Source organism: Microplitis mediator, chromosome 10 (genome assembly GCF_029852145.1).
Source record: "Microplitis mediator isolate UGA2020A chromosome 10, iyMicMedi2.1, whole genome shotgun sequence".
NCBI lineage: Eukaryota > Metazoa > Arthropoda > Insecta > Hymenoptera > Braconidae > Microplitis > Microplitis mediator.
The window spans coordinates 20,538,132-20,826,489 of NC_079978.1; the positions used below are offsets into that span (position 1 = coordinate 20,538,132).

The 288,358-nt window shown below is 31.5% G+C and overlaps 6 protein-coding genes across 15 annotated transcripts; 3 read left to right on the forward strand and 3 right to left on the reverse strand.

The window, feature by feature from the left end:
- The first annotated feature begins 31,069 nt into the window (after positions 1–31,069).
- Positions 31,070–148,017, forward strand: LOC130675642 (homeobox protein prospero). Of its 3 annotated transcripts, none has more exons than XM_057481433.1 (8): positions 31,070–31,374; positions 48,693–48,751; positions 69,148–69,183; positions 121,700–125,202; positions 125,286–125,764; positions 127,750–127,905; positions 145,280–145,439; positions 147,070–148,017. In XM_057481433.1, exons 4-8 carry the CDS (start codon positions 122,689–122,691, stop codon positions 147,247–147,249), a joined length of 3,489 nt encoding a protein of 1,162 aa, XP_057337416.1. In that variant the 5' UTR covers positions 31,070–31,374; positions 48,693–48,751; positions 69,148–69,183; positions 121,700–122,688; the 3' UTR covers positions 147,250–148,017. The 3 variants fall into 3 exon arrangements, with proteins under 3 accessions (XP_057337416.1, XP_057337419.1, XP_057337418.1); XM_057481436.1 differs by having other exon boundaries at positions 145,280–145,424; XM_057481435.1 differs by lacking the exon at positions 31,070–31,374 and adding an exon at positions 36,648–37,063.
- A 43,652-nt stretch (positions 148,018–191,669) lies between these two features.
- LOC130676535 (protein doublesex) lies at positions 191,670–239,153 on the forward strand. Of its 4 annotated transcripts, none has more exons than XR_008991424.1 (6): positions 191,673–192,700; positions 207,442–207,843; positions 208,016–208,241; positions 219,889–220,032; positions 221,699–221,906; positions 226,158–226,294. XR_008991424.1 is itself a non-coding variant. In XM_057482839.1 (6 exons), the coding sequence occupies exons 2-5, from the start codon at positions 207,565–207,567 to the stop codon at positions 226,424–226,426; spliced, it is 918 nt and encodes a 305-aa protein (XP_057338822.1). In that variant the 5' UTR covers positions 191,678–192,700; positions 207,442–207,564; the 3' UTR covers positions 226,427–226,431; positions 236,907–239,153. The 4 variants fall into 4 exon arrangements, 3 of the variants coding, with proteins under 3 accessions (XP_057338824.1, XP_057338822.1, XP_057338823.1); XM_057482839.1 differs by lacking the exon at positions 221,699–221,906 and adding an exon at positions 236,907–239,153 and having other exon boundaries at positions 191,678–192,700; positions 226,158–226,431; XM_057482840.1 differs by lacking the exon at positions 221,699–221,906 and adding an exon at positions 236,907–239,153 and having other exon boundaries at positions 191,680–192,700; positions 208,019–208,241; positions 226,158–226,431.
- Positions 239,154–240,164: 1,011 nt separating this feature from the next.
- LOC130675587 (ELKS/Rab6-interacting/CAST family member 1-like) lies at positions 240,165–248,302 on the reverse strand. Its single transcript, XM_057481359.1, has 5 exons — positions 247,784–248,302; positions 243,367–246,318; positions 242,043–242,293; positions 241,896–241,961; positions 240,165–240,631 (listed from the first exon to the last, which is right to left on the reverse strand). The coding sequence occupies exons 1-5, from the start codon at positions 248,088–248,090 to the stop codon at positions 240,197–240,199; spliced, it is 4,011 nt and encodes a 1,336-aa protein (XP_057337342.1). The 5' UTR covers positions 248,091–248,302; the 3' UTR covers positions 240,165–240,196.
- Positions 248,303–249,421: 1,119 nt separating this feature from the next.
- Positions 249,422–253,651, reverse strand: LOC130676175 (elongation of very long chain fatty acids protein 7-like). Its single transcript, XM_057482209.1, has 7 exons — positions 253,550–253,651; positions 252,287–252,335; positions 251,999–252,189; positions 251,840–251,920; positions 251,586–251,748; positions 251,379–251,518; positions 249,422–249,690 (listed from the first exon to the last, which is right to left on the reverse strand). Exons 2-7 carry the CDS (start codon positions 252,330–252,332, stop codon positions 249,523–249,525), a joined length of 789 nt encoding a protein of 262 aa, XP_057338192.1. The 5' UTR covers positions 252,333–252,335; positions 253,550–253,651; the 3' UTR covers positions 249,422–249,522.
- A 4,326-nt stretch (positions 253,652–257,977) lies between these two features.
- Positions 257,978–283,954, forward strand: LOC130676430 (baculoviral IAP repeat-containing protein 6). 4 transcript variants are annotated; one of them, XM_057482615.1, is made up of 21 exons: positions 257,978–258,255; positions 258,705–259,024; positions 260,557–260,801; positions 260,904–261,264; positions 263,018–265,665; positions 265,761–265,985; positions 266,183–266,437; positions 266,957–267,230; positions 267,298–267,453; positions 268,591–268,896; positions 269,110–269,970; positions 270,043–270,257; positions 270,327–270,577; positions 271,839–276,549; positions 277,599–277,735; positions 277,814–278,053; positions 278,250–278,471; positions 278,884–280,895; positions 280,974–281,162; positions 281,220–281,354; positions 282,696–283,954. In XM_057482615.1, the coding sequence occupies exons 1-21, from the start codon at positions 258,078–258,080 to the stop codon at positions 282,948–282,950; spliced, it is 14,196 nt and encodes a 4,731-aa protein (XP_057338598.1). In that variant the 5' UTR covers positions 257,978–258,077; the 3' UTR covers positions 282,951–283,954. The 4 variants fall into 4 exon arrangements, with proteins under 4 accessions (XP_057338598.1, XP_057338599.1, XP_057338600.1 ...); XM_057482616.1 differs by having other exon boundaries at positions 260,931–261,264; XM_057482617.1 differs by lacking the exon at positions 278,250–278,471 and having other exon boundaries at positions 257,979–258,255.
- Positions 283,955–285,073: 1,119 nt separating this feature from the next.
- On the reverse strand, positions 285,074–286,666 carry LOC130676431 (trypsin-like). Of its 2 annotated transcripts, XM_057482621.1 has the most exons (3): positions 286,370–286,666; positions 285,590–286,067; positions 285,383–285,524 (listed from the first exon to the last, which is right to left on the reverse strand). In XM_057482621.1, exons 1-3 carry the CDS (start codon positions 286,416–286,418, stop codon positions 285,521–285,523), a joined length of 531 nt encoding a protein of 176 aa, XP_057338604.1. In that variant the 5' UTR covers positions 286,419–286,666; the 3' UTR covers positions 285,383–285,520. The 2 variants fall into 2 exon arrangements, with proteins under 2 accessions (XP_057338603.1, XP_057338604.1); XM_057482620.1 differs by having other exon boundaries at positions 285,074–286,067; positions 286,370–286,664.
- Between the last annotated feature and the right edge of the window lie 1,692 nt (positions 286,667–288,358).

A 288,358-nucleotide genomic window follows, 5' to 3' on the forward strand; every position in this document is an offset into this window, starting at 1 on the left:
GTTCGCGAAATTTTTTAGGTATATTTCTTTTGAAATAAAGCTATTCTAGAGGATCTTATGTAATAATTTTCCCAAAATTTTGATATAATATGTTATATTTTTTCGAGAAATGCCGAAAAGTATCTTCGGCTCAAAAGTTTATATATGTGTGACATAATAGGGTTGCATGAAATCGTAAATCAGCCGGCTGCCTTTTATATCAATTATCAAATGGTCCAGTCTCGCGTATGTCTTCGAAACATAATAATGTACCGAACTGTCTTGTCCGTAAACTAGACGAAGAGGAAAACTTTGTAAAACGGGGAATAGATTTCAGATGCAAAACCGCGTAAGACAGAAGTGCGACAACTTGAATTTACGACTTACTAGTATAAGAGAGATTCGTGGGTTCTAATCGTGTTTACTTGAGAATCGGTTGATTACTTGGGGTTGACCAAGAAGAGGGTCCAAAGTACAGATCTATAAGAAATTTATATATCCATCTATTATATATATACATAAACAATACCATTATCTAGTACTTCATTTACTCTATACATTATAGGCAGGAAATCTAACAATAAAAATGACCTACAAACTTTCAAGTAAATATCCTTTGAACGATCACTATTTTTACTATACCACCCTTACGGAAAAAAACTAATGAACACATATGAACAGTATTGAAAATTCATTAGTGCCCGAGTCGAAATTTGAAACGTATCTCAAGCGTCTCAGGCGTTAAGAGCGTGTTTGAAACTTTTTAATACTTTTTTAATTCCGATTGAAATTGAAAAGGTCATGTACTGGGTATTAGGTTAAAATTTTTGTTTTCCATTTTCCGTCAAAGTTATGACCTCTATGATGTTTTTATGATATTTTGGGCCAATATGTAATGTATGGGGCATAATGGACCACTCGGAAAAAAATTAGGAAAATGGTAGACCCTAAAGGTCATCCCTGCAACTTCCCGCTTATTCCATACTTAAGCGCTAAAAATTGCACTGATTACGTTTTTGAGTTGAAACGTTTTAATCACGCTTACAACGTCTGAGACGCTCGACATACGCTTTGAACGCCTAAGACGCTCAATATACGTTTTAAACGCCTGAGACGCTGGAGATACGTTTTAAATTTCGATTCGGGAGTTGATAAGTGTTGTATTAGAGATCATTAGTAACCATTAGTATTCTGGCTAGTGAATCTTGCAACACTATTGGAAGTGATTAGTGTTGTATTTGTGATCATTAGTACTCCAAATACTGAGCCTGGTAGCATTATTGGAAATGATTAGCGTCGAATAGCGTTTTCTTAGTGATCATTAGTGAATCATATAATATTATTGGATATGATAAGTTCTGACCAGGTCTCAATAGTGTTCACTAGTAAGTACGGTGCTGCTATTGGCACCATCCACGGAAGAAATCCGTGTCTCTAAGCGGCAATACGAAAATAGTTCGAAGTGTCTATTGGCACCATACACGGATCAGTTCCGTATACGGTATAAAATCCACGGAAATATATACAGATACAAATGTCAAATTTTTCATATCCGTAGATGAAATCAACGGAAGAAAGAAAATTTCCATCTAGTGTGAAAAATTTCCGTGTCTTTAAAACTATCCCTAGATCAATCCGTGAATAACTAAATTAACCACTGCTTGATGTTCTGAATAAAGAAATCAAAGTGCAGATATTCCTTTCAAATATTTAATGAAAAAAATCTATAAAAAACAAAATATGTTAAAATATGAAAAAAATATATTTTTCATATAAAAAATATATAAATATATATATAAAATATGTATAAAAAATATATTTCAAATAGCCAACTTTTGGCCGATTTTCGTATATATATTTTAGTTATTTTAAATGGTATTTAAATATATTAAAAATATATCTTGGAGAACAAAAAACATATAAAAAATATATTTTTTTTCTAAACTTTATATATTTTTGTCCTAAGTTATTAGTTTAAATAAAATTATTTTTTTTATATATTTGAAATATATTCTTAATATATTTTTTTTATGTTTTTATACATATATTTTTTATATGTTCTAAGATATATTTTTAATATATTTAAAATACATTTAAAGTATGGGTCATTCTATCTCAATTCAACGACATTGCGACGGTAAACCTTTTCGATTTTTTTGATTTTTTAATATGTTTTTATACATGTAGAAACAAGTCTTGAGCTAAATTTTTAGCTCTTTATCTCCACCCCTTCCGGAGTTATAATTTTTGCTTAAAAAGGATATAACTTTGACTATAGTTGTGATAATATCTCACGTCATGGGGGGTCATTTTGTTTGATTTTTAACGCTCTTTCTGAAAAATAATTCAAAATCAGAAACAAAAAATTTTGTAAGGTTTTTTTAGCCATTTTTAGTTAAAAAATTAGTTTTTCGTACAATGGGACACTTAATTTGTTTCAAAAAAATTCCTGAAATTCTATGTTGAAAAACAAAATTTTCGAGTCATAACCCAAGATAGGCATCAAATAACTTCTAGTAAAATAAATTAGAAACCAATTTTTTTTTAAGTTACTTTGATTGATTTTTCTTATCAGATCTCAGAATATTTTCAGATAGTCTCACAATACACAACAATACTTTTTTCTGAGTATTCTCAGTGGAAAATATAATATTTCACACGAAAATGTATAATTTAAGTACTTTTTTTGTAATTTATTGTATCTTTTTAAATTTAAATTTAAATATATCATCCGTACGTACGTATGATGTACATCATATTATTCACATTTATTACTCTCAAATCTACTACGATATTATTGGTAGTACTTATCTGATATTAGTTTGAGATAACATTTTGAGACTATTTCGAGAAATTATGTGATTTTAGAAAAAAAATAAATTAAAATTACAGAATAACAATTGTTTTTTAATTTTTCTTACTAGAAGTTATTTGATGCCCATCTTGGGTTATGGCTCAAAAATTTTGTTTTTCAACATAGAGTTTTGGAAATTTTTTTGAAAACAATTAAAAGTGTCCCATTGAACGAAAAACTAATTTTTTAACTAAAAATAGCTAAAAAAGCATTACAAAATTTTTTGTTTCTGATTTTGAATTTTTTTTTCAGAAAGAGCGTTAAAAATCCGACAAAATGACCCCCCATGACGTGAGATTATCATAACTATAGTCAAAGTTATATCCTTTTTAAGCAAAAATTATAACTTCTGGAGATAAAGAGCTACAAATTTAGCTCAAGACTTCTTTCTACATGTATGAAAACATATTAAAAAATCAAAAAAATCGAAAAGGTTCACCGTCGCAATGTCGTTGAATTGAGATGGAATGACCCATATTTTAAATGTATTTTAAATATATTAAAAATATATCTTAGAACATATAAAAAATATATGTATAAAAACATAAAAAAAATATATTAAGAATATATTTCAAATATATAAAAAAAATAATTTTATTTAAACTAATAACTTAGGACAAAAATATATAAAGTTTAGAAAAAAAATATATTTTTTATATGTTTTTTGTTCTCCAAGATATATTTTTAATATATTTAAATACCATTTAAAATAACTAAAATATATATACGAAAATCGGCCAAAAGTTAGCTATTTAAAATATATTTTTTATACATATTTTATATATATATTTATATATTTTTTATATGAAAAATATATTTTTTTCATATTTTAACATATTTTGTTTTTTATAGATTTTTTTCATTAAATATTTGAAAGGAATATCTGCACTTTGATTTCTTTATTCAGAACATCAAGCAGTGGTTAATTTAGTTATTCACGGATTGATCTAGGGATAGTTTTAAAGACACGAAAATTTTTCACACTAGATGGAAATTTTCTTTCTTCCGTTGATTTCATCTACGGATATGAAAAATTTGACATTTGTATCTGTATATATTTCCGTGGATTTTATACCGTATACGGAACTGATCCGTGTATGGTGCCAATAGACACTTCGTCACTAGTAATACGAACACTCGGTACTACTTTACTGTGAAATACAAATTAATGACACTAACACATACTAATTACACTAAATGCACTAATGACTAAACCATAAAAGCTAAAGCATTAGTGTTTCTCATTAGTGCTGATTAGTTTTTTTCCGTAAGGGCACTCAGAAAAATTTCTACATTATCGGTAATTTTTATCATAATTCCAAACTGTTCTCTTGCTACACAAAAAAAAAGGAATTCTTGTCTAAAAAATTTTTTTCGCCCCTAGAAATCCGTTTTATCTGTGAACTATTACTACAGTAATTTTTTTACAAATTTTCTTTCCCTAAACAAACTTGTCGATAGCTCGTAAAAAAACATCAACATTTATTTGCGAGTATAAAAATATCTCTAATAAACGTTCAATTGATTTCGGTTATTAATCTAAATCTTGTCATCAGTAAACTCGTCGAGATACGCATATCGATAAAATATAATTACGCGAGACTAGAGTCTTTCTCCCTGCCTAGTAAAGGGTGCGCTAATCTAATTTTAAAAAGTTGAACTATCAATTAGTCATTATTTTTAGCGAATATTTAAAAAAATAATAAATTGAGGATAAGAAAAACACGTGCCCGGAAAAGAGCTGTTAGCGTGATAAACTTGAAGCGGAAGTGCGTGCGGAAGTTATTGTCGGTCGTGGAATAGTCTCTTTACCCTTAACTTACACGCAACCAACACTCATTGATTAAGAAACTATTATAGGGTTCGCTCACGTTATGAGTACCCTCTTATTTTATTCAAATATTTTTTTTAATGTTTATGATTTACTGAGTATTATTTGTCAAACACGGCACTGTAAGTAAGAGGAGTGATACGCAATACTTAACAAAGTGAACAAATAATTTAAACACCATGCATCCATGGTAATTTAACTCTCATAGCTCTGACAATGCATAATTTTACAGCTGACCATGACAATAATCGTGATTATAAGATGTTGTATAAAAATATTGACATACTTTTATAAAGAACTTCGTTGATTGTAACACGAGAAAAAAAAATGATAATTGATATTTTTCAAATGGAAATTTTTATTTCGCCGAAGCGAACTTGAAACCGTCTGAAAATACAGAAATTTTCTTTCACATAAGTAAAAATTCTACAAATTGCTAAATCATAAGTAAAGTGACCGGAAGTTTTAGGGCACAAAAGAAAAAGCATTCGATAGATTTTACTATTCGGTTCACTAAAAAATCTGAAACTTTCACTGACAGTGCTATCAAATTTTTAGTAATTCGGATTGTGAAAATTGTCTCCTTGTGTGTAATAACTAATAATAAATTTTTTTTTCGATGATACATATCTATCAGGTGTCAACTTAACTACATGTTTTTTTTTCGACTACGGCAAGATTCGAACCCAGGCCCTACCAGTATTCCAGTTCGGGACCAAGCATGCCCCCATGAAAAAAATTTATAAAAAAATATATGTTAAATGGAAAAAAAATATATTTTTCATATAAAAAAAATGTATTAAAAATACATAAAAAAAATATATATACATATAATATATATAAAAAATATATTTTAAATAGCTAACTTTTGGCCGATTTTCGTATATATTTTATATATTTTAAATATATTAAAAATATATGTATAAAAATATACAAAAAAAATATTTTTTTTATATTTGAAAATATACAAAAAATATATAAAAAATATGTTTTTTATATAAACTTTATATATTTCTTTTTCTATGTTGTTAATTAACTTAATAATATATTTTTTATATAATATTTTGATATTTTTTATAGATTTAAAATATATTTTTTTTATATTTTTAAATATAAGAAAAATATATTTTTCGTATATTTTTATACACACTGATAAAAAAATTGACTTGATTCAAGATCAAAAATCTTGAACCAAGAATATCATTTTGAAGAAAATGATATTCTTGAGTCAAGATTTTCGCTCTTGAATCAAGTCAATTTTTTTATCAGTGCATGTATTTTTTATATATTTTTAATATATTTAAAATATATAATATATATACGAAAATCGGCCAAAAGTTAGCTATTTAAAATATATTTTTTATACATATTTTATATATATTTATATTTTTTTTATATGAAAAATATATTTTAACATATATTTTTTTTATAAATTTTTTTCATGGGGGTGCAAACCACTCGGCTACACAAGTTCCATTTCAATATCTTGGGGAAAATTTATCACTAATAGTAATGTTTAGTCTAGATCACAACTTTATTTTTCTGAACATATTTTTTCTGTCAAACGATTTTTAACTGCGTTTTTTCCTTATATTGTTAAAAATACTGTACGCTAAGACAATTCTTTTATGCATATTTTCTATAAAAATAATTCCATGGGTTATTTTGGACACGTGAAATTTCTAAAATTTATTTTTTTCAATCCATATTATTTGCTATTGGCTATAGTTGAAATTTACAAAAAAAAAAAAACAAACAAATTTATATATTTATATATATGATAAGAAATAACCTTGAAGATATGACTACACATTTATACTAATATATGTATACAACATACTAATGTAAATATATTCATTAAGTAAGAAATTGTATACATACATATAGAGAGTAATACTTGCGTCGATGTTTATGATTTTTTTGTAAAAATTATCAGACTTTTCAGAAGTGATATCTTTGGAAATTCCACTATTATATTAAAAACTTTCATATCAATTTGATTAAAAAATATACGATACAATTTCAATGAATTTGTATAAATTATTATTAACTAAAACTTATTTTTTTCGATTTTTAGCAAAATTTCGACTGATTCTTCCGAAATAGACGGAAAATAAACGAATTCGATGGTTAAAAGCCACAAAAAAAAACCAGCTTCAGGGGGCCGTCGTGCCCCAGACTCCCCTAAATATTAAAATTCCCCTATAAAATTTACTCAAATTTGCCTTGATGGCAATCAGCTGATTTAAAAATTTACAGTTATTTTTATTAACTTGATCGGAATTTTTCCTTCAATAAAATAATTGATTATTTATCCAAGTGGTTTTCGATATATGGAAAATATTGGTTTTGAACAAGAGACTAAACGTTTGAAAAAATATCAATCGAGCCAATCCGTCGAGCGGTTTCCGTTATTACTAAAACAATATACCTATGTTTCAAAATTGGTATTTGCGAATGAATTACATGGTAGGTGTTTCGAGTACTTTGCTTCTATCAATGTCGATTACTTTCGTGCCATGTCAATTATTGCTTTTATTTTTACATTTATCGGACTTTTTATCTGTTATATAAAATTCCCACTTGAAATTCCTGAAATATTTAATTTACTTACAACTCATTCATTAATACTACTTTTTTTCTCAAACAATGCTGTTGTTTACTTGAAGCTGTAATAATATTAGTCGTAGTTATTAATAGACAGATAATTGTGTATATGTCAATAATCTAGTCAATATTTGTTTTCATTTGGCTGCACTAATTGCACCTGACACTGGTCTAAGAGCTTGACCATAATAGACGATCAGGTTGTGTACAGTTGAAATCATTCGTAAGAGACAAGAGTATTAACTTCTGTACACGTGTATGAGCCAACACGATTTCATTGTAAACACATGAGTGTCTTCTTTATTACAATGTTTATTAAGGTATAATACGTTTTAGCTTCTGAAGAAGTATAGCTATTGTAGAAGGTTTCATGTCACGATTTTCAAAAATTTAGCTGCAATCCCTGATTCAGAAATCTAATTTGAAATAATTCAAACACGCTCCGAAACAATTCAAAGTTGACAAAATTGACTATAGGGTTGGGTGGGGCAAAGTGGGCCCCGTAAGCTAGAAATGGGATTATCTTTACTTTTTTTTACTCGTTACACTACTTTATAGGCCCTTGTTTGTTATTTAACATTGATAAGCTGTGTCCATTAAAATTGAAAAATCGAAAATTAGGGGCAAAGTGGGCCCCCATCTTAAAAAATTGTGTGAGACAAATTTATTGCTCGTTTTACTTTTTTTAAATTCTTCACTTTGAAAATGTTATGAATAAGCTGTGTTCATAATAAATTACGAATTTTAAAATATGGGGCAAAGTGGGCAAAAATGGGTAAGCCATAAATAAGCTAATAAGTAATAAATGAATAGTCGTAAAAAAGTAAAGGTGACTTATTATGAGCCTCGTTCATAAAAAATTTCAGGGTGCTCACTTTGCTCTCAAATTTTAGGGGGGCCCACTTTGTCCAAAAATTTTGGAGGCTTTCCAAATCTTAGGGGGGCCTACTTTGCCCCAAGGGGCCCACTTTGCCCCACCCTCCCCTATATAGATATACATTTTAGCATGGATTGAATTATTCCAAATTAGATTTCTGAATTATGGATACGTTTTATTTTGTCTAGAAATTCCGAAAAGTATCTTCGGTTCAAAAGTTTATATATATGTGATATAACGCGCCCTGTCTGAATGATTAAGGCTACAATTCTGATCGGATCATTATGACATTTGATAGACTTTTTCTGTGGGTCATTACCTTCATCGAGTTCAAAAATGAGCGAAATCGGTCGATTAGTTTGTAAGTTATGGTGTGTGAAATTTTTTGATTCTCAAAAAATGACGTTTTATAGCTTTATCCCTGAAAAACTTTTGAACCGGAAGCTATAACTCAATTTCGTAAAATAGATTTTCAAGTTTGTAATATTGGCAATAATTTCGGCTATATAACTTTTTATTTCAACAATTTCTTTGAACTTTTTGATAGTTTTGAAAATTTGAAAAAAATTCCAGACACCGTAACTTGCGAACTAATCGACCGATTTCGCTCATTTTTGAACTCGATCAAGTTAAAGGCTCACAGAAAAAGCCCATAAAATTTCATAATAATCCGATAAGAATTGTAGCTCCAATCACTCGGACATGGCGCGTTATATCACATACGCATAAGCTTTTGAACCGAAGGCATTTTTCTGCATTCCTCGACAAAATAAAATATAGTATAACAAAATTATGCGAAAATTGTGACAAGATTCTCTACAAAAGCTGTCGTGTTCTCACCGTTACCTAAAATTTTTGGGTAAATGCGACTACAAAATTATTTCCACGTAAGACTCGATTCAACTTCTGATTCCTATCAGTAGCGTAATTTCGGACTAGAGTAAACACCCAATGCTGAGTCACAATAGAGACTCTGTTCTTAATATCAACATTTTGATCCGGTTTATTGTTCTCTCTTGGAAATTCCGAATCATCACAGGGTTAGTTAAGTTTAAATAATTATTGGATTGAAGAGGAAAATACTAAACAAAAATAAGGAAATTTATAAACAGATGTATGTAGATGCTTACAAAATAAATTTATGTTGAAATAAAGTATTAAATAAACAAACAATAATCATTACTGCAAGATTTATTGATCATAAATCTGTGTGACATATCAGTAAGACTGCGTCTACTTACTACGAAGAAATTCAATAAGGCGAACGGAATGACTGAATCATCTGACTAGAAGGTTGGGTATTTGTTATATAAAGACATTACAGAGATCTTATGAAGTCAGTTGTTGTCGAAACCTCAAGGAACTCACTTATAAAAAAAAGTAACTCTGTTTTTGTAAGTGATCTTTGTTTTTTTTTTATTTCTCACACGTTCGTGATACATTACAACTTATTTTTAAATTAATGAACCGTAAAATATTTAATTATTGTAATTTATTTTCAAAACAATACAACAAAACAATTTTATCAAAAATAAACAATAAAAATGTGATATTTTTTTCTTCATAAAAAAATTATAAATTGAAATATTACTAAATTTTTTTTTTTGGTAGTGCGCAGTTTCTTTGAAAGTTTTTTTTAAATCCGCATGTCTGGAGTACTATAGTCTGGTCTTATTCGCTTGTAGCGATTTATTAATGAAACTGAGTGTCACCTTGAATTTTAATACGAGCCAACCTTGCGATGATTTTTTTTACTAACATATATAACATAGTATACATTACAGCAATAACAATAATATTATTATTTCAGAGTTAGTTTGTTGAAACTAAGATAGCTGCAAGATGTCAAAGGTCATAGTTTATATGTTTATCGGCTTACTAGTCGCGACTCTTATCACCGCTCGTTCGACTGATAAATTGAAAGATTCGTGCGGGCGTCATGGTGACAGTGTAAGTATCAATAGAAATAAATAATTATCAAATTATGTCAGTTAATAATACACTGTAAAATATAAGGAGTGAATACGGATTTCATTTAAGTCTGAATATGGTTATAAGTCATATGACAGTTTGTGGCTCAGCGTGAAAGGTTTCATTGTCAGCTGCTTAGAATTTTCTTAATTATTCCGCGTGAATTTATGTAGAGGGAGCTCGTAATTATTTCCGTACTCACCCATGTAAAAAAAATTCGTTCCAAAAAGATTTCAAAAAAGTTCCGCATGTGGAACTTTTAAGCATGAGACAGATTAGAACTTCGAATAGAACTTTTTTGAAACGTTAGTAATTTTGATGGTGAAAAAAAAGTTTTTATGAGTGAATTTAGAGTCAAAAAAGGACGTTCTTGGAAATTTTTTGGAATTTTATATGGACATTCCAAAAAAGTTCCAGAATCACTACTTTTGATTTTTTATGGACTAAAAAAGGTGTTCCAAAAACTTTCCGAAATCACTTCTTTTGCATCTTCTGTAGAATAAAGACGTTCCAGAAACATGCGAAAATAGTTCAAAAATCACTACTTTTGAATTTGTTACAGAACAAAAAAAAAACATCCATGAAAAATTCCCAAAAAGTTCAAGAACGTCCTTTTTAGACTCTAAATTCGCTCATAAAAACTTTTTTCTTACCATCAAAATTACTAACGTTCCAAAAAAGTTCTAATCTGTCTTATGTTTAGAAGTTCTACATGCGGAACTTTTTTGGAATCTTTTTTGAACGAATTTTTTTTACACGGGCAATACAAATATCAAAAGACAAAAGATCTAACCTCACTTTGCACTAGTATTTTGCTCCGCCGTTTTTACTACGATTTCACTCCACAGAGTTTTTTCATAATTACTATTTTCCAAAACTCCCCTTCGAAGTAAAATTCACTCCACAATTTTTTACAGTTCAATACTGTCATAAAAATGATTGAATTTTTCTGTTTGTTACTTTAGTGTGTCCCGGTGAATAATTGCTGTGAAGGTTTGGGATGTCATAGATTCGCCAACAGATGCTATGTTATTATAACTGCCGAAGAATTACAAAAAGGAAAAGCGAACTTGAGAAAAACAGACTCCAAATTCAAAGTTTGATGGAACATTATAATAATTTAAAGATAGTTTATTGTTCTTAACAAACAGAATAATTATATTATATATTCTCATTTATAATTCTAAAAGTAATAATATGTTTTTGAAATAATATGCATTCAAAATAAATTTTTTCCTAATTACTAACTCCCATTGTTGTTGTTAATTTCTTCATTTAAATTTAATACTTTAGCATTCATACCAATTTAATAAATCTTTACACTTTCACACACTGAAAAACGGGTGTGAAATGCACAAAAACATTTTTCATTTTTTCGAAAATTAATTTTCAGATTTATAGCTTAGTAATAGTAAAGTAAGGATAGTTATAGAAATGGTAAAAATATTTGTAATTTAAGTTCTATGCTGAGAAACAATGAGGATCCAATGGAAGGGTAAATAAAAAAAAAATTATTGAGATACTTAAAAGTTGAGGCCTGATTTAAGCCGATTTAAAAACGCGAAAGGCCAAACAATTCTATAACAAGCTTAAGTTGCTTGTAGTCTTAAACTTAAAGTCCTTGGTCACTACTTTAGACTCATGCGAATATTCTTCGAGTATTTAACAGAAACATTCAAATTTACAAACTTATGAATAATTTATTAAAAAAATTTATTACATTTATATTTTTCAGGGAGGGAATACTTTTATCCGCTTATCTTATTTTCTAACCATTTTATTGTTTTACCAACGTTTTTTTTTTTTTTTTTTTTTTTAAATATGTAACTTATACTGTAATCATTAACGAAAAAGGCTATTCGGCATTTATTCATTTTTAAGACTTAAGATAAAATTGAATAAAAAAATCATTTTTTATGAAATTATAAAACTGTTAAAAAAAAAGAATAATGAAATTTTGGCCACAACTCTAAAAGTTCATTATAACACCACACGGGTGTCAAAACTAGATCATTATACAACTGCACGGGTGCCAAAATTAGTTCATTATAACACCGCATGGGTGTCAAAACTAAATCAGTATAAAACTGCATGGTTGCCAAAATTAGTTCATCATAACACCGCACAGGTGTCAAAATTAGTTGATTATAACACCGCACGGGTGTCAAATCTAGATCATTATACAACTGTACGGGTGCCAAAATTAGTTCATTATAACACCGCACGGGTGTCAAAACTAAATCAGTATAAAACTGCATGGGTGCCAAAATTAGTTCATTATAACACCGCACGGGTGTCAAAACTAAATCAGTATAAAACTGCATGGGTGCCAAAATTAGTTCATTATAACACCGCACGGGTGTTAAAGTAAGTCCATTTTGACACCGCTCGTTTACATTAGTAAAAAATATATGTACTTCTGTTTTTTATCAATATTTAAAATACATGAGAACAATGCATGTAATTCTACTACATGATTTTTTAAGCGAACTGATAAGATTACTGCTACACAAAACGACTCCTTATATATATATGTGTGCATATATATTTAGATGTAAGAGGTCATTTTATCAAAAGTAATTTTTTTAGATTGTATGACTTTTATAACTACGGTTGAGTGAGTCCAAGGTGTCATATTCAACAAATATTTGCTTGGTCTTCTCTTATCATAGGAGCTTAACATCCCATATGTTCTTTTTTCATCGCTTGTCTCATGTGTATCAATAACTTTTGATTTATGAATAAGTCTACTTTTAGATTGTCATGACATGTATGCTGTCTAGTAGAAAATTTTTAAATTAAAATCAATGAATTTTCTATTGCACCTAATTTCGAGTTGATTTCAAAATTTGAACATTCAAAATTTAGCAGATATAATAAAATCTGACGAGATTTATGCGGGCATGGTCATGCCAAAATTCAATATTTGGTCAGATATGAATCGATTTGAATTTTGTTTGACCAGATCTGGCTGTTTATTGACTTCAGAAGTAATGATCTATTATACAATCAGAAAAATTTCTGATATCGATAACGACAACGATTGATATTTTGTACATTCATAGTATAGTTTTATAAAATTTTTCAAACACTAGTATTTGACTACATTGTTAGTAACAAAGTGGCGAAAGAGGTTACAATAGACATGAGAAAGACAATTTATAGAATTCACGGGGTCGACTGCGTAATAAGAGACAAGTATTTTTGGCTCCACTCGTCAGAGACTAGTGTTATCCTGCAGTTGGATCAACGACTGGAAGGTCGGTGGGTGGCTAAAAAAGGGGGTAAATGAAATGAACTCGAACGATGGCATGAGAAGAGGTACGTTGTCCAGTGACGGTGAGTTACCATGGCAACCGTCTGCAGCACCCTTTACCTTCACCCCGCAAGTGCATCCACATGATTGCAACTCAAGTCTGCGTCCAAACTTTTAGATTTTACACTAAAAACCGAATTTAATACCATCATTTTTTTCCAAATGAATATTATAAATTTACGCAAATTTTTTCAACATGAAATATTATTTTTTCAGTCGAAATATTTTTCACAATATTACGGTTGTGTTGTTGGTATATTTTTTATAATAAATGGTGGCGAGCATTAATATACTCGTAGTATTTATGTCTTGATGCGTCAGAAGATAAAGCCACATTTGACATAAACTTTGATTTTTATCACGTCAGAAGTTGCTTATAAAAAGCAGAGGAAAAGTAGCACAGCTACAATCTAGTATATGACTTATACTATATTGTCTGCCTACTAAGCAAATTATGGAATCTCATAAAACTCTACAAAGAAAAGTGCTGTGACACATGCGATCGATATATTTTCATATTTTTAATGAATTTTATATTATCATTGGTTTAAAAAAAATTTTGGTTACTATGCGTAAGAGGGGATCTACACATTTTTCAACTCCCCCCTCCCCCCCTCCCCTTATGAAAAAATACTAATGAACACTATTGGAAAACACTAATGAAAAACTAATGATCTAATATTTTCACGCACTAATGCTTCAGTGCAATTAGTGCGTTCTCAGTCAGTGTTTTCGGTATTTTTAGTGTCATAAGTATAATGCACTTATTCCTTAGTATCGACGATGTAACGCTACAAGAAAAATTTGGATCCAATCTTGAACTTAGATTAATATTTGTACTCATTAATCGACATTTACAAATTTTTTCATCGATGAAAAATTATTCGCCATTATTGGGGCTCGAACCTGGATCCTTCTGCATATCAGTTGAAGTTCGTACCACTCTGCCAACACCATGGATTCAATAATTAGGATTGTTTAGAAGATTTATTCATCATGGAAATCTCAATAATCTTCGCAATGCAAACCCTGATTAAACAACTGAATTCGATCGAATTAAACAGAATTAAATTTTTAATTCTATTTAATTCAGATAAATTCTGTTAATTCGGTACCTAACTTAAAAATGAATTCTGTCTTATTCGGCAGGAAAACCAGAATTGTCCAAATTAAAACGAATTTAAATAATTCTATTCGGTTTAATTCTGATTAATTCGAAAATAATTCTCCAATTTCTGGTTCTGAATCCGAATTAAACTGAATTTGAAATTTTTAAATCGGTTTTATTCTGTTTAATTCAAATTCAAATTTTCAATTCAGTTGAATTCTGTTTTGCAGAATTCGACAGAATATAACAGAATTAAAATTTTTAATTCGGTCGAATTCAATCGTTTAATCAGGGAATGATATTACTCATGATGATTGGACTTACAACGTACTAATGTATTTATATAGAGATTAGAGATGAAATTTTGAGGTTAGCGTCTTTTTTATTTGAAACATGATCGATGCTGATATCACTTTTAATAGTGTTGCAAGAGTCACTAGTCAGAGTACTTTTGATCACTAATAAACATTAATTACCACTAATTAATTTTCAATAGTGTCCCTTAGTTTTGTCCATAAGGATACGCAAAGTTTTATTTATTAAATGGATAAGCGACAGTTAAACAAATTTTGAAACTGTAATTGGTAGAGTATAAGAAGATACGGTAGTTCTCAAGAAAATTCGAGTGTCAAATTTAAGCTACAAACTTGTAATATATGTAAATCTTGATAAGACAATGTGGCACATTTCCAAGGGTCAGAAGGACCTTTCGAGAAACTCTCCTTATGATTGCTGGATTATTTCCAACAAGGACAAAACAATTCCATTTCTAGTACAAGTACCGGATCATACATTAAGTTTGTAAACTTTGAATAAGCTGAGCATGGAAATCAACCGACGTTATCTCTCTAGCGTGAGACCTTTCTTCATTTGGTAATAAATAGCCAGCGCAAAAATATCAAGACTTCTGTTCACTTTATTATCGTTCGAATTATCCCAGCAGATCCAATTAACGCATCAATATTTAATGGGTGAAAAAAAATTCCGTGCCGAGATACGTATAAACAGACACGCGAGGGTCGAATGTGTACAGCTAGGGTACTTAGAAGAACGATAAGATCAATCACGTGAGTGTCGTCTAAGGGTAGTTTGCCCTAAATGACTGTTTCTGTTTTCCTCATCTAATTTATATCTATATATCTATATATATGTATTCGTGATATCTACGTTCCATCGTTGTTACTATCACTACCTCTATGTGCATTTTGATCGCGATGATGCTTAGTCTAATTCCCTGATGTCCCGACATGATAAGCAGAAATCACCAGACTTCTATCGAGTACTCGGGATCGCGAATCATGAATAACTAAAAAGCATTCGATTTACAGTTTCAAAGCTCTATATTTTCAAAAGTCATGTGTTTATTAATCACATATTCTTATAAAGAAGGTATCTACTCTTGGCTGAGGATCAAAATTTGGGAAAAAAAATCACAACTGAAAGATTGACAAAATTTTCCATGACATTAATTTTGCAAAACAATAGAAGGGACAAAATGCCCCCCCCCCCCCCAAGTCTTAAGATACAATTTTGAGGTTTACGAAAGACTGATCGGGGTATTTTGGATCCATGACTATTCGGATGAACTTGAAAGAATAATAACAAAAATTTGGGTTTAGAAGCAACTATTAGTACACAGAGTATACTTTTCAATGAGGGTTAGAAAATAAAAAAACAGTATTTGGAATTGTCAACTAATAAAATCCTCAAGAGGTCTGTCTTGTTTCCCTCTCCTCTATTGTTTATCTTCCAAAGCCTAAAGGGACACGTTTTAGCAGCAATATTTTTAGCATAAAGAGCTGAAAAATTTATTTAGACAATCTTCGAGCCACACAAAAACTCATTGACAGCGGAAAGTCATGAACTGGCTCAGAGGGTGTGTCGATTATCACATTTTTCGTTTCTTTTTTAAACTTTTCCACAAACTCTTGAAAATTTTATTTTCAGATCTGCACTCGGAAATATATAGACTAGCTTTCTAACAAACGTCCTGACGTGGCAACGACGATAGAGTTATAGAAAACTTGCCGAAGCTCAGCACATTAATGTGTGCCGAGCGGCTTAGGTGATGTTACAATATTTTCATATCGTACACTACTTACTCTTGCCGACATTCGTTATTGTTCTCTGTTTAGTAGTCTAACAAAAACGATTTTTCGGCTGTAAATATGGGCGCTGCAATCCGTCCTTTACAAGTCACCCGGGTTTCAAAGCCTCAGAGGAAAATGACGCTAAGTGCAAAAAGTTCTTTTTCTAGACTTACTTTCAACTTTAATATCTCTTCACCTTTTTTGAGTACTGCAAGCAGTAATTTCCACTTTTTAAGACCTTTTGACGACTGGGAACACAAATTCAAATTTTTCAAAGAAATTTCGTTTGAAACTGATGCAGATTTTCGCAAGACTTCCTTTCGAATGCTACTAGGAAATAGTTATCCCTCATTTAACTGTTGATATTTTTTTTTATTATTATTATTATTATTATTATTATTATTATTATTATTATTATTATTATTATTATTATTATTATTTATTGTTTCAAGGCCATGGAGTCATAGCTCCTTGCGGCCCTCCAAAAGACATTACAATGAAAGTTAATCAACAAAATTAGTGTAATACAGATACTAGTAATACTTCATACATATGATACATAATACATACATCAATACATCATACATCAACATATCACTCCATCATCAAATAGATAATTTCATTAGTGATTTTGACCAAATCACGCATTTTCTTCACTCAACAAGAACTCAAAACACGCTTTGCGGAAAGTAGGAAAAGACGGTTGTGAAGTACAGTATGAAGGTAATCGATTTCATATTCTAATCACACTTACTAAAAAAGATTTGTCATATTTAGTGCTGTGGCAACCCGGTACAACAAGAAAATCATTCCGTTCATCTCCCCTGCGCGGCCTATACTCACATATTTGCAAATTATCGCTAATAAGTGGCTTTTGCTGTAAATAAAGCGCTTTATAAATTAAACACGATATGAAAAAACTCTTCCTACTTCTTAGAATTAACCAACAGAGTTCTTTGTAGTACCTTGTAACATGTTCAAATCTAGATGTTTTAAATATATACCTAACACAATGATATAAATATGAAAACCATTGAAAATATATAGATCAATGAATTTCTATTCGATAAATAATGAATGTATTAAAAAAATTGTTCTCAATATTTGCTCAGCTATTGCAATACTCGTAAATACGCAGGAAAGCAAAATCGATATTCTATCGATTGAACGGTAATTACCCAACTAGTGTAATTGTGGAAGGCGAGAACGACATAAACAGTATCCCTGTGGTGGCTTATTGACTATTGGCACACTGACCTTGTTATAGTAACCCACGGCAATGCCATTCTTGTGTGATCACGCAGTTATACGCACTCACGACCCCTCTCACTCTCCACAATGTCATGTACGGGTGATCAGGGGGATACGTTTGTGCCCATTAACATCGAGAGCCGTATCATCGATACATCGGGGGAATGAGCTGAGAGGGGAATGAAAGGGTGCATAGGATGTGTGTATCAGTTCCCATCAATGCCGATCGAATACCGAAGATTCTGAGGCGTCCCGACACGCCTAGGCTTCGAGGTGCGAATCAAGCCTGTTGCTCGCAAATATTGTCGCTTTCTATTGAGGTTTAGATTATTTCAGGAATGTCTGTGAAATGCTGTGTTAAATGCATTGTGGAATATTTTATAATATAATACAGTTAATTTAGTTTTAATAAGTATCGATTGTTGATTAATTTGAATGTTTTAATATTTATTGGTCATGAGTATCAGATTGCTAATTTCGATACTAATAAAACTAGGTCAATTCAATAGCGAAATAATTATTACAAGTAAAAAAAATTCTGTATCTGTGTAAAAATGGTCCGTGCTGTGTTTTTTTTTTAATCTTGACTCTAATTGTCATCATTTTTGATATCCTCAAAATAGTATATAAATTATATGTAATAAATTTTTATGGCACAAAAACGAAATGTAAAAATTAACATTTTTTGTGAAGACAAAGACATTTTACTTCGTATAATACCTAAATTTTGTGTCGAAATTTGAATACAAAGCTTGTATCGAAATTTGAGCACAAATTTTGTATGGAAATTCGAATAAAAATTTCGTATCGATATTTGAGCACAAATTTTGTATCGAAATTCGAATAAAAATTTCGTATCGATATTTGAACACAAATTTTGTATCGAAATTCGAATAAAAACTTCGTATCAAAATTTGAACACAACTTTTGTATCGAAATTCGAATAAAAACTTCGTATCGATATTTGAACACAAATTTCTTGTTGAAATTTGAACACAAATTTTGTATCGAAATTCGAATAAAAACTTCGTATCAAAATTTGAACACAAATTTCTTGTCGAAATTTGAACACAAATTTTTTATCGAAATTCGAATAAAAACTTCGTATCGAAATTTGAACACAAATTTCTTGTCGAAATTTGAACCCGAATTTCGTATCTAAATTCGAACACAAATTTTGTGTTAAAATTGAACACATATATTATGTGGACCGTTTCTAACACACAGATGATGTTGATTTAACGACAAAATTTAGTGCTAAGTAAATTATGATATAAAAATAGTATAAGCATTCCCATCTTACGAATATTGAAATTAATATGTCAAAGAGCCCATAATTCAGATTGAGAGGACAATGAACGTATCGATCAACCAATTGGTAAGTAATTACCTCGTCGATGCGTTTAACCAGTTTAATGAACCGACTGCCTCATTCGCACCCGTACAAACGCGTCGCACGCTAGTGCGTTATTCCCTCTCTCTCCCTCTCTCACACACATACTCTCTCTCTTTTCGATTACCTTGCTGACTCTATCACTCTCTTTATCAGTAGCTCCCCGAACCCACTGTTCACATGTTTATTTCCACAATCAGGCGAGTCATAATACTATTATCAGAGGGTGAACTGGGGGAAGCGTGTCATCAATCCCCTTTCCCCCGACGACCCTGACACAGTGTAACCGTGACCCTGTTGAATGCGTTCAGAGTGCGTATATATTCTGTCGAAATCATACAATATGTAGTGAGAATGTGACCTGTCGGACTATACTAAAGATATAGGAATGATCTTAACAGACGAAGAATAGTATAATTATGTCTAAATCACTGAACCAGAATTCAAACTGGCGCCAAAAATTTGATTACATTTTCATGTACTTAAGCTTTACTTATTGATTTTGATAGAAGTATTTATGTAATTTAATTAATGTCACGGGATCGAAGTCCACTTCCGTTTTACAGGAGGCCATTTCCGCGCCCTTTTGGGCATACTCTTGTGGGGCATTCCTACCCCCGTCCCAGAAGACACTTTAGACGTTAACCGGAGGTATAATCAAAAATCCTCATTGCGCGTAGTATCTAACCACAGCCACCACGAGTCTGTACCTCTTTTAGGCCAAACACTGCTACCATCTCAAGAAATAAAGAGACTCTGTTCGAATTGAGCTTGGAAAAGTCTCCCGTGGTACCAGTTCCCTGGACTGGTGATCAGGTTGCTTCGTGATAAGTGGTGAGACTTCTCCTCAATACCCTAAAAGGGTTTTCTCCATTTGTAATCATCCAAGTTGCAAACAAGCTATCATCCACTTGTTCAGTCCCTGATGAATTTTCTACTTTTCGAGCCTTAGGCGCTCTGATTATTCAAGCCAAATCAAAGTTTAGAGCAGTATGTATGTAATAAGTATCACTTTTAATGGAAAAATTACTATTCTGACCATGTATTACATTCTTAGTCGCGAGACAAGAAAGGTCGTGAATGTTCGCCATTGTCAATTTAAAGCTACGCATATTTTTGGACAATGATGAATGTTATATGGGTGATTACAAAAAAGTGAGGTCTCACCTATTTTAGCGGAATATAATAATTTGTGTCAGAAATTCACTTAACATTGAAAGAAATGATCAATTTCGTAAGATCGTATTTAAGCCTATGATTTTTACAAATTTTGAAAAAAGTGTTAAATTAAGAAATCAAAAAAATCATAATTTTTGAAGAATTAACTTAAGTTAAAAATGTAACTTAACACTAGATTGAAAAAAATTCTGTTTGTTGAGAAAAATTAATAAATTGTTGTTTTATCATAACTTTTTTTGAGTTGATTAGTGTTAAGAAGTACGGCCGTTAGTAAGAAATAATAGCAGTTGAAAGATGCTTTGTTGAACATAAAAAATAAGAAATTAAAATTACTGGCACGTGGATAAAACTACACGCATACAGAAGGTGACCGTTGAGAAATTAAGCCGAGCGTCAAAGACGATAACGTGGGGTACACCGGCTGGGGGCCTTCCGTGTAGTCACGAGCCATAACCATGCTATCAAGGGACTCAACCACCGTGACGAAGACGTTGGTGAGGATCATTTAAAGAACCGGATATGGAGCCAAGGTAGGTGGTGGTCTTTAAATAAACGTAACGGACAAATACTTTAAGTAAATTCTGATGTCTGCAATAAAGAAGTAAACGGACAAAAGTAACGAATAACCGTCGTCACAAGGTTATTTACTAACATCAAAATATGATAACATCTGTGGCGTTGACCAGCGAAAGTTGAACTATTTTTGATTCGAACCCGTTTCGACATTAATTTAGATAATTTACAGAGGTTGATTCCACATTAATACACTGAGAAAAAAAATAGATACTGCGAACTAGATTTAATCATCTTGTCAAAGCCGCCGTTGATTCAACGGAGTCAAAATTAAGAAATTTCTCTCCATAAAAATGTAGTCTATGGAAGATAATTTTCTCATGTCAAAATGATAATTTGAAGTATAGACCATCTCAATCTAAAATGATGGTTTCAACTTTTGACTTGGTGTACTCAAAGTAATTTAAGATTGAATAAATCCAAGACTAAGGCCGTGTTTTTCGGAAGTCGTGGTAGTATTTCTAGAATCAATGAACTTGTTGAGAAGAAATTCAGATTGTTGTTAATAATACCTTGATTGATATAGTTTCTTCATATAAATACTTAGGTATTACCTTTGATAGTACTATGTCTTGGAATCAACATATATCTAACATTAGGAAGCGCTCTGCATTTGCATTACATACAATAAAAATGAATGATACAAATTTGAGCGTCAACATGTTATAAGTCTTGTATTTCCTATTTTTGATTATTGTGCATGTTTATTAACGTATTTAAAAGCAGAACTAGGTAATTCTCTAATTATATCGCTAAATAATTGTGTGAGATTTGTATTACGGATGCGGCGAGATGTTCAAATTTCAAGACACAGAAAGCATTTAGAATGATTACGACCAGACAGTCGAAGAGCGCAATTAATATTGTGCGAGTTTTATAAAATTTTATGTCTTATGAGATCTAGTTTGTTTTGTTCAGATTTAAAATTAAGGCCTAATATTGCGTCGCGACGAAACCCAAACAGAACTGATACGTTGCAAGTTCCACTTGCTCGAACAAATACACATTTTAATTCTTTTATTGTAACAAGTTGTAGACTTTGAAATGCGTTGCTACCGAGTATAACGTTATCAGAAACTTTAGTTGAATTCAGAGAAAAATGTTATTTATATTTGTTAGAAAGAGAGGAGAATGGTCTAGACGTATTGAGTAATCTTAATTAATTAGATTTGATGTCTGTGAGATTGAAACTAATCATAATTATGATTATATTATAAGTTAATTATTGTTTCAAAATAACCATTATTATTATCTTAATTTTTATAAATTAAATGAAACTTAATAGTTGTAAATTTATGATCATATGGAGCAGCTTTCTGATCGATAATTTAAATAAATAAACCGCCTTGCCCTCATGTTAGATTTTGAGGCTTAAATTACTTTTTGAATTTTGATTCGGGGCGACGCTGAATATTTGAATACACGACGTCTAGCTTGAGCGAATTTTAAGATCTAGTCAGAATTTGTTAACAGAAAAATGAGCTATTGGCATTTGATAGGACAAATTAATGAATTTATATCGATAAGGTTGAGTGATAAAAAAAAAGAACATAAGAAATATAAAAGAGACGCGAAACTACAGAAGGAAAAAAGTGGACGGGAAAAATGAGACACAGGTTCTTTTGTTTTGTTGTCTAGGTGTGCAAAAAATACCAACTTGTAATTTTTTGGGATACATAAAAATTTCATAAATCATTGAGACAATGTGTATGTAAATATATGTCAGGTATAAAAGTGGTCAGTATTCTCGGATATAAAGAGACTAAACGAAAGCAGAAACAGATAGAATTATTAATACCACAGCTGTCACCAACAGAACAGACGATTTCGCTTTCTTTTTCATTAGATTTTTTACCGGCAATAAATTGGCTAGACCAATTTCAAATTATCAAGTTACTCAAAATTTAACATGACAAACATTATTTTAAATTTTAATTGGAGATCTTATAAAAATAAAAAAACCATTGAATTTAATTTTCTTTATTATTATTTTTAGAAGTAAATTGAAGGGGTTAATATAAATTTGTGTACTGATCAATAATTAAAAATGTAATTTTTTTTCGAATTACAGTCGCGCGTAAAATTGATCTCAATATGTTTATATTTTAGTTCTTTTGGGTTAAAAACAATGAAAAAAATTTTTCATAAAATATAGGTTATAAAGCAAATGAATATCGTCTGGCAAAATGCATCTATCGTACTTGATAGAGTAGAAGGCTAGAAAGGATGACTCTGGGGATTTGATACCATCGAGAGTGGGTCGATCTATTGAAGTTGGATGCTCGCAAATCAAGCTTGCTTACCCACGCAACACATTTAATGTCACTGCAAGTGACTAAAGATATTTCAATCCGACTGTTCCAATATTAGGATTTAGTTTATTGTGGGCATTCGAAAAAAACAAAATAAATGAGAATAATTCGATGCGTTACATTTATTGTCTCAAAACTAATATTAGTCAATTGATAGAGGTACGTTCAGAGAAATAGTATATTACACACCAAGAGAGAAAAATAGGACATTACGACTGCCTATCCGAGCCAAAGGCGTTTGTGGAAGAATGGCACATGCACTAGACTCAGAAACTAGGTGTGTTACAAGTGTACTATTTTACGGCAGATTAAATGTGTCCTATAGGCAAAACTATTTTAGGACGTGTTAGCCATCTATAGTTTGCTTATGGTGTTTTAATGTTATTTGGCAATCGTGTTAATTTCGACTACACACCTGGTTTTGGTTTGTCATTTGCTTTCTCATAAAGAAAAAGAACGAGTTTTTTGTCTCTACACAGGGCAGGAATTTAAACTTTCAACGCAGGACGCAGGTATGGTAAATAGTATATTACACACCTAGGGCAGTAAAGTAAGAAATGTCTCAGCCCGAGGCGAAGCCGAAATCAACAAACATGTGATCTGAGGTTGTTTTATTTGCTGCCCAAGGTGTGGATTAGTATATTACATACCTAGGCCAGTAAAATAAGAAAAGTCTCAGAACACATGTAATTGTTGGCCGAGGCTGGCAAACATGTGGTCTGAGGCTTTCTTTTTTACTGGCCAAGGTGCGTATACTATTTTTCTGCTCAACGAAGCCGGAAAGTTACAACTTCGTTTAAGGCAGCGGCCCGAAAGTTGCCACTTTCCGGCCGGAGGTCAGAAAAAGTCTATTACTTTATTCTAATAATGGCAATAAAAATTAGGTGCTGTAGAAAATTTATCAATTTAAATTTCAAACTCCATTTTTTTGCAAATTTGTACTAAGACATGGAAATTTTTCCAAAAATCTTTTAAATTAGAGTTTGCTCGGAAATTATCGGCTTTTTCGTTCATTTTAGTACTGATAGGTTAGAATTACGCGATGTATTGAGGCGTCAGCGAACATCTTGAAGTAAAACATCTTGTAAATTTTATTTTGTATTGTGATTACACGGATTTGAATGCTCATGAAATTTTTGAAAAATTCAATGGATCGACTGTTTTTATTATTGCTGATGGTACAAAATTACCATGCTGCCATTTCGCTATTACTGAGTGATTGCATGTATGTTGAGCTAATGAACGCACCGGACTCATTTTTTCAGCTATCTTTGAATCCTAATTTTTTTTCAATCCATTGCTTTTATTTTGCTTTTTACCAAATATTCTAATTTCGCATAATCAGTTGGTAAAAATTTCCAAAATAAAATTGAAGCTGTTGCCTTGTAAAAATTACAATATACATAAATTCTGTTGGATGTATTCTAGAAATTTCTATATTATCAATCATTTTTACCATAATTCCATACTGTCCTCTCACTGCCATAACTACAGTAATTTTTTTTTAAATTGTCATGCAAAAAATCCATAAAATTTTCTGAGTGATTTAGAAATCTTATAAAAATTGTTGACTCATTAATCATTAAAAACATATACTATATTTTTATTTTGATCATCAATTTGTGTCAAAGCCAAAAACTATACTGTAAATAAATTCAGTCTAATTTCGTAGCTTGAAAAAATAAGTTTTCTCATATTTTCATATATTGTTTTATTTTCATACTTTCTAACATAATACCCGACCAATACCTAAATACCTTAATGCTCCATCAACACTTGAATTTTTCCACCGATTTTAAGGTCACTTGTTGCTTGTTTAGTTATGTTGACAGTACATGCTCTCGCATCCCACTAACACGCGTAGCACACGATTTGTTGTGTGAATCTAGTAAACGTGTATAGTATACATTGTATGCACATACATGATACGCACACGACAGACCTACGAACGAGCAGGTCTCACGGCATACGACCGATAGGTGGACGCCCTGTCGATTTCATTCTGTATAAACTCCTCTGTCCCCTCACTTGCTATCGAGCCAGAAGCCCCTGGAGGTTACGCTTTACTATTTTATTCCCATTTTTTAATTCCTCCAACACTTCTATTTTCAATTCTTTTTTTTTTATTCACGCCATGTCCAGGGTTCTGTGTTGCGTTGTGGTTTTTTTACATTATCGTTTTTGTTATTTTTTTTACCAGCTTTCACTGTTTTACATTGGATTCTTTTATTGATTTATTGTCTTACAGAAGTCTCATAGTTGCCGTCACTTAACTCCATAAACTTCAAAACTTTGATTGTTTTGAGTCTCCTGCTATGAAAATTGATAATTTTCAAAAAATGGAAGTTATTGGTTTCAGTCCAATTTTCGAAAATCGAGTTTCCATTGTCGAAGTTTTGAGGTCCTAGGAAGTAATTCTTACTATTTTCAGAGTGATGTTCGTATGCGCGTGTGTGCAAACTAATTTTTGTCGTATGGTCTTTAGAATGAATCAATCGACTTGATCATTCTTTGCGGCAATCGAAAAGGCTGGTGAAGACTTGACGTTGACTAGATTTTGAAGACCATGAGATTTGCCTCAAAATTTGATCAAAGCTATCTTCACCGAAAAAACAGTTCTGTAAAAATGACAGAAAAGTCTGTAAAATTGACAGATGTTTCTCTGTCAATTAAATTATGCAATTTTTACATTGTGAGTTCGGTAAACCTAAATCTGTAATTTTTACATTTTGATGCTGTAAAAGTTACATAGTGAAGTTGTAGAATTCACAGAAGTATTTCTGTAAAATATACAGAGCAAGTTATGTAAATATAACATCTGAGAACAGTATAATTCAGGTAGGGCAATTTGTTATAAAAAAAAGTTTTTTTTTAAATAATGAACAAATTTTTATTATATTTTTTGGAACAATTAAATCAACTCTTAGAAAATATTACTTTTTTAACATATGAAAAATTAATCTTATTAATTACAGGGCATGTCTGGTCGCGACAAACCATTGATCAATTTTTTCAATAAGTAAACATTGCATGAATTTTCCAAAAAATTTTTTAAAATATCTAAAATTTTTTTCAAAACTTTGTTCAAAAACTTAAAACTGAAGTAAAAAATTCTGAAATATTCAAAATTTTTTTTAAAAAACAAACTTCAAAATCACCAAACATGACTTTTTTTGAGCAAAATATATTTTTTCTTGGCCGAGGTGTTTTTTGAGCTCGAAAACAGTGGAAAGTTTTGTGACATTACAATTTTTCATCAATAATTGGTTTTTCATCGTTATCGTATTTTAATATTTATCAACATATGTTTGGAGTTGAAGACTCCCACTCACCAGTTGAGTTCAGAATCAGTGTTTACACAAAAATATTTTTTTCAACTGAAATAATTCACGTGGTTATTTAACTGTTCTCATATGGAAGGGCTTTGAACAATAGTAAACTCTAATTAATTATACTGATTTAATATCATTATGTATAGTACGTAGAGGAAAGGTGGGCGGAACGGAAACACTAAGGAAATAATGTATTCAAATATGCTGAATTTCCTTTTTTTTTCTATTTTAAGTAACCAAATTTTCAGTTGCTATGAAAAAGAAAATCTGGATGAGTAGAATAGACTACTCCCAAGAGAAGTCGATTTTTTTTTTTGTGAAAAAAAATTCATACCCTAATATTGCTTATATATAATTAAAAAAAAAAAAGTGATTTGCAATACAGTACGGAAATAAATCAGCCTAAAATGCTAATCAAAGTTATATAAAATTTTAGGAACAAAATTTTTACCAAATTTTTAGGGTAGTCCGTTTTACCCCCTACTCCATTCTACTTCTCTCTTCTCGATATTTTACTTAATATTGTTTGAATTATTCTCCTTCTAAGATAGATAGTAAATTTCCCCATGAAAAAAATTTATAAAAAAAATATATGTTAAAATATAAAAAAAATATATTTTTCATATAAAAAAATCGGTCTGTCAGTTGACCATGCGGGCCAGCCCCAAAACTTCCCGCTGTTTTCGAGCTCGCTGAGCTCGAAAACATTATTGTGAATATATTTTCGAGCTCTTCGAGCTCGCAAATACTTTTGTATGCCATTGTTTTGTAAAAAACCATTTTTTAGCATTTCTTTCTTCCACGATATCTCGCGAACGAATTAACCGATTTTGATGGTTGAAGTGGCAATCGACGCGTTTTATCAAGTTCTAAAGCTGGTCGAATTTTGAAATTGATTTATTCAGCCGTTTTTGAGAAATTTCAAAAAAACCAAGGAAAAAATTTTTTTTGAATTCTTTCGTCAACGGTTTCTCTTGAACGAATGAACCGATTTTGATGGTTGAGGTGGCATTCGACGCGGCTTATAGAGTTTTAGAGCTGATTAGATTTTGGAATCAATCCATCGAGCAAATTGGAAGTTATCCAAATAAAACATTTTTGAAAAAATTTTATTTTTAAAATATCTCTGAACGCACCCTACCGATTAAGTTCAAATTTCTACGGCCTCAAGACATTAACAAGCCGCGTCGAATGACACCTCAACGATCAAAATCGGTTCATCCGTTCAAGAGTTATGAATATTTACATACATACATACGTACGTACGTACGTACACACATACATACACTCGGACATCATCGTGAAATTAGTCAGGATAGCTTCCTAGGACCTCGAAACGTCGACATCTGATGGAAATTCGATTTTCGTAAATCGGACCGAAACCAATAACTTCCCGAATTTTTGAAAATTTACAATTTTCTTAGCGGGAAGTTAAAAATATATTAAAAATATATAAATATATGTAAAATATGTATAAAAAATTTATTTTAAATAGCTAACTTTTGACCGATTTTCGTATATATTTTATATATTTTAAATATATTAAAAATATATCTTAGAATATATAAAAAATATATTTTTTATATAATTTTTTTATATTTTTTATAGATTTAAAATATATTACTAATATATTTTTTTTATATTTTTAAATATAAGAAAAATATATTTTTCGTATATTTTTATACATGTATTTTTTATATATTTTTAATATATTTAAAATATATAAAATACATACGAAAATCGGCCAACAGTTAGCTATTTAAAATATATTTTTTATACATATTTTATATATATATATATATTTTTTTTATATGAAAAATATATTTTTTTTATATTTTAACATATATTTTTTTTATAAATTTTTTTCATGGGGGTTTCCTTATTAATTTATAACATAGACAACTTTAACGGAGACTTATAACGGGGGGGTCTGTTACGAAACTCCTTAGACTAATTGGGGGGGGGGGGGCTTATTACGATCTGGTCTATAACGGGTCGTCGACAAAGTATGTTGCATTAATGTTATAAAATGATAAAAAATAGAGGATAAAATGACTATAAATAAATAAAAGACTTTATGGAATAGCATAAACGTGTCGACTACCGAGATATAATAGAGTCCGACTTTTCTTCAACCACAACTGGGGATGGATTAAAGAGCAACAAGTGACCTTAAAAAGTGCGGGAAAAAATACCGACGGCTGATCGAGAGTCTCATGCCATACTACCGACAAACGTCAGTGGGATGGGGTGATTGGGTAAGCGAACTGGGGTTGAAGCAAACGTGTCGGGTGGGACCATGAGAGGAGGTCGGATGAGATCGACTAGTGGAACGAGTGAAAAGAATAAAAGAGACGACGAGACACTGCCGAGGAGCTAAAAGTCCACAAGTAATATAGTGCTTTCACCGATGACTTATGGATTTTATTGTAGATTCCCATATCATGTTCAATATGCTATCAAATTTTTCATCATGATTTATAATTATCTCCATTTCACGTTGAAAGCTTCTTTCTCATTGATTTATTCTTTTATCATGTTTGCTTTTATAGTTAATATTTACGGTGCGTCTGATAAGAAGCTTATTAGGAAAAAAAAAAAAAATTTCTTATGACGATAAGAAGATTAGAATATTTCTATGCCGAGCATAGTTCGAATTTTAGCCGCCTAAGCAAGAGCTCACCACTGTCCAGTAACCCTTTCACAACTACATCTAACTTCCAACCCCTTAGCACACACGGACAGTCCCCACTCAGAACGGGGTAATTTTTCTTTAGGGTACCTACACTGCTTTGCACAACCTTTACTAATACAACCACAGTCCAGGATCGTCTCTCGCACTCATCGCACACTAACACATTCGAGAGCTTAGTCGTAGTGGTCTTTGTTTTGTAACTACTGAGGGTGAAATACTCACCCCCGCCGTCTTTGGTGTATGCTCAGAAATACTCGACGTTTAGTTATCAAGTTATGCAGGATTAAGATTCTTTTTGCTGAGGATTGATAAAAAAATTATACAGAATGAGCAAATAGGGGGGGGGGGGGGTTCGAAAAAAATTTTGTTTTTTAAATATTCCAAAATCACTTTTGTAAAGATAATTTTGAATTTTTTTCTACTGTTTTCGAAAAATTTTTTTTTTGTAAAAAAATAGTATGGAATCAATTTGATTTTTTTTCTTATCAATTTACCAAAAAAAAATTCGGTGTCAAATTACTTCAGATGTATTTTAATAATCAACTGGAAAAAATTTACAATTTTTGAATCTATATAGAGGGTGAAGGGGGAGGGGGAAAATAGGGTATGAATACAATTTAGCATTATTTTGTATTTTTTTTTTTAACTTTTTCAAAAATCGAGTGTCAGTCAAAAAATGTTAATGACTTTGATCAAAATTTTTTTTTTTTCCTTTGCATCCAATAATTTTGAAAAATGTAGTTTTTCTATGTAAATTACTCATAAAAAAATTTAATTTAATTAATTAATTTTTTTTTCACCTTTTAGGGGGTCTCCATTTTACCCGCAAAAAATGAAATTTTTTCTCTTCACTTTAAAATTTCCGAATAAGTATTTTTTTAAATCCCCCTTTCCCTAATAAAATTATTTCAAAATTAAGTATCGCCTAAATATGCATCCTTTTATTTTCTCCCATAAAAAAAAAAATATATCAATGTATATATACATATCAGCTGGTGCTTAGGAAAACTCACCGATATATTCCGACACAAACTCCCACATTGAAGCGGTAACGGCATCCTTGTCAGGGCATTGGTACGAACATACATGTACACGTCGGGAGATCCTTGGTCGCCAAAGTAGAGGGAACGAAGCGGTTTTCATCATAACTTCTCTCTCACTCTCCCATCAGCAGGCATCAAGACTCTCAGTTGAAAAGCACTGACCGCCTCTCTTATGCTCTTTGAAAGGCATTCCTTGTCTTTGTCTCCTCCACGGCATCTACTCTAGCTCTTATCTTCTTCCAGGCGTTCTCGCCGAAACTCGAGAAACGAACCCCGATATCTCGCTCTAGTGCATTGAAGCACCTGGTCAGTGTCTTTATTGCTCTTGTGAGGCCTCCCCACCTGTAAAGAGTCGAGGCTGACCAACCACCACATCCCCACTTAAAAGCGAACTTGGTCGCAAGCTTTAAGCGCTTGTTTGCGTCTCTCTTCCACTTACTGACGGCATTACAGCAGTCGGTCGTTCTCTGCTCGGGTTTCCCTCCTCGATCCTCTCCCCATAGTCTCTCATCCTTTTCACATCTCGGCAACTTGCGAGCTTGCAACAGTAAACTCGAGGGGCGCCACTGTACGGGCCAAAGGGCCACCGGCTACTGACTGGCGCGTGGTCTGACTACAACATCTGTGATCACCTCCGCCTACGCGACTGGCCGCCAGTTCACCCGCAAGCCCGCAAGTTCGCGTGACACGACACGCTCCCGTGAAACGACGCACGAGGCTCAAACGAGCCTCCAAAGCGTCTTACATCTAAGAATTGTGTGAACACTACTTACCTATACTTACATTTTATGGACTAATTTAATAATAAATATCGGATAATTATCTGCGCTAATAAATAAAACAACAAGTTCTGTGTGTTTACTTACTTACGTTTTTTTTTTTTAATTCTTACTGCCCCTCAAAAGCTCCAAGGACACAATTGTTATCTTGCATCCTAAGTGTTGAAGATTCCGTGACATAGAGGTGAGTAATTCGGGATTAAAATTATTAAAATTCAATTTATTTTATACTGATTTATTTAGTTTTTTTTTTTACACTGAGAAATTTATGATAAAAAATTAAAAGTCTATTTTTTGTATCCTGGTTAATTTAAAAATTTGAGTTTTCAAATGAGTAAAAATCACCAAGTGACGTAAAATTGTGACTATTGTGAAAGGTGACTGTGTACTTCAATGGATAAACCGTCGCTACAACTTTACAGTCAATGGGATTGTGAATAAATTTGACGTTGGTTGTAAGAAGTGTTGTGATTATCAACGAAAAAGTGATTTACACCCGAATTATTTAAATTTCACACGACGTAGTGACAGAAGAGTTTGAAATTTTTCATTGCTGATAAAATCATGAATTTTTTGAAAACAAAAAAAATTAATTTGTGACTTGAGGTGAATAATTTGCAAAATTACGATAAAATTTTAAATATACTGACATTATTTTGCGCTAAAAATTACAACCATACGTGGAATGGAATTATAAAATTTTCACAAGTGACATAAATTTTCACATAATTAATTTTAATTTATTAATGAGCGTTAATTAAATTTTTTTTGTTTGGAAAATGACTTTTTTATTTTTAAATTATTCGGGTGATTGACTTTAATTTTAATGTGAATTTAATTTTTTAAAATTTTTGATTAAAAAAAAAGTTTTTAAAATCAGTGGAATAAAAAAAAAAATGAACTTAAAAGGCGGTATGATTTGTAATGTTCAGAAGGAGGTACGGACGTACTAGTCAGACTCAAGTGTGCCGACGATGGTCCGACGGCAAGCGATTAAAACATTTTTCGATTCTTGTTTATTAAATACACGGTTATATTGTTTGTATATATACATATATGTGTATATTATTTAAAAAAAAAAAGACATGTGATGACTAGTCACAATAAAAATATTGAGTTAATTGAACATTGGTATAACTGATGATAGCAGTAAATTTTTTTTTAATAGAAAATTTGAATATTTAAAAAAAAAAAAAAAAATTTTAATGCAGTTGCATTGAAAAATGTTTTTGATAAAAGTTAGTGTTGGTTTGAAAATTATAACTCGAGTTATTTCAATGTTTAGTAAACGAAATTTCAATAGAATTAATTGTAGGGGTGTGCGAATAATTGGAAAATTTGAATTATTCATATTAAATCGAATCGAATTATTCGATTCGAAGTTCAAATCAAAGTTTTAAATTTTTAGAATTTTTCGAGTTCGTAAGTTTTTAAAATATTCGATTTTCGAATCATTTGTAAGGTTTCGAAATATTCGAAACTTTACGAATTATTCAAATTTTTCAATAATTCCAAAACATTCGAATTGTTTACAAGTTTTTGAATTATTCTCATTTTCAAATTATTTGAAAATTTTTCAATCATTCGTAAGTTTTCAAAATATTCGAAGATTGTCGAATCATTTCCAAGGTTTCGAATCATTTGAAGCTCTACAAATGATTCGAATTTTTCGAATAATGGAAAAATATTCAAAATATTTACAAGTTTTTCAATTATTTTTAAATTTTCGTAATATTTTCAATTATTCGTAAGTTTTAAAGATTTTGAATCATTCGAATAATTGAAAAATATTGAAATTATTTAAAAATTTTCAAATTATTCAAAAATTTTTCAATTATTCTTCAGCTTTCAAATTATTCAAAAATTTTCTCATCACTTGTAAGGTTTCGAATCATTCGAAGCTCTACAAATGATTAAAATATTTAGAATAATTGAAAAATTCAAAATATTTACAAGTTTTTCAATTATTTCCAAATTTTCAAATTATTAAAAAATTTTTCAATTATTCGTAAGTTTGGAAAATATTCGATGATTTTCGAATCATTCGCAAAGTTTCAAATTATTCGAAAATTTTCCTATTTTTCATAAGTTTTCTTACTATTTGAAAATTTATAAATCCAAAAATTTTTTTTCAACGACTCAAAATTTTGATATTTTTTAACAATTCAAATTTTCTTCAGAGTTAAATAGAACTCAGACACGAATCTACAAGTCCGTAACTTCCGATTACTTGAAAAGTCGAATCTCATCATTAAATAAAATAAAATTTTTTAAAAACTGATCAGAATCGTCTTCAGGTCGAATAATTTAAAAAATTACAAGCAAATCGAATAATTCAAATTTCTAAAATTCCTAAAAAATTCTAATTTTGAATCGAAAAGTTATCTTTTATTTGAACGCGACTCGCACACGTAATTAATTCATTTCTACAATGAGTGTCTGTCATTATAATAAAAGACAATAAATTTCTAGATAAATATTTATATATTTAAATGCAACTCAAAACAATAAAATCGTAGATGGACGACAGTCATAAGTATGATATCCTTGTGGTCAAACGGCATTTAATACTAAATGAGAATAGGATAAATAATATAAAAACCGTTTGGTTTACTGGTTAAGCTAGTAAGCAGTAGGGGATAAAAAGTTGTGTGACTGGTATATATTTATTCACAATGCATAGTAAATGTCTGATGAGTCTGGGATCACCTGACAGAATTAACCGGTATTATACAATAACGGTCACTAGAATTAGATCGATTGTCCAGCGTAAATAACTTATAACGAGTTTAATCGCATTGCAAACAATTATCGGTGTAAATATACAGTTGATTGTTTATGTAAACAATAACAGAGGGATGGGAGGGGCAAAACGGGGTAGGGGTGGAAGTCAAAATGGGGCACCCGCAAAATTTCATTTTAAAAGTTTGTTTATTAAACATTCGAAAATCACTTGTAAATGTTATTGCGCATTATTTTGAATTTTTTTTGTTAAACTTTTTCAAAATTCGAGTTTTACTAAAAATGTTAAAGACTTTTGTTTTATGATAAAAACAAATTAAAATTTTTTTTCGGCTTTGCATCCAATAATTATATGGAATTATTTTTTTTTATTTTGTAAATTACTTGTAAGAAAATTTAATTTAATCAAGTTTATTTTTCCAGATTATTTTCCACCGTTTTCGGGGATTTTTTTCCGCGAAAAATTGAATTTTTTTTTCAATGGGAACTGAAAATTTTTCTATTCACTTTGAATTTTATTAAAAAAAAATATTTAACGTATTTGAGTCCCCGAAAACAGTTTTTCTTTAATTACGACCCCCCCCCCCCCCTTCTCTACTCCTAATTTTGTGAGTAGGAAAAAGATTTAGAATCACCGATAAAAATAGAATCGATAACTTTTTAAAAAATGTGAAATATTGATTCGATTAATAGATTATTAATTAATAATTTTGTATTTTATAGCGGCACAGATAATTAAAGTGATATTAAAATTTACAAACTGACAAATTTTTAAAAAATTTCATTTTGTTTTCATGGTTATAGAAATAGTATGCAACTTGCGCGCGTATATTTAAATTTTCTATCGAAATTACACAGAAAAAAAAGGATTTCTTAACTCAAAAAAATGCTTACTCGCTCCAAAAAAATTTTCACTTGACCTAAAGAACTATTCGCATTATAAATTGGAAACAAAAATTTTTTTGAGACGGGAAAAAAATTTCTTGAGGCAAGAAAATGTCATTTGAAGTGAGAAAAAAATTCTTATGCCAGGAAATTTTGTTTTCCATTCATAATGCAGAGTTTTTTAGGTCAAGTAAAAATTTTTTCAGGTCAAGTAAAAATTTTTCGCGCCAACAAATCTTTTTTTTCTGTGTACTGGTGTATAAAAATAAAAAAAAATATTAATAGTTTTATTAGTTGGACTAAAAAATGGACATGAGTAACGTTTTATGTCAAGAGTATGACAGATTACATGAAATTATTTCTGATTCATATATATGTGTTAGTACATATTTAAATATGTATGTATTGGATGATATTACTTTCTTATCTCAGGACTGTATCTACAGTGAAAGAAAAAAATTACTTAAAAAAATAGTTTTCTGTGAAAAATTTTGATAAAAGTTCTCAGCCCATAAGCTAAATTATGTCACATAAATTTTGCTGTTACTTAGATATAAAAAAATTATCAATTGGGAAACTTTTCAAAATTCATATAAAACTATTTTTTTTTTTTAATCTTCGGAAAAAAATCTGAATAAGTGAATTTTGTGTAAATTTATTTATATGTCACGACATCGAAATTAATCTGTTATTGATGTTCACTCAAAAACGTCGAAAAAAAAAAAAAAATAAGACGTGAAAAAAAAACACCAATGCGGTGAAAATCAAAGTTTGTAATTTTAGTTTTCATTTTTTTTTTTTTTTTGTCTTGAATTTTTTTAAGTGGGATGTCAATTTGGGATTTTTTGGATGGTTATTTTAAATTATGTCAAATTCCCATCACGCGAAAAATTACAAAAAATAATTTTAATTTTCATAAATCTTAAAAAAAAATATAAATTGCAAATTTCTAAATTTCTTATTCACTGGAAAATAAAAAAAATCCATTTTCAAAAGTTGATAAACATTTTTACAAAATATCACATAAATATTTACAGTAAAAAAAAATGACTATAAAATAACTTTGAAGATGTTTCTATTTCTCGACCAGTAGATGAATGAGTAATGCACCGGAACGTTAAACAATAAAATCTCGGCTGATACTTGGAATTGTTATGATACACCGAGGAAAACTCGAATCGAAAAAATAAAAACAGATAACAGAAATTGAATTAAAAAAAAAAGTAAAAAGAGGTTTGAAGGTTGCTCCGTAAAAAATAGTGAATCGGTGGTGACGGGAGGGATAGTTATAAAGAGAAAGGATTGAAATATGGCTCGTGAGCAAGAGGGAGAGAGAGGGAGAGTAAAAGACCGAAGGATTCAGTCAATTGCAAACAGTAAGGGATGTAGTTGGGGTGTCGGTGGGGATGAAAAACAAGTCGACAGGAGAGTGGGTTAACTGTAAAACCCGATTGTACGCGTTTTCATCTTAAGACGAGGGAAAAGAACGGCCAGAGGAGAAGGTGTCGCAGAAGAAGGGGTGATTGCACTGTAGCAGAGAAAGAGAGGGTAGTTGGTCCCGGCGAAGCCCGAGGGGTTGCATGCTGCGCGGGTGCCGCTGCTGGTGGACGCGAGAGGGTGGCTGGAGAGGAAGCTGCTCCTCTGGAGTCTGGAGGGGTTAAGAACTACCCTCGAAATGAGAGTGCGTTTGCGCTGGCGACGTGGAGGTGGCATCGTGCTAAGGGTTGTTTCGCGGCCGACAGGGGGTCTCGGAGGTGGGGGCGTCCCCGACTGCAGGGTTAGGGTGGTCTTTAGGTCTGTCAGTAGCAAAGCGGCCGCCTCATCATAAGGAGCTGCTGGCTGACCAGCTAGGCCGGAATCACTTAAGACGCGTTCCTTGTAATATAACCACCGCTACACGCGCCTTCCCCCCACCCTCCTCGGCCCCCAATCCCCGCATCTTCTCACATGCACACGTGCCCCTATTCAGGTACACATATGACCACACCAGTGGCATCTCAGTCAATACGAACTCTATGGACACCAGACAGTGCATTCTTGGACTTATGAGTACACGTGTGTGTGTGAGAGTGTGTGTATGTGTGATAATAAATAACAACAACTACATCACTTAAAGATCAAATAAACTAATAAATATATTAGACATTTACAATCCAAGTGATACTATTACGTTCAATTAACTAATCAATTAACAAACCTTCGATCATACTCAAGAATTACTTACTTACCTCGTGCTTAATTAAAAGGTGAGAAGAATATTAGTGCTACAGGAGTTTATAAATCAGTGCACTAGATTTTTCCGAGCAATTGTCCACCATCTTATGAATTATCAGTTAAGATTATTCGTAGATTTGTTTAATAGGCTGGTTAATTAGCACACGGTGTTCGTGATCCTCAAGGATCTACATGGTGACGAGTTAGGGGTGCTTGCTAATATATATCGGAATCACGCGCGTGCTCAAGGTCAAACGGAAAACGGTTGTCATGAAGCCACATGACCGAGTTTTGCGTTACCACTAGAATCAACCGTCGCTGCTAAGTACGAAATGTTTCGAAAGCCAGACTATCAATCAAAGGGGGATGTATTACATAATTTAAATCCATAAATTAATTAGCTGCCGGCTCAAGTCACTAAATTATTTTTAGAAAATTTATCATTTGCACAGAGAAATTTTTTAAAGGCGACTATGATAAATTTTATCAATAAGAGCAACAGCTAATGTATATATAGACATGTACACATGTGTGCGTGTGTGAGTGTGGGTGTGTATGTTCATTAAACTGGTGATTAAAAAGAATGTAATAGTTTGATTATTGCTGTGAGATTGTGTATTAAACTGTAGACTACAATGGAGCATATGCTCGTACAAACAAACATGCATACATACATTCTCATATATTTACAATAGCAGTAATTCAATTTTCTACCCTCATTATTTATCACTAATGTCAATGTACCGTACACATGGTAAATTATTACACGTATTATTTTTTATTTTCAGTTCATTCATACATCATATATTTATGGAAATATAATTTTATTTGTTGTTTTGTGTTTATTTTTATTTTATTCCCTCATCCTAATCCTTGTTAGTTTTTATTTTTATCATTTTCGCGCGCTTAATTTTTTTAGAAGCCCATTTTTAGGTGAATGGAATCGTATGCGATCTGAAGGTGATGCTTTAATTACGGGATGTAGTTTTTGCTGGAAGCGTTCGATGTTGATTACAATACATTAGATTTTTTCGCAGTATGTTTTTTTTTAGGGAATTAAAAGAATCTGGGATGAAATATTTTTAGATAGTGACGTCTTAGATAATGAAGTTTTGATAAAAGACAGGAAGTTTGAAGAATTATTTTATGAGAGTAGTTTTTGATTACAGAATAGTATTATTAGACAAATTATGGACCTTAATATCCGGTAAAGTCAAAAAAAAATTTACTTTTCCAAATTTTATAGTACAAAATATTGTGTTAAAGTTAACATGATCTGTGTCTTAGAACGGTCCACACAATATTTGGTTATTTTTTAACACGGACTACACTCTTGTATCAAAAGACTACGCTCTGAAACCAAGTGTGTAATCAAAATTAACACACTTCTCGAATGACATTGAAACGCCATAAGCAATCTATGGATATTTAATACACCGTGAAACGTGTTTTAAATGACTACAAAAAACTATAGGTTGTTTACGGCCTTAAACATAGAACTCATTTAGTATGTGTTAAAATAATACACTTGTAACACACTTGGTCTTAAAGCGTATTTGTGTTCAAATTTTGGTACGGAACTTAGGTTCAAATTTTGACATGAAATTTGGGTTCAAATTTTGATACGAAATTTAGGTTCCAATTTCGATACGAAATTTATGTTCAAATTTTGATACAAATTATTGTTCAAATTTTGATACCAAGTTTGTGTTCAATTTTCGATATGAAATTTGTGTTCAAATTTCGACACGTACTTTGTTTTCAAATTTCTATATAAGACTAGTATTCAAATTTTGATACGAAATTTGTGCTCACATTTGAATACGAAATTAGTGTTCAAATTTTGATACAAATCAGTGTTCAAATTTTGATACAAATTAGTGCTCAAATTTCGATATGAAATTTGTGTTCAAATTTCAATACAAGACTAGTATTCAAATTTTGATACGAAATTAGTGTTCAAATTTTGATACAAATCAGTCTTCAAATTTGGATACAAATTTGTGTTCAAATTTCGACACTTATTTTGTGTTCAAATTTCTAAACAAGACCAGTATTCAAATTTCGGTACGAAATTAGTGTTCAAATTTGAACACGAAATTCGGGTAATATGAGAAATAAATTCAACACTCTTTCAAAGTCAGGAGACACAAAAAAAGTTAACTTTAACTTTTTATTTTTGTACCATGGAAATTATAATATCTTATTTTGAAGACATCAAAAGTGATAACAATTATAATTTAACATTCAACTATTTCTTGATAGTAACCAAATTTCTGATTAGATTCAAGATTAAAATAAAAAATCCCGGATATTTCATAGTAGTTGCAAAATTTGTAAATAAACAATGAATACATGCTGCCTCATTTAAATATTCGAAGGGATGATTGGAAAAAACTAGTGTTATTAAGAACCCACTCTAACACACGTGCGGGGTTGAAATGAGATCAAATCGGCCTACCGGTACTATTTCCCAGTGTTGCCGCCATATAATTAGTAAATGCTATTGTTCTAATTGATCGGAATAATATTGAGATAACTATCGAATATTTATCTGTAAATTGCCGTCCTTAATCCATTAAATTTATTTTTAACCATCGATTAATAATAACAATAAGAATAGCAGTACCGCGTTATTTGAACACCGCGATCCGGAGTCAAAATCAACACCAAAAAACTGAACACCGAACATCGCGTGGATTTACACCAGCATTCAATTAAAATTTACGGCTCAATTTGGATTTGATAATTCACTTAATTAGATCAAATTCAAGCGAATTAAAAAAAGAAAACTGTTTTCTTGAGCAAAATTTTGAATATTTCCCAATAATTATAGAAGTGGTTTAGTTTATATTTGGATGTTTCTGCACCTAGAAATTAAAGTAGAAATTTTTATTATTTATTTCTAAGACTAGAATAACAAAATAAAATTAATTGACATTTGCTAGCAACATTTTTCTCAAAACACAAAAAACCAAACGGTCAGAACTTGAAGAAACTCACGAACAATAAATTTAGTCGTACATTCTCTTGACTCGACGCTAAGTAGAAAAGGCCTTCGACCTTAGAACCAGTATCCAGAGCAGCTGTTTCTGTTGTTTAGTTTATTATTTACCTTTCTTACCCCTTTTTTGTTAATGCTTGAAAGTTACCACCATCTGCTTTATGCCGAGGACGAATAGCCAGCAGTCATACAGATTGCACTTCTAAAGTGCAACAATACACTTTAATTCAAATTCGCTCCACTGATTAGAGCATCGCTTGTCAATATAAGATTTTAGAACATTTATTACATAAGCTCCAGAAAAGACGCAGCACAAATTTGGATAAAACACTAGATATTAAAATATATAAGTTATTCTAATAAAAAATTTACTTACTGCACTCTTTGAGTTCGTTTTCGAAGTTTTAGCAAACAGTAATTGATTATGCGAAATTAGGATATTTAGTAGAATACTAGTGAAGAATAAAATCAAAGCAATGAAAAAAAAATTATAATCAAAGGAAAGCTGAAAAAATGGGTTGGGTGCATTCAATAGCTCAATATACATGCAATCGCTTAGTAACGACAAAATATGGGGTAGAAGTACCTCTAGTGGCCACTGCTCCATTTTCGGACATTTAATATTTTATTTTAATTAACGAAAACGTATTAAAAAAAAATACCCATTTTAATAGTGGGATAAAAGTGTCTCTGAACACATTTTATAAATTAGTTATGTCAATGCGTATTTTATAAATTATTTTTTCAAAAATTTCTAAGTGGCAAAAATGGTAGAGGAAGGGAGGGGGCAAAAGGGAGTAGGGTAGGCAAAACAGGGTACCCCCAAAATTTGATAAAAAAAAATTTTATATTTTAAATGGTTTCAAACATTCCAAAATCACTTCTGTAAATATAATTAAGCGTTACTTTGAATTTTTTTTGGTAAACTTTTTCAAAAATCAATTGTCAGTTGAAAAATATTAATGACGTTTGTTTTTTGATAAAAACTATTAAAAATTTTTTTTCTTCTTTTGTATCCAATAAACATGTAAAATATAATTTTTCTTCATGTAAATTACTTACAAAAAAATTCAACTTAATCAAATTCGTTTAAAATCCAGAATTTTTTTTTTTACCTTTTTTAGGGGGTACCCTTTGCCCGCAGAAATGAAAAATTTTTTTTTTCAACGGTAACTGAAAATTTCTTCTATTTACTTTGAATATCATTAAAAAAAAAAAGATTTAGCGTATGTGAGTCCTCGAAAACTTGGTATTTCCTTAAGTACCCCCTTTTGCCCCTCCCTCCCCTACTTTTATTCTAAGCATGTTAATTTTGTAAAATAAATTATTATTTATGTATTCAAATGCAAGATGTTTTGTAGAGTTGCTCGCTTACGCCTCAGTAAGTCACGTAATTTTTTCTAACCTATCAATATTACAATGAACGAAAAATGCCGAATATTTCCGAAAGAACTCGAATTTTGAAGATTTTTGATAAAATTTCCATGCTGTACAAATTTGCAAAAAAATGGAATTTTTAAATTTGAATTGATAAACTTTCTAGACCTATTTTTTTTTAGTTGCTTTTTATTGTAAATATTAAAATATAGTAATAAAGTTTTCATTAAAAAAAAAAACCGAACGAATATCAATCGATTATTGAATGGCTAATTTCTCATTAACTATTATAATTATCTGCTATCAAGAAATAAAAAGTTTGACAGAAAAACAATGAAAATTATCGAATACATAACGAAAAATTTTCACTGCCCGAAATAAGTAGAATGCAACTTCTAAACCGTTGGTGAAATTAATTTATCTTAGGGATGACAAGAAATTTCAGATTGGATTAGCAGCTTAGATAAATATATTATGCGAGGCACAAGTAAGTTTTAAGGATTTAAGGTTCGTGATAGAATTTCGTGATTACAAATTTATACTGAATTTAGTCCCAAGAGAGATAAAGAAAATGCTGAGGATTTCAAAGTTACCATCTCTTATCTTCAATTTAACGTTAAGGATGACAGTTTATGCTTTAAAGTCTTAAATTGTGACTTAATTATGTATACTGCTTTACGAAACGCATTTTAGAGAATCATATTATTCTGATATATTAATTAACTGGTGAAAGAAAACAAAATTAAAAAATCCAAAAGTCTACACCTCTGCTCATTTTATTTTTTATCATAATTTTTTTTAAATATCCCGCCTTTTTGTCTTAGATTTCGCTCTTTTTTTTCAATCTTACTGTCACGCCGGTGCTGCCGCCAGTTGATGGAGAAAAAAGGAAAAAAATAATAACAGTAAAAATAAAAATGGCAGCCAATTTTTCGCGAACTATCGGTTTTAAGTTTTTTATTAATTGCAAATAAACAAACAGGATTTGAATAGTGGGTTTCAAAAGGGTTCTTAAGATAAAAAATACAAAGCTGATAAAAAAACAATTAGGCTGATTAATTATGTATCGAGATTTATCGTGTCTACGAACTTCATACAACAATCGACAGAACTGATTTCTAGGACTAAAATTCTTTATTTTAATTCCATGGAATAATAAGTCGACTTAATACTGCACGAAATTGTTCCTTAATAAATTGTCTTTACTAGTATACAATTACACCCGTCTTGGTGCAGTTAAAAAAGTGTAGAAGGAATTTAGCATCAGCAAAATAGTCGCATTAGTAGAACACCTTCAGCGCTTCGCGCTTGAGGTGTGCAATAGATTAAATAAATAAAAGACTAATTTTGACGTATTGTAAAAATGTCCTCGAATCAAATTAGTATCTTTAGTTATGCGTGCATTCAAATAGTAAGAACAAAATTTCTTAAGTGTCTAATTACTCATTGCAATGACTAGTCATCCAAAACGTTCTCTCTAGATAAGTGATCAGGCATAAATAAAATTTCAGCTCAATCAAAATTTTGTGTTGTTCAAAATTTTGTTTATTCATCATTACTGTCAATTTACTATTCAATTACTCCACTAAATTTTTGTTTGTTTACCCTGGTCTTAATTTTAACTAATATATGAAATTCATTTCTTAATTTAATGCATCGGTAGTAATGTGGAGAGTAATTGGAAAAAACCTACAACTTTTGAATTTCTATATGACTGCCAACTAAAGCAGATTGAATTTTAATGTATTCATTTATGTTAAAGTTGTGGTTGTATTTAATTTTTATGAGTCAAACTTTTCGATGCCAAAAATATGAACAGTTCTTTTGAATTTTCAAAACTAAACGTTTTTTTCTTTCATTAAGACGAAATAAATTTTTAGTTGAATCCAAAAAATTCAAATTCTATGGCAGAAGATCCATAAGTCAGAAATAATTATCCTAATACTCGATAAAATTATAAAAAAAGTTGAGCATCAATAATCTTTTATCGGCAGTAAAATAATTTTATTATAATATACACACATAACTATACGCTTACTTTTGGGCTCTTATCCAAATTACCCTAGATTCTAAATTCGTCCGAGGGGAGGATTCAAAGAGGTTATTCAAGGCGTTATATCTTGGCAAGCATACAGGGTGAGAATCACAGACGTTCCCAAATGGCACGGCAGTTATGTCAGGGATTTCTCAAGTTTTGAACGTCCGTGCCGTGACGTCTTAACCGACGGCTTACCAACGCGAGTGAGAAAGTTTCGACCATGCAATCGTCGGTAGAAGCTTCTCATGGGTTTAAAATATATCCGGAGATTATTCAAGATATATCTTTCGTTATTAATACACTAAATACTCATTGAAAGTCGATATTTTAGTCATTCGAGAATTTTACTGTACAAACTTATATATTTTATTGTTTAATTGTTCGATAGTTGTAACAATAACAGAAAAACTGATACCAAACTTTACATCCATGATTGTTTAGACTAAAAGTTATGTGTAGTCTTATAAAATAACAGCATTGATTAGAAAAAAAAAAAAATTTCTGTAGAGCGAAATTGTAGTAAAAATTCGCAGAATAAATTAGTGATCCAAAGCGAGGTTAGGTCTTTTGTCTTTTGACATTTATATTAAGTACGGAAATAATTACGAGCTCCCTCTACAAAATTCACGCGGAATAATTTTTAAAAATTCTAAGCAACTGGCAATAAAAACTTTCACGCTTCTGAAGTTGAAGAAGTAGATTTTTAATTTTTCATCATTAAAATAATTTTACTGAGCCACAAACTGTCACATGACTTACGGGAACCATACTACGAAATAACATTTTATATTGTACTGATATATAAAATATTCCCATAAAAACTACGTCACTATATCTATTAAATAATTAAATGTTTTTACTATGCATTATATGAAATTATAATTTAGTGAGTTACTAAAACATTTTATAAATTAAAAACGTCATATATTATGTTTAATTATTGATACCTGAATAAATTATTTATTAAAATAATAATATTTCTCATAAAAAAGTTATTTCTATTGCATAAATTTATGTAAGTGTCAAAACCCCAGAGTGGAGTGAATGCGGATTGAAATAAAATCCGCGTCTCCGAAATCACTTTGCTAAAAAAAAATTCTAATTCACTCCTGATTTTTCAGTGTAAATGACACATAAATTAATTTTCAACAGACGCAATGTCTCGTCATCCCCGAAATTATTCATTACTAGAGCCGGGATTTTCGCTTTGATTCAAAAATATCAACTAATGATTGATGCTGTCAAATTTTTGATATTACGGTGGAAATATTGGTTGCATAAAAAAATTTTTTATACAAAAGTTGTAGGAAATTTAATTTTATGGAAAAAATGACTCTTATAATTTTTTCATAGGACTGAGGAGAAAGCCGTAATTTCAAAATTACGATTTTCATAATTATCAAAAATTTGAATCATTCATTATGAATCTTAATTTTGGAATTACGGTGAAAATATTGGTCGTGTAAAAAAAAATTTCGAATAAAAGTTGTTCCAAATTTAATTTTATAAAAAAAATATCTCTTATAATTTTTTCATAGGACTGATAAAAAAGCCATAATTTCAAAATTATGATTTTCATAATTATAAAAAATTTGAATCATTCATTATGAATCTTAATTTTTGAATTACGGTGAAAATATTGGTCGTATAAAAAAATCATAGGAGACATTTTTTTTCAAAAATTAAATTTCCTACAACTTTTGTTTAGAAACTTTTTTTATAAGACCAATATTTTCGCCGTAATACCAAAAATTTGAACCATTCATTCGAAATTAAGACAAAAATCTTGTCCCTATTCATTACTGTTTTCAGAATCATATTCGAGTATTCATGTGCGTGTGAGTGTGATTTCAAAAAATCGTACAATTGTTTCTCGGCTTAATTTTTTTAGATCTCAAAATTTCGTCATAACAAAAATTGATCTCAAATCAAAAGAGCCTTAAAAAAAATCAGTTTTTCCACGAACACTTTTGAGCTCGCGGAGCTCAAAATAGTAAAATATAGTCACGATTTACGTTTAAGAAATTACCATAATTTCCAAAAGTAATTCATATGTAAATGATATCAATGCATATGTGAAAATAAAGGATCCAAGTGTGTGGGAATGGTGTAAGTAGAACGTTCCTGTGGTCGCTCAGCTCCTAACCATCTTAATTATTAAATGAATAGGCTCGCACGGCAATTGCAATACCGCCGTAACGAGAAACGTAATGTTAGGGTTTTCAAGTACGCATCACGTTTCATAGTCGCAGTATCATTGTCATAAGCTACTGACGTATAATAAAGAGAAAAAATAAAAAAAGCTTATGAAATTACGAAAAAAGTAAATTATAGACAAATAGGCGTGAATGTGACTCGGGATAATTTTGCCTCTGAATGATAAAAGCGATAAAAAAATTGAAATAATAAAAAGAACAGAGGGTATATTTTCTTAAGAGAAGCTAATAAAGCGGGACTGCACTATGAAAAAAAAACAGGAAAGAATTTCTGGCGAAAGAAAAGCGCGTCTCCGGACAAACGTAACGACTCAGGTTGCGCGTGAACGCTTCGTTAGGGGGATGAAAAAAAAGCAAAGGACGGTGACGATGAAATACAAGGAGAAAGAGATTTGTCCAAGAGATTGTATAGTATATACTGTTTTACTACCAAAGAGAAAGTAACAGAAAGAAGAAAAGAAAGAAAATAATAAGAGAGATAGACTAAAGGAGTGAGAGAGAGAGAGAGAGAAAAGGAAAGTGAGTAAGGTGCCCATGTTGGAGCGTAGATGCATACTAATTACGAGGGTTATTGTTTCGTCCGTTGTGTAAAGACGTGCTAATTACATCATGAGAAAAAACTTTTAAAACCGCGACCTCTCACCTTCAGGGTAAATAAAACACCCATGCGTCTCTTGTTTTATTTTTTCGAGGGTAGCCTTTAACAGAATTCAAGCTCTTCGTCATTCTTTACAGTGACATGTGCCCTTTTCTTCTTCCGCTGCTTTTTAATATCTCGCCTACCTCGTAGCTATCGAATGAGTCAAGTGGAAGCATCATTATTCTATCCTTCTTCTCTATTTTTGTTATTTTATTTTAAAACAATCATTTTGTCATCCACTTATATGCATGTTACCTTTTTTTTACAATCATTTATATTTACAATATAGTTGACATCAATTTTTAAAATAATGGATACCCGGAAAAAAATCTTTTTATTAAATTTTATAACATTTTACAGACAGTAATTATTTGAAAAATAAATATTTCGCGCGAAGAAAAAAATTACAATAAGATATTATATGTATCGATATAATGAATGAGGGCAATACTGAGACAGAATAATTATGTTTTTTATTGATGAAAAAATTCCGACGACTGTTGGGCTCGAACCTGGATCCTTCCAATTCTAAGTCCCTGCTGTAATCCACTGCGCTAACCCACGCATGTAATCGTATATTAATGAATGAAATTTTTCAAAATTTCGTGAAATTTTACAAGACTACGGAAATTTTTTTGAATACCGGATGTATACTTATAAATTTCTCTAATAATTTATAGAATTTTTTGAAATTTTATGGAATTCGGTAAAATTTCATAGGACTCTATACATTTTGTACAGCAAAATTTTAAGCAATATGATCGAATTTCGTAAAATTTCATACAATTTTCTAAAACCTGTGATTTTATGAAATTTTATAAAATCATTATTTTAGGACTGGATTTAATTTTCACGAAATTTCATCAAATTTTTTGACATTTTGCCAAATTTTATTTATTCATACTTAATTCCAAAAATAAGTACAAATAATAATGACTCGAGGATTAATCCCGTCAGAGCCCGTTTACATAAAAGAAAGATACGCTAGCAGCTCATACAATATATAATCAATAAGATTAACGATTATAGACATAATTACACACATAAATTCAGTTATTATTTATCCTTTTTTCTAATCGCATTAAATATTTATAACATAGATTCGTAAAAATACTCAGGCTTTTAGCTGATGTTATTTTTGTCGATAGGGAAATCCAAAAGTTAATACCTGTTACTAGAAACTAATTTCGATAATGATTATTGTGACAAAGTGGTACCCATAATGAATTTTTTTATTGAGGATCTTGTAATACATACATATTATTTTTTAACACAAGACTATTTCCTGTAAGTCCAGATTGCCCTAAATATAAAGCCTTATAAAATAATGTACTAATTACCCGTGTAAAAAAATTAGTTCCAATAAGATTCCAAAAAAGTTCCGCATGTGGAACTTCTAAACATGAGACAGATTAGAACTTCAAATGGAACTTTTTTGGAACGTTAGTAATTTTTATGGTAAAGAAAAAGTTCTTTTGAGCAAATTTAAAGTCAAAAAAGGACATTCTTAAAATTGTTTTATGGACTTTTCTTTTGTTCTATAAAAAATTCAAAAGTCCTGAATTTTCAACTATTTTGGCATGTTTCTGGAGCGTCTTTAGGCTACAAAAGTTGTGATTTTGAAATTTTTTGGAATGCCTTTTTTAGTCCATGAAAAAGTCACAAGTGGTGATTCTGGATCTTTTTTTGAATGTCTGCATAAAATTCCAAAAAATTTCCAAGAACGTCCTTTTTTGACTCTAAATTTTCTCATAAAAATTTTTTTTCTACCATCAAAATTACTAACGTTCCAAAAAAGTTCCATTTGAATTTCTAATCTGTCTCATGTTTAGAAGTTCCACATGCGGAACTTTTTTGGAATCTTTTTGGAACTAATTTTTTTTACACGGGTCGATATAGTCTTCTATTTTCTACACAGAAAAAAGGAATTTCTGGGCGCAAGAATTTTTTTGTACTTTAAATTGAACACAAAAATTTTCTTGGGACGAGAAAAAATTTATTGACTCAAAAAGTTTTTTCTTGCTCTGAAAAAACTCATTTTCGCCGTAAGAAAATTTCTGTTTTCAATTCATAATGCAAAAAATTTCTTGGGCTGGGAAAAAATTTTCTTGGGGCGAGTAAAAATTTTTTGTGTCAAGAAATCCTTTTTTTCTGTGTATAGAAAACCAGCCTATTTGTTGTCTATATTTTGTTATATATTCATGCTCACTTAGCCGCAATATATATCTTTTTTGAACAGCTAAAATAAATTTTCAATAAATTTTACTGTCGTAAAATTCTATCAAATTTTCTAAAAAAATTTTTTCATGAAATAAATATTTATTTTTATTCGTTCCTTGATCATAATATCGTATTGACACGTCTGTAAATATTTTTGATGTTTCAGATTGACGAATGACGCCCTAACGGAGCACCGGCTGGTACGCGGGTACCGGGTCAAAAGAGGTAAGTCCAAATATAGATCGTACCAGACGACACTTAATTTTTATAGAAGTGTTAAATAGATTGATATTTAGATAAGGTTAATCATTGCATATGTCCATCTATTTTTCATCTGTCGGAGACAGTCGTGGGAAAAGAAGGAGACAGTCCATAACTACCGGTGGACCTTGTCCCGGATAATTCCGCGATTCGACGCTAGATAGCGTCGCTCTCGACGAGAGCTTCAAAGAAAGACAGAGAATATTCACCCCAATGATTAAGTCGCAACCCAATTGCATCACTTAATATATCAAATTTAATCAAACAGAAAGACTACAAGTCAATCAATTTCGCGTCTTTGGATATCGAACAAAAACAATATGAACTTTTATTAAAATATTGAATGCATTATCGATTGTCTTGAAGTCTATTAAGGCAAATAGAAGTATTTCATCTGAATTATTGATAAATCGAAATATATACGAAATAATAATCTCGGAAAATACTCGTGGATAAAAAGGGGATCGAGTTATGAGCGTAAATATTTTAAATCGAAGATACTCGTTTGATTCTGCTTTACTTGAAGAGTCATTTCAAAAGCGAGAAGCTATCAGAGAATCTGAAAAAAATGAAGAACTGAAAGAAACAAAAGAATCTTTAGAGTTTTAAATGCATTTTTCATTCTCATTATACTTTAGCTCAAGTATAGACACAATATTCCTATATATAGCTGTACTTCTTGCGTGTTACCGTTATTTCTTTTCATTTTAACATCCGAGAGCATGTCCGTGTCCACAGAACATCCGTGTATGTCTCTATAACCGCATCTGGAGGAGACAAGTGCATTAAAATCTCGGGCGTTAGTTCAAGCGTCAAACGACAGGAGATGGGGTAAAGTCGCAGAAAGTATCCACAAAGGAATGCAAAGTAAGAACCCGCCCCTTCTCGTGCCGCTACTCTTTCTCCTTTTCCGACAACATATTATACACCCGCAGGTTACAATGTACTAACGTACAAGGTAGTTTCTTTTTTTTCTATCAGTCTTCTTTTCTCACATTCCGCTTTTTTACATCTTTTTTCTCTCTTCACTTGTAATTGTTTTCTCATCCCGACGATATGAGATCGTATTCTCGGCAGGGTTGAGACGACAAGTGAGACAAGATAAAAGTTCTGAGGCGTTTTTTATTATCCGGAAAAAATACTGATGAATTTCGTCTGTTGATATGACGTGTGGGATCAGACTAAAAATCATTATTCAATTATACGTTTTTTTTTACACCATAAAAAGTATTGTGTATCTGTGGTAAAGACGGTCGGTGTTAAATTTTTTGTGTTAAACCAAAAAAATTCAGTGTTACTTTGAAATTTTAAATTTAACACTTAAAAAAGTAAAAGTTAACAGTTTTTTTGTATCACCTGACATTTAAAAAGTCTAGAAATTACTTCTCGTAATCCCGACTTTTGTGTTCAAATTTTAAGACAAATTTCGGTACGAAATTTGAACACTAATCTTGTATTGAAATTTCAACACAAATTTCATATCGAAATTTGAACACTACTTTCGTATCAAAATTTAAACACCAATTTCGTATCAAAATTTGAATTCTAATTTTGTATCAAAATTTGAATACAGAGTACGTGTCGAAATTTGAACACAAATTTCGTATCAAAGGTTGAACCCAAATCTCGAATCAAAATTTGAACCTTAATTCCGATCCAAATATGAACCCAAATTTCGTACCAAAATTTGAACATTAATCTTGTATTGAAATTTCAACACAAATTTCATATCGAAATTTGAACACTACTTTCGTATCAAAATTTAAACACTAATTTCGTATCAAAATTTGAACACTAATTTTGTATCAAAATTTGAACACTAATTTTGTATCAAAATTTGAACACTAATTTTGTATCAAAATTTGAATACAGAGTACGTGTCGAAATTTGAACACAAATTTCGTATCAAAATTTGAATCCAAATCTCGAATCAAAATTTGAACCTAAATTCCGATCCAAATTTGAACCCAAATTTTATATCGAAATTTGAACACATATTTTGTACCAAAATTTGAACATTAATCTTGTATTGAAATTTCAACACAAATTTCATATCGAAATTTAAACACTCCTTTCGTATCAAAATTTGAACACCTGTTTCGTATCAAATTTTGAACCTAAATTCCGATCCAAATTTGAACCCAAATTTCATATCGAAATTCGAACCCAAATTTCATATCGAAATTTAAACCTAAATTTCATATCGAAATTTGAACACAAATTTCGTATCAAAATTTAAACACTAATTTTGTATCAAAATTTAAACCCAAATCTCGTATCAAAATTAGAACACAAATAGTCTATGTTAAAAAATAATATAAATATTATGTGGACCGTTTCTAACCCACAGTTTATGTTGATTTTTACACAATACTCTTTACTGTGTAAGTATAAATCTGATAATTGACGCCCTTCCGTCCGATATACAATATACAAATTATGTTATTAAGTTTCCGGTAAAAAGTAAGCATTCCGGATACTAACAAAGTACTAATCTATAGTCACTTGCAATCCTACAACATGTAAACATGAATAACAATAAGAGAATAATAGAGTTGTACGCATATACGTATATAAAGCGCGAGGCCACGGATCCGTGACGAAATAGTGTATAGATCAAAGACACGAATGATGGCAACAATAACCACGGCTAGAAGGATGATCGTCCACGTTCTCCCGGAATGATCGAAAATTCCTCATTCAAAGCACACATAGGTACGGACAAACCGGATCTTCGGTGATGCGAGTTGCTCACAGTGATTGGATTCTCTTCGATTGTCACTCACTGACTGGCTCATAAATAAAGAATCACTATTACCTGAGATTCATTTAACTACAGGATGTCTCCTCCTATGCATTTAAATGCCTACAGAAAATGAGGATTCGCAATAATTATGCATGTGGATCACGCGAGGTCGAAATAATAATTGTGTCTTCATATATATTTATTTATATCACGATTCGAAAATTATCATCATTAGAACTTGAGCAAATCTTAGGATAAAAATCATTATCGAATACAAGGAATTTTTATCAATGAGAAAAATTTGAAAATTGAGTCGAACGAGGAGTAATTATTTACCTCTTTCATTCGAGTGCCGTAACTGCACGTGCGACAATTGAGATTAAATCAGCTCAAGGCCAATACCAATCATGTAAGCCAGTAAAATTCCTCATACCTACAAGAGCTCATTCAATTAAACATACCAGCGTTTTTTATCATCGCGAACAATGCGAGTCATCTTTCTATTGAATATTGATGGAAAATTTTACTGATGACATGATACTCCAGGTCCCGAAATTTTCCACAATTTTTGAGACAAAGCAGTTTCAGAAATCGTTTTTGAGCGCAGATTTTTTTAGACCAGGAAACTTACACAGAAAAAAAGTTTTCTCGAGTTAAGAAAATACGGTGACAGTTTTCCAGCTCGATTTTTTGAATGGGAATTAAAATAAAGACCTTGTGCATTTACGGACATGAGATTAATTATTTAAAATTGTCCCTCGAATAGAGGCTTTATTAATTACATTATCAAGTGAATCGATAACTTCTCGATAATGGTCGTAATCAATTAGCCAATTAATCAATTAGCATCCCCGCGTATTAATTTGTCATGGAAATTATTTGAATAAATGCTTCGGAGCCATACTATATATGAGAGAGTATATATTTATACTTTTTTCGTGAGCCAAATGGAAAAAAAAAGAAAGATAATAAAGAACGAAAAATTGTACGGCTCGATAAGTCTATTGTTATTGTAGGAGCATAAGTTGTCTCATTCTGTTTTTGTTTCTTTTATAGTTTTTTAAAATATTCAGTATCATTTGGAAGTACAACTGTACTGTCGATCTTCTTGTTGTCTCATACTTGTATAATAAGTGTACACTGAAAGCGAAGGCATGCCGTGAAGACTTGTTAGATATGACATATCTCATTGAACGATTTCCGGTTCCTGTTCAAGAAGAGTGTGCTCATAAAGATAAATTATTATCTTTGAACAGCCTCCGTTTTTTTTATTAACGGCAAAGTCTTTCCTTTGTTACCACAAGTTAAAACGAGTAATTAAATATATTTAATCATAAAAAACTAAATGACATTCTCGGCTATTTTTTTTTTCTGTCATATTTTACTAGATCGTGATCTAGATCGATTTTAAAATCGATGCGAATTTTCTTCAATTTCGATCCATTTCATTTCCTTTAATTTTTTAAAACGTCAACTTGATACCTTGAAAAAAATTTTTATGGTGAACGCGGAGTGAAGTTTTTTTTCCCTTATTCACTTCGGATTTCTACAGTAAAATGACTAGTCTTCTTTTCTTTATCCATTTTAACATAAAAACTGTTTTCTGATCACAAATTTGAACTGCCATAGAATTTATTAGGATGGTCGTTAAAAATTAAATTTTCTCAGGCGCCCCATAAAAAGCTTCTTTTTAGTAAAAAAATACGCGGGGAATTTGGTTTTTTCTTTTTGGGTAAAAAAAACACGTGCCTTAGGATCAAAGTTAATTTTTCGATACCATCGCGGTTTTTTTTAAATATCTCATGAAATATGCAAATTAAAGGAAAAAATCATAGGAACAATTTTGTAGAAAATTAAATTCTTGACAAAAAAGGTCATCTTCATTTTTTTTACAAAATGTGTATTCACGAAGATATTTAAAAAAAACTTTTTTTAGAGCTATGAATTGAGTGTTTTAAGGACTACAAATTTTGAAAATAAAATTTTTTTAAGTACATAAAAAATATAACAAGCATCAATGATTTATATGTTACGAGTTACGAAGTTGTCTATATTTAAGAAAAAACGTTATTTTTAACATTCGTAATCCTTTAGATGCTCAATTGTTAAGATCTAAAAGTTTTTTCAAAATATCTTCATAAATACACATTTTATAAAAAAAACGAACATGACTTTTTTTGTCAAGAATTCAATTTCCTACAAAATTGTACCTATAATTTTTTCCCGTAATCTGCATATTTCACGAGATATTTAAAAAAAACCGCGATGGTATCCAAAAATGAACTTTGATCCTGAGGCTCGTGTTCTTTTTACCCAAAAAGAAAAAATCAAATTCCCCGCGTATTTTTTCACTAAAAAGAAGCTTTTTATGGGACGCCTAAGAAACTTTAATTTTTAACGACTAGCCTAGTATTTATTAAAATTGAATTTAATGTAAAATATATCTTATAGTTAAATGACAAGGGGTTTCTTTACCTGAAGAGATCACTCACAGCCGTGACCAGTCGTCTCTCATAATTCATAGCATAAAACAATATTGATTAGTTTTTCAATGCGGGTGGATTATGGGGTGGTCGTTCGAGGGCGGTAGGACGGTTCACGATGCATTGTGCCTACCGCGTCCGGTCAAACTTTTCATCGTCCCTCGGTGCGCATTCGCCCCTTCATCCACTACCTCGCGCCTGCTCCGGGTATCTCACTCTTGTTCTCTTGTGTACGTTTTTCTTGCTATCTTTCTCATTCTCATCGACTGTTCGCACACTCTTCGCTCCCTCAGCGCATTCTCAGTCGATAATTATTGCAGTCCGTCTCCATTCCCGTTGCGTCTTTCTTCTCCATGACGACGTCAAGCTTTTCAAAGCTCCCTTGACTTCTGTACAGAGTTAGGGGGACAGAGATGTATAAGTGTATGCATAACCATTGGCATTTGTGGCAACCATAGGGACATAACATTGAGATATTGAGAAACTCAATGGTACGGTTGTGGGCGTAAGTTTGTGTGTATCGTTAAATTACGATTGATATGTGAGAAAAGAGAGTACGAGCAAGAGAGAATAGAGAAATGCATAACATGCGGCCCCGATCAATCTATACGCGTCTTCTGTAACCGAGAAGCTTCATTATTGAAGTCAGTTCACGGAAGTGGACAGTCTGAAGTAGAGAATAGCTCACAGCATCAGAAAGAGATAGAGGGATGAGAAAAGAAAGACACGAGAGTGTATGGTCACTTTGAAAAGCGTCGCGACGTGCTCGTGCATCGGTTGAGTGAAAAACTCTAAGGGACAAGCTCACTTGCCTGTGAAATATTTCCTTCTCAATATATAGATAAAAAATATCCACAGGTTAAATAATCTAACGATTATGAAAAATTATCATGCGATCACGTTTACTTTTATTATAATCTTGCGTAGGTTTAAAAATAATTTTTAACAAATTACGGGTATCACAGTTGGAAATTTTGTGTTAAATTTAACACAATCACATGTCCCAAATGGTCCACTCAAATTTTTGTGTTAATTTTAACAGATTGCTTTGTAAAATAGCAGCACAGGTTCTATGACAAATAATTTAACACACGGTTGGAAACTTGGACATTTTTTTTAGTATATTTTACACATGGAGTGTTAAATTTTATTCAAAAAATATGTTAAATCTACTTTTTTTTGGTCTTAAATTGCTGAAGATGTTAAAGAATAAAGCATTTTTTTTGCAAAAAAATGTCCAAGAGTAACTTTGATAGAAATTTTGTATTAATTTAACATGTGCATGGTGTTAAATTTAACACAGTTACATTCCCCAAATGGTCCACTAAAATTTTTGTGTTAATTTTAACAGATTGCTTTGTAGAATAGTCGCACAGGTTCTATGACAAATAATTTAGAACAGTTGGGAACTTTGACTTTGAGTTAATTTAACATATGAAGTGTTAAATTTTATCCAACAAATATGTTAAATCTACAATTTTTTGGGTCTTAAATTGCCGAAGATGTTGAAGAATAAAACATTTTTTTTGCAAAAACATGTCCAGGAGTAACTTTGATAGAAATTTTGTGTTAAATTTAACACAATCACATGCCCCAAATAGTCCACTCAAATTTTTGTGTTAATTTAACAGGTCACTTGTGTTGAACAACAGCACAGGTTCTATGGTGAATAATTTAACACAGTTGGGAACTTGGACATTTTTTTAGTAAATTTAACACATGGAGTGTTAAATTATGATCAAAAAATAGTTAAATCTACATTTTTGGGTCTTAAATTGTTGAAGATTTTGAAGAATAACACAAATTTTTTGCAAAAAAATGTCCAAGAGTAACTTTGATGAAATTTTGTATTAATTTAACACATGCATAGTGTTAAATTTAAATAAATAAATATATTATACATACACTCCTGTCTATAAATAAATTAACACAGTAAATTTTGGTTAAATCTGTACTCCATTGTGTTAAATAATTAACACAAAAAATTTAACTCACTTTTTATACCCAAATACAAAAAATTTCTATTTGTGTAACAATATATGTACATGTGTTAGTAATTTATTAAATTAAAAAAAATTGCGTGTAATTATTCAAAGCCCGAGTAGAAATAAAGAAAGTCTTTGCTAAAAATCTATAAGAATTATATTGATATTGCAGAAGAGTGATATCGTGATTCATGAATAACATATATTATAAAAGGGCGTACAGAAATATTATTTTTCAAAGAGTATGCATGAGATTCCACTTTAGATTTTTAGTATCATCTGATAACGCTCGGCCAGCATCCAAGTACTGTACCAGAGATAGGTATACATACATATACATATTAACGTACTTTGCAATTCTAGCTCACGAGAATATTTGACTACATATATCTATACATTTATACACATCCGTTGAAATTTTCGAGAGCTTGCTGGGCTCTTTTCGTTTTTCCACCCTCTTGTTCATGGCCCGCTTCTCCAAAAGTACAATGTGTGCATCGTTTTCTGTGTAATGCAACCTTCCACTGAGAAAGATCAATTCCAATTGCACTCATATATGCATGAATTTTACACTTTCTTGCGTAGTAATATTACAGTTTGAGCAGTTCCTTTTTTTTTTTTTTTTTAAACAATAATAACCATATGTATGATAAGCAAAGTTGTTTACTTATTAACTTATTCTTTTTTAATAAACAATAAGTCGGCTATACTGTAAAAGAAGCGGTGGTGAAATTGACGTCTTTTAACACCGATGCGGTGTTATCCCCTCGGTGTACATAAGGAGTCAATTTACTCCAATCAGAGTCTGAAAATATGAAAATGTCTCCTGAAATTCACACAAAAAAAAATATTTCTTGGCGCGAAAAATTTCTACTCACCCCGAAAAAATTTTTTCTAGTCCTAAGAAAGTTTTTGTTCTCAATTCAGTGTAGGGTATGAAGTGTCAAAAATCACCCAATGCTATAAAATTTTTATTTACATTTTTAATAAAAAATTATACAGGTTCAAATTCTTGAGTTCATTGTCTGTAATCGTACTTGGTATTTCCACATGCACATGGACTAAGTCTATAGAAGAAATTGAACGATAGCTGTTCAATTTTCGTAAGAACTGTAATTTATTCCTTATTATTAGAGCCGGGATTTTTGCTTTGATTCAAAAATAACAATTAATAATTGATGTCAAATTTTTGAAATTACGGCGGATATATTGGTCGTATAAAAAAATTTTTTAAACAAAAGTTGTAGAAAATTTAATTTTGTAAAAAAAATGTCTCTTATAATTTTTTTATAGAACTAATAGGAAAGCCGTAATGTCAAAATTAAGATTTTTATAATTATCAAAAATTTGAACCGTTCATTATGAATCTTAATTTTGGAATTGCGGTGAAAATATTGGTCGTATGAAAAAATCACAAGTGAAATTTTGTTTCGAAAATTAAATTTCCTACAACTTTTGTTTTAAAGTTTTTTTTATAAGACCAATATTTTCACCACAATTCCAAAATTAAGATTTTCATAATTGTCAAAAATTTGAACCCTTCATTATGAATCTTAATTTTGGAATTGCGGTAAAAATATTGGTCGTATGAAAAAATCACAAGAGACATTTTCTTTTGAAAATTAAATTTCCTACAACTTTTGTTTAAAAACTTTTTTTATAAGACCATTATTTTCACCGAAATACCAAACATTCTAACCATTCATTCGAAATAAAGGCAAAAATCTTGTCCCTACTTATTATACTCTTTCAGTATTGGTGACAACTTGTCTCCCTGTAGAATTGACAATCTACTTTACTAAGAAAATAGATAGCGGAGGAAATTAATTTAGATGAAAACTTTCTTAGTGAAATCCAACTATTCCAAAATCAATTAAACTATGAAAACATTACTTGGGTGTAATTAAACTATTTGTAATCATTGCAGTGTTGTGTTAGTTATAGCTATATAGTAATACAACTTTCTTAGATATCTAGAAATTACAATCCCACAATGAAATATTTCATACAATTTTTCTGTAAATTTTTTTCACAGCCGCAATTGGATGGCAATTTAACCCAAAAATTTGCCTTTCACTTGCGGAAAAAACTTGGAAGCCAAAATTCTTTGAATCCGACAGAAAACTTAAAGAGCAAAATTCTATTTTCAAATCCAGTTTTTGCAGCCAATTTGACGTCTACTTTCTGCTGTAGACTTCCGTCAACTTGCAATCAAAATGGCTATTAGGGTTATTATTGTCTATTTATCCAGATCGGTGTAGTGGTGATCTAGATTTTTTTGTCCCAATGGTGGGTTCGAGCCGTCGAGCCTCATAAGAAAAATTGTTTAATTCGAGTATCGAAATTTTTCGACCTGGGAAAATAAATGTCTGCTCAGTTCTAAAATGTTATGAATAAAGGATGAGCAATTGAGAAAATGTACGCCCACGCATGTAGATATTGATGAATATATTCGGTAAAACCGAGAAACGTGAGATTTAGATATGATTGTGGATGGTAAACGGATAAATGTGCAAATTTGACGAGGTTGTCGCAGCTCACCATTTAGAAATGTTCACGTACAAAGTATGTATATATATATAGTGGAATTGTGTTAGCCAAAGAGGGAAAGAGGGAACAAGAGTGTGAACATGCGCGTGTTCGCGTCTATTTCTGTATGCGTTGGTCGGCTGTGAATAAAAATAATTAACGGAACCTACGGACATCGGAATCACGATTGATTTACGAGAACCTGAAGTTCGGAAGCGGCACTGGACATTTTGCAAACTGCGTGTTCACGGAGGCTCGATTGATTTTTTTCCCTTCCCATGTCCTCTCGTTCTAGCTTTTCCTCAATCTCCTCTCTGTGCTTCTCATCACTGTACTTTTTTGTTGTTTCATAAAATTAAGAAAAATTTTGGCAAAATAGACGACAGTTAAAATTTTCAAACTTTGATAGATCCAAATCTTTTTGAATTTTGAATTTTTATTATAAACTTTGTAAAATAAAACAAATAAATTTTATCAGCAATAAATGAACTTCTTTTAGTGTAAGATCTTACAAGGCTGCAATTTTATTCTTATATGAATTCGAAATGAATTTTTTGAATCGTGGCTCAATATGAATTTATGGTTTTTTTTTAAATATACAAAATCTTCTAAGATTTCCGATAAGATCTAGAGTTATCCCTTTGAGGGATAACCCTAATAAACTCTTTCGATGCTGGTATGCATTATCTCGGGTGTAAGGTTAGAAGATAAAAGAAGAAAGGACGAGACCTTTTTAAAAAATCCTTATAAATAAATTAGTAGTTTCGTTTATTTTTCTGTCATATAGACTTTTAATTTGACTTGATTAATTAATATATGACATTTTGCACATCCCAAGCGCGAAGCGTTGGTGCTTCGCGACCGCGTTATTCAGTGCGACTATTTTGCTGACGCTAAATCACCTACACTTTTTTAACTGCACCAAGACGGATTTAATTGTGTATCAGTAAAGACAATTTATTAAGGAACAATTTCGTCCAGTATTAAGTCGACTTATTATTCCATGGAATTAAAATAAAGTATTTTAGTCCGAGAAATCAGTTCTGTCGACTGTCGTATGAAGTTCGTAGACACGATAAATCTCGATACATAATTAATCAGCCTAATTGTTTATTTATCAGCTTTTTATTTTTCATCTCAAAAATCATTTTGAAACCCACTATTCAAATCCTGTTTGTTTATTCGTAATTAATAAAAAAATTAAAACCGATAGTTCGCGAAAAATTGGCTGCCATTTTTATTTTTACTGTTATTGTTTTAATCTTTTTTCTCTATCAACTGGCGGCAGCACTGGCGTGACACTAGGATTTAAAAAAGAGCGACATCTGAGACAAAAAGGCGGGATATTCAAAAAAATTAAATTTGAACTAAGAAAAAAAATTGAATTAGGGGAAGAGGGAGAAAAAGGGGGTAGGGTAGACAAAACGGGGTACCCCCAAAATTTGATAAAAAAAATTTTAATATTTTAAATGGTTTTTAAACATTCCAAAATCACTTCTGTAAATATAATTAAGCGTTACTTTGAATTTTTTTGGTAAACTTTTTCAAAAATCAATTGTCAGTTGAAAAATATTAATGACGTTTGTTTTATGATAAAAACTATTAAAAATTTTTTTTTTTCTTTTGTATCCAATAAACATGTAAAATATAATTTTTTTTCATGTAAATTATTTAAAAAAAAATTCAACTTAATCAAATTCGTTTAAAATCCAGAAATTTTTTTTTTTACCTTTTTTAGGGGGTACCCTTTGCCCGCAGAAATGAAAAATTTTTTTTTTCAACAGTAACTGAAAATTTCTTCTATTTACTTTGAATATCATTAAAAAAAAAAGATTTAGCGTATTTGAGTCCTCGAAAACTTGGTGTTTCCTTAAGTACCCCCTCTTGCCCCTCCCACCCCTAATAATTTCAAAGTTGAATAAAAATTCATAATAAAAAAATTTTGATGCGCACAATATTCGAGTAAATTAAAGAAAGTGAATTAGATTTGTTTAAATTTCAAATTTTTAAAGCGGCTTTATAATAAATGAAAATATCATAAGTCTATAAGCCGTTATCTGAAATATGAACCGTAAAAAATAAAAAAATGACAGTATTGTACTCGGTAGTAGAAATTAAAACCATTATCTTGTCATTATTGTCTCGGGTGTCTCGAGATTGACATCTATTTTAAAAACAGGCAGATAAACAAGACGAAGAACAAACTATACAAGAGACCAGCTGTCCATGTGGTCAAAAGAACATCGTGAACGAGATCTCGAGTTACTCCCACGAGATTGAGCCAGCTCACTCCCAGCTCCACCTCCCGCAGTGACTCTATCTCGCCTACGCCTATTTGATGAGATCTGCCCAAAGAAAACAGATCATCTGCCGCGTGTGGTCTTTGTTGATCTTTTTTTCTTATAAAACCATTCGGATAATCAACGGAAAAATACAGTCATCACCTATCGGTTCCATCGGCGATATTTACGGTCAAACAAGAATCGCCTCGTGCCCATCCATTCTTTTTTTTTTCATATTGACATTAAGCACTCGAGCAAAGAAAACTATTCTGCATATTTTGAATTTATACGAATGGAAAACATTGAAGGCTTTTTTTGTCTGACTAGAATTTAAAAGGCACAATGTTTCTACAACATGCACTCGTCTTATTGACTACAATTCTTACCAGAAACATGAGCAGGCTTCGAGCATGCGTCGACAAATGCTCGTTTTAATACAAACTTGACCGTTAATAATTAAAAAAAAAAAAAAAATAAATAAATGAATGGTAGAAATAAATTTTGTAGGATATTAAATTCGTGTTATACATAACGATTTGAAGGAATTGAAAAGTTTTGGATACAATCAAATGAACACCCATATAAAAATAACATATATGGTCAAAATAGGGGAAGGGGGGGCAAAACGGGATACCCTCAAAATTTCGTCAAAATTTTTTTTTCTCGAAAAACTTTCGAAAACGGTCAAAAATGACATCTAGTATTATTTTACACTATTAAAAGCTAAAAAAAAAACATTTTTATATTTTTTGCGAAAAGTATAATATTGGCGCCAATTTCAAATTTTGAAAAGAAATAACAAGGAAAAACTTATTTAAAAATATGTTGAGAGTAAATTTTATTACTTACATCAATTTAGAAAGACATTATTACATCAATTTTATTCACTTGAAAAAAAAAAAAAAAAAATTACTTTTTTTTGGGTATCCCATTTTGCCCGCAGAAAATAAAAATTTTTTTTCTGATGGCAGTCTAAAATTCGTTATATTTATTTTAAAAAGAATCAAAATGAAGCCAATTTACGATATTTATCTCCCTAAAAACTAAATTTTTCGTTAAGTATCCCGTTTTGCCCCCCCCTTCCCCTATATGTAAAAATATATGATAAATATCAGAAAATATATGTGGCCAATTTAACTATATTTCCTGATATATTTTTTTTTATATTAAAAAATATAATATCCATCATATACGTGTCCGTATAAGTTTAGCATATATAAAATATATATGTCAATCATATACAATAAAAATATTTTTATCATATATGAAAATATATATTCTTGTCATATACGAAAACTATATTTTTATCATACATAAAAATATATATTTCTATCATATACGAATAATATATTCTGATCATATATAAAAACATATATTTATATTGTGTATGGAAAAAAAAAGTTTCTTATTCGTCTGACCAACTCCAATTAAATTAGATCTGAATTTTAATATACTCTTTAAATTGCAGTTAAAATTTTCAAAATTAGTTAATTTGATGCGAATATATATACCCATATACATATACATACACCGAATAAAATATATGCTTAAATATAACAAAGAAAATATATGGTGCCATATATAATATAAATTATATGCTACCATATATTTCATTTCATATAAAAATTTTATATTTTTTGAATATAAAAGGAAATATATCAATACAATATATTATAAGGTAAATGTAAATGTATATATAGCTTATTATAAAAAACATATAAGTTACATATATGGAATGCATATATTTACTACTGTATATAGTTTTATATTAAATCGGCGAAAATCTCTATATGATTTGTTATAATATACAATTTAATATATCATATATTTTTTTTTGCAAAAATATGTGATTTTATATATTTTAACCATATATTGTTTTTTCATACGGGTACTCTTTAAATTGCAGTTAAAATTTTCAAAATTAATTAATTTGATGCGAATATATATATACCCATATACATATACATACACCGAATAAAATATATGCTTAAATATAATAAAGAAAATATATGGTGCCATATATAATATAAATTATATGCTACCATATATTTCATTTCATATAAAAATTTTATATTTTTTGAATATAAAAGGAAATATATCAATACAATATATTATAAGGTAAATGTAAATGTATATGTAGCTTAATATAAAAAACATATAAGTTACATATATGGAATACATATATTTACTACTGTATATAATTTTATATTAATTCGGCCAAAATCTCTATATGATTTTTTATAATATTTCATATATTTTTTTGTTGCAAACATATATGATTTTATATATTTTAACCATATATTGTTTTTTCATACGGGGAGTTAACATTACTTTAAATAAAGTGTATGATAAAAAAATTAAATAACACTTTGTAAAAGGGTTCTTTAATATCCGTTGATTGTTTTATCTTTATCACATTTTTTTGCCACTAAAACTCAATTGAAGCTCTTTAAGTTTTTTTTTCTTTAAAGTATCTTGTGTCGCACCCTCTTGAGATTTTCCTTTAGCTAAGAAATGTACTCTATCTTAGTACTTCCTTTTTACTTATTTTTTTTTTTTTTGCTAAATTCCTATCCGCAGTAGAATGGGAAATCCTCTGATCTTTTCGTTTTCTCATCTTTACCAACAGATCACAAGACACTGTTCAAACCCTCGAAAGATTTCCCTTTTCATCCCATTCCACTGTGATATAACCACGACTAAAGTTTAAGAGAGAAAAGACGAAAGTGTAAACAGAAATGAGTTTTCTCAGTTCTCGCCCTCTTATAAAAGATTTCCCTCAAGATTTTCCGGGCCGCAGGCTACAGAGGGGACAAGAAAAGAGAAAGAAAATAGACCTGTTGAACTAAGAAATGTTGAAATTTTACTCTCGGGAATAGAGAATACCGTTTTCTTACGAGAAACGGATCTGACCTCAATCCACCCCTTCAAGTATTAAGAAACAACTTGTTGCACATAAAATTGAGTCCCGGCCAAGGATATCTATCACTTATTTTTTTTCCTTTTTTTTTTTTTTGCTTTAAGCGGAAATGGAACAAGACACGCAACGTTCTTTCAATCTTAACTATTCTGCCTGAACGTTTTTTTTCTTTTTATGGACTGCTATTTATTTCTTTCAATAAAAAAACATAATTACATAATGTACTTAAGAAATGTTTACACGTAAAATTAAAAAAAATTCCGCGATATCTCGAACAGGACAAATTTCGAATAATTAAAATTCTTTTGAAAATACAGTCGTCTGCCCATTATAAGCCACTTGCCCTCAATCTGCGTTATTGGGTTCAAAAAACTTCTCCCACTTTAACACTCTAAAGAGTTTTGTACCAGACCTCCCCATTATAAGCCTGCGTTCAAATTGTCTATGTTAGAAATAACGGTCGGGAAAAATAGACAAAATCATGGAAAATAAACCGGGCTTATAACGAATAGTCGAAGAAAAAACTAAACGCGCAGTAGTGGGGGGACTAAAATTCCCCACATCCACTAGATCAGGCTTATGACGAGTCAACTGAAGCTGGAATTAAGGATTCAAATACTGATTCAAAAAGAAAATTCTTCTACTAAGAGAAGTAAAAACTATTTTTACCAAAAATCTCTTATGGAAAAAAATTCCGAGCCAATGTTTTTTTTTGTTCTCAAAATCTATTGATGGGTAATGAAATTAATCCCCTTATTAATCACTGAGTGGCAATTAGAATTTTATGACCTTCTTAACAAGTCATTTGAATATTTTGACTTGAGTGAACACTTTATCATCCATAAGACTACTTGTTGAATCCTTCGCCTCTAAGATTATACTACGCTAAGAAACCACTTGTTGAATGTTTCTTAGCTTTCGTATTTCTATAGAAACGATCAAGAAGCTCATTTTATATAAGTATTCAGTGTTGGGGGTCCGAAATTTATTTTCCCTTATAGATTGTTATCAATCACGTGGGTTTTCATAAATGATTACTAGAAATTAGGGGTGCGAATAGTTTCAACTTATGAATATTCGTGAAGAATCTTCCAATTCGGATTTTGAAAACCTTTTGTCTAATTCGGACGCACCGAATCATTCGGAAAATTAAAGTTTTTTTTCAAAACCCGGGTCAAAATTAAAACTTGATTCAGGCTCACTTCGCCTTATTTTCTTTTGAAGTTATCGATTTCTCGACGATTTTTTGATAAGATCTCGACTTTTTCGACTTAAATTTAATTTTTTTAAACTATTTGAACTTTTTTCATCTTAGGTTCAACTTATTCGTCTTTACTTTGAGCACGATAGTCATTCACATTACTGTTGACTGCTAAACCAAGTCGAAAAAAAGTCATTTATTCGCCTTACTTTCGCCTTAATATATAAAAATTATTTCACCTTAGTTCTGACTTTTTCGACTTATAATTTAAGTCGAATAAGTCTACATCAAGTCAATTTCGACTTGATTTCAACTTTTTCGTCTTAAATCGTGACTAAGTAAGCCAGTTAAGTCTAAACCAAGGCGAAAACTTAATATATTTCATACCTCCGTAAAAAAAGTCGAGTTTGTCTTGTGAAAAACGGCTCCAAATTTCGATTTGGTAAACCAAGTCTAAATCAAGTTTTATTTTTGACCTGGGAAGACTTGAAATTGTGATATTTTTCCAATAATTCAAATTAGTATCAGAAATAAATTTAAAACTCAGACACGAGTATACAGAATCATTACTTTTTGTTTCTTTGACTCAGCTCACAAACAAAAACTTTTGAAAGCTGATCCAAATTTTCGGATTTGAATCGAATAATTTGTAAAATTACAAATAATCTCAGAACTTTAATACTTCTAAAATTAACAAATAATTCGAAAATTGATGAATTCGAATACTCGAAAATTGACGAACAATCCGAAAATTTTGATTTTATCGAATTATGATATTCGAATTTCGAATCGAATAGCAATATTCGATCCGTACGCCCCTAATTTATTAGGTTTCACAATCACACGGTTCTGATGAGTTTTTTTTCCCAAAAGATTACGAAATATTAAAGAAAAAAAAATTGATCGTAATTTGACTGTACATTAGAAAGTCATGCTATTCAAATAAATGACAGAAAGCGCTCGAATATTTAAACTCGATATTCTGACATCTCCATAGTACTAAAGGATCAATATTACAGCACTTGACTGTCATCTAAAAATCTGCTCAACAGACTTATCTTGAATAGATAAGCCGAAAAAATGATTAAAGCATACAAGTATGGTATCAGGTTACTAAAAATAAATCTTCATATAAATATACATACATATTATATTGTATTATTCTGCGAGGTTTATAAATAAAAATCACATTTACGATATTTTTCTGTAGCTCGTGTTTTTCTTTTATTTTAGTAATTCGATGAAAGTTAGAAGATAAGTTTTTATGGAATAAATGGGCGTTGCTGAGAAAGCCACATGTTGTGATATATGATTACAGTTGAGGACAGATGATTTAATGAGAGCAGAGCTCCAGAATCGAACATTTAATAAGGTTCTGATTAGTAATTTCGATAGTCTTGACTGCCATCATTGCAGTAAATGTGGAATAATAATAATAATAGCAAAATATATAATACTTGATAAATATATACTTATAAAACAAAGATAAATGTATCACATCGCAATGTCTGTATTCTGTACCACTATCAATTTATTCTACTCCAGTTACTTGAGTATTAAATACAAACTAAATTTTAGTCTAGTAATTTTTGAGTTATTCAAGAAATGAAAAAAACTTTTTTTTTTCATTTTGAAAATTACGCGCTGAGAATTTTATCGTAAAAATGAATGATACTGAAGTTAGCTGACGTCTGATAATTTTTTGCATTTTTTTAGAAATATAAAAAAAAAAAAATATTTTAAAAAATCGCGCCAATAGTTTTTTAAATTTTCTATCCATGCACATTTTTAATTTTTTTTTTCTGTCAATGATTTGTTGAAAAAAAAAAAATGCGAAAATTGTTAATTGTCTTCCAACTTCAGTCATAAAAATTGTCAAAAAATTTTAGGTCACTCTGGGATAAGTCGATTTTTTTGAAAACTTTACTGAGTGTTTTAGTAATTTTTAATAAAATTTTTTGAAAAATAACTAGATACAGTCGAAGTCTATTAAGTCGGATTCCATTAAGTCGGAACTTCCCCTCAATCTTGACCCCCCTACGAGCTACGCTGTCCCCCACCCAATGGCGTGTATGTATATATTTATATAGACATCATACATGTGATGTAAGAGCGCATGCGTGTAATTTTTTCTTTAAAGAAAGTGGCATTCGATAAGTCGGAATTTTTAGAAAAGTTTCTTCGTAGACTATCTGCCCAAGTTAATAAAATTCGACTGTGAAATAGAAAATTTAAATTCGAAAATTCCAAATGTTCCGTTATTTTGTATGGTAATTTTATCAAAAGTCATTTAAATTCGAGTTCGTTCGGAAATGTTCGGCTTTTTTCGTTCATTCTAGTACCGATAGGTTAGAATTTATTACACGATGCATTGAGGCGTAATTTAGTTTGTATCACTTCAGAATATTATAAATGAAACAAAAAATATCTTAAACCCAATAATCTTTGGAGTTATCATTTTATTTGAATTTTATAGATTACGATGCGCGTTTTCATCATTCCTTTATCTAGGTAACCATCTGTTATTTATCCGCATAGGGTTAGTGTATAAAGACTATAAAAATTCAACCAATTGATATCTTCACAGATATATTTATATATAGGGACATAACTATTTTCCATGTATCGATTTTACAACCAATAGAGACTTTAGTAGCCTTCATAATCTTTATGATCCTCTAGTACATCTACTTCTTTTGTCATCTCTTTTAATTTTTTTTCGGAATTGTTTTCTTTCCGCAGCTGTGTGTGTTAAAAAAAAAAGGTGACATTTACTGACCAAAATACACGACCAATGATTGAGATAAAAAAGTCTATAGCAGAATAAGGAAAGCATTAAAAAAGCAGACCTCAGGAAAACATCCAGTGATTTTATTTTGAAATTTTTCCCGCACGCGTCTGTCGGGGCTGCATAGAAAGTATACAGAGAAAATTTTTTAATTTATATACAAGACAAAATTTCACTGCTGATCAAATAAATTTTTACCAACATCTGGTTTCCAACAAAAAATAAAAGAAGAAGCGTAGTGGCACATTCTGTAGCAAGGGATGAAACAAGACGATTTTAGACGAGGGTGAAATCGACTGCCCGACCCTAAGTCTGAAATCGCGTCTCATTCTAAACTTTTGAACCGATGGTACAAAATCAAAATTTTAGGCGCGAAAGGAAAAATTCTTACGCTGAGAAATTCTTTTTTTTTGTGGATTTTTGGAACCCACCCGACAAATTTCAGCAAAATTCCATCATGAAAACAAATCCAGTTGTCAGGTTTCTATGAAATCTACTGACAATTTAATTTTTGATAAAGAATTCAAACTCGCAGATTTCGTAAAGTTCGAAGTATGGCCGCAGAGTTGAACTAATTTCGACTTTTTCGACCTGTGATTTTCTCATAATTTCGAAACTTACTACTAACAATAATTGAAATTTTCAAGAAGTACATTTTAGGCAGCTTTAAATTACGCAGTGCAGTTGATTTAAAGAATTGATAAAACGAAGAAGGGGAAATAAAAATATATTTAAAGGAGGGACTTGGCCGCAGCAGAATAGCTAATAGATCACAAACTTAAGGACAAAGAGGAGGATGTCGTGGCCGGAACGAAACTTTACCTATTTGTTAAGTCTTGCTGCTCGAAATTGTCTGAGACACTGTGGCATTGCTTCCCTCTCACTACGTGAACGTTATATGAACTCGAGGGTAAGCATAAACTGCCTGATAACACTGAGAGAAGGTTACTTCGATGACAAAGTTGGATGCAACAAAACTTTTGGGGTGAATATTCTGCAATGACTTGACATCCTTAGTAACATACATTCAAGAAATTACTTTCCGCCATTTTTATGCGTTTTTTTCCTACGGAAATTGTACAAGTCGTATTGCAGTGGAAATTTATTGCGATAACCCCAAAAATAACAAATTGTTATCTGCTTACATATGTCTTGATTAGATATAAGTTTGGGTATACATTTGTGGTGAGGTTCTTTTCTGCTTGCGACTTTTTTTCTGCATGCGACAATTGAAAAATTCACAGTTTTTCATTACGATAATAGTAATTACCGTAAATAGAATTTTTAAAACACTAAGGGGAGGGAAAAAATTGTAATTTCGAATTAATTGAATTTTAATATCAGCAATCGATTAACAAAAATATTAAACTCACATTAATTATTTGCTATAAAAGTAATCTAATTTAGTTTTATGATTTATTTTCAGAAACCAGCACTTTCCTCATCACTCCATCACACAACCGTAAGTGTTTACTAGCAATAAAAGACGAGTAAAGTAAATACATGAGCTAGAATTAAAATATTTCCCTACTCTCTAAACATGAATTAGTGGAAATTTCATTAATTACGTTAGTGAAGCAGTATTCACTTCATAATCAGTGTATTTAAATAACAAATTAGTTAATTCTCACTAATAAATTTAGCACTATAATTTTCACTAGCAAATTAGTGATTTTCACTATTAAACTAGCGATATTTTCATAATTTCTACAAGTGAAACTGTTATTCACTTCTTAATTTATGAATTTCACAATTTTACTAGTAACTTTAACTAGCAAATAATTAAATATTTTACTAGATATAAATATAATTAATAATTATGGTGCTATTTTTAAAAATTTTAATAAAAAACTTTCAAAATAAAAAAAAATAGAAGTACAGAACAATAATATATTTATATGAAGAGTACGTCAATCATAACATCACGGATTTTTTATTTCTTCATCAGTTATTGTTTGGTATCATAACGAATATACTATTTACACTCACGCGAGCACATGCGTAGGCCAGCGCAGTGGATAGCGTCAAAGACTTTGAATCGGAAGGATGCAGGTTCGAGCCCAGCAGTCACCGGGATTTTTTCATCAATCAAAAATCATGTATACTTCCTCTAAGTAATGATTCTAATACATTAATCACATTTCGGATCTAATTACAAGTGTCTTATATTTTTTTTCGCAATATAATATTTTTTTTCACCGATGAAATCAGTGGATTCCCATATTCACTTTTCAATTTAGTGGATTCTCATATTCACTTATCAAATCAGTGAATTCTAATATTCACATATTCATTTAGTGAATATTCACTAATTCTGCGTGGTACAATTGTAGCATTGACAATTAGTGAATATTCACTTGAAATTAGTGAAAAATCACTAATTCATATTTAGAGAGTATTAGTTCAAAATATCATAAAACATTTGCATGGTAAATACATAGACAAGTAAAAATTTTCTTGGGGCGATTAAAATTTTTTGCACCGATTCCTTTTTTTCTGTGCGTACGTAAAAATTCTACTAACTTTTGATAAGTTTTTGTATACCATATATATTGATACCGGTTTCGAATATGACCTTTGCGGTGACAAGCCACCGGATGTCTCATTTCTTGAGATGACCTTGAAGTTTACCCTCGATGTCAAAGAATATACAATTAGAAAAAAAGATTTGCGGTAACTGATATAAGAAAGATTCAAATATTCTCTAAAGAAAGACCTCTCCATTACCATATATGTATAAAGGTATGTTGGTTGACAATGCAACTGCCTGGGAAAAGATATTCGCCGGGGGGTTGTTGGAGAGAAGAGAGAAGAAGAGCAGAAAAGGGATAGACGACTATTGAGAAAGATAGAGGGTATCAGGGAGGTGGAGATGTGTTCTAAGGTAGATAATCATGCTTGCTGATTTCTTCCCTAATTAAAGTTGCACTGTCACCGACGAGCCCCTGCGGAGTCACAACCGCCTGCAATTCGTCGCTCTTCTTTTCCCACTCAATGTCAACACTGCCACATAGTTTAGGCTCACGCGTGTGACAAAGACAAAAGTAAATTGCTCGCGGCATAAAGCCAGATGTATATATATATATACATAATTTTTTTCCTTTTAGTAACCACCCGAATGATGCATGATATAGTATAGTAATCGATCCACATTATTTATACACAGTAAAAAATATTGTGTATTTGTGTTAACAACGGTCCGTGTTAAATTTTTTGTGTTAAATCAAGAAAATTCACTGTATTACTTGGAAACTTTGAATCGATCTACTGTTTATCACTTTAAAAGTGTTACTTAGTACAGAAATTTTAATTATCAAAATTTGTTGAGTGCTACTTTGAAATTAACGCAGAATTTATAATGAAAATTCGTTCGATAGTCACGGAAAAATTATTGGAAAAATGAAAATGTTGATTTTACTTCTCGTAATACTCAAATTTTATGTCGTAATTTGAACACTAATTTCGTATCAAAATTTGAACCTTAATTTTATATCGAAATTTGAATCTAAATATCATAACAAAATTTGAATACAAATTTCATATTAAAATTTGAACCTAATTTCGAATCAAAATTTAAACTCAATTTTCATATCAAAATTTGAACGACAATTTCGTACCAAAATTTGAACCCAAACTTCATATCAAAATGTGAACACAAATTTCATCTCAAAATTTGAACCTTAATTTCATACCAAAATTTGAAGCTTTATTTCAAATCAAAATTTGAACCTAAATTTCGTATCAAAATTTAAACTCAAAATTCGTATCAAAATTTGAACCTTTATTTCGTACCAAAATTAGAACCTAAATTTCATATTAAAATTTGAACCTAATTTCGAATCAAAATTTAAACTCAATTTTCGTATCAAAATTTGAACGACAATTTCGTACCAAAATTTGAACCCGAATTTCATATCAAAATGTGAACACAAATTTCATCTCAAAATTTGAAACTTAATTTCATACCAAAATTTGAAGCTTTATTTCAAATCAAAATTTGAACCTAAATTTCGTATCAAAATTTAAACTCAAAATTCATATCAAAATTTGGACCTATATTTCGTATCAACATTTGGACCTCAATTTCGTATCAAAATTTGAATCTCGATTTCGTATCAAAATTTGAACCTAAAGTTCGTATCAAAATTAGAACCTAAGTTTCGTATAAAAATTTGAACACAAATTTCATATCGAAATTTGAACCTAAATTTCATATCAAAATTTAGACACAAATAGTCTGTTAAAAAATAACACAAATATTGTGTGGACCGTTTCTAACACACAGATTATGTTGATTGTGACACAATACTTTTTCCTGTGTGCCTAGATTAATAAATAATATTTTACAATTTCGAAGTGAATAAATAAAAAATAAATAGTAATTCATCATACAATCAATAATATGATCCATAGATAGACTAATACAAAAAAGCTGATGGGCAATAAAACCACAAGGGATTATATTGAGAGAAATCTCGATTTATTCCAGTCAGGGTTCATTTAAAGAACTGAAGAAAATATGAGTATTATAGCCAGGTAAGGGGCCACGAGGAACAGAGAAAACAGATTGTAGAACAGTAAAGAAGAGGGTATTTTGCTCAAACAGGTCTCAAGGTGCATGTCTGGGCACATTTAAAGGGCCAAATAAGAAAGCGCCAGATGGTTCGACCTACCCTAAAGTATAAGCTCGAATTAACGACATCACTTACGGACGCTCACGTACATATAAATAGATACGTGGGTAACCTTTTTACAAGGGTCTGTCTGCATCAAGAAATGCATTTTTCACAATTATTTTTCTTCGTTTTTCCTGTAAAATTCAATCCTCCCATCTTTGTTTCGTTGGTGCTTTCATCCCTTGTTCTCTATTCCCTTTCTTTCTTTCTCTAATCTTCCTCACGCCAGCCCTGTTGTTGATTATACTACGATTGAATGCAAAGAAACTTCTCTATCGTTAAACATATGTTACCAAGTCGTTGTATACTTCTACGGAGTGTCTAATCCGCACTCGAGTTACCCAAAACTATTCATTATTTTCTTTAATAGTCTGACAGACTATTAGAGAAAAATGGATGAAAACAGATGAACAATCAGACCGGATATTGATCTAAGTGTTATTCTGATCGGACAATATGTAGCGATACATTCAATGAATAGAAAATGTAATAAGAAATAAATATTCTGTTTATCATTTTTGCTTTTATATGGTGGCCTGAGATTAAAAAAGTTATTGGGGTCGCGTTTTATTTAAGCAATTGGGCTTATATATGTGAATAACTAGGAAGCTGCCTAAGAAATTGATCTCAAAACTAAATCACGATTACATCTCTACGAACCAGGGGTATGCGACTAATTCGAAATATTCGCATCAAATCGAATCGAATAATTCAAAAATTTTCTTATGATATTTTTTTAAAAAATTCGGTTTTTTATCAGAAGTAAATAAAACTAAGACACGAATCTACAAAATACTTATTTTTGGTTACGTTAAAAAACTAAGCTCTTCATCAACTAAAAATTAAAATTTGAAATTCTCTTACCCTAATATAGAAATTAAATTTCAAATTGACTTTACAATATCATTAAATAAAAATTAGTGAGATTTGATTTTTTAAAATTTTTGATTTATCGGTCGCAACGTCAACTGGGAAAATTCTTGTGTAAAATTACATTTTTATTTTTCAAAATTTTTGGACAAAACCATAGAGACTTAATTGTGATCTTACGAAATCGATTATTTTATTTTTGAATCGCCATAAAAAATAAACTAATCAATTAAAAATAAAGTTATACTAGTGTTAATTAATGCCTATTTCATAAATTACAACATGAATTTTACGAAACTGAGTTGCGTCTTATCATTCAGAAGTAATTCAATGATAAAACTGCGGAAGTAAATTTCTTGGATTTTTTGAAATTTTCAAAACCATCAATCGGTTAGAAGAAATCGTGGGAACAAAAAATTATATAGAGGAAATTATTGCCAATCGCGTGAACTTTAAAATCCATTTTACAAAATTGAGTTACAACTTCCGGTTCAAAAGTTTTTCAAGGACAAAGCGATAATAAGTCATTTTTATGAAAATCAAAAAATTTTCAATCACCATAAATTCCAAACTAATCGACCAATTTCGCTCATCTTCAAACTCGATCAAGTTAATCATCCAAAGAAAAAGTCTATCAAATTTCATAATGATCCGATACGAATTGTAGTCCAATCACTGACATAACGCGTTATGTCACATATATAAACTTTTGAACCGAAAATATCGGCACCTCAAAATACTAAAACATGATACCAAAATTTAGAAAATTGTGACATGCGACCCTCTACAATAACAACATTTATATAAAAAATAATAATAATAAAAACAGGACCTTGAGAGACTTTTTTATCGATATCTTTTATTGACACTAGAAATAAATTTCCAAAAAAATGAAACCTATCAAAAAAACGTCTTATATTCCAACAGTTTTTCTCGTATCATCTGTTCTTATGTTCAACACGATGTTATGTTAAAGTCATTGATCTCATAAAAAAAAAAATACTTGAAACTTATGGGGAACTAAAATGGATGAGTATATTTAATTAAATCTTGGAGAAACAATTTTTTATGTTTTCCCAAGATCGGGAATGATTCTACAGAATTTCCGTAGAAAGGGGGATCCGATGATTACGGAGGTTCTGTTCATAGTTTACTAAACGCTAATATCAAAATAGCTCGTGCGCTACCTGAGCAGCTGCGTCGCCGTACTGAAGGTTCTTTAACGTTACCATAAGTTTTATTTTTATTTAACCTCACCTTATGGGTCGTACACGCGCTGTGTTACTAAACTAGAGAGTAAGAGGGTGAGAGTGAAAAAGAAAGAAGAGAAGGGGAGAAAGTAAGAGTTGTAAGACCCCTTAGCTAGACACCGCCAGGTACCCAGCGTAGCTCTAATGTCACAGTTGAGAGGGGATACCATCTGTCCCCTCTCCCCCATGTGTGTGTAACATCAGGTGTGACGACGTATGTATAGGTAGTGTGCTACCTATGGAACGTCTGCCTTACGATTAACCCCCTGTGTTGATTAACAGCGTTGCCAAGTTTTCGCACTTTCTATAGAAATTTCATTTTTTAGTCACTTCTTGTTTTTTCGACTGATCCGGTTTACATTAAAACACTAGGGGAGACCGGGGCAAGACGGCCCACCTGGGGCAAGAAGGCCCACCTCAAAAATTAACCAAAAATTTTTTTTTCTTGTTTTCTTTTGATTATCACAAATTTAGATTATTTACTCATTTTTAGCCCGATACGTGAAACTTGGGGCAAAATGAACCACTCAAAAATTCTAAAAGAAAATGTATTTCATAGTATTATAACCTAGTCATGATTAATTTAATAGAAATATCATTTTTTGGGTAATTATATGGATTTGGATTAAAATATAGCATTTGAAAAAGTTAAAAAAACCAATAATCAATTTTCTACAGAAGTGAAAAAATGACTCGTATTATATCAAAAAAGGTTATTTCGAGTAATATTAAAGTAAATACAGTTGTTAAAGAGAAAAATATAAACATTTGTTACGCGGGAAATTTTTTTACAATTTAAAAAAAAAAAATTTTTAGCACGCCTCGGAAGCGAAGCGGAGAGGTTGTGCTTTATAACCGACCTGTCAAGGTCACACGATTTCCACTCATTAAAGTGCATATATTTTTTTTCTATTACTCTTACACATTATGAAAAGCACATCAATATAAAGCTGAAACACTAATAAATAATCCTGATACTTTTTGTAATTTGTCTAATATGTATTAATATAAAAAAAAGTTCATTAAAAAAAATTTATCGTGGACGTCCATTAGTCTGTGGTTCAAAAAAACGGCGTGTTACGGATATCTCGAGAACGACTTGACGAAACTACTTAATTTTTTTTTCAAAATTTTCAGAAATAAGCAAAGAAGGTTCCTTTCGAAAATCACTACTGTAAGCCTTCTCGTTTTTTTAAAAATAAATCATTACGGTTAAAACCGGCAATCTTACATGTAAACAAACACACACTGCCGCCATTTTTCATTAGGAATGTTCTCCTTATTTATTTTTTTTTTTACTTTTATTACCGTATATTTACCATGGAAATTTCTATGGGAAAAGAGCGGGATATTCAATTTTATTCGAAATTTAACTTTTAAAAAAAAACATAACATGAGCTTTCGAGGCGTGCACTTTTGGATTTTCCAATTTTTCATTTTTTTTCGGAGGGGGCCGTCTTGCCCCAAAAAAAAAAAAATTTTTTTTCAGGAGCTTCACCAACATTTTGGTGAATTGAGTTCAAGTTGGACAAGAGTAAATCGACTTGATGGTTAAAAGCCACAAATAATAATAACCGGCTTAGGTGGGCCGTCTTGCCCCGGTCTCCCCTACTCATTTAAATCACAAAAGAATTTCTTATCAAATATTCATAAATTTTCACAACTGCATTGTATAATTGGACGTCTATTTTAAAAATTTTATCAAGTACTCGTTTGTTGTCGCTTGGAAAAATATTGTGATTAAAAGAAAACACTATTCTTATTACCGTGATGCTCACCGGCTATTTATAAGCGTGTAGATGAATAGCTCAGCAGTTCCTTACACGCCTATGACACTAGACTGAGGTAATAAAGCGAAACGTTACAAGCTGCTATGAAGAAGACCTCCAGCATAATTTTATTGGTCGCTCTTTTAAGTTAACGTCTTTGAATAGACTATGTAACGCTAAGACTATTTTTTTTATCGTGTATACTATTTTCGATCAGGATTATAGTCTTATAGGAGGGAGGGGCAAAAGGGGGTACTTAAGGAAATACCAAGTTTTCGAGGACTCAAATACGCAAAATCTTTTTTTTTCAATGATATTCAAAGTAAATAGAAGAAATTTTCAGTTACCGTTGAAAAAAAAATTTTTCATTTCTGCGGGCAAAGGGTACCCCCTAAAAAAGGTAAAAAAAAAAAATTTCTGGATTTTAAACGAATTTGATTAAGTTGAATTTTTTTGTAAGTAATTTACATGAAGAAAAATTATATTTTACATGTTTATTGGATACAAAAGAAGAAAAAAAATTTTTAATAGTTTTTATCATAAAACAAACGTCATTAATATTTTTCAACTGACAATTGATTTTTGAAAAAGTTTACCAAAAAAAATTCAAAGTAACGCTTAATTATATTTACAGAAGTGATTTTGGAATGTTTGAAAACCATTTAAAATATAAAATTTTTTTTTATCAAATTTTGGGAGTACCCCGTTTTGCCCCCTCCCCCCTTCCCCTATTACCAGATCAATTTCTGTGGATTCCTATAAAAATTACTTCCACTAATTCACAGCCCGGTTTTAAAAAATTTAATCCCGTAATATTTAGACTATTTTTTCAGACTTGTTTTCAATAATTTTGAGTCTGGTTTTGTTCGCCTCTAGATAAAAATCAAATTTTCATCTCATAATATTTTGCCTTCTATTATTTTTACTCAGACCTAAATCCGACTTTTACTGCCTATTATTTTTACGTCTTTTTTTTATCGGCTTTAGATCAAAAACATCTTAAAATTTTGAAGACAGGTCGATTAGTCCAAACAATCTGGTTAGACTACAATCAGAATTAATTTTTCTACCTGGAAGACAAAATCTAATAAGACCTCAGAAACTATCTTTAGTTATTTTGTACACTAAAAAATCGGCGCGAATATTCAAATCCGAAAAAAAATCATTCGGCAAGAAATGGATACGGATTTTTTTTTTGACTAATTTACGGAAATTTGATTTCAAATTTCATTTTCTCATGATAAATAAATTATCGATAATAAAATGCTACAACTTTTTGCTTGACTTTACAAACCAACGCGTGTCTACTTCACATCGGCTCTTAAAGTTTTAAAAAAAAATTACCGAACAATAACTAGCATATCTCAAAAGGTCAATGCATTCGCTCTTGATTGGTTTGAAAGGTTGGTTTGGCGTGTGTTCGTTCTATTGAATTGCGCAACTCATATTTGCGCGCTATCAAGGGGGTCTTATGCCCCCTACTATTCCCTGGTGCTTTTAAAAAAGGGACTTATGATAGAAAGGAGAGAGTGTAGAAAAGAGAAACAATTTTGCGGGTTTTCTGTCCAGACATAGCTCTTCTGGATTCACAAATACATGGCACACGTCATAAAACATCTGCCGTACGTGAAGCCCTCGCTTTTGTATGTAGAGTGAGAGGGAAAAGGAGTAGCCACTAACAGCTAAGAAGGGTCTGAGAATTGAGACAAAGAAAGAGTTTATGACGTAGTAAACATATATACGGAACAGCTGCATATATGTGATGTAGAATGCGACCGAGGGGGCCTTATGTAGTTCTTGTCACCTTAGGTATATAAAAGATGAGAGAGAAAACTACCCCCGATCGAATCCTGACATACGCAACCCCACAAGATTCATCATTTTGGATTTACTAATTTTTTCTGGACTGAAGACACATCGGGAAATTTTGATATCCGTATCGACTACACAGAAAAAAAGGATTTCTTGGCGCAAATAATTTTTACTTCCCCCAGGAAAATTTTGAATTGAAAACGAAAATTTTCTTAAGGCGGGAAAAATTTTTTTTTGAATCTGAGCTTAATATTTTTGATTACCAATAAAACGAAATTTTGAAAAATTTTTCGTTCTTAATTTTGAATTTTTTTTTTATCAATCCCATAGAGGGAAAATTTATGGGGCTAAAATTTGACCAAAGAAATTAGAGGATCAAATAATTTTTACTTCCCCCAGGAAAATTTTGAATTGAAAACGAAAATTTTCTTAAGGCGGGAAAAAAATTTTTTTGAACCCGAGCTTGATATTTTTGATTACCAATAAAACGAAATTTTGAAAAATTTTTTCGTTCTTAATTTTGAATTTTTTTTTTATGAATCCCATAGAGGGAAAATTTATGGGACTTAAATTTTACCAAAGAAATTAGAGGATCGAAGAATTTTTGATTTTAATTATAAAAAAATGAACAAAACATTTAGTAAATAAATTTTTCAAAACAAAAAATGAAATATTTTTATTTCCTGAAAAATATCTTATTTTACCCCTGGTATCTTACCATACTCGGGTTGTAAACACATTCACGTACGCACACACATGCCAGACGTACACATGAATTCGCGTGCGGGTAGAAAGATAATAGGGGGCCCCCTTCGAGACTTCTCATTATTACTCGATGGCATAGGTGCAGAACTTGAGAGGGGTCCGCTCCCTTTTTCCTTTTCTTTCTTTTTCCTCAAAGTTTCCCCTTAGTAGTCTCCCATAGCCACGCATCTGTCAGGGGCACGCGACTCGTTCGAGTATAATCTGCTTCTATCAGTTTAACTATACTTCAATATACAACAAGTTCAAATTTGAACGACAATATATCCTGTGTCTTCCGATTCTTTTTAAATAAATTACGTCTAAATCCGATAATGTACGCAGAAAATTTTATAGACAAAATTACCCAGAGTGGGGTGACGCAAAACCTCGATATTTTTGAAAATTACAGGGATCGCTTAAAAAATTTTTGGTAAAATTTTATTTACTTTTCCCATTCCTGTGGCAGTTTCAAAAGTATGAGAAATTTGTATTCTATCGAAGAAAAATTTCTAAAGATTTATATTTTCAGCATTGTCATTCTGCGTGAATAAATCGAAAAGGGTACAAGTAATTGTTGAAATAAAAATCTCAAGAATTTTGTGGATTCTCATATTTCTCAACACATTCTTAGTTACTACTGAGAATGTAAATCTTTGAGTTTGTTCGGTTCTGCATATAAAAGGAAAGAAAAAATGTAGTCTATGTCCAGGTGTATGGAGAAGAAACATCACCTGCTTCTTACAAAAACTTGTCAATTTTGCTCAAAAATCAGGAGCCAAGCATCTTAATTCCCATGCATAAGTATACGCACATATATATAAGAAAGCTAAGCATTTCACGAGGACATTTCTTAAGAGTCGTTCAACTTCATCAGTCTGTTGTTGTTTCTGCAACATCTGTTTTTAAGGACGTGTTTTATGGTAAAAATTACAATTTGTTCTAGTACATGGAAATAAAAAATTGGTAACAATTCCTAGTACGGTTATTAAATATCAACCTATGACGGTATGGTAATAATTACTTGAAATTATGGGATACATGTCCATAATTTCTGGGAAAAATTTGTATATCTGGTACTGATTCCCATAATTTAATGGTAATGCTTACCAGACAAGTATGGTAATGATTACTATGATGGTATAGTAACCATTATCGTTACCATTAGTGTGGTAATGATGCCCATATTATGAGGATTTCTACAAGTTATGGTAATCGTTACAATAGATTATGGTAATGATTACTGTGATCGTATGGTAGTGATTACTATGATAGTAAGGTAACTGTTACCATTTTCAATACTATGGTAATAATCCCTACAATGTGAGGAATTTCTAAGTTATAGTAATTTTTACCATATAGTATGGTCATGATTACTATGGTAGCATGGTAATGATTACTATCATAGTATGGTAACCATTAATGTTATGAAAATTTAAAGAATTTTAATAAGTTACAATAATCGTTACCATGTATTATGGTAATGATTACTATGCTAATATAGTAACGATTACTATGATAGTATGGTAACCATTACTATAATAGTATGGTAACCATTACAATTAGCATGGTAATGATTCCCACAATTTAAGGAATTTCTACAACTTATAATAATTGTTACCATGTATTATGTTTATAGTAATGATTACTTTGCTAGTGTAGTAACGATTACTATGATAGCATGGTAATGATTTCCACAATTTGAGGAATTTTTACAAGTCATAATAGTTGTTACCATGTATTATGGTAATTATTACTATGCTAGTATAGTAACGATTACTATGATAGTATGGTAACCATGACAGTTAGCATGGTAATGATTCCTACAATTTAAGAAATTTCTACAAGTTATAATAATTGTTACCATGTATTATGTTTATGATAATGATTACTATGCTAGTATAGTACTAATTACTATGATAGCATGGTAATGATTTCCACAATTTGAGGAATTTTTACAAGTCATAATAATTGATACCATGTATTATGGTAATGATTACTATGCTAGTATAGTAACGATTACTATCATAGTATGGTAACCATTACAATTAGTATGGTATTGATTCTATAACGTGAGGAATTTCTGCAAGTCTTAGTAATTATTACCATTTCGTATGGTAATAACTACTATAAAATTCAATGAAAATATGAACTATAAAATTATGATTTCCTACAGAAATTAAATATTAATTTTTTTAAAAATGATAATGAGAAAATTTGATAACAAAAGTAAAGTTTCATCGGTACATTCATATTTTTATATAAATATAATACATACATGTTTCCCATTTTCATATAAATTATAAAAAATTAATGAGTTCTAAAAAATTTCTTTTAACAATTTTCGGTTAAATTATTATGATTTTATTTTTTTAAAAATTTTTTTTAATTCTCCCCGTTACTACTCAGTTCGCTGAACGATCAATGATTTGAAGCGCGTTTTTTTTGGTCAGTCTCATCCCATCCTTGTTGGATATCTGTCTACTCTCTACATTCCTATCCTCTTTTTATTCCCTCCTATTTCTCTCTCTCTCCATTCGGATCCCCACTTTTCCCCGTTTTCTCTGACATTGGTCCATCCGTAAAGCTCTTTAACATCCTATCTTTTTCTCTCTGGCACTCTGTCTATCTATTCTTCCTATTTGCCCTCTATTTTATCTGTCTTTCTCACGTTTCCATGTCTTCTGTAGCTTCATCTCTATTTTTTTCCCGATTAGTATTAGCGAATTTTTTATTTCACTCTTTCTTGTTTCCTATGTCCATATGCATTCTTTTAAGGCTGCAGTGCGCGTTCGCTGCGGCTTTGCGAATTTGTGTGTGCATTCAGAGATAAACTTCCCAAGAGCTTATGGACGAGAGAGCAAAAAAGAGCGACGTATTAAAAGGGAAGTAATTTAACGCATGCGCATTTTCAAATTTCCTGACCGCGATTATTTATTTTCTCAATCTTTTGGATTCTGATAATTAAGTTGATCAAAATTTGAACCTTCATTATTAATCTGCTTAGCGATTTATTGTGAAAAATAATTAAGATTATTTGAAAGCTAGTAAATGAATCAGGGTCTTGGTGTAATTAACAAGTCAGGCTTCTTGAATGACTCCTCACTATTTGCCTTCCCCTTCGAGTGTATAAAATAAAGAAGACTAAAAGTCTGATTGTAACCCCATCGAAACAAGACAGACTGTAGCTTGAACTTTTGGACGTGGACAGAACGCGGCTATAGTTTGTAGGGTCCAATGGAGCAAACTGAGCGCTCAAAACCCCTCTACGATCTCTTCTAACTCAGTACGTTCGAGGCGGCAAATAAAATCGTATTTTATCCCTTTGCTGAGTGAAAATTCGCCGTCCGTCTCTGTCCCGCCTCCTTTTTCCCCATAAACTCCCCTTTCTCTTGGAAGCTCGTACATCAAAGCTCAGTTCATGTCTGTCTTGTTCGGCGAATATGCTGCCTCGCATTTCCAGACTCGGACGCTTGCCGAACCCCTTTAACATTTACTATCCTTCCTCTGTCCTTGTTTAGTTTCTGGTCATTCTCCTCCCGGCTGTCTTTTTTCACAATCTCATCTCCTGTAGAACTCATAAACTTTTTTACCAAGCTCCCAGCTAACTTCCGGTTCTACATCATATACGCATTTATTTGTCTCTCGGTATATGCGGGATGTGGCACTGAACTATCATTCTGTTTTTCTCCAGTGCTTCCACTACTTAATTTTACATCACTCTTTTTTCCCAAAGACACAGGTATAATTATTTTTCCTGTTGCTATCATCATTATTTCAATACCTTGGTTTGATTTTAAGGAGAAAATTGCTCATAGTTGCGGATTGAAATTTAGAATCAACTGCGCAATAAGGAAGGTTCCAAAACTGTTGAATGATAGGCATGATGATTCGGGCGAGTTGATGTGAAACCAACAAATGAAACGAAATTAGTTATGACCTCTTGAATTGAGATGTTAAGATTCAAAAAGTGTTACATGGCAATAAACTTAATTAAGCAGTCCCGCAAATTTAGGGAAAATTAGGAGAGCAAATGCAGTAGCTAAATTTCAATAAATAAATCGGTTATTTTTGTTCAAAAAAAGGCTATTATTATAATATACTAGTGAAAATTAAAGCTCGTTTGATGAGCTACAACAACAGTCAACGAGATTCGACTATTATGTATAATTCGAAAGTCATTAAACGCTAAAGCGAAAAAAAACTTCTATTTTTTACAAAATTTTGAAACTCATCAAAATATTAGAAATAATGATCAAAAGAATAAGTAGTATAGCAGAAATTAAAGCTAATTGAATGAACTATAAGATGCAATCACCCGAAATCGATTATCTTTTTAGATTCAGAAGTTATTTTATGATAAATCAACAAGAGTCGATTTTTTCGAAAAATCAAAAAATTTAAAACGACCATAACTTGCAAACTTTCTGGCCGATTGAGCTCATCTTCGATCTGAACCGAGTTCTTTAACTGAAGAATGACTGCACGAAGTTTCATTAAGATCGGTGTAGAATTGTGGACGTTATCGTGGAAAAACGGCGCGTTATATCGTATATATAAACTTTTGAACCAATGGTATTTTTGGAACCTACTCGACTAGCTGAGGCAGAAAATGGTAAAATTTTTTGAAAATCGCGTCATCAGGACAAGTACAATAGTAAGATTTCTATGAAATGTTCCTGATGAAAAAAAATGATTCGAAAAAATTCAATTTTAATACTATATAGGTATAGGGGAGACCGGGGCAAGACGGCCCACCTAAGCCGGTTATTATTATTTGTGGCTTCTAACCATCAAGTCGATTTACTCTTGTCCAACTTGAACTCAATTCACCAAAATTTTGGTGAAGCTCCTGAAAAAAATTTTTTTTTTTTTGGGGCAAGACGGCCCCCTCCGAAAAAAAATGAAAAAAAAATTTTTTTTTTTTAATTGTAAAAAAATTTCCCGCGTAACAAATGTTTATATTTTTCTCTTTAACAACTGTATTTACTTTAATATTACTCGAAATAACCTTTTTTGATATAATACGAGTCATTTTTTCACTTCTGTAGAAAATTGATTATTGGTTTTTTTAACTTTTTCAAATGCTCTATTTTAATCCAAATCCATATAATTAACCAAAAAATGATATTTCTATTAAATTAATCATGACTAGGTTATAATACTATGAAATACATTTTCTTTTAGAATTTTTGAGTGGTTCATTTTGCCCCAAGTTTCACGTATCGGGCTAAAAATGAGTAAATAATCTAAATTTGTGATAATCAAAAGAAAACAAGAAAAAAAAATTTTTGGTTAATTTTTGAGGTGGGCCTTCTTGCCCCAGGTGGGCCGTCTTGCCCCGGTCTCCCCTATACTCATTTGAACTGCTTCAAAATCAAAAGATTGTAAAAAAACTCATTTTACTAAATTATGATCTTTTTTATAGACATAATCGACACCCTTTTCATTATTAATTTTTACTGATACATTTACAGTGCAACAAAAATTACGAATTTTATGTTAAAGTAACGAAACTGAACAGTAACTGAACTGACCGACAGTGGTTTTCAGTTGATAACTCGATTAGTCCCTTGAGTTAATTTAGTTTTCTGTCTCCTTTTTTTCTCTCTCATTCATATTAATTCACAGTAAATGCAATTTTACGTAATTGCAACGGCGAGACAGAGCAAAGCTTGCAAGTCCAGATAAGATAGGGTGGAAAACATTAAAAAAGAATGAGAGAAAGAGAGAAATAAAGATTGATGGAATTAATTGATTGATCGAATAAAAAATTTAAATTACGCGCCGTACATTTTTAAAAATCCCAGTGAATGCGGCTTTTATTTGAATCCGAATTCACTCCATTCGGAGTTTTGGAGCTAAAAGAAATAACTGCGCAGTACTTGTACGCAGTTACATATTTACCGATAATTGACTATCCCATCTGCTGTAACCATCAGATATTATTAGAGCGTATATAAACCGTCTGACGACTAGAAGACCTATATTAGTAGTAAACGATTTTTGAAGTATACTATTAAAGAATATGATAGAGCTGTAATTTTTTCATTCTACACCACTTGAAAATAATTGTAGCGGACCAGACCTTGCAGTTTAATTTTCGTAAATAGTCCGAATAACAGAAGCCATCCAATGAGTTGCAGTTTTCTAAGTATCCTGCTATTATTTTTACTAAATTTGTACTAATGACGTTGTACTTCTTTAGACAGCATTAAACGTTGACTGAAAAATTTTATATTTTTTTGATCCTTCAATTTTTGGAATGTATATAGGGGAGGGTGGGGCAGAGCGGCCCCCCTGAAATTTTGACCAAAAAAAAAATTTTTTTTTTTTTCGACTAATTACTATAAATCCGATATGTTTGCGCATTTTTACCCCTACGCATGACATTTGGGGCAAAATGGACAAGCCCAAAATTTTGAAAAAGTGATTTTTTCATATTTTTATCGTCAAATTAAAAAAAAATTATTATAATTCCACATTTCTAGCCCTACGCATAACACCTGGGGCAAAATGGACCAGCCGAAACTTCCGAAAAAATTATTTTTTCATATTTTTCGGCCGTTTCTTTATGTAAGAGGCAAATTTGGTCACTAAAAATTTATAAAAATTAAATTTTTTTTTTAGTTGATAAATTTTTGAAATAAAGTAAAATTATAGAATTGATGTTTTTTTTATTAAATAACAATTAGTAATTAAGGTAATCGAGAGTGAACGATTTTTTACGCTTTAAAAAATTTTTTTCGAGTAATATAAAACCAAAAATAGTTGTCAAGAGAAAGAAATACATTTTTAATGATGAAAACAATTTAAAAAAAAAAAAAACGAAAAAAAAAAATTTTTTATCACTTTTTGAAGGGGGGCCGCTCTGCCCCACAAAAAAAAAAAAAAATTTTTCAGAATTTTGGCAAAATGTCCATAAATTTGTTCGAAATAGGACAAAAGTAAAGTGATCTTATGTGGCGCAAAAAAACCGACTATTTATTTTTTTCAATCTCGCATGAAAATTTGTTGATTTACGATGTTTTGAGAAGCCTCTCCGAAAATCAGCTCGATAAAAAATTTTCAAGAGGTCGCTCACGAATTTTGAAAATATCAAAAATGATCGAAATTCGGATTTTTATTTCTAAATTTTTTTTCTTTCTCGTGACAGCAATAGTTTATATTTGTGAAATCATGACTACGCTGAAAATTTCAGCCCAAAATTTAAATATTTAAACCTCGCTCAAGAATTTTGAATTTTTCCGAGTGCTGTCTTTTGGACGTTTTTGAGCGACCCTTAAATATTAATAATAAAGCTTCTCGATTTTTTCACCATCAATTTGCATGACAATGAATGAAATTATAACCCGAGGAATAGAAATATCAAATTTTTTACATACTTTTTTATTTTTTAATTCAATTTGTAGGTTTTTTCGCTTATTCAAAAATTACCAAATTTTATTGTTTAAGACTGTCCTGTATATTTTTGGTTATGCAAAAGTTATATTTAAGTGAAATGACAATAATTGAGTTTTAAAAAAATATAAAAACTAATTCAAACTTTTAGTTACATACTATCAATTAATACTCAAAATTCTTGAGCGCCGTTCAAATATTTAAATTTTGGGCTGAATTTTTCAGCATAGTCATGATTTTACAAATATAAACTATTGCTGCCACGAGAAAGAAAATAATTTAGAAATAAAAATCCGAATTTCCATCATTTTTGATATTTTCAAAATTCGTAAGCGACCTTTTGAAAATTTTTTATCGAGCTGATTTTTGGAGAGGCTTCTCAAAACATCGTAAACCAACAAATTTTCATGCGAGATCGAAAAAAAATAGTCGGTTTTTTTGCGCCACCCTAATATATAGTGACGTTTACTGAGAGAATTTGACGGTATTTTTTACAAAAAAAAATTATAAAAATAGAAGCATGAGGACAGTTTGGAATTATGTTAAAAATTACCGATGACGTCATTATCGTAAATATTTAAATTTTGATTTGAATGGTAAAATAGATGAAAATGTAAATTTTATTTTGAGTCTGAGGAATTAAAATTAAAAGTATTATAAAATTAACAATTTACGATTATTTAATAAACTGCAGTCATATGAGAAAAGAAAAAAATAAAATAATGTGAATACTAGATTTTTGTTAATCTGAGTAAAGTGGCAGAGGGGATTTATGCAGTTGTGCTTGAGTAAAAAAGAGGGGATATAACAAACGCAACGAAGCAAGAGAGTGAGAGGATGAGAATAAAGTCCGAAGGGATTTGTTGCTGTGTGGATGCATCGCTGATCTGGCAAAGAGAAATTCAAATTTAAATTTTACCACGACAGCGAACTTCCAAAAATTCAATGGTTTTTAATACAGGGAGGGGGTATGGCCCCAAATTTTTCCTTTTACATTTTCGAAAAATTTTGTTTCTTTATGAAATCAATTTGATTTTTCACTCTCCCCTTTTTGAGGGGTCTCCATTTTACCCGCGAAATATGAAAATTTTTTTTTAACGGCAGCTGAAAATTTTTCTATTCACTTTGAATACCAATAAAAAAAAAGTCATGGATTTTTATAGAACGTAAGGTAACATTAGATGAACAAATTTAGATTTGAAACAATTAATCAATTATCCAGTTGGATGATTTAAAAAAAGAAGATTTATTTAAATTCACAGTACTCGTTAGTAAGTCCGTTACCCAGAATAGTGTAGCTCACCAGAATGTAGTAGCAGAAGAAACGACGTAGGGTGGATGGGTGGCTGAAACCCTCTGTGTGATCAGGAAAGAGTTGGATCCAGAAATATGGAGGATGAGCAAATTAGCTCTCGGATTAGCCGTTGCATATTTTTGCGAAAACGAGATAATACAAAAAGCTCACTAGCCGTTCCTGTGCGAATCCCAGAGCGAAATTAAGGGGTGAGTAGGTGGTGGGAATAAGAGGACGATGGACGAAGGATGCAGCCGCGAACCAGCCAAGGGGTGGTACTGGGTGTCGGGTGACTAGAGGGCGTGGTCGGACGATTTTCCACCGACTGTGGAAGAGAGCGAAAGAGAGAAGAGAAAGAGAGCAGTAGAAATAGAGAAAGAGTGAAGGTAAAAAAACCAGAAAGAGAATATGAGGGCGAGTCGACAAAGTGATCAGAGACGAGGCAACGAATGAACAAGAGAAAGTGAGAGAGGGAAGAGTGAAGGGAGGATATCAAATCGGAGAGAGGGAATAAAACTGAAAAAAAAGTAATAGATGCAAAATACGTATACGCGGACTGAACACGTAAGCATTTTGACGAGCGGCTCGGATGTGCGTTATCTCGGAGCGCAAACTTGTATGCGTGAGCCAGTAAACGATCGAAAAAGCAAGGCAAGGATGCGTCTGTTTTACGTCCATGTGTGTGGGTGTGCATGTGCGCCTAGTCGTATGCATCCATGTGTGTGCATGTGTGTATATGCACTGAACAAAGTAAGCGTGTATTTATATCACGTGAACGTGGCCCGTGGGGCAAACGGGTGGTAGGTGGGACAAAGAGGAAAAAATCATTGCGCGGTCCAGCCTCGAGGCTGATCGATGGTTGCTGCACTCGTATTCCGCGCTCGTCCACCCTCAACCTGCCCTTGCGGCCGTTAGTTGCCCCATGACTCTCGTTGCACCCGTTCCACCGAGTCACCACCACCCTCAACATATTCACTGATCCCTGGGACTCACCGAATGGTCAGACAAAAAATGGCCGTTGTATCCGTCTGCCTAGCTGACGTCGATGTTTGATGACCTCACAGTCTCGGCTAGGGGAAATGCGGAGGGTGGTGGGTTCGGAGTCGGAGTGGTTAGAGGTCGAAATACTGACTAACACTATTGAAACTCCACCAGAGGGAAAACCAAAAAAAAATCTACAGAGGGACTCAGCTACGAGACACAAAAATCAATGACGCTGATGATTTTCCCAGTCTAAGTTTAGCTATATTTTAGTTTACATTTATTGTTTACTTTTTTTGTCCTCCCATTTTCACATCACAGGCCATGACTGAAAATTACCTTCTGAGAATGCTTTCTTTGTTCAAAATCAATCTGTTTACTTTAAGGTTTTGTAAAAAACAACCGCAAAAATGAACTGCTTTCATTGTTAGAAATTTGCATTTCTCAAGAAATAAAATTACTATGGATGTCAAGTCGATGATTTCTGAAGATAAGTCACAGGCATTTTTGACAACCACTTTATCATGGATCATTTTAATTGAAGAATCAAAAGGGATATCGAGAATTGTTCCCACAGAATTATAGTTTTCCTCTTCTGCCCTCGATAATCCACGTGTTATGTCAAGCGTGCGCAATTCGATGCACAAAACAATGCTTATTACACACCGATGAGATTGTCCGTTGACATCAATTATCGACAAAAACACACGGTAACTCTATTTATCTGGCGCTTTCATAATTATTCCACTAACCCGTCTAACCGTTCGTTTTAAATCATTGTTATCATTATCGCGCTTCTTATTGGACGATCTTTATTCTATTTTACCAAAATTCTATAGTTGTCATTGTGTAGACTTTGTAGACTTGAACTTCATAAATCAAGTCGCGAAGTACAGAATTGTCTCATGATTTCTTGAAGCAAACTGTAATTACAGTCTACTCGTCATAAGCCTGTCCATCATAGGCCATTTTCTCCAATCGGCAGTTACTGAGTTCAAATAACCCCCTACTTAACCGCTCTAAGGAGTTTCGTAACAGACCCCCCCGTTGGAAGTGTCCATTGAAGTTATCTAAATTATAAGCTATGACGATCGGAAAAAAGTTTCGGGTCAAAAATAAAACTTGATTTAGACTTGGTTTACTAAATGTGATTGTGAAACCTACGAAATTAGGGGTGTACGGATCGAATATTGCTATTGTTTGTCAATTTTCGAGTATTCGAATTCATCAATTTTCGAATTATTTGTTAATTTTAGAAGTATTAAAGTTCTGAGATTATTTGTAATTTTACAAATTATTCGATTCAAATCCGAAAATTTGGATCAGCTTTCAAAAGTTTTTGTTTGTGAGCTGAGTCAAAGAAACAAAAAGTAATGATTCTGTATACTCGTGTCTGAGTTTTAGATTTATTTCTGATACTAATTTGAATTATTGGAAAAATATCACAATTTCAAGTCTTCCCAGGTCAAAAATAAAACTTGATTTAGACTTGGTTTACCAAGTCGAAATTTGGAGCCGTTTTTCACAAGACAAACTCGACTTTTTTACGGAGGTATGAAATATATTAAGTTTTCGCCTTGGTTTAGACTTAACTGGCTTACTTAGTCACGATTTAAGACGAAAAAGTTTAAATCAAGTCGAAATTGACTTGATGTAGACTTATTCGACTTAAATTATAAGTCGAAAAAGTCAGAACTAAGGTGAAATAATTTTTATATATTAAGGCGAAAGTAAGGCGAATAAATGACTTTTTTTTCGACTTTGTTTAGCAAGTCAAAAGTAATGTGAATGACTATCGTGCTCAAAGTAAAGACGAATAAGTTGAAACTAAGATGAAAAAAGTTCAAAAAGTTTAAAAAAATTAAATTCAAGTCGAAAATGTCGAGATCTTATCAAAAAATCGTCGGCAAATTGATAACTTCAAAAAAAAATAAGGCGAAGCGAGCCTGAATCAAGTTTTATTTTTGACCCGGGGTAGTATTGTAATAATTAATTACATTCAAAGCTTCTGTTGCAATTGAACAGTTTTATTGAGCATTTTGTTCATCAATAAAGTGATCAATATCATTACTGTAATTAATACCATTATCATTATAATTATTATTAGTATAAAAAGATAAGTATTTATTTTAGTACTGTACCAGAAAAATCGGCAGTGGCGTCTATAATAAAACGTCAATATGACGTTCAAAATCATGGGAAATAAAACAGGCTTATAACGAGTAGTCGACTGTACTATCGTTATCCAAAAATGTATTTAATTACCACGTGAAATTAAATGGAGTTTTACCCCTACTATTCCTTATTTCGGACTTGTTTTTTGAGTCTGGTCGCCTCTACGACTTTTTTCTCAAAATATTTAGACTTTGGTTTTTATCCAGATCAAATTTTCCGCCCTGGGTATATTGAGTCACAATTTGCGTCTTTTAGTAACAAAGAGTTGAAAAGTAAATACAATAAAAAATAGTGAGCAAAAGAAATAAAAATGGATCCTTTTAGGCTCTGCCTGAGATGAATTAGAGTCTCAGCTTGGGTATTATTATAAATGCTGTTGACATATTCGAGAACTAGAAAAGACTGACGTTCACTACCAATGATGCGCGTCGACTCCGAACGACGTTAATGATCACCCGCGTGCTCACATCTCTCGACTCGTCGATCCTTACGTTCAACCCACGGAGACAAAAAAACTCTTCACCCTACAAGCGTCGAGGCGTCCTAAACGGATACGTGTATGATAGAATTTCTTCCGTCATTAAGAAAGCCTTACAATGTGTATGCAAAGCTTTTCTAAGCTTCAGAGGTTTAACTATTGACCTGAAATATCATGGATTCTGTAATCGAGACTTCTGACGATGAATAAAAGTATAAGTTGACAAAACTTTATCTGAATGAAATATATTTCATACATCTCATTGAGTCCTCTCATATATTTCTTTGAATTTACTTCGACCCGAGATTTTTAAATCTATTTAATGAACATTAAACATTGAATTTTTTCATACGTCTTCAGTTTTCTGTTCTCTATCACTTTTTTTTCTTTTATTAAACTTGCTATTTAAGTTTGCAAGCTAAAAATTTACTTATTCAATGGAAGATTTTATGTTATTTTGAAATAAACATGTAATTATAATTACTTGCTTTCAATGATTTTAAGTCTAGTTTTGGTTGCTTCTAGATCAAAATCCAACTTTTGATCCCGACCAAAATTAGACTTTTACTGTCTATTATTTTCATTAGATTGTTCCTGGTTGTCTTGAGATCAAAAACAGCTCAAAATTTAAAGACAGACCAATCAGTCAAAATAAATCAAATTTGACCAAAATCAGATCAAATTTTCTGACCCGGGTTGATCACAAAACATTACCCAGGTCAAAAAAATAACTTGATTTTGACTTTTTTCGCTTATTTGACTTAATTTTGGTTACACTTATTTTTTTGTAACTTCAATATGACTTTGTTAACTTAAATAGTCAAATCAAAGTCACCCCAAGTCAAAATATTTGGATTAGATTAAACTTAAGTTAACTTAAACAGCTTATTTTTAACTTACCTAATATTGATGGACTTAAATTAGTGTTACCCTGACTTAGAAAGCTTAAATATGAATTAGATGAGCTCACGCATCAAGTTGAACTTACTTATGACTATTTTGGTCGGGATCAAAATCCAACTTTTGATCCCGACCAAAATTAGACTTTTACTGCCTATTATTTTTATTAGACTGTTCTTGGTTTTCTTGAGATCGAAAACAGCTCAAAATTTAAAGACAGACCAATCAGTCAAAATAAATCAAATTTGACTAAAATCAGATCAAATTTTCTGACCCGGGTTGATCACAAATTACTACCCGGGTCAAAAAAATAACTTGACTTTGACTTTTTTCGCTTATTTGACTTAATTTTGGTTACACTTATTTTTTTGTAACTTCAATATGACTTTTTTAACTTAAAAATCCAAGTCAAATTCAAGTCCCGAGTCAAAATATTTGGATTAGATTGAACTGAAGTTAACTAAAACAGTTTCTTCTTAACTTACCTGATATTGATGGACTTAAATTAGTGTTACCTTGACTTAGAAAACTTAAATATTTAGGTGAGCTTACGCTTCAAGTTGAACTTATTTATGACTTACTCTTGACAAAACTAACCTATCGAAGAATAAAAGCATGAAAAGAAGATATGAATCCTAACTAGGTTAGAAAAGAGCATCGAATGTCTGAAAGACAAGCAGCACCAGTCCATATCACCGATTGTCTCTTGACGTTTTTCAAGCATAAAAAGACAAAAATGAAGCATTTTTAAACCTAAAACTTGATCTTTAAAGAATGTTTAGGAGTTCTCCTTGCAGACGAACTGCGTAGTATGCAATATTGACTTGAATTGGATTTAAAAATTTAAGCCAAATTCAAGTCACGTTGAAAATTTAAGTCAACTAAATCAAATCTAAGACAACGTGACTTTAATTTGATTTACTTGGCGTAAATCGGGACCAAGTAAGACAACTTAGTCAAAAGCAAGTCAAAACCAAATGTCTTTTCATATCTCAAAATGTAATTTTGATTAATCAAAAAAAAACTAAATTGTGATCTGCTTTATTTTCAATTTTTCAAATTCAGCCAAAATCAAGTAATTTTTTAATGTAATGTATCATTAATTTTTCTAATGAACATAATAAATTCCGTTTGTCAATAAAATTTAAGTTCTAAAGAGGTTCAAGAAATTTTTTTCATGTACGAATAATGGCTGGTTAATTCCGAAATACTTGTGAATAAATTACAGTTCTGAATACCTCATAGTACGCAGTTTCCATGCCTAATGAGAGTATATCTATAAGTTCTGACCTGCCGCAATCGCAAGTATATGAGTCTACGTTGACCAGTAAAAATCATCAAAAAAAAAAGGAAAAAAACTCTTTTGTACGCGAGGGAGACTGATGCTCGGGGTCATTGAATAGATAGGGAAAAAGTAGCAGTGATTGAAAAAGCTGAGCATGGTTATCACTGCAACATCGTGCATCAGCGTCATCGAATGACCGACCCTCTTTACCGAAATGCGCGTTGCTGAACCCTTCGTCTGGCGCTTTCATAATGATTTTTCCTGAAAATTAATTGACTAACAACCAAATGAGAAACTCGCCCTCGCTTTCAACGTTTGCACATTTATATCCTTTTTCTCCCCATCTCTTTCCATGTGCATACTCTATTGACAATTTACAAGTCACTTTGACTTTTTCCTCTCGCTCGTTCCTCCTTCTACTCTGATACGTGATACGGGTCGCTGTCCATGCCGTATATTTAAAACGACTATCAAGGATTGCAAGTATCAAAATTTTTTACTTTTATTTTATACAAATTTACTGACGTATCTGCAATATTTCGATTGTTGGATGAGAATCGAGATCAAAAGGACAATCATTGCGCTCTGTTTTATAAACTGAAATATACACAAAACTTTTATTTGAAGTGACTTGATCGTCTGTGCATCCCTTTTTGCCTTAGCCACGAACTCTTGTCAAATGCGAGATTTACGATTACTCCACACTTTCATATCTGTCGTGATCGCAAAGATTGAATGAGATCAAATTCCTAAAAGACACGATAATAAGAACTAATCGTCTTTTATTGAAACGTAACTGATTTGTTTTTGTAAATTCGAAATTTCTGCATTCGGAAGTTTCAAAGATAAAGTTAATTGTGATTTTGCTGGATACAGTTAAATTATTTACGTTTTCGAAGTGATTTAATTTTGTAATCGTGAGTACGAAACACAAAAAGAGAAAACTATACTCAATGTTAGAATAAGTGCATAAACACTAAAAAGTTTATCCTCGGTTACGTGATAGAATGATAGACATTTGTTCGTAAAAGAAAAATGCAAGATTTACAGTAGTCACGAAATGGCAAATTGGAGTTGGAACTTCCTTCGTACTGATGGAAAGACTAGTAGGTTGAGTTAAGGCTTGTGTCTAAAATATAAGGTCATTTTTTTTTAGATTAAATTTGGATCAATTGATATAAAGTCCCAGAAAAAAAAGGATTTCTTGGTGCAAAAAATTTTTACTCGCCTCAAGAAAATTTTCTTTTGCTCCAAGAAATTTTTTGTCTGAATTGAAAACAGAAATTTTCTTACACAAAAAAAAAAATCTCGACTGAAGGTAAATATTTTTGATTCGAAAGTATTTTTTTGGAGACCAAAATTTTCTCAGATAAAGTAGAAATTTTCTCCGACCAAGACGAATTTTTTTTAACCAAGACAAATTCTCTTGGCTCAAGAAAATCTTGACTTGGTTCCCGAAAACGTTTGTCTTCAAAAATATTTTCTTTATTCAAGATAACTTTTTTTCTGTGTAGGGCATGACAAAATTTTCTTGGGGTAAAAAAAATTTTCTTAAGGCGAGAAAAATTTTTTGCTTTAAGAAATTTTTCCAGTCCTCAGATAATTTTTTATTTTCTACCCATTAAGCAAAAAATTTCTTAAGATGAAAAAAAATTATCTTGAGGAAAAAAAAATTTTCTTAGGACGAGAGAAATGTCTGAGAAAAATTTTTTCCGAGTCCTAAAATAATTTTTCTTTTTAATTCATGATACAAAAAATTTCTTGGGGTAAAAAAAAATTTTCTTGAGTCAAGTAAAAATTTTTTGCACCAAGAAATAATAAAATGATGTAGTGTTTAAATAAAAAATATTTTACTTTCAATTTAGCTACATCGAATAATGTAAAATCATTGAGTCTACCCTCAAATTAAAACGACCGAGTATCATGTGCTCATACATGAGGGGCGATGTACACACAGTCGTGTTCTATCGATTTTTGCGTAACTTTTAAAAATCTTAATGTTGCTTTTGGAAGGAGGGGAAAGTTTAAATTGAACGGTGTTGGCGTAACAAACATAAATGAGAGCGTGTATGTAAGATAGGTAAAAACAAAGATAGAAAAGGAAAGTACATTCAGAGAGCTCGGAAGATATATATATATATATATGTTATAGTCGACTCATGTGTAGTGTTGAAAGGAATAGCTATACAGATAGCTAAGAGAGTAAGAGAAGTCATGCATGCGAAAACACGAATTAAACACATGCAAGGGTTGATAAGCCATGGAAATATATACATAAAACATATTAGTACCTTCCGAACCATTCAAAATTTTCACGATTCATTTCACACACAAAAAAAATTATCGGCTTAAGGTAAATATTCTTGATTCAAGAAATTTGTTGAAAATTTCAATTTTTCCGGATGTAGTAGAAATCTTCTCTGAGACAAATTTTCTTGACTAAGAAAATCTGGACATGGTTCCCTTGAGTCAAGAAATTGTCGGAAAAATTTTTGAACTCGAAAAGAAGGAAATTTATTCTCGAGGCCTTCAAGTATCCATCGGATGCCAAAATTTTGATCAGGAAAAGAAATTCTACAGAAAATCTAAACTCAGCTCCCTGAGTTTGAAAACAGCGGGAAATTTTTGAGTTTTCCCGCAGGGTGAGATTTTTCCATTTCGCAATCTAAAAAAATTTAACGAAATTAGAATCAAAGTTCTAAATTTTGTCAATCAAACAGCGAATGACGTAAGTAAAAAATTAAATGACGTTCATTTACTGGACCAATCACATAAGTAACAAAAATATGCATTTTTTAGAACCCTCATATATTTCAATACCACGTATTTTTATTTTATTATTTGTTTATTACTTCCTACGTATAAAAATTTCCCTCCTCTTCGAGCTCATCCCCATGATTCCATCCCAAGTAAGGGTTGCAATAGGCGAGGACTAACAGATGAGGGAATTGGCAAGAGAATCCCCAGTACTCTAGTCATATCGCAGGCCCAAGAGCGACCTTAAGATTCCTTCTTTCCTTACTCATTTTTCCATTCAAATTTTATTATCATGTACACTACGTAATTTCATACCCTGAGTTTCTTCATCCCTCGCAATTTCTCAGTACATTACCATGAGTAAAGATAATTTTATACCCAGAAAAAAATTTTATTTGAGATTTTCTGTGACGTAGTTCAGATAAACAGAAATATTTTCCAATAGAGTGAAAAAAAATTCGAAAATGGAACAAAATAAACCGCAGAAAAATGTAAATGTTAATGCATTTGACATTCTTTTGTAGCCGAGTTTTTTTTCGTCGACTCTTGCAAATACATTAAAAATGCTTCGGGCATAGCTTACAGTTTTGCTCAAAAGTACACGATGACGACGCTTTTCTTTTTATGCGGTCTCTTATTCATGAGGTAAAAAATTTTTTTATTCTCCGATGCTATTAATTAAGATTTCATGTCGATAATTAATTGTCCTGAGTCTTCTTTCTTCTCGATTTTACATGTAGGGGAGGGTGGGGCAGAGCGGCCCCCCTAAGCCAATTATTATTTTTTGTGGCTTTCAACCATAAGATCACTTTACTTTTGTCCTATTTCGAACAAATTTATGGACATTTTGCCAAAATTCTGAAAAAAATTTTTTTTTTTTGTGGGGCAGAGCGGCCCCCCTTCAAAAAGTGATGAAAAAAATTTTTTTTTTCGTTTTTTTTTTTTTTTAATTGTTTTCATCATTAAGAATGTATTTCTTTCTCTTGACAACTATTTTTGGTTTTATATTACTCGAAAAAAATTTTTTAAAGCGTAAAAAATCGTTCACTCTCGATTACCTTAATTACTAATTGTTATTTAATAAAAAAAAAAATCAATTCTATAATTTTACTTTATTTCAAAAATTTATCAACTAAAAAAAAAAATTTAATTTTTATAAATTTTTAGTGACCAAATTTGCCTCTTACACAGAGAAACGGCCGGAAAAAAAGAAAAAATAATTTTTTCGGAAGTTTCGGCTGGTCCATTTTGCCCCAGGTGTTATGCATAGGACTAGAAATGTGGAATTATAAAAATTTTTTTTTAATTTGACGATAAAAATATGAAAAAATCACTTTTTCAAAATTTTTGGCTTGTCCATTTTGCCCCAAATGTCATGCGTAGGGGTAAAAATGCGCAAACATATCGGATTTATAGTAATTAGTCAAAAAAAAAAAAATTTTTTTTTTATCAAAATTTCAGGGGGCCGCTCTGCCCCACCCTCTCCTAAATGCACCCTTGCATTTAATCTTAGATATTAAAAGTAATTAGACAGTGGAATAAGTTTTCAGTAAATCAGTCATAATGGTGATAATAAAAGTTTGAAAAGAATGTTTAAAAATAGTCGAATATTCTTAGAAAATATTTTCTTCAATCTAGAATATAAAGTTCAGCGTTCTCATTCGCTGACTCTAGTCATAATAATCTAGTATTAAGCCTTGAGGCATAATTTCCCCGGTGAATTTCTTAATGCCGGAGCTCCGATTCGGAGCGAGGTGAGAGTGAAAAAAAATAAAAAAAAATGAAAAAGGAAACAGTGATGAAGAAATGAGAGAACAAGGTATAAAATATAAGGTGGGGATGAAGGAGTTCTTGGATTCCCAACCAACTCGACGATCCCGCATCCGACGAGTTTGCATCCAGGAGGAGGGCGAGATGAAGAAGGAAAGAGTTAAGAGTCAACTCGGAGACGAGGGGTAGCGAGCAGGCGAAAGAAACGAGGCGCAAGAGGAAAGTGGGGTGGTTGGGGTGGTTGGGCAACTCTCTTCGTTTCAGAGTCAGAGAAGGTGGAGGAGACGAGCAAGTCTACGTTGCAATGATATCGATTCCAATGCTTCTTACTAGACGCCGTTAGTAAGGGTAGGCAACCCCTTACTTTTTATCCTATCCTTTTTTCTCCATCTCCGCAACGCCGAACCACCGCAAGCCTCCCGATCTTTCTACCCTCTATTCCGCAGCCCTTCGATCCTCTCATGATATTTCACTTAGTTATTCCTCTACTCTCGCCTCTTATCGCTCCTTGTTTTCTTATTTTATTTCCTCTCTCATTCTCTTTCTCTTTTTTCTGTTTCTTTTGTCTATAAGCTCATCCAGGTATTTTTTTTTTTTTTTTTTTTATTGTTGCTTATTTTTTTTATGTCCTTTAATAACGTCTTATTTTTTTCGTTTTGGTAATACCGTAAAGATTGCATTTTTTAACTTACTCTCAAGTTATTTTATTGATTTTATTCTCACTGATAAATAAACTCTCATTAATCCAAAAGTGTTATATTTCAATTTATATATTTACCTCCATGGACTTAATTAATTTTTTAAAAACTAAAAAAATCGATCTTTCATTTACTCTCGATATTTTTACGGAGCCTAAAGTGATTTCACTCCGTTGTTTTTTTTTTTTTTGTGATTCTAAATCACGGTTTTTATTTACCGATCAGACGGAATAGAGGACAAAAAACGGAGTCTGGGAGAAACGAGGGGCGAGAGGCCTAAAGGCTTATGGTAGGGGTTAATGCAAGATATTGCAGCCCCGCGGGATACGTTGAGAACGTAATCTCTACGACGAAGCTCGAGACGTATTACAATTCAAGCCGGTTTCCTATACCGACAATATACATACCAAGTCGCTCGTTATTCTTTCCTTCTTTTTTTCTTCGTATATGAATAGTTCATTCTTGTTCGCTCGTCTCTAGCCGAGTTCCATCTATGACGATTACTCTTCTTACTTTAGATTCTTCTCCTTCTTCAATTTTAGACCGCAGATTGACGGCCTCATGCAGTTTTTACAATAGATTAATCTGTTTTTATCTTTCTTATCATTTTATAAAATTTTTTAATTATACTAAAAATTTATTTGAATGTCTGCAGTTTTTTAATTTTCCATAATAGTATTTCAGAATTTTTAGATATGCGTTTTTTCGGATGCATAGATTCGTATTGGTCGAAATTAGGTCTTCAGATTCAGAAAACATACGTCCGAATCCCTGTATAATTAGGAAAGTCTAATTCGGCACACATTCGGAAACCGAACTTTCCAAAAAACTGCAATCAGTGAAAAATGACTATATAAAAAAATTGAAAATATATGATTATGTATGACTGCATGATTGTATGCTACTTATTCAATTTCTGATCGAATAAGAAATTTTGAGCTCAAGAAAAAACACTAGATTTACCAACGACCGCACGCGCTTTAGTGGGAATCGAACCCGGGACCCTACGCATGAAAGACCAACACTTTGGCTTCTACGCTACGCAACCTGTAGTAACTAGTGAGTTTAGTTGTGCGGAATAAAATACTATTAGATATCAGTCAGGAATTCCAAACGACCAACTTAAGCCACCCGTGTAGAAAAAATTCGTTCCAAAAAAATTCCGCATATGGAACTTCTAAACATGAGACAGATGAGAACTTCGAATAGAACTTTTTTGGAACGTTAGTAATTTTGATGGTAAAAAAAAGTTTTTATGAGCAAATTTAAAGTCAAAAAAGGACGTTCGTGGAACTTTTTTGGAATTTTTCATGGACGTTTTTTTTAGTTCTATAAAAAATTCAAAAGTAGTGATTTTTGAACTATTTTGGCATGTTTTTGGAACGTCTTTAGTCTACAAAAGATGCAAAAGTAGTGATTTTGGAATGTTTTGGAATGCCTTTTTTAGTCCTTAAAAAAGTCAAAAGTGGTGATTCTGGAACTTTTTTGGAATGTCTATATAAAATTCCAAAAAAGTTCCAAGAACGTCATTTTTTGACTTTAAATTCGCTCATAAAAACTTTTTTTTTACCATCAAAATTATTAACGTTCCAAAAAAGTTCCATTCGAAGTTCTAATCTGTCTCATGTTTAGAAGTTCTACATGCGGAACTTTTTTGGAATCTTTTTGGAACGAACTTTTTTTCACGGGCATACCCCAGATTTTTCTAATGAAAACCAAATTTGGAATTTTTTTGGCGCATCGTGATTCGGTTTTCCTTATGAGGGCGAAACAAGATTCAAATTAGGCTTGTCGTAGTTCGGAAATAAGACGACTTCGACCCATTTCAACGCTTACACGTGTTGGTACTTCACAGATTTTGACTAATTGCACTATTCTCCAAGTTTTGATCCAACTTTATGATGTCATAATTTATTATTATAAGAAAAAAATGTCAATGATGTAATAGATCTAATTAAAAATTAATTTATACAGTAAAAAGAAAAAGAAAATTTTTAAATAAAAAACATGATTATTATTCAGCGTGGGAGGAACAATAGAAGTGTGAAAAAACAGACAGTATGAATAGAGGCTAAAATTTTTCTTAAAATGTCCTTGCACGAAATGATAAGTAAGGGTAACTTTTACTTGCATTTCTTCTGTCAAGTATCGTGTATTCCACAGTTGATGCCGAGTAGAAGATGAAGGGGCGCGAAATCGCGCTGTTGTATATTTATGAAAAGACGTTAATGTGAGAAAAAAAAAGATGAAAAGATAGCTAGGAATGCCCATGAAGAAGTACAGTATGCAGGACGTAGGACGAAAGAAATAAAAGGGGGCCACGAAGAACAATGAGTGCAAGTATAAGGCGAACTAGAAGGGTGGCTGATGCTTTAGAGCGGGTGGTGCATATAAGATGGGCGACGTACAATGCACGCACCCTCACGGCGTACTCGAGGTCTCCTCAAGCAATGCCTCAACGACGGGAATATATAGAGAAGGGAAAAGATTCCGAAAACTCGGCCGCTCAATACGTACGAACCCTGGGTATTTTTTTTAGTTTTTTCCCTTCCAGACAAACCCCTTATATCGTCTCGTTGAGTTCACTTTCCAACTCTAGCAAATGTTTTAAAAGCGTCGCCGTCAATTTCAGACATCTTTAATTTTTCGCCTAAGTGTATAGCCATCTTATGACATTATAAATCTTTTGTTCAGATCCTTGTAGATTCCACTATTTCTAAGTGCCTTATTTTTAAAATAATACAGCACGAAATAGTTAAAACAAAAAAATATTCATTATAAATTTTTTCTTCGATTTTTAGGGTCGAGCTGATATCCCGGGTCAAAAAATTTCATCTGGTTGTAGTCTAACTTGATTGTATTTGGTCTGTCTTCGAATTTTTATGAAAATCTTAAGATGTTTTTGATCTAAAGACGAAAAAAAATAATGGGCAGTAAAAGTCTGATTTAATTTTGAGAAAAAAATCGGATTTTAATCTAAAAGCGACAGGCAAAACTCGATTAAATTTCACATGTTAATTAAATCCAAATACAAAGTAAAATTAAATAGAAATAACTTGAAATATTTATTTGATTTAAAACAGATCAAATTTTTTGACGCGGGTATTTATTATAAAAATATCGACTTTAATTTGAAATAGCGAAAATAGTGACTACTGTCGACTATCCGTCATAAGCCTGGTCTAGGAAACTTAGGGGTAGTTTTTCTTGTAATTTTAATCTCCCCACTACCGTGTGTTCAGTTTTGTTCTCAACCTCGTTATAAGCCTGTTTTATTTTCTACGATTTCGAACGTCATTCTGTCGTTTTGTTTCGAAGCCACTGCCGATTTTTCTGGGACTTATAAATTATATTTTACTAATTACTGATTAAATTATCCTCCGCGAAACATAGATAGTAAATTTCAATCACTAATTTGTCCGTTTTATTCTATAGTTAGTTTATAATACAGACAATTTTTAACGGAGGCTCATAACGGGGGGGTCTGTTACGAAACTTCTTAGACTGGTTAGGGAGAGGGGGGGGCTGTTTGTACCCAGTAGCTGCTTATTGAGGGAGAGGCCTATGACGGGTAGTCGATTGTATTCACTATTATCTTCAACAATAAGTGTAGAAATAGTGACTTTCACTAATGCGTTTTTACAGAGGAAATTTTCGCTTCGTCTTAAAATTTAAATAAATTATAAAAAAAAAAAGAAAACTAATATCGAAACATATCATAATATTCTTTTTTACATATAAGGATCCTCAAGCTACACTTGATGTATTTCTTGTGCGTTGAAGGCTCAAGTGGAAGTCATCATCAAGCTAAGAGTGTTCTTGTGCGGCTCCAACGTTATACCGTGTTATGTTCTCTTCCTTTATCTCTTGAATATCTTTCACCTTCTTCAGGATATACTTTATCTTCTTCTTGCTTTGTTTTCCTTTTCTTTTTCTTTTTTTACTTTTCCTACAACAGAAGACCGTAAACTCAAAATTCTCGAGTACTAACCCACGTCATTGCGTGTTTAAGTAAAACAAATCTTATTCTTGTATAATTTTAGTCACTACCAGAATGAAAAAAATTAAGATCTGGAGGCTGGAATCTAATATTCTACTCAAATTTATATAGATCTTCGCCAATCAAATTGTAAAATTTTGAAATTTTGACTTTGATTGAAATTTCGGGATCTTGTAAAAAAAATCATTTGAAAAAAAATTTTAACTTTAAAAAATCGATGCATGAATTTGAGTAGGATCTAAATACACAGAAAAAAAGGATTTCTTGGCGTAAAAAACTTTTACTCACGTCAAGAAAATTTTTACTTGTCCTAAGAAATTTTTCGCATTATGAATTGGAAACGAAAATTTTCTTGGTGCGAGAAAAAATTTCCTTGAGTCAAGAAAAAAATTTTTGGGGCAAGAAAAAATTTTTAGTCCTAAGAAAATTTTCGTTTTCATTCGATAATGCAAAATTTTTCTTGCCCTAAGAAATTCTTCTTTTCTGTGTAGAAAAGATTGAGACTTGAAAAAAAAAAAGAAATTTAGAGGAATAGAAAACTATAAATTGTAATGATATTCGTAATTTATTTGTCTTACGTACAGAATTTAATTAAAGAAAAATTCTGCCCTTAAAACTCAAAATCAAATGACGAAAAAAAAATTTTAAGTAGAGTAATGCATATGAAAGAGAGTTTGTTTCTTTGGATGATGAGAAAACCGTTTTTGTATGATATGCAGTCTAGAGCAACTTGCTCTTCATTGAGGAAATGCTACTTAAAGAAATCAACAGAGTGCCTAACATTATGTACCTTGTAAATGGAAGGCATAAATGTAACGTGGATGTATAAGTATAAAAAGTATAAGTGTGCGATGAATTGAAACTAGAATAATTTTTCGACTTAATGCAAGAAAAGTAGACTTGTCATTAGACGTAAGCCTCGATGCGAGCTTTTCTTTTTCTTGATGTATGCTAAACAATGACAAAAAAATGTATACGCTTCTCTTTCTTTTCTTCAGTCGCTTTTGCTTATGTTTCTTAGTCTTCTTTACTTTCGGCGATGACAGAAAAGAAAAGATGAAACCGTATCAGTATTAGAATGCACGAAAAGAGCCGAATGTTTCCGAACAAACTCCGAACAAATTTCAACGAGTTTTGATAAAATTATGCGCAGTGCAAAGTATTGAAAAAATTGGAACTTTTATATTCAAATTGATAAATTTTCTGTACCGGGGTAGAAAAATTTGATTCAATTTTACTTATTATTCAATAATTTTGAATCTGGTTTTGGTCGCCTCTAGATCAAAATTCGAATTTTTTCTCAAAATATTTTGCCTTCTTTGGTTTTCATCCCGACTAAAATTAGACTTTTACTGCCTAATATTTTTATTAGTCTTTTTTTGATCGTCTTTAGATCAAAGACCTCAAAAATTTAAAGACTGACCCATTAGTCCAAATAAAATCTAGTGAAGCCAAAATCAGATCAAATTTCCGACCCGAATTAGATGTAAATTTTACTACCCGGGTCGAAATTTAGAGCCCACTTAGAGCCTTCTAAAATCGGACCTATTTCGGACTTGGGCTCTAAATAGAGTCTGTTTCTATGTTAAATTAGATCCGATTTTGGTCCCTGAGGTGCTTAAAATTTCCGTTTTCGGCACTTGCGGGCTCAATCTAGGACCTGATGAAAATTAAAATTAGGTCCAATTTAGGGCCTGTAAGCCCTGATTTATTGTAATAATAATAATATTAATAATAATCATCATAAATTATTCAATTATAATGAATCCAAATTTATTACGGGACTAATATTGTCGGACTTGAAGGCTCAAAATCGAACTCACTGAGTGTTAGGACCTCCGGGTTCAAAGTCGGAGCTACAGGACTACAGGGCTCTAAATTGAATCTATTTAGGGCTATAGGGACCTATATAGGCTCTAAATTTCGACTCGGGTATGTATTAAAAAAAAGTCATTATTTAGAATAAATATTATCAAAATTTCATTAAAAATTACTGAAGCAAACATCATAATTCTTTCAAAAATCGAGGTGTCCAGCGTGACGTAAAATTTCTGGGTAATTTCGATTATAAAATTGTCTGCGTGTACTTTCAAATACAATTAAATCCTCTGAATAGCATAAATTAGAATGAACCACGAGCTGAACATTAGCAATTAAATATAAAAAGTAAATAATTATTTAAACCGTGAAAAGTTGTGATTTAATAATCAAGAGTACGATGTCGGAAGTTAGTGTCCATTGGAGCAAGTATCTTTATTATTTGTGGAAGCATCCACTTTCACAGAGGAAATACTTCCATTCTGTAGAACGTGTGAGATTTAATCGAGAGTGAAAGAGAGAGTAAGAGAACAACTGAAAAGAATGAGTAACAAAGGACGAAAAGAAGAGACTTGGTGCTAAGGGGACGCGGTACGATACCTGTGCGACTGTCCGACGTCCGGACGTCCGCTGTTTTGTTACAATCACGCGTGGTATCAGAAGGTACCGCTGCTACTGTGCGACCTCATACCATTATGCTCACGGATTCAGGATGTAGAGAGGCCATGGGCTTGGGCTTAGCCACCTCGAAAAGGCGCGGAACTTGTTATGTTGTTCCGGTTATAACAATATCCTATATTATCCGGAAATCACTTCTTAATTGATTTTACACAATCGCTCGTAGCTCAAGAAATCAATCATTTTATTCAAAAATCTTATCTGCTGTCGAAATCAAATTTTTCGTTTATTGAGTAAAAAAATTTGTTACATTACTTAATTATTTACTTGAATATCAAATGTAGCATCGGTACATATGAAAAGACAAGATTTAAATATTAATGGATACCCCCCATGGAAAAAAGATTAAATCTGTTTATAAATAATTTATACTTGGGAATAACTTTGACTAATTTACTTATGAAAAGAAAAAAACATAGACGTAATATATAATTTATATTTTTATTAAATTAAAAAAAAAACTCGCTGACGCTTTGATTTTAATAAAATATGAAGAATAAATAATTTATAAAAATTTTGATTTTTTAAATGACTTTTGTTGTTTGAGATTAAAAATTTGAACAAAATATCCCGGGTTGAAAAATTTGATCTGTTTTAAATAAAAAAAAATTTTCATAACTTCGACTCTGATTTTGGTCGCCTCTAGATCAAAATTAGACTTTTTTCTCAAAATATTTTGCCTTCATTTATATTTTATCCAGACTACAAGCAGATTTTTACTGCCTATTATTTTTATTAGCCTTTTTTTATCGTCTCTAGATCAAAAACATCTTAAAATTTTCATAAAAATTTGAACATAAATCAAATTTTGAACACAGATTAAATTTTGAACACAAATCAAATTTTGAACACAAATCAAATTTTGAACACAGATCAAATTTTGAACACAGATCAAATTTTGAACACAGATCAAATTTTGACCACAAATCAAATCTTGAACACAAATCAAATTTTGAACACAGATCAAATTTTGAACACAGATCGAATTTTGAACACAAATCAAATTTTGATCACAAATCAAAATTTGACCACAGATCAAACTTTGACCACAAATCAAATCTTGAACACAAATCAAATTTTGAACACAGATCAAATCTTTTGACCCGGGTTGGTATAAATTTTTTGAGCGTCACGTTAAGAAAATATCAAGGAATGAAATCAATTAGTCGGAAATTTAAAGTCAGAATGATTTCTTAATTGCCTGAGTGTAACGAAATAAGAGTGTCGCGACAAATCGGGGTTGGCTCACGTTAAAATCGTCATAACAATATTTTATAATTCATGACAAAAACTTTATATAATAGACTATTTTGTATCACTGGGCAAACTGTAGTTCCTTCTTCTTTACCTTTGCCAGACGTGACCTCGTATTTCAAGTGGAAATGAGTTTAATACATCCTATTCCCATTAATTCGTCGCGACATGACTCCAGAAAGTCTCAGAAAATTTGACTAATTGTAAATATTTTTTAAAAAAGTATACTTCAGTTCATAATTAAAACTAAAATGTTAATTAATAAAACTTGAAACAAAATTAATTAATAAACAAGTAAAAAGTTATAAAAATAATTACGTAAGGAAATAATGATACTCAATGTAAGAAAATTACTTGTGATTTTTCATGTTAACATTTAAGACTAGTAGAAAAAAAGTTGTTAGTAAATCTTAAAACCATCGTAGTATAAAGACGAAATGAAAGAGGGTCTTCATAATAGTAGTAACTTTGCCTTCAGATGGGGTAACTCAAGATGGGTCTAAGTGAGTCTTCCGGTCTACGTGCAATGATAGCCCTGAGAACTCAGCCGACTCCCGGATATGTACTACGCATACAAGCGACTTATTGCTATGAAACGATATAGATATAGTACACACGCGCCAACTTAGTGGTAATCGCTGTCACAACATCATCATCACACGACGCCTCTACATTAATCTGCGCCATATACATTTGCAGCATCACTAAGAACCTTGTGGAATGACTTCAATATGTGTATGTATCTTCGTGCTTTCGTGTAAGTGTCTAAGATTTTTTAGGGAAATAAATTATTAAGCCTAGTCTGGCTAGACAAATTAAGATACGCTTGCAAATGCTTTCACAATATTTTCAACCCTTCAACATTTTTATACTTTACCGAAATATTAATTATTCCACAAGTGACCTTGAAATCATAACTGCATATTTTTTTTATGACCGTCTCTGGTATCTGTCTTAGAATGTTATTTGACGGATGTCCAAAAAGTTTCTTATGGAAAATTCAAACAAGACTTGAAAATGGATTCATAAGTACACTTGCCAAAGATTTCATCAAATTTAGCTTAAGATTCTTCTTAAAGACTTACGAAAATCTGTAGAAAGTGCAGCAATTCTTGAGCAATTTACGTAATATATAACAATGTTCGGTCAGAATTGCTTAAGATATCGGGTTTCTTTATCTCCGTCATTTCGAGCTCAAACGCAGTCCCATTAGTAAACCCAATAATCATTTGAATTTAGTGCTACAAATTAATTATCACTCGATAAAATTATATCGAACATTAAGTGGGCGCCAGTGAATTTACTATACTATTGTGTGGTAATGGAAAATAGGAGTAAGGGACAAGTGTGATGTTTGCTGTATATTTAAATTAGAAAAAACACAAAACGTTGTAATGGTTTACAAAAATGAAAAGGTCTAGGTCTTACCCAATTGCTGGTTAAAAACTCCCTGCCTGGCACAGGTCGACTCTCATTCATCCTTTCATCCTGCACTCTTGCACTCGGCTGTCTTGACAATCCCAAGACACATATCTTAGGTCTTTCACGCTTTCTCTCTTACACGCAGGTTTTCTTTCTCTGAACGTAACTTAAAGTTCTTACATCCTAAATATCAAAACTCATAACTTATATTATCTTAAAAGGAAACTTAGGCTTAAACAGAATCTTCAGAAAAACGAGCATACCCTTTTTTTTTTATACTACAAATGTCATAACCCGGTATTTTAAGCAAGTCTGAGATGTATCTGAAACAAATATTACTAAAAATTTTCTTAATGCTTCTTATGGAAGTATTTTGCCTCAGATTCGTCTAAGACTGAATCTGAAGACTTGCTGAAGACTGAAGCTACAGATTTACGTAAGACTTTCTGAAGAATGCTACTAGGGTTGTCGGCGATAAATATCAGAGGTAAAATTGAGTGAAAAATTTGATTAATGAGTAGGGCCAGGAGTTTTGGGTTAATTAAAAAATAATTAATAATTAGAAGTGTCAAATTTTTTATATTAGGGAAAATATTGGTCTTGTCAAAAAATTTTTCAAACAAAAGTTGTAGGAAATTTAATTTTCTAAAAAAAATGTCTCTTATAATTTTTTCTTAGGACTAATAAGAAAGCTGTAATTTCAAAATTAAGATTTTTTAATTAACCAAATTTTGAATCATTCATTATGAATCTTAATTTTTAAATTACGGTGAAAATATTAATCGTATAAGAAAATCATAAGAGACATTTTTTTAATAAAATTAAATTTCCTACAACTTTTGTTCGAAAACTTTTTTAATAAGACCGATATTTTGCCCTTAATATCAAAAATTTGAACTACTCATTTCAGAAATCAGGCAAAAATCTCGTGTTTATTAATGAGTGAAGTTTAGAATTATTTCAACTTTTTGTACTGAACACTCCATAGCTTAAAAATAAAATTAAAATTTTATCATAGAATACTTTTTTGACTCCGGATCATAGCTTATAAACTACCAAATTGCAAATTAAAAATAAGGGTAAAAATTAAACGAGTTTACTAAATTATAATTGAATTTCCGTAAAATCATCGACCGTCTGAACGAGGTAGTTCCTGTTTCGTACTTCGGTAACAAAAAAAATCGGCATGGGTCTTTGGTAGCCGTATGTCAATCATAGCACAATTCTTAATGCTATTTATTTTTCTCTTATATATTTATCTTTTGCTCTCCTATTATATTTCTCTCTCTTTTTCTGAGGAGACGAGGTCCACTAACTTTTTTCGCGGGCTGCGAAAGTCTAGTCCATAAAACTTGTATCTCTGGCATTTAAAGGTAATGTCAACAGTTGACCGATCCTCCCAGTTGCTCGAGTGTATCGCCTTCCGCAGCTTTGTCATCAAGTTCCGGAATGACAGAGTAGAGCCTATACTTTTTCTACCTGTTTATTTTCAATTGTCTCTACAACATTTTACACTCGTTTCCCTTGCACCCTTTTACATTTCCATAATTTCCAATTAAAAGAAAACTATTTTAATTTTTTCCTTTGTTTGTGTGAGCACACATAAGAGATTAAATCTTATGTATATTGGAATAAAATCAATGAACTCATTAAAAGAAAGTACCTGGTTGGAAGTACTCTTGTAAGTGAATCATAACTATAATAATTGACTAAACTACGCGGCTTGAAAAGATATAATATCAATATGATTGGTGGATCTGGGCGGATCGGGTGGATCTGAAGGATTTGATCGCTTGAATGAGTATGTGCGTATGAGGCGCATACCTTTATAGTCTGAGTTAAAGAGAGTTTGGCTCGGATAGCAGAAAGAATGAATTGCAGCACGTTGTCCGGTGGAAGAGTAGTTGTACGCCTCAGCTGAGGGTGGAGACGCAGTTCGGTGAGCTTGGGACCACTTGAGAGTGCTCACCATTTCCTTTATTCCTTCAATCAACGTCAGCTGGGGAAGCAAGTCTAGTGTGTACACTAGGCAAATACTCGCGTGCTCCGCACTAGTGCATTACATAGAGACCAGTGACTACATCATCCGGACGCTGACGATATGAGGATGATGATGACAACTGAAGCAGACAAGGAAAAAAAGAAACGGTGGCTGTTTTTCAACCCTCGGAAGTCATTTGATCGATTTTTTTACAGATGCTACATAATGACAACGAGACATATAATCCTACCAAACAAAAAATACTACGGTTATTATTTTTCATCACCTAAGAAATACTTAAATATCGTTTATAATTTTGTCATTCATAAATTTATTAACAAAACTTTAATATGCACCGAGATATTTAACTATAAAATGATGATAAAAATACACTGCTAATTCACTTTTTAAAACTATTGACAATTTCATGAATAATTCAATACAGTAAAGAATATTAAACTTTTTTATTGCTTTCAAAGAAGATATAAATTATCGTTACTTTTTAGTAAAAAAAATTCAACTTTACGACTCGGGTCGAAAAATTTGATCTGTTTCAATGGAAAAATTTTGACAAATTTTAATTAAGTTAAGATTTTTATTCGTGGGTTTTCACTAAACACTGCACATATATAGGAAAAAGGGGTCAAAATGGACCCGCAAAAAAAAGTTTTAATATTTGATTTTTTTACCCCTTTTACTTTTTCTAGTCTTCTGCCATGTATTCGTAATCAATATGCTCCAAAAATAAAGAATTTTAATTTGGGGCAAAATGGGCCCGCAAAAAAAATTTTAATATTTGATTTTTTTACCCTTTTACTTTTTCTAGTCTTCTGCCATGTATTCGTATTCAATATGCTCCAAAAATAAAAAATTTTAATTTGGGGCAAAATGGGCCCGCAAAAAAAATTTTAATATTTGATTTTTTTACCCCTTTTACTTTTTCTAGTCTTCTGCCATGTATTCGTAATCAATATGCTCCAAAAATAAAAAAATTTTAATTTGGGGCAAAATGGGCCCTCTAAGAAATCTACTAAAATTCGGCTATTATTTTATTTCATCTTCAAAGCTAAATAAATTTTTCAGAATGTTGATTTTTCGCCCGTAATTTTTTTTAATGTTTTGTATACAGATACATCTCTCCTATAATTATAAATATGACAAAGACAAGTTTCATGCAAATTTAATCCTCTCTGATATTTAGAATTAAAACTTTTCATTTTTTTTCTACAGCCCAGAAAAAATCAGAAAAGAGATGAATGAATTAAAAAAAAAATCAATCAGACCGAAAACGGATAAAATTTTTCGATTTGTGAAATTTTCGCTCAAACGAATGAATGTTGACACAACGAGTTGTATTTCTAGTTGCATTAATTTTTTTTTCGTTCTTAATTACACCGTAAAAAAACATTGGCAATGTAATACGATCTCTTCTCACACTGTTTCTTTATTTCGGTTAATTGTTGAGAAATAGAAATAACTTGTTTTAAAGTAGGAAGGAAGAGTACTACACCGGATACAATATTATCCATGCATCATAGGTCACCTAAACGAGCTGTTTAGACGACTTCAAGTTAACCCAAATTGACTCAATTGGATTAACCGCACCGAGACTCTCCCGACACTTGGGAACCGGCCCGTGAACACGTGATGTATATTCATCGTTTTAGCCGTGAGTCGACACTTTCGCTTCTCATGCAAATTATCGCTACACACATTTTTATGAACAAATGTGTCTCTTTTATCTCATGGCACATTTTATGTTTTTATATTTCTAGTGCCTTTACTTTACGGAAATTCAACGTATACACGGAAAGAAAATTATGGCAGCGGTTCCCATAATTTTGTGAAAGTTTTTCCCATACCATTATAGGAATTACGACCATAAATTATGGTAACGGTTCCTATAAATTATAGGAACCATTCCCATAAATTATAGGAAACATTCCCATAATATTATGGGAATGGTTCCTATAATAGTATGGGAACTATTCCCATAATATTATGGGAATGATTCCCATAATGCAATTGGAATGGTTCCTATACCATTATGGGAATAATTCCCATAATATTATGGGAACAGTTCCCATACTATTATAGAAACCATTCCTATAATATTATGGGAATGGTTCCCATATTATCATGAAAAAATTAATTTAAAGAAGTGCGGTAATCACTTCTACAATACACAGAAATATTATTAAACATAAATACAAAAATTCAAACATTGAAAAAAAAAATCGTATTTGGCAAAAAAACATTAAAATTTTTAACAAGAATTTTTTGTCAGCACAAAACATTCAAGAAATTTCAAATTTTGGAAAATTTCTACACTATTGTGCAAAAAAAAAATTTAATGATATTATAGGGATGGTTCCCATAACATTATGGGAATAGTTCCCATAATATTATAGGAATAGTTCCTATACCAAAATGGGAACCATTCCCATAATAGTATGGGAATGATTCCCATACCATTATGGGAATGGTTCCCATAATGATATGGGATTGGTTTCCATAATATTATAGGAACCATTCCCATAATGGTATGGGAATTATTCTCATACTATTATAGGGATGGTTCCCATAAAATTATGGGAATAGTTCCCATAATATTATAGGAATAGTTCTTATACCAATATGGGAACCATTCCCATAATAGTATGGGAATGATTCCCATACCATTATGGGAATGGTTCCCATAATGATATGGGATTGGTTTCCATAATATTATAGGAACCATTCCCATAATGGTATGGGAATTATTCTCATACTATTATAGGGATGGTTCCCATAAAATTATGGGAATAGTTGCCATAATATTATAGGAATAGTTCCTATACCAAAATGGGAACCATTCCCATAATAGTATGGGAATGATTCCCATACCATTATGGGAATGGTTCCCATAATGATATGGGATTGGTTTCCATAATATTATAGGAACCATTCCCATAATGGTATGGGAACTATTCTCATACTATTATGGGGATGGTTCCCATAATATATGGGAACCATCCCTATAGTAGTATAGGTACTATTCCCATACCACTATGGGAACCATTCCCATAATGCATAGCAATACTTCCCATAATTTTCTTTCCATGTACTTAATTGTTTTGCTGCTCAGCATCAATAATCTTCATTATTTTTATTAATCTAATAGACAAATAATAATAAATTTTACCAATTTTTATATTAGATTACAAGTCGAAAGATGTGACCGTCGATGACTCATTAATGTTTCTCATCATTTCAATTTATGCACGGAAGTAAGGAGAGAGATGGACAAATCACGTAAAAGCAACTGGGGTGTTGAGATTGAAGTGTCCGCTCCTTGGATAGCCGGACGACATCATCTCTTTCAATCTCTCTGACTCTCTCTCTCTCTCTCTCTTTCTCATATTCATACGCACACATACTTACACCTCAATATCATGTATTATTTTATGTAGTCGGCTGTCGACATTCAAGTGTCCGTCTCTTGGACCCTCAATATATACCTCATAACTCCTACATCTGGTCTCCCTCTTAATCTCTACTCCCGACAATCCAAATGCTTCTCGTATATAGATCATCGGAAGTCACCTTCCTCATTATCATACCAACTAACCTAACTCGCTCGATACTCGGCTCGGACACAGCCTTCATCCTGTATCCTAGTCACTTACCGTGCTCGTAGGTGGTCAACCCAAGAGTTCGCAACACGACAAGGCTTTAGCGAGAAAGTAACTGCCAGTAGAACTGAATTTACACGAGAACCCCTGACATGGGGGACAAGACGCAAGTCTATTACACTCAATCACAATATGATTGGCTCAAACGATCAGACCATGCATCAGATTGCTTCCCCCATAAAATCGAGTTCTCAGTGGCTTCATTTCCAAGACAGAATTGTCAACTGGTCAAAGTGATCAAAGTTTCTTAAAATTATACCCAAGAGATCATTCAGTGTCGCAACGGTTTTATCAACAGACGAAACCTGATCTCTGCAAGCTGTCATTACATTCGGGAAAATGGTCAAAGTTTTTAAGCCATCGATTTTCGAACAGCTTTATTGACCTCAAGGTTATTTTGATTCTTATTGCAAAATCTAGTTGCATTTACGCAAAGTTACTTTCAAATGCTTATAATTTTTGACCACTAGTCTAATATATAATAAAACTTCAACCATTGAATACAAACAAGTAATCATCTGTGGAGACTAGAAATAAAGAGCGCAGTAGTGAAACATAAAAATGGCATTTTGCCATCAAGAATGCTAATGGTCCAACGATAATGCGTCGTAATCCAGGAATACAGATGCCAATATGTCGTATGCAATACTGTGGGTTGTTTGTCCACACATAAAAGTGGATCAGAAAAATAGCCAAGTATATTGTAACTAATAAAATAAAGAGTAATTGTAGTTACTCGTCGTCGTCGAATTATCATCTCCATACTTCTCCCATTCACTTGGACCCACTTCGATGCAATTTTCTCGATGATAATAAACGCCGAGAATTGTTCTTCTCTTATAGTTAAGCTATATATTAGTACTTGACAACTAGTACCAAACAATAGAACTATTAATATTTTTACCATTCTCGTAGTATTATTTCCGAAAGATACACTTTTAGTATGGGGGAGACCGGGGCAAGACGGCCCACCTAAGCCGGTTATTATTATTTGTGGCTTTTAACCATCAAGTCGATTTACTCTTGTCCAACTTGAACTCAATTCACCAAAATTTTGGTGAAGCTCCTGAAAAAAATTTTTTTTTTTTTGGGGCAAGACGGCCCCCTCCGAAAAAAAATGAAAAAAAAAATTTTTTTTTTTTAATTGTAAAAAAAATTTCCCGCGTAACAAATGTTTATATTTTTCTCTTTAACAACTGTATTTACTTTAATATTACTCGAAATAACCTTTTTTGATATAATACGAGTCATTTTTTCACTTCTGTAGAAAATTGATTATTGGTTTTTTTAACTTTTTCAAATGCTCTATTTTAATCCAAATCCATATAATTAACCAAAAAATGATATTTCTATTAAATTAATCATGACTAGGTTATAATACTATGAAATACATTTTCTTTTAGAATTTTTGAGTGGTTCATTTTGCCCCAAGTTTCACGTATCGGGCTAAATATGAGTACTCTCTAAAACTAAATTAGTGAAAAACCACTAATTACTTGTGAATATTCACTAATCTAAATTGTCCAAAGTATACGACTATGAATTAGTGATTATTCACTTTTTGAATTAGTGAAAAAAAAACAACATATAGAATTAGTGAAAATTTCACTGATTGAATTAGTCAAAAATGTACTAATTCACTTGTTGACGAGGATTTATTTGGAAAAATATTGTATCGTTGCTAATAATATTGTATCAAAATATTATTATTATTATTATGATTATTATTTGTAATTGATTATAAAATTTTTTTAGCAACTTGATCGACTAAATTAACAATTAAAATTACTTTCATATGGTAAATATTTATATCATAATTATAACTCATAACCTGAATCTATTGTCAATGATGGTTTTGATTCAGGTTCGGTAAAAAAAGTTGGAGTAAAAATATAAAGCTATTAAAAAATAACAAGATGTATTATTTAGCAACTAAATTAGGTTTTATTTAATTAACTTACTTGAATTAATACTGTTCAGTTGTATTTAAAAATTATCGTAATTAATTTTGCCCTGAATTTGATAATTCAACGATAGAATAAAAAGTCCTTAAGCGAGGCGCCACTAGTAATCATTGTAGAATCCGGGGAATCACTAATGAATTAGTGAATCTAATTCAAAATCACTAATTTTGTAGTGAATTGTAAAATCACTTAGTGAATCTAATTCAAAATCACTAATTTTGTAGTGAATTGTAAAATCACTATTTCAATTAGTGAAATTTTCACTTATTTAGTTTTAGAGAGTAAATAATCTAAATTTGTGATAATCAAAAGAAAACAAGAAAAAAAAAATTTTGGTTAATTTTTGAGGTGGGCCTTCTTGCCCCAGGTGGGCCGTCTTGCCCCGGTCTCCCCTATATATATATATAGATACATAACAATAAACGTCGTAACCGAAAGAAGAAAAAGTCGCAACGGCAATTCCTGAGCCGTTGTGTATACACATTATAACCTGAAAACCATTACTGCCCCAGCTATATACTCTGTTAGTTGTATACCAACTGGTTTTGTCTGGATTGGTGTATGATGCCTTGAAATTCTCCAAGACATTAGACGAATGGGACCCCCAAGACGTTGAAGGGCCAGGGGTTTATGGTATAACGGCAATGTTTAGTTTTGAGACCCCAACATGAGAAGCCAAAATGTCGGTTACGCCTCGACACGGCAGCTGGCACGCGCCTTGCCCAGAGTCGTAAGACTACAACCTTATTCTTACTGATTCTTATAGTTTATACGGCACCCTAACGGAGGAAAATTACCTTGCCAAGGGGATACCTGGGTATTTAAATCGAGGGAACGACGTTTGGTGCCAAGAGCCACCTGAATATAACCAAAGGTCTTATTTAAACCCAGTGGTGCCGACTTCGAGGGATCTTATTACAAGCTATTCACAAATATATATACATATGTAATACTGATGTTTACATTAGGACAATATACTAGTTCAGTAGCCGTCATTTCTCATGGGACGCCCGGTTCAAATAAAGTCTTACTTTAATCAGCGTCATCTTAGTTTTCCAGGTTATGGTCAAGTTGGGCATTGGATAGGAAACTCTTGGAATTCACAGTTGGGAAATTGATTTAATTATGACACACTTGAGTAATTGGGCATTTTAAATGACGAAGAAGCGACGCCACTGAAGGCAAAGACCGTTGTACTTGTATATTTTCTTTTCCGTATGAGCAGACTAAAGGGCATCACCCTAAGATTTTTTTTCACCTTTCAATATCAGACGTTAGTATTTCCCACAGTTGAGGAAGACATGAGAACCTAGGGGCCAAGAGGACAAAAAGGGAACTTGAAGAAAGGAAGGAATGAAAATTGGGAAGAGTTTTGCAGAGCTAAACATATACTTTTATTTATAGGATCCCTTGATCGTTGACGCAATAAAAAAATTATAAGTCTTCAGCTCTTACGAATAAGCATCGAAATAGAAAGTTATGTTTCTACGGAATTATTTGAGATTCGATTATTTCTCATCTAAATAAGTGATAAGTAACGAAAAGAAGAATTTCTAAGATAATTTATGTAAGGAAGATTTGATTCAATCTAAAGCTCCCTTAAAAAGGGGACTCTTTTTTTACGAGTCAATAACGTGGATTTCTATTGTTATTTTTTTTTTAGTATGCAATGATTTTATTATTAGTTTAAAATAATAAAATTTTCAAGGGGTAGTATAAGTTGATTGATGCAAAATTGTAGGTATTATAACTTTTTGCTAATCATTGTTCCACTTTTTATGTTGGCGAAAAATTCACATCTTAAAAATTTTCAAAATTTAATAGGCCAAATAAAAAACGAATTATAATTTAGAATGTGCGAAAATTTTGAAAGTTCAAATTTTTCGTATCGAACCGAACTATTGAATTCGATTTTCGACCAAAATCATTCAAATTAATTTGAAAATTTTCGAGTTATTAGTAAATTTTCTATTCGAAACTTTAAATCGTTAGCAAGTTTTCAAATTATTGGGAATTTTTTTGAATTATTTGTAAGTTTTCTAATCATTCGAAAATTTACGAATAATTCAAAATATTTTTTTTCGACTTCAGATTTTCACATTTTTTCTAATAATTCAAATTTCTATCAGAGGTAAATGAACTCATTAAATATTTGACTGTTGATCGGAATTTCCAGATTTGAATCGAATTGAAGAAGTTACGAATAATTCGAAAATTTTCGAATAGTTCGAATTTCTAGAATTATAAAAAAATCCGAATCATTCAAAAACGATTCGCACCCCCTAATTATAATAGATCATTTAAACTCTCTACTCTTTATATATTTATATAAGAAGATTAGCAAAACTTTGTTTCCATTCAATCGACAGTCATGATTATAATTAAGTTACAGTATATAATATTTATCTAATTGAGAACACTAACTAATACGTACCAGATTATATAGGGTCGAGTGTATCACAACTAAAGACCTAAGCGAGTATAAGTAATGAATTCTTAGGGTGTTTGAGTATCGAACACAATTCGTTTTTATCTCTTTCGAACAAATCCATCATTACTTACAACAGTTTTATTAAAAAAAATTCCATTGTTTTATAATCTCTGCTAATTTTTTCTGCTGCATATACTTATATATATCTAGTATATCAACCAAATATATGATAATTACTAACATTTTCAATAAAAAAAAATAAATTTTCGGCAATTCTTTATATGATTATAAAATCTATATACAAGTGATATATAAGAACTAAGTCAGCTGATAAATTTTTTTGTTAAAATTACTTGTATATATGTAAATATGTATACTTTATATTTTTTTTATAGTTTATAATTTTTTTTTCTTATTTTTATATATACTTATTAAATTAGTCATTTTTTAACCAGTTTTGGATCATTATATAAATATATATAAAGAAGTGTTTATATATTTCTGTAAGTTGTTGTTCATATGACCCTGAAGTTAGCCGACATGCGACATTTTTAAAATTAAAAATTCCCTAACTTTAGGAAAAAAAACTTTTTTTGGATTTAAAAAAAATACTCGTGTTTATTTTTTCAAAATTAAAAAAATAATTATCTTCGCCATAATTCAAAAATTAAATTTTAAATCATTTATTTCTAGGTTCTAAATTGATACGAAAATCGAAAGCTTGCTCTGTTTACCTACCATTTTAAGAAATCTACACGAGTATTTTTTTTAAATTCAAAAAAAGTTTTTTTTTCCTAAAGTTAGGGAATTTTTAATTTTAAAAATGTCGGATGTCGGCTAACTTCAGGGTAATTTGTTCATACTATGACATTCCACTAACAGCATAAAAAAAAATACTTTAGAAAAAACGAATTTTTTTTTCGAAAATTCGTAATTACTGATTAATTAGTATGAAATAGGATATACAGGTAACTTTAGCAGTAATAATGGTTGGGCATAAATTTTAAGGACGTCGTGAGTAATCAGCATAATCATGAAGTGAAGTATAAAAGGGTTTGATATGGACCGTTGAGCGCGATTGCGTTCCCAGGCACCCCCTGCGAACTTTTTACCCACCCAACACATGACGTCTATGGGGGGCCTTCAATTCCAATGCACATGTTGTCTTGTCCTAGCACTATGTTGGGGTTCCAGACTACCAAAAAAGTTAATTACGGAGTAGAAAGGAAGTTGTTACGTCGAATTATTTTTAAGTAAGAAATTGAGAATGTTGTTAGTTTTTTTTTAAAAAACAAAATTTCGACCATAGTTAAAATTATTTTTGACATTCGCAAAATAATTTTCTAAAATATTTTCAGTTGAATTGAATTACACATAAAAAAAAAACTATAAAAATACGTTCGAAAAAATCCCATGCATAAGATTGTGGAAGAAAATATTTAAAAAAATTTAATAGCTTCCGGGTCGAAATTCGGTGGGTTTTCTGGCATTGAATAAATGATTTCATATCGACGCAATATACGTACCAGCCAGCACACGTCGTCTCGTAGATTTCGAGGCAAAATGCCGCGTGAATAGATGGCAGCGTTTCGCCGTAATTACCCTCCGGCACACTTCCGAATCGAAATATGACGAGTGAGGAGAGGCAATAACACTCTCTACTTGGTTAGGCCATTTCCGGTGAGTTACCTCTCTTTTCATTGAGTCCCACGCATCAGAGCCCTTCATGCATCGCAGAGGGGTATACAAGAATTATACATACATACTTGCGTGAATAAACCCACAAAAGAAGCCCCCCCTCAGAGCTGTCCTATAGGTAAAGTGCTTCTAATTCTTATCTTTTACCATATGCTTCAACCACATGCTTTACTTTTTTTAACGTTTTTTTTATCTATATTTTTTATTGATTATAAAATCGTTTATCTCTGACTACGACTTATTCAGACCTTCATTTTTTTAAAAATATTTCTATTATCGCACATTCGATTCACGAGTCGATATTAGCCCTATAATATATAGACTAATTTAATATTTGTTAAAAATTTTTACATCTGTGTGGAAACTCTGAATTCTTGTACTGTTTTGAATGGAAAAAGTAAATTTATTTTTCGTTACTGCAAAACAAAATGGAATAAAAATTTGTATGACAGGAGCTCAAATTTTTCATTGCAGATGTGAAAAAAAAACGGGATGCATTCCTATAAGGTAGTTGGTAGGGTATCTCAATCCAGGTGATTACTACCCTCTCTTACAAATTGTGTATAGAATTATACGCTCGCGTGATGGAATGTATTATATTTTTCAAAACAACGAAATTTGGTAAAAATTAGTTCCTTAAAGCTTAACTTAGTGAAAAATTTCCCACTATTCTATATATATAAGGAAGTAAATTTAGATCTATATCTAATACAGTACTATACAGCCTTTTGGAATTCGTTACCACCATCTATCACTACGGCTACGACACTATCAGAATTCAAGAGACATTGCTACATTTATCTTATTAATCTTGAGAAGAACTTATTAGTTTAATTGAATTTGTATTTTGTACTTGAACTTATTATTATTTTTTGTACTTAAACTTATTATTTTTTCTTTTTGAATACCCGAGTCGACATTTTGGCCCCCATTTCAACCTCAAATAACCAACTTTGGTGAGGTTGTGTCGGGTCAAATGAGGATGAAATCACATACAAATTTTGCTCCTCATGTGACCCTCAATGTAGTAGTTATCGGACAAAATACCATAGTGAGGACGATATGAGGGCGAAATTTTTGAGCCTCATACAACCCTCTTTAGCCTCATACCATTTCATTTACTTTTTTCTGTGTGTGTGTGTGTGTGTGTGTGTGTGTGTGTGTGTGTGTGTGTGTGTGTGTGTGTGTGTGTGTGTGTGTGTGTGTGTGTGTGTGTGTGTGTGTGTGTGTGTGTGTGTGTGTGTGTGTGTGTGTGTGTGTGTGTGTGTGTGTGTGTGTGTGTGTGTGTGTGTGTGTAGTTGTGCATTCAATAATACATATATAGATATATATATATATATATATATTTCTACAAAATATAAATTCTTCACTTTAATTATTATGACGAATGTTTATTGTTAAATTAAAACTACAGTTCAAAAACAATTAATATTTTGCATATAGTGTAGCTTTTAGAATAATATTAGTTACACGGTGAAAAATTTCCACTAAATTTTACTATGGGTGCATCGTAACGCTGGACTATAAGAAACTGGTACAAAATTTACAAGTGGCCCATAGTAAACGTATGCGCATAGGCCACAATCGTGTAATCTGCGCCTACGTTTACTATGGAACACTTGTAAATTTTGTACCAGTTTTCTTATAGTCCAGCGTTACGATGCACCCATAGTAAAATTTAGTGGAAATTTTTCACCGTGTACATTTATATTTTTCTTAGGATGTTATTTATATATTTAAATCTTCATTTTCATCTTCATCACTGCTTGATTTGTAGTCTTTCTGTTCATTACGTTGTTTGTCATCACAATCTAATGCAAATAGAAAATATTATTACTTTACTGATTTTAGAAAAAAATAATTTTTGAGTTTAATAGAAAATTACCTGTATACAGCCTCATTTTTAGTTTTATATTTCCTCAAGAAATAATGTAACGGGAGACCGAATATTTGAATATTTAAACAACTTATATAATTATATGCTGTTATCATAATGTACACTTTGTATTTAGTATTTTATACTTATATTTCCTTATGGTCATCAGAGGACTTTGTCCTATGACCAGTTAAATAAATAAAAATATTAAGTTATATTTAATTTTATAAAAAGTATGCTTACAATATTACTTATAAAAAATGAAGAAATCAACTATTTTTCTTTGGCAATCTCATTGATGTTTGGTTTATTTTTATGATTGCAGATAAATAAAATTAAAGCAACGAAAATCGAGACGAGGGAGCAAGGGGCATTTAGCCCTTTGGTGTACTCTAAGGATGCAGCTCCCAAGCGGGAGCACGAGAAGTCCTCCAGCGCGAGCTCCATATCCAGCGACAACATTCGGCATCATAGACGGTCATAAGATCAGTATTAAACATCAATTACAGGGCGTGAAGAGTAACTCAAGCTCGAGTTGTCGGGAAAGAAGCAAGAACAATAGCAACGGGAGCGACAACGGTCCCGACAACGACCTTATACATTTAAATAATAACAAACGTAATTTAAGAAAGCATTATCCACTCAGAATCTGTGATCGACAGCCATCGGCGTCGACTCTAAGGTGGACAGAACGAGCCGGAGAATAGTCAGTAGAAGGCAAGTTTAAAAAGAGGGGTCATTAAAAAACCAGTGGTGAGTTAATCAGAGGAGGTGGCACATACAATAATACAATACAACCAGGTGGAAGGCTATAATAATGGAATAAAAGTAATATCCAACATATTAAACAAATAGTGTGTAAAAAAAAGTGTCAACTTAAAAAGAAAATCAAAGAACAGTTGCAATACATAACAATTATAGCGGTGGGCTCAGTAGAATCAAGGAAACTGTCAATATTATAAATTTTATTTTCGTTGTGTTGTGGATAGCGACAAGCAAACAAAATTTAGTTACGAGACTTTAAAACAAAATTATTGAGAACGAAAAAAATAAGTTGATAACTAAGCAAGCAGAGAAGTAGAAGGAATAGAAGGCGCGACATTGAGGAGGGAAAAGGCATCGTGCACTGGAAAGAGGGGAGAGCGGCTGTTAGAAGGAGTGTGGCAGTCGAAGTGGAAGGGATCGCATTGGGGTATAGACAGAGTGTACAGAGCCACGAGGCAAACTATTCGAGTGAGAAGGGGTGGGGTGACAAGGAGCCCTGGCGGGGAGGGGTCGTGGAGGCCTTCGGGGGGCCGACCAACCAGACGGCCGATGATGTCATCGGAGGAGGAGACCGACTGTTTCGCCCTCTACGGAGCAACTGCGGATAGTAAGCAACAGCAACTCTTGAAGAAGCAAAAGCGAACCAGACAGCGCGTGGACGCCGGCGAGCCGCGCAACAGCTACTCGAGCATTCCAAACTTTAGTTCGCGGCCATCCTTTCTTGGTGGTGGGATTTACGGTGCGATATTTAGTGGAAGTGGGCCACCACCAAGTCATCAACAACAGCAACAACAACAACAACAAATACAACAGCAATCTGGAGCAGTTGGTACGCAAGGTCATCTCGTTACGACAACGGGGCCAACTACTCAGCATTCAGCCCACGCGGCTTTTGGATTTTTCGGGGCTCCAGGCTTTGGCCCTGCCAAGATGCTTAACGAGCTTCTTGGACGACAAGTGAAGCAAGCCAGTGATGCTGGCGGATCACCACCTGAGGGCAGCCATGGAATGACTGGAGCTGGGATGGACCAAACTGCAAATTTGCAACCCGGTGCTGTCGTCAATTGTGATGATCCCACGACTGCAGCTGAACTCACGCAACACATGTTACGTGACATATTACAAGGACGCAAACTCTCTGCCCTTAATGTACAAGAGCAGCCTAATAATAACAATAGTATACACAGTAACAATAATAATAATAATAACAATAATACAACTACGGAACTACTAAAATCTCAACAGCATCAACAGCAAAGCCCGCAACAACATCAAAATAGTGATAGTGTACGGACGATAAGTGGGGCAGTGCAGAGTGGAGGGGAAGAAAGTGTTGACGGGAATAACATAAATACAAACCATAGTGACCGAGATACGATTATGCCAGGAGATGCGGAAGATAGTGCTGAAGATGCTGCTTCTGCTGCACGTGCTATGGAAGAAGCCTTTGCAGAGGCTGGTATGGAGCCAGGTGCCAATCTCGATGGATCGGATTGTGAACAAAGTTTACCTCCAAGTCCGACAGTAACGCGTCCTGGCTCGGTATTAATCAAAGAAGAAATTTCAGACTCAATAAGTTTAAGGAGAAGTCGGTCTGCGAGCCATTCTCCATGTCCGATTGTACCCAAGTCTGAAGTGAGTTCACCATCCACTGAAATAAAACGTGCGCGTGTTGAAAATATAGTTAGTACAATGCGAAGTAGCCCAGCACTTCAACCAGTAAATGGTTGTAAAAAGAGAAAACTTTACCAACCACAACAACAAACGGTTCATCATGTCTTACATCATAGTGTTAATGATACCATGATTGATGTGGACGATGAAGACAGTGAGGAAGAAGAAGATCCTTCGACAATAAAACAGAAACGTGAGGAGAAGGATCATTTAAAAATTCAGTTAAAACTTCTGCATGAACAGTTAGAGGTTATGCAGCGAAAGTACAACGAGCTATCGAGTCGGATGGAGCCTGAGAGTAGTGAAAATGGTGAACCACCAGCGAGTCCACAGAATCCACCACAGCAACCACCCCCACGGCCGCAAAGACCTCATCCACCACCTTTCAACGGTCTCTCAACACTGCCACCTGATCATCCACACGCTACTGCGGCTGCCATGTATCACATGGGCCAAAAACTTTATTTTGAGCAACAACATGCTGCTTTAGAGAGGATGAAACAACACCAAGAAGTTGCTGCGAGACAGCAGCAACAGGCACAGAGAGAACGTGAACAACAACGTGATCAACATCAACAACAACAAACGCCACCACCGCCTAGTCAAGGCCGGGAACAGAGTCAGAGAAATACGGGACCATCAACACCGCAAACATCTCAAATGCAAGCTCCTGCTACGCCTCATCAGCACAAGGATTATCCAGAAAGACTGAATGTGTTCCGAAATAACGCACACTTAACAAGCACTACTGGAGCTCACGTCACGGACACTGACCTTGAAGGCCTTGCGGACTTATTAAAAACCGAAATGTCCTCAACTTTGGGTAATGTTGTGGATGCAGTACTAACTAAATTCATACAACAGAGAAGGTTTCTCGGCAAATCAATCGAAGCTGCCCAAGTTGCAGCTGAACAACTCAGTAAAGATTTACTGCATGGGAGCCAACTTCTGGACCGAAAGTCTTCGCCGAGAACCAAAGTTGTAGACAGAGGAGCATCTCAGATACCTAGTGGCCCAAACGGACCACGGGGGCCGCTAAATGGTGGCCCCCCAATTTCACAACCCGCAGCTTTTCCACAAATCGGTGCCATGAGTGGACCACATTGTCCACTGTCCGGCCCAACGGAAAACAATCTTAATCAAATCAATCAATTACCTCCTCTCGCGAGACCAAACGCTCCAATATTTCAAACACCGAAACCACCAACGATATATGCGATGTCGTCTATCCAAGTACAACAGCAACAGCAACAACAGCGAGAACAGCAGCAAAGAGAACAGCAGCGTGAGCAATACTGCAATCTAAGAAATGAGGATAGAGAAGCGAGAGATATTGAACAAAATGAAGCTCTATCTCTGGTCATGACGCCAAAGAAGAAAAGGCATAAGGTAAGATTGATACTCTTTTATTATACTTTAAATATACGGTCACAAAGTCACGATTTTTAATCAAGTATAAATTATTTGCACAGGTTACTGACACGAGAATCACACCGAGAACAGTTTCGAGAATATTGGCCCAAGAAGGCAGTGGGTCTCAAAGTGGCAATGAAAGTCCGCCACCTTTACCACCACCAACCCGCCACGTATATGGACACGCGGCGCCTCCAATGCTTCCAGTCTCTTTACCGACAAGTGTAGCAATACCGAATCCGAGCTTGCATGAAAGCCAAGTATTCTCACCTTATTCGCCATTTTTCAACCCACACGCGAATCATCCTGGTCAAGTGCCACCCCCTGGACCTCATCATCTACCAGCGAGTCCACCAGGAGGCGGAGTTGATCTTAGAGATTCACCACCACTTCCTCATCCTCCAGCGATGCTTCATCCTGCTCTGCTGGCTGCTGCTCAGCACGGCAGTCCAGACTACGGCCATTTAAGAATGGACAGCAATGACCGGGGCAGTGATTGCAACTCTGGTGACATCAGCTACGATGGAATTCAGCCTACAATATCCTTTTGTAATACTAATTTTTTAAATTTATCAATTTTCAGAGATAATACATAAGTTTTTCGAAATGTTTAGCTGCAATCCTCGAAAATCTTCAGATAACTTTGGCTTATAATTACTTTTATCTTCTTTTCTATTGAGAAGTTTTAGATAGGCGGGAATCGTTAGCTAGCTTTAACGAATGTTGAATTAGTTCGCAATAGACTTATACTAAAGTTGTAAGTATATATTCGAGAGTAGAGTTTGTCCGGCTACGAGCTACACTTACGAAAGTTCTTTCCTCTGTGCTTGAACTACTCACATATAGAGCTTCACCTCCAACTTACCGAGCCAATAATCTACCCCAGCAGTTTAACTGAGAAAATAGTTAGTTTATTCTAAAGTTATATGCAAGTATACTCTAGATTTTTTAATTCATTGGCGTAGGAAAATAAAGCGCGCGGTAATTTAATTCAAATTTCTAAAAAGTCATTTTTTAAATCAGTCACAAATAATAGAGTAGGGGAGGGTGGGGCAGAGCGGCCCCCCTGAAATTTTGATCAAAAAAAAAATTTTTTTTTTTTCGACTGATTACTATAAATCCGATATGTTTGCGCATTTTTACCCCACGCATGACATTTGGGGCAAAATGGACAAGCCCAAAATTTTGAAAAAGTGATTTTTTCATATTTTTATCGTCAAATTAAAAAAAAATTATTATAATTCCACATTTCTAGCCCTACGCATAACACATGGGGCAAAATGGACCAGCCGAAACTTCCGAAAAAATTATTTTTTCATTTTTTTCGGCCGTTTCTTTATGTAAGAGGCAAATTTGGTCACTAAAAATTTATAAAAATTTAATTTTTTTTTTTAGTTGATAAATTTTTGAAATAAAGTAAAACTATAGAATTGATTTTTTTTTTTATTAAATAACAATTAGTAATTAAGGTAATCGAGAGTGAACGATTTATTACACTTTAAAAAATTTTTTTCGAGTAATATAAAACCAAAAATAGTTGTCAAGAGAAAGAAATACATTCTTAATGATGAAAACAATTTAAAAAAAAAAAAAAAACGAAAAAAAAAATTTTTTATCACTTTTTGGAGAGGGGCCGCTCTGCCCCACAAAAAAAAATTTTTTTTTTCAGAATTTTGGCAAAATGTCCATAAATTTGTTCGAAATAGAACAAAAGTAAAGTGATCTTATGGTTGAAAGCCACAAAAAATAATAATTGGCTTAGGGGGGCCGCTCTGCCCCACCCTCCCCTATAATTTCTATTTTATAAAAATGACATTCATTGCAATTTATCAATAAGATTTCTTAAGCCCATTTTTCTCCATGTGGATAAAGAATTTGAATATAAAATATTTTATGAGACTTGCATTGTTCGATTGGTAGTCGATCTATGCACTGAAGCAGAGCGCAACAGTATTCCCTCATAGGCGTTCGATTGCTGTACGACATTCTTTGCCACCTTTTCACTTCAGCCTTTGATGTAAAATCAATGCCGTCACTTTTTTTCTTCAGCGTTAGCTTTTGCCTATCGTTGTCAAGCGATAAATCTACTGCTAGGTTGAACATCTATTTACGTGCATCATAACCTTCGGACACTGATAACCATCGTGGTAACTTTCTACTGATATATCCTCAATTTCAAAAATATATTTATGTATATGACGAAATATCAATATAAAGTCGGGTCTAATATCCCAGGGAATGTGAAATATAGAACGTGTGGATTAACTGAATAAGAATTCGATGAAACCACAGTAGAATATCCCATTACTAAGTAAGGAGTCAGTAAGGTTTCTACTGAGGATGCGGCCAATCGTAGGTTAACCTAAGCTAAAATCGAGACCCCTCGATCATCATATCACAGTACCTCAGCTTGTACGATTTCTAATCCAATTTGATACGAAAATAAATACGATAGAGAGTATAAAGTTATAAAGAAATAAAATCTATCTTACAATTCGCAATTATTTCCTTAACCACAGTGCAATCGTCGACGTTGACGCCGATGCATCTGAGGAAAGCCAAGTTGATGTTTTTCTGGGTGAGATATCCGTCCTCGGCTGTCCTCAAAATGTATTTCCCGGACATTAAATTCAACAAGAACAACACCGCACAACTGGTTAAATGGTTCTCCAACTTCAGGTGAGTTTTATTATTTATTTCATTATTAATTTTATCGACCTTGAGACTTATGTCCCCTAGGAACGCAAATACAAAAGTATACGAATAGTTCATACATAATTTATATTAACTCTATACAAATTAAATTTTCAAAGATTGTTGTTAATAACAATGATAATAAATCCACATTTAGGGGAGGGGGGGGGGGGCAAAACGGGATACTTAACGAAAAATTTAGTTTTTAGGGACATAAATATCGTAAATTGACTTCATTTTGATTTTATTTGAAATAAATATAACGAATTTTAGACTGCCATCAGAAAAAAAATTTTTTTTTTCTGCGGGCAAAATGGGATACCCAAAAAAAAGTAAATTTTTGTTTTTTTTTTTCAAGTGAATAAAATTTATGTAATAATGTCTTTCTAAATTGATGTAAGTAATAAAATTTACTCTCAACATATTTTTAAATAAGTTTTTCCTTGTTATTTCTTTTCAAAATTTGAAATTGGCGCCAATATTATACTTTTCGCAAAAAATATAAAAATGTTTTTTTTTAGCTTTTAATAGTGTAAAATTATACTAGATGTCATTTTTGACCGTTTTCGAAAGTTTTTCGAGAAAAAAAAATTTTTACGAAATTTTGAGGGTATCCCATTTTGCCATCAAATAGTAATGAGTAACAGGCTGATCTAAATTCTTGACATGTATTTAGTGCAACGATATCTGAAGGTAGTTGATTCCAAATTCTTATAGCCGTTAATAAAAATGACTTCGTAAGTCAAAGTTCTGCACATAGGTTCAAAAAACACATTATTATGCCGTACAGCCTGATCTCGAACAGAAAGTAGTATTCAAAAATTTTCTCGAAATATACACGGAGAAAAATGTTGGTTCAAAACTTACTAATTTTTATTATGCTGTCGACGAAACTTGAAACAGGAAGGGAAGCATCCAAAAAATTATTATGCTCATACGAAAAATTATTATGCTGTATCATAATACTTACTACGAGCGAGACACTTATCGATAAGATTTAATAAAAATTACTTCCATACATTATAATAATTGTGATGCGGCATAATAATTTTTCATAAGAGCATAATAATTTTTTGGATGCTTCCCTTCCTGTTTCAAGTTTCGTCGACAGCATAATAAAAATTAGTAGGTTTTGAACCAACATTTTTCTCCGTGTACTGTCATAATTTAGGTGAAGCATTTTAAAAATTATCGTCTGCTCTGGATCGTCAAACCAGAGTTAGTTTGAAGATTTACAGACCTATTAGTAAATACAGCCCTACAGTAATCAAAGATCGGTAAAATGAGACTAGCAACCAGACGTCTACCCATAGTTGTATTTATAATTTTACTATTGACTTTTAGGCGAACAAGATTGCTCATAGTTCGATTATTAGTAAAAATTATCTGCTCATGCCAAAATAACGTATTGTCAATTAGAGCTCCAAGAGAGTTTACATATAATCATATAATCAATTGTCTAATAATCTTGTTAAAAAATTCCAATAATCATATAACTCCCTCGCACAATCGTGAATTCTATTCTTATAGACATTTTTATGATTCGTTATTCGTTAAATTTTAAATTCTGAATGCTAAAGAGAACAAGACATCGACCACTCCTCAATCATGCTTTCTATGCCCTTGATCTGAGTCCCAAGAGAAGGCAGAAGTCATGATGGGTGTGTCTGAATCTTAATTACAGCAAGTTGCTGTATAAGTTACGTTGGTCCGTTCTACTGTCCGACATAACGCGAACTATGTAGACGCTCGGTAGTCCACTCCGGAGGGTTAGTAAGATTGCAGGTGGTGACCAATAACGGACACAGCATTAGCATGATTATAATTAGGCTGAGTACGAAGAGATCGGAGATATAAGGAGAACAAATGGACTCTCGACATCATATATTATCATACCAGGCTTTGGCTCTATCTTATCATTTATGATTTTTAATATGGATTCCCACGCATCATTTATTCATTCTATAACTTTTCTCCTATCAGATCTGAAACTTTGCTATCTAATCAAACAATATAATCTTTTATCTTTACGTCATATTTGATGAAAATAACGGCAAGACATAATAATATATGGCTAGAATATTGTCTTCGTTTTTACTCGCCACCCCCTCGGTAAACTAAACTAATCACGTAAGGCTCATCATTTGCGTTTTTTCTACACCGCTTTCTACTTTAAGTCTATAGCGTGTGCTCGATCTGATATACTAATACACGGTTTCCTGTACGGAAATGTCTACATTATTTGTACTTACGCCTACAACATTATCCAAGTAACTTCTTAGTGCTTTTAGCATCAAAAAGCTAACTCTTTACTACATAAATTTATAGATATCGAATAGTAAATGATTTTTCAATAGTTCAATTTCGCAATGGCAAGTAGACGGAAAAAAACCTTCGAGCAAAATGACGTCCAAAAATACTAAGGACTTTTGTGAGATTTCCTTATCTTCGGTTATTAAGTTCGCGATGTTGATTAGCGATTAGGGTTTTAGTATTTAAACGATCGGTGAGTATAAAAAAGGCCGAGGACATATACTTCGCTGCAGGGGTTGAAACAATGACGACGAGGTGAGCTGAAGTAAGTGGACAAAGGAATACAATAAAAATGAGACAGAAATGCCCAGCTGGGGTTAACTCGTTATCAGATTCCATGGCGGGACACGCGACTCAGCTAGCACGATGTTATCACTCAAATGGAAGAAATTTTATGTCGTATAACAGACAACGACTACACCTGACATGAAACTGTGGCTGAACAATATTCTCTCCGTGTCACACGAAAGGCTACATTTTTCTAGGTGACCCATCATTTCTTTTATTTTACCCGGTAATATTATCATTTCAAGTCATTATTATAGTTGCCGATAAATATTTTAATTTTACATACATATTTATTTTATAAAAAGTTCATTTTATAAACACAGAAAAAAAATATCTCTTTGTACAAGAAATATTTTTCATTACACAGAAAAAAATAATTTCTTGGCGCAATAAATATTTTGTATTATGAATTGAAGACAAAAATTTTTCTTGGCCCAAGAATTTTTTTCTCGCCTAAAAAATTTTTTTATTGTTCTAAGAAAATTTTATCTTACCCCAAGAAAAGTTTTGTTTTCACTTTATAATACAAAAAATTTCTTGGGTCAAGTAAAAATTTTCTGAGAACAAGAAAAAATTTTTTGCGCCAAGAAATCCTTTTTTTCTGTGTATAAAATGAAAAGAAAAATTTTCTTATAAGAAAATCTGATAAAAAATTTCACTTGATTCAAGAGCGAAAATCTTGAACCAAGAATATCATTTTGAAGAAAATAATATTCTTGAGTCAAGAGAAAAAATTCTTGAGCCAAGAGAAATTTACTTGAACCAAGAATTTTTTCTCTTGACTCAAGAATATCATTTTCTTCAAAATGATATTCTTGGTTCAAGATTTTTGATCTTGAATCAAGTCAATTTTTTTATCAGTATAGGACTGGGAAAAATTTCTTAGCTCAGAAAATTTTTTTTTCTGCGTAAATTCATTGAATGAAGTGCAAGACCTTTCTAAAGTGAACATATTAAGTATAAGTACAATTTTATCAGTCTCATATATATATATATATATATACTTAAAAAAGTTAAAAAATTTATCACCCTATTCTTTATCTATTTGTTTTTTACTTCACACCCACATATACAACAGTAACCCCATTGGGGTTTGGCAAAGTAATGGCGTGGTAATTTTCTAAGCGCGAATTTCCTCTACTGATATTTATCTTATTCATCAAACACGTAACAAGTCGATCGTGCTACAATGCTATATTCTTCTTGTTAGAACGTATATATTTTAAATGGATTTCCATGTCACTTCTACAAGTAATGTTTCACCCCCTAATGAGTAAAATATTTTTGCTTGATAGTCGGATCTCTTATTCCAACAAATTCATACATGCGCAGGTAATTAGTTTTCATTTCCATCCTTTGGAAACGTTGCGAAATAAATTTTCTGACAATTAACCGGCATGCATTTGTTCTTGTAAGCACAAGACTTTTTTAAAAATTATAATAACACCCATCTCTAAACAAGAACTAATTAAATGAGAAAACCAGCGGTTTACTGAAATCTTTACTGGAAACAGGCTGGGGAGTTTCTTTATACATAACGTAGTTTGTAACGATGATGATATGGAGGAATTTCAGAAAAAGGCAGAGTAAAGTTGTGACGATGTGCGTGTTGACTCGGTCTTCTCAGTATATAAAGCGGGTGTGCTTTTTAATCCTACAAGATTGTGTGTACTCGAGCATGGGAGGCAGTTAGGTTTCCATTGCTAGTAGGGTAGTAAGAGTGGATAGGCCGTACATACCAGAGAGGGCCATTTAGCGAAAAGGCTAGAGCGAGCGTCACATGTGTATGTCGGGTGGATAAGCCTTCAGCATAGTTGGACTAACATTCACTCATACGTTCACAACACATATGCTTACGGTTTTCTCTCATTGTGAGGAATAAACTCGCGAGCGGATCGAGGGATGCTGGAGAAAATTTGAGCCTTGAGGTATATAGTAACGTCGCTCGTTCTATAGCTCATACATATATATTCATATAATGACTCTTCTCATCGTCTCCCGAGTAAACAGTCACTGCTTCAATTACGCATACTCTTAATTCACGTACACACTCACCGATACGTCTTTCTAACCAGAGTTTCTATAAAATTGAATCGCATTTTTTTTCGTATAATTGGGGATAGAAATTATGGATAGAATTAAGATTGGTGAAGAAAGTACTCTCTTAAAATGAACCAGTGAAATTTCACTGATTTTCCAGTGAAATCCACTGGTTCAACCAGTGAACCGAGCGTTCACTGGTTTAACCAGTGAAATTCACTGATTCAACCAGTGGAATGAGATGATCGCTTGGCTCACTGGTTCAACCAGTGAGTTTCACTGGTTCAACCAGTGAAATTCACTGGTTAAACCAGTGATACACCGGTGTACTACATAAATATAAACACAATAGGTTAGATTAATTTTATTTTATTACAACCGTTTATTTATAAACAAAGTGAAGTCAAACAAAAAGAGTCTTAATAACAATTATATTTAATTAAAAATTATTTAGTAGTAAAATAAATAATATTTATTAGGATTTATAAATATTTAATTTGTTTTCATTTTCAATGGGCTTTTTATATTGTTTAATTTTAAAATTATGTCATTCATTTTTGAGGTTAGCTCCAAGCTATTGAAATTACTCCAAAGTTATTTATTTTTAAACTCTGTAAAAATTGTGTCATATAATTATTATTGTTATATAAAAGTTAGTTAAAATATTACATGAAGATAATCAATAAATATTACTTATTTATTGACATAATAAAACACTTAAATATACTCATGTACAGAATCCTGCTGTACCCGCGCGCTTACATATTTTTAGTTCACTGGTTGAAACCAGTGAGCGCGACGTTCACTGATTCAACCAGTGAAATTCACTGGTTGGATCAGTGGAATTTCACTGGTTCATTTTAAGAGAGTAATTAGCTTAGTAAACCCGGACATATATTTTAGAGAGTTAATCTTAACTTTTCTATTATTTTTACATACTAAGAGTTACCTTTAATGATTTCAGAAGGTGATTTTTACCTTTTTTCTTAAAGTCTCAAAGAGGTAGAGAAAAAAATGGTTTTTTTTTATTCGAAATGAGCAAGTATATACAAATGTTTCATAAAGACAAAAGCATCTAAAAGTGAAAAAGCCCAGAAGGCAAAAAGTACCGCGGAGTATTTGGGAATAGAAAACTTGCGAGAGCACTCTGTCGACAGGGGGTTTTACGGATAAAGATATAGTGTACACCTTCGAGACAAGTTCGTATGTCTCATAGCTGTGCACTCACACATACACATATATATATACATATATATATCGTCTTTTGATTTTTTACTAACCTTTCTTTTATCTCAAACAACGAACGTAATGAAAAGAAAAAAATATTTCTTAGTCTTTTCGCTATATATTTCATTAAAGATAACTATGTACGTTCGTATATTACTTTTATACAATTATGAAACCTCGAAAACAGAATATTTTCAAACTTTTATACTCAACTTCAACTTATGCATTCTACTACAATATTCCGAGTAAAAATATTTGGCCGAAATATCGCTGAAGCCGTATAATTTTATTGCAAGACTTCAGACTTGTTTTCAAATATTTTTAGCCTGATTTTAGCCGCCTCTAGATCAAATTCCGACTTTTTTCTCAAAATCTTTTGCCTTGTTTTGTTTTTCCTCAGACCAAAGTCACACTTTTACTGCCTATTATTTTTATTAGTCTGTTTTTAGCCAGACCAATTACAGTCGACTCTGTCTAAAGGTTCTCTGCCTAAAGGTTCCCGCTGTCTATACTCTCTAAAACTAAATTAGTGAAAAACCACTAATTACTTGTGAATATTCACTAATCTAAATTGTCCAAAGTATACGACTATGAATTAGTGACTATTCACTTTTTGAATTAGTAAAAAAAACAACATATAGAATTAGCGAAAATTTCACTGATTGAATTAGTCAAAAATGTACTAATTCACTTGTTGACGAGGATTTATTTGGAAAAATATTGTATCGTTGCTAATAATATTGTATCAAAATATTATTATTATTATTATGATTATTATTTGTAATTGATTATAAAATTTTTTTAGCAACTTGATCGACTAAATTAACAATTAAAATTACTTTCATATGGTAAATATTTATATCATAATTATAACTCATAACCTGAATCTATTGTCAATGATGGTTTTGATTCAGGTTCGGTAAAAAAAGTTGGAGTAAAAATATAAAGCTATTAAAAAATAACAAGATGTATTATTTAGCAACTAAATTAGGTTTTATTTAATTAACATACTTTAATTAATACTGTTCAGTTGTATTTAAAAATTATCGTAATTAATTTTGCCCTGAATTTGATAATTCAATGATAGAATAAAAAGTCCTTAAGCGAGGCGCCACTAGTAATCATTGTAGAATCCGGGGAATCACTAATGAATTAGTGAATCTAATTCAAAATCACTAATTTTGTAGTGAATTTTAAGATCACTATTTCAATTAGTGAAATTTTCACTTATTTAGTTTTAGAGAGATAGGTTCCAGGATACATTGCTTAAAGGTTCCCGGATATTCCCCCACCCGCTTTCTCGAGTGACGAATCACAATTCAGTTTTCGAGCGCTAACTTTAAATGCACGTTTTTTTGAGGTTATGTTTACTGCGCAATGTGTTCGTTTTAGCGTGCGCCTTTAGGCAATGGTCCTGTCCCAACGTGGAACCTTTAGACAGAGTCGACTGTAGTCGAAATACAATTGAGTTTGACTGAAATTAGATCAAATTTTTCGACCCGGGATAATTATGTTCTGTACTTGGCAACTGCAATTGCTTTAAGTGGATTAATTTTTCACATACAGTGAGCACTGAGACTAAATCCATCCCAGGTTGAGATATTTAACACATAATTCAACAGACGAATACCAGTTGGATCGGTATTTGCATACCGATCCCAGAAAGTGAGACGGATTCTAAGGTATTAAGGCTTGCAGACGCATACTGACTTGTATATATGTATATATGATGCTTCGTAGCGTCTAATATTGATATCTCTTTTCTTTATATTGTTGTGTGTGTATGCTTACAACGTTACCATGCAAGAGCTATGAAAAATCTCCAGAAATTAACGTAGACTCCTTAATTAAAAGCTCAGAGTACGGTATAATGGAGTGGCGACTCTTTGTGCGGTATACTACTACGTATAACTATACGCTGACGTTGGATTTTCCTATCCGTACGTATACGTAAAACTCCGACCTATCCCAAGCTAACTTACTCTGTCGACTCTACTTCCTTTTTTCCCGTTTATCGTCGAGGGGAATTGCATAGCTGTTCAACCTCTTGCAAGTTTTCTTGCTTACAAGCTAAGTGTGTACAGTTCCATATACTTATACTGCTTTTGCATTCTCTTATAAGGCTCATTTTTAATCTTCATACTTAATTCATTAATAGCCAATAATTTTATGAAATTTGCATTTGCAAACATGCAGATCCTTTAGACTTCATTATCATGCCTCTTATTTTCAAAGAACCGTTATTAGGATTCTTTCATTTTTACGCTTACTTAAAAGATAACAAGAAAATTGAATAATAAGCAGGAGCTTCAGATCATTTTCCTGACAAGATGATAAAAAAAGTTCAATGATCTTTTACAATAATCAATATCTGATAAAAATTGCACACAGAAAAATTTTTCACTGTGAAATGAAAACAAAACATTTCTTGGCTCAAGAAATTTATTTCTCTCCTCAAGGAAATTTTCCTTTTCAATTCATACTGCAAAAAATTTTTCACGGCAAGTAAAAATTCTCTTAGGACTAGAAAAAAATTTCTGGTCTCAAAAAATAATTTCTTGGCTCGAAAAAATTTTTTTCTCGTTTCAAGAAAATTTTCCTTTTTAATTCATACAGCAAAAAATTTCTCACGGCAAATAAAAATTTTCTCAGAACTAGAAAAAATTTCTTGTCTCAAAAAATAATTTCTTGGCTCAAAAAAATGTTTTTCTCGTTTCAAGGAAATTTTCCTTTACAATTCATACTTCCAAAAATTTCTCACGGCAAATAAAAATTTTCTTAGGACTAGAAAAAAATTTCTTGCCTCAAAAAATTGTTTTCTCGTTTCTAGGAAATTTTCCTTTTCAATTCATACTGCGAAAAATTTCTTGTCTCAAAAAATAATTTTTTAGCTCAAAAAAATTTTTTTTTTAAATTCATACTGCGAAAAATTTCTTAGGTCAAGTAGAAAATTTTTTTGAGACAAGAAATATTTTTTTTCTGTGTACATATTGACTTGTACTTAATATTACTATAAATATGATAAATTCCACTCATATTTTTGTATAATTATGAACAAAAAAAAAATTATCAATCTTAGATTTAGATTTTTCTATTTTCTTATCATAACAAAAAAAAAAAAAATAGGAATAATTTCTTTAGAAAAAAATTACAACTGAGATACTCATTAATTTAAAAGAAAAAAAAAATCATTTATGCCGATATAGCTTTTTAATATTGTTTAAAATAGTAGAGCGAGTATATAACAAGCAGTGAAAGACGGAATGAATGAAACGACGTCATCGAAAGAAAGATTGGTTTGGCTAGAGTATAAGGCTGTTCTTACAGAGCCGCTTATTCCTTTTTGGTATTATTTTTTCTTTTTACATTCATCTCACTCTCGTGCATGTTAGCTGTTGCCATTTCTTCTTTTTTCTGATAATGAATACAAGTACGAAAACACGACGGGTATTGGCTGGAGCAGAAAACAATGCAGTGGCCGCGGGGCTATCATGAGAGGAAACCTACCAGAGTAAAAGACTGAGAGAGGATCTGAAGGCCTGGAGGAGAATCGGCCCGTGCGGATTTTCCCGAAGGCACCCGAGATACTTTGTAAGGGATGTAAGCATTATCACTACAAGTAAAGACTAATTTACCGTTATGAGGAACTACATCTTCTGTTATCAATAAAATATATATTTCCAATCTAGTCACACTTCCGTAGTTTTCGTTCCTTTTTTTTAATATCGATTTTATTTCAATCCGCATTCACTCCGCGGAGTAAAAAATAAAATCATAATATGATGAAATTGTTATTTTTATATCTATTGTATCATCTGATTACTCGTTACTCAAGTTAGTTTGAACTTTCCGTGGCCCTTTTCCTGCTTCCACTAGTTTGGTTACTGCAAATAATTTGGCGCATATCCAAGCTAAGGTTCTTCAAATTATGCAACAAAAATCCAATGTTTGATGAAAGCTGAGTTTCCGGACTTTGTAAAATGATCTGCACTTTTCTTTCATTTCTCCTCTCAGAAAAACTATCAGTTAAACTCTTCTTCAATTCATTATTTAAGTTGACGTTTACGAAATGATACCTCGTAACGCCGATAGACAGCAGAACAAAAATAACGATGACCCGAACAATTCTTGAGTAGACCGTTATACTTTATATCATATGTAAATCGCCCATATGCTAACTTACCTTTTAGACATATTGGGAGAGTTTGAGACTTTTTATGCGGGTCGCGGTGAATATCTTACTACCAATACGGGTGATAAGTAGGCCGTTGAAATCTATCACAGCTTGGGCTCTTTTTCAATTAAAAATAAATATATAATTTTGTATTTTTAAATATTTATTGAGTACACAGTTTGAAATTTTCTGGATTTGTGTTAAAAAATTATTAGAAAATTAATACTATTTAATTCATAGCTCTGTTTTTTTGGAAACTCACAGAAACTCGAACTAATTTTTTGCTAAATTGGCATCAGTTTCATTAAAGGTTAGATCAATATAGGGGGGGGGGTCTTAAGGGGTCCATTTTGCCTCACTATCCCCTATTTGGGGTTGGATTATTTCCCAACATTAATTATTCAATTTTAACACTAAATCTGTTAAATTAACATCATACTGAAGTTATCCGACGTCCAATAATTTTTGGATTTTTTTAAACCAATAAATTATAAAAAAAAAAATATTTGAAAAAATTGCACCTATAGTTCATTAAATTTTCTACATGTGTATATTTTTTTTTTTTTAATTAAGTCGTCGAAAACAAAATTCGGAATTTTATAACTATCTGCTACCTTTAGGGTCTTAAATTAGCATCCAAAAAAATAGACACGAACCCGCTGAGTTGAATTAACACCAAAATTTGTGTGGACAATTCGGATCCAATTAGTGTTAAATTTAACACAAAATTTCCAACTGCGCGCAACACAGCATACAGCCGGCAATAAGTGACCGAAGGGGATTCCCGAATTTCGCGATGGTAAAAAAAAGTAAATATTGATTTATTTTAAAATTCGAGATCATTTATAAAATACGGGCATCTAAAATCGCATAGAAGGTAAACTCAACAACAAAGAATTATTGATTTTGTTCTCAGCGGGTTGGACAAGTTGCTGGGCGGTTAAGCGGTCCCTACGGGGTACATTCGACAAAGGATGTTTTCCAAGTCCCTAACCTAGGCAACCCTTCTCCTACGCATCAGTGTGTGTATGTGTTGGTACATTAGTGTGTGGGTTTCATCTCTTCTATTTTAAACTTCTCATACATCCACTTCCTTTTTTATCTTTTCTTTACTCTTGCTTTCTCCCACACGGTACACTCCCTGAGCACCGACGTATGTACCCAGTCCCAAAGAATTGACATCTCTTATTCTCATCCCAGCGGGCGCTGCAGCGCTGGGACAGATGTGCAAATTTTCAGAGCACTGTACAGAAAAATATAACCAAGATTTAGTAACAACTTTAAACTACAGCAGGCGATCTGTAGCTGATTCAAGATCGATCTTTACAAAACAACCCTCAGGACGCGAGTTATATTTTGGGAATACAGAAGCGAGAAGAAAGGAAGAGAAAAAATATAAAAATTCGCTCAATGTTATAAAAGCAGATTTGCTCTACTTCCGCGTTCTCTTGGAAGCTGCTCCCATGAGAAGTAAAAAAAAAAAAATGCAGTCTCTGTGCTTGCATTCTACATATTTCTAGCTACTCCTGGTAACCATCTTCACTGTACATCATGACCTCCACTAGGCAATGTCATCAGCTCGATGATAGCCTTTGCTCGAGGTACAGCGCCAGCGGAGCAAAAAAGTGAATGCACACGGTACATAATGCAACTGAGGTCGCCAGAGGTACTGAAAGGTAAAATCGATCGAATAAAAAAATGCTTGGCCAGTGCCGAAGTGCACTGAGGACTCGAATCGTGGTCTTTTCGTGGAGGTGGAGGAACAGAGCAGTAAAAAAACCTGGAGAAAGAAGGGAAATATGGAAGCTTACAGAAACGATATAGAGAGCATCGTGTATTAGATGAATATAGTTGGACCAGTGCTTGAAGGAGGTGGGGTGGGCCGAGACCATTGAAGAGTGAAACTGCTCAAAGCAACCACCCCTTTTTTATCCTTTTGCCGCCGTATCGAACTATGCTTTAGCTTTTCGTTTTATTGACTACTATGGAGAATTTAAAAAAAAAATAACGAGTTTTTATTTTTAAAATTATTGAAAAATTTTTGATTTATGTGTAATTTTTTGAAAAACACAACAGCGCAATGCTGTGAAGGCACAGAATTGAATTTGGCCAGATGCAAAAAGGGACTTTGGGGCACATGGTCTCGACCCCCTTGAATTTATATTTCACTCTTTGCTTTTGGAAGGAGAAGGAGAATAACAGAAAAAATAATAAAAGAGAAAGATAAAGATAAAAAAAGTCGATGCTTTAAGGCAACCAGATGCAACTTCGGTAGTAGGGGGCAGACTATATGGGATACGGCAAGTACTCATTGTAAGATCGGCGCGTGCGGCACGCGGACTTACATCTCTCCCTAACATATTTCTCATTCTCCCTTCGTACTCTTTAACTACCACCGCACATCACCTTTTCTCTTTCTTTTTTTATTTTCTCAGTTACACCCTTGCGTTCACTTTTACACCAAAACCTTCGTCCCCTTATTTCATCGGTGCCCCAGAATAGGACCCCCGTTTCTCAAGCTTCCTTTTTACGAAGGGGTGACTAAAACCCTATACATGACGATGATGGCTTTCATTGTTGCCAGCACATCTGCTGAGTTGATCGCAAACGATTGTCCAAGGTTTAGCTCTTTTATCGACCCACGAAAAATTTTTTCAGCAATTTTTTTGCCGGCCATTTAATAAGAAATGCAAACATTTTTACTTCAACATGGCCACTAAAATTATTTAATCTTCTTCATTATTTTTTATCGTAATTTCGAAAAAAATTTTCATTAAATTTTAATCTGTGTCTAGTATTGAGCTCTATGACTTTTACTGCCTATTATTTTTATTAGTCTGTTTTTGATCGTCTTCGGATCAAAAACATCTCAAATTTTTCATAAAAATTCAAAAACAGACCAAATAAAATGTAGTTAAGCTAAAATCAAATTTTAAAATCTTGAAGAGCCCGGAAATATCCATGTTCCGAAGAACATTTTTACCTCGGAGAGCTCAAAACGTACATGCAAAATAATGTTTTCGAGCTCTTTGAGAAAAACAATGTCTTTGTCGTAATTAAAACCGACACCGTGGCGACATACTGTAATCTTTTCACAACTTTATATTTTAATTACTTGACACTTTTAACCAGGTATTTATATATCTATATATAAGCAGAGCATATTATTTATAACTACGGTTACTGTAGTTCATTTAAAACTTGAACATCATGCAGAATATCACCCTAAAATGCTTGTTTCATGTTTGAGTACCTAAGGATGGTGTTAAAGTGTAAAATACTAATTAAGAAGGGTAAAAATGCAACGACAAGTCACTAAAAGCTGAGCATGCGCACTTTATTTTTTTGTCTTTTTCTCTACCTTGATGATGACACCTTTTTTATTTGCTTTATTTTTCTTTTTTCTTTCAACGCGTGCTTTGAATAGATACTTGCAACTTACCGAGCAAACGTGCAATCACGCAATATAACAGTCAACCTTTTGCATTTGTTAATTTACCAGGTTTACCCCTGTTTCGTAAATATATATATATATATGTATAGACTTGCTTATGAAGTAAGAGATTGTAAAGCATCTTTCTTGTGCGATTTTTTTTAAGCCTTGGATGTAACTTCATTTGATGTCTGTATAACTTTATATAATTTATGACGTCATATTTATATATATTAAGAAATTACAATAAACGCGATGTTTCCTCAAATATTTTTCCACTTTCATACGGATTTTTTGAACTTTTAAAAAAAGCGTGGGAAATCTTTTGAAAAATACCCATGTGTATAAAAAAAGATATTCGGCATCCAAAATGGGAGTAGATTTTGAAGCAAAAATTTGGAAATGTTTTTTTTGCGTCGGTTTTCTTGGGATTACTCCGGAACCGTGCATGATAAAAAATTTTGAAGTCCAGATCTGAAAACTAGAAACTTGAGGCTACAATTTGATTTTTTTACTTTTCCTCTACGACCATTTTTCACCGAGTTACAGCATTTTGAAAATCACTCAAAAATTTGGAATTTTTTTTATAGCTCTTAATTTTTGTGACTAGTGTATATTTAAGGCAAAAAACTTTCATAGATATGATAAATGAAACGAAATTAGTTATAAGCTCTTGAATTGAGATGTTGAAATTTAAAAAGTGTTACACGGCAATAAACTTAATTAAGCAGTACCGAAAATTTAGGGAAAATTAGGAGAGCAAATGCAGCAGCTGAATTTCAATAAATAAATAGGTAATTTTTGTTCAAAAAAAGGCTATTATAAAAGTATACTAGTGAAAATTAAAGCTTGCTTAATAAGCTACAACATACAATAAACGAAATTCGACTATTATGTATTACTCGAAAGTCATTAAACGCTAAAGCGAAAAAAACTTCTATTTTTTAAAAGATTTTGAAACTCATCAAAATATTAGAAATATCTATCAAAAAAATAAGTAATACAGCAGAAATTGAAGCTAATTGAATGAACTATAAGATGCAATCATCTGAAATAGATTATCTTATTAGGTTCAGAAGTTATTTCACGATAAATCAACAAAAGTCGATTTTTTCCAAAAATCAAAAAATTAAAACGACCATAACTCGCAAACTTTCTGGCCGATTTAGCTCATCTTCGATCTGAACCGAGCTCTGTAACTGAAGAATAACTGCACGAAGTTTCATTAAGATCGGTGTAGAATTGTGGTCGCTATCGTGGGAAAACGGCGCGTTATATCGTATATATAAACTTTTGAACCAATGGTATTTTTGGAACCTACTCGACTAGCTGAGACAGAAAATGGCAAAATTTATGAAAAGTCGCGTCATGAGAACAAATACAGTGATTAGATTTCTTCAAAGTCTGCTAAAATACAAAAATTTGAAATTTGAGTCTAATCCTTGTTTATTATGACAACTCTAGTTGTTTTGGAAATGAGTCATTTATTGAATGTACAGAACACTTAATACTTTTCAAAGGATATTTAAGCAACTTTTATAAAAATAAGTTATAATTAGTTTCTAATAACCAGCACCCTTAAGAGTTGCATAGAGATGCAGGTTGAAAATAAATAAAAGAAAAAAGAAAAAGCCTCGAGACACTTAAGTGCTTATTATTATCCCAATTATATAATACGACAATGAATGACTCGCTGTATCATCCCTTATTTTTAAAACGTAATTTTTGCAAGCTCCCGCATACTTTTACCTTCATCCGGATGCCCTTTTGCATCCTCTCTCAATCTCGTTCACAGCAGTTCTTTCATTGCGGTCGCGCAGAGCGTAGCAATTCGCTACTTCTCACACTTTGCCGTCGAAGAGTGGTAATTCTAGCACTCGCCAGCCTTTTTTGTCGTTGGCGGAACTAGCTGCATCTCCTTTCCACTCTTAGCAACATATTATATAACGTCGGGGTAGATCGTACGTCCGCGTGCCCGCGGCGTGAGCCCTTAGAGTCCCGTATAAGCTCATCTCTCACGTCGTTGTCCCGTTTCTGTCTCCGAGTTTCTGTTTTAATTAGGCACTTGGCAGATATATATTCTCTCGTCTATAATTGGTGATTCGACAAGCTTGAATATGGCAGATAGATGCGTTGAATAAGAATTACTGAGTGCAGATGACGCGCCCTCGAGGGTTTCCCAGTTCGTTGCTTCAAGAAGACGATGATGCTAACCACTGATAGACCCGATGCACTTTTTCCGATGAGATTTATATCTTTGGATATTCATTCCCGACTTGAATTGAACTATACTCATTAGACTGATTCAAAAAAATCGACTAATTTTTTTTTTCTTCATTATATCGAAAATATTGTTGGAAATGACGAAAAAAAAATACTGTGAAAGTTTGAGCTCTTAATATTAATATTAACAACTGCCGCATCGCGATTTTCTATTTCCCGTTTAAATAACATGGGAAAATTTATTTTTTAAGCTTTGGAATTTTGTAGCTCACGGTGGGACCAATACTTTTGAATGTCCAAAACATAATCTTGTGGGAAATTTGACGCTCTACAAAAAATGTCTCTTATAATTTTTCGATATTTTTATTTCTTCAAAAGTAATTCGAAGTTAAAATTAGATTGACGATAAATTTTTACATTTTTTAAATTTTTTGACGCAACCATCAACTTTATCCGAAAATTTCAGAGGATATTTTTTGTAGAGCATTTTATTTCCTAAAACTTATCTCAGAGCAAATTTTCGATATTTCGCATAAGTCGTAAGTTATTCGCAATTAACTGAAAATTTAATATCATTAATTTTAAGCAACAAAATTTAGATTATTTAAGAAAATTTTCAGTGAATTGCAGATAACATACGACTTAAGTGAAATATCGAAAATTTTCTCTGAGATAAGTTGTCGGAAATAAAATGCTCTACAAAAAATTTCCTCTGAAATTTTCGGATAAAGTTGATGGTTGCGTCAAAAAATTTAAAAAATGTAAAAATTTATCGTCAATCTAATTTTAACTTCGAATTACTTTTGAAGAAATAAAAATATCGAAAAATTATAAGAGACCTTTTTTGTAGAGCGTCAAATTTCCCATAAGAATATGTCTTGAACATTCAAAAGTATTGGTCCCACCGTGAGCTACAAAATTCCAAAGCTTAAAAAATAAATTTTCCCATGTTATTTAAACGGGAAATAGAAAATCGCGATGCGGCAGTTGTTAATATTAATATTAAAAGCTCAAACTTTCACAATATTTTTTTTCGTCATTTCCAACAATATTTTCGATAAAATGAAGAAAAAAAAAATTAGTCGATCTTCTTGAAAAAAAAAATCAGATAATTTCTCTATGAACCCGGGTAAAAATATTTGGCCGAAATCATTCCGAAACCATAGAATTTTATTAAATGAAGCCGAAATTTGGCTGAAATCTCACTGAAGTCATAAAATTTTATTGGAAAAGGCAGTTTTAAGTTGTACCTGTACACTGTCTTGATGATTGGTAAGAAAAAGTTTGAATCTTGTGTTCAATAATGAACGTGGCTACCGTCAGATGTATACATTTTTTCTCACCCTTTCCTTGCCAACCCCTCAAGCAAAACTCAGGTCACTATAGTAATTACCAACCAATTAGCGAGTTATATTTGTCTCGGTTCGTTAATTACTTGAGTTAAATACTTAACAAGTCGATTGCTGTTTACAATTGTATAAATTTTAATTCACATCTCCACTATGTATTTTTGTATCTTAAAATATTTAAAGTCTTTCTTAATGTGCAGACAAAACCTCTTTGGAAATTAATTTAATTAATTTAACTAACTAATTAAGAGAGTAAATATTACGACCGTTAAAAAACAGTACAATATTGATTTTTTGTTTTTTGTTATCCAGGGAATTCTACTACATCCAAATGGAGAAATACGCAAGACAAGCAGTATCAGAAGGTGTGAAGAGTGTTGAAGATCTCAGGGTTAGCGGCGATTCTGAGATTTATCGAGTTTTAAATCTCCACTACAACCGCAACAACCACATAGAGGTATGGGGTCCTCAGGTGCGCAAATAAATAAACACGCACACGCTTTAATATTTATTTTTTTTTTAATTTATTTGAGCATAACAAAAATTAATTATGATACAGTCGACTATCCATCATAAGCCTGATCTAGGAGACGTAGAAAATTTTTTCGTAATTTCAGACTTCCGGGTGTTTAGTTTTGTTCCAACTATCCGTTATAAGCCTCTTTTATTTTATATTCGTCTTTCTTAAATTGTTCGTTTGATTTTAAGCAGATCACATTTTTCGATTCGGGGAGTATCTGTTACACCACGAAACAAAGATAGTGAATTTCCATAATTTCCCGGGTCAAAATCTAAGGCATACTTTGAACCTAATTGAGCATTGAAAACCTACACGGAAAGAAAATTATGGCAGCGGTTCCCATAATTTTGTGAAATTTTTTCCTATACCATCATAGGAATTACGACCATAAATTATGGGAGCGGTTCCTATAATTATAGGAATGTTTCCCATAATTATAGGAATAGTTCCTATAATTATGGGAATGATACCCATAACACTATAGGAATGATTCCTATAATTATAGGAATGGTTCCTATAATTTATAGGGATACTTTCTATAATATTATGGGAATCATTCCTATAATTTATGGTAATGGTTCCTATAATTTATAGGAATACTTTCTATAATATTATGGGAATCATTCCTATAATGCAATTGGAATGGTTCCTATACCATTATGGGAATCATTCCCATAATGTTATGGGAATAGTTCCCATACTATTATAGGAACCATTCCTATAATATTATGGGAATGGTTCCCATATTATCATGAAAAAATAATTTTAAAGAAGTATGGTAATCACTTCTACAATACACAGAAATATTATTAAACATAAAAACAAAAATTCAAACATTGAAAAAAAAATCGTATTTGGCAAAAAAACATTAAAATTTTTAACAAGAATTTTTCGTCAGCACAAAACATTCAAGAAAATTCAAATTTTGGGAAATTTCTACACTATTGTGCAAAAAAAAAATTTTATGATATTATAGGAATGGTTCCCATAACATTATGGGAATAGTTCCCATAATATTATAGGAATAGTTCGTATACCAACATGGGAACCATCCCTATAGTAGGATAGGTACTATTCCCATACCATTATGGGAACCATTCCCATAATGCATAGCAAAACTTCCCATAATTTTCTTTCCGTGTACAATAGACTTTTTAGTACATAATCAATGAACCTCCTTAGACTTACAAAGGCTTGAATTAGACCTACAAAGACATATATCCTGAAACGAACGAACTGAATTTTTCAAACCGTCCCAGGCTGCCTGTGTGACCCAATCTGCCCTCGGGTGTTTGTAGAATTCTTTGCAAATCCTTCCTTCTTTTAAGTCTAGTTACGGCTTACAACGAGGGGGTCTGTTACGAAACTCCTTAAAATAGTTAAGGGGGAAGGGGTAGACTTAGTAACTGCCAATTGGGAGAAAGAGGGTTATAATGAGTAGTCGACTGTATTCTTTATCAAACTATTGATAACACACTTACGTTTATTATCATTTGCTTAATCCGCTACTTACAATAAAAAATAATAAAAAGCAGCATATAAAAATTAATAACTACTAATTAAAGTATTTATTGAAAAACAGGTACCAGGGAACTTTAGGTACGTGGTTGAACAAACACTGAAAGAGTTTTTCAAAGCAATTCAAGGTGGCAAGGATTCCGAGCAGTCGTGGAAAAAAGCTATCTACAAAGTTATTTCAAGACTCGACGATCCCGTACCTGAATATTTCAAAAGCCCGAATTTTCTGGAACAGCTGGAGTGAAGCAGGCCTGCGCTGCGTTGCTCTGATTGGTAGCCCGGTGACAAACGAAATCAACTTAGAGCCTCTTCTTATAAACAGCTTGTCTACTATTAAGCGTGAGAGGTTTGCCATCAAAAGTTGGTCGCAGATGTATCAGGTATCCTTAGTAACATATCGTAAAAGGAGTAAACATAAGAGAGAATTTTAAAAATACTCATAAAAGTGAAAAACGCAAGAGGAAATCCCGGTAAAAGCAGGTCTGCTGGTGTTTATTGACAACGTCACAAAAACATTCGCCGAATGTTGTAGTTGTCATCAACGGGCAAATCTAATCTATATATATTTATATACATGTCTATAAATGTATATATATAAATATATATAAATTTCACGCAAATCGGATCATCTTTAAATCAAGATATTTATAAGAAGATCGACAAATTTATCTAAAGTGAACGTATCGATACCGATTAATTGAAGTTTGTCAGGGAAAAAAAATGTATAATTTATTTGCGTAAGAAATTTATTTATTCACAAGTCATTCCACTGTCTAGATTAACTCCGATAACTTAAACAATAAACAATAATCTCAATGATATCGTAATTGGAATGAATCAGGATAAATAAGACCGATCCGAAACTAATCTAGTATTGAAGAAGCATAAGAATGAATGTAAAAAAAGTTGATACGGTGAAACAGAGCATCTATAATTAATTTATTTTTTTGATAATTAATAATTCATTGATTTAATGCTCTTATTTTAGTCACGTTTTTTTTTTTGTTAGGTATACAATATAATTTTAAGTACTCAGAGTCATGTTTGGTCCAAAGATATTTAGAGTTCAGAAACAACAGTCACCTCGTTCTTACGATTATTGAAGAGTTTTCCTCCGTTTGAAACTGGAGGAATTCACTTCTTTGTATCACAATAAAACGACGTGGAACAGACCAGTTCCTGCTTTGTTCCACGTCGTTGAAAAGGGATCCCGGGTAGAAAAATTTCAAGCAGAAATGATAATTTTGGCCGAAAAATGGCCGATGTTTGGGCCTGGAAACAGACCGAAAATTAATCGAGTCATTAATCGGTTAATTTTCGGTCTGTTTGTTAGGAACAATAAAATTTCCGCCAATTTTCGGCCTTTTTCGATGAAATTCGGCTGTTTTTCGGGGAAATATTTTTACCCGGGATACCTAACCTATATTTTAGGATCGAATTACTAGATCCTGAGTAATTGGCTGTGCGATAATGAAAACTGTTAAAATCAGCCTAATTATAATCGTAACGAGGTTTGTCTGAACTCTATGAGTGTTTAAAGTGTAAATAATATATTAAATCGTAGTTATATTGAAAAATAAATCATGATTATACTTGACGTTAATAGAATTTTTGAGTGAGGTTAAATGAATTTAAATAAATACATCAATAAATAATACATTGGCGAGTGAAAATAAATTAGGTAAAGATAATTATAAAAGAAAGACTTGGTAATTTCAATTCGGGCGCAACGAAATCATTAAATTATTGATAGTATTAATATTATACGATTTCATTATGAAAAAGGTAAAGGAACTTGTAAAATAATGGGGATTGTAAGCAAAACAAAAAAAAAACATATCCTATAAAATGGAAAAAAATATGACAGCGTGAATATACATCCGTTTTGAGTGATGGCTCCTCATAAGATTTTACGTCGAATGGTCTAAGAAATAGAGGGAAAAAACGCAAGTATAATTCTATTCATTAGATGGATAGAGGAATCGCAATGATTAAAAAATGATGTTATAGCATTCAGGGTACAAATAACAAAAAATAGAGAAAAAAAGCTTAGCCGATTGAATAACAGAAAAATAAATCTATATATTAGCGATCTTAACACATTTATTTTAGTTACAATATCAGAAATATGTAAAAACGATAACTAGGCGCGGATACATATTAATTTTATAAATATATATTTATATACTACGGTGTGTCGGAAAATTATTTCTTTAAAAAGACTCTCTGGTGGAAATTTTTCGGAATTTTCTTTGAAAATTCCCCATACGAAAAAAATATATATCCGGGAAAATCTGGAAAATGTTGCATATATATAAAGGTATCAGGCGTTTTGACCACCTGACAAAATATCCCCGACAAAATATCTCCGGACAAAATATCCCCATGAAAAAAAAAGCAAAAATAGTGAAAAAAGCCAAAAAAACTGACACAAAACTGGGGATATTTTGTCCAGAGATATTTTGTCGGGGATATTTTGTCAGGTACTCAAAACGCACGGAACCATATATAAATATATGTTTCTTATATGCAGATTTGCCTGGATATATATTTTTTTCGTATGGGTCTGAAACTCTAAAGATTTTTTCAGAGATATCCAGAGAAAAGTCCGAAAAATTTCCCCCAGAGATAGGGTAGATTTTGAACTGAAAAACTGAAGAAACGTCAGTTCTAGATTTTCTTTTGGTATTTTTGGAAAAACTGTTCTAAGAAGAACTTAAGAAAAATTTTCTAAATTATAAATTATCATTTGACTATAAGACCATTAAAAAAATAATATTTCGACACGCCATATTGTATAAATATCTATATATATGTATATATATTGGGTGGGCTACAAAATTATTTCGAATCTTAACCAAAATTTTCCGTACATACATAGAACATAAATTTGACAGATAGAATTAATTCTTGACACTAGTTTTCGAATCCTCGATATCACGTTCTTATCACTTTGTAATAAAAAAGAAATTTTTTTAAATAAAATTATTTTCAAAAATCTAAAAATTCAAAAAGATAAAAAAAAATTATTTCGTTGTATTGCTTATTATGTGAAAAGAATGAGATAACGAGCATGAGAAATTAATGTTACGGACATTGATTCTAGAATACACTCCAAGTGTACCGATAATCAAAACTGAGAAACAAGTTTTCGATTACTATCATATTTATAAATATGCATCATTATTCAGAACAACTTTTTTTTAATCTTATCGCCAAATCATTTAATGCGACCGGTGAAAAAAAAAATCCTTGCTGTTGTGATTAAAATTCAATTGGGAACAAATGATTAGAATTACGATTTCAAAGATGAGATTGTGTTGAGACGTAGTACTAAAAAAGAGATGAAAATTGTGACATTAGGGAAGGAAAAGATAAAAAATATATGAAATTTCGATTAACAAAAAAAATTGCATTGTTTTCAATGACTTTTGATAGACTTTTATAGTAGAGGTGCGCCAATTGCGTTTGAATCGAATGTAACTATTCAATTCGAAACTCAAATTATTCGAAAATTTTGGAATCATTCTTTACTAGTCGAATAATTCGATCAATTCAAAGTATTTGTAGTTTTTCGAATTATTCGTCACTTTTCGAATTACTTTTAACTTTTCAAATTATTCGTCAATGTTCGAATTACTCGTAAATTTTTGAATTATTTGTAAGTCTTCGAATAATTCGATCAATTCAAAGTATTTGTAGTTTTTCAAATTATTCGTCAATTTTCAAATGATTTGAAAGTTTTCGAATTATTTAAAAATTGACACATAATTTGTTAAATTCAAAGTATTCGTAACTTTTCGAATTATTCGTAACTTTTCGAATTACTTTTAACTTTTCAAATTATTCGTCAATGTTCGAATTACTCGTAAATTGTTGGATTAATTTGTAAGTCTTCGAATGATTCGATAAATTCAAAATATTCGTTGTTTTTCAAATAATTCGTCAATTTTCAAATTATTTGAAAGTTTTTAAATTATTTAAAAATTGACACATAGTTCGATAAATTCAAAGTATTCGTAACTTTTCGAATTATTCATCACTTTTCGAATTACTTTTAACTTTTCAAATCATTCGTCAATGTTCGAATTACTCGTAAATTTTCAAATCATCCGTCAATGTTCGAATTACTCGTAAATTGTTGGATTGATTTATAAGTCTTCGAATAATTCGATAAATTCGAAGCATTTGAAATTCATCGAATAGGGTAAAAAATTACAAGTATTCAAAAATTCGAATTATTTCGCGCGCCTGAACTTTAATAGTTAAATTACAGCAAGGATTTTTTTTTACGAATCGAATATTAAATGACTTTTATGTGAAAACCTGATGTAGCTCATCAATGACAAACCCCAAATATATTAGTCTATTATTACCACTAATAGAACTAAAACAACTTTAATATTTAGATTGACTAGAAACGTGAAGAACTACCATGCAATTCACGATAAATTATGATTTAAAAAACGTATCCCATAACACATGAAGAAAAACAAAGTTTATTAGATTAATTGAATGCATAGTGACTGATATTTTTTTGATTATAATTTGAATTACAACACAAAAAAGTATAATTTGTGACTTTAATTACTTTTATTTTATTAAATTTATATTCAGTAATTAAAGTACATTATTTAACTGAATAATAATATCGTATGTTTTAGTTTTATTATCTGTATTGTCACATTGAATTTGTATTTTTATGTTTACGATAATTTTTTTATTGAAATAATTTTTTTCAGTTATCGCCTTTTATTACCATTTAAGTTTGCACGAATTATTTTGTAATTAGTTATAATTTAAGCTTAGAATTATGCAATTATTTTGTTCCTAATGTTAAAAGCGACAAACCCCGCACGCCTCAACCATTAAACCAAAAAAAAGAAGAAAAAAAATTAGCAATGATTGATCTATTAATGAAAATCTGAGCGCCTTTTAAATTCTTGAATGTTTATATTTAATTTATATATTGGTTCTAATTATTAATTAATATTATTTTTATTATTATTATTATTATAAATATTGTAGTGTAATATAGTAGGCATTATCATACACACTTTTCTTTTGCAAGCAGTGAGTCTTAACCTAGTCACGAATCACTATTTTAATTAATCAACAATTGATTTATTAATTATTATTTTATTTATTAGTTACACAAATAAAAATATTCATAAATATCGTTGATACGAAAATCACTTATAGTCAGTCTTATTACCAACGTTAAAGATTGTTAATCTTATATATATATATATATATATATATATATATATATATATATATATATATATATATATATATTTATAAGATTAACAATGCTTATTAAACACATAAATTTCCTATCCTATGTATCCTGCGCCATTATTTTTTTTAAATAAAATAAAATTTAATTTTTATACGACGAAATTCTGTTACTTTTCTATACTGTTAAAAAAATGGTGTAAAAGACTATCCTGGTGTTAAGGTTATTGGTGTTAAATTTTACCCCGAAAATGGTGTTAAATTTAACCCTGGAATGGTGTTGAAATAACACCAATGGTGTTAAGTTTTACTCTGGACAGGGTGTTAAAATAACACCAAAACGGCGTTAGATTTTACCCTAGCAGTGGTGTTGAATTTCACTCTTAAATGGTGTTAAAATAACATTGACGGTGTTGAATTTTAACCCAGAAATGGTGTTAAATTTTACTCCGGACAGAGTGTTAAAATAACACCGAAACGATGTTAAATTTTACCCCAACAATGGTGTGTAATTTAACTCCGAAAATGGTATTAACGTTCACTACAAAATGGTGTTAAATTTCACCCATAAATGGTGTTAAAATAACACCTATGGTGTTGAATTTTAATCCGACAATGGTGTCAAATTTCACTCCAAATTAGTGTTTAATCAACACCAACGGTGTTAAATTTTACTCCGGACAAGGTGTTAAAATAACACCGAAACGGTGTTAAATTTTATCCCAACATTGGTGTGAAATTTAACTCCGAAAATGATCTTGAAGTTCACTACAAAATGGTGTTAAATTTCACTCATAAATGGTGTTAAAATAACACCTATGGCGTTGAATTTTAATCCGGCAATGGTGTTAAATTAACACCAACAGTGTTAAATTTTAGTCCGGGCAAGGTGTTAAAATAACACCAGTTGTGGTGTTAAAATTTTTCCTGGTGTTAAATGGTAAAAAAAAATCTGCTTCTTTTTTGGAGTATCGGGAGTAAAATTTTATTTTTATGACTCCTTATGTACACCATTTTAACACCGGCTAAATAACAGATCTACACCAGGGTGAGTTCATTTAAACACTGCTTTTTTTACAGTACACAATTTTCTCGGTTTTTGACAATCCTATAGACATGTTATAGGAATTATTTAATAGAATACAACTACAATAGAAAACCGTCGGTTAAGCTATAATAACTAAGATCAATATAATTAAATATCGGGTCGTAAAATGATATAAATTGTTTCATCACTTAATTTATTATTACATACACAACACAAAATATATTTCTCATAAACGGTATCTCTGATTGTTTTCCGAGTTTGTGAATTTTTTTTTCAATTTCATTTCTATGATTTAAATCCGAAATAAATTGAAATTTTATTGACAGTACACAGAAAAATAGGATTTCTTGGCACAAAAAATATTTACTTGCCCCAAGAAAATTTTTCTAATCTCAAGAAAATTTTTATTCGATCCAAGAAATTGTTCGCATAAGGAATTGGAAACAAAAATTTTCATGGCGTGAAAAAAAATTTCTTGATACAAAAAATTTTTTCTAGTTCTAAGAAAATTTTTGTCTTCGATTCCTCATGCAAAAATTTTTTTGAGCCAAGTAAAAATTTCCTTGATGCAAGTAAACTTTTTTTGCACCAAGAAATTTTTTTTTTCTGTGTATTCATTAAAAGCTTCTTTCTTTCCGTGAAAGCATGATTCCGATCTTTCCATTAAAATAAATTCTGTTGTATATAAGAGCTCAAAAATAAATAAATCTCGAATATGAAAAAAATCAGGCCATATTTACTTTTACGGATCACTTTCTGATCTATCGTTATTATTATTACTCGTAGGATGTCTTTATTACCACAAAATTAACAATCAAATTTGAACGATTTTGGCCTAATATAAGCTGGTTGTATATTAATAACAATATATAATTATTTATATTAAATTTATATATTTTTAACCAGCGTAAAAAATTTAAAAATCTCTTCCTTATACACGTTAGTTTTAAATTAAAAATTTGTATAAAAATTAATTACAAATTAATTAATTCGGATTGCTATCGAAATCAATTTAAAATTAATCATACCCTAGTTTAATTTGAATATATTTTTTCAAACTTTGAAAATAAATTCACGTGTATTTTTAACGAACATTTTAAACATCAGAGTGACCTTTACATATTTACCTACGCTTAGTTCAAATTAATTCATTTTTTCAACTCACAGAAAAAAATAATTTTTTGGCGCGAAAAATTTTTACATTTCAAATTGAAATCAAAAATTATCTTGGGGTGAGAAAAAATTTTCTTGGATCGAGCAAAAAATTTCTTGCTCAAGAAATTTTTTCTAGTCTTAAGAAAATTTTAGTCTTCAATTTGAAATGAAAAAAATTTTTTCGCGGGAAAAAATTTTTTTTTTCTGTGTATGTAAATAAAAGTTTACTTGAAAATGTGTTTAGCAATAATACTATTCATTAACCCCACTCGAACTTGGTCAATTTTTACCGTGTAAATAATGTAAATTTATTTTTATTAGTTTTTTATTTAAAATCTTAAGTTTTATTTTAATTGATAAGATATTTTAACCATTAATTAGTTAAAGAATTTAAAAATAATCCTGACAGTATAAGAATAATAATTATTTATGGATATACGATACTTTTCACTGGAAATAAATAAACAGCACGATGTCGAAATGTATATTTATCAACCGACTATCAAGTCAAGTACGCAGCGACGCTTTGAATAACTCCTATTTAGACCATAATTATTATTGTGTGATTTTTTCCGATCGACGTGACAACGGGTTTAACAAAATGTACAAGCACTCAAAAATTAGTTCACTTAAAAATTTTATCCTTTCATTTTAAAAAGTGATTAACAGAAAAATATACCCGGTAACTATCAACGAAAATATTCCGTCGTCGATCTAAATATCGAGATAACATCACACCAAATAATCCGTACGATAATTTGTGTATCGTACTATCAAATCAATCGTTAATTGCTCACTCGACAATCGTATGATTGTTGAATAACCCGAATAAATATTGATACTGAGTCATAAATTTATTAAATTAACATTATCTTGTAAAAATATCAACATTAATTCACTGAAAAATAGTGAAAAAATAAAAGTTTTAAACAGTTCTCAATCAACACGGTATGTTATTATACTAAGTATAAAAATTATACCTTTTTTTTTAGAGCGCAGACTGAAATCATTAATTTATTCAAATTTAGATGATCAAAAATCATACTCATATTTACAACGTACACAGAAAAAAATAATTTCTTAACGGAAAAAATTTCTTAGGGCGAAAAAAAATTTTTTTGATCCAAGAAAATTTTTTCTTGAACCAAGAAACAATTTTTTAAGGCAAAAAAAATTTTCTTGAGCCAAAAAAAATTTTTCGGGGTGAGAAGAAATTTTCTGAGTTAAGAAAATTTTTTCTTGAATCAAGAAAAATTTTTTTTGAGCCGAGAATAAATTGTTTTGAGCCAAGAAAAAATTTTCTGAATCAAGATAATTTTTTTAGGGCGAGAAGAAATTTATTTGAGCCAAGAAAAAATTTTTTGAGGTGAGAAGAAATTTTCTGAGTCAAGAAAATTTTTTCTTGAATCAAGAAAAAATTTTTTTGAGCCAAGAAAAAATTTTCTTAATCAAGAAAATTTTTTTAGGGCGAAAAGAAATTTATTTGAGCCAAGAAAAATTTTTTGAAGTGAGAAGGAATTTTCTGAATCAAGAAAATTTTTTTTTGAAGCAAGAAAAAATTTTTTGAATCAAGGAAAAATTTTCTTGAGTCAAGAAATCGTTTTTTTCTGAGTATATAAACATATGTATATTTATATAGATATGTATGTATGTAAATATGCGTTGAAAAGAGATGCGCTAAACTGTATTAAACTTTTAAGTCGCACTTGACGATGTCTTGAATCTTGAAAAAATTAACGAGTATCGAACATACACAAAACAAGTAAAAAAAAAGCAACAAAAAATATTTCCGCTCTAACTTTTTACATACAATACCATTGAAATCTTTTTTGCATGCACACTTGGAAGAACTAAATGATAATAAATAACATCAAGGAACAAAGCTCCATAAAGAGAAGGTATTTGCGGAAGATGAGGATGGCAATATGTTAACAGATAAAAAAGAAATTCAATAACTATACATAAAACTTAAGTTTATAAATAAACAAATATACATATGAAACTAAATAATAGTATCTCGTTGAAAACTTCAGGTTATTTATTATTAAAATTAAGAAAAGGAAAAATTTATTTCATTATTGCATTAGTTTTTGAATCTATATTTATAGGTTACAACTTTCATTTTTTAAGTTACAGGGTCAGAATCCTATTGCACCGAAGTAAAAAAATATTTAATTAGTCAAGTCATTTTTCTAATCGAAAATTTAGCCCCGTTTAATCTACACTCGATTTTCCAGTAAAAAAATATAAATATACTTTTATGAGAGGAAAACCAATAATACGGAATTGTCAGCTTTAATTTTATTGTGTAATTCCGAAGTGACTTTAATTTGCCGGCTTTATCCCAAGTAGATTCAAAATTATCTAAATAACCATCCATGTTTGTAGAAGTAACAAAACATTTGATGCCACAATTAAAAGTAAACTTTAAATCAAAGTCAATATTTAAAAAAAATATCGGAATGGTTCCCATATCGTATGGTAACAGATATTTCTGAAATATGGACTCGAAGAATGGATCCCATACATACACTGATAAAAAAATTGACTTGATTCAAGATCAAAAATCTTGAACCAAGAATATCATTTTGAAGAAAATGATATTCTTGAGTCAAGAGAAAAAATTCTTGAGCCAAGAAATTATTCTTGGTTCAAGTAAATTTCTCTTGGCTCAAGAATTTTTTCTCTTGACTCAAGAATATCATTTTCTTCAAAATGATATTCTTGGTTCAAGATTTTCGCTCTTGAATCAAGTCAAATTTTTTATCAGTGTACTATCGTAATAATTCTTGTATCATTATGGTAACCATTACCATACTAGTACGATAACCATTACCGTAATGACATGGTCATGGTTACTATAATTTATGGTAATAATTACTATAATATTATGGTGGCGATTACCACAATTACCATTCGACTTGTAAATTCCTCATATTATGGGTATTTTAACCATAATATGATTGTAATGGTTACCATAGTAATAATTACCATTCTAGTATAGTAACCATTACTAGTGTGATAATCGACACCATAATGTCATAGTAATGGTTACTGCAATTTATGGTAAGAGTTACTATAATATTATAGTAATAATTACCATATATTACAGTAATGATTACCGTAACATAAAATAATAAGTTCCTCATATTATGGATATTTTAACCATAATATGATTGCAATGGTTACCATAGTAATAATTACCATTCTAGTATAGTAACCATTACTAGTGTGATAATCGACACCATAATGTCATAGTAATGGTTACTGCAATTTATGGTAAGAGTTACTATAATATTATAGTAATAATTACCATATATTATAGTAACGATTACCGTAACATAAAATTATAAATTCCTCATATTATGGGAATCTTAACCATAAGACGATTGTAATGGTTACCATAGTAATAATTACCATTCTAGTACGGTAACCATTACTAGTATGATAATTACCACCATAATATCATAGTAATGGTTACTGTAATTTATGGTAAAAGTTACTATAATATTATAGTAATAATTACCATATATTATAGTAACGATTACCGTAACATAAAATGATAAATTCCTCATATTATGGGAATCTTAACCATAAGACGATTGTAATGGTTACCATAGTAATAATTACCATTCTAGTATAGTAACCATTACTAGTATGATAATCGACACCATAATGTCATAGTAATGGTTACTGCAATTTATGGTAAGAGTTACGATAATATTATAGTAATAATTACCATATATTATAGTAACGATTACCGTAACATAAAATGATAAATTCCTCATATTATGGGAATCTTAACCATAAGACGATTGTAATGGTTACCATAGTAATAATTACCATTCTAGTATAGTAACCATTACTAGTATGATAATCGACACCATAATGTCATAGTAATGGTTACTGCAATTTATGGTAAGAGTTACGATAATATTATAGTAATAATTACCATATATTATAGTAACGATTACCGTAACATAAAATGATAAATTCCTCATATTATGGGAATCTTAACCACAAGACGATTGTAATGGTTATCATAGTAATCATTACCATACTAGTATGATAATTATTACGTGGATTTAAATAAATCCTTTTACTGTAAAAAAAACTCCATATTGACGCCGTACGTGGGGTAAACTTTTATGAAACTTTTGACTCCGAGTAACGGAGTTAATTCAGATTCAAATAAACTCCATATTCACTCGTGAATTTTTACAATGCGTATAATATTATAGTCAGAATCATTCCATTCATTATCTAATACGGAATTATTTTCGCATTTATCTTCATTTACAGATATACAGAAACTGTCGATACTCCAGTTTCTGCTACATACTTTTTGTACGTTAAAAAAAATGTTTGAATCATTCAATTATCAAAAGATTTATCACAATTATATATTTGTTGGGCTTTTCTGATTTATCAAAAAGCTCCTGCACACAAATATATATAACTTTTAAACAATATAAAATATTTGCTGATTTTGACTATAAAAATTCATACAGTCATTGCACTATTTTCAAATTAAACTCTACATAACATTCGTGGGACTCACGACAAAAAATACTATTATAGAAACCATTTTAACTCGATCTTAGATAAAAAAAAATGTCACAACGGTTTCAATAAGATTTTAAGGATTCAATCACTTTTCAAAAGTTTCATTAATGATGATTTGAATTACTGTACTTTAACTATTTTTTGAAGGAATTCAAATTTGGTTCACTTGTAAAATAACATTTCTAGTTTATCATCGTGATATTTGAATCTCACGTAAACATTTTTTTATTGTATCGTCACTTCATCTTTCTATTTGAAACCACCAATATTTTTTTGAATAAAACCCGGGTTAAGTTGCAATAGAAGAATGATAACAATCATTGACTAACATTTTTACCGTAATATATTTTCGAGCTACAAAACATATTTTTCGTTTTTTTAAACTTTGGTAAATTTTCTTTAGATCTAGTTTATTAAATGTACATACGCTTCAACAAATTTTTGAATATTCATGTATTTTTTTAACATAAAAAGAAATTAAGAAGTAAAATCCCAAAAAAATGAAGTTTGTTTTTGGTCTTGAAAAAAAAAACGTGTTGAAAAAATAAAAAATGAAATCAATACAAATGTTTTTATATATTTTATATACAAAAAAAGTGTAATATTAAATACACATTTACTCGCATTTTCGATAAAAATCTAAAAAAAAAACATTTTTGAAAAGTACAAGTTTTCACGTTTGCGCCTTATACTAAAACGAAAAATTGATCAAAAGCGTAACTCGAATAGAATAAGCCTTATATTTCTTCAATTGAATAAAATCTCAATTAAGAAGTTTTTAGTTTAACTTTAAGCTCGAAGATACTAAATCTTTTAAGTAATCGTTTTCTAACCATCAATTAATTCCTCAAATTTATATACTTATGGTTGATTCCAATTCACATAATTTTATTTTTGTCATACTAGTTGTTATCCTTAATGAAAGAAAAAATCGTTTTCTCAAAATAATGAAACAGATTTGAGAAAAATCTTCACAATCGTTACCAAACTTAAATTAAAACCAATAGTTCAATAGTATACAATACTTATGCATACCAAATACCGTTTCCGGTAGTTCTGATAATTCGCTGAAAATTATAACAAATTGGATTTATTGATAATCAACTTTGCTAAATATTACTTTCAAATGATTAAAGAAGTTTTTGCCCGAAATTCACTATATATCATAGTACTCTCTGAAATTTGAAACAGTGAAAATGGTGACTATTCACTGATTACTAGTGAAAAGTATGTCACTAATTCAAACAGTGGTATACTTTATACTAGCAATAAGTGACTACCCAGATAGCAAAATGACGTCTTGATGAGTTCCTATTTATGCTTTGGACGTCTCATCAACATCTTCAAGAAGTTCTCAAGATGTCGAATGAGCTACCTAGTGAACCCATTAAGACGTCTTTAAAAAGAGTTCTTTTTTCTGACTACAAATAAGACAGTATGAATTTACCATGACGTCTTAAGAAGCTCCGAATTTTGACTTCATAAAGAAGTTAAAAAAAAAGAATACATTTAGACATGACAAAACTGACGTCTTATTTATGGAGTCTTCAAAAACTCTTAATGAAAAGTTCTTAAAAATGACATCTTTAAGAAGTCATTATAAGACTTCTTGAGAACACCTTCAAAAAGACGTACAGCAGTCATTCCGACTTGAATGCTGTCTGGGTATTCACTGCCAAAGAGTGATTATCACATAAATTTCACTGATTCATTTTTAGGGTTACGTAACAAATGATCCGAGGACAATTGATCCTTGCGACAATTGATCCTTGCGACGATTGATCCGTCGATAAAATGCGTGTAACATGAAAAATTACGCCCTTTTTTCACTAATTTGTGTGTGAGTATATTTTTTATGTTACACGCACACAAAATTAGTGAAAAAAGGGCGTAATTTTTCATGTTACACGCATTTTATCGATAGATCAATCGTCGCAAGGATCAATTGTCGCGGATTAATTGTCGCGGATCAATTGTCCTCGGATCATCGGTCGTGTCACCCATTTTTAGAGAGTATAGTTATCAAGCTTGTCTTACCTAGACTATAGAGAAATAAGAACATTGTTACTGAATTGATTAATACGGATGGCAAACTAAATATTAATTGAAATCACTTCATTATTGATATTATATATACTTTACAGTATATTACACACCTAGGGTGAAAAGTAGGACATTCCAACCCGTCTATCCGAGCCAGCCAGGGTGGCAAACACACGGGTCAGAATGTCCTACTTTTTTTCCCTAGGTGTATAATTTACTATCACATCCCGAGTCAAAATATTAGACATAAGTTGAACGTTCTTAACGTTTTAAACGCGCATTGAACGTTTTTGTATTTTAGTTCGTAGAAAATTGGTAATTTCATGAGTTATGATTTTAGTTTTTTGGAATGCTTATGTTTGTTTATTGTAAGTCTAAATAGGTTTTAGTTACATTTTCGAAATGTGATTTTATGATACTCCAATCTATGTTTTGAATAAGTTAAAAGCTGTCAAATTGAGTTTTTAATGTCTAAAACGTTCAATTTACGTTCAAAACGTTAAAAACGTTCACTTTACGTTTAAAACGTTAAGAACGTTCGATTTACGTCTAATATTTCGACTCGGGATGAACGAAATGACTGGAAAGTTCAATATACGACGCGTATATTTTACTTGACTAAATTAATCAAAAATATTAGGATATCACAAAATGTAAATTATCTCAATAGCAACATAATATCAATTTGAAGATATCAGGGATCGTTTTACTTTTACTGTTTTAGTGAAAACTGATCATCATTTACAGATTTGTCGAGATTAAATAGTAAATACAACCGGTTTTTAGTTACTTTTCGTAATAATGATCAAAAATTACAATAGCATTCTTACAGGAAACTATTATGTTACTGCAGATATGTCCTTAAAACCCTGTCGACTACTCCAGGGTGATAATGGATACCATAATTCATATTGACAAGTCGAAATGATTTCAGTTATTCACAATACAGTCCATTGATATTAATAATCAAATAATGAAAACTTAAAGACAAAACGGATTGTGTGAAGAACGCATAAAATAACAGGGGTGTGCAGATCGTGTTTGGACTCATTCGTAAGCTCGAACTTTTCGCACACCCCTATAAAATTTCTTATTTCGGTAAAAAATTTGTTGCAAAAACAAAAGCATCAAAAACTACGAAAATCAAAATTGATAATAAATGAAATATCGTAACAATCAAATATAAAATCATTTGAATTCATCAGCATAATGTTTGCATTCAAAATCATTCAAATGTTTTTCATACAAGCCCACATAAAATCATGAAAATCAGCCGGAAAATCTCTAAGTAATGATAATTATATTTTCTATGTAACAACAGAATATTTGAATTAATGGAAAATCCACATCTAGATTCCATCATTTGAAATTTATAATATTTAGAAAAGTGACTTATTATTTTTTCTACACCAATTCAACCACAAAAGTATGATACTTTAAACTAAAAATTATTTTACCGATATAATTTTCTACGGAATTCTGCTATGACGATTTTACTCTCAACCATTTATTCTTAATTTCAAAAGTTTTTTATTGCCTATTTCTATTATGTCTAAGGCCTACTTTTGGCATACGTTTGAAAATTTTCCCAGAAAAAAATTACTTTTTTAATTAGAAATTTGAATTTAACGAGGATCTGAACCCAAGCAAATATCTGGCTAGTACTTATAATTAATTTACCGTTAATCAACAGTTTGTACAGTTCTGATTGTCATTATCATGTATATTGAATTTTATTTAACAATACTGTTGACTCGGTTCAATTTATCTCACCTATTATTGGACACAAAATTTTCTTGAGACGAGAAAAAGTTTTTTTGAGGCTCAAAAAAATTCTTCGAGGTGAGAAAACATTTCTTGCAACACAAAATTTTTTCTAGCCTCAAGAAAATTTTTATTTTCATTTCATAATGCAAAATTTTTCTTGCGCTGAGAAATAATTTTTTCTATGTACTGCTGTATTGACACCATTGTAGTAATGACAATTAGAACAGTAAAAACTGTCGCAAAATTTTGATTTATTAAAAATTTTTTTTAAATTTAATTGGAAATTAATGTTGATAAGATAAATATCTAAGCTTAGATTCTCTCTTCCCAACAAAGAAGCTAGCAACTAAACTCAGGTTAATCTGTGATCAACATTTATTATTAAGTGTTGCTTAAAAATTTACGTTTATTTAAAATATTATAAGCGCTAGCTTTTGTAAGAAATTATTCCCATTACAGGAATCAAAATAATTTTATCAATTAAAACTTCCAGTTTAAAAAACTTTTTATTTCTGAATTTTTACAACCCACAAGATTTTTTTTCTACACAGAAAAAACAGTTTTCTTGGAGCAAAAAATTTTTACTCGCCCCAAGAAATTATTGGCATAATAAATTGGAACCAAAAATTTTCTTGGGGTGAAAAAAAATTTTCTTGGCACAATAAAAAATTTCTTGGGTCGAGAAAAAAATTCTTGAGCCAAGAAATTTTTTTCTAGTCCTAAGAAAATTTTTTTCTTCAATTCAAGTCGAAATATTTCTTGCGCCAAGAAATAATTTTTTTCTGTGTATGATTTTTTTAAAATATTAAAAAATAATCATTATAACAGAAATAATTAACAATAACTATAAATAACAATACAAGTTAAGATAATAGATTAAATAAATAAAAATAATCATGAAAATAAATTACTATTTATAAATCAATAATAAAATAAAAATAAAAGGTTAATAACGACTTAACACCATAGCGGTTAAAAAACTATAAAGTTCCCTATCGATATCTGCATGCTGAAAAAAAATGAAATAATTCGAAAAATATTATATTTACTTAACTATAAAAAATATTGGTGTAAATAATCATCGAAAAATATTTGCAATCCTCCTCTTCCGTTTTACTTTCCTGACTCGCAAAAGAGCAAACAAACGTATCGTTTACCGAGCATACAATTTATTACAGTTCAGCTCGCAATAGAATGTGGCTTTCCCCCACCACTTTTCTACCATTGCCATTACTGCGCGTGCGCTTGATGCGATGAGAGCCGAGTAGTGGGGGAAGAGATCGGTCTAGTGCGGACTCAACTGTAGGCGGAAATGCTAGACTATAACATAACCTAAAAATAAAAAAACAAAAGTTCCTTCAATGTTGCTTTGGCACAGGACAAAAAAAGTTCAATGACATGAATTATTGGACGATGTTTTAACCGATAGAGAATGAGAGTGAGAAAAAAAGTAAAAATGGCTAGAAGATTAAGCACAGAAAATAATAAGAAAGTATGTGGGGGTAATAGAGAGTGGATCTATGGACCCCTTAAAATCCCGGCGTGGAATGACGTTTCTTTGGCGAAGTGTGGTAGTTTCTTACCCGTCATTTATACTTTTAGCTTAATAAATTTAAGAGTTTAGAATAACCATAAGAATGTTATAAAAAGATGAATTATTAAAAACTTGATGATAAGTCTCAAGTAACACACAGTTCTGTGCCTGTAAATCAAACAATTAGGCGCGTAAACAAGGCATACACGTTCTCCTAAGACGAAAGTTAATATAAAATAAAGTCACAACACCGCATCATTAATAACAATAATGATATTAGTTATATTATTGATGTACTTATGGATATAAATTATTATAGCAGTATAATACGATAACATAGTTGATTGATCTGTTTAATATTGAATGTCTGTAGACAAGAGAGCGTTTGGAACTCTGTGCTATCCGCATCAAGCCCGCCCTAAATCTTCATTAGCCCTTATTTATAATGCTAATTATTTATTACTGTTGTTTAACACAGTGACTATTCATTTTTAAATTCAAGTAAATATCGAATCACTGAATTTTACACTTCTTAAAATAACAAACATTCGATAGAAACTTTCTGATTACGTAAAAAAAAACAAAGTTGATCAAAATAAAAAAAAATTTTATCAAGTCTCAATTTTAAAAAATTAAATAACACAATTGGATAAATAATTGTAATAGCAAAATATATATTAATATATATGTACAATATTAAGTTATTAACACAACGAATTTATCATAATTAAATTCAAATGTATATACATACAGACGTGTATTTACTGTCAAAAAATATCAGTGCTGTGAACCAAATTTAGTTTGCTCGGCTATGCCACAGTTGGAAATTTTGTGTTAAATTTAACAATTTGCTTTTGTCAAACAATAACACGTTCTATGGTGAAGAATTTAACACACGGTAACTTCGACATTTTTTTGAGTAAACTTAACACACGGAGTGTTAAATTATGTTAAATCTACGGTTTTATTGCAAAAAATCAACAAGAGAAACTTTAACATAAAGTCTGTGTTAATTTAACACATGTATAGTGTTAAATTTAAATAAATATGTTATTAATATATATTATAAATACATAACATTTTATTTATGTTGAAGTATATTGAGTTATATAACACACTAATATTATGTTAATTTAGTGTTAATTTTTTGTAATATTTTAAACATTAATCGCGTATTTTAAAAATATGAGTTAATAAAGCTGACGATGCCGTTAGTAATATAGTTTTACTATAAGACAGCGCGACATCTTTAACCAAATAACACAAATTCAGTGTTAATCTTACAGCTAAAAAATGTTACTAAATTTTAACACCGCACTTTTTGTGTAAAAAAATACACAAATTTACTGGCGCGAATGATTTACGACTTCCGTTTGTGTGCAATTCGTTGAACATATTCTTAGAATATTGTTAAGTGTTAATTTGTGTTAAATTTGACATAACATCAAAAATGTGTTGTTTTTATTACTTTTTTATCCTTTAACACAAAACTTTGATTAAATTTGCACTCCACTGTGTTAAATCTTTTCTCCAATGTGTTAAATAATTAACACAAAAAATGTAACCAACAATACCCAAATTCACAAGATTTCCAACTGTGCAGACGTTCGATATCGTATCATCGAGCAGATTAAACCCGCGTAAATTTTTAAATAACAAAATATCTGAAACTGGTTTTTAGTTTCTAAATTGTCCGCTGCATATATGAGCCATTACAGTTATTTAGAGCAATTGTTAGAGTAGTTAAATGTGGGGTAGCGGCAAAAAAAATAAAAAAATAAAATATCATTACTTTCCAAACCCTCTGTCAACGAATAGTTTTTATGAAAGTGAATTACCGGAGTTAAATAATTAATTTGCGGGAATATTAATATATAATACTTAAAAATAAGAAAAAATGCATCGATTGTATCTTCCCCGGTATTCACACTGCATTGTTAAGTTTACATTTATAGCTAACAAATTTTTTTAAAATGCGTTTATATAATGTTTTTAAGACCGGTTGTAATAGTCGATATTTAATGTTATCCTCAAGTTTTAGTTACAAGACACTTGATAATTAAATATCAATCATTTTTAATTTTATGACTTTTGATAATGATGCATAATTGTGATAATCAATTATCACAATTATGCATCCAATTGTTAATAATTGTGTGTTTATCATTGTCAGAGGGTAAAAAGTATAAAAAAATGTAGGAAGAGATAAAGTAGATACTAATTGAATCTTAAGCACCCCAAATTTAAAAAATATATGAAAAAGATTTTTTCTTTGTTTTTTTTTCTTCTATCACAGTTTTTTTTCTGAACGTGCATAGTTTTTATGCATAGAAATACTTACATACTTATCGATTGATACAAAAATATTTACTCATGCTGACTTACTCTTCTGCAGTAAGCAATTTTAAAATTTCCTATTTGAACTTGAACAATATTTTTCTTACATATCAATTTAAATACAGTAGAATCACCGTAATGTTAACAATATTCTCTTCCTAATATTAACAATCCTCCCACTACTTTTTTTTGCGCGACCAATCAAAAAACAGCTTAGTGGCGGGAAATTCAAATCTTCCGAAACGCACCAATATCATACGATCAAATCCTAACCTAAAATCTCATTTTTTCGTACATTGCGCATCTTACCGCGCAGACCTGCGCATATAAGACACAACACTGGTGGGGAGGACAGAATTTATCAACATTACGGAGATTTTACTGCAATATTACTTAATTGTTATCGATGATTACTTTTTTGAAAAAATTTCTAATATTTATAGATCTCCACAAACAATTTTTTTACAGTAACAGCCTAACTAGCTCTCAAAGGCATAACACAAATATTTAGATAACCGGTTTTAAATTTCAAAATTTATCCGTATTGACAGCACATAGCATGATTTAAATAACTGTTCATATTTAATAGTAATAACGACTAAAATCTGATAAAATCGAGTTCAAAGATCTTAAATATAATTAAACCTAATAATAAATATTATTTCCTCTGGGCAAGTATACGCGAGTGCTGATCGGGCTCTCAATTTTGAAATAGCCATTTCGACTAAAAACGAAAAATGTGGAACTGACCCCCAAAACCCGACGCAATAGAAGAAGGCAACCGGATCAAAAAACCGTCATATAAAATAACAGTTTCTTGCGTGGGATCTGGCTGCGATTGTTATTAAATAATAAGAGTCTTGAGCTATGTAAGATGATAAACTTAAAATAATACAATTAACAAGAATACTATTACTTATATTAATACTAATAATTATAAACATAATAGTAGTAGCAGTAGTAATAATAAAATTAATGATAATAATAATTACAATAAATAAAACAATATTAATAACGATAATATTAATAATAATATTTAAAATAATATTATAAATTTTCAGTGTAATACATTTTTGTGAGAGCTCCGAAAAATCCTTTTGACTTATCTTTACCTATATAATCCTGTTGATACTCGGAGTTTTTAAATTCCGTGGTATAAAGTATTTTATATTTATTAAATAAACGCATAAGACTCTTTGTGTTTAACGAGTGCATAATGCTCGTTTACGCCGATGGCAATCGCAGTGGTTATTTATTGGTAACCAATCAAACAGATCCCGTGCCCAATCTCACTCACAGCACACACTGGGCCGACTCGTCCGATAGAATGTGCCTTCAGTGTTGATTTTATACGAAAAAAAAAAAAAAAAAAAAAAAAAAAAATATAAAAAAAAAACTAAAATTATTCAAAGGGGCCCGACATAGACCGAATGCCCACCCAAAGCCTGATTGGTGCTCGCTCACTGCCCCGTTATTCCACCGCTTAAAACTCATATATTTTTCTCACAAGAACATGCAACCGTGGAAATTATTTACAGTACAAATAATTACACGTGATGTTTGCGCAGAAAAATGAATTTTTTTTTTTATTTTCACTTGACACTTCCTTTTAATTTTAAAAAAAATCCTCAACACAAAATGGCATTTATTTAGCAAGGAGTTCAGAACGCTACAATACACGTAATTGATCAAATGCAATTTTATTGCAATAGATATATTTACATAATATTATATGTGTACTATGGTCTCTCCCACTTTCCAATCAGAAAAATTCGTCATCGCGATCGGGCGTTGCATCGATCTGCACTAAATGCCATTTTAATAATAACTTTATTAAAGGAATTTAAGCTGCAGATCGACTTCTACGATCGTTATGACTTATTGATATCTGTTATTTTAAAAGCGTAGACCCAAACCGCATAACTATAATGAGAAGCTACGTTTTAGCTAACTTACTAACTACAATTAACATTATTAATTATTAATCAATAAAACAAGCAGTAAACACTATAAACCATAATTGCCCAATAATCATTGAATTGTGTGTCGACAACTACATACTACTACCTACCTATATCGAAGTAATAGCCGTATGTAAAAGAAAAAAAAATTAATTATATTCTACCAGTTGTATCCAAGCCAATTGATTCTATAAGCAAGCAATTTATTACAGAATTGACATAAGATTAATTATTCCCTTATCCCTTAAAACCAGAAATGTTGATACCGAGAGATCGATTTAAAAGAGCGAGCGATAATAAAAGTGAGTAAGAATAACAATATTTAAACCTTTTTAAAATTTTTAATTAATCGACAAACCAAACGCCAAAGATAAATAAAAATAATAAAATAATAATTATCAATCAACCAGATACTGAAACGTATAAATAAAATAGTTAAACTTAGGCAGATTGTAAAACTCCGTTCACGTTATACGCACATATGTGGGGAGACCATGTAACTTTAGCTCCACCGCTCATTCTAGGCTTGGGGGTGATAAGATTATTGTTCAAGCAAGCGAGGGCTGTCACCGCAATCCGCGTAATGTATGACTCTGTTTGAGCATAAATTTCATCCTTGCTTGACCAATCATTCGACTTACACTCAGCTGATGTACCCTTCCCTTACCAGTAAAAAAAAAAAATTATTTGTAAACTTATACAATTTTTACCTGAATCCTATATCCCTATCTATCGAAATGAAACTCATTACCGGGTTCTTTTTCTTTAACAAATCCTATGATTCCCTACGTGTTATATTATTCGTTATTTTCGATATATTATTATATAGTGCTAATAATACTTAATGATAATGATATGACGATGATAAGAATTTTTATCGAAGGAGACGTTTGGTCACACATATTACAACACGCCATTTTTCCTAATAAATATCGTGTATAAACACAAATATATTTACATTATTACACATGAACAAAAAACCATACATGTACACACACATTCATGATCAACATGAGAGCAACAACAACAAGATAAAAAAAAATAAAAATTCAAAAACACGAAAGCCATTTCGCGGTCGTGTAATGCAATGAACGTTCACACTCTCACACATGTACACAAGTTGTACGAGATAATAAAATATTGAAAACAGGTAAATAATAATTTATAACAAAACTAGTTGCCGTGTTTAAGAACACCAGACCTACCCGCGGGTCCGCTTCGATTTTAAGCTCTGCGAAGCCGAGGCGCGTTCGAGCACACGCCAAAGACTGACTCCGAATCACGTCCGGAATTTAAAAACTTGCAACCATTATGATTATTCTCAAAGAAAAAAAATACAGTCGACTCTGTCTAAAGGTTCCACGTCGGAACAGGACCATTGCCTAAAGGTTCCCTCCCCACCATCCGCACTTCCCCTACAATATATTCCCCTCGAGCGCAAAACGAACACATTGCGCAGTAAACATAACCTCAAAAAACGTGCATTTAAAGTTAGCGCTCGAAAACTGAATTGTGATTCGTCACTCGAGAAAGCGGGTGGGGGAATCCGGGAACCTTTAAGCAACGTATCCTGGAACCTATAGACAGCGGGAACCTTTAGGCAGAGAACCTTTAGACAGAGTCGACTGTCGGAAAAATGAAAAAAAAAAAAGTTGTTAGCATTGAGAATTAGTCATAATGATATAAATAAACCCGGGATGTACATACGGTGTCATAAAGATGCGTCGTCGCACGCTCGCGTGATAACGGCTTTTCTGGCTGAGGCAGTTCGGTGCCTCATGGTTGAATATTTTTTGTACAGGATAAACAATTCATAAACAAATATAAATTTTTGAGTTACAGAGCAGCACTATACATATAACACAGATGATGTATATATTTTTACGTTACAGAAATATGCCTGCTCGTTTTCAACGACAGGCGCAATAAGACTGGTTCTCATTTCCCAAGACAATGCGTACATACATGTCCTTTTTAAGCATACTTATAATATAAAAAGTTAATGATATTTGTATACGGTTTATTGAAAAACTAAATAATAATAAAATAAAATAATTTAATTTTAAACAAATGCCATTGTTTAAGGGGGTGCCTGTTCACAACACCAACGTAGAATTCAAATTTCGCGCCAAATCTTCACATTCGTTTTTAAAAAATTTTCGTTGACACGATATTGATTTAAATTTGGGAATCAATGACGAATGGGCTGATTGGCGTTTGTTATTTAAATTATTTAATTACCGATACATTTTATAAACCGATTAAATTAACATCCTGAGTTATAAATTCGATCGTTATGTATAAAAAGTATAATAATAAAAAACCTAATTCGATAAATAAAATTAATAACACGGTGATTAATAATCAAGAGACGAGAGATCAGTGAGATATTATGAGATTATGTGATGATAAAGATCTACTGATAATCTACCGTGTTGTTTGCGGGCATCCTGTGGCAGAAGCATAACGCGGGTAGGAGTCTCCAAACTTCCTATCGAGTTCGAGTTAGTAAATCGAATCGTAGGAATGTCTGAACTATTTAAAATATTTAAATCAGTACCCTCTGGTCGTGAATTCATTTCATTTACTGATTAATATCACTAGATATATATTTTATCACTATTATTTTTACCAAAAAAAATCAGCCATTCTCATAACTTTTTTTTTTGGAGGGCAACAAAAGGCCTAAAAATGTAAAGAAAAAAAAAAAAATAAGTAACGAAAGAACATATAATGAGATGGTTCGATTATTACATCATTTACATTTTAACAAAAAAAAAATAAAAGTCAAAAAAAAGGAAACGTCGGAATCGAAATTTTGTCTAATTTTTATTTAGTGATATTAATCAGTAACAAAATTAAGGATCACGTCAACGAGGACACAATATGACACAATTTTGAGTTACAGTGCAAGCGAACATCTGTAGAGCCATATACATATAGTAATGTTGTTGTATCTTAGACAATAGAGAATAGTGAGTGTACATTTTCATAAGGATTTGAGATTTTTACTGTTTTGAGGTTCATAGCGCGTAAACAAGGGCAAATTTGTAGCCACAAAATAAAAAAATAAATAATAAGGAACGAACAAAATATCAAGCTACACTCAACAAAAATATCTTACACATTTACACACACGGAAATGGTAAGAAACAATGGGAGAATGGAAAAAATAAAAAAAAAGTAAAATAAAACTAGACTAAAAAAGTATAAAGTTAAAAAAAAAAAATGACGAGTCGAGGAGAATGTGAACTGAGCCTATGTAGCAATCGATCGATATGTCAGATGTGGTCACCGGAGGCCCCGTCCAAAACGGGTGCAAGTAACTTTAGATGTATAAAATTAAAATATTATCTTGTCATTTAGGATGTTCTAAAAAATTATTGTAAAAAAAATGGATTTATTATACAAAAGAACAAAAAACTTTTATGGACAGAGGGTGTATGTGTGAAATAAAAAAATTAATAAGAATGTTTATTTAAACATGTAAGAATAATGAATGTGAGTGTAAGATATTAAATGAACATACGAAGCTGCCAAAAAATAAAAAAAATTTATTGTAAATTTTAAAAAGTGATTTGGTCGCCCGGTGATCTCGTCTTAATTTCGATCATATTTTAAAGTCCTAACGGTGCAGGATCGTGAATAAATTTTCGGACAAATCGAAAAATTATAAATAAGTCTTTAGAAATTTTAAAAATAAATGCACATAAGTGCGAAAAAAAAAATAATGCTAATTCACTGTCAATCAAACGATCTAGCGCTCATGGTAATTTTGTTAGTAGTATATATATATATGTATATATATATATACATGTATATATATACGCTCGTCTAGATTTCGGCCAACGTGAAGCATATAAATAAAAACATTTTCGGGTTTTTATATATTTTTGGCAACGATATCTCATTACTATTTAAGAATTAAGTGCAACAAAAATGGGCAAAAAAAAAGTTTGTCAGGAGAATAAAATAACATACAAATGTGAGATAGAACAAATTATATAATATAATGTCGGCGTAAAAATTTTGACCAGTTGTAAGAATTGATAAAAAAAAAAAAAGGTGGTAACGCTATTCAATTATTCGTATCAAAAAATGGGGTGTAGAGCCTGAGGCAATTATGTGCGAGAAGTACTAAAGAGTGTGAATCCAAAGTATATAATAATTGAGTGTAAGACTAAAAAAAGGCAAGCAAAAAGTAAAAAGCCGAAACACTAAAAAAAAAAAATAAAAAAAAATTAATAATATTGTTATCTATGGCTACAAGTACAAATTATTCCGATTACTGCGCATAGGTGTATTGATGTGTGGACAAAATTTGGTTGGCCGATAACCGTTTTTGGAACCATCATACTGCGTATCAAAGTATGTAAAATTTATTAAATAAACGTTAGCGTACTATGATATTATGTAATCTAATAATGTAATATTATAATGACGAGTCTAAATGATGAAGTTAATCTGAGGTTTAAGGGCGTTAGAGAGCACGTGAATAAAAAGATGACAAAAATAAAAAAAAAAAATTATTGTGCATACAAGCGACAAAAAGAATTGCATATTTATAATTAAAAATTATGTACTATGATTATTGTAATTGTGATCGGCATCATGGTCATTATCACTATCGCCACATTGTCATCTTGATCGCTACGAATATTTATTATTATCATTATTATTGTCACTATTTTGTCATTGTATCTTTATAATTATTAAGACGATGATTATTATTGAAATTGTATGTGGAAATTATAAAAGAACGTATAAGTTGTACACAATTTTCAACACACACATATTCTATAAATATGTTAGGGCCACTAAAGACGAATTATAAAAATAAAAATAAAAAATGTAAAAGGTGGAGTTACTATGGGTGACAAAAAGAGATAAACTTTAGGACAAAAAAATAAGAGTTAAAAAAAAAAAAAAAAATGAAATTTACACGCTAAATTTTTTTTGCGTGGAGACGACGGCCTACGGTATATGACAAATGTTGTGTATAAAGATGAAAAATAATTTTAAAAAATTTTAGTCGTTCCTGGCAGCTCGATCTTGGGCAAAGTAAAATTTAAATTAATAAATTTATCAAGATTAAGCAAATTTTTCGGAACGAACAAATAAATAAATAAATAATACCCTGACTCGGCCTTGATGTCGGCGCACTTTCCACGCCTCGCTAAATTCTATTTTTGTAAGCATATTTCTATAAAAGGTATACTAACGATATGTCAAAATTTATTATTCTTAGTATGGTGAAAATGAAAATTAAACGTTTAGATTTCGTTAGTATAGTGTAAAAAATTTACGATGTCTAGGTCCTATTCGTATACTTGATGGACGAAACGATAAAAAATAAAAAAATTATATGTCGAAGGCGGTAGGTTGTAAAATTGTACATAAATTGCAAGAGGAGACGTGGAGAGTTGTACGATTCATGGGTCGTTAAGGGCTTATGTAAAAAATAACTCTTGAGAAATTTTAATTATCTAAATTAAACGATATAAATTATTTTAAAATAATGTCATCGTACGGTCGTTGCCTACTTCGCAAACGTTCTACGTCACACCGCCGAAAATCTATTACCGTTTTGTAAGGCACGAACATCTGCCGTTACTAATCTCTCATAGTATTGCATTTGTTTAATAATGCAAATAGAAAAGTAGCAAAGTAATAAAAAAAAAAAAAAGATATTTAATTCTATCTTTATTTCATTAAATTAACACGAGAGTATAAATAACGGCAGTTGCTTCGTCCATAATTATTTTAATTCATTTTATTTGTAAAAAATTTAACGTTCCTATTTATATTGTTTTAAAAATAAGCTTATTTAATTATTTTACTGCATTACGGAAACCAAAATAATCGTTAATTTTGAAAAAAGTGGTTTATGACAAAGGCAACAGAAATGATAAAAATAAAATGTGAAAATTCGTTAATATTTGGAAAACATTTTGTTTGAATTTGCAATGTCTATGCGTCAGTTTGTGGCCGATTTTTAAAACCTCGGTGCATACTAGCGCATAAAAATAGACCACTCTACGATACACGGACTGCTACATCAAGTATGTAAGACGAATTTGTGAGAACGAACGAGAGCGAGAATGCGAGAATAAAATAAATATTTAAATAAAAACACAAGAGTATTACGGACAGCCGTTCACATACCCCCGCAAAACATAAAACACTCACGAAGATGATCACTTAAATGTGAGACACATCACAATATTATAAATATAAATGTATATATATATACGTATATATATTAACATATATATATGTGTATATATGTATGTACATATACATATACGACTCCATAGATGATGGCGCGGCACACTCACATAGTGTCTCTCGGATTGTTCCACAAAACTTTTCATTCGAGTTTGCTTCAAGAAACCTTCTGTTTTCTAATGTATGACGTGTTGTTGTCGATATATAAAATAAACTTAATAAAAAAATATATCTACCGTATGCAAACATATTTTGTCCTATCAATGCAACCATCCTAGTCGTTAACCTTTTTTTATTTTTCCCAATTCCCTTTCGTAACGTGATCCACTTTCCCACTACTGAAACTCATCATTTTTTATCACCTGTCAAAATTTAAGATCTATCTGCCGAATTTTGAAATAGGAGATTACACACCAAGGAAGGAAAGTAGAAAATTCCAACATGCGAGTATAATTGCCTGCAAAATATTTTACGAAGGTAAGTATCTCTTTGCGCAGCAATAGATGCAGTTTCCATCCACGGAGTTTCTACTATTATTATTATTTATTGTTTACTAGCCAAGAAGTTATAACTCCTTGTGGCTATCCAAAATACAATAGTTGTATACAAATAGTATATTGTTTCTATTAAATTCTTTATACGTTAAATTCTATGTTCAACGCAGAGTAAAATCTTTTTGAAACCGAGCAGTCAATTCGTGGTCTTCTTGTTTCAAGTAATGTTTCTTTTTCACAATACATGTCTTCGAAAGATTGATTAATGTAACGGAGCTGGCTGACGAAATCTCTGTACAAAGACCGTTTCCTCACCTGTTTCATGTAATACATGAACCCAAATGACACCCCTAGTCTATAAATATAATCAAGTGACTGAGGGTAGACGTTAACTGTAGGTGATTTCAAAACACACCTCTTTAACATGTGGTATTTAACTACAGCCGCCACAAGACTACATCTTTATAAGCCTAATACTCCTTCCATCTCACAAAAGGAAACTACTCTAAATGAAGTTGAATTGGAAGAGCCCACCAGTGGTACCAGTTCCCTGTACTGGTAAACGAGGTCTCCATTTATGATCATTCAATTTTTTGGATAAGCTATTGCCTACTTGTTCGGTCTTCTAATGATATGCTACTATCTAAGCTTTTGGGTGCTGTGATTATTCAGGCTAAATCAAAGTTTAAATCAGCTCAGGTATCTTCAAAAGAATGACGTCTATCTTGACGTAGCGGCGCTGGAAACGACCCTGCCTGCCCTGATTAAAAGAAACGATTTGCAATATTAAATGCCCATAAGAAAAGCGATTCAAAAGTATTCAAAGTATTCAAGAGCATTAAAAAGTATCTAAAATTTTTTTTTCTAATCGTTTTAAATCGTTTCTTTTAATAAGGGTGGTGTGGATGCTATTTATCTGTACATTTGGTGAGTTTAGTGAAGACGAAATGTTTGTAATTGCGTACAATACCAACGTTTTCGAATATAAAACTGATTCGAGACTTTAATTCCATTATTTCTTCAGCATACTTCAATAAAATGGTCTTCTAATTCTCGAAGATTTTAAGTTTCATGATATTTGAATGCAATAAAATTTTAACGGTTGATATATCTGAAGAAAAATTAAACACTTGAAAAAAAATATTTGTTATGAAATAACGAGAGCTACCGATGCATGTAAATATCGCTATTAATTGATACTGTAATCTTAAAAAAAAAAAAAAAATTTACTGAATAAATCATATTAAAATTATCAAAACCTACTATTTCATACATGAATAGAATATTTCGAAATATATAAACTGGATAGTGCTGTAAATCATGTAAAATAATTTTCAATAAAAATATTTCATTAAAAAAAACTTAAAACTGTTTGGCAAAATTTCTTAACCATATTTGTATCCGGACAATAGAAAGGAACAAAGATTCCCAGGTATATTTGAATGATTACGCCCTTGGTCAAAGTATCAATTACAAAAGGTTGTGAAACGAATGACAATCATAAACACCTGCCTGAAAACTATAACGTTATATAAATCAGAAGAATCATGACTGGCCTTAGTTATGGTTCTCGTAAAATATTCGCCATTTTGCAAAAGACAATGATTAGCAAATTTGTAGGTGATAATTGTTTTCATGCTTATATTTTAAATATTCTTTTCTCGTATAGTAAGATTTATTATTGCCGACAGCAATAGTTATCACCTAGATAGTAACATTTTGTGTATCGGAAAAATTTGTAAATTTTGCCATATGAGATAGTAATTATTACCATGTCTTGGATAAAAATCGTTACCATCTCCGAAGACATGTCGATACAAAAAAAATGTCTTTAAATTGCTTGCATCGTATTGAAGAACAGAAGTTGCCTTTCAAATGGCCAGCAAGCGGGCGTCAACTGCGCAGGCCGACTTATTGAATTCCTCTTGCGGCAAGTTACGGTACTGGAATAAAGACAACTTGCTACTAACTTGGTTACCAGGGTAGGAAGGTAAGAAAGTAAACAACACCAACAGTTGAAATTAACCATTTCGGTCAGTATAGTTGATTCCGTAAGGTAATGCTGAAAGAGAAAATAAAATTGCACACCCTGATAACCAGTTGAGCTCAATTTTACGTAAACCAATACATGTTATCTATTGTTTGACGTAAAATTGAGCTTAAATGGTTATCAGTGCACATTCCCTGATAGCAAGACTTCGGTCAGAAAGTTGGTGTATATTAGATGCGACCAACTTGAGAACTTGTCGAAAACTTTGATGTAAAAAAATTTAAAGCAAAAGATTTGTCATTGATAAAGAATTATTCGAGAATCTAAATATATTAGAGTATAGGGCCATGTATTAATCGAGTAATGGTACATCACACTTTTTAGTGAGCGGCTATGGGTACACTCAATGATCTTATTTAAAAAATTAATAGTACTCTGATAGCCAAGTTGGCAAGAAACTGGCGTCAAACCAACAGCTGCAACTAGTCGCCAAGTTGGCCGCAAATGTTGATGTTTCTAAAGTTGATAGACACTTTCTGAGAAAGATGGTGGCAAAAGTTGGCAATCTATAAGTTGACGGAAAGTTGTCTTCAATTTTCTCAGAAACCTGCTTTCCAATTGCGGCTCTTCACTGGCGCCAACCTCAGAAAGTTGGTGATAACCTGTAGCCAGAAGTTGCAAAAGCTAGAGTTGTCGACAACTTGTCATCAAGTTGGTCGCAAACTAATGAATACCAACTTTTCTACGAGAAACCCTGGTTATCAGGGTAAACCAGTCAATATACCCTGATATCACGACAACTTGAGCATTTGCAACTTTTGGCTACAAGTTACCACCACTTCCTGAGAAAGTTGACGTCAGTATGGAGCCGCAACTGGAATGCTGGTATCTTGAAAAAATGCGAGGCAATTTACCGTCAACTTATTGATGAATTTCTAACTATTGCCACCAACTTTCTCAGAAAGTGTCGATCAACTTTGGAAGTATCAACTTTTGCGGACAACGTGATGTAGTCCAGATGCGGCTGTAGTTTCACGTCAGTTTCTCTTCAACTTGGCTATCAGGGTAGTTCCACTCCAATGAAAACTGAACAGGTAATGGCTTTTTCACCTGACCATTGCAGGTAACGTTGACGTCAATTTGAGTCAGTTATCACGTTGAAATTCTGCCCTACCGTCCAAAACACTACTTACCACATGAGGCCTAGTTATCGAATTCAGCTGCTAGATGATGTTACATGTTTTTTATCACAAAAGATTGGACAACACGCAAATGTTATAATTAATTCAATAAAATTGATTTAAAATTCCTCATAGTTGCTTATCTATATCATTTAAAACTAACCGATGACTAAATTTATGAAAACTCGCCATCAAGTAATTTTATAATAACCAAGTTTCAAACTGATCCCGAGGTTTTGAGCTTCTCCATGAAGAGAAAATTATGCTAATTCTTCCTGGAACGCTTATGAAATATTAACCCATAACATTATCGTAACATTTACTTGGAATTATCCAAGTCGTACCTCCGTCATTGCAGTAGCAAGTGCCAGGCCATGGTTACTAAGCCACTCCAGTTGATAGTGGCTGCGTTCCAGTCAGCTTTTCTTTATACTTTCACATATGTCCACGCAAGGAAAAGCGCAGCCACGTCCGACGATCAAATCGAAGTGCAGAAATGCATCGTAACGGATGATCCAGATTTCAGGTCTAAAAACCGACCTCTAGACCACTGCTCTAAATCCAACTTATCTTTACACCATCACTTAGTAGTCTCATAATCAGTACATAATTACATAAGTAATCATCAATGATGCGGATGAGATACTTAGGTAGTCTGGAATTCAAACGGCTGCTATCCCCGAGGGGTCACACAGTCAATTCAGTCTAGAAACTGAGTGACACTGTTCTAAGATAAAAAAAATATCCGCTCCGTAGTTACAATTCTATGCGAACAACAAATAAAGTGTCGTTCGTTTTGCAAATTCACCTGTAGAACCTTAGTCATTCTTCCGACGCGCTTCACAATAATCAGCACATTGTCCGAACGGTTCATATGATCCGAAAAGCGCCCACCCTTAACCATTGCACAGAGATGACAGTGTGGAGGTTTAATACAGGACTTCGTCTGGTGACCTACCTTCTGTGGGGAGAAGCTGTGACACCAGCAGCAACAACTTCGGTCCTCTACCTTACATGAGCCAGCAGAGTAGCCTAATCCACGGTATTGGTAGCGCCAGAATAGTGATATTTGATTCGCAGAACCCTAGGAAAAATATGTTACATCTTTGAAGTCCTTCCAGAGAGTAAGACGGTCTTTACCTCCACTATTAGAAAGCAAGTCTAATTTCACGCCGTTACTGCATTAACATTACAAACCGGAAATTTCCAACGATTCCCGACGGCGACTTACTTTCTGGGACGACTTTACATTCAAATTTTTAAATTTCATTTAGGGGAGATCGGGGCACGACGGCCCACCTGGGGCAAGAAGGCCCACCTCAAAAATTAACCAAAAAATTTTTGTTTCTTGTTTTCTTTTGATTATCACAAATTTAGATTATTTACTCATTTTTAGCCCGATACGTGAAACTTGGGGCAAAATGAACCACTCAAAAATTCTAAAAGAAAATGTATTTCATAGTATTATAACCTAGTCATGATTAATTTAATAGAAATATCATTTTTTGGTTAATTATATGGATTTGGATTAAAATAGAGCATTTGAAAAAGTTAAAAAAACCAATAATCAATTTTCTACAGAAGTGAAAAAATGACTCGTATTATATCAAAAAAGGTTATTTCGAGTAATATCAAAGTAAATACAGTTGTTAAAGAGAAAAATATAAACATTTGTTACGCGGGAAATTTTTTTTACAATTTAAAAAAAAAAATTTTTTTTTTCATTTTTTTTCGGAGGGGGCCGTCTTGCCCCAAAAAAAAAAAAAATTTTTTTCAGGAGCTTCACCAAAATTTTGGTGAATTGAGTTCAAGTTGGACAAGAGTAAATCGACTTGATGGTTAAAAGCCACAAATAATAATAACCGGCTTAGGTGGGCCGTCTTGCCCCGGTCTCCCCTATTTATGTATAAATAAAGTTACAAAATTTTTATGCGCCTCTTAGTGCTCAAGAAAATAATACAGCACTGTCTTCAGAGAACTTTCATTCGAATTTTTTTTAAAAAAATTATAAAATAATTATTGAATCAAAAAATGTATGTAAGATGTTGAAATAATTATCCTAGTTGCTCTACAGTAGAGATGAGTATCTGATTTTCTATGCATGGAATTAATTTTCTTGCAATTTGATCATCCAAAATTACATTTTTGGTCCCGTGTTTAACCTCCATTAGTTTAATTCTCATTTTACATAAGTATTTTTAGCATTTAGTTGACTCAAATTGACATCCGAGCATAGAGCTTTCATCTTTCCAACGATTAAACTCATTAATTCATTTCATAAAATTTCTATTTAATTAATAATTAATGAAATTCGATTCTTATCATTTTTAGTTAAAGATTCCGACGCTCGGCGGCGTTGCTAATTTTGAAAAGAAGTGGGAGCAGCTTTGGGAGAATGTCCTTGAAAAATAACACAAATATTCTGTGGACGTTTCTAACACAGATTATGCAGATTTTAAAACATTATTTTTTACTGTGTATAAATATGAAAAAATTGCAGTAATTTGAAAAATTAATTGAAATTTTTATAAGACGATAAAAATATAAAAACTTGAATTATCTTTTCAGTAGGTATTAAAAAACACCGTACGTTGAGCGAAATGAAGAATGATCGGTTTCACAGGTTCGATGATTTAGTGTGGAATGTAATATATATATATACATATAGACATCGACACGCATGCATGTAGACATTAAATTGCTGTAATTTCGGGCATGGGAACCTTAAAAAAAGAAAGATAAAATTGCTACATTGTATCATGAAAGGTCGGTGAAGGTTTCTACCACTGGACAGATCATACAGCAAGTTTTATGTGTATTGGATAATAACGAGGTATTGCTTCTCACACACCTGTGCTTGTAACCAAAGAGACCAAGTAAATTATATACAAATTAAAAATACAGAAAGGATTGGCCGAACGTGATATGAAGCATGAGAATAAAGGAAGCAAGTTTTTTTTTCATAAAAATTTGAAAAAAATCCACATAATTTCTTTAGCTAAAAAAATTGAAATATGAATTGAATTATTGAGGAGAAAAAATATATTAGGAAAATGTATCGAAAATTTTCGATAGTGTTCATTAGTTTTTTTTCCGTAAGAGTACTTTTATCGAATAGCTTAAAAAATACGAATTCATATCTAAAGAGTTGGTAATATCAGGTTTTAGACAAGAATTTTTAAGATTGACGTGTTTGAAACCAGTAGCTCAGTTATTAGTTCCATTTTAAAATGTAAAATCAATCAGAAAACATTTTTTTTTTAGTTCAAAGAGAAGCAAAACCACTAATAATATTTTAGCAACAAATATAGGGGAAGGGGGTAGGGTAGGCAAAACGGGGTACCCCCAAAATTTGATAAAAAAAATTTTATATTTTAAATGGTTTTTAAACATTCCAAAATCACTTCTGTAAATATAATTAAGCGTTACTTTGAATTTTTTTTGGTAAACTTTTTCAAAAATCAATTGTCAGTTGAAAAATATTAATGACGTTTGTTTTATGATAAAAACTATTAAAAATTTTTTTTCTTCTTTTGTATCCAATAAAGATGTAAAATATTATTTTTCTTCATGTAAATTACTTACAAAAAAATTCAACTTAATCAAATTCGTTTAACATCAAAAAACTTTTTTTTTTACTTTTTAGGGGGTACCCCACTTTGCCCACAGAAATGAAAAATTTTTTTCTTTAACGGTAACTGGAAATTTCTTCTATTTACTTTGAATATCATTAAAAAAAAAGATTTAGCGTATTTGAGTCCTCGAATTGGTAATTTCTTAGTACCCCCTTTTGCCCCTCCCTCCCCTATATTAGGGTGGCTCATTTGGAACGACTATTTTTTATATACACTCCCACTTAAAAATGTTGCTAAGATCAAAAAAAATATTCGCTGCAAGTTTCGCCCTTAATTTTAATAATAAGTACATGACATATGAATTTGACGTTTTTCCATTTAAACTGCATAGAAAAGTTAGGAATTTTTTTCAATTCTCTGTAACTCAGCCGCATTTCAAGTAATCGGGTCACCGTTTGTAACATTTTGTAGGTAATTTAATACTTTTCAAAAATCTCCCTAGTATTTTCACTGAGATCCTAATTGTTTTTTCTGTATTGGTTTTGAAAGTCATTTTTTTAATAACAATTTGGGTTTTTGGTCGAAATTGACTAAATAACGAAATTTACAGTAAAAGTTCAGATAAAGATTTTTTAGGAAATTTGATTCTCTACAAAAAAGGTCCTTTTAGTTAAGTGGCTCACGTTCTTCGTTCACGTAATATAGGGCTGAAACTTTCAGAGAATATTTTTTTCAATGTTTACAACAACATTTTGAAATGGGAGTGAAAAAAAAACAAAGTCATGCCAAATGAATCATCCTAATATATACATATATATATATATCACTAGACGTAATGGCTAAGTACGAAATATATTCGATCAGGGAAATTTTAAGAATCCATTGATAAAAATTTTTTGCCCATAAGTTTTTTATACAATCACATACTTATGTAAGAATCGATTTTTTGTCGAATTAATTTGTAGTTTCCTGCAAACGATTGATTTTTATGATCATCAGATTATTTTATTTTGCAGAAAAATGCATAAACATTTCTATAAGACTTTAGTAGACATAAATTAATTTATTAAGTTCATTTATTTCAACCCTAAGAAAAATTGTGATATATATAAATACATATATAATTTTATTTTGTTTTGCGTTCAATATCTCCGCAGCTTTTCCTTACACCAATGCCTTTGTTTAGTTGTTTATTATTTTCATGACCGTAACGATGTAACTTACGTTTTCACCGTACAACCTATAAAAAAGTTTTATACGTATTGCTATAACGAATAAACTACTAGAAATAACCTACCCGATTCCCCTTTGTATATCGTATACTCTGAACTACATATATAGTACAAAGCTTAGCTATATATATATATAATAAAAAACAGTACGGAACTTCAAAATAAAATTCATTGACGCAGACATAAAAAAAAAAACAAATAAAAAGAAAATCGACGAATTAGAAAAAATGAACAATTCAAAAACCGACAACTGTCGAAAATACTCAAAAAGTAACAAATAATTTTTTTTCAACAATAATTCTAAATGCATACGTAAAAGTACATTACGCACCTAGGGAGGAAAGCAGGACATTCCAACCCACGTGTATAATTGCCTACCCGAGCCGAAGGCGTCTTAACCTCATTTGTAGTGTTTATACGATTTTTCACCAGAGTTAAAATTTCGCCTCTGTTTTTTAGGAAGAATAGCGCATGCGCTATTTTTATCATTTGTTTTCTCATAAAAGCAAAGAACGACTTTCTTCCCTTTAAACTGAGCAGGAAATTAAACTTAATTTCAATTTCCGTTAGATTTTACTACGACACCGTAAAATTTTAAACAAGAATAATTTTTCTGTGTAAAGTGTAGACTAATATCACTAGAAGTGAATCTTAATTATTTTGAATGATCAACTATTACTTAGATGAGTTAGATTACAAGAATTACGGAATAGAACAAGAGAAGTAACTACACGGAACTAAAATTATGGGAATTTTTACTATGCATTATGGGAATAGTTCCCATAATGGTATAGGAATTGTACCCATACTATTATAGAAATGGTTCCCATAACATTATAAGAATGGTTCCTATAATAGTATGGGAACCATTCCCATAATATTGTAAAAATAGTTCCTATAATATTATGGGAACTATTCCCATAATATTATGGGAGAGATTCCCGTAATCGTATTGAAACTATTCCAATAACATTATGGGAACCATTCCTATAATATTATGGGAATAGTTCTATTATAGGAACCATTCTTATAATGTTATGGGAATGGTTCCTATAACTTATGGGAATGACTCCTATAAAATATAGGGTTCATTCCTATATATTATGGGAATAATTCCCATAATATTATAGGAATAATTCTTATAGATTATAGGAACCATTCCTATAATGTTATGGGTAGCATTCCCATAATTATAGGAACTGTTCCTATAATTATGGGAACCATTCCCATAATATTGTAAAAATAGTTCCTATAATATTATGGGAACTATTCCCATAATATTATGGGAGAGATTCCCGTAATCGTATAGAAACTATTCCAATAGCATTATGGGAACCATTCCTATAATATTATGGGAATAGTTCCCATACTATTATAGGAACCATTTTTATAATGTTATGGGAATGGTTCCTATAACTTATGGGAATGACTCCTATAAAATATAGGGTTCATTCCTATATATTATGGGAATAATTCCCATCATATTATAGGAACAATTCCTATAGAACATAGGAACCATTCCTATAATATTATGGGTAGCATTCCCATAATTATAGGAACTGTTCCTATAAATATGGGAAGCATTCCAATAATTATAGAAACTGCTCCCATAATTTATGGTGATAATTTTTATGTTGGTATAGGAAAAAATTTTATAGAATTATGAGAACCGTTTCCATACTTTTCTTTTCATCTTGTACTCTGTAGGCAAATAACATATCTCTCACTCTTCCGTACGTTCAGTCGGGGGTAAAATATGATTTATCTTAAAACTGACAATTTGTTTGCATAAATTAATAACTAAAATATTGCATTAATGTATTTCGAAAAGATTTATATGATAAGATAACTCGTTATTGCGTAACACATGAATTGTAATTTCTGCATAACTCAATCACCTGCTAGGTAGGACTTATTAAAATGCTAATTTTCGATTTAGACTGTACGCTTAAGAGGCAAATTGTAGCTACAATGTTGCACAAACCTGTACAGGCTGTGACAAGATCTCAAGAAAATATCGAATTGCGAGACCTTCACTTATTCAGTTAAAGTTGTCAATCTCGTCTCGTAAATAAACTATCGAGAGGAAACGAGTATCTTTTCAATCCGACATTTTAGTAAAAATAAAAAAGTAAGAAAATCTTGTCTTATTTGTATATAAATTATATTTGTCGTAATTTTAATGTGCTGTAAAATTGTCTATCACTGCAATGCAGCTACAAAACTTGATTATAATTAAAATCGATATCCTCAATTTACTTTTTTGATTCTTAACTTAAATCTAAGACTATCTTCGCTGGCTTCAAGCTTCGCATTCTTCATTTTCTGATTTTAGAGACCTAAGTATCGGCCATTTTTCCTTAGGTAATTATTAGTCTTGTGTCCACTAATACCTGGGCTTTATTTCAGCGGCTCTTTAGTTGAAAAAAAAATTTTATGAAACTTAAACAGAAAAAAGAATTTCTGGTCGCAAGAATTTTTTTGTATTATAAATTGAACACAAAAATTTTCTTAGGACGAGAAAAAATTTATTGACTCAAATAATTTTTCCTTGCTCTGAGAAAATTAATTCTCGCTGTAAGAAAATTTCGGTTTTCAATTCATAATAAAAAAAATTTCTTGGGCTGGGAAAAAATTTTCCTGGGCCGAGTAAAAAATTCTTGTGCCAAGAAATCCTTTTTTTCTGTGTACGAGATAAGGATTTTAAATGAGTCTAAATATGGAAGAGTATGGACAATAAACATTTACATATGAACAACAAATTTTATTTAATTGACATTAGTCCAAATTTCTACATCAATTCAAAACAGATCGAATTATTCGACCTGGGTTTTTTAAAAATTTTATTATGATATTTCTTCCTCTGTTTATACGCTTAGTAAAATATACACCATTGCCAAAACAAAAATATACATATTGTAAACTATATATACTTCAAGATATATATTTCAACATAACAAGCTTATCAACTGCTTGGCTGTTTAGTCTTCGACTGCCTTTTTCATCATAAAACAATGTTTGGAGAGAAAAAAAAAGGTTGTAATTGCAATGTACTTAATATTTATTCTCAAAATAAATACACTGAAACAAATCTTAACACGGAGAATAAACTAATGTCAGATGGTTAGCCTCAATGGAAAATTATCTAAAAAAAAATCTGGAAAACGATTGACCCTGCGGGCCAGTCCCAAAAGACACGTTCACCTAGCGTCCATTTGTGGTGACCGGAATGACAATAAATAGTATTTAGAACAGTAGGGCTAGTTATATCTACTAATCGACTGTTGAAAAAAAATCTGTAGTTGACAGGCACACTTGAGGTTTAAGCAACTACAGTATTATATGCAACGATTACTGCTCAAGTGGTCACTTGAACCATTAAGTGAGGCAAACTTTATTTGGTGTGAAATAGTTACTAATATGTGTAGTCAAGATATCTCTGATTGTAGTAAATTGGGCTACACTTTTTGTTACGTGCAAGGTAAAGTTACGTCCGTGTTAAAATTTTTGTGTTGATTATTTTGTATCAAATCAACACAATTCTTTGTGTTACTTTAAAATTTTCAATCGATCTCCTATTCAACACTTTACAAGTGTTACCTAGTACAAAAATCGATATTATCAACATTTATTAAGTGTTACTTAAAATCAACACAAAAAAAGTGTTGAAACGACAGTTGAATTGTGTTAAAAAAAATGTCTTCCTTCTCTTCACGCGGGAAGTGCCATTGAGCATCAGTTTTGTTTGGTGAGTTATTATTTTTGTGACATTGATTTTATTTATTTCCAATTGGACATGAAAAAATTAAGTTGACAAAGTTCATGATTCGTATAGTTTAAAAAAAAAAAAATATTTAAAAAATTGCATCTGTAGCTTTTTTAGTTTTCTACATGCGCATATTGTTATTTTTTTTTCGTAATTGATTTGTTGATAAAAAAATTCAAAAATTGTTAACTGTCTGCTAACTTTAGGATCATGTTTACTATCACAAAATAGTTAAATGTTAAATAATAATTGTTGACACTTCTGATAACCTAAAAATAATCCATGGTACAAATATGAAAGTTAACATTTTTTTTGTGTCACCATTAACATTTAAAAAGTGTTGAAGTTACTTCTTATATTACTCGAATTTTGTGTTGAAATTTTAACACAAAGTTTGTGTTGAAATTTAACACAAATAGTCTGTGTTGAAAAATAACACAAATATTGTGTGGACCGTTTCTAACACACAAATTGTGTTGATTTTAACACAATATTTTTTACTGTGTCGATATCTCTCGGACGAACATAATGATTCTAATGTTTAATGCGACAATCGACATGTGTTCTATAGCTGATTAGGTTTTGGAATCAATTGAACATGAGGCTTTAAAAGAGAAAAAAAATTTTTTTTTAATTACTTAATTACCCCGATTCTATTTGATCGAATGATATGAAATTTACGGGAAAGTTGACGACTGAGAGTTTTTTCGAATGCCGCAAAAACCAACTAAATCGCGGTTATTTTATTAAAAAGTTATAGAAAGTTTACATGCACACACATACCCACACCCACACACACACGCACACACACAATCACATACATACACACCTACGCGCGCAAACGCGGGTATCACTCTGAAAATAGTCGAATAGCTTCTTAAGACCTCAAAACGTCGAAAGCTGATGAAAACTCAATTTTGGAAAATGGTTTTGGAAAAAGTTTAAAAAGAATTAACAGCTTTTTTTTCTAATGTATTGTGTCACTGATTAAAAGAAAGGATTCAAAACGACTTGCAATGTTAAGAGCCCATAAGGAGGGCGATTCAAAATTATTCAAAGTATTTGAAAGCATTAAAAAGTATTCAAAATTTTCTTTTCTAATCGTTTTAAATCGTTTCTTTTAATAAGGGGCATCTGATAAATAGTTTTAAAGATTTATATAGCTTCATTAGTCTAGACTCTGTATAACTTCTTATCTTCTAACTTTACGTCGCAATGAGAGCATTGGACCCCTGAGAAACTTATGACTGACGCATTATACTATAATAGCTGGTCAAATTATCACAACGCGACGGAACTATTACAGTTAATGTGTTGAATTGTGTTCATATTTAAAATTTGTGATTGCTAATTCTCAAGCTGTTGGCATATGATTCATATCACAAATGGTTTATTTTACTGTAAACAAAAATCTCTCAATCACCATTTGTTTTGAAGTGATAAAGCTAAAATGTAAATAGATTAATTTCAGCTGTCAGACTTGCTAAAATTTAAAACCATGTCCGTAATATTTTTTATTACTTTTCTTGGCTCTTTTTAATTATATTGGACTTTGTTTGTTATACGGCCAAATAAATGGTGTTAGTCAATAAGATGTCGGTTGAAATTAGTTACACGGAAAGAAAATTATGGCAGCGGTTCCCATAATTTTGTGAAATTTTTTCCTATACCATCATAGGAATTACGACCATAAATTATGGGAGCAGTTCCTATAATTATAGGAATGTTTCCCATAATAATAGGAATAGTTCCTATAATTATGGGAATGATACCCATAACACTATAGGAATGATTCCTATAATTATAGGAATGGTTCCTATAATTTATAGGAATACTTTCTATAATATTATGGGAATCATTCCTATAATTTATGGGAATGGTTCCTATAATAGCATGGGAACTATTCCCATATTATTATGGGAATGATTCCCATAATGCAATTGGAATCATTCCCATAATATTATGGGAATAGTTCCCATACTATTATAGGAACCATTCCTATAATATTATGGGAATGGTTCCCATATTATCATGAAAAAATTAATTTAAAGAAGTGTGGTAATCACTTCTACAATACACAGAGATATTATTAAACATAAAAACAAAAATTCAAACATTGAAAAAAAAAAATCGTATTGGGCAAAAAAACATTAAAATTTTTAACAAGAATTTTTGTCAGCACAAAACATTCAAGAAAATTCAAATTTTGGGAAATTTCTACACTATTGTGCAAAAAAAAATTTTATGATATTATAGGGATGGTTCCCATAACATTATGGGAATAGTTCCCATAATATTATAGGAAGAGTTCCTATACCAATATGGGAACCATTCGCATAATAGTATGGGAACTATTCTCATACTATTATGGGGATGGTTCCCATAATATATGGGAACCATCCCTAGTAGTATAGGTACTATTCCCATACCATTATGGGAACCATTCCCATAATGTATAGCAAAAGTTCCCATAATTTTCTTTCCGTGTAGTCTGAAGACATACGTCTTATGAGTAAGATATTTTTCCGATTGCTATTAAATAAAGTAACAGTAATAATTGAGAAAACTGAGTAAATAAATTATTTCCCTAGCCTTATTTCCAATATTGAAAAATGAAAAAGTTATAAAAACAACACATTTTTAATGTCATGTGAAATTTAACACAAAATGGCAGTCAACTATTTTCTCAGAATATGTTCAACGAATTGCACATTTATTACACGTGATCTGTGTTAGTTTAAGACAAAAAAAGATGTCGCAAATTATTCGCAGCATTCAATTTGTATATGTTTTAACACAAAAAATGCATTGTTAAAATTTAGTAATATTTGTCAGCTGTAAGATCCACTAAATTTATACCGCCCGCACGGAAAAAGTATATATCCGTATATATTCGAGCAAATCTGAATATATACCGCATATATGTGACATATATTCAATTTTGCCCGTATATATCCTGGATATATACTTTTTTCGTACGGGCGATCATTCCGTGTCTTAGTGTACCTTTATTTAGAAGAATTTAGTAAATATAGATCTACAAAGTGATCGGGTACTGGGTCTCACACCTTATGTGTAAAATTATTCAACACAGAATTTGTGTTATTGTTTACACATGACCGGTTAAATTAACAAAAAAAATTGAGTGGTCCGTTTGGGACATGTGGTTCGTGTTAAATTTAACACCAAATTTCCTACTGTGTATTTTAGTTGTCAATCAATGATAATTCAAGTTTTCTTGCCCACAATAATGCTGTTATAAAATTCATTACTTGATTATCGAAATGAGAAAACACGGATTGAAATGAAAGTTAACATAAAAAATTCAACCAAATCGTTTATTAACACAAATACAAAATTTCAAACTGTATGATGCGAGTAAAACGGAATAAAACTTAAATCATCTCTACACTTTTTTTATTACACACAATTGTTTCAAATTTTATACTAGAAAAGATAATTTATTGAGGAGTAATTTCGACCTGGTATTAAGTCGATTCATTATACCATTGATTTAAAATGAATTACTTTAATCCAAGAAACCAGTGCTGCCAATTGTCCTACATAAACCTTCGGAACCACGATAACTTTCAAAAAATATAACAAATTGGCCTAATTTTTTTTTAGTAACTTTGTATCTTTTGCCGCAAGAACCCTATCGAAAATCTCTATCTAAATCCTTTTTGTTTAATTGTAATTAATAAAAAATTAAAACCAGTAATTAATGAAAAATTCAGCTGCCATTTTTATTTTTATTATTTTTTTCCTCCAGCAACTACTGGCAGCAGCACTAGTGTGACAGTAGGATTAAAAAATAAAATGCGACATCTAAGAAAAAAAGGCGGAATATTTAAAAAAATTTTAAATAACAAAAATTAAACTGAAAAAAAAATGATTAAAACAATAAAGTTATCAAAATAAAATATTAATAATTATCATGATTGATTGAGGTGTGCAATTTTTTATTTTCCACCATTTTTGAAAATCCTACAAAACAGAAGTATATTTCAACGTAATATTTTGCTCAACTTTTTTTAAGGCAAAATGTAACAGATAAATATAGTTTGCATGAGTGCGAGTAACACGTCAGATTATGGATATAAACCGATAGCTGTTGAATATTTTCTACCAGACAATATATCATTTTATTTATACTCTCCAGAGCCAATAGATACTTTCAAAAATTGATTAACGCGAAAAACCGTGATTTGAAAAAATAATCTCGCGGATCGTCACCAAGATCAGTATCTTAATTCAGTCGTAAACTTGGACGCGTTTTGTCTCACTTGATAGTATCGTGACAGCAGTAAAGTTGCAGCACGTTGCAACCCTACCCCCTCTTGAAAGAAATTATCCCCTCTCTTAGTGATAACCGCTTGCATAGCATACCCCACCTTTCGTCGATCGTTCCTCTGGCACCCTCAACTGTTGGTGGCCTTCACTTACTACTACATTGCTCTTGCTCTCTTTCTCTATCATTTTTATTATTCTCTCTCTATCTCCCTTTTTCTCTCTTATTCCTTCTATCGCTGGTTGCGTTTTATTCACTTGCCATCGTCGCGCCGCCGCGACCGCCGTCGTTTCTCCGATCCACCGCACGCCAACGTGAATTTCCACGGAGTGCTGTCGCTACCAGCACGGTTAGTAAGTTACGGACTACATGTTAGTGATGATGTGATACTGTCTTAAAATAATAAATTTTATTTAGTAGCCGAGCTTAACTCTTTTAAGTGTTTAATGGATAATTTTTCTCTCCATCACAAGTATTCTTACACGTGCCAATTTAGGGCAAAGTAATAATTCGCAAAGAAAACTCCTTTTCTAAAGACTAAAACACGTTATTATTGTGTTGATCTCATTACGTTCTTACCGTAAGACCAATATGTTATTCAATGCGTGCATCTGCTTGCAAAAACTATGCAAGTGAAACAGTGTGAAATAAAATTTTCAGTGCAGTAACAATGGATGGATTTTCTTTCATAAGTTTTGAGCTGGAAGTGATACAAGGACTTACGGGTTTAGGTAGCAGAAGAATGTTTATAAGGTGTAATTGAACTATATATCACTTGAAAGGTACTCTCAAACTTCCACAGGCGTATCCGGAGGGCTGGACCTTGACTTCCGGGGGCGGTGACTTCCTGTTGTAACTGCGCGTGTTCCACGTGACAGGCGCGAGCGCATACACTTGCTGCGCAACATACACGCGAGTTGAGAAGAAACAAAAAAATATTTTAAAAAATAATAAAATATCACAAGATATTAAGTGCAATTGTATAATTTGCGTTCTTGTCATTTGCGTGTTTAAAACATCACACACTTATCAGTGTTGGGTTCGTGTAAGATTTTCCTACCACTAAATTAATATCGTCGATATATATGTATATATATATATATATATACACTTACAAATCATTTACGTAGCGTGGGAATAAGATAAATAATAAAACAGCTGTTGTGATCCTCTTCCTTTGGTTGCGGTTTACTATCAACTACAAAGTACCGTAGCAAGAATTAAATGAAGATTTATGGAGTGAATTAACAAGTTTTCATTACCAAAAACATTAAAGTTTACGCTCAGAGGTAATGATTTTTGTTTTCTTCTTCGGTCAAATTTATCGAAAACTAAAACTTAAAAAATCGGACACAGAAAAAAAAAATTTCTTGGCGCAAGAAATATTTTGTATTATGAATTGAAGACAAAAATTTTTCTTGGCTCAAGAATTTTTTTCTCGCCTAAAAAATTTTTTTCTTGTTCCGAGAAAATTTTTTCTTATCCCAAGAAAAATTTTGTTTTCACTTTATAATACAAAAAATTTCTTGGGTCAAGTAAAAATTTTCTTAGAACAAGAAAAAATTTTTTGCGCCAAGAAATCCTTTTTTTCTGTGTAACGGTCGTAAGAAAATATATTTTGATAACGTCAAGGTTATTATTCAAGGTCATAAATATACGGCACAAATCAACCCAATAATACTCCATTTGTCGCGGTAATTTTTGAATAATGCGCTGAGCAATTTTTTATTTGACCATAGAATTTAAATTATCGTTATTAGAATGGAAGGTCGAAAAAAAAAATAATATAAAGAAGTTGACGTAAATAATTAAAGCAAAGGTATAACGAAAAATATAACGTTTTAGAGTTGGTATGAACAACTGAGGTTAGCGTGGTTGCTGGCAACAATTAACAAGATTTCAAGTTTGCGATAGTAAGTCGGTTTAAATTATTTCGTTATTGCATCGAGTATATAATCACTCAAGTGGTCGTACGACTGATACGAATAACATACATTGTTGCCAATAGTAGTGCTCATTTGTTTATTAGACATCACTGTTTTTCTTTCGATTGAGAACTGAATAATAGAAGTAATCTATTGTTCTATTACTACTTATTCAGCCGCAGATTATTAGATAGGGCTTCGAAAATCAACGAATTTACTACTTACTTATTTTCATGTTTTCAAGGCTTAAATATAAAAGAATTATTTTATTTCTAACATTATGACGATTCATTCATAATAAGAATAAGTTGACAGTTTGTTGGATAGTATTCTGGGAAAAAATGTTTTTATAAAATTTTATACTGAAAATGGCCTGAAAACTTTATAAAGTTTTATAAAAATTTATCAAGTTTTGGAAAATTTTATAAAATCACATTTAATTACCCGGGTCAAAAATAAAACTTGATTTAGGCTCGCTTCGCCTTATTTTCTTTTGAAGTTATCGATTTGCCGACGATTTTTCGATAAGATCTCGACTTTTTCGACTTAAATTAAATTTTTTAAACTTTTTTTATCTTAGTTTCGACTTATTTCAACTTATTCGTTCGCACAAAAAAAAATTCTCGACTGAAGGTAAATATTCTTGATTCAAGAAAATTTTCTTGCACAGAAAAAAAAAATTTCTTGGCGCAAGAAATATTTGGTATTATGAATTGAAGACAAAATTTTTCTTGGCTCAAGAATTTTTTTCTCGCCTAAAAAATTTTTCTCTTGTTCCGAGAAAATTTTTTCTTATCCCAAGAAAAGTTTTGTTTTCACTTTATAATACAAAAAATTTTTTGCGCCAAGAAATCCTTTTTTTCTGTGTGGAGACCTAAATTTTCTCAGATAAAGTAGAAATCTTTTCCAACCAAGACGAATTTTCTTGGCTCAAGAAAATCTTGACTTGGTTCCCGAAAACGTTTGTCTTCAAAAATATTTTCTTGACTCAAGATATCTGTTTTTTCTGTGTATTTTTTTATCTTAATTTGAACTTATTCGTCTTTACTTCGAGCACGATAGTCAATCACATTACTTTTGACTTGCTGAATCAAGTCGAAAAAAAATTATTAATTAGTCTTACTTTCGCCTTAATATAAAAATTATTTTACCTTAGTTTTGACTTTTTCGTCTTAAAATTTAAGTCGAATAAGTCTAAACCAAGTAAATTTCGACTTGATCTTGACTTTTTCGTCTTAAAATTTAGTCGAATAAGTCTAAACCAAGTCAATTCCGACTTGATTTCAACTTTTTCGTCTTAAATCGTGACTAAGTAAGCCAATTAAGTCTAAACCAAGGCGAAAACTTAATATATTTCATACCTCCTAAAAAAGTCGAGTTTGTCTTGTAAAAAACGGCTCTAAATTTCGACTTAGTAAACCAAGTCTAAATCAAGTTTTATTTTTGACCCGGGTATTAATTTCACTCAGATCTTACTTTATAAAATTTTATAAAAACATATAAAATTTTATACAGTTTTATAAAGTAAGATTCAAGTGAGGAAATTAATAATTAAATGTAATTTTATAAAAACATTTTTTCCCGGGAGGTATTTATAATTAACGTTCATTTACAATTTTTGTACAACGTTTCCCGACATATTCTATATCTATAAAAAAAAATATATTTATATGAATGCATATGTATGCATTATTTGCATACATATGTAACATACACAGTAAAAAAGATAGTGTGATGAAAACAACATATTGTGAATAAAAAACGGTCTACACAATAATATTTGTGTTGTTTTTTAACACAAACTATTTGTGCTGAATTCAAACACAAGATTTGGGTTAAAAACTTAACACAAAAATCGGGAATACCAGTAGTAAATTCAAGACTTTTTAACTATTAGGCGGCACAAAAAAAATGTTAACTTTTACATTTTATTTGTGTACCATGGAAATTCAGTGTGCCTGAAAATCGGAATGTTTTTTGTGCAACGAAAAAAAAACAAAAAATTTGAAAGTAAAAATCCTACCAGATAACTAGAGTCTTGAAATGTTTCGCATATAGATTAGTGTTTTAAAAAATTGACTTCTCGAAGAATATTGAAAAATCGACAGAGTATCCCTAAGCAAAAGATGAGCCCTTAATATTAATATTTAAAGGGGGCGCTCCACGATTTTTTATTTTCCACCTCGACAATGGCTCATTGCACAGATACGCCCAGGATGTATTTTTGTAGGGAACTTAACGCACTACAATAAAAATCTCTTATAATTTTTTGATAAATCCATCTGTTCAAAAGTTACATGAGCTTGAAGTCAAATTTGCATTAAATTTCGAGATCTTTTTACTTTTCCAGCGAAACTATCGGACTTGTCATAAAATGTCATTGGTCCTTTTTTGTAGACAATTTTATTCCTTACAAATTAACTCTGATAAATTTTTTTTGAATTCCGCATAATTTTCTAGTTATTCAGATTTTAATATCATGTTGAATTGACCTTTATGAAATGTCGATTTCACTTTTATTTTTCTAATAATTTTTCCGTGACTACCGATTAAGTTTTTAACTTAAATTTTGAGTTAATTTTACGTAACACTTAATAAATGTTGATAGTTTGATTATTGTACTGGTCAACACTTTCAAAGTGTCAAACAGGAGATCGATTTAAAATTTCCGTGCAAAACACAGTAAAATGTGATGGTTTAACACAAATAATTTAACTCACACAGACACACAATATTTTTTTCTGCGTACAAATATATGTATAAATATAATATAATTTTTAAGAAATGCAAAATTGAAAAGGAAATAAATCAAAATAGTTGAATTTGCAGACGCGTTTGAACAGATCGGATGCGTCGGATAAACGCGAGTAAATTGCACACCTTTAACGCGAAGCAAAGAGCTACTGACATTTAAAAATTCATTTACTTATCGTACTTCTAAATTTAGTGTTAAAATTTGAACACTAATGTTGTGTTGAAATTAAACACAAATAGTCTGTTAAAAAATACTACAAATATTATGTTGATTTTAACACAATAATTTTAACTGTGCACTGAAGATCAAGACACATCGAGTTGTTTTTGATAAACCTTAGAAATAGTTTCAAATAAACATTTCATATTCGTATTTAATAACATTTTTATTTGAAGTTGAGCCAAATATACGTTTTATTAAAGACAAATAAATTTTATTAAAATTTAACAAACTTGTTTTTCATTGCATGTCCGGGTCAAAAATAAAACTTAATTTAGACTTGGTTTACTAAATGTGATTATGAAACCTACAAAATTAGGGGTGTACGGATCGAATATTGCTATTGTTCGTCAATTTTCGAGTATTCGAATTCATCAATTTTCGAATTATTTGTTAATTTTAGAAGTATTAAAGTTCTGAGATTATTTGTAATTTTATAAATTATTCGATTCAAATCCGAAAATTTGGATCAGCTTTCCAAAATTTTCGTTTGTGAGCTGAGTCAAAGAAACAAAAAGTAATGATTCTGTATACTCGTGTCTGAGTTTTTAATTTATTTCTGATACTAATTTGAATTATTGGAAAAATATCACAATTTCAAGTCTTCCCGGGTCAAAAATAAAACTTTATTTAGACTTGGTTTACCAAGTCGAAATTTGGAGCCGTTTTTCACAAGACAAACTCGACTTTTTTACGGAGGTATGAAATATATTAAGTTTTCGCCTTGGTTTAGACTTAACTGGCTTACTTAGTCACGATTTAAGACGAAAAAGTTTAAATCAAGTCGAAATTGACTTGATGTAGACTTATTCGACTTAAATTATAAGTCGAAAAAGTCAGAACTAAGGTGAAATAATTTTTGTATATTAAGGCGAAAGTAAGGCGAATAATTGACTTTTTTTCGACTTGGTTTAGCAGTCAAAAGTAATGTGAATGACTATCGTGCTCAAAATAAAGACGAATAAGTTGAAACTAAGATGAAAAAAGTTCAAAAAGTTGAAACAAATTAAATTTAAGTTGAAAAAGTCGAAATCTTATCAAAAAATCGTCGGCAAATCGATAACTTCAAAAGAAAATAAGGCGAAGCGAGCCTGAATCAAGTTTTATTTTTGACCCGGGTGCATACCGCTACATAGTTCAAAAATTTGCGTTAAATTTAACACATTATACTTGTGTCAAACAATAATACACACAGTAAAAAATATTGTGTTAAAATCAACACAATCTGTGTGTAGAAACGGTCCACACAATTTTTGTGTTATTTTTCAACACAGACTATTTGTGTTAAATTTCAACACAAAATTTGTGTTGCATTTCAACACAAAATTTGTGTTAAAATTTTAACACTTTTTTTGTGTTAATGTTAAAGTAACACTTAATAAATGTTGATAATATCGATTTTTATACTAAGTAACACTTTTAAAGTGTTGAAAAGTAAATCGATTAAAAATTTTTAAGCAACACAAAGAATTGTGTTGATTTGACACAAAAAAATCAACACAAAAATTTTAACACGGACCGTTTTTAACACAGATACACAATATTTTTTACTGTGCAGGTTTAACACTTGTTGAGATCAAATAACAGACACAAAATATTTAACTATTGAATTTTATACACAAGAACACAAATTTTCAACTGTGTAATCAAACTTAGCGTCAACGTAAGTTTTTTTTAGATTTTATAGAATCGACTTTAACTTTTTGGTAGCTTTCTTGCCATTTAATTCCGGTTGAATCAGCATTTTTTTTTGTATTTTAAAATTGCTAAACAATAGATTATCACTTTTTTTTATTTTCAACGATCAATCAAACCGCTGATTAATGTTAATGTAACTTAATCTACTCATTTTTATGCGATTTAATGAGAGGCAAAAGTTATATCCTTACTCATTTAATAATGTAGTCGACGACATTACAATACTCGAACTGATTCATACATATTATTATTTTTTTTTTCTACCAACAATTGTGAAGCGTTGCAAGAGTTATAATGATGACTAAATCATGCCATTTATTTCAAAGAATATAATATTGTAAATGATATCATTCGTATATTATATTGTTAAAAATCAAGAAGCTAGCGGTCCCACTGGCCGGTGGTTATGGATAGCGTGAAAATTTCTTGTGGTTGAAAGGTTAAACGCTCTAAAATTGTCTTCGAGTTAAGACTCGTTATTTACTTAATAATCAAAATAATTGATATTATTATCACTCACAAATTATCGAATAATCAGCATAAATAGAGAAGTCAATTGAATTTAATCATCTACTATATTCTTTTCTTTTAATTTAGAAGAATTTCAACTTTTTACTATAAGTTGATAGTTTATTTAAGTTTTTATTCAATATCTAATTTATATTATTCGTTTTGAGTCAAATAAATTTCAACTGAAATGAACAAATCTTGGACTCGCTGCAAATTTACGGCTTAAAAATTCGCGTGATTGTAAAGAGTATCAATCGCGTCGCCTATAAAAGCATTCAAAAAACTTTACTTCTACATGCTCAGAATTTAGTAACGAAACCCATGAAAAAATCTTTTCATAAAATTTTATGGAGCTTCATAAAGATTTAGGAAATCTTATAAAATTCTGTGACACCTTATGTAATTGTATAAAATACTTGCTGTCACTTAGTAACAACAAAATATAAGCATATTAATTTTGTAAAATGAATTATACTTTTCTAAATTTGAAATAGTGACTATTCATTGTTTACTATGCTATTATTATTATTATTATTATTATTATTATTATTATTATTATTATTATTATTATTATTATTATTATTATTATTATTATTATTATTATTATTATTAATTGTTTATTGGCCATGAAGTCGTAACTCCTTGCGGCCATCCAAAATACAAGACTTTAATAAATATAGTATACATTGTTGCAATTTATAGTAAATTATTTACACTTTTATAATTCATTATTGATATAACTTAAAACTTAATCTAGTCTCAATCCCAATCATCATTAACTCGAGAACAAAATCTTCACAAATAACGCTAAGTAATTAATTATTTTTACTAAAAAAATATTAATAACTTGATTTACGGAATTGAAAAATGTTGCTGTTGTGTACAATTAACTGGTAACTCATTCCAAACTCTGATAGCAGTAACCAGAAATCACTTATCATATTCAACACTACGACAATTTGCCAGGACAAGATATACGAATATCATCTCTGCGAAAATCAGGCTCTATAATAGATAGATAGATAGATAATAAATTTTATTCGACCATGAGATCTTGATCACCTGTGGCCGATCAAAAAACATTATTTACATTAGTTTTGCATGTATAATTACAATATAATAGATAAATCATTTCTAATTTATTGTTTTTGATTTAAATACAAAGCTTTATATATCGAACAAGATACTATAGTGAACAGTATGTCACTAATTCAAATAGCGGTATACTTTTCACTAACAAAACGTGACTATTCTCTGCCTAAATGTAGTAAATTTCGAATATCTGTCACAAAAACTAATGTATTTATCTAGTACAATCGAGTCTAAGACGCTCGTGTGTTGGTACCCTATCCTTCGGCTCGCAATATTCAAACTCCCGTCTTAAACACGATCGCACTCGATAGATAAACTACTATTTTAATTGCTACTTTCAATTGTGACTGACCAAAGCTGTAATAGACGCGAGCAGCGACATTTTCTTTTGGGATCTTAAACTTTAATAAATAACGCATGTAAGCCATGAAAAAAAACTCCGTTTTTTTACCGAGAAGCCAATGAAATTTTAATTTGTTTGCTTAAAAGTTAATTAACAATAGGATAATAAACAAAGAATTTTAAGCTATTAATATTTTTATAAAATATAGATAATTGACAATAAATCCTGAAAATTTCATTAATTTATCTTTAACGGTTGTTTTGGAATCTATTTTTTAATTAAAAGTACTCAAAATTTTGATTGTAAAAAAAATTGTTGTTAAAATGAAAATTTTGAAAAATCGTTCGAGGGATTAATTTTTCATAGTGACTACCTAAGAAAAAAATATGTAGGCTTAATTTTCATGATCAAGTGGAAAATTGGGGGTCCACTTGACGTGATCTTACTCAGTATTAATTAATTTCAACTCTCCGTTAATTTGAAGCAATAATAAAATTTTCAAAGCTTTTTCATACAATGTTACTAGTATCTATTTAGAGGACTACTATTGTCATTCTCAACCATGTTCAATTCTAAAGTTAAAAAAAAAAAGAAGAAATTATTTCTTATTCCAAATTTTCATTTTCAAAACGACTAGAATTCTATACAGGAACTTTCAAAGCATGAGTATTATTTCTGAAAGAAAATCCTGATATTGACCCTCATATTTTATGATGGAATTATTTATACGCTCTATTATAATTTTAAATTAAAACGAATATAATTTATTTTTGTGACATACACGGACATGCTTAATATAATTCCATATTATCATACAACAGAAAACGGAGTATTGCAAGTTATAGCGTTCACTCTATAAATTTTTTTTCTACAGGGTACTATTAATTTTACATTCCTTTTTTTTTGTCCGAAATGACATTTCATTGGTCTAAAATTTCGAAATTTTTTCAAATATTCTTAATTTTTTATGAGTGTCGGAGAACGCAAACCAAAAATTACTATAATTAGTGAAAATTCCATTTCATTGTCGATTATTACTATCGATATTGTAAATTTTACTACTTTTAGAAATTATAGTCCGGATTAGCAATAATTGAATAGAGGTAAAAATCATTAAATTTTTTTTTCGTCTTAAAATGAAATCAGTTCCCAGTATTGGTAAGCTCTTTTGATTGGCACCCGCTCAAATCGGTTGATTTGTTTCAAAGATTTTGTCGAAAAAATTTTTATTTTTTCAGTTGAATTTATGTTCTCTTCTATTCGCTTCCATGTGCTAGCGTTTTTCCAGAAGATTTGTCTGATATCCCCGAAACATTCAAGCATCCATCGGATGCTTTAATTTTGATCGGGATCGCATGTACCCGAAGATCGGAACGTTTTTCACGCAACGAAAATGAAAATAATTCATGAAATTTGTGTCTAATGGCGACTTAAGGGGTAGTTGGGGGTGGACTGTCATTTTCGGGTAGTGTGCGAAACGTTTACGAAATCTAGATCCAGTAGATTTTTTACTTTTCATTTCTTTTTTCTTATTTTCGTTCAGCGAAAAACGTTCCGATCTTCAGGTACATCGGGATCGCCGTCTAAGAAATTCTATAGAAAATCTAGACTCAGCTTCCTGAGTTCGAAAACAGCGGGAAGTTTTGGGATTTTCCCGCCGGGTCTACCGTTTTTCAGATTTTTTTTACTAAGATGCTTCTTATTTTCGAAATTAATTTTTCTATCTCTAGACAGTATATAGCACAAATCTGGATATAGAATTTATAATATATGAAAAATATCCACATTCGACGCATAAGACGTAGCTATGGGGCATCACTTCGCATGTTCTGGACCAAATAATTCGATTCACGTCGCAATCGACGGGGAATCATTTATCTCTACAGCGTAATCAGTGTTATTTTAACTCAAAATTCAATACATTTTTTATAATATAATTTGAAATTTAAATGCCGACAAATCGATAGTTAGTCCAGGTATAGATACACGTCGACGTTCATGGGTTCTCATATCGTTCAATGTATGCTCGGCGCGAAACACGGCTATCTCTCTTGATTACACAAGTATAATATATATTGAAGCGTACAAAGTATTAAGCTGTAATTACGTAAGTCGATTTAAATATAGTACTACGCATATATGGCTGTGGATTATAGACAATTATCCTTTTTTTTGTAACTAAATTACTTTATCATTCGTTCGATGGTTATTAATATTTACAGCATAAACACAAGTGTACGGAATTCTAAAGAGAAGCTTAGACTCCATTATTTCTCGGTTGATTCTTGAAATAGGACTTGAAGTCCCATCTTTTTGCATGCCTTAAGCGCGAATGCGCGTAGGTATGGTCTACTGTTGCTTGAAAATGAAAATCCCAATTTCGTCACGTTAAATTGAATCTTACAGTCTGAGTATTCGTTAAAATGTAAAAATAATCACTCTGTCAGATCAAAAAATTATTACGGAACTAATTAAAAGTATTGTAAGATACAGGGGATTGATCTGTAGTACAGTCGACCACCCGTCATAAGCCTGCCCGTAATAAGCTTCCTCCCCTCAATCGGAAATTACTGAGTCCAAACTCTCTTAAAATGACTCAGTGGAAAGTCCTGCAAATCAGTGAATATTCATTGCGAATGTCCCAATCACTGATTGAATCAGTGATATACTTGGGACTATTTGCGCAGTCAATTATTCACTTATTGAAGTACTTGTTACTTATTCATTTTAGGAAAGAACAGCTCTCCCTACTTAAACTCTCTTCTGAGTTTCTTACAAGACAGCTCGTTATAAGCCTTCATTGAAACTGTCAAAATTATAAGCAAGCTATAGGAGAAACTAGACAGATTAATGTTGAAAATTCACTATCGATGTTCCGTCAAGAGTGATGGTAATTGTTTAGATGTGTGGCTCCACCTATTTTTGGACAGAAAAAATACAATAATAGAGGTATCAACAAATTTTTTTTTTTGAAATTGTTCTTCTCTGCGGCGGATTTATGGATCTGCCATCATATGTTATAGAATTTTGATATTTTAATTACTTTTTGTAGTTTTAAAGTATGAAAAGATTACTTTCTTCTGGTTTTTTATCGAAATTTTCGTGGCAAAATCTTTGCGAGTCTTCTAGTATTTTTTTTCTTAAAGAGAATGAAAAATAGAACAAGTTTCCGAGTAATTGAATATCAAGTAATCAATATCAAGTAACATATAATTTATTGTTTATATTTGTAATCATAAATTACATTGAAAGCTTCTGATACAATTGAAAAGTTCGATGGAGCCGTTAATTAATGCTATTATCATTATAATTTTTCGCATTATAATTATTATTAGTGTAAAAAGATAAGTATTTATTTTAGCACCACAAGCACTAGAAAAATTGGCAGTGATATCTGTAACAAAATGTAAATATGACGTTTAAAATCATATAAAATAAAAGAGGCTTATAACAGGTATAGTCGAGAGCAAAACTAAATGCACAGTACCGGGGTGATTGAAATTCAAAGAAAAATTTCCTCTAGGCTCCCTAGACCAGGCTTATAATGAGTAGTCGGTAACAATTACTGTAAAGTGTTAACTCTCTAAAAATGAATTAATAAAATTCACTACGAATCAGTGGATACACTGTAAAAAGAGTGGTGTTAAAATTGGACTCGTTTTAACTCCGCCCGGTGTAAAAATGAAATTACACCGGTGAAGGAGAAGTAATACACCGGTGTTAAAAATAACGGTGTTAAATCGGGATAACCGGTATAAAAGTGGAGTAAAAGCGGGGCAAATTGCGTCCGCTTGAAGTATTAACTTTAAAGATTATAAAACACAAAAAATGTCAGTTCTTTATGAAAATTAATAAAAAACATCATTTATTAACAAGTATAGTGATCGAGTAAGTAAAAATATTCACAAAGTTAAATATTTTAACACCGGTAAAGAATATCTACACCGGCGGTGGCGTTATTTTAACACCGGTCTAGAATATTTACACCGGTGGCGGCGTTATTTTAACACCGCTTTCGGGAGTAAATTTAACACCGATAATTTTAACACCTACACCGCTTGGACTTATTCCGGTGATTTTTTACAGTGTAGTCACTTCTTATTTAGCTATAAGTAGACCACCAATTTAATCAGCGGTATGCTTACACTGTAAAAAAAGCGGTGTTGAAAATGGACTCATTTTAACTCCGCCCGGTATTAAAATAAAATTACACCGGTGTAGGAGGAGTAATTCACCGGTGTTAAAAATACCGGTGTTAAATCGGGGTAAAAATATCATTTATCAACAAGTATAGTGGTCGAGTAAGTACAAATATTCACAAAGTAAAATATTTTAACACCGGTAAAGAATATCTACACCGGAAGCGGCGTTATTTTAACACCGAAGATTTTTTTTTAACACCGGTACAGAATATTTATACCGGCGGCGGCGTTATTTTTACACCGCTTTCGGTCTTGAAATTTAACACCGCCGATTTTAACACCTACACCGCTTGGACTTACCCCGGTGATTTTTTACAGTGTATAGCTGGTTCCCAGTGCATATTTCCTAATTTGCAGGGAATTTCGCTAATTCATTTTTAGAGAGAAGCAGAAAATGTCTTTTGCTTATATACTTCTTATTCTATTTGTTCAAAAAAAATGGATTTAATAAAAAAAAAAAAAGTACTACGAATACTTTCTAAATTTGAAACAGTGTATATTTACTATTTCAGATTTAGAGATTAGATATAAGGAAAAAATTGAAGGAATTAAAATTTTGACACTAGTTGGCACTTGGAATTCTCAAATATTGGATTATTACTTTTACACACCCGTACATGGAAACAAAGTAGTCGATTTATAGCTATATTGTATAGCTGCGGTAGCAATGCTCTTTAATATATGCTGTATTGTTACAGTATCAATATACTAGCTGTAGAAGCCACCTGACTGTATCGCTTTATCAACTATAAGTAAGATAGTCGTGAGAACGTTTTGAAATATTAAATGCCACCAATGATGTAATACATAATTTAGAATATTTATCAATATAAGAAACGGCCAATAAACTTTTTTAGTAATAACAATAATTTATAAAATTTATTTGTAAAGTATTAAGGAAATGTATACATGAGAAAAATATGTACCTGAATACTGGAACGTTTTTCGCGCAACGAAAATAAAAAAATTTATGTAATTCAACTGCTTAAGGGCACGTTCGCGAGGTTAGAGGTGGCCTAAAATTTTCGGCTGACATACTAGCAATTATATGCAAAACATTTTGGAAATTTAGTCATCCAGTAGATTTTTTAATGCCTAATTTTATTTTCGACGGCAAAATTTTAATCACAAATCCATTATGAGGACAAAAGTAAAGTAGCTAGATTTGTATAAAATCTACTAAAAAAATAAAATTAATAATTCAAAACATAAATAAAAATTAATAATAATAATTATTATTCAATTCGAGCTCGAAAATCCTATTGCTTGGAATTGTTTTTTTATGAGCTCTTCAAGCTCTATCAAGTTACGTTTTATGCTAGAGTTTGAAAAGTTAAGAATCGAAAGTCATTAATGAAGAAGCGGCTTTTAAATTTTTATTCTCGATTATGTTCTCTAAAATAAATGTATTGAGGCAGAAATCAATGTCAGTGATCAAAATCAAGATTTGAATGAGTTTTCACTTAGGTCAGAGCAATAATATATGGAATATCCGAGAAAAACATTAAAGATTGGGTTTTTTCAATGTTTTGCTGACAATATGTTTAAAACTAAAGAACAAATTACATGACATTATCTGATGATCGAAAGAGACTATAAAGAGAAAGAGTTGGTATGATTTCAGACACATTTTAGCACATTATATTTTGATCTATCCGGAAAAAATAACACAAAATGATATTTTATTAACTTTTCAGCGCCGATATCTTTCGAACTAATCAACCGATTTTGACATTTGAGGTGGCAATCGGCGCGTTTTCTTGAATTCTAGAGCTGATTAAATTTTGAAATTGATCGGATGAGTCACTTCAAAGATAATCGAAAAAAACAGTTTTTTACCATTTCTTTCTCTAACGATATCTCTCGAACAAATTAACCGATTGAGATAGTTGTGGTCGTATTCGACGCGGCTTATAAATTTCGAGAGCTGAATAGATTTTGAAGTCGATCGTCTAACTCGTTTCTGAGAAATAAATAAAAAACTAAAACAAAAATTTTTTTTTTTCGTAATTCGCCAATATTTTTGAGTCTTTTTGATCAAATGATCTGAAATTTTCAGGAAAGTTGAGGGCCAACAAGCTCTTTCGATTGCCGCCTTAACCATCCAAATCGGTTCATTAGTTAAAAAGTTATAAAGTCTTTACATGCATAGACACACAAACATACAGACACTCGGACATCATTCTGAAAATAGTCAGAATAGCTTCTTAGGACCTCAAAACGTCGACATCTAATGAAAACTCGATTTTCAAAAATCGGGGTGAAAACAATAACTTCCCGAATTTGTGAAAATTTACAATTTTCTTAGCAGGAAGTTAAAAAAATACGGAATAGTAATGATTATGAACAATTGAAATTGCTAACAACAATAACGAAAATAAATTAAGTTATAAACACTTCGAAGTCGCATAGATCCGTCATCGACCCTAACTACTTCTTCAACGCTCGGCGTGGTGAAACCACCCTTCCTTAGGGCGCATCTTTTGACGACCTCTCTTACCACCAGTTCGATGCCAGACGCCGTGACGCCTTTCCTATCGCCTATTCAATGCCTTGCGTCACAAAACCTCATAGCAACAGATCCTAGTAACCTGGCGTCGCGACACCCCATAGCGACCATCCTTAGCAACAAGAGTTCCTGTTTAGTTCACACACCAACCTTTTATTCCGAATGATAGAGTTTTCAATTCTGTATAGATTCGAATGAAACTTGGCATATTTATTTTTCGGTCGACAATCTAGGTCAAGTTCGAAGATGAGCCCCATCGGTTGATTGGTTCAAAAGTGATGGGTGATTAATATTTTGGAATGCACAAGACAATTATCTCTTGTCAATTCATCTCCAAATAATGTTTGAACCAAAAGTGTTCCATAGTAAACGTATGCGCATAGGCCACAATCGTCTAGTCTGCGCATACGTTTACTATGAGACACTTGTAAATTTTGAATCAGTTTTCTTATAGTCTGGTGTTACTATGCACCCATAGTAAAATTTATTGAGAATTTTTCACAGTGTAGCAGGATTTTAATTGATTATGCTAAATTAGGATATTATGAAAAATATTCGCGAGAAATGAAATAAAAGCACAACTTTATGGGTCGATATTTTATAAACGTACTTCGAACGGTTGCCATAACTTTTGCTCCGTGTAGAAAAAAAATTTTCAATCAAATTAAATAAAACTATAAAGAGAAAGAAAATTATCTGAAGTATTTCATTTATTTTATCGATAATTACTACTTTTAATTCAAATTGTGATTCCATATTTTCTTATGTTTGTTTCAGAGCGAAATGTATGACCATAATTACGGACTGTCAAATCGATGTGATAGGAGATGCTAGTGAATGTTTAAAACGGACTTGTCAGTGAATAGATAATTAAATCAGTTTATGTGTTAAAAATTAAAGATGAATAACGACAACGAAGATTCATCAACACCGACCGAAGTTAAGTCAACGGGAGCTGTAAATATAGGGTTAAATCCAAGAACTCCACCAAATTGTGCACGATGTCGTAACCATCGGTTAAAAATAGCTCTCAAGGGCCATAAAAGATACTGCAAGTATCGAAACTGTAATTGTGAGAAGTGTATTCTTACAAAAGATCGTCAAAGAGTTATGGCCTTACAAACCGCGCTCAGGCGAGCTCAGGATCAAGATACGACAAGGGTTCGAAGGCCAGAGGAGGTTATTCTCTTTTTGTTCCTTAGGGAAATTATTTCATGTAATTTAATGATTTTCTGACAAATAATTGCCAGTCATCAAATAATTATTGATTTTGAAAAATTTAAAAATTGATTAATTTTTATTCAGCGGATTTTATTTTAAGATCTGTGAATTTAATTGTTTCTTTTCTTAGCAGGTGGAACCACGACCATTAACTTTAGACAGAGAAAGGCTAGTGTCAGCATCCCAACCAACGCGTAGTTTGGAGGGTAGTTGTGACAGTAGGAGTGGCGATTCGCCAATAAGTAATCACGGTAGCTCTGGTGTTCACATCGTTAGTGTTCCCAACCTACAGAAATTGTCACCAACTTTAAACAACCATTCATCTTCAACTACGCAAATGTCCGAACCGGAGAGTTGTAAGTAAAACATATGAGTGAAAAATATTATTAACAAGAATAGCCGTACTGGCGTCGCGGTAGCAGTTTCGACTTGTAAGCGAGAGGACCCAAGTTCGAGCCCAACAAACGGCGTTTTTTCATTAACTCGAAAATTAATTATCTACTGTACTTTGAATGCTAAGCCTATCTGAATACATGAATTTTCGTAAATTTTCTTAGATTTTCGTTGATTTCTTTAGATGTTCATAGATCTGATCCATTTTTCCGTATAATTTTTTAAAAAGAAAAAATAGTCGATTTTTCTGACACAGTCTAATATATGTATATTAGACTGATTCAAAGAAATCGACTTTTTGGTTTTTTTGAAATCCCGCATTGAAATATCTTCGGAGTAGCGAAAAAAGACGCCTGTGAAAACCAGAGCTCTCACTTTTAATATTTAGAGGTCGCGCATCGCAGATTGCGATTTCCCATTTGAATAAGACGGGAAAAAAAATTTTTTTTTTTAGAATTTTCTAGCTTACAAGCCAATTAACGGATTTTTATGTGCAATAAATATTTTTGTAGGAAATCGAACGTTCTACAAAAAATGTCTCTTATTATTTTTTGATAAATCCATTTGTTCGGAAGTTATTTGAGCTTGAAGTCAAATTTATAGTAAATTTTGAGATCTTTTTACTTTTCCGGCGAAACTATCAAACTTATCACAAAATGTCACAGGTACTTTTTTGTAGATAATTTTATTCCTGAAAAATTATCACGAATAAAATTTTTCGGAATTCCGCATTGTTTTCTAGTTATTTTCATTTTAATGTCAAGCTCTTGAAAAAATAATTTTCTGATTTATTTTAAGAGCCTGGCATTAAAATAAAAATAACTAGAAAACAATGCGGAATTCCGAAAAATTTTATTCGTAATAATTTATTGGGAATAAAATTATCTACAAAAAAGTACTTATGAGATTTTGTGATAAGTCTTATAGTTTCGCCGAAAAAGTAAAAAGATCTCAAAATTTACTATAAATTTGACTTCAAGCTCAAATAACTTCCGAAAAAATGGATTTATCAAAAAATGATAAGAGACATTTTTTGTAGAGCGTTCGATTTCCTATAAAATTATTAATTGCACATAAAAATCCATTAATTGGCTTGTAAGCTAGAAAATTCTAAAAAAAAAAATTTTTTTTCCCGTGTTATTTAAATGTAAAATGGGAATCCGCGATGCGCGACCTCCAAATATTAAAATTAAGAGATCTGGTTTTCACAGGCGTCTTTTTTCAGAGCTCTGAAGATATTTCAATGCGGAATTAAAAAAAAAAATATAGTCGATTTTTTTGAATCAGTCTATTATATATAAGTTTTTTTTCTGCTTTAATTAATGTGCATTTTCATAAATATGTATATTTATCAATGATGAGTGCACAAGAATATTGAATATTAAATAATCATAACATTGTCTCTAATCTGTCATTTAATTACTTAATTTTTTTTTTTTATTTTTTGTTTCCATTTTTTATTCTGACGTAAATATCGAAATATGTCAATAGTTTAAATACATAAAGATACACTTTGTTATCAGAAATGATGAAGAAAAATTACATTAATTTCTGATAAAAGAAGCCAATTTATTATGAGAATGATCCCGGGACCATTTTTACACAGTGTAACCTGCGAACAGAGCTTGACATTCAGTATTCTTGCGATAATGAAATGCATTTTCTTTCATTTTGTATTAAATTAAATCATGCGGTTGCGATAAATATCAACGTCTCTTTTAATCAAACAGTCATTAATAAAAAGCGATGCAATAGTCTATGAGATATCGACAGCTCTAACGTAACCTCAAATCTAAGATATGGTCACTACTCTATAGATAAGAATAACTGAATGAATAGTTTACTTTATTAAATTTGAAATTGATACTTTATCAATTTTATCATTATATGCAATATTTCTTGTAATCTTCCCTACACAATTACGTCCCGTATTTCCGAAATACTGAACTGAAAGTTCCATCGATTGTAGAGGTGGGTAGTTCCGGGAACATTCCGGATGGAACCTGGAACGTTTCTGGAGCGAAAAAGAACTAGTTCTTGGAATCATATCCTTGGAACTATTTAATGTTTTTAATTCTCATGAAGGTTCAGTATTTAGAACGTAGACGTACAAAATATTCTAGTATACACAAAATTATGCTATGCGACCTATGGGTTTAAGACGCATTCACGGCGAACTATATTATTTTATACTAAATACTCTCTAAACATGAATTAGTGGAAATTTCATTAATTACGTTAGTGAAGCAGTATTCACTTCATAATCAGTGTATTTGAACAAAAAATTAGTGAATTTTCGCTAATAAATTTAGCACTATAATTTTCACTAGCAAATTAGTGATTTTTACTACTGAACTAGCGATATTTTCATAATTTCTACAAGTGAAACTGTAATTCACTTCTTAATTGATGAATTTCACAATTTTACTAGTAACTTTAACTAGCAAATAATTAAATATTTTGCTAGATATAAATATAATTAATAATTATGGTACTATTTTTAAAAATTTTAATAAAAAATTTTCAAAATAAAAAAAAATAGAAGTACAGAACAATAATATATTTATATGAAGAGTACGTCAATCATAACATCACGGATTTTTTATTTCTTCATCAGTTATTGTTTGGTATCATAACGAATATACTATTTACACTCACGCGAGCACATGCGTAGGTCAGTGCAGTGGATAGCGTCAAAGACTTTGAATCGGAAGGATGCAGGTTCGAGTCCAGCAGTCACCGGGATTTTTTCATCAATCAAAATCGTGTATACTTCCTCTAAGTAATGATTCTAATACATTAATCACATTTCGGATCTAATTACAAGTGTCTTATATTTTTTCTCGCAATATAATATTTTTTTTCACCGATGAAATCAGTGGATTCCCATATTCACTTTTCAATTTAGTGGATTCTCATATTCACTTATCAAATCAGTGAATTCCAATATTCACATATTCATTTAGTGAATATTTACTAATTCTGCGTGGTACGATTGTAGCATTGACAATTAGTGAATATTCACTTAAATTTAGTGAAAAATCACTAATTCATATTTAGAGAGCAGAGAATGAATTGTGATTAGTATTCAACTCAAAGTTCCATAAGAAATCACCAATCAAAAATTACTCTGCTGCTTTACTGCTTGTTGATAATGACGGCAGCGGCGGATAAAAAAGAACTAGTGAGTATACTAAAGTGAATTTTACACACCAAGAGAGGAAAGTAGGACATTCCAACCCATGTGTATCATGGCCAACACGCTGACCTTCCTCAGTAATGTGTATACGATTTTTCACAAGACCTGCACCTGCAAGTTTATATTTTTGTCTCTATTTATTGTAAAAATGCGCACGCGCTGTGAATAATGATAAAGCTGCAAAAGTTAATTTTTTCGAAATTGTCAAGACTATAGAATTTTTAAAAAAAGTTACATAAGAAAAACCAAAGCCAATCGTAGGAGCTTTAAGTTGCATTTTATGAAATCATGTTATAACTTTCGGTTCAATAGTTCAAGAGTAAAACGATGGAAGGTAATTTTTACAAAAAAAGTCACGTTTTCTCTAGCACTTGATAATCATAGATAAATAACGTTCGGCTTAAAGATAACTATTTTTAATTTTATTATCAATGAAATACAGCCTACATGTGATTTTTCCGAACAAATTGACATTTAAATGCAAATAACTAAAGAGCTTTCAGGAATTTTGAAAATTTTGTCTGAGATAATTTGTTGGAAATAAAATGATTTACAAAAAAAGCCTTATAAAATTTTGTGATAAGTCTGATAGTTTCGCCGGAAAAGTCAAAGAGAACAAAAATTTACAATGAATTGAACTTTGATCTTGAATAACTTTTAAAAAATTAAATTTATCGAAAAATACTAAGAGACTTTTTTTGTAGAGCGTTAAATTTCCACCCAAAATATCTATTGACTTTTTCGATTCACTGATTCACAGACGAATTAGGAAACTCTTAATATTTATAACAAGAGCTTAAATTTTAACAGGACCTTAATTTTGTTATCCTCCACCACAACTTTAATGAAAAATAAATAATCGGTTCTTTTGGCACAGTCTGATATAAACATATAAAAGTGTATATATTTAAATAATTTCTAGCATACACAAGTCCACAATATCAGAATTATTGTTACGTGACCGCACTCACATCTTATAATACATAATTTATTTAGTTATTTTAATAGTGCTATAAAACTTATAAACTTTGACATTTTTTTCATAATAAAAAAAAAGATTAAGGCAAACATAAATCGAGCAATCATTATATATTGATTAGTGTATATGTATAATGTACACGTATTTCAACGGAGAACGATCCCGTCGAAATTCAAGCCTCTCATTCACTTGACAGCACAACTGAACGTCGAGTCTCTCAGGTTTACGAGCACTCTCATTGGTCACTGAATCATTTGAAGCCGACTAATATAATACGGACTTATAACTAAAGCCGGAACCTAGAAGCTCTCAGGCTTCGTGTTTTTACGAGCGGCTTGTACGTTTTAAAAAGTTATCGTTATTCTACTCTTTTTTTCACGAAATAGTTTTCTCTTGTATATATATATTCACATTATGTATGCTTGCAACATCCGTTTGTTCAGCATAACGACCCTCTTATTCTTCTTTGCCACGAGGTTCACTTTAGATTTTTTAGATGATTTCCATTTGAATCATCTTGGAATGACCTTTTATTAATAGGTCCATAACAATCATTCGGACTATGTGACTAAACTTAGTTTATAACTCTTATGATATATCATTATTTTTTATTTACTTTCTTATATTTTGTACCAACTTCATTTTTGTCCATCAATCAAAATATTAGTACTTTCAAAAATTTCATTCAATTTTTAATGATCCTGAAGTTAGCAGACAATTAATAATTTTCAAATTTTTTTTTCAACAAATCAATTAAAAAAAATCGGACCGAAACCAATAACTTCCCGAATTTTTGAAAATTTACAATTTTCTTAGCGGGAAGTTAAAAAAACAAAAACTAAAAATATGCACATGTAAAAAATTTCAAAAACTACAGGTGCAATTTTTTAAAATATTTTTTTTTTTATAATTTATCGTCTAAAAAAAAATCCAAAAATTATTAGACGTCTGCGAACTTCAGTATCATAATTTTTAAGTATTTTTCGCAATATGCAAGTGCGTCTTGTAAATATATTCTATGTTGAGGTATGAATGCAGTGATTTATACAATACTGGATAATATGCCTGTCCGTTCACGAATACCCGGAGATAATCTCATCAATTTTTACCGTAACGATATTTGATTCCAACTCTCTGGATTTAAGTAAATTTTGAAAAAAGTCATTGCTGCCAATATTATGTGAAAGTAAATTAATCAAATCATACACATACGTGAAGTGTTACATACTTTCGTATTATGAGGAAAAAAAATTAGGATAAGGGGATTGCGGACAGGATAAGAAAGGAAAATAAGAAAAATATAAATAGTCCCATCTGGGAATCGAACCCAGACCATGTCGATTACGCGCCGAGTACTCTTTCCGTTGAGCCACGCGAGCGTATTCCATATCCCGTTCAATTTATCTATGTCTATTGAGCCACACCATTTGTGTCCATGCGCGCACACACACACGGAAATATATACGTAATCCTGTAGGTATGAAAATCAATTGAGAAATTTTGAAAATTATTCACTTACAAAAGTAAATTATATTCGATTAAAATAAATACGTCAGAAGTACTTCAATTTATTAGTAAATCGAATATTTACTGTATAAATAATCCCAACTTAGGGGACGTAGAGGAAATTTTTTAGTTTCATCTTGTTCTCGACTACCTGTTATAAGCCTCATTTATTTTATACGATTTTAAACGGAAAATCTATCAAAAATCCATAGCAAATCAGAACTCACTTGTGGAACAAAAAATGTATCACTGTACATTAATGTGCTGGAATTCTGTCACCCATCGAAGCTTTTTCGCATATTTTAAGCCATGCCTCACGAATAATTATTCACTGAAAAAAATGTGAGTATCTGTTGAAACAAACAATGTTTGAAAAGTGAACCACAGCACATAACATTTTAATTTTAAATTCTAAAATTTCGCGGGCAGAGTTTGAAAATAAATACCAAGAACAAACGTATTATTCTCAACAGGATATTTGGTCATCATATTGATTGAGCTCTGTTGTGATATGCCAGCTTTCCGTGGCATATCTATGAGTGTAGCTCTGATGCTCATACTTGACAAAAGAGATTAGATTACGCAGGACAACGGTATCATTGATACAAAGCTCGCTTTCATAATCTCTTCACTCTTTTCTCGCTTATATGCCCACATTTCATATACTATCCAATAGCCTCTCACGGATTTTCTGTCTGTAACGTGAGACTTTGTAAATTATAGTGGACATTAAATTTTGTTTGCATCGTTATATGACCCGCATTCGTTACATGTGACTATGTGTAAGAAATCCTCAAATTGTTGATTCATAATAAATATATAATCATAAGAATTTTGATTCTCAGTATTATTAGTATTCAAATGAAATTAAAAGATTAAGCTTTGTTCGCTTTTCAAAATTTCATTTCTGGAAATCGCAACTTCTGCAAAGTTATAAAGCTATTAAATTTTTAAAGTGATGTTCCCTTGATTTCATTCTGACTTAAATTATGGTAGAGCCGCGTCGTAAGTTTAGATACTGCATTTCAGGAGATATTTTCGGTGTCTTCGCTTCTATAATTCTCAAGCGTCTGGTAAGCATTAAGTGCGTGCACCTGTGATTTACTGCCAAGCATTCGTTGTAAATCTTAAAAATATAATGTATGCAAAAAGAGATAGATCAGTCGAAAGTTGCAATGAATAGTCAAGAATTACGGGTCAGATAAATAAGTGAAGTAGTAGTGAAAAGAAGAATCATATTCGCCTTTACCATCTAAGTGACTACAAAATATATGAACATTTTCATATATTCCGAGCGGAATTTCTATTTCTTATCAATTCGTTTAATGTAAGTGATTATTAAAAAATATGAAAAACAGTTGGCCCTGCAGTAGGGTGGGCCGAAAATCCGCTTTTTTTGAATCTTCATTATTAATACCAAAAATATTTTTCTTTGTACAAAAAAAAAAATTTTCGGAAAACAAAAAAAATTTTAGGTCGATATCTCAGGCTCGGCAAATCCCGTTAAAGTTAGAAGTTGTTTAAAAATTTTTTTCCAACTTATTTTGATCGGAAATTTAATTTTCTACATAAAAGGTCATACAATAAAATTACGTAAAGTTGATAGTTACTGAGATAATTGCAATTTTGTTCTAAAAAAATATAATTTTTCAAGATATTATCACTTTTTCAGGGTAAAATATGAATTTTATCATATAATTTCATGGAAAATCAAATTTCTTACAAAATTGGTCTTCTGGTAAAAACTTATTGAAATTTACAGTTATTCAGAAACTGGCAGTTTTATGTTTAGATAGTCACATTTCTCGTTATTTGGTGGTTTTCACCAAGAATTGCTATTATCTTTGTAACTATCAACTTTGAATAAATTTTTATTAGGTCTGTTTTGTAGAAAATTGAATTTCATACGAAATTTTTATGATAAAATTTATTTTTTACCGTGAAAAAGTAATAATATCTTGAAAATTTTCATTTTTTAAAACGAAATTGCAATTATCTGAGTAACTATCAACTTTACGTAATTTTATTATAGGACCTTTTTTGTAGAGAATTAAATTTCCGATCAAAATGTGTTGGAAAAAAAATTTTAAACAACTTCTAACTTTGGCGGAATTTGGCGAGCCCAAGATATCGACCTAAAATTTTTTTTGTTTTCCGAAAAATTTTTTTTTTGTACAAGGAAAAATATTTTTGGTATTAATAATGAAAATGAAGTTGGCCCACCCTACCCTGCAGGTCAGTCCTAAAACTTCTGATTGTAAATACATTTTTGAGCTCTTCGAGCTCGAACTCTAAACATCTCACATGAAAATAATAACTCATTTTTGGACTGATCTCAAAAGTTTTTGAAAACTAAATGATTTCATAGAGAAAAGAATGAGTAATTTTAACAAGAGGCGACCCTTCATAACTTTTATGACGAGTTCTCACTAAGAAAAGCAAGTGAGGGAGAATACCGATGAAATGGTTGATGCAGCTCCATAAAAAAAGTGACAGATCATTTACCCACAAGCATCGTAAAACGTTTCAGTGAAGACATTTGTCGAACTCGCTAGACTGTGACTGATCAACTTAAATATCATGTATATGCAGAATATCCTTAGCTTGAGTTGTCTTTTACCAATTCCATCGCCGTTATTTTTATATTTTTTTCCAGTCATAAATTCTATTCAAGGTTATAATAAATTTTGTTTGATCCAAAAAGAATAAAACTTAAGAGTTTTTTTATCTCCATGGATGATTGCATAGTTAAAATATTTTTTCTTTTCAGTACTAGTTAAAAAAAAGTTTATAGTAAAAAAAAAACTTAGTTAATTTGAGTCAGTTTTTGCGAAAATTGAGAATCATACTTTAGTCCTAAAATCTATTTTCCAAATTTCGATTTGTTCTTACAATGATTTTATTGTATGTAAATAAATTTTTTAATGAGTGGCCGGATTCAAAATAAATTGATGTCAAAATTTTTACAAATTACTTTTGAATAACGCTTCAAGTGTAATAAAAAAAAAAACAATACATCGGAAAGTCATTTTTATATATCATCGAGTCATGCGCTTTCAAGCAATCGGAAGTAAAATAAAAATTGAAGTATGCATGCTAAGTTAATAGTGATCGTTACGTGCAACACGAACTATATATGTGCATTTTGATAATAATTACGTGTCACCGATATTGGCCGTAGAATTACAAAGCGTGAGATTTTTTATCTTATTTTAGTTGAATCAAATTTTTATCTTTTCATTGGTCTGATTCCATAAATATCTCACCATTCATGATATTTCTATTGAAAACTAAAATACCTCTATGACCCTGAATCATTTGCCTAAAACGCATACATAAATAAGACAGTACCCTGAGCTTTTTTAGCTACGTGCTTAAAAGATCTAAAAGAGGGGCATTTTAAGCGCATTTCAGTAATTTTTCAATTCAGTTGAATCGATTAAGATCGATAAAAAAAAATATTCCCGCAAAAAATTGATTAGATCTGATTTTATATCTAACAACCCGGAAAAAACCGCAGCTCTAAATTAATTAATAATTTCAGTCACGAATGAAAAAATACTTTTAGAAAAAAAAATTTACAATCTCATATTAATAGTCTATGAAATATTGGCAAAAAATGAAATGCCTTTTTTTTATCTTTAATTGTTTATAACTTTTGCAATTTTTTATGTGTTAATACACGCTTTTGGAACATTTTTCTAGGCGTCATTCCGGATCCAATGAGCTATCACACATAATTTTAAGAGCAGTATCTCTATTTTAGACTATTTTCAACTTGTCGACTAGACTATAAATTACTTTATTGATGATTACTATATCAGTATTGTAAATTGCACGGCTAAATAAAATAAATTACGATAAAACTTATTTTCATTTTTATCCATTTTAGAGAATTCAGTATTTTTAGTTGAAAACAACAGAAAAGTCGCTTATAACGTGTTCACATGAATTTCACGAAAATTATTCATTTACAAACCGATTAGTACGATTCGTAAGGTTATAAATTTTACTTCACAACATTTTATAACTATTACTGAATATATTGTAAAAAGAACTCGAGTATTCTTAAAATTATAATATCAAATGACATTTTGTTGAGGTATTGCAGTTTTTGCAAATTGCTACTTAGCGGGTAAATTACTATTTGCTATTATAACTTTTAATACGTGAGATATAATATCGAGTGCGTTATATCGTATCTATATTTGGTATATACCTCAAGATATTGAAATACTTTTGTAGCTGTGGTTCGCATGCTTGCTCCCGAACTGGAAAACTGGCAGGGCTTGGGTTCGAATCTCGCCGTGGTCGAAAAAAAAATCTTGTAGTTAAGTTGACATTTGATAGATATATATCATTGAAAAAATGTATTCCCCACAATGAGACAATTTTTACAATCTGGATTAGTAAAAATTTAATAAAAGTCTCGGCGAACTGTTCAGTTTAAAATATAGATCTTTTAGTAAATCAAACACGGCAAAAAAGTTTTTTATAGCGACAAACATGATTAGCTTACAGTAACAAATGAAATTGTTATAATTACAACAGGTGAGATAAATAAGATCCTCTGCACTAAGAAAATTAGTTTAGCAAGAAAGGAAAACCGTGAAATCTTTGCAGAAGAGCTGTTGTCCTCAAAAATGGACATAAATGGTAATTCTGGCTGCCAAATCGTAAAAAAAAATATTAAAAATGAAGTATGGAAAGCGATAGATTCTCTGTCAGAAGAGCTATTGCCGTTGACAATGGGGACATGTGCTAATTTGTTACCGTGAGTAATTTTAGCTTATGAGTACAAAAATTTTGTCACTGCTCTAAATTCACTTTGTTATTTTAACAAATCAATTTATTTACTGCAACACAACAGTTTTTTCGCATTTACAAACCATTGCTAGGCGCAACAAATAATTTGCTAGAGTTACAAAAACATCGTAATCATAACGAATATTTCTTTAACTATATATTAAGGCAAAAGTTTGTTACCGTAAGTTATCTTATCTTGTAATTACAAAAATTTTTTTCCGTGTTAATAGTAAAATTTATAACTATATACAATTATACATCATTTTAGCATAGAATGTTTCTGTCTTAGTTTAAATATATTCCTATGATAAATTTAATAATGTTCTATATTTATATTTTATCGAAAATAAGTGATCTTACTATAAACGTTTTATTACTGAGGACTGAAAATAATGAATATAAGTCAAAAGTAGTAAATGACATCATAAATTATACTAAATCGACTCCCCAATTACATTTGTTAATATTTTCGGAAATCATTTTTTTCGTTGTGTTTTCTTCTTTTTTTTTAAAAAAGAAAAATTATTTATAATTTTAGATTTAACAGAGTAATCAAATTCGCATACAGTATTTCAAAAATTTCTTTCATGTCCCGAAATGATTTTTTTTGCCTTTCTTATAAAAGACTAATTATCATCTTCGTGTAACTTTTTTTCAAAATTTTTTTTATTTCCATAAATATTTATGATTACGATTTAAAAAGTCTGCCTGATTTAAAAGGGGAACAAATTCAAGCGTGAATAGTTTTATAGGTCATAACATTTTAGATAGAATAGAAAGAAGGTTATCTATATTTTGATAACAAAAAATTTAATCTATCTAAAACGAAAATACTAATAGATATTTTGAAAGAAATTATAATATTTAAAAAAAGCTAGCGATTAATTACTCTCCTAAATGATATTGTAAAATCAATTTTGAATTCAATCTCTGTATTAGAGTACGAAACACATATGTCGATTTCTTTATGAAATCTTCCTAAAAGATAAATTTTCAAATTGATTGAAATAAGAACTATACGTTTCCATTCTGGGTACGGCCGGATGGCACTTTTCCCAGTCTACACATTTTACAAATAAATGCATATTTTTTAAATTATGAATTGACTTGTTTGTTTCAGGTGAAAATGTTGAAGTACTATTGGAATGTAGTACGAAACTCCTCGAACGATTTTGGTATTCGTGGGATATGTTGCCTTTAATGTATGTAATATTAAAAGATGCAAGAGCAGACATCGAAGAAGCAACAAGGCGCATAGCAGAAGGTAAGGAAAATTTAATGCTTAAACTAAGAATACATAATTCTTTTGAGTAATCAATGGTATTACTAAATGAAAGGTGTATTCTTAGCCATGTTTTATAAATCACTATATTACTATTTATCGCTCACGATCGTGAAAATCGCACCGGGTAAAAACTTTCAAGTCAAAATAATAATAAAAATTTTTCTCGGCCGAAAAGTGGACGAAAAGCCCAGGTAGTGAATACAAGGCTGAAAATTACCTGAGTCAAAAAATTTGATCGGTTTTAAATAAAATGAAAATTCAAGTCATTTCTATTAAGTTTTTTACTTTTTATTTTTATTTAATTAACATGCAAAATTTAATCGAATTCTGCCCGTACTATTCCTTATTTAGACTATTTCCAGACTTGTCTTCAATCATTTTTAGTCTAGTTTTGGTCGCCTCTAGATCAAAATCAGACTTTTTTCTCAAAATATTTTGCCTTATTTTGCTTTTATTCAGACCAAAATTAGACTCTTTCTGCGCATTATTTTTTTTAGTCTGTTTTCAATTGTCTTTAGGTCAAAAACCGCTTAGAATTTTCATTAAAATTTAAAAATAGATCAACTAGTTCAAATACAGACCAATTAGTCCAAATGCAGCCCAGTTAAACTAAAATCAGATCTAATTTTTCGACCCGGGTAGCTACGGAACAATGGCTGATAATTAAGTCTTAAAAATCAGAAAATAGATCGGCTCAATTTATTGGCCATTTTATTAAGAATAATGAAATGTCGGCGTGTTTTCAGCCAATTTTCAGCCTCTTCTGATCAAATCCTACAGCTTTAGCGCGATTTTGGTCAAATTTAGGCTCCGTTGAATGAAATTCTACGGTCTCGGCCAAATATTTTTACCCGAGACAGCTATGATTCATTGATGACACAATAAAATTCATATGCTATATAATTTTAGGCTGTATCACATAATCTATCAATCCTTAATACGAATCAATTTATTGAATCTCATACGTTGCCTTGCTATTAAGACAACAATTACCTAATTTCAGTTTTCATCATTAATTATTTTCATATTGGCGAGCATAAATTGAATCTTTATCCTTACTTATTGTCTAATAAATACTTTATTATGTAAGGTTTTGAAATTTTTTTAATTATCGTGGAATTTTTCACTCACTTATTACATACAGTTTGAAACTTAGCAAGAGATAATTAGTTGTATCATCAACTTACATTGAATCAGTATACGTTTTTTTATTATGTCACATGTATTATCGTACGTGACATGAACATCCGGACTTAGGATCGATAAAAAAATCGGTTTCAAATAATATTTATATTTTTGAATTCAAAATGACAATAGAACTGTGATTTTCCAATCGTGAGCGTTTTTACTGTAATTATTAAGCATAGTATTGTTTATATATTTTCAATAGGTATTGATAATGTGCCAACAGAAAGTATACAATTTAAACGATTTTCTATTTCTTTTTTTTCCCAGCTAGAATTTTTTTCCGCCTGAATTTATTTAATATACAATTGGAATTTCATTTTTTTTTCTTTTGCATTAGTCATTATCAATTATTTATCATTGTACAGTTTAACTAAACATCGCAATCCAAATAATCAAATTTGATGATTGATTTATTCATCATTAAAATAACAATTACTAAAAAGTTTGGAATTAACAGTTGACATCAATGAAGATTCACTAGTCTACTTCAGGAAGATGATAGCAACTGTGAAGATTGTTAAGCAAATCATCATTAATAAAAATATTTTAAATAAAATGAAATGGTTTTTGATACCAGTCTAAATGATTGAACTATTGAATAAATTTATATGATATTAATCAACAATGAAGATTTGAAGTTCGCTTCGAAAACCATCGAAAATCAGGTAGAGTAACAAATGAATAATGCGATTTATACATCATTAGTAATGCTGCTAACTAGATTTGAAAACTATAATTTCAACTGATGGTGAGATCGATCATTTTAAATCCACAAGAACGTTTTTTTCCTAGAAAGTGGTATTGTGAATTTAACATTTCAAAATAAACGGAATTTTAACACTAGCATTACTTGAGAGTTACTTCTAGTCATGACAGGACACATGTTAATTTTCATGAATTTTTTCAACATCGAGTAATGCATTTTTCATTTCTCGCTATGAAAATAAAGATTTAAAAAAAAACGAAGTAACTGATTTCAGTTTGATTTTCGAAAATCAGGACTCCAACAAATATCGACCTGTTGAATATTCTTCAGAGTATTTGTGATTGTTTTCAAGACGATGTACAAGTGAGCGCAGAAAAACTGCAATATCTTTTGCAAGTGTACGAGATGTGCAAAAATAGTACGTTGCATAGCGAGTGGGTTAAGTGAGTCTTTATACGGGAAGCACAATGTTTTTGACACGAGTCGTAGCTGCACTCGCACGAGTGCCAGCGAGTGCTTCATGTGCACCAAAAACGGGTGCTAAGAACATTGTGTTTGACAGATGATAACTTAACCCACGTGCTATGCACTATACTTTGGAGTTATATATGACACTAGTTCTTGACTGCTCTCACCACTCATTTTTTATTTTATTTTAATTAATTAAAAATAATCAACGTATTTGTACATAGACACTGACATGAAAGTTGTCAGATTGATTCTACTATACGGAATATAGTATAGTGCCGGATAGCTCAACTGGTAGAGCACTCGGCGCGATACCGAATTGGTCTGGGTTCGATTCCCAGTTCGGGCTATCTATATTTTTCTCAATTTATCTATAAATTGTCTTATTGAGAGGTTTGCATGTTTAGGTTTCCACTATATTTAAATCCACTATATCATTTCAAATATATTTAGTGTCCGGATTATTTGACCTTCTTCGGTTATTAAGGCGAGGTCACGTCTTATTATTTTATCTCAAAGCGGCCTGGTCACCAGTACAAGGAACTGGTCATGGGAGGCGTCTCCAAGCCCACTTCGGCCAGATTCTCTTTATTTCCTGAGATGGTAGGAGTGTTAGGCCCATAGAGGTATGGACTCGTAGTAGTTGTGGTTAGACACCACGCGTCAATAGGGCGAGTTCTTTGAACTCTCTTCCGGTTAACGTCCACCCTTAGCCACTTGATTATATTTTTCGACTGAGGGTGTCTGGGGAAGAGGTAGGGGTTCACAACGCAATAATGCGTATTGTTACTGTAACTATACGATACACTTCTGAGCGATATATTTTTGTTCGTTCAGCTCTAGAACTCGTCAATTGCCGCAAAAATTATCTCAATTGGTTCATTCGTTCGAGAGATACGTTAGAGAAAGAAACGGTAAAAAACAGTTTCATGAAATTCAAAATCATATCAGCTCTAAAATTCGATAAAACGCGTTATTTGCTGCATTGAACGTTAAAATCGACTCACTCGTTCAAGAGATCTTGATGTTGCTATTATGCCCGTAAGAACATTTGCAACGTCCAATAATAATTTTGATGTTATTAAAAAACAAAAGCAGATAATATGGTTTTAGTGTGTAATTATTTTTTGCTTCCTCTGAATGGACAAAAAAGTTCTTTTACGAGTTATTTATTTATAACTTTGAAAATTGTAAGAAGTATGTTTTGTTTCATTCGAGTACCGGAAGTACCGACAATAAAATCACAAATGCACTACAATTACTTTTGCAGCTGCAGTCTTTTATCTATTTTCGACAGGCGAGCTATATTGTAATGGACTGTATTTTTGCTTGTTGCTGTTGGTATACCAAATGACTAAATTGTTTCTTTTCATTTTCCACTCAAAATTATTTTGATTACTTAAATATGTGTTGTATTATATATAACAACAAAAAATTCACTTCAATTCTTTGACGAATAAAAGAATCGCGAATATTTAAGCAAAATTCAAATATGCCTTCCGGTAGTGGCTAGAGAAAAAAGATAGATATCTTTATTCTTCGATATTAAAATAGTATACTACACACACAGTAAAAAATATTGTGTTAAAATCAACACAATTTGTGTGTTAGAAATGGTCCACACAATATTTGTGTTATTTTTCAACACAAACTATTTGTGTTGAATTTCAACACAAAATTTGTGTTAAAATTTCAACACAAAATTCGAGTAATATAAGAAGTAACTTCAACACTTTTTAAATGTTAATGATGACACAAAAAAAATGTTAACTTTTACATTTTGTTTTTGTACCGCGAATTATTTTTAGGATATCAAAGTGTCAACAATTATTATTTAACATTGAACTATTTTGTGATAGTAAACATGATCCTAAAGTTAGCAGACAGTTAAAAATTTTTGAATTTTTTTATCAACAAATCAATTACGAAAAAAAAAATAACAATATGCGCATGTAGAAAACTAAAAAAGCTACAGATGCAATTTTTTAAATATTTTTTTTTTTAAACTATACGAATCATGAACTTTGTCAACTTAATTTTTTCATGTCCAATTGGAAATAAATAAAATCAATGTCACAAAAATAATAACTAACCAAGCAAAATTGATGCTTAATAGCGCTTCCCGCGTGAATAGAAGGAAGACATTTTTTTAACACAATTCAACTGTCGTTTCAACACTTTTTTTGTGTTGATTTTAAGTAACACTTAATAAATGTTGATAATATCGATTTTTGTACTAGGTAACACTTTTAAAGTGTTGAATAGGAGATCGATTGAAAATTTTTAAGTAACACAAAGAATTGTGTTGATTTGACACAAAATAATCAACACAAAAAATTTAACACGGACCGTTTTTAACACAGATACACAATAGTTTTTACTGTGTGCACCAAGGGAGGAAAATAGGACATTCCACCCCGCTCTATCCTTCTCTGTGGTGTATATACAATTTTTCACAAGATCTGTAGCTGAAAGTTCAAATTTTTGCCTTTGTGTATGTTTTCATAAAAGAAAAAAACGACTTTCTTTTCTCTAAACAGTGCGAGAATTTAAACTTTCGGTGCAGGTATAGTAAAAAAATCTTATTTACTACAGATTATCTTGATTAAGTTCGAAGATGAGTAAATTCGGTTAATTCCTTAAGAAATTAGGCTCAGTGTATTTAGTATGTTACACAGTATAGGCTTGTTTTTAACATATTATCCAACTCTTTCTACTGATTTTACCTGCGCCTATAGTTTAATGGTAAAGACTCCACACTATATGAGAGACCAATCTTCCATACAGAACTCAGTATCATCTAGATGACCAGAGTCGCTCTATTTCCTGAGGTGACCAGAAATTAGTCTCAAAAGATTGAACTCATAGTGAAATCTCACGCGCTAATGATGTGCGTCCATCAATTACAGTTCCAGAAAATACCCACCAGCCACTTTATTATACTTACAGAACAGTGTGTCATCTAAGTTTAGGGCTGAATACCTTCAGCTCATACATCTCTGAAATGGATGAAATAACTGCTTCACAAGGATCATTGGAAATACTTCAAAAGCAACCGGTTTCAAAACCACCGATATAATAATCTACTACCCTAATGCAAGACTTGTCGTGACCCAGGAAAAAAAGTTTAGATCTGCAGTTTGTCTATATCTGCTCAGATCAAATTAGATTTGTTCATACCTATTCATACATAAAAGTTTATTAGACCTCATCAAATTTGATCTAAGCAGATCTGAACTTATTGCCCCGGGGAGTTCGATAGTTGGCTGCTTCTTAAGTTATAATAATTTCATAAGTTCAGTCCGTGTGAGATATTTTTAGTAGAAGCTAATTAATATACAGAAGTTAAAATATCTATAGGTCATAGGTCCATCTACCCCATCCATTTTTTTGAAATGGTGAAATTCAATGGTGCTCATGATGTTGCCAAGTTCTACAGCATAGGAAACAAATAATGAATATGTATTTGAAATATTTACTGTAATCATATATTTGAAATATTACTGTAATATAATTTATAATAATCTATAAATTCGGTGCGAGCTATACCATCAGCTCATGCCACAATTCTCGCTCACTGGATATTTCTACCATTACACACTAGCCATACAATCTATTGTTTCATCAAAGTCGAGACACTCGAAAATATATGACGATAGAATCGTTAAAATAACTTATTAATGAACGAATCAAGCGGTTCAGTATCTAAATATAATTGAAATTATGTTAATATTGTCAACAGCTAACAGTGAAATTCGAGCCGTAGCGTTTTGGAAAGCGAGACGAATGCTACAAGACAACGGAGGAGTTTACTACAATGATTGGTACCCTGGCGCCAATAATATTGTGGCGCCAACGTATCTTGGTCACCCACCATACATGGGAGGAGGAATAGCACCATCGCATACATCTGTACATGTTGGACCTCTTCCCCATTTATTAAATGCTCAAGTGCTTGCAAATAGGATACCCTCGAGTCCGGACAGTCCTCCTGAGGGGTCACCTACGTAGTTCAGGTGAGTTTATTAAGAATGTTTCATTACTTAATTTAAGTAGAGGTGTACAATTATTTGAAATTATCAATCACTGCAATATTACGTTTCTACTCAAGTACAAAACTATTGAAAATTTCTATTTGTAAATTTCCAATTTGAAGTCATTTCTAATCCATAGCATATTTTTATTTCGCTGTATGAGAATTCCATACACTGAGAAAAAAATTTTCTCTCGACAACTAAATTTTAGTTATGACAACAAAATGATTTGATTGCCCATTGCTAATCATATATTTGGTTGTTTTAACTAAATATTTTATAATCCACCAACACAACAAATTATTAGAAACTATAAAATATTTAGTAAAGATAATTACGCGTTTAGTAGCAGGCATAAAATCAAATTGATTACCTGTAGAGCTTATAAAGTAGTCATAATGAAATATATGAGTGATCCTTAGAGAATGAGTTATTAATAATAATTAAATGTTATTTTAAAATGGCAGGATATTTATTTAACAATTAAATAAATGCATGTTTAGAAAAACAACTCATTTCTTTGACAAGTACTTTTTTTTTGTACGATGACAAAACTTGCTCAGGGAAACATTAATATAAAACATTAATGTTATACTGCAATATCTCTCTACCAATTAACAGCGGCAGACTCGTCCCATAAATGCTCCAAGTTCGGAATATAATAACTCTGAAATAAGTTTCTTACCAAGGACACTACAAGTGGTGGGCGCGATCTAGTGGCGAGCACCGAACTACTCCCGCTGCTGCTGCCTAACACCATAACTTTTAAATAAATAATCATTAGGTTCAAATATATATTTATTAACCTCGAATAAATATATATATTTATTCTAAATAAATATATTTTTTTGTGTCTAAGTAATAATATTTTGCTTTAATATTTGGATTTGTTGGCACTATAAAATAGTTTAGTTGTCCATTAAATAAATATTTTCTTAACTTTACCAAATGATTTTATTATCTTAGAGAGAGAATTATTAATGTCAACCAAATAGAGTCTATTCAATCATTTGTTAAAATGACAAACTAGATTATATTGACGTAATAAAATTTAGTTGTCCCAAATCAATTTTAGTTTAACAGAATTTAACAAAACCAATTTAGTTGTCCGAAGAGAAATTTTTTCTCAGTGTACGAAACTTTTCCATCAGCCAATAATATAATATTGTATGGCAACGTAAGAAATGGAATTTCGGACGAAGGTGAAGTTCTGAGCCGAAGGCGAGGATCGAAATCACGCGACGTCTGAATTCCTGTTTTATTCTCATTTTTATAATAATTTTTCCGTAATCGATTGAGTTTTCACTATAAAGTTCGTGTTAATTTTTAAAGTAACACTTAATAAATGTCGCTAATTTCGATTTTTGCACTGGGTATCACTTGTAAAGTGTTAAATAGTAGATCGATTTAAAAGTTTAAAGTAACACAGTAAATTTGTTTGTTTTTATATGAAATAATCAACACAAAAAATTTAACAAGGACCGTTTTTAACACCGATACACAATATTTGTTAGTGTGTATGCACTTTTGAATTTTCCAAATTATTATATTCTTTTACGTATTTAGTTATTTACTAATTTTTAAACTTGTAACGAATTTGAATTTTTTGTAATTAATTTTTTTTTATTCCTCTTAGCCGGCGTCATCAAAAGAGTCCCTCTGACTTTCGTCAGTTACGCCTATACTATTTCATATTTTTATGACACGGTTTAATGTTTTTTTCGAGAATTATGGTAGCATCAGCTAAAACGCAATCACGGTCAAGGTAACTTTAAGAGGCCATATATTAACTTTAACTCTTGATAGTAAATTATTTTACAGCTCCAGAACTATATTTATTTTAATCAAGCATATTTAAACAATCTTTTAATACGCTCCGAAAAACAACTAATTTTTAAACGAAGTAATGTTCTCAGTTAAAAAATAAATCTTAAGTTTAAAAATTTTTCTGTGTCAAATTTGCAGTATAGGATGCCATTTATATGAGGGCTCAATTTTTTGGCTAAAGACGAATTAATTAATAAAAAAAAAGTATTAGTTTCAATGTAGAAATTGTATTATTATTATTATTATTATTATTATTATTATTATTATTATTATTCGTAGTGTGTTTATTGGTGTTGGTAAAAAGTTTTTCACGATGTCTCAAATTAGCGTCAGTACTTTTTTTTTTAATTATATTTTGTTGAATATTATTCTATACACTTATAAAAAATTTTGTATTACATTGGAGGGCCGCAAGTGATTATTATTATTTGACGTGGCCGAGACTTGAACCCTAATCTCCCGCGTGAAAATCCTACTCTTTATCAGTCGGTCTGATATCTCCTTCAGATATATTTATATACGCTGTCGCTATAAATTTCTAATTTGTACCTGTATATTGTCGAAGAATTACAATATAAATTTAGCCATTTTAACTCATATTTTTTTAAAATTGTTCCCTATATTTTTTTCTCCGTGTACCGAAATTTAGTCTAGACCTTACCAAATTTTATAAAGCTATTGATTAAGTAGTTTGAAATGCTATGGTGTCATAGTGGGCCACCTAACGGAAATAGAAGTAAATTGAAATAGTTACAGTAAATCGTAATACAACCATTGGAAATTTTACTATGGTCATAGTAATTTTTGCATGAGTTTACTTCAATTTCAGTCAGGTGGCCAACATGGTCCGGCTTTACTATGACACCATACATTTCAAACGAGAATAATTTCTCCGTGTATTGATAAATTCTGCTTTCAATGTGACAGCATAGAATTTGACAGCATCATAATTTTTTTACCGTAACTTTGTCAAAATAAAAAATAAAATATCTGATTTCTTGCTGCTAACAAAAACATTATTAAAGTGTCTTGTACATCGATTTTTATCTGTACTATCCTAAAATTAAAGGGCATAACTATATTTATATTTATACATATTGTGCGTTAAAACTTTTTACAATATAAAATAAAAAAAACATCAAGCAGGATATAGAAAAAAAAAATAGAAACACTCAAAGAAGTCTTAGGTTGTTATGTGCAGCATCAATGTAATCCGACAGACCGCTTAGAGCGAATTTAACGATCGTCGTAAATGATCTCCGTTTTACAGCTTGCAGATTTTTTGCATCCCACTTCTTCATATTTTTCCTGGATTCCGCCTCCTCTACTATCCTTTACTTTTCTCCTTCTTACATTTACCACCTCTTGTTGGTGATACCGTCTCTTATATACTTTTATCTTCTTTAACTGTTTTATGACCACATTTTCTTGCATTTATTTTTCTTACTTATTTTATTCAAACACTATAAACTATCGTATTTTATGTGACAACTAGTAAATTCTCAAAGTCGTCATCGTTTGCGTCGTAGATGCTACAAACTGTACTCAGATAGCTGAGAATTTGCTTGTAAACGCAACTTCTCAAAATTTAATCGGACAGCCTTGCGTGCTTCGATGGTCTGAACTGTATCTTATAATTTTACGTCGAAACAAATAAAAACAAGACGTCTTCGAACGAGAATAGAGACGAAAAATTAAACAACAAATATCGGCACAAGAAATAAGTTTATGTTGGAGGCGAGGCATACATGGAGAAAAATGAGACTCAAAAATACATAAAATAATAATAAAAAGTACATCAAATTTTATTATGCTAGTCTACCAAACTTGAAACGGGCCACTTTTTTTTTAATTAGTGTAATCTGTACTTATAATATTCGTAGTCTAGCATAACAAAAATTAATACCACATTTTAAAAACTAAGTTGCACTGAGAAAAAATTTCTCTTCGGACAACTAAATTGGTTTTGTTAAATTCTGTTGAACTAAAATTTATTTGGGACAACTAAATTTTATTACGCCAATATAATCTAGTTTGTCATTTTTAACAAATGATTGAATAGACTCTATTTGGTTGACATTAATAATTCTCTCTCTAAGATAATAAAATCATTTGGTAAAGTTAAGAAAATATTTATTTAATGGACAACTAAACTATTTTATAGTGCCAACAAATCCAAATATTAAAGCAAAATATTATTACTTAGACACAAAAAAATATATTTATTTAGAATAAATATATATATTTATTCGAGGTTAATAAATATATATTTGAACCTAATGATTATTTATTTAAAAGTTGTGGTGTTAGGCAGCAGCAGCGGGAGTAGTTCGGTGCTCGCCACTAGATCGCGCCCACCACTTGTAGTGTCCTTGGTAAGAAACTTATTTCAAAGTTATTATATTCCGAACTTGGAGCATTTATGGGACGAGTCTGCCGCTGTTAATTGGCAGAGAGATATTGCAATATAACATTAATGTTTTATATTAATGTTTCCCTGAGCAAGTTTTGTCATAGTACAAAAAAAAAGTCCTTGTCAAAGAAATAAGTTATTTTTCTAAACATGCATTTATTTAATTGTTAAATAAATATCCTGCCATTTTAAAATAACATTTAATTATTATTAATAACTCATTCTTTAAGGATCACTCATATATTTCATTATGACTACTTTATAAGCTCTACAGGTAATCAATTTGATTTTATGCCTGCTACTAAACGCGTAATTATCTTTACTAAATATTTTATAGTTTCTAATAATTTGTTGTGTTGGTGGATTATAAAATATTTAGTTAAAACAACCAAATATATGATTAGCAGTGGGCAATCAAATCATTTTGTTGTCATAACTAAAATTTAGTTGTCGGGAGAAAATTTTTTTCTCAGTGTATTATCTGATATGTTATCATAAAAAATTCGTTCGTGATTTATTTTTTTAAATATTTTTCGGCCCGTTTTTCTCCATATGTATGTGTCCACCAATGATGTGAAATGTAATTTTTCTTTATGTATATTACATATAAAAGATTCAAGTAATAAAATTTGATCGATTTTCAGAAATTTTTTTTTTTCAACTTTTTTTAAGGGTACCCCGTTTTGCCCGCCAAAAATAAAAATTTTATTTTGCAACGGCAGCTAAAAATTTTGTCTATTTACCTCGAATATCACTAAAAACAAAAAGATTTAGCGTATTTTAGACCTCGAAAACTTAGTACCCCCTTTTGCCCACCCCTCCCCTAATGATGAGATGGATACAATGATTTTAGAATTTTTAAATTTATTTACGTTTTTACTATACATATATTACGACTAATAACGTTCATGACTTATCTTGAAAACATATATTTTTTTAATTTTTCAAGTCAAGCATTACATACTTTTGCATATTGACAAAGAGTTGTAATTAGCAGAATCAAATTGCGTGCAGCTTTGCCTTCACTTTGTTCTTTCTATTGATAGTCTAGTCAACAAGTGCCTTTTTGACGAAAACCTGTTCAACCTCATCGAAAATTATGGTTTTGGTCTCATTCGATTCGAAATGGCATCTAGAAAAAATGTTCAACTGGAAAATTGGGGCTCGCAAAAATTGTAAAAGTTATAAACAATTTAGTGAAAAAAAAAAAAAGGGTTTGGTTTTTTGCAAATATTTCGAAAAATATTTGAGATATCCAAAATTAAAAAAAAGATCCTTAAAGAGGAGGAAATTTCCTAAAAAAAAGTCCTACCTCCCCGAATTGTACCGACAATATTTATAATTTTAATTTAACGGTGAAAATGGGACTAAAAACGGGTAGCGGCGCGTGCACGCGCGTTGACCGAATCAATACTATTATGAATAAAAATAATTTTCACTGATAAAATATAAATATTAAGGAATAAAAAAAATTTGGTACTTTCAAAACACATGAATAAATAATAATTCGCCGAAAAAAAATTTTTACCCCGATTTTTCAATTAACTATGCTATTGTTAATTAGTTAATTTTTACCTGTTGAAAGTTTACATAAAAACCCTGATTATTTCAAAACTAAAAACCCAGAATTTTTTTCACTTCTTGGAGCTATTCTTGAAAGGGTTTAAAAAAGATCGCCATTGGAAAAATTTAAAAATTTTGATTTTTCACTTTTTTATTAACAATCTAAGACATTGAAAAATGAAAAACTTAAATAAAGCAATCAAGAAAATTTTTTTTTTTTATTTTTTTTATTAGTTTGTTTTTTTATCGCTAAAAGCTACATAACAATAATTTTTAAAAAATTTTTACTTTCATTGTTTAAATAATTGTTATAAACAAATGTATTGCTAATAAGATTTTTAAAAAATTTTTTTTGGGAATAAGATGCTTAATGAAAATAATGATTTTTAAAAAAAAAATCGTTTCTTAAAAAAATTTATTTATCGCTCAGAAACACATTTGCTAATTAACAATCTTTTTTTGTTGCTTAATACTAATATTAAGGAACCATTTTTTTTTTTTAAATCATAATTTATCATGTTCTCTTATATTATAGAAAAAAAAATTTTTTTTATTCATTTTTTATTTGTTTATTTAACAAACAATTGGTTATAAACAAATGAATTTTTATGCAATATTTTTTTTTAAATACTACAAAAAATACTAAAAACAACCATGTGTATTTTTTTTTGCGAAAAAATTTTTTTGTATTTTCTATATCATTTTTAAAATTATTGTACACTTGGACTTGTCGCTATCTTTCTGTTTTTCTTCATTGTTATTTAGATAACTTATAAATTATTAAAGATACGACTAGAACACTTCAAGCCTTATTTATTCTTCATTAATTAATAAACAAATTGAGCTTTTAACCGAAGCTCTAACTCAATTACATAATGAATTATGAATGAAAGTATTTATATAAAAAAAATTCTTTAACTTTTTTTTATTTGTAGTTCATAAAATGCTTAGACTAAAAAAAAAAAATTAAAGAATTTTTTTTATATAAATACTTTCATTCATAATTCATTATGTAATTGAGTTAGAGCTTCGGTTAAAAGCTCAATTTGTTTATTAATTAATGAAGAATAAATAAGGCTTGAAGTGTTCTAGTCGTATCTTTAATAATTTATAAGTTATTTAAATAACAATGAAGAAAAACAGAAAGATAGCGACAAGTCCAAGTGTACAATAATTTTAAAAATGATATAGAAAATACAAAAAAATTTTTTCGCAAAAAAAAATACACATGGTTGTTTTTAGTATTTTTTGTAGTATTTAAAAAAAAATATTGCATAAAAATTCATTTGTTTATAACCAATTGTTTGTTAAATAAACAAATAAAAAATGAATAAAAAAAATTTTTTTTTCTATAATATAAGAGAACATGATAAATTATGATTTTAAAAAAAAAAATGGTTCCTTAATATTAGTATTAAGCAACAAAAAAAGATTGTTAATTAGCAAATGTGTTTCTGAGCGATAAATAAATTTTTTTAAGAAACGATTTTTTTTTTAAAAATCATTATTTTCATTAAGCATCTTATTCCCAAAAAAAATTTTTTAAAAATCTTATTAGCAATACATTTGTTTATAACAATTATCTAAACAATGAAAGTAAAAATTTTTTAAAAATTATTGTTATGTAGCTTTTAGCGATAAAAAAACAAACTAATAAAAAAAATAAAAAAAAAAAATTTTCTTGATTGCTTTATTTAAGTTTTTCATTTTTCAATGTCTTAGATTGTTAATAAAAAAGTGAAAAATCAAAATTTTTAAATTTTTCCAATGGCGATCTTTTTTAAACCCTTTCAAGAATAGCTCCAAGAAGTGAAAAAAATTCTGGGTTTTTAGTTTTGAAATAATCAGGGTTTTTATGTAAACTTTCAACAGGTAAAAATTAACTAATTAACGATAGCATAGTTAATTGAAAAATCGGGGTAAAAATTTTTTTTCGGCGAATTATTATTTATTCATGTGTTTTGAAAGTACCAAATTTTTTTTATTCCTTAATATTTATATTTTATCAGTGAAAATTATTTTTATTCATAATAGTATTGATTCGGTCAACGCGCGTGCACGCGCCGCTACCCGTTTTTAGTCCCATTTTCACCGTTAAATTAAAATTATAAATATTGTCGGTACAATTCGGGGAGGTAGGACTTTTTTTTAGGAAATTTCCTCCTCTTTAAGGATCTTTTTTTTAATTTTGGATATCTCAAATATTTTTCGAAATATTTGCAAAAAACCAAACCCTTTTTTTTTTTTTCACTAAATTGTTTATAACTTTTACAATTTTTGCGAGCCCCAATTTTCCAGTTGAACATTTTTTCTAGATGCCATTTCGAATCGAATGAGACCAAAACCATAATTTTCGATGAGGTTGAACAGGTTTTCGTCAAAAAGGCACTTGTTGACTAGACTATGAGTGTTCTCTTTTGGTTCGTTGTTTTTATATTTTTCTCTTATATATTTCGCTCTCACTTACCGTCTTTAAATTTTATATATTCTTATTTCATTTGTTTGTTTCATGACATCAAACAGTCGAAAGAAATACGATGTATAGTAAAAAATTAAAAAACGAAAAAATGACTCTTGCACTGGGACTTTAGTACTTTCTAACCACAGTCGTAAGCTACAATTAAACCTTCATAAACCTTGTCATAACTTTTTTAAAAGCATTCACCGTCCTTTTACTCTCCACACCCTTACAATAGATAAAAGAGTCATCCTATATATATTTACTGAAACAGAGAATGTGGCATTAATATTAAAACAGATTCTACTGAAAAAAATTTATATTCTTTCCTTATTTCAAAAACACTTAAGAGTTTTCAGTCTTAGAATAATTACTATATATAATAAAAGAAAGTCTCCCCGCCACGTCTGTCTGTCTGTCTATACGCAGTAAATCAAAAACTACCGAACAGATTTTCATACGGTTTACACCAACGGACAGAGTGATTCATAAAGAAGGTTTAGGTGTACAGTTTATTGAGATTTTGTGTAAATGCCTGAAATATGACGATGATAATTGAAAAAGTTGGAAAAATCTGCCAACTACTCTATTGGTTTACGCGACGCACGCCAGTAAAGCTCTTACCCGAGTAAAAACAGAATTCCGCCACACCATCGCCGCACCACCGCTGCACTACAGCCGTGACAATTCCGATCATTTTATAAATGCCGCACCACTGCCGTGAAGACTAAAGATTTATCTATTCGCTGCACTACCGCCGCACCACCGCCGTGACAAGTAAAGAATTTATCTATTCGCCGCACTACCGCCGCACCATAGCTGTGATATTTTGTTGTAAATTATTTTTTATTAGTGATTTAAAAGTGATACATTCTTTTCAATCTCATATAGCACAAGTAAATATAGTAGTCACTGTCGGTAGCGTAGCCTAGTCGTTAAAGCGTCGGTCTTTCGTGCGTAAGGTCCCGGGTTCGAATCCTACTAAATCGTGTGCGTTTGGTTGATATTTATAACGTTTTTTCCCTAAATTAAAAATTTCTACTCGGTTAGAAATTAATTTCATCACAAATCTGATTGATTTCCGCATCATCAAATAAAAAAAAAAGCTACAAAAATTGATTCAGTCTTTTTTTTTAACTTAGTTGAAATTTCTATACATGGCTATGTATATATTGAAAATTTTAATATATAGCCATATATAATTCACTTTTACCGGACAATTAAATTTCTCTCACCATTAATCGGGTAAATTAATTAATTAATCATAAGATATTTTGGCATATAAATGCCATTTTTCTGTGAAATCGGGGTTATGCTTAGGCATTGGTGCGGCGGTCGTGCAGCAGTTGTGCAGCGGTGGTGCGGCGGTCGATAAAAATTTATAATTTTTTCGTAAAAATAATAATTTCACTTTCACTCGGGACTGTATCAACCCTATATGTCTATCTTCTAAGATTAACACACAATAACGAAAAGATATTGCTAGAAAATACCATTAAACATATCTTTAAACGAGAGATTTTTTTATTTAAATAAAAATTCACGTCTTGCTAAATATAGTCATATTTCCCAACGCATGACTAAACTCAGTCCGATTTCTATAAGTGTCCATAGTGCTCATAGTGTTTTTTTTATACCAATATAAAACGTGTTTTCCTACTATTTTGAAAAAAATTATGGAAAATAGGTCTATACTCCGGTATTAGGAACATGTCGATCCGTCGGCTTCGCCTCGGCTTCTAGATCACGCGCCAAGAAATCCAACTTTCTGGCCTTGGGTCGTAATATACTATTAAAATTCTATTTAGATAAATTTCCGATGACTTCATAAAATTAATTTTCTGACCTTATTCCATTAGCTTTTATCACTCACTCCATTTATTTTATTATAATGCAGATTTACTCGTTGACTCCACAGCTTAGATCATGAATGTGTGTCCGTATATGCACTTTCTTACGCCTTTATCTCGACTTTAGTATAAGTAATATAGTTCGAGTGTAAAATATTTTATCGTTTTTATTAGTTTATCTCGCATACTAGTCACAATTTTTATAAAAACAATATTACGACTGAGTGAGACTTGACATTATTATACAATTTTAATGGCTAGCATTTGATTGCTCTATTAGCATACCACTAAATAATAATCTGGATTAATGTAACAAGATTGAATTTTTTATCTGTTTTGTTTTCAGATTATCCTGAAACCAATAGAAAGTGCTCAATAATAACAGTCACAGGTTGAGTCTAATTCAATTATTTAACATCTACGTAACCAATTGAACCTATCAACACATCTAGCTGTATAATTTTTGGTGAATGATAGTGTTCCGAGAATTTCAACGAATTTTGTTTATATTTTAGTTATTTATTTAATTTGTTATACTTACGTCGTAGACGAAACAAAAACTTTTAAACTGAAATATGATTTCCAGTGTTAAAATTTTTAAACATTAATAACGATAATGAAAATATTAAATTTTTATTTATAAGAGTAATCAAAAATGTAGATAATGAGAATGAAATATTTATGATTTTTATTATCGCTAATTAAGAGACAAATAAAGAAAAAAGTCATTTGATAGTGAGAAGATCTATAAGGGGACCAATATCTTCAAGAACTAGTGAAAATTAACCTATAAAATTTATATTCTAAATGTTTGTAACAGAAGTTCAAAATTTCGGTCACTTTAAGGTAATAGTTCAAAAACTATGATTTGATTCCCCTTCATGGATTGAGATATACTCTATCTTTCTTGTTATTTTTTTTATTGCAAACCAGAGAAAAAGTGGTTTAGATCTACGTTGATGTAAGTAAATCTAATTAAATCATGATTTTACGTTGGTCCCTTATTTAGAAAATACAATTTCAAACGATTCCTGATGTTAAATGTTTATAAGAGAAGTAGCATTTAAAGAATTTAATAGTATTAAATATTATTCAATTCGAATCGTTTTTGATGAACCGTTTTCTATCATTTTTGATCGTATTTTTTAATTAAGGCGATCGGCGGAGATCTCCCTGATTAAAAACTCCGATTAAATCCAATTGAAAAATTCTACTCGGGAATTTCTGATTGACTTTCAATCGGAGTCCTGAATAAATCCGATTAAAAGTTAATCAGAAGTCAAAAAAAATGGTATCAGGCGTTTTGAGCACCTGACAAAATATCCCCGACAAAATATCTCCGGACAAAATATCCCCATGAAAAGAAAGCAAAAATAGTGAAAAAAGCCAAAAAAACTGACACAAAACTGGGGATATTTTGTGCTAGACAAAATATCCCCATGAAAAGAAAGCAAAAATAGTGAAAAAATCCAAAAAAACTGACACAAAACTGGGGATATTTTGTCCAGAGATATTTTGTCGGGGATATTTTGTCAGGTGCTCAAAACGCATGGAACCGAAAAAAATGACTATTTTCCGATTTAATCTGATTAAAAAATTCAAATCGGATACTTAGGATGCTCGCGAACAATTCTGATTGATTGTTTGTTTTCGATTGAATCCGGTTGAGTTTTAATCAGATTCAGTCGGATTTATTCGGAGTTTTTAATCAGACCTAATAATCAACGAAAAGTATTATGTTTACTTTGATCTTAACCATTTTTTTCTGGCAAATTTATGTTTATATATTTGTATGTTTTCGTACAAAATAGACAAGAAAAAATAAATCGGAAAGAGTGCTTCACGAAATTGTTATCAACACGCTCTGTGTAATGTGTATGTACCAATTAAGCAAGATATCATAAGGTTGTTTTAGTTTAATTCATTGATATTATAAAATTTATGATATATACATATAACATAACTTGAATTTTGAATTTTTCTGAACAATGAAAAATAACAGCAAAAGAAACAAAACCAAAAATTGGTTTCCTTTAAGTGTAACATAAATATTCTTGTGATTAGTCAGCACCTTGATACGGCTGAATTCTATCCGTATTAACTTAAATATAATTCCTAGAAGTAATGACCAGTGTCAAAATTTTAAATAAATCATACTTTTACTAGAACTCTATCAATTGTAAAGGTATCGGTCCCCGATTCTGAGGCATTTCTACTTAAGCAACTTTGGGAACAGAAGTTTTTGTTCACAAGGCCTCAAAAATAAAAACTTTTAAGTAAATTTTAAAAATTGGTCTGATTTTAATAAAAATATTTTTCGAAAATCAAATTTATTTAATTAGATCAGTTAACGAGATCTTATATAGTAAATTATATTAAAAAAATCTATTATTTAAGAAAAAATTCATATATTTTAATTATCAAAGAGATAAGAAGTTTTACCATCGACAATGGGTGTAAGAAACGCCGTATTAAAATGAAAAAAAATTTCATTTTGATCTTAATGCTTTACTGAATCATATTTGTAATGATTTTAATTAGTAATATGTGATATTTTCTGGAATTAAAAATGACAAAAAAACATACATGATTAAGCTTAAATTTTTGTTGTTTTATTTTAAAATGTAAGCCTCAAAAGTATAGTCTCACACTTATGAGTGAAAGTTGCTTGTGGCATCGAATGTACCCTAGCGTTCTTAAGGAAGTTTTACGTAAATCTGCACCTTCAGTCTGCATCATGCCTTGAAAAAGTCGAAGGCAAGATAATCCCGTAAAATACGTTAAGTAAATCTGTAGAGCTCATGCTTTAAATGACTAAACTCGTAAATATTTCTTCCTTACGGTTCCATGACAACTGATTCCAGACAAGTGATCACACGAAAAATGATCCCATAGACAACTGATCCCACAGTCTAGATCCAACTGACAACTGGTCTTCTAATTCATCAGTTTCATCAAGATTTCCATAACTTTCATTGTCAACATCTCTAACATCTTCATCATTTTCAACCAAATGTCAGTGGGATCAATTTGTAGGGATCACTTGTCGCGGTATAAAATTATTGGGATCAGTTGACGGCACACCCTTCTTTAGCATTGAAACCTAAATCGACTCTGTACACTATCACCCATTTTCCGACCACTCTGACCAGAGTCTATCTATTTTCTGAGATGGAAGGGGTATTGGTCTACAGAAGTTTTGATTCGTGATGGTTATTGGTTGAACATATGCTAATGGGGTGTGTTTATTAAATACATCTCTAGCGAATGCCCACTTCTGGTTACTTGATAATATTTTAAACGAGGGGTGTCGTCCGGGGCAGAGGAAAGGGACATTCGCAACAGGCGCACACCCGAAATGGGTGAAGAAATGGCTTGGGAAGGAGTGATCATTAAAAGAAACCGGTTAGTAGTGTCCCTTGGTAGAGTCGGACTACCGGGGGTAACCCTCTAAACATTTAAACAAATAAAAATAATATCGAAATTTCAGAAGGATGACTGACGCTTGACCGTCTTAGGCAAGTAAAGATCATGTCCTCGGAAATAATTTCTTACAATTGTTATCATTTTTATTATTTTGATTTTTATTCGTAATTGTCGCATAACAATCCATTCAGTTTAATTTCATCATTCAAATTAGTTATGATCGGTGTTTTTTTTCCATTCAACAATGGAAATAAATTTATTATTTTTGGCGCATTTGGCTGCGCATTTATTGGATGTAAATAAGGTTGGGTCCACAATAAAGTGAAGGGCATAATTACGCTCTTTTTCTTGGTTTATTATTCCAGAAATTCCAATGAGCTCTGCCTGTTCGTGTCTCAGTGTTTTCCGGATAAACGTAACCTTGTTCTCAGTTTGTAACTGTTTTTTCAAAATCTGCCGTTGTAAGGCAGCTACTCTCTTGCCGGCCATTTCATAGTTTTGTTGACATCGATTTAAACGTTTCGAAGAGCTTGATGTTCTATTTAGTTGGCAACATGATATAACGCACTCATCTTCATTTACTTTTTTTGATGTTATGAAACATATTTTGTCGTGTATGTCAGCTAACTGTGTCAGCGTTAAAAACTGTAAGTAAACAATGATGTCAAATTTTAAATACCATAAAAAAATGCTATCTGGCAGGGAGAATGGAAGGTAGATTTCTCAAAAAAGTTTTATAAATTTTGACAGACACATATAAATGTATAGTAGACTGGGCCAAAAAAATCGACTATTTTTTTTTTTAACGATACTGTGTAAATGTTATTTGGGATGACAAAAAAAAATTATTGTGAAAATTTGAGCCCTTAATTTTGATATTAAGAGGTGTATCATCGCAATTTTCGATTTTTTTTAAATGAGCGGGTTTTTGTCTCATAACTCTCAATCTATCGAGATAAACGAAATTGACTCAGATACATTGTTTGAAGGAAATTTGATGTTCTACAAAATAGGTCTGATTGAAATTTTTCGTCAGATGAACCGTTTCCTTATAATCATGCTTTGAATGTTGGTATGATTTTAAAATTTGATTGTTCAACTTTGGAATTTTGTAATTCATGTAAAAATAAGTTTCCGGAAAAATACAATGAATATTCTTGAAGGAAATTGAATGCTCTACAAAAAAAGTCTCTTAACAATTTTCGCTAAATTCACTCCTTCAAAAGTTATTTAAGATTATTGAAGTCGTTTTACATAACTTCAACCTTGAATACCTTTTGAAGGAGTGAATTTAGCGAAATTTGTTAAGAGACTTTTTTTGTAGAGCATTCAATTTCCTTCAAGAATATTCATTGTCTTTTCCCAGAAACTTATTTTTACATGAATTTCAAAATTCCAAAGTTGAACAATCAAATTTAAAAATCATACCAATGTTCAAAGCATGATTATAAGGAAACGGTTCATCTGACGAAAAATTTTAATCAGACCTTTTTTGTAGAGCATTAAATTTCCTTCAAAAAATGTATCTGAGTCGATTTCGTTTATCTCGATGGTTTGAGAGTTATGAGACAAAAACCCGCTCATTAAAAAAAAATAAAAAATTGCGATGATACATCTCTTAATATCAAAATTAATTGCTCAAATTTTCACAATAATTTTTTTTTGTCATCCCAAATAATATTTCCACAGTATCGTTCAAAAAAAAAAAATAGTCGATTTTTTTGGCCCAGTCTAATGTATAGCATCGGGTGGGACACCGCGTAGCTCGAAGTGAGGGTCAAGATTAAGAGGAAGTTCCGGCCAATTATGATAGATAATAACAAACTTCTTTGAAAAATCCACCATGAGGACAAATACAATAAATTTATTTCTATGAAATCTACTTAATAAACATAAATTTTATTCTCACTTCTAACTGCCTATCAAATTTAAGAATATCATCTTCGGAATAATTCTGTGTTTTAGAAGTTTCATTCTATAAAAAAAAAAAATTGAATTACTTATTTCCTCATAAAAAATGTTTTTGGAATAATTAACGACGTATATGCTATTTTACTTCGACTATCTCTTTTAATTTTTTATTTTCTCTCCAACAATCTCTCCAAATCTCACTAACTGCTGTTAGGTCTCTTATAATGTCTGTAATACCATTCGAAAGATCATCAGATAACTCGGAAATTTTGGTTGCTAAAGGATTTGAAAAATTTAAAATCATTGAATTATCTGAGATTAAGGATGTAATGGTGACAGTTCTTTCCGAAGAATCATTCTTCATATCACGAATAATGCCATGTATATGAGATAATCCTTAAAAAAAGTAGATTACATGATTATTATTTGATACCCATTGGATATAATAATACACTCGTAACAGAAAATAAAGAATTTAAAAATTATATTGTATTTAGGGGATAATCCACAGGCTGTGATTGAAAGAAAAATAGTCATACCCTTCGCGATTTTGACACTAAGGTATTTTTTTTTTGTATTTTTTGAAGTATTGCCTATGTCATCATTACTATAATACAGTCGACTCTGTCTAAAGGTTCCACGTCGGGACAGGACCATTGCCTAAAGGTTCCCTCCCCACCATCAGCACTTCCCCTACAATATATTCCCCTCGAGCGCCGAGGCGCACGCTAAAACGAACACATTGCGCAGTAAACATAACCTCAAAAAAAACGTGCATTTAAAGTTAGCGCTCGAAAACTGAATTGCGATTCGTCACTCGAGAAAGCGGGTGGTGGAATATCCGGGAACCTTTAAACAATGTATCCTGGAACCTATAAACAGCGGGAACCTTTAGGCAGAGAACCTTTAGACAGAGTCGACTGTAGTATAGGAACGATTACCATAGTAATATAGGAACGAATGCCATAATATTATAGAAACGGTTACCATATAATGTATGGGGTTTATTCCCATACGCACCTACCCTAGTAGCATTCTGAAGGAGGTCTTACGTAAATCTGTATCTTAAGGCTTCAGCAAGTCAAGATCCTTACGTAAGATATCTTAAGTAAATCTTTAGTGATACTTACTTAAGATCCATTAGCTCAGATTTGTTGCAGAATTGCTTAAGATACCTGGACATGGCTGCCCCTGTTACTTCGTGAGCAGTCAATTCAGCATTAGTAAAGTAAATTCAGATTTCCGTAAGTCTTTAAGAAGAATCTTAAGCCAGACTCGGTAAAATCTTTGGCAAATATGCGTATGAAAGCCATCTTCTTCAAGTCTTGTTTAAATCTTCCATAAGAAACTTGCTGACGGACATTCGTCAAGTCACTTGCTTAAGACAATGCTACCAGGGTTGTCTCCCCGACACGTTTATTTATCACAGCCTCAGGGTTACTAGAAAAACTTTGAAAAAATCATACTACCTTCAATTTGTTTTATCATCCTCCGACAAATGAAATCTAACAACTCGTTGATTATACTTTCGTTATCCAGGAGCGATTTGCTATTTGATTTCTGTTTAAAACTTTTTGAAGTAGTGTTAAGTACTTGATTATTTAGTTTTGTCTTTCTTAACATGGCTTGCTGAGATTTTACGTTATCATGTGATAAATTATTATGATCTTCATATGTTTTTTCTATTCGGGCTGATGGTCCATCAACTTTTTTACCGACTTCGTCTTTTAAATTTCGATTCTCACTTTTGTATTTTCTAAGATCATTCTCTGCTTTTTTTAAATTATCCTGTAAAGTCATTTTTTCTAGCCTTAAGCTGTCCAATTCTTTTCGTTGTGCTTCAAAATCCTTAGTAAATTGATCAGTGCGTACCGCATCAACTGTGTCGCTCAAAACTTTAAATTTAACTTCGTTTGAAGTCTTATTCGTACGCCTAAAATCATCATCATTCTTTTTAATTGCAACAAAATCATCCGTATCTTTGTTATTCAATTCTGGCTTTTCCAGTCCCCTTTTCCCTTGAAAACCGTCATGTTTGGATAAAGTATCTTTATTATGGCTTCCAATGTTTACGTTCTTATCAGTTAATAACCCGACTATTTTTCTGTCTAAGCCAGCAGTTTCATCATTTATTGTTTTGACTTTATCCATAAGCTCCTCATTCAATTTTAATGTCTGATTAGACTTCAACTCAAGGTTCTCCAAATGATTTCTTAGTTTATCAAGTTCTCTATGAAACTGATCATTTTCGATGTTATGTGTTTCAATTTTTTCTTTTAAATTTACAACATTGTCTTTTAAAGTATTGAAATTTTCTTTAAAACTATCATGTTTTGATGAACTTCCTTTATCATGACTTCCAATATTTATATTTTTATCAGTTTGTAACCCAGCTATTTTTCTGTCTAAGCTAGTAGTTTCAGTTTTCATTGTTTTAATTTTATTCATAAGCTCTTCATTCAATTTTAATGTCTGATTAGATTTCAACTCAAGGTTTTCCAAATGGTTTTTTATTTTATTAAGTTCTTTGTAAAACTGGTCGTTTTCAATATTACGTGTTTCAATTTTTTCTTTTAATTTTACTACATTGTCTTTCAAAATATTCAAGTTTTCTTGAAGAGGAGTATTTGAAGAAACATCTTCATCTGTTTGAGAATAGTCAGTTTTTAAATGAGTGGATTCTCTTTCCGATTTAGCGTCTTTAGTTTCTGAATCTATTGACGGTTTCATCGATTCATCTTGAGTTTTCTGCTGTACCCCATGATCAATTTCAACACTTTTAGATTCTGTATCAAATGTCTTCATTTTCAATTTCAGACTATCGTTCTCTACTTGAAGCTTATTTATTACTGAGTCTACTCTTTCTAAGTGATTATTCAAAACTTTGTTGTCGTTTTCTAAAGCTCTTATGTCCTTTTTTAGAGAATCGGACTCAATTTTAAGTTGGTTCCAGTTTTTGTCACGTTGATCAAATTCATCTTTTACCGCAGACAATTCTTTAGCCTTTTCTTCCATTGCTCTCAATTCTGTGTTACAGTTTTTTTTTATATTTTCGACCTCACTTCTCAAATTATCTAATTCTGCTGATAAGGTTTCTCCCATGGACGTGTAATCATTGAAATTTGACTCCAAACTTTTGAGTTGAGTTTCTTTATCAGAAAGTTTTATTTTTGACAGATTTAATTTATTGTACACATCATCCAAATTATCATTATTTGCGTTCAGTTGTTGGGTTATAGCCGAATTTTCTTTTGTTAAATTTTCATTTTCTCTTTTTAATGCAATAATATCACCGTCCAATTTTTTGACTTGACTTAGAATTAAGTCAACTTTGTTTTTTGTATCTAAAAATTGCCTCATCACTTCATCGTAACTATTCTGTAATTGCTGAATAAAATTCTTCAAAGCTAATTTATCATCTTGTAGAGAATGATTTTCTTCCCTCACAGCTGGATGTTGTTTATCGGAGCCACTTAAATTATCATTCGATTTTTCATTAGTTTGTTGATGCTCCTGTATTTGTTCCTGTACTTGATTTTTCAATACTTGAATCTCTCTTTCCAAGTTACTGATACTTACTGCAGCAATTTCTTCAGATAACTTTTTATTAACTACTTCTCCTCGATGCGATTCAGATTTTTTAATATGATTTTCTTTCCTCACAGCTGAATGTTTATCAGAGTCACTTAAATTATCATTAGATTCTTTAATTGTACGTTGATGTTCCTGTGATTCATTTTTGAATACTTGAATCTCTCTTTCCAAATTACTGATGCTTGCTGCAGCAATTTCTTCAGATAACTCTTTATTAACTACTTCTCCTTGATGCATGTCAAGTTGTTTAATATCATTTTCTTCCCTCAGAGCTGGATGTTGTTTATCAGAGTCACTTAAATTGTCATTAGATTCTTCACTTGTACGTTGATGTTCCTGTGATTCATTTTTCAATACTTGAATCTCTCTTTCCACGTTACTGATGCTTGCTACAGCACTTTCTTCAGATAACTCTTTATTAACTACTTCTTCTCGATGCGATTCAAGTTCTTTAATATGATTTTCTTCTCTCACAGCCGGATGTTGTTTATCAGAGTCACTTAAATTGTCAGTAGATTCTTCACTTGTACGTTGATGTTCCTGTAATTGGTTTTTTAATACTTGAATCTCTTTTTCCAAGTTACTGATGTTTGCTGCAGCAGTTTCCTCAGATAACTTTTGATTAACTAATTCTCCTCGATGCAAACCAAGTTGTTCAATATTTTCTAATAGATCATTCAGCCCATCAATTTTGCAACTTAAATAAGAGATTTCAGATTGACAGTATCCAATATTACGCATTAAACTAATAATCTGGCTTTTTAAATTTTCATTTTCAGGTTTAGAATCGACAAACGACTTTGACTCTATAGGTGACGGGTTCATACCTGTAAAATTATTAATAAAATAATACTGATGAGTAGTTTGAAAAATGATTGCTGAGACTAAGGTAAATAAAAAGGTGGTAACCAGAATTGTAGCAAGTATCAATAATTTATTTATTACTTTATCAAATATTACAGATACAGCTGCACTAAGTTTGATCATACTGAGATTATGAGTTGAATCAGCAAGAAATTTGAGCAAAATTGCAGCTTCCATAGAAGCATTGTCTTCAGCAAGTGACTTGACAAAGTCCTTCAGCAAGTTTCTTATAGAAGATGTAAAGAAAATGGATTTCATAAATATACTTGCCGAATATTTCATCAAGTCTTGCTTAAGATTCTTCTTAAAGACTTACGGAAATCCATAGAAACAGTCTGCAGCAATTCTCCACCAATACACGTGCTTTATACCAGTTTCCGGTCAGAGTTGCTGTAGAATTGCTTAAGATATCGGGCTTCTTTATCTCCGAGTCACTCCAAGCTCAAATCCAGTCCCTTTATCAAACCCAGTCCTCGATAAAATTATATCGAACATTTATTGGGCGCCATTGAGTTCACTATACTAATGCTGAATTGGCGACTCATGAAGTAACGAAAAGGGCAGCCATGTTAGGAATCTTAAGCAATTCTGCAGCAAGTCTAAGCTAATGCAGCTTCAACAAGTTTTACTACTAATTAACTTAATGTATCTTGCCTATGACTCGTCCAGGACTAATGATACAGACTTTCTGAAGACTGAAGACATAGATTTACGTAAGACTTCCTATAGAATGCTACTTGTAGCATAGTATCCTAATGGACCCAAATTACGGTAAATTACGGTAAACCCACCGTAAATTACGGTAATCCACCGTAAAATACCGATTTACCGTAAATTACGGTGGATTTACCGTAAAATACGGAAATACGGTAATCCACTGTAAATTACGGTAATTCGGTAATCCACCCGAATTTTTTTACGGTAGATTTATCGTATTCGACGGTAAATTTACGGTATACCCGCCGTAATTTCGGTAATCCACCGTAAAGTACCGATTTACCGTAAATTACGGTGGATTTACCGCAATTTACGGTGGGTTTACCGTAATTTACGGTGGATTTACCATAATTTAGGTAATCCACCGTAAAGTACCGATTTACCGTAAATTACGGTGGATTTACCGCAATTTACGGTGGGTTTACCGTAATTTACGGTGGATTTACCGTAATTTACGGTAATTCTACTCGAATTTTACGGTATTCTACGGTAGATTTACGGTAAAAATACCGTGAATTTACGGTAACTCAGGTCTGCTATGGTAAGCACAGCTTGTAGTGGGGATCAACGTGAGTGGAAGTTCCGAGTTAATGGAATTCGACTGTAACTTTTTTTGTTGGGTAAAATCTGTTTTTTTTTTTTAATTTAATATTTTTAGAGATATAAGTCAAAAGTAATTAATTTATTTATATATATATATAGAAAGTTTACCACAAGACTTAAGAGCTTTTTTGAGAGACCGTATTTCATTTTCCAGACTCAAACGTTCTCCCTGCCATTTCTTCATTTGACGACTCATTGCTGCAAGCTTACGCAAAGCAAATCCAAGGTCACAGATTTCTATTTCTTTCGAGTCATCTTGAAACGGATTACAATTACAACAGCTACATATGATCTGTGGTGTTTTAGAGGATGAAGAATGCCTCGACATATTAATCAGAGAAATTGAAAGAGTCGGTGAAAATTCATACTCAGAACCACATAAGCACATGGATTTTTTTAAAATATCGCATTCCATTTTTAAATATTACTGAAAAAAATTAATATGACCTCGAATATTATTGTCGATAAAAAAGGAGCACTTTTGCTAATTTAATTTTTTTCTAAACACAGTTACAACATAATTTTTTAGGTTTATTTATGACATGATGCCGATGTCATTTGTTATTAATAATAAATTATTACTGATTTTCCAACATTGAACTACTGTTGAGTAAATGAGTGATGCAATTCGGGTTGACATTAAATTACATTGAATCCGATCATTTTATTACAGAACCGACAATACCCGATTCGTATCCTTTCGCTGATTCGGCGATAAAAGAACATGATTAGTTGTGAGCTTCAGTATATTTATTTATCAAGTGAAATGAGCGTCAATGTCATTTAAATTTTCAAAATTATTTTATTTAGTGGCATAATTTTGAATAAAAAGCGATAGATAAAAATTGTGACGAATGCTTTCGTGGTAAATTTCATTTCTTCCGTGTATTTTGACATATTGTAAAAACCTTTTTGCATAAATATAAAGTCAGTGATACTGCGACACCTCTGAACTACAAATTTCTATACCATGTAATTATGATAGATACTATTTTACAGGAACAAGAAAACATCTCGGTATATTGTATAGATTATCTTTAGGAACACTCGAATTATGTGGTATTGTTATATATAGTTTTTGGTATAAAAAAAAAAATTTTATCTTCAGCGGTACTGCAGTATCGCGGAACTAAGAAACATTAAATTACAAATATAACTTTATGTGTTGAACGACGGTCGTAAAGACAAGTTTGGACACGAGCTGAAGTGAGGACCATCCTTATTGTCGCCAAAAGTGGTGTTGTTACTGTCGAGAAGTCATTTTGTAAGACAGAGGTAAAAGATGTATGCAAAAATGACAGATAAAACAACCTTTGACAGGCAGATGTCTATTACACAAATCCCGATGACTCAGATCTACTGATGATCCAGATTTCCATTACATCTGGCCTGTCCTAGTTTTCTATAGATTTTCTTAGACGACAAGTTTGCTGCCCAATTTCAAAACACAGGAAGGGACGAATTTTTAAAAATTGATTTTTTAGTATTTTTAATTCCAGTGGAGTCTTGTGAATATGATTCACTACATATTTCAAAAATTTTATTTTTGTCAGTTACTGTGTTTTGAAATTTGGCAGCCGAAGTCTCTCTAACGCATTGTGGTATAGTCGAATTGTTCCTCTGGTCCAACCAGATAATATTTATGAACATAGAAGTTACATTTTTCTCTTCCAGAGTGAATTTCCTTTTGTGTCGGGAAATAATTGTTAGGTTGAAGCTTTTTAAAAACCTATTTACTGAAAAGTTTGTTCAATTTATTTGTGAAAAAAATACAAAATTTACTGTAGTTGTTTCAATAATCATTTTTGGTCATTATCGTGATACTTGACCCATGAATCCGGAAAATTTTATTGTTGACACTTTTTTGTTACATAAGTTTTTTTATAAAAATTAAAAAATAGATAAAATATTATAATAACTTGTGACATATATATATAAGCAAGTGGCTTCCGAGTTGGCTCACAGGCTGGTGCTAATGCTTGGGAAGTGTGGATAGCCATGATCAAAAACTGCGTCTATAGATAATAAATAAATTTAGAGCAAAACTTATAGGTTAATAGTACATCGATCAACTAGAGTGATAGCGCAAAAAATCGGTTTTACGGATTTTATTTCAATTTAGCGTGACTATTTGTGAGGAACATCATATATGACCATACGTGGAGCATATATGGCACATATGGTCTCACATGGGCAACTATTCATGACCATTTAAGAGAATGTGAATTTTGGTTTTATAGTCATGTATTTGACGAATGTCCTTCAGTAAGTTTCTTATGGGATTTAAACAAAACGAAGAAGATGTATTCCGTAATATACTTGCTGCAGATTCTATCAAATCTTACTTAAGATTCTTCTTAAAGACTTACGGAAATCTGTAGAAACTGCAGCAATTCTTAACCTATATATGAACTATAAAACACTAGGCGTTCAGAGTTGCTGCAGAATTGCTTAAGATATCGGGTTTCTTTATCTCCGAGTCACTCTACACTCAAACTCAGTCTTTCTAACAAACCCAGTGGCCCTCATTTAAATTCAAAGGGCTACAAATTAATAATGTTATCACTCGATAAAATTATATCGAACAATAAGTGGGCGCCACTGAATTTACTATACTAATGCTGAATTGACGACTCACGAAGTAATGAAAAAGGCAGCCATGTCCTGCTATCTTAAGCGATTTTGTAGCAAATCTGAGCCAATCCGACTTGTCCCAGACTGATTATGCAGACTTGCTAAAGACTGACGATACAGATTTACGTAAGACTTCCTTAAGAATGCTACTTGGATGATTTCTTCATCAAATCCGATCATGGCGCATAATACTTGACTTCCATTTAACTACATTTGTGAAGCTTTTGATTTATTTTCGTTTATATACTCAAAATACAGATCGTGGTAAACATTTGCTGGTACTTGAATACAATCAAACTAGTTAACAACCAGAGAACTCTCAACTCTGCCTATGAAACGTAGCGTTAAATAGAATGAAAATAGTCAACAATTTGAAATGGACGGTATAAACCTGAACTACCTACAACATACCCTTCTCAAATTATACGCCATGAAATATAACACCTAATTTTAGTAGCTTTCCTACATTTATAGTGCTTTTATCTTCAAGTGCCTTCGTTATAAAATCAGCTCGCGCTTTTTACTTCAGAACATGATTAAATTTTACTGTTTTCCTTAACTGCGTAACGTATAAAGTGATGTCAATTTTGAAAAATCCTACAAAATGTTTTATTACTCGCAGAAAATTATTTTATGAAACTTCTAAAATTATTGAATTCTGTTGAATTTTAAGGAATTTTATGAAACTTCTCATAATTTTTAATCATTTATAAATATTATAACGGACACGAAAATTTCTTCTCAAAACTGGATTTTCGAAAAATGGGATGACCCTGTTTAGAAAATCTCATAGAATCCAATAAATTCCCAAAGATATTTTATAAGAATGAATGAGTTCTATGAGAAGTGCTATAGTTAAGTTGAGGCCTTATACGTACAGCTATAAAAATCTATCGGATTTTTTAAGCAGGGGAAAATGAATTTTCCGAAACTTCCGAAGATCGCCGGTCTTCGTAGGGAAAGTTACAAAGTTGCTATACAAAATTTTTTTCATAAAATTTAATCTAACAAGCGATATTCTAAGGGCCGATTTAACGCGCTGTCACTCTGTTGTAATCAATAAAATCACCATTTGCAAGATTGTTAACCACGGCTTCCAAGGAGCGAGTCTTTTTTGTAAATTTGGTCCTAAGCTTGCAAGAAGATAATATGTATACATAATGACATGAATGATGCAATTTGGCATCATAATAAAAGTCCACATGCCACCTAAAGAATAAATAGTACATTATTTTAAGAAACTTTATAAATCACAAAGCAATTTTTGAATGCATACCTGGAGCGTATTTGCAAGCAATCCATGCAAGACAAACGGTTGTAGCATGATGATAAATGTGTAGAAAAGATGATTGATTAAATTTCTTTCGCAGTGTGAAAATGACTGTATCGCCTAGCTCACATATTTTCAAAATCATCAGCCACCAAACCCATCTCGCCATCTTTAAACATTCAAAATATAATTTATTTTTATTTTCAAATTCATCAATTTTGAAATATAAGAAAAGTAATACAATGTTACCAAATACTTACACTTATTGACTCTGGGTCATAAGAATAATCAACTGGTTCACAACCCCAGGAAAGTTTTGTTGTAAAACCTGATGTTAGAAGCTGATAACATTTAATATATATTATATGAGTTTGTAAAAAAATTAAGAAAAACTATGCGTCATATATTTTTATAGTTACCCCGAGAAACACTAAAAGACTAGAAAACGCAATAAAAATATTGTAGTAAATCATAACTTTGTGTAAAGTATAAGGCCGTCTTTTCTTCATGTACAATGGCCCGATTAGAAGAACAAATGACAAATATCCAGCTAAAATTATTGCTATCGGAAATGGACTGGACATCAAAGGCCAATTAGTTACTCTCGGATCTGTTAAATATTATGAAACACGTCAATATTATTCACAAATTTCGAACAGGAAATTAATAATTCCCTCGAATTTATAGTGCTATTCAATATTACTCACCTGAAATTTCTTCGAAGAGGAAGCGGTAGATTTCCGAAAACTGCATATTCTATGGAACAAATTGAAATAATGTGAATAAAAATGATAAAATAACTTCATTGATCCACCATGAATGATTAAGGAGGGTCTATAGCAATTTTTGTCCAAATTTTTCTCTCAAATAAAACCTCTAAACGCAAAAAGAAGAACGAGGCTCGATGCGCATTACTCTATAATCTAGCAACCTACGTTTTTATTTTTCAAAAATGTTTATTTGTTTAAGAGAAAAACGTGGACAAAGTTTCCATTTACTGCGCAAGTGCAACAGAGATAGTACCGTTTGTTGACTTGAGTGTGACAGAGAAAAAAGTTGAGACCCCTCTTAAATGATAATCATTAAAGTTTGCTGAATAATAAAACGAAAATACCGTACTTTTGCCGTAAAATACCGTCTTTTACCGTAAAATACCGTATTTTACCGTAAATTATGGCGGTCTACTGTAAAATACCGTAAATCTGAATATCGTGAATTACGGCAAATTACCGTAATTTATCGTAATTCGGATCCGCCAGGGATAAGACTTGAAGAAGATGTATTTTATAAGTATACTTGTCAAAGATTTTATCAAATCTTACACGGAAAGAAAATTATGGGAAGTTTTCCTATGCATTATGGGAATGGTTCCCATAATGGTATGGGAATAGTACCTATACTACTATAGGAATGATTCCCATATATTATGGGAACCATCCCTATAATATCATAAAATATTTTTTAACACAATAATGTAGAAATTTCCCAAAATTTGAATTTTCTTGAATGTTTTGTGGTGACAAAAAATTCTTGTTAAAAATTTTAATGTTTTTTTGCCAAATACGATTTTTTTTTTCAATTTTTGAATTTTTGTTCTTATGTTTAATAATATTTCTGTGTATTGTAGAAGTGATTACCACACTTCTTTAAATTAATTTTTTCATGATAATATGGGAACCATTCCCATAATATTATGGGAATGGTTCCTATAATATTATAGAAAGTATTCCTATAAATTATAGGACCCATTCCTATAATTATAGGAACCATTTCTATAGTGTTATGGGTATCATTCCCATAATTATAGGAACTATTCCTATAATTATGGGAAACATTCCTATAATTATAGGAACCGCTCCCATAATTTATGGTCGTAATTCCTATGATGGTATAGGAAAAAATTTCACAAAATTATGGGAACCGCTGCCATAATTTTCTTTCCGTGTACTTAAAATTTTTCGTAGACTTACGGAAATCTGTAGAAACAGTCTGCAGCAATTCTTAAGCAACCCATATAACAATCTTGTAGCAATCTTGCGCAAACCTGGTCTCAAGTCCACTAGTTGTCTGTCTTTATAAGATTATGTATCTTGTGGCAAACACTGGTCCAAAGTTTTGTATTGCAAATCTTGCGCAAGACTTGTTAAAAAACTTTGTGTTATGTTATATTTCAAAAATTGTACAAGAATATTGAAGATCATTTTTAATTGTCTAAAAAGTAATTTTTTGCATAATAGTAGCAAATATTCTGTATTTTGAATTTTTACCTTCATAAACTACATTTAAATTTTTAAATGAATACAAAAATCGTTAAGTCACTTATATCGAAATATTGCGGAGAAACTTATCGTTTAAAGAATAATTGTTCAAATTTTCCGATAACCGTGTTCTACATAAAAAAGATAACTATAAACAGTAAGGTGCAGTTGTACCTCTCGGTGGGTTTGAGTAGACTACTGATTGCATTAAACATATTCTCACGGTAAGTACCCTCAGCAACGGCTCTACTACAGGGCCGTTTGCTATAAACGAAGTACATATTCCAGTTTTAAAACTCAATATGTTCCGTCATAAGTTTTTCCGACTAATTTAATACTCGAACTATTATTCCCAAAATGTATATAAAATTTAATATGTACTATATATAATTAACTACTCTAAGATTAAGATAGAATATTGATTTTCGTTTGCAAAGTTTTGTTCCAAATAAGTGCATACATCCCTGAATAGTTGTCGAGCTTGAGCTTCTAGATGCTTTATGTCTGGTGAAATAGATATATGGCTTCTTCGCATGCTGTTATTCAAATCAAGATTTACGGCTAACTTTGCTCGTATAATAATAGATATATCAAAATTTTGTTATTGTTCATAGGTCACAATGATAACAATCAATTTCGTCATATATATTTCTAGTTATATCTTTCAAATTCGTATGGTTTTAATTACTCTTCTTCTTTAGAATATTCGCCTTGTTCCAAAAGTAATTTTGATAATAATGTCTCTGTATGTGTGCGTGTGTGTAAACTTATTATTTGCCCTAAGATATCTTTGGAACAAATTAACTGATTTAAACCAACTTTGCGGGAATCAAAAAAGCTCATCAAGATTTGGAACTGATCAGATTTTGAATTCAATCAGTCAAGTAATTTTGAACTTAATCAAAAAAAAATTTTGACGTTTTCAATGTGTAACTCGGAAACTGGTCAATCGGTTGATCTCAAAATTTAATCAGATCATAGTTATTAGTTTTTCTGTCGAGTTGTAGAGGAATTGAGTACCACTGAGCTCAGGTAACGTATGCTAATAGAGGGGATAAATTAATAGAGACAGGATTGAGATAGACAGTGTAATTTGACACTACGTAATGCGTAACTGCGTTCGCCAAAGCTGCATCGTACGTTGAATGTATCCCACTGTATAACGATTGACTCCGAGTTGTTTGAGCGAAAAGAGAATAAGATGGTGTTGAGTCAAATAATTTGCGATAATCAATCCAGATCATTGATGGGTTGCGCTAATAGAGGATCGTGTCTTGAATAACACAACGACCTGCTCGCTGTAAAATCCGAATCATACAGGGGACCAGGTATGAATGGCAGTGGGTGCATGTTGGATTGAATTTTAGACAGGTAACAACTAAAGGTGACGTATATTTGTCATCAGTTTTGAAGAGAATTCGCTCTGCAAACTTAGAATCCAATTTAATCTAAATCTACGACTGGTATATGACGACAAATTGAAAGCAAAGCTTACTGTGCAGAGTCCCTTCAACAGTAATCTACGATTAAAAAGAGTAATCCAAAGTTAATCCCCACCCACTTTAAAAAAATATGTTTACAGAGAGACGTGTCCGAAAGTTTTCAAGTGGCCAAAACTTACACTGTAAAAAATCACCGGGGTAAGTCCAAACGGTGTAGGTGTTAAAATTATCGGTGTTAAATTTACCCCTGAAAGCGGTGTGAAAATAACGCCGTCACCGGTGTAAATATTCTAGACCGGTGTTAAAATAACGCCGCCACCGGTGTAAATATTCTAGACCGGTGTTAAAATAACGCCGCCGCCGGTGTAGATATTCTTTGCCGGTGTTAAAATATGTTATTTTGTGAATATTTTTACTTACTCGATCACTACACTTGTTAATAAATGATATTTTTTATTAATTTTCATAAAGAACTGACATTTTTTGTGTTTTATAATCTTTAAAGTTAATAATCCAAGCGGACGCAGTTTACCCTGCTTTTACACCGGTTATCCCGCTTTTACACCGATGTTACTCCGTTTTTACACCGGTTACCCCGCCTTTACACCGATTTTACTCCGCTTTTACACCGGTTACCCCGCCTTTACACCGATTTTACTTCGCTTTTACACCGGTTACCCCGATTTAACACCGGTATTTTTAACACCGGTGTAATTTTATTTTAACACCGGGCGGAGTTAAAATGAGTCCATTTTTAACACCGCTCTTTTTACAGTGTATTGCTAACAAAACGATAATATTTAAAGGGTTTACATTTCATTTTGCGTTTCAAAAAGTCAACTTTTTAAAAGCAAAAAGTTTACCGCCCAAATAAAAGTTAACATTTGTATGTTTCAAAAAGATAAGATACCACTATGGTAACAATTTGTCAACATTTTGGTAACTTTTCGATTACACTTTCTAACGTTTTGTTGACAAACGCCAATTAGTTTTTTCGATACCAAAAAGGTGAATTGACAACTTTTTTTATTTTGACATATCGAATTAGAATTCAACATCATGTTAAAAAATTAAAATATTTTTATGCTGACTTAATGCTAAAAAATTTTTGAGGATTTTTGAGGGGTTGTAAGCTAAAAAATATTACTTCTTTGGTTTAATTAATTTTATAATTCAAACGAGCAAAAATGATTTCTCATTTTACAATATTATAGAATGCGCCAGTGTTTGATTTAGTTACTAACTCTTAATTGTCTACAATCGATTTTTACAAATATATACATTATACAATTGTAGTATTGAAATTTATTTTTTAAGATTTATTATTGAATAATTTAAATACAATCAAAAGTTATTTCGAGGCAGTTTTTATTTTTTTGAGCGCACATTAATGTACAACAATCAAGATGTTGAACATGCGAGGGACGACAAAAAAATTGTAAATAAGATAAAGTCATCAAAATGTTAAGACAAATGTAATATAAAGTAATACAGTTCAGTTCGCAAAAGAATGATCTTTTCTCCCACTACTTGGCTCTGATGAAGTGCATGTATTTGCACTCAACGCATGCGCAGAAATGGTAATTGTAGACAAATGGTGGGAAAAAATCAAATTCTTTGCGAACTCAATTATGTAAACAATGTCAGTACATTTTTTTTTTCAATTTTCAGTTTAAAAATAAAGCTAACATCCAAAAATATACCAAAATGTGTTTTTTTATTTATCCTAAAAAAGTCATTAAATATTAAACGTCATTTTATGATAACTATTTGCTAACATTTTTTATATTACGTAAGGTAACTTTTTAAAAATTCTACTTGTCAACATTATATTACTATTTAAACTAAAAGCTAACAAAAAGCGAGACCGAACGTTATTATCAAATTGAGAACAAGTTGACGTCAATTCACAAGTACATTAATTAGATTTCCAGTAAATTTCTGTTAATTTGCAGTCAAATCAGCTCTTAAAAAAAGATGCTTCTTTATGATGTACATTGACGCCAAATTGTCATAAGTTGACACCTTTCTGAAAAAGTTGACGTTCATTAGTTAACGGAAAGTTGACATCAACTTGTAGTAAACAATAACACAGACGGAAGTTGTCATCAACTTGATCAGCACTAATTGACATCATCTTTATAACTAAAAAATCTTGCTGTCAAGTATACATTGGCTGAAAATTGTCATCAACTTGGAAACTTGATCAAAATCTGCTGCCACCATCGGACGTCAAAATTCTAGCGATTGATGTTAATTTGCACTGTATGTTTCACTCATACTGTAGTTATAAAACTGAACATCAGTTGACGTATATTTGTCGTCAATTAAAAGTAAATTTCTATTTACAAAATTAACTGTCAATTTTAAATGAGTGTAATGTAGCAGACATCAGACAAATTTAAAATTTGAAAAATAAATAGAGTAAATAATTTTTTAAAAAATGCATTTATTAATTTTTAAATTTTTTAAATGCGCATTTTTTTAAAATTTCATTTGATTAATTATTTAGCCTACTAATTAATAATTATTAGCAATTAATTTTTGAAATTAAAAAGTAAACGTTTGCTGAGCAACCCTGAGTATTTTTCTACCGCTAGTGTGGCAGCATTGAAATAAAAAAGGATGTTCACTGTGGAGTTTATTTGTTTGGATGTATCGATCTCTCGATTATCAGACAACTTCACTGCATAAACTACTGACATTCTACTAAAACATGGTGACTGTTGAAACGCCATGTTTTTCGTGATGTACGAACATTAGACTATTTTTTGAGACTATTTATTTGTATTTACGAAATGGCTAATGATGATTCGTGTTTATTAAAAGAAGACGGCTATCTTAATGTAGATGCTGAATGTAAAAGTATAATCTATCATCCTAATTTAAATGTATTGCTCATTACAACTAGTAGTGCGCAAGTATATGTGTTTGATGTCAATTTCGGGGTAATTCTACAACGAAGTATCTTATCAGGTAAAATCTTTATCCATAATTATTTCTTTACTTTTTTTACATCACTCCCGGGATTTATAATTGTCATTTTTTTTATCCGATGTCGAGTTCAATTTATTGCCATTCCCTCCTCCTTTGGCTTAACGTGCATCAGAAATCTTCCATTATCAAGGTCATTCATCTTTGCTGAGAATGCGTGATTTTAATTTTCTAATTCTGATGCCAATTATTCTGATAACTTGACAATTTTAATTACTCCTTTTAAATTCAAATATTTATATTTTAAACTTTTGTTATTCAAACACAGAATACTTCCGTCTTGGTAACCAACAAAAATTTTTCACCAACGCATTATTTTTTTTATTTCATGAAATTATTTTTCAAAGAAATTTTGGATTTACAAAAATTATTCTAGTGTATGACCTTTTAAAAAATTGAAACTATTTATTATTTTATTTCCTCAATTGCAGATAAACCAGATGGAAAATTACAAGGAGTTTATCTTGCCGATGGCATAGACAAAATATTATACACAAATGGCAAAGGAATCGGTGTTAGAAGTGATTACAATGGTGTATTATTATTAGACACCATTTTACAAACACCTGTATCCAGAAGCGAAGATACAATAAAATTAGAACTTCTGCTTTCCGAAGCCTGTTTGCTGCATCAGTGTCTGAGACTGGTTGATCTTCCGGGAGTTGATCACGTGCAAAGTGTCTTACAAGAATTGTGGAATAAAATTCTTGTTGCACAAGAAACTCAGAAAAAAGGCATCAAAGCTCAAAAAGTATTAATTTATTTTATTTTATTTTATATACAACTCAATTTTCCAAAGATTTATGATCCTGAAGTTAGCAGACATCTAATTATTTTTAGATTTTATTTGAGACGGTAAATTTGAAAAGAAAAAAATTTGAAAAAATTGCACCTGTAGTTTTTAAAATTTTCTACATGTGCATATTTTTATTTTTTATTTTTTTGTAATTGATTTGTTGAAAAAAAAATCCGAAAATTTTTAAATGTCTGCTAACTTCAGGATCATGAAGATTTCATATTTCGTATGAATCTCGTTTTTGTATTTGTCCTCATGGATTTTTTATAAAATTTCAAATTTAAACTCATCAAATATCAATAGAATTTACTTCGAAATTCATCTAAAGTTTCTGATGTAACTTCGAGTGGAAACGAGTTCCAAAAATTGCGACCCGTGATTAAAAATGATTTTTGATCTGAGTGAATTCACGACGAGATACAACGTTGGGCCTAAGTACTAATCCTTGTAGATAACGACGAATGTCCTTCAGAAATTTTCTTACGGAAGATTTAAACAAGACTAGAAAATCATGAATTTTGTAAATATACTTCCCAAAAATTTTATCGTCTTGCTTGAGATTCTTCTTAAAGATTTACGGAAATCTGTAGACACTGCAGCAATTTTTAATCAGTATACAAGCTATGTAACAATTTCCGGTCAGAGTTGTTGCAGAATTGCTTAAGATATCAAGTTTCTTTATCTCTGAGTCACTCTACACTCAGACGCAGTCCCTCAGAAACTCAGTGGTCCTCATTTAAATTTACGGGGTAACGGGAACCGATTTTCAATTCAATTTAATTGACGGACCAACACGAAACCTAAAATAGAGTCTTTAGCGTTTTTTAAAACCTTAACACAGGGCTAGAAATTTCGTATTTTCAAAAATTATAATTCGTCTTCGAGAAAAATTGTTTCAAATTCTCATTTACTTTGCGAGTGCAACAAAGATTGTCCCGTTTATTTTTCTGAGTGTAAGAAAGTTCCGCTAGCGCAAGCGATTTACAATTCTATCACTCTATAAAATTATATCGAACATTAAGTCAGTACTTGATCCAAAAATATCAGATCATTAATTTTTATTGCACTTGAAAGTGCCTTCAATTATCTATAATTTTCTCTATTCAACTCATTGCTTAAATAATTTTTAGTAGAGTTCATACTTAATGAAAATTTTTACTAGAATTCATATTTCATACAAATCTAACTTTTGTATTTATCCTCATGGTGGATTTTTAGAAAAATTTTGCCACAGTCCATCAAAACAGTCGAGTGGATTCCAAAAATACCATTCGTTCAAAAATTTAGAAGTATTGCGTATTTGAAATTTTCCAAATTTTTTTTTTTTAATATTTTATCTGAACGTAACTGAATTTTTTACTCCAGTTATTAAAGTCAATACTTAAATTTAAATAATTTATGTAAACTATCGTGATTGAAACTTCATGTTATGAATTTTTAATGCTGTTTACTATTTCATAATCATTATTTTAATAAAAAATTTACAGTGGAATGTCGTTTGTCTCGAACTGCCCCATGGTGTTCTCAAGCTGGTATGCTCTGGATTAGTGACGGAATTGAAAAAACAAAATAAACATATACCAGCATTACCAATTGCTTCCGCAATCAATGAACGTCTTAACGGCCTACTTCCTGGCTCAATTTCGGAAAATGGACCAGCTGACAAAGTTCCGATGTTCAGTGAAGCCGCCCGACGAGAAACATTTTTAAAATGGCCTCACATGAATTACAAGTAAGTTTTTTTAAATCAAGTCAATTAAATTTTATTATTTTATTTTAATGGAAAAAAAAAAATATATATACATATATATATTTAAATTATTATTACTAACAGATTTAGTAACCGAGAAATGTTTCTCAGGTGGGCTTTGCCTGGTCAGATGGCACAAGCGGGATTTTATTACGAACCGAACGCAACAGCTCAAGACAGGGCGATGTGCTTTACATGTAACGTCTGCTTGGTATGCTGGGAACCGACTGACGAGCCTTGGTCTGAGCACGAGCGTCACTCGCCCACATGTCCATTTGTCAAAGGAGAGTACACACAAAATGTTCCTTTATCAGTAACTCTTGCGACAGCTCCAGCATGCGAATCACATGTAGAGATCATCAGTACAACCAACGTCACTGGACTTATCGCAACGGCAACTCACAGTGGTTTCGTTAATATTTGGAATATCAGCAGTCAGTTAAAGGTACAGTATATCCTCCATTTTTTAGTAGATTTCATAGATATCTAACTATTGCATTTGTCTTCATGACGGAATTTTTAAAAAATTTTACTACCTCTGGATTCAGCTTGACAAGCTGAGTCAGAAAATGCATATGGTTCAAAAGTTCGTATATATGTGTATGTATTTATTAGGGTGGTCCGTTTGGAACGACTATTTTTTTTTATTTCGCTCCCACTGAAAAATATTGTTGTAGACATTGAAAAAAAAATTCTCTGAAAGTTTTAGCTCTTAATTTTAATTTTAAGTAGTTTACATTTGATTTTAAAGTTTTCCCATTTAAAATACATAGGAAAGTTGGGATTTTTTTTTTAATTCTCTATAACTCAGCCGCATTTTAAGTTATCGGATTGCCGTTTGCGGCATTTTTCAGGTAATTTGATACTCTTCAAAAGTCTCCTTAATAGTTTTACTCGGACTCTAATTGTTTTTTCTGTATTGGTTCTGAAAATAATTTTTTTAATAATAATTTGTGTTTTTAGTTGATATTAACTAAATAAAAAAATTTGAAGAAAAAGTGCAGATAACGATTTTTTAGGAAATTTTATTCGCTACAAAAAAGGTCCTTTTAGTTAAGTGGCTCAAGTTCTTCGTTCACGTGATATAGAGATTTCAGTAATTTTGTAAATAAAATATTTGTCAAAAAATTCCACCAAATGCTATTTCATTTCAATTTTAAATCAGTAAATAATTTTCCTTTCATTAATTTAATCCAGCCATTAAAATCAGAAGGGGTTAAATTGATGAACTTCGGAAAAATTTTTAACAAATATTTTATTTACAAAATTACTAAAATCCCTATATCACGTGAACGGAGAACTTAAGCTACTTAACTAAGAGGACCTTTTTTGTAGCGAATAAAATTTCCTAAAAAATCGTTATCTGCACTTTTTCTGTAAATTTCGTTATTTAGTTAATATCAACTAAAAACCCAAATTATTATTAAAAAAATTATTTTCAGAACCAATACAGAAAAAACAATTAGAGTCCGAGTAAAACTATTGAGGAGACTTTTGAAGAGTATCAAATTACCTAAAAAATGCCGCAAACGGCGACCCGATAACTTAAAATGCGGCTGAGATATAGAGAATTAAAAAAAAAAATCCCAACTTTCCCATGTATTTTAAATGGGAAAATTTCAAAATCAAATGTAAAGTACTTAGAATTAAAATTAAGAGCTAAAACTTTCAGAGAATTTTTTTTTCAATGTCTACAACAATATTTTTCAGTGGGAGCGAATAAAAAAAAAAATAGTCGTTCCAAACGGACCACCCTAGTATTTATATGATAAAATGCGGGTTGTCACAACGATAGGGTCCACAGTTTGATCTCAATGAAACTCGAAACACATTTTCTGAAGACGATTTTTGAGATTAAGTTTGAATATGAGCAAAATCGGTCGATTAGTTTAGAAATTACAGCATTTCGAAATTTCAAAAATTCATATTTTTATGGCTAATTTTTATGTCTATATATATGCCTAGACCAAAGAAATTACTTATCTTACTACTCATTAAATAAAATTTTGTTATTGCATTCGTTTTTGATGACGTTCAGAAAAACTTTTTTGCGGTTTTCCCAATGCCTCCGATACCGGCTGTACACTTTTTACATATATATCAATGTATACATATGGATGTCATGAAATCTACTTCCATTTCAGCTGTCAAATGGCCTTTTTTTATTATCATAATTATATACAATTTTTTTTTTTTAGGGTGAAGTTTCTTTTTACGTGACATCGTGTAATCAAGAAACCAACAATGAAGATTCTCTGCAGTTTTACGCTACGAAAAATTTATCAAATACTTACATGCCAAATCTCAGCTCTGAAACCGATTCTTTACGTGATTTTACAAGTATTAATTTTTATAAGGTTCACTTAACGGCTTTATCAATTATAGGCGGTCCAAAATTATACGTAGATGAAGCTAAAGTTAGTAGAGGAGAGTCAGGTAATCTCAGTACAGTCGAAGATCATACAGATTTGAGCATAAAACCATGTTTAGTATGCGGAGTTTCTGTAATTAATTCTACCAGCAGTTCATCGCAGTTACGGACAATGGAAAATGTATGGGCAGCAACAGATATGGCAACATCTTCATCGTTAGTTCGTGCCATGAATAGTGTAAATAGCGCTGCCAGTGATAGTTTAGACATTATGAAAATTGCAAGCGATAAACACGAATCTGCTGAATCACATTATTTAGTTGTTTATGATTTTCATCACAAAGCTGCAACGCCAGTATTGAGCAAGGATGTGGCGGATAAAGATTTCAAAAATAAAAAAATACCTTCTGGTACCGGAACCAGCTCTAGTTCAACAAGTGGCCGCCAGGATAGTCTTTATCAGGAACTGTGTATGAGCAAACTGCTTTATGAAGTTCCTGTAATTGAAGAAGTTGTAGATTCCGACATGCTAGTGGGTGCACATTTTGATGGAATATTTTCAAGTAAAGACGGTAGTTTGAGTGCATCATCATCAAACACTCTGTACCCAGCCTCACTTGGATTGTATGTACAGCCTCCAGCGACAAGTTCTCCGCCTTATGACGCTAATTTCAATCCTATAAATGAACCTGATCAATTCGCTTCGACATCAGATGCCTCGGAAATTCATAAAAAAGTATCGGATGTAAAAAAAAACGTACAAGCTGATCCCGTCGTTTTACAGAAGTTGTTCATTAATGCAGATCCTTCTCTACGAATTACTTTCGTCGGACCTACTAAAGACCAGAAGCATCTGTATGTCGCGCTCACCTGCCCTGCAGTAGATGCTGCAACAGCAGACTTACCTGCTAACACAAATAAAATGGATGTTGACGAAGAAAGTGAAATTTTTTCCTCAAAAAGTTACATGTATTGGGACCAAAATGATCAGTCATCAGAAAATAAGTCGGTTAATAGTGAAAATCATAACGTTGAAGACACGGCAAAAGCTCTGCTGTTGGTTTATGCTTTAGATTTTTCCGAGGAAGTTCCGCAAATTTTAGCTGAACCTGTTGTTAAACGGGAGCTACCGGCAAACCAAACACCAATAGCTCATGTGTTTTTGCCGTTACAAGAAAAGCACAAATTATATTCGAGTAAAAGCAATGAAGATATTACTGCACCCCGGGGTCAAGTCGCTTTGGTCTGCCGCGATGGAGTGATAAGATTACTAGACTTGGCCACCCTGAAAATAGTATCGGAGTCCCGATCAGAAGGGGATAAATTTATATCTGCTACGTACTGCAGTCGACTGGATCGATTGTGTGTTTGCACAAGCAATGGAACTCTGCGATTCTTCATTACATCAGACGAAGATGATTCTTCAGAGGAGAAGGATGAAGTTGAGGACGTAAACATGATGGTAACAGAACCCGGAGTACTCAGTCATGAGCAAGCGGCTCCAAGCACCTCGAGCTCTTATCAAGAATCGATAATCGCGCACAGACCTAATTTGACTCGCTCGGATTTACAAAGTTTATACGACTTGACTCGGTTTGACAGAAATTCTCCAGCATACAGTGCGACAGTGCCCTCTTGTTGGAGTGAAATGATGCAGGCTCAGAGACAAAGACGTTACCCACAGCATTTACATCAATCTGAAAACCAGCATCACACACGCACATGGCGACTTCAGAATGATTCAACAACCTGGGATGAACATATATTTGAGATCACGCTGCCCAGGAAAGTTGTTGGAAACATTGGACATGTAGATGTTCGATTCAATCTCCACTCCCCCTGTCTTGAGCCGCCTAATATTCAAGTGACTCTTCTTAAGCAAAATATCACGGGTCTTGGGCATCAGAAACCCTCATTGACTCCCGTTGATGAAAAAATCCAGTTCAATTTGAACAATGACCAGAAAGGGGAAAATCCCATCATCAGCGAAGAATTTCAGCGGCACTACAACACGGAAATTCTCTGTGGCCCGATAAACTTGAAACGCTGTATAGATCTTTCTGATCATTCCGGGTGTGTAACTCTTACCAGTCCAAAGCTATTTCGTACAAAAGCAAGGACACTTCTTGTCCACATTAAAGCGTTTATTGATCTAGCTAAAGATAGCGGAGCAACTACCTCAAAATCTAGAGTTAATCTATTTGATAACAAACCTCCAACATCGAAGAAACTGAGAATAGATGATGCTGGGCCTTTTTTCCCGGGCACGACAGTTGAAAGGATTGCCACCAGTGCTAATAATAAAAAATTGGAATATTACATTGGATGCGATTGGATTCATGAAATATCAATCACTGTGAGAACTGTTCAACCCACAAGTATTCCGAACGAGCGCGTTCAGCGATGGGCGATGTTAGACTCATCTTTATTCACTGAAAATCTATTGAATATCGCGTGTTTGCAAGGAGTCGATGAGTATGTGCTACATTAAGAATTAATTTTTAAAAAATAATTAATTTACATTATAAATAATTTATTTTATCCTTTTCTTAATTTTGTTTTGATTATAGGTCACTTATCACGCAATCCCTCTCATTAGATATTCTAATATGGGTAACATCTATCAGGCTATCAAGACTTCGCGTCGGTCGAAATGTCACGGAAACAAAAGCTATTCAATTGGATACCATTCAGTGCATTCAATCACGTCTACCAAATCTTTTGCGAACGTGTATTTTTCATGCCGGTAGATCTATAGCTCACAAGTGTGTTAAGTTGATTGTTATTTGCAGTGAGTAAGTAATTGTGACATTTTTAAATTATTTAAAAGTTGATAGGGTGTGCGAATAGTTCGAGTTTACGAAAATTTTTGTCAAATTAAACATTTGAAAGCTGATCAAAATTTTCACGATTCGATTCGAACACGATTCACAGAGCCCTGAAAGTTGCGTTATTATAAAAATTAACATAATATTTTTACAAACTATTTCAGAGGTTTACGAAATCTAGACGATGTTGCTTTACATTCATTTGACGAAGCTGTATTATCTGTTCTTGTTACACTGTTGCCATCAATAATTAGTATCCAGTGGGCAGGATCTTTACGTTGGTTAACAATTTTAATAAATCGATTTTTACCGCTCGATCAAAACCACAGCGTCGCAAAACAATGTATTACAATTCTTCAACGAATTGCTGGAGAAATGTCTAATCGAGTTGACCCATATCATTTATTACTTGCGACTAGGTAAGTCATAAAATGGTATATTACACACCCAGAGAGGAAAGTAGATCATTCCAACCCGCGTACTTTTCTCTGTGGTGTGCATACTTTTTATCAGATCTGCGCCTGAAAATTTAAATTTTTACCTTTGCTGAAAGAATAGCGCATGCGCTAGTAGTAGAAAACTTTTTTCCCTCTAAACAGGGCAGGAATTTAAACTTTCGGTGCAGGTACACGGAAAAAAATAGATAGTACTGGCTACTGTTCTGCGCAGTAATCGACGAAAAATCTAGAGATAAATATATTTTATTATGACTGATTTATATTAGAACAGGAATGAGTCATTGCTTAACACGTACTATTACTTTTTGCACAGTAACAGTACTCAGTCCTGTTCTAACACGAACTGTTACTAAATTCATGTGTCTTTAGTGTCAAGAATGGTAAAGACACATATCAAATATGCGCAGAAGTCTATTTTTTCCATGTATGATTAAAAAAATAAAAACTCAAATAATAAATGAATTGAAATTATATTTTTAGATTCGGTTTATATAATAATCCATTTGAAACAAAATTATTTGACATCGAATCTCCGATGCCTCCTAAAATCAATTCCTTGCCATTGACTTATGCATCAGTCGTAACTGGTGAGCAGACAACATCATCTGCAATGGCATGTAGCGATTTATATTCACAGGACAATATTGATTTACGGGATTTATTAACTCTACCAATGCATTCAAACAGTGAGCTTGTTGTACCGAACAAATTAAAAGCTCTTTATACAAATCACAGCATGACGGGTCTATTAGAGGTGATGATTATTTACAAACTACTTGGTCTGGGGTTTTGAAAATGTTATTAACTTATTTATATTTTAGGTTGAACCGCTACATTTTACTTGTCACTCAGTTTCTGATGGTACTAAAATGGAAAAAATGGATCCTGTAGGAAATACTGTTGACTTTGCAAGTCTGTATGACAGCAACGTAACGAATAATGGTGTTCCTGACTTCAAAACTGTTCAGTCAACTTATGTAAGTATTGTTTATTTTTACTAAAACTCAATTAAATTGAAAAAATCAATTATTAAATTTTTTTCGATTCTGCTATCAGAAGCTTTTAATAAATAAATAGCAAAATAAGTAAAATAATGATAGAATAATTTTCAATTTTTTAAATTTTATATGTAGGGGAGGGAGGGATAAACATAAGGGTAGCTAAAAATTTTTTCTATTTTCAATATCATTAAGAAAAAAAAAGATTTAACGTATTTGAGTCCCCGAAAATTTACTTTCCTGAAATTCCCCGTTTTGTCCCCCCCCCCCAACCCTACTAACACATGAATATTTATATACATGAAGGTAATGTAAATATACCAAAACGTTTTGCTGAAAAAGAGCTCAACGTGCAAAGATGTTAGAGATCCATATCTATATTTAGCGTAAAAATCAATCAATTGCATAAATCGATAGAGGATTACAATCTTTACTACAATTTTCTTTGTTTATCTTGTAAACTTAGCAGATGATATATTATTAACTTTCGAATATCAATTTTAGTCCAAAATCATCTTATTATTAATTGAAATTTTTTTATAATATGAAATTAGTGTTCTACAGGTATCTATTCATTTGGTCGAAAGTGTCTGCATTTGAGTCTAATTTCATCAGAATACTGAATTTCCATAGACTTTCCAGACACTTTCAATTTACTTCTTATCTAGAGCATCTAAAATACGGTTGATCCTATCGGTTGCCCGAAAAGTTTCTACTTTTCACCCAAACACACACACAGATTACCCTGATATGAACACACGACAGCTTCTTGAAACTAATATATAAATATAAAAGGGTTATTCATTTCCGGTAGTTTTTTTTTACACACCAAGCAAAATATTGTCTACAGGTTGAAACAAAAATTCCCTAAAAATTTCAGCCCTACTTTAAATTTTCTAAATGATCTAAAAATCATAGGGAATCTGTCTATTTTTTTTCAAGCCTCTAATACTTAACAAATAAATATAAAAAAATAAACGTACGGTAATTTTTTGTTGAGGTATAGAATTTAAAAAATGACTAAAAAAATAAGAAAATTATATTTTCTTTATTTTTTTGAGTTGCATAGATTTAATAATCACTAGTTGCTGAAGATGATAATTATAAAAATTATAGAGCTTGGATGGCGAATCGCTAGGGTCAAACTTAAAAACTGCGTGCAAACAGAACTTAAAAGATCTGCTCAGTCATTGTAAAGCTGAAATCAATAAAATTTCAACGACACAATTGTCGATTATATCTGACGATCAATCGGATAGTGATGAAGTGCACAATATGACGAGAGATGACCAAAAGTGCCACGTCAATCAAACTGATTCATCTAATTTACACATTTTAACTTCCTCCATTATAAAAGAAACGTCTTCCGCGTTGAATAACATTTCTACTACACACAAAGTCGACGATAATCATATAAAAAAGGTTAGACTTAATACAGCTAGGTGTCTCTATCTCTACGCCTATATTCCTTTTATTTTTTCAAGGGGTTTGCTTATAGTATACATTATCTTACACAAAATAAACTCTCGTTGTGTTTAGATCAATATGTTCATTCATCATCATTTCACTAATTACTTTAAATAATCAACAAAAAAAAAAAAAAATTTATAATAAAATTCCATAAATTTTTTTTAGCGCGAAGAAATCAATTTCCCATGGGCACGATTACTTTGTCTGCCGTCACAGCAGGCTTTAGTCGTCGAAAGAATGCATTCAGGAGCACGACGATTCATCGTTTTAGATTTCGGTTCTCCAGTTTTGCTCACTGACTTGATGATTCCTTCATGCAGTGATTTGGTTTCGCTCTCAATAGACATCTGGACTAAGAGTGAAGAAAAAGATGGCATTAGACTTGTCGTTGCTGGTGACATTGGCTCAAAACCCCTTGTTGTCAATGACCTTCAGCCTCCCCCAGTATGTAGATATCTTAAAATAACAACAATAGGCCGATATGGAATGACAACGACAAGATGTAAAATACCCTTAGGAATGTTTTACGGTCACATTGTTGTTCTGCCAGGAGAAGACTACTCTGAAATGTTTTACACCCAGCCAAACAACGTCAGTCAAAATGACACGAACCTCTTAGCGACAATCGATTCTCAGTGCAGTATATTGTCAACTTTGGCTGAAGACATTCAATGTCGGTTCAGCTTAGCGATTGAAAAACTGAAAGCACTATTAGATCCGTTACTGTGCACTGAAACACCCAATGTCGTGCACATGCAGCACTATCTCTCTCGAGGTAAAAATTTAACAGATAATAAGGAACAGCCGTCTGGAAAAATTTTGACAACCTATCAAGAATGTATTACATTCCAACATCAATTGAATATCGTACGCGGGGTGTGGCGTCGTCTAGAAACCTGGAAAGGCGCTGAAATTCCTTTGACCAATCAATTGTCAAGTGTTCCAAGTGATAAATTGAGAATTCTTGGGGAAACACTTTCAGATATTCTTCTCTACACTTTATATGAAATTGGACCGATTCCAACAGTATGTATTTTAAAAATTTTTCTGTGCTGTAAAATTGCATGATATTATAACTGATGAATTTATGAAATTTAGGTTCCGCCGACTTTATGTGAGATTTTTACTCCCGCGATTTGTGAAAGATTTTTTCACTCTATTTGCGTAGTGACACCAGCTCCACGATTACAACTTCACGCAGTTGCACTCTTAGTTCGTATGGCTGGTCACCAGCCATGGTGGGGAAATTTTTTATCCAATACATTGGTCAATTTATATTCAACATCTTCGACATACATTTTTCCACAAGACAGGTATGTCTGCGTAAAAGTTAAAAAGTTTTGATTTATACATTTAAAATTTTAATTGAAATAATATTTCAGGGTATTTATATTATTAACATTCCTCGGACGAAAATCACTCACTGCGGGGACTAGTAAATCGTCAGTAATTGATGCTATGGTTCGAACATTAGGAAAATTTTTGAGGCCGTTGTCTGATTATCAACTTTCAAACACAACTCAGTTAGATGTAGGTCTGATTGGTTGGATTCTTCTGTTTTTGTCTGTATGTTTGGATACAACTACAACTCACTGTACATACTCTGAAGAAAATGATAAAAATAAGGAACAAGGTATGATGTGTTTAGTTAGTAAATTATTGCACACCTCAAGCGCGACGCGCCATGTGCGCCTTCGATCGAAACTATTTTTTCGACTAATTCACTTACGTTACCATCTCTACTTTTTTTATTACACTAAAATAAGTTAAATTGTATACTAGTACAAAGACAATTTATTAAGCAATAATTGCGACCCGGTACTTAATTAATTCATTATTCCATTGATTTAAAATGAATTATTTTAATCCAGTACCAGTGCTGCCAATTGTCCTGCATGAATCTTCAGAACTACGATAACTTTCGAAAAATATAATAAATTGGCCTAATTTTTTTTATCAGCTTTGTATCTTTTGTCGCAAGAACCCTTTTGAAAATCTCTATCTAAATCCTTTTTGTTTAAGGCCATTCTCAGACAGTGCCTCCCACTTTTTAAAATTTTTCAATGGTTTTCAACTGTCATAAGCGTATCAAATTTTTATCAATTAATTAAAAAAAAATTTGAACATTAATTGAAAAAAGGACAACGTAGTCGTAATTTCGCCGATATATAGATTAAAAAAAAAATTATTTACACTTGATATCAATCAAGAGTTAAACAAAATTCGTTAAATAAATTTAAGTAAAATCGTCATGTCAATTTTACAATTCGAATTTTTAAATTTTATTGGCTAAAATTTATTCAACAAATTTTGTTTAACTCCCAATTGATATCAATTGTAAGTAATTTTTTTTTAATTCTGTATCTCAACGAAATTACGACTACGTTGTCCTTTTTTCAATTAAGGTTTTAATTTTTTTTTAATTAATTATTAAAATTTTAATACGGTTATGACAGTTGAAAGTCATTACATATTTTTAAAAAGTGGGGGGCACTGTCTGAGAATGCCCTTAATTGTAGTTAATAAAAAACTGAAAACCGGTAATTAATGAAAAATTTAGCTGCCATTTTTTATTTTTATTATTGTTATTATTTTTTTTCTCCACCAACTACTGGCAGCAGCACTAGTGTGACAGTAGGATTAAAAAATAAAATGCGACATCTAAGAAAAAAAAGGCGGAATATTTAAAAAAAATTTTAATAATAAAAATTAAACTGAAAAAAAAATTATCATTACTGGTTGAGGTGTGCACTTTTTGATTTTCCAACATTTTTCTTTTATTATGTTTTTTCAACAAATACATTATTGCACGCTTCATAACGCGAAGCGTTTGAGGTAGTGCATTACTCTCAACATGTCAAAGTCAAACAATTTTTTTAAACTTTTATTTAAAGGTATATCTTCCTCTCGTTGGGAGTTTTTGCAAGGCGAATCAGCCATGCAAAGGAAGTACGTGAATGCCAGTCGTACAAGTGCGTCACGAAATTACCGTAAAAAATTACAGAAGCGACTCATGCATCACAAACAACAACTGCATGATATTGATCAAGGCAAAAAGTACATCCACGTGTCATCTTCCCAAGGATTAGTTTGGTCAAGTGGGCCGCCTATTTCCACCTTGTCGAACAAATTAGAAGTTTTGAAAACTCACGAAAAACATTTAAAGAAAACACTGAAACAGCATTCAGCGTTTCGGCATTTCAAAGACATGATAAAACGAAATGATTTCCATCACGTACCCCGATCAAATCGAACCGCCAGTGCGTCAAATTCAAAGTCAGATGCTCCTGAAGCAGATGTAGACAACCTACTAAATCTGTCATACTCATGTGTGTTACCGGTTGCACGAGGACTTATTGCTTTAATTTTACACAACACAGCAAGTGTAGATATGTTTTTATTATCATGTAAAATAATCGCCAAGCTTGTAATATCAACCAGGCCTACAATTAGTTTAAGTGAACTTATGACAGAAGACCAACTATTTAAACTGATAAAATTAGCTATGAGCAAATCGGATGCCGCCTGGATGTCACATGCAGTTTCTTGTCTTTTACAAGATTTACTCGAAGGCGGAAGACTGTTTTCTAAGCCATGTTCAAGCCAAGAAAACGTACAGACCGAAGAAAGTTTTGATGCCGTTGAAAGCGAAGAAGAACAAGGAGGGGATGATGATTTGGCAGGAACTGCGAGAACAAGTGGATCTGGAACAACTTTAGGTAACGATGAAGGATTCGCTGAAGGTGAAGTGGATGAGGATACACAAGATAGTCTTCCTGCTGTACCACCAACTCCATCAACATCAAAGTCAAATGGATTTGACTTGCCATCGTTATTAGAATCCGATGACAGCGAGCTTGAAGATTTCCTTGATGACATTCTAGAGAGAGGAAGAAATATGTTGAAGAAAGGAAATTCCGTTCCCAAGATTCCACCGTCAGCAAGTTCAGGAATATCTTCAGCTCTTGATGCTCGGTTAGAGTACGGAGTAGAGATGGGAGTAGAAATAGCCTTGAGAAGATATTCAACTTTAGGAGCATACAATTTACCATTGAGCATCAACGCACCAATCCAAGTGCCATCAGAAACCAATCGTTCAAAACAATTTTCGTTAAGAAATGCTGGATCTACTGAAAGGAATCAGGAAGCAAGAACACCTACAGATTTAGCATCATGCAGTCTATCGATGCTGATGCGATGCTTCGATAAAATATTTACCGATATGTCTTTTCAAAATTCTGGCATTAATTTAGAGTTGATACTGCAGTTATGGTTAACATTGAATTTAGATGCATCGAAAAATTCCTCTACAAATTCGTCAAACCAATTTGACCCATCATTGGTACCAGTTATCCCCCTCAGCTCAGCAGCGATTTCTGGTCTTATATCGACGCTTCTTTGGCATCCTGGAATTTCTTTAGGTGCTTGGTGCCTGGCCCTGCAAACTCTAACACTAGCAAGTAATGAACCGATGCCGAATAATCATATTGACCCCAGTATCAACACTCCTTTGGACGGATTGCTGGGCGGCATGGCTTGCTGCATCGTAAAAAACCGCAACATGGGACCTGTACTTCTGCGACTTCTCTCTGGCAACGGTTTAAATATTGAGCCACGTGACAAGCAGTACATGATCGCCGGTCCTAAAGTAGGGGAAGCATTGCAGGAATTTTTGCTTCGACTTGAGATGCGTTGCGATGTAATAACACCGGGAAGTGTACTAGGAAATACTCTGAAAGAACTTTTGCTGTGGGTAGTGTATGAACTTATACAGCCAGGGGGTGCACTTGTTGCTCGCCGAGGTCCTCTCGACGCTCAATGCATTCTCATTACATCTCTTATCAACCTAAATTTTATAAACACAGATCTAGGAACTGCCATGAGTATAACAGAGTGCGTTGGAGTTTTAGTATCGACATACGTCCGAACTTCGAGAATCGGTGCGCAGTGCAGTGGAGCTGTAGACTCGACCAATCAATCTGGTGGTTTCGGTGGACTGTTTTCTGGGATTCTTGGTGGGACAACCAAACAAGGGCGACCTGCATCCTGGGACGCACTTCTTGTTGCTCTTGTAAAACTAGTTTGCAAACTCGTTCAAACCCCACTGCCTAGTGCTCGTGCGTCCCGGGTTGACAATCCAACGAACATGGAAGTTGGTGACTTGGCCCAAAAGTCAAGTACCAGAGACATAGATCAGTGTGAAAAATCAAATATATCACAAACAGATGAAAGTAAAGTCGCAGAACAGCAGACATCGATGAAATCAAATCAAGGTGTGACTTCAAAACGTCGCCATCCCTGTGTCGCAGATACAGTTCTACAACATGAACCAACAATGATAAGATTACTTGGAGCACTAGGATACAGTACGAGCTCATCTCTCGCAATGTTATTTGGCGAAGATCATACATCTAGTACAGTTTCTGAACTCGGTGATCCGAATTCTATTCCAGATGCTACCTTTCAGCTTCTGATAACTCTTACAAAAAAAGCAACTGATCCACGATTAGTTTTGAACCCCTTGTATCGCTACTTATCATCTTCTCATGAACAAATAAACGGGGATGACAATTTCGGTGTGATGCAACTTTCAGAGCCACTTCTTTGGTACATTTTAAAAGTTCTAGATAACGAAGCATCTCTGGCGATATTTACTGAAATTGGCGGCGTAAAAATACTCTGTGAAAATATGGTGAAGTCTAACAGCACGAATTACAGAAACGAAAATACTAGTATGTTAACACCAGGGGTTATTGCTCTTGTAATGCAGCATCTTTCAAATGTACCAAATCTGGCAGTAGCTACTGGCGCGACAAGTAAAAAATCAACGAGTTCTTTGGAGTCGTATGAAGACGGCTTACTAAATTTCGCGCCTCTCGGCACAATTTCCTGGATAAAACCAATGGTGGAACCAGCAGATGTATTGATTCAAAGCGCTGCGCCTCACAGACGAGCACGAACTGCCGCTTGGTCTTATCATTTTTTCCCAGGTGAAGCTTGGATTGATCTCACAATTACACTTCCCTGTGCTATTCTTTTGAAAGAAGTTGAGCTCCAACCTCATCTCACAGCACTAGTTACCTGTCCTTCAGCAGTAGCACTCGAGATTTCTCGAGACGGTAATTCTGATTTCACGCCGATTTGTCCTCCAATGCTTACCGCTGGGTTGACATTCATTCGACTCACTCTAGCGCAACCGGAAGTAACATCAGCAGTTTTGGTGCGTCTTTATAAGCCTCGAGATTCCACAAACATCAGTCTCAGTCAAATTAGGATACTAGGAACGACAGCATTTGGAGACATTAAATCACGAAATGAAACTATTGATGAAGAAAAACTGACTAAGATGAGTCTGGGGTGGCTGAGGCTGATTCATCAATGCTTGTCAGTCAGCGCATTGTCTTCATCATTATCTCAGAATGTACTCGACTCTGCAGCGTCAGTTCCAGGTCTTATTGGAGCCTGCTGTACTCTTTTATTACTTCCAGCACCGTCACTCTTCACCCCAAACTTGGAGAGAGTTTTAATACAACTTGGATTGCACTCTCGTGAACTTGGACTACAGCTAATTAGTTTACTTTTGAACAATCGATGTGCTCTGCTATTCCAAAGATCTTCATCATCCCAGAAAACATCAGTAGTGCAGTTGATTATAGAACTACTCCAGCAGTTATGCAGCGCCCAAGATGCTGATACCGAAGCTCGAATCACTGCCGTACTTACATGGCTCCATACGTCTTCAATAAGTAGCATCTCACAAACTCCACGGGACAATCCAAATATTGTCAGTCCACCTGCAGTTTACATTCATTGCATTTCAACAATTATTTGGAAGGCCCAACAAATTGAAAACCGTACCTACGACTTGGAGAGTATGCTAACTGATGATCTTTTTAATTCTCTTTATCAGTGGACTCTTTCTTTACAATCAAACTCAGCATTAAAACAAGCAATCGATGCAACTCTTTGTGCTTTTTGTTATGTAAGACCATCGTTATTCCCAACGCTTCTGCAAAAAATACGAATTCTTGTCCCGAATTTGGCGACAGATCAATTTGCATCAGTGTCAGATGACCGTAAAGAAAGTGATGGACAAACTGATGACAAAAAAAGTGAAGCTAATGTCGAAGAATGGTACTGCCGATTGCATTTATCAGAATGTAAGCATCTGGAATTGACAGAAGGGCAGCTGCTGACAGTCGCAACTGCGGCACGATCAGTGCCGGGGATTCAACAACTCATCGATTCAGGTCTTCCATCACTTTTAGTTACGACAATTATAGACTTTTGTAAGATTCATATGAAGGTTATAAAAGAGTTGAACAGTATGATCCATATTGATAAATGTCAAAATATAAATACTGTACATAGCGGGCTGACTGATAATGACAAAGCTGGCGAAGGAGTTTATCAGAGCCACAATACAAGTGGGCTGAACATGTACAATCCTGATAGCATCGCAACAGTAGTTGAATTTTTAACTCTTGTGTGCTCAGAAGGAAAAATGCGAGATTGGTTGGGTGAAGAAGGCCGTGGTTTTTGGTTACCTCTTGTTACATTATTAAGCAGCAAGCCTGTGGAAAGTCCATCTACTTCTTTTGCTAAGTAAGTGATGTTACATAAATATTTTGCTTTTAAATACACTGGTCACAGAAATTAAGGGATAGAAAAAAATCCGAAATTTTTAGGTGATTTTCAACATGCTGTAACTCGGTAAAAAATGGTCGTATAAGAAAACTAAAAAAAGCAAATTGTAGCCTCAAGTTTCTAGTTTTCAGATCTGGACCTCAAAATTTTTTATCATGTACGGTTCCGGAGTAATCATAAGAAAACCAACGAAAAAAAAAATTTCAAAATTTTTGCTGGTCTTTCAATACCTCTATGGGCGACAATAAATTTTTTTGAAAATCCGACTGTCTGACTTTTCTCGGAAATTTTATGCCCTTTAATTTGGTGGCCTTAAAAAGTCTCTACGACGATTTGGCGCCGAGTTATCATTGATCAAAGCAAAAAAGTCCATTTTGGCTTTGATGATCAATAACTCCGGATGTATTGGTCGTACAGAGAATGGAAGCAGGGTTTTGAAAACTGGAAAACATTCTCTATAAGGCAAAATTAGTGGCATTTGATAGAAAATTTTTTTTTAAAGCGATATTGTTTGGTAAAAAACAGGTCAAAATTCACAAATTTAAGGATATTCGGAAATCTTGCTATAACTTTGGATATAACGGTTGGATATTACCGAGTTACAGCATGTTGAAAATCACCTAAAAATTTCGGATTTTTTTTCTATCCCTTAATTTCTGTGACCAGTGTATAAGGTAAGAGACCCAGTACTCGATCAAGGAACTAGTACCCGATCAAGGAACTGGTATCTGATCAGGGAACTGGTACTCGATCAGGGAACCAGTGCCCGATTGGGGAACTAGTACCGAAGCAGTGCTGCCAGAACGTGCGATATTTTTACCCCCTCCTGCCATTACACTCCATGCTACTTCACCACGGGAAGGAGAGATCGCACGATCTGGCAGCACTGTAACTGAAGCAGGGAACTGGTATCTAATCAAGGAACTAGTATCTGATCGGAAAACTAGATCTTTTACTTCATAAAAAATATATGGTTTAATAATTTCGTAATGTTTTAAATTTTTCAGAATAAATGTATCATACACTAAATTAGAAAATGCTGTAATTAAATTTCTATCCAAATGTTGTTGGTGTCATCCACGTAATCAAAAGTTACTCGCTGAATTATTGACTGATGTTATTTTACAAGAGCGGATTTCTCCAAGTAATTAATAATTCATTAATAAAATAATTATTTCTACTATCATACATTATAAAAAATGATAATTTTTTAACTGTTTAGTTGACGTGAGATACCTACATGGTATTTCTGGATTTACTAGACGATTGATCCTTCAGTTACTACTAGAAGAAGAGAAAGTATTAGTGTCTGTAGTGTCAGATACTCCCATGTCGAACTATGCATCAAATCAAACTGTACCGTCAATGTTTCCACATCCAGCTCACCCTCTAGGGTATTATCACCAACTGCTTTACATTTCAACCCACTCAACAATGGCAGATATTTTACAACAAGTTTCAGGTAAATGACAATAATTTTAAACCTCATCACGTATATTTTCTATTTTGCTCTTTGAAATACGCCCCCTCCCTCCCCCAGCGACTATAAAAGTTAACATGTTCAAGAATATGGTTTTTTAAAATATTCGAAAATGTTTAGCGAATACTGTCTATGTAATTTTAAAAAAATGTAACAAATCACCTCCGTGGTAACACAGGTTCTTGGCTCACTTTGCTACTGCCTAATAACTTTAAGGAAAATGAAACTATTACCAGTGGAACAAATTGTTCACGAGAGCTTTGGGAATCTAACTTGGTGTTGGTGGTGGACAAACTGAGTGTGGCAGCTGGAAATACTGCTAAGGATAAACGAGCTAAAGAAGCCTCGAATAAATCACAAGCTCGCGGACCTACCATAAGAAAATCCCGTTTAGGCTCGGGTATGATTCCATAATTGGTTCAACTATTTTATTTTATTTCACAGTGAATTCGTTACTTTTTATTTTTGTCTCCTTATTGCACACCTCACGCGCACTGTGTGCATCTTACGATCAAAACTATTATTGTATTATCATTATTTTTCTTTTTTTTCTCCACCAACTCTGGCAGCAGCACTAGTGTGACAGTAGGATTAAAAAATAAAATTCGACATCTAAAAAAAATTAGACTGAAAAAAATATTAATAATTATCATGAGCGATTGAGGTGTGCACTTTTGGATTGTCCGACATTATTTTTTTTCTTTAATGAGTTGTGTTACGTGCTCGATTTAAAACTTTCTCCATTTTTTAAATGTCCAAAATTTTTTAACGGAAATTAATTAAATATTTTCTTTTACTTTATTTGTTTTTAGATGTAACATCATCGTCATCAAAAAATACAAACACCTGCACTCAAGACAATTCTATTAATTTGTCAACTCAACAATACCTATCACACTCTTCTCGACCTAATGTTGCTTTGCCGGCATTACTGAGTATCGCCCAACTTCTTGCAATAGCAGAAGACAGTGGGCTGTCTCTATCGAACCCGTGTTTACACCTCGTGCTCCACCAGCGTAGCAAAGACAGCAAAGATGATTCTGTTAAAGTAGAAGACAATGAGTTGTTGAATTATCGTTGCATAGAAAGTGCTCTAGGTGTTTTCAGTGTTAGCGGAGGTCTAGCAGCACTAGCAAAACATCTTCCTCTTATTTATCCTGATTCAAGCCGCCCTCCAGCATTCATCGAAAAGTCTTCGCCACCTGAACAACCAGATGCTGAGTGGGTGAAAGTAGAAACCAACGAAGAAGTTTATGAAGATCTAGAGGAAGGTGGAAATTTACATTCATCTCGGGCAACTTCTTCAGTTCCCCACGTACCACTACATTCCTTGACGGCATTTGGATTATTCCTCAGACTTCCTGGTTACGCTGAAGTATTACTAAAAAACAGAAAACAGGCTCAATGTTTGCTGCGATTAGCTCTAGGTGTAGTAGACGACGGAGAAGGTGGCGATGTATTCAGCTCACAAATAGCTGGCTCTTTACCAACGCTCCCTTTCCAAGTTTTGAAACAACTATTGAAAGCAACACCACTGACGACCGACGACGGGTTACTACTTCGACGAACTATGGTCGATATTGGCGCAATTCTCTTACTGCTTAATTGCTTAGCGATCTTCACACATCAAACTGGACACAATGAATTGTTGGATCAAAAGATAACCCAAATTGGTAGTCGTAATGATGATAAATCTCATTTATACTGGGCCAAAGGTACTGGGTTCGGAACAGGATCAACCCAACAATCTTGGAACGTTGAACAAGCGCTGTTACGTCAGCGTTCTGAAGAAGAACACGTTACTATTCTTCTTCGAGTATTGGCCAGCTATGTAGGATCCGGAAGCCAGCCACAACGTGAACTTCCTGCCACATTCGCCGAGCTTATAGCCCGATCGTGCCTTCTTCCAGCTCTATCCTCGTATTTGAGAAACGATTCAGTCTTAGACATGGCACGACATATTCCACTGTACCGTGCGGTTCTTCAATTACTCCGGTCAATGGCATTGTCTACACAATTAGCTTCACTTTTACTGCCTAGAGTTGGTAAATCAAATGATCCATCGATTGTTTCACTTCTTTCCACAATGAAAGTTTGTGTGGATACATACGTCCATAAAATAAATCGCTCGCGTAGTAACAAATTCAAAAGCGGTCTTAAATACCCAGATGATACTGAGCAAGACGAAGGATTAGCGACATTGATACCTGACATTCAGGAAAGTGCTACGGTAGTACAGAATGCCACCTCAAGACTTGCTGTCATTGGGGAAGAACTGGTCAGTCCCAGTGCTGTTATCACTGAATTACCTCTTAAATCCATAGAGCAACGATACCTTGAAGTAATGAAAAATCTTCAATTCGACACGTATGAAATGATATCTGAGAATTCCGATGGCGGTGGTTACCGATTTGCAGTGTCTTATCATTTTGAATCAAACATGAGAGCAGCGGGAGACAGAAGCCATCCTACAAGGGTCAAAAGATTAGCTCAGGAAGCCGTGACACTGTCGACTGCGTTGCCATTGTCGTACAGTAGCAGCGTGTTTGTAAGATGTGACACTGATAGACTGGACATCATGAAAGTTCTGATAACCGGCCCTGCAGAAACACCCTACGCAAACGGTTGCTTCGAATTCGATGTTTACTTTCCGCCAGATTATCCCAACAGCCCGATGTTGATAAATCTTGAGACGACTGGCCGACACACTGTGCGATTCAATCCTAATTTGTATAATGATGGTAAAGTTTGTCTTAGTGTATTGAACACTTGGCACGGCAGACCGGAAGAGAAGTGGAACGCTCACACCAGCAGTTTTCTACAGGTAATGTTGGTAAAATTACGTGGTTAGATCATGTCAATTCAGCTTTATATTTAATTTTGTTGTTATACTTTTCGACAGGTTTTGGTGTCCATACAATCATTAATTTTAGTACCGGAACCCTATTTCAACGAACCAGGATACGAAAGGTCTCGAGGTACTGCTAGTGGTGCTCAATCTAGTCAAGAATATAATGCCAATATTTGCTTGGCAACTGTAAAATGGGCAATGCTGGATCAAATTAAAAATCCCTGCCCATGTTTCAAAGAAGTAAGTCATTTATAATCCAAGTTTTTAATCAGAGATTACAATGAATACAATTTCCAGGTAATACACACGCATTTCTGGATAAAGAGACATGAAATAGTAGCTCAATTAGAAAGCTGGATTATGGACATGGAAACGTATGGATCAGATAAACGTTCAGCTCGTACGATTTCTCTCAACGCCTTGGCTTTAAGGGTAAAAATTTTCAGACCAATTTTCAGTACAGTCGAATTTCATTAACTCGGACAGTTTCTCTACAGAGGAGTGGAAATTTTGAGTTATCGAATGTCCCTTCTCCTTTAAAGGATAAACTACACGCATGCGCTCTTATATCTACACTAGACTGATTCAAATAAATCGAATAATTTTTTTTTCCTTCATTATATCGAAAATATTGTTGGAAATGACGAAAAAAAAATACTGTGAAAGTTTGAGCTCTTAATATTAATATTAACAACTGCCGCATCACAATTTTCTATTTCCCGTTTAAATAACATGGGAAAGTTTATTTTTTAAGCTTTGGAATTTTGTAGCTCACGGTGGGACCAATACTTTTGAATGTTCAAGACATATTCTTATGGGAAATTTGACGCTCTACAAAAAAGGTCTCTTATAATTTTTCGATATTTTTATTTCTTCAAAAGTAATTCGAAGTTAAAGTTAGATTGACGATAAATTTTTACATTTTTAAAAATTTTTGAGGCAACCATCAACTTTATCCGAAAATTTTAAAGGACATTTTTTGTAGAGCATTTTATTTTCTATAACTAATCTCAGAAAAAATTTTCGATATTTCTCACAAGTCGTAAGTTATTTGCAATTAACTGAAAATTTTCTTAAATAATCTAAATTTTGTTGATTAAAATTAATTATATTAAACTTTCAGTTAATTGCGCATAACTTACGACCTGTAAGAAATATCGAAAATATTCTTTGAGATAAGTTGTAGAAAATAAAATGCTCTACAAAAAATGTCCTTTAAAATTTTCGGATAAAGTTGATGGTTGCCTCAAAAATTTTAAAAAATGTAAAAATTTATCGTCAATCTAACTTTAACTTCGAATTACTTTTGAAGAAATAAAAATATCGAAAAATTATAAGAGACCTTTTTTGTAGAGCGTCAAATTTCCCATAAGAATATGTCTTGAACATTCAAAAGTATTGGTCCCACTGTAAGCTACAAAATTCCAAAGCTTAAAAAATAAACTTTCCCATGTTATTTAAACGGGAAATAGAAAATTGTGATGCGGCAGTTGTTAATATTAATATTAAGAGCTCAAACTTTCACAGTATTTTTTTTTCGTCATTTCCAACAATATTTTCGATATAATGAAGAAAAAAAAAATTAGTCGATTTATTTGAATCAGTCTAATCTACACATATGATGTCTATATAAATATACAGAGACATCATCGGGTGGGAGACAGCGTAGCTCGTAGTGGGGTCAAGATTGAGGAGAAGTTCCGAGTTAATGGAACTCGACTGTAATTCCAATAAAAATTTATTACTGTCTAAAATATTTATTTCCTTTTACAGCGACACTATAGACTTTTAAGAGATGTCCTCAACAAACTGCCAACACCCAAGGGTCTTGAAGATCTCGTAGAACCTTTGCAATCACCTGGCTCACCACTAGAAATGTCAGGAACGCCAAATACCCCACCAACAAGTACAACGTCAACGGCGACAATAGCTACTCCAATAACAAATGTAGGTAGCAACAATCATATTCATAATGAAATTGATACAGATGTTGAAATGGAGAAGATGGTATCAAACGTTTGTGAATAACTGATTAAAGTTGATAGCAAAGATTGTTGGATATTTTTAAAAGTCTATTCGTAGTGTTATGAACAATATGACTGAAATTAATGTAAGATTAGAAAAAAATATCATATTCGACCTGAATATTTCATCCACCCGGTTAACAAAAATTTACTGATAAAGAGTCTGTCGAATATCTCAAAGTGAACAAGTGAAGAAAGAGATCATAGTTGTAAGTTTTTTTTTCTTTTAAAATTCTTTCCTTGTTTTTTTTTTTTTTTTCAATATTTATTATAAGTTTTTTTTTTTATAATTTGCTAGTTAAAAAATACTATAGTTTTCTATTTGAGCTGTGACTGTAAAGTTCTTTTCTTATGTTGAAATAGATAATAGTAAAATTATTACAGTACTTTTCAACATCTAAATACTTGATTAAGTGTGAAAGATAATTTAAAAAAGGATAAATATATATAACTTTATTTGGTTGCTTTGATAACAACGTATATGTACACTATTTATTAATCTATACTACTTAGGTAAATTTTAAGTGTAAAAGATATTTATTATACTTGTTCTTTATTTTGGTAATATCCTGTTTATATGAAGTGACCGAAAAAAAGTTTAAATGAATAAATTTAAATAAAATATTTGATAAAGTCACACATGATATTTTAAATTACTTCATTATGTAAGACATAAAAATCAAGAGTACATTGTAAATAATTTGCCAATAAGTTTAACTAAAATAATTACTTACACGAATGTGTTTCTATTTTTAAGAGTAAATATGATTAAATAAAAGTTTCAATTAAATAATATTAAGAGATAAAAAAATTTAAAAATACGCATTAGAATAAACGATTATATACAACTTGCGACTATTTTATCTGAATAGTTCAATCGACAAGTTCTTTAAATTACAAGTGTCTACGTATAACATATTATGTTGATAGTTTATTTAAGTTTAATAAACAATATTATTTAAATCTGTCTTTATTTATTATGCATCTAACAACTAACTTTTTAACTTCCCGCTAAGAAAATCGATGATTTTCTAATATTCGGGAAGTTGTTGTTTTCACCCCGATTTTCGAAAATCGAGTTTTCATCAGATGTCGATGTTTTGAGGTCCTAGGACGCTATCCCGACTATTTTCAGAATGATGTCCGAGTGTGTAAGTATGTATGTATGTGTGTGACCGGCTTATAACTTTTTAACTAATGAACCGATTTGGATGGTTAAGGTGGCAATCGAAAGAGCTTGTTGGCCATCAACTTTCGTGAAAATTTTAGATCACTCAATCAAGTAGACTCGAAAATATTTGTGAATTACGAAAAAAACAAATTTTTTTTTTTTAGTTTTTTATTGATTTCTCAGAAACGAATTGAACGATCGACTTCAAAATCTAATCAGCTCTAGAACTTAATAAAACGCGTCGATCGCCACCTCAACCATCAAAATCGGGTCATTTGTCTAAGAAGTATCTTGGAAAAAATAAATGGTGAAAAACGGTTTTTTGCAAATATCTTTAAAATAACTGAACCAAATGATTTCAAAATCTGATCAACTTTAGACACTATCAAAACGGGCCGATTGCCACTTCAAACATAAAAATCAGACCATTTATCAAAGAAATATCGTGGGAGCAAAAAATGCTAAAAAACGGTTTTTTCCAAATATCTTTGAAACAACTGAACCAATTGATTTCAAATTTCATTAATAGAACAAAGCGGAATTTTCGAAATTTTGAATAAAATTTTATTTTTTTAATAAAAGATTACGGTCATCGATATTTTGTAAAGGTAGATCCTACTTTATCTGTACCAGTAATTTCGGCCGACTTCTCTTTGTCCAGTAGCAGTATCTCAGATAAAAGGAGCTTCGGATTAGTTCTTATATTTAGTATAGTTGAGTACACTATCCTTGATTCAGGAATAGAAATGGTTAAGGATATTTTATTTTATTTTAATTTAATTATAATTATTATAAAATGTACGGACTAGATATATAGGCTTTGCTTGGAATTCGAAAGAGTACGGCCTGCAATAACAATTATAGTAAGAGCATCAAGTGTAAAGTCAAATTCTATCTGCTCCGTCACAGTTCTTAAGTAATAATATTATTTTTAATTAAACTTGTATTCATATGAATAAATTTATGTTATTAAAATTTATTCATTTTCAGAAAATATATACATATAAGTATCTGAGGTGTGAAACTTTTTATTATGTTTCCAAATTTTACTGTTTGTTTGTAGATGTTAATGAAACTGTTTCTTCTTTTTCTAATACATTACTAGGTCTTTTACTTTACTCTTTAAAAATTAGTCATAGCAAACCTAGCATAAAGCTTCGTCAGTATGGTTATCAATCCAATCAAAATAGTCTCTGACATTTCGATAAATAACCGGTGAATCAGGAAAATTACAACTCATTTTCCACATTTTAATACCAACAAGTTTACCATCGAACATCAGAGGATTTCCTAAATCACCAGGACACATGTTAACATCTTGAGATATACGACAATCCTTAACTGCACAAATCCGTGCAGCACTTGCCACCTTACCCATAAATGAATAATATTTATTACACTTTTCATCTGAAATAATTTGCCATGTAAATAAACCTAAATCATTTAATGAATATATATTACTGTCAACCCACTCAGCGACATATGCCATCTTATTCATTATTGTTGATTTGTTAGTATTTTTTAATCCAATACAAGCTCGATCACGAGTGCTATCAAAAATAATACGTTCTGAAAGACGAATTGTTGCAATATCCCAAGCTGGTATTGTATGATTACTTAATCCAAATGATGCATGTACTCTAACAGATGAAACTTTATATGTAGAGCCATCTTTATAACGATTTTGACTTCCAATGTAAATTGAAATCAATTTATGAGTTGATGGAGATACAAAAGGGTAGACACATTGTCCCAATGTTAAAATTTCCCATGATGTAATAATTACACCACTGCAAATATGGATACCATTCAATTGAATACTAACTAAATAAGGCGCTATATCCGGTACTTCTTTATCATAATCATTACATCTAACTTTCATATCATTTTCATCCGTGGAGCAGTCATCATAGTAGCACTGTATACAAATTAAAGATTTTGAAAAGATACCTGTAAAAATTTATTCATTATTTATTTAAATTAAAAATTTAAACAGAAAAAATTTAAATTGACAAGTAAAAAAAAACCGGAACACAATAAGATAAAGAAAATAAATTTTTTTTTCATTTTCTTTTAATTTTTTTCTGTTATCGCTAAGTTTCTGTATGATTCATATTTATTCCAAGTGCCCGGAAAAAAGTTTGTAAAAGAACAATTATTACTAAATAATAAGAATTAATAAATAAAACTCACTTAAATATTTCGACGTGTTTTGATATTTTCTATTACGATAAATAATAAAGTATAATTACCTGCTAAAATGATAGAGAAAACAGAAAAGATCACTGACTTAAACATCATCTTTACGCTGTTACCATTAAGAGGCTTATGATTATTTATTCACCAAGCATCTTCTTTTTACTTTTTATACTCATATCAAGTAACTAACACAAATGTGTACTATATCATCTTTAATTTTATCGTCAGCAAAATTGATATTTTTATCTGTATAAAACTCCAATATCTTTTAAACAAAATCCTGATTGGTCTTTTGCAATGATAATAAAAATTTAATTATAAAAGTAATACGATCTGTTACATTGTCTGAATATACTAATGTTTTGTTAATAAATATTTCTGTAATAGTGTAACCCCGATAACCCTTTTCTTTTAGATAATCAATTCTACTCTTCTTTTTCTTAAATGAACAGTTGTAAATAACCGCACGGAAAAAGATAAAAAATATTTAGAGAACTTTAGTAAAAAATATGGGTTGAAATTACTAAATGGATGTTGTAAATTGTGTTATCGTCTTGAACTGTCTTCCTCCACATTTCATACAATGTCTGCAGTGATTAAAAACGTAATTAATCATTTAATTACGAGAATATACAGAAAAATATACAATTTCAATAACATGTTAAGATCCAAGAACTTGCACAAATTGGATTTTTAACGGTTTTTCGAGGGTATTGTACTGTTTCAATCTCAAATGATCATTTTCATAGATTTTACAATTTTTTTGCATTTTCAGATTTAAGTCTTGTATTTTAGAACTAAAAAATACAAGAAATTTATTTAATTGTGTTTAAAAGATTTTTTTTCATTTTTTCAGCAGCAATTTTCTGCTATTTTATCGATGTTTTGCAATTTTATGAATGTTTGAGGGGGCTATGGGCCAAATTTATTGCAGAATCAGATCAAGCAGATTAAATTACATGAAAATCTTCGTCAATCCGGGTCCACAAAATTTTTTGTACCAAGATAATCCCAATTTTTCACGATTTTTGCAATTTTTAAGGATATTTTACCATTTTTTTTCGAATTAAAAAAGTTTATGATTCAAGTACGATCGAAATTAGTATTTAACAGACCAAAATACATTAAAATTAGGCTTGCCTTAGATCTCAAAATTTTTTTTCTTGCCAAAACATCGAATTTTCGCTATTTTTTGGGGTTTTTTTGCAATTTACTCGAAATTGAAGGCTGGGCGGCCTAAACTGACTTAAAATTCGTATTCAGCGGGTCGAAAAACATGCCCGTAGATAGGCGCCCGGTGTACAGACAATTTTTTTTTTTTTGTGTGCCGGTGTAATTAAAAGGCCACTTTGATAGTTTTCGTTGATGTATTATTTTTTCTCATAAGGAATTTTAACTGACAACTTTTATAAGTAATTTAATTACATATAATTAAAATTGTATTTATATTAATCTTATTCATACATGATTCTATTAAATTTTTACTGCTAAAAATCTATTTTTAAAAAATATTTATACTTTTATTAGTAATTGATTTTTTCAAATTTTTGTTACTTTATTTGTAACTTCCCGCTAAGAAAATTAAAAAATTTTCAAAAAAATTCGGGAAGTTATTGGTTTCGGTCCGATTTTCGAAAATCGAATTTCTATCAGATCTTGACATTTTGAGGTTCTAGGAAGCCATCCTGACTAATTTCAAGATGATGTCCAAGTGTATGTATGTGTGTGTGTGTACGTACGTATGTAAATATTTTTTTATTTTTATTTTATTTAACTGTAACTTTTGAACGGATGAACCGATTTAGATCTTCAAGGTGGTATTCGAAGCAGCTTATTAATTTCTACAAGCTGTAAAAAATTGAGCTTGATCGGTAAGGTGCGTTTGGAGATGTTCCAAAAATAAAATTTTTTCAAAAATGTTTTTTTTGGATAACTTGTAATGTGCTCGATGAACTGATTTCAAAATCTAATCAGCTCTAAAACCTTATAAGCCGCATTGAATGCCACCTCAACCATCAAAATCGGTTCATTCGTTCAAGAGA

Bases quoted from the DNA above. Each gene is read 5' to 3' on its own strand.
- LOC130675642 (XM_057481433.1), top strand. From the start codon at position 122,689: ATGATGTCATCGGAGGAGGAGACCGACTGTTTCGCCCTCTACGGAGCA. The intron at 125,203-125,285 runs GTAAGATTGATA...TTATTTGCACAG, and splicing joins CAAAGAAGAAAAGGCATAAG to GTTACTGACACGAGAATCAC. The intron at 127,906-145,279 runs GTGAGTTTTATT...TTTGTTATCCAG, and splicing joins AAATGGTTCTCCAACTTCAG to GGAATTCTACTACATCCAAA.
- LOC130676535 (XM_057482839.1), top strand. From the start codon at position 207,565: ATGAATAACGACAACGAAGATTCATCAACACCGACCGAAGTTAAGTCA. The intron at 207,844-208,015 runs GTTATTCTCTTT...TTCTTTTCTTAG, and splicing joins GGGTTCGAAGGCCAGAGGAG to CAGGTGGAACCACGACCATT. The intron at 208,242-219,888 runs GTAAGTAAAACA...TGTTTGTTTCAG, and splicing joins AATGTCCGAACCGGAGAGTT to GTGAAAATGTTGAAGTACTA.
- LOC130675587 (XM_057481359.1), bottom strand. From the start codon at position 248,090: ATGGAATGCGATATTTTAAAAAAATCCATGTGCTTATGTGGTTCTGAG. The intron at 241,962-242,042 runs GTAAAATAGCAT...TTTTTTTTATAG, and splicing joins AATTAAAAGAGATAGTCGAA to AATGAAACTTCTAAAACACA. The intron at 240,632-241,895 runs GTGAGAATAAAA...GTTTACTTACAG, and splicing joins AATTTGATAGGCAGTTAGAA to TTTTTAACGCTGACACAGTT.
- LOC130676175 (XM_057482209.1), bottom strand. From the start codon at position 252,332: ATGCAGTTTTCGGAAATCTACCGCTTCCTCTTCGAAGAAATTTCAG. The intron at 251,921-251,998 runs GTAACTATAAAA...AAATGTTATCAG, and splicing joins GTCTTTTAGTGTTTCTCGGG to CTTCTAACATCAGGTTTTAC. The intron at 251,519-251,585 runs GTATGCATTCAA...TTTATTCTTTAG, and splicing joins TGCTTGCAAATACGCTCCAG to GTGGCATGTGGACTTTTATT.
- LOC130676430 (XM_057482615.1), top strand. From the start codon at position 258,078: ATGGCTAATGATGATTCGTGTTTATTAAAAGAAGACGGCTATCTTAAT. The intron at 259,025-260,556 runs GTATTAATTTAT...AAAAATTTACAG, and splicing joins AAGGCATCAAAGCTCAAAAA to TGGAATGTCGTTTGTCTCGA. The intron at 265,666-265,760 runs GTATGTGCTACA...TTTTGATTATAG, and splicing joins TGTTTGCAAGGAGTCGATGA to GTCACTTATCACGCAATCCC.
- LOC130676431 (XM_057482620.1), bottom strand. From the start codon at position 286,418: ATGATGTTTAAGTCAGTGATCTTTTCTGTTTTCTCTATCATTTTAGCA. The intron at 286,068-286,369 runs GTAATTATACTT...AAATTTTTACAG, and splicing joins TTTCTCTATCATTTTAGCAG to GTATCTTTTCAAAATCTTTA.